Source organism: Acinonyx jubatus, chromosome D3, assembly GCF_027475565.1.
Source record: "Acinonyx jubatus isolate Ajub_Pintada_27869175 chromosome D3, VMU_Ajub_asm_v1.0, whole genome shotgun sequence".
NCBI lineage: Eukaryota > Metazoa > Chordata > Mammalia > Carnivora > Felidae > Acinonyx > Acinonyx jubatus.
The window spans coordinates 37,364,156-37,652,513 of record NC_069392.1 but is presented as its reverse complement, the minus strand read 5'-3'; the positions used below and the strand labels follow the sequence as shown (position 1 = coordinate 37,652,513).

Here is a 288,358-nt window from a genome sequence, read left to right as displayed (position 1 = left end):
CTTGTTATCCCCTAGAATGAATCCTCCTGTGTTCCCCCCCCCCCCGCCACTTTTCAACATTTTCTTCAATATTACTGGCCCTTTGCATTTCCAAGTAGAATTTAGAATTAGCTTGTAAAATTTTATATAGAGGAAAGCTGGTAGAATTTTTTATTGGGATCATTTTGAATCTATAGATCAATTTGGGGAGAACTGGTATCCTTAACTTTAATCTAACAGTCAGAATTACAAGTCTTAAATCCGTTAATCCAGGTTTTTATTTTTATTTTATTTTTAAAGATTTATTTTGAAGTAATATCTACATCCAATGTGGGGCTTGAACTCATGGCCCAGAGATCAAGAGTTGCACACTCTACAGACTGAGCCAGCCAGGATCCTTTATTAATCCAACTTTTTAATCCATTTAACATCTTACATCCTTCCATTTACTTAGGTTTTTAAATTTTACTAAGTTTTCTTTAGTTTTTGATGAAATGGTTTTGCGCATTTTTCACTTGACTTATTCCTAAAAGTTGGATCTACTTGATGCCATTTTGAACGAAATCACTTAAAATTGTATTTTGTAATTGTTTATTGCAGGTATGAAGGAATACACTTGGGTACCTGATGATTTTGCTAAATTTAGGTTGCGATTTGTTTATCTGTGTATTATTTTAAATTTTCAACGTGCATGATTGTGGTATCTGCAAGCAACACTTCTATCTTTTATTGTTATTGTTATAATTTTTCTTTATTTCATTTATTTGCTTGCTTATTTACTGCCTAACTGTGTTGGCTAGGACATGTTACAATGTTGAGTTTAAGTAGTAAGAGTAATAAGAGAAGTAGACAAAGTTCCCAATCTCACAGGAAAAGCTTTCTTTTACCTTGAAGTATGGTGTTGACCGTAGAGTTTTTTGGTAGCTTCATTAGATTTAGGAAGTTCCCATCCATTACTAGTTTGCAAAAAGTATTGACCTTAGATATTGAGTTTTATCAAATGCATTAATTGGCATTGTTCCTTATGACCATATATATATTTTTTTTTCTTTATAATAATAATGAAATAAATTGAAATCATTACTTCTCAAATGTTAAAACAACCCATATCCTTGGAATAAACCCAATTGTTTGTGATAAATTATCATTTTCATTTAACTTGAATTTGATTTACTAATTTTTAAGGATTTTACCTCTAAGTTTATAAGAGGTATTGACAATGCAACATTCTTTAATTTTATTTAAACTTCCCAATAACAACAATTTCATGCTTCTTCCCCACAAGATGCTCTGTGTACAAATGCAATACTTTCTATGAACTTAATTGTGTCCCCTCAAAATTCATATATTAAAACGCTAGTCCCTAGTGCAACTGTGTGTGGAGATAGGATCTTTAGGAGGTCATTAAGGTTAAATGAAGTCATAAGAGTGAGGCCTTAATCTGATGGGAGAAGAGAAAGAGATTCTCTCTTTGTCCCCACGCATGCACCAAGGAACGGCCATGTGAGGACATGTAAAAGGCAGCCATCTACAGCCCAGAAAAAGAACATTAACCATAAACTGAATTTTCTGACATCTTGCTAATAAACTTCTAGCCTTCAGAACTGTGAGAAAATTAATATATCCTATTTAAATCACTCAGTCTATGTGGTATTTTGTTATAGCAATGTGAACAGACTATGACATCACCTGTATCCCCAAAAGAGAGACATAAAATCCCACCAGCTGCATATGCATTTCTAAGTGTTGTTAATTGCTTTCCTAGCTCATTTACAACCCCACCTGAATATTCTATCACACAAAGACTAAATTGTAAAGTTAACAACCATGAAAATTCTTTATACCAAGTAATACAGAAAAGAAGGATGATGGAAAAAATACTTAAAATATGCAGACTCACACATAACAAGCAAGGAAAAAATATGCATAGTTGCTATAATCTTCATTTCTATTACTGGTTGCAAGGCTGCAGTCGGTAACTCGTAACTTCATTTTCCTACTTCCAACCTCATGGTTTCTGGGACCTCAGCCACCAAGTCAGGAATTTTTATTTTACAGAGTAATCTGATATTTCATAACTGAAGGGCCTTAGCTCTTAATGGTTTTGTCTTTGCTCGGTTGCAGTTTTGTGTTAACTTTTATTTACAGACAGGGAAATAGTAAGAGATGCTCCAGAAAAATCTCACTCCCCATATATTATTTTCTGACGCCATTTTATATTAGAAGTCAACTTTTCACATGCATGGTTATCAGAATCAATTTCCCCCAACTAGTTTCTGTTAGTTCAGAGACATGAGGACCCTGAAATGGACAAATAGCAGTTTCTACTTCTTATCCATTGTATTCTTGATTATGTCTTCCGGTGGAAGCATTCCTTGTTTGGGAAGTGAAACCTTTAAATCAGAGTCAAATACATAGAAATAGAAACAAAAATCCTGGGAGTGAGGATTTAATAACCTTTAATAATGACAGAAGCCACTCCCACATCTACCTCTTTATCTCCAGACCCATATATTATGGCAATTAGAGAAATGGCATTGAATATTGAGTGTTATTTCAAAGCATATTCCCTATGATAATGTTCCATCTCATAGAATGTTGTCTTTTCACTGCACCATAGTGAATCTTCAGGAAGCTATACAATGGCTCTGTCAGACTAGAAGCTTCTCGGTAATAGGGTACATTGTAAGACCATTGAATTCCATCATTCTCTTCTCATGCTGCAAATTGCTTTTCCTGACCAGAAGCCATGTTTTGTGGGATTCTTTGATGATGAATAAGGGGTTTCTTATTTCCATAAAAAATACTGTGGGCACTGAGGGCAGTCAGTGGAGACTGGAAGGGGTGACTACTATTTCATATGCAAGGACAGCAATGCAAGACTTCAAGGACCATGGCAAATCTACATAATGTGGCACCACTAAAGGACCATAATAAATTTCCAGTAGACAACCCAAAGATATAGGATCTGTGATTTACTCAATAGAGAATTCAAAATAGCTGTTTTAAAGAAGCCCGATGAGTTGTAAGAAAACACAGAAGAGCAATTCAATGAAATTCATAATATAGAAAATAAAAAGTTTAGCAAACAGAAATCATAAAAGAGCCAAACAAATTCTGGAGCTGAAGAATACAATGAATGAAAAGAAAAATGCAATAGTGAGCATCACTATCACAACAGAGCAAGCCGAAGAAAGAATCAGTGAAGTTGAAGACAGCATATTTGAAATTATTCAGTCAGAGGGGAAAAAAATGAAAAAGAATGAAGAAATCCTATGTAAACTACAGGATAGCATCAAGGGATGTAATCTGTGAATTACTGAAGTCCTCGAAGTAGAAGAGACAGAAAGGGGGCAGCAAGCTCATCTAAAGAAATAATGGCTGAAAACTTTCCAAATATAGAAAGAGATTTGGTTATCCCAGTTATAGAAGTTCACAGATCCCCAAATAATTCAACTCCAAAAGATCTTCTTGAAGAGAAATTATAATAGAACTGTCAGAAATCAAAGCAAAGAGAAAACCAATCTTAAACACAGTAAGAGAAAAGAATTTTGTCACTTACTGGGGCACCTGGGTGGCTCAGTTGATTAAGCATCCAACTCTTGATTTACGCTCAGGTCATGATCTCACAGTTGGTGAGTTTGAGCCCCACATTGGGATTCAAGCTGACAATGTGGATATTGTGGAATATATAATATAATATATAAATATTATATAATAATAATAATAATTATTATTATTTGGGAGAGTGCAAGTAGGGGAGGAACAGAGAAAGGGGAACAGAGGATCTGAAGTAGGCTCTGTGCTGACAAGCTGACAGCAGTGAGTCCAAGGTGGGGCTCAAACTCATGAACCATGAGATCATGACCTGAGCTGAAGTTGGATGCTCAACTGACTGAGCCACCCAGGTGCCCCAATAAACATTTTTTTTTAAAAAAGAATCTTGTCACTTACCAAAAAACTCCCCATAAGTCTATCACTGGATTTCTCAGCAGAAAATCTTAGAGGCTAAAGAAAGTGAGATAATATATTCAAAGTGCTGAATGAAAATAAAATCCTTGCCAACAAGAATACTTTATCGGGCAAATTTGCCTTTCACAAATAAAGGAGAGAAAAAGACATTCCTAGAGAAACAAAAGCTGAGGGAGTTCATTACCACTAGATTCACCCTACAAGAAATGCTGAAAGGAATTCTTGAAGCAGAAGTGAAAGGATACTAATTAGTAACATGAAAACATATAAAAATATACCACACACTGGCAAAGGTAAGTATAAAGTCAAGTTGAGAATACTTTAACACTGTAACATGATGGTATGTTAACCACTTAACTCTAGCAGGAAAGTTAAAAAACAAAAGTATTAAAAATAACTATAGCAACAATAATTTGTTAATGAATACACAATCTAAAAAGAGGTAAATTGTTATGCCAAAAATATAAAATATGGGTGGGGGTGGAGTAAAAGAACACGGTTTCTGTATGTAATCAAAGTTGAGTTATCAGCATAAAATAGCCTGTTTTAAGATGTTTTGTGTAAGCCTCCTGGTAATGACAAAGCGAACACCAACAGTAGATACATAAATGATAAAGAGGATGGAAGTAAAGTATACCACTATGGCATTCACAGAATTGTCAATTCCTTCATAAAGAAGATAGTGACAGGAGGAGGACAAATGGAACAAGAAAACTATAAAACATCCAGAACATAATCAATAAGAAAGCATTAGTAAGTCCTACCTATCAATAATTAATCCAAGGGCATCTGGGTGGCTCAGTCAGTTAAGTGACTGACTTTGGCTTAGGTCATGATCTCATGGTTCATGGGTTCAAGCCCCGTATCAGGCTCTGTGGTGACAGCTCAGAGCCTGGAGCTGCTTTGGATTCTGTGTCTTCCTCCCTCTCCACCACTCCCCTGCTCATGCCCTGTCTCTCTGTCTTTCAAAAATGAATAAATGTTAAAAAATAAATAAATAAAAGTAAAAGAATTACCCTAAATATAAGTATATTAAACTCTCCCATCAAAAGGCATAAGTGCCTGAATAGATTTAAAAAAACAAGACTCAACTATGTGATGCCTACAAGAGACTCATATCAGCTTTAAGGAATACACAAAGGCTAACAGTAAGGGTTTCAAAATGGATTCAAGACTCTGTGGCACCTGGGTGGCTCTGTTGGTTGAGCATCTGACTTTGGCTCAGGTCATGATCTCACGGTTTGTGAGTTCAAGTCCCAGGTCGCCTCTGTGCTGACAGCTTAGAGCCTGGAGCCTGTTTCGGATTCTGTGTGTGTGTCTCTCTCTCTGACCCTCCCCCACTCATACTCTGTATCTATCTCTCAAAAATAAATAAAAAATGTTCAAATGGATTCAAGACTTAAACATTATAAAACTCCTAGAAAAAAAGGATTTGACAAAATACAACATCCTTTCTTAATAAAAACCCCCAAGAAAGTCAGGATAAAAGGATCATACTTAAACATCATAAAAGCCACATGTGAAAACCCAGAGCTAATATCATCCTCAATGGGGCAAAACTGAGAGCCTTCCCCTGAAATCAGGAACACGACAGGGATGTCCACTCTCACCACTGTTGTTTAACATAATGTTGGAAGTCCTAGCAGCAGCAATCAGACAACAAAATGAAATAAAAGCTATCAAATCTGGCAAAGAAGAAGTCAAACTTTCACTTTTGCAGGTAACATGATATTCTACATGGAAAACCCAAAAGAATCCACCAAAAGACTCTTAGAACTGATACATGAATTCAGTAAAGTTGCAAGGGTACAAAATCAATGTACAGAAATCAGTTGCATCTTCATACACCAATAATGAAGCAACAGAAAGAGAAATAAAGAAATTTATCCCATTTACAATTGCACCAAGAACCATAAAATACCTAGGAATAAACCTAACCAAAGATGTAAAAGATATGTATGCTGAAAACTATAGAAAGCTTATGAAGGAAATTGAAGAAGACACAAAGAAATGGAAAAACATTCCATGCTCATGGATTGGAAGAAAAATATTGTTAAAATATCAATACTACCAAAGAAATCTACACATTCAATGCAACCCCAATCAAAATCGCACCAGCATTCTTCTTGAAGCTAGAACAAACAATCCTAAAATTTGTATGGAACCTCAAAAGACCCCGAATAGCCAAAGTAATATTGAAGAAGAAGACCAAAGTGGGAGGCATCACAATCCCAGACTTTAGCCTCTACTACAAAGCTGTAATTATCAAGACAGCATGGTATTGGCACAAAATAGACACATAGACCAATGGAATGAATGGAAACCCCAGAACTAGACCCACAAATGTATGGCCAACTAATCTTTGACAAAGCAGGAAAGAGCATCCACTGGAAAAAAGACAGTCTCTTTAGCAAATGGTGCTGGGAGAACTGGGCAGCAACATGCAGAAGAATGAAACTAGACCCCTTCTTACACCATACACAAAAATAAACTCAAAATGGATAAAAGAGCTAAATGTGAGACAGGAGCCCATCAAAACCCTAGAAGAGAAAGCAGGCAACAACCTCTTTGACCTCAGCCACAGCAATTTCTTATTCAATACATCTCCAAAGGAGATGCAAGGAAATTAAAAGCAAAAAGAGCTATTGGGGACCTCATCAAGATAAAAAGCTTCTGCACTGCAAAGGAAACAATCAACAAAACTAAAAGGTAACCGATGGAATGGGAAAAATATTTGCTCCATATCTGACCAAGGGTTAGTATGCAAAATCTATAAAGAACTTACCAAACTCCACACCCCAAAAACAAATAATCCAGTGAAGAAATGGGCAGAAGGCATCAATAGACACTTTTCCAAAGTAGACATCCAAATGGGCAACAGACACATGAAAAAATGTTCAACGTCACTCATCATCAGGGACATACAAATAAAAGCCACACTGAGATACCACCTCACACCAGTCAGACTGGCTACAATTAATAATAAGTCAGGAAACAACAGATGCTGGTGAGGATGTGGAGAAACAGGAGCCCACTGGCACTGTTGGTGGGAATGCAAACTGGCGCAGCCACTCTGGAAAACAGTGTGGAGGTTCCTCAAAAAATTAAAAACAGATCTACCCTGTGACCCAGCAGTAGCACTGCTAAGAATTTACCCAGGGATACAGGAGTACTGATGCAGAGGGGCACTTGCACCCCAATGTTTATAGCAGCACTCTCAACAATAGCCAAATTATGGAAAGAGCCTAAATGTCCATTCAACTGATGAACAGATAAATAAATTGTGGTTTATATATACAATGGAATACTAGTTGGCAATGAGAAAGAATGAAACCATGCCATTTGCAGCAACGTGGATGGAACTAGAAGGTATTATGCTGAGTGAAATAAGTCAGTCAGAGAAGGACAGATATCATATGTTTTCACTCACATGTGGATCTTGAGAAACTGAACAGAAGACCATGGGGGAAGGGATGGGGAAAAAAATAGATACAAACAGAGAGGGAGGGAGGCAAACCACAAGAGACTATGAAGTACAGAGAACAAACTGAGAGTGAATGGTGGGGTGGAGAGGGGAAATGGGTGATGGACACTGAGGAGGGCACTTGTTGGGATGAGCACTGGGTGTCATAGGTAAGCCAATTTGACAATAAATTATATTCATGAAAAATAAATGAAATAAAATAAATAAAAAATCTCCTAGAAGAAAACATAGGGAAAAAGCTCTTGTCAAGGGTATTGACAATGATTTTTTGGATGTGACACCAAAAACAAAGGCAATAAAAAGCAAAAGTTATTAAGTGAGGCTACCTCAAACTAAAACTTCTGCACAGGTTCTACCAAATGTAAAGCCAGCCTACAGAATGGAGAAAATATTTGCAAACCATTTATCTCATAAGGAGTTAAATATCCAACATATAGAGAGAACTTCTACATCTCCATAGCAAAAAAACCCAAACAATCTGATTTAGAAAAGGGCAGAGGAACCAAACAGACATTTTTTTCCAAAGAAGACATCCAAGTGACCAGAAGGTACATGAACAAATGCTCAACATCACTAATTTCCAGAGAAATACAAATTAAAGCCGCAATGAAATATTCCCTTACACCTGTTAGAATGGATATTATAAAAAAAGATAACAGCTAACAAATGGCGGTGAGGTTGTGGGGGGGGGGGGGAAGGAACCATCAGGAATTTCCTTGTGGGGATTTAAATTGATGCAGTCACTATGGAAAACAGTATGAAGTTTCTTCAAAAATTTCAAAATAGAACCATCAGAAGATCCAGCAATCCCATTTCTAGGTAACGAAGGAAATGAAAGGAAATGAGACGAAAAGACACCAAAGCGATACCTTCTCTCCCATGTTTATCGCAGGATTATTTACAAGAGCCAACACAAGGAAACAATCTAAGTGTCCATGGACAGATGGACGGATGAAGAAAATGGGCTAAGTGTATATGCAATGGGATGGCTCTCAGACATAGAAACGAGGAAATCCTGCTCTTTGTAACAGTGTGGATGGGCCTTGAAAGCATTAGGCTAAGTGATGTAAGCGAAACAGAAAAGGACAAATATCACGTGATTTCGCCTATCTGGGGAATCTAACAAAAGCAGAACTCAGAGAAGCAGAGGGTAGACTGGTGGTTACCGGTGGTTGGGGACTGGGAGAAATGGGGAGGTAGTGATCACACTGTGCCAACATCCAGTTACAAGATGAATCAGTTCTGGGGATGGAAGGTACAGCACGGTGACAACAGTTAATACTGTATTGCATCCTAGACAGTTGCACAGAGAGTAGATCTTAAATGTTCTCAGCACACACACAACACGGTAATTATGTGCAATGATGGAGGTGTTAATTAACCTTGGGGTAATCATTTCACAAAACATATGTGTGTCAAATCATCACCCCGCGTACTTCAGTTGTTTTGAATTTTTTAACGTTTATTTATTTTTGAGAGAGAGAGAGAGAGAGAGCATGAGTAGTGGAGGGGCAAAGAGAGAGGCAGACAGAATCCAAAGCAGGCTCCCGGCCGTAAGCTGTCGGCACAGACACTGATGCGGGGCTCGAACTCACGAACCGTGAGATCGTGACCTGAGCTGTAGTCGGAGGGAGATTTCAGTGGTGTGAAACGCTGCCGAGGGGCACTCGATAGAGAGTGAGCGAGATTGCTTTAGGACGAGGGAGGCATTTGATGACCTTGGCAAAAGCAGTTTGGCGGAACGCTGAGGGTGGAGACCCACAGGGGGACAGTGGGCTGAGATGTGAGAGGAGAGGAAGTAGTGGAGTAGCTGGGGTGAGAGGAGATGTGCGAACGTCAAGGTCAATCTCCTGAGTTAACTTTGGGGTTCTTCTTCTGCCCACTGCCTTCCAACCCCTGCGCCCCCTACGCACGTTCACACATTCCACTGAAAGTATGATGGGTGGCAACGGCCTCTTACATCCTGGCATTTGGTGTTATGCTGCGTAGATAGCTTTCCTCATGTATCCCCTCACTCGCACCCCTGCATTCCTAAGCCTCCCGGTGGCTCAAATGGGTCATTGTCCCTGGTCTCCCAGCCGGCCCCCTTAATGCCGGTCTGGTGTGTTTCCAATTTTTCTTTCACACACCCCATCACCGGCAGGTTTCAAAATGCGCATGTGAAAGAAAATAACAAAATAAAACGCACGTATGCTTATTTCCCCCTGCTTAAAACCCTTTGATGCCACTCCAGTGCATGCAAGATAAGTGCATGCAACTTGCCCAGCGCAATCTACTAGGCTGTCCAAGTTCTGGTTCCTGCCCCTCCCTCGCCTCTTGGCCAATCAAGTTTATGTGCCCGCCAACATATAGCTCCTCGGACCTTTTCACACTAGCCATGCTCTGTGGTGGCTTTTCTTTTTCCAGGCGTTTGGAATAGTTTCTAGTTCTCTTTCCGGAGCTACCTCAAGCAAGTCTTCCACGTCCTCCTCTTCGCGTCTACCCCATGATCACTCTTGTCCTTCATTCTTACTTATTTCTCTCTTTGTTCTGTTTTGTAATGTTTCCGGAGTATAATTTAGTGATTCATCACTTAAATATAACACCCAGGGCTCACCCCGACCGGTGTCCTCCTTACTTTTACCCTTCATCCAACACATCCTTTATTGTATTGTGTGCTTAGCTCTCCAGAAGACTGTGACTTCCTGGACACAAGCAATATGGCATTAATCTTTGTATTTCTAATATTTATGACAGCGTGTGGCATGGTGAGGGAATCTTAAGCTGCTGTGGCAATTTGGGGAGCATTACAGATATTTCTGACACCAGCGTTACTGCTTTACCAGTAAGTATCGAAGGCGGAAGGACACAGACCTCTGGGGTCGCATTAAGTCCACGGGCGGACCAGGCTCCAGGGAGCAAGGACCCTGTTCGAAGCCGGAGGAGGGACAGTAAGTATCCTCCGGACCGAGAAGACACTTTAAAACCGAAAAACAAAGCAAGCCCCTCCACACCGTCTACACAGTTTTATTCAGGGTAACTTACTGGCAAGAGGCATCTGGCAGGCTGGGTTGGCCGGCCGGCTGGCTGGCAGGTGATCCGAGCGCTGGGTGGCTGTTCTCCACCTGGTCTGGACTTTAATCCACGTCTGGAATAGAGCGAGGGGCACAGTGGTGAGGTCAGAGGGTAGCTACCTAAAGTGGTGTCATCTGTGTGCCAGTCACCTCTACTAGTTATCTAAAGTAGTGTTCTAAAGTAGTTATCTAAAGTAGTGCCTTTGGTCACCACTTTAGGGAATATCAGAACAAGCCTTTCCGCATCCAGCCAGGGCACTCATGGACCTCCAAAGGGCCTGGAACACAGAGCCCTGAGGGAGGTCGTGGTGCGGGCATGACCAAGATGGAGGGCCAAAGATGGAGTCTGTGTTGTCAGCTGACTCCAGACCCCTTCCACAGCAGTCCTTCTGTTCAAGTCCACCCAGGATTTCAAATACCCGTCTTCCCATTATAAAGACTCTGTAGTTCTATTCTCAACCAAAATTTCCCTGAGGAATATAGTCTTTACTGCAAAGCAGACTGGCCCACACTCCGTGGCTTTTCGGTCCCATCAGCTTCCTGAACATTCTGCCCCAGAGACACAGAAGGAGACCCATGGGGTCGGTGTGAAGGGGATGCCAGACTGCTACTGCCTGATTCATCTCCCTACTGTGGACTCGGTGGCTAAATGAGATAATTGCATCTGGGAAATATGAAAAGCTAGAAATAACAAAATCTCTGTAGCACCAATAAGGCCAGGCAAGCTAAAACTCAAAAACAAGAATTATTCCAAATTTACCTATATTTCATTCTTTCTTCGATCTGATTATTCTTCTTCTGCTTCTATCCGGTACATACTTGCTTTAGACAGATTTACAACTGGTACAAACTTAATTTCTTTCTTGGCCACAACATCAAATACATCACTGTTTTAACTGGTCTAAGTTGCCTTAAAAGTGCCCCCATTTCTTGCTAGTGTACTTTAATTCTCGAATTCTGATAGCAAAGAAGAAAATAAGTCCAGGCAAGCATCCTCCTTTTGATAAGTTAGGCATGGATGAATTCCCATCGACTCACTTGTCCCAATATGAGTCACTGAAGACCATTCTGAACAGGCTAGCATGTGGTAATTGTTCTTGTTATAAAGGGTTTTCCACCCCATTAATACAGTACTTAATTCTTAAATGTATTTTAAGGACTAATCTGACAGGGTCTAATTTGATCATTTCTCTAGATCAGTTATTTCAAAGACAATAACTTGCCTTATAAAATGGCTCAAATTACCTTCACCTTGATGTGGGTTTTTCAAAATTGCACTTTTTGAATAAGGCAGAACCATGTACATGGGTCCACGGGTTGCATACTTCATATCCCTGTGCCTCTCCTCCTTGAAGGCAGATGAGACCCTAGAAGAAGAGGGTAGGAGAACCCAAACAGCCACCAATGACGGGGAGGGGACAATCATCCAAGGCCAGACCCCTTCTCCTCTAATAGCCAGAATGGAGTATACTTCTCCATCCCACTGCGCCTAGCAACTGAGGTTGTCCTTCTGTGGTAGTTGAAGATTAGAAACATGGAGGTAGTCTCAAACTCTGATGATGTAAAGAAGGTGGCAACCTGCTGATTTTCCTGGCCAATTTCACCCCATGTGTAGTGCAGGGCTCAGAGTGAATTGCTATTTACCTGTCTATAAGTCTGCCTTGTCACTCCCTTCTCACCTGCATTCCAGTCTCATTCTGGCAGAGTCATGGTGCCAGGTCAAAGTTGTGATTTAATGAATTATTCAGTAGCTTCTAGATGACTTTTGTTAGTTATAATCCTTCCTGAGAGGCAGCAGTGCACCTTGACGTAAAAGACGTGACTTCCAAAATCCATGTACTTCTCAGGAGCTCCTACAAGCCCCCTTCCCACGGCGGAAAGGACACAGGAGGTCTTAAGAACTGTGACACTCAGCAGGGACCTGGGCCATCTGCAGATGTGGCCTATGGTCTCTTGGAGAAATACTGCTTTAGGACCTTGGAGCTTTATGCTTACTTTGGACAATTCTCATTCAAGCTCTCAGAACATAGTAGAGATTTGCAAAGCTACCTAAAGCAAGTTAAGCAAGTGTATTACCACTTCAGCAAAAAAAAGAATGGCCATGGTCTCAGGAAATCTAATCTGTTCAACAACAAATTGTCCCAGAAAAAATGACAACTCATGCTCAAAATGTCACAAGACGAGTTGGGCAATATTCCTGTATTGAATCATTTATTCAGTACTATTGACTGTCACCGAGATGTTATAGTTCAAAGGAAAATATCAGGTTATGCAAGATTTTATCTATAGCACATATGTCAAACTGAAAAGTAAACCATATTAAAGCAATAACAAAGGTGCTGGAGGGTCTTTCTGGACCCTTGAAAATGGCAAACTGCTTTTGATACTCAGGTTAGCATTCCTAGATGATATCTTCTAGCTTCATGCCAGACTGATGCACAGCCACTCCATTCAAGTATCGGCCGGAAGAACAATGTGTAGTTTCCAATGACAGATGTAAATGAAAAATGTCATGTCACATTAAAGTTTCTGGTTAAGTGAAAAACCACACTCACCTTGACCCCTGCCCTTCACCCAAAGGCGTAAGAATACGACTGATGAAAAACGCAACACAGGGAGTGAAAATGATTTAGTGGAGGCCAAATTCGTATAAGAAATACTGTTACATAGTCATTTGTATGTAGTCCAATGACGAGGTCGCAGAGGCTCGGAGGTACATTTTTATCTTTGTCTTCATTTCTTCCAATAGGATAAGAGTAAAACATAACATGAAGTATGGGGCGATAAAATGAAACAGTCTGTGAAACATGACATGATCCCATTAGAAACCGCTTCCATAGTAAGGGTGCTTTCAACTATGTGGTCTCTCTATGGCATAGTAGGGCAGACAGCTTAGAAGACAAGGGGGAGAGGGTGAACTAACCTATTGAATAAAATCCCTTAAAACATTTCAGGCAAATTGGTTGCATCTGTAAATACTGACAATGAGAAACAAGAAAAGTAAGAAAATAATTCCATTTACAATCCATCAAAAAAAAAAAAACCACTTAGGAATAGGGAGGCAGAAGTGTTATACCCGAAAAAACATGAAACATTGTTGACATAAGTTAAACAAAACACAAAGAAATGGATGGACGTCTGTACTCATGAATTGGAAACTTAATTATTGTTAAGGTGTTACTACTACCCAAAGTGATCTGTGGATCCAATGTCATCCCTATCAAAATCCCATTAATGTTCTTTGCAGAAAGAGAAAAATCTATCCTCACATTTGTATGAAATCTCAAAGGACTCTGAATAGGCCAAATAGTCTTGAAAAATAACAGGTGGAGGTCCCATCCTTCCTAATTTCAAGACTTATCACATAACTACAGTAATCAAAACAGTGTAGCACTGGCATAAAGACCGATGTAATGGAATAGATTGGAGAGTCCAGAAATAAACCCTCACATATTTGGTCAAATGATTTTCCACACAGGTATCAAGACCATTCAATGGGGAATAGACAGTCTTCTTTTTTTTTTTTTTAATTTTTTTTTCAACGTTTATTTATTTTTGGGACAGAGAGAGACAGAGCATGAACGGGGGAGGGTCAGAGAGAGGGAGACACAGAATCTGAAACAGGCTACAGGCTCTGAGCCGTCAGCCCAGAGCCCGACGCGGGGCTCAAACTCACGGACCACGAGATCATGACCTGGCTGATGTCGGACGCTTAACCGACTGTGCCACCCAGGCGCCCCAGAGATAGTCTTCTAAACAAATGTCGTTGGGAAAACGGTAGCCATATTTAATAGAACAAGGTGGTCTCTCATTTTATAACATATGCAAACATTAACTCAAAACAGATTAAAGACCTAAATGTAAGATCTGTAACTATAAAACTCTTAGAAAAAAAGACATAAGGAAAAGTCACATGACATTGGATTTAGCCATGAATTCTTGGATACATAATATCAAAAGCATGAATACCAAAAGAAAAAGTAGATAAGTGGGAATTCATCAAAACCAAAAACTTTTGTGCTTTAAAGGATACTATTAACACAGAGAAAAGGCAACCCACAGAATGGGAGAAAATATTTACAAGTCACATATCTTATAAGGAGTTAATACCCAGAATATATAAAGAATGGATATAACTCAACGACAGAAAACCAAACAACCAGATTTTTAAAAAATGGAGAAAGGACTTGAATAGACATTTTCCCAAACGCAGACAAGTGGCCAACAAGCACATGAAACGATGTTCCACTTCACTAATCTTTAGGGAAATGCAAGCCAAAACTACAATCAGATATTACTTTACACCCATTAGGATGACTATTATGGAAGACAACAACAACAAAAACAGAAAATAACAAGTGTGGTTGAGCATGTGGAAAAACTGGAACTCATGTGCATTACTGGTGGGAATGTAAAATGGTGTCTCTACTATGGCAAACAGTATAGTGGTTCCTCAAAGAATTAAAAACAAAATTATCATATGACCCCACACTTCCATTTTCGGTTATAGACCCAAACGAATTGAAAGCAGGCTCTCAAAGAGATATATGTATAATGAGGTTCACAATGACATTATTCACAATAGCCAAAAGGCAAAAGTAACCCAAGTGCACATCAACAGATGACCAGATAGGGGCGCCTGGGTGGCTCAGTCAGTTAAGTGTACGACTTCGGCTCAGGTCATGATCTCACGATCCGTGAGTTCGAGCCCCGCGTCAGGCTCTGTGCTGACAGCTCAGAGCCTGGAGCCTGTTTCAGATTCTGTGTCTCCCTCTCTCTGACCCTCCCCTGTTCATGCGCTGTCTCTGTCTCAAAAATAAATAAACGTTTTAAAAAAACAGATGACCAGATAAACAAAAATATGGTATGATGGAATATTATTCAGTCTTTAAAGGGAAGCAAATTAAAAAAAAATTTTTTTTTACATTTATTTAGTTTTGATAGAGAGAGACACAAGTCAGGGAGGGGCAGAGAGAGAAGGAGACACAGAATCCGAAGCAGGCTCCAGGCTCTGAGCTGTCAGCACAGAGCCCAATGTGGGACTCGAACTCACGAACCACGAGATCATGACCCCAGCCCAAGGTGGACGCTTAACCGACTGAGCCACCCAGGCTCCCCTTTTTAAAAAATTTTTTTAATGTTTATTTATTTTTGAGAGAGAGAGAGACAGAGTATGAGTGGGAGAGAGAGAGAGAGAGAGAGAGAGAGAGAGAGAGAGACAGAATCTGAAATAGTAGAAGTCAAAATTTATAAACAAGAAAGGATAATGGTGGTTGCCAGGGGTTTGGAGGGCAGCGGAGGGAATGCGAAATTATTGCTTAACGGGAAGTGTTTCTCTCTGGAATGATGTAAAAGTTCTGGAGATAAATACTAGTGACGGTTGTGCACAATGGGAATGTACTTAATGCCACTGAAATACACATTTAACAATGGTATATCTTCTATTATGTTTATTGCAGCACAAAAAAATTGCAGGTAATCTTATAAGTAGGGTTTAGGATACAGTCATTTAAAGAGCAGAGGTTGTTGTGTATCCTGTCTGATAAAGTAACACAAAAAGTTCTCTGTAAGTATGACACGTATCACATTGACATTAGATGCAGAGAGAGGTATTATATAATCTAAATATGTTCTGATTTCTACATTGCAACCTAGGGCAATAAAAACAGAAAGTTAAAAATTATTGATTCATTGTGGCGGCTGGGGGGCTCAGTTGGTTAAGCGTCGGGCTTTGGCACAGGTCATACATGGTTTCGTGGTTTGTGAGTTTGAGCCCCATATCGGGTTCGCTGCTCTCGGCATGCAGAGCCTGCCTTGGATCCTCTGTACCAGCCCCCCCCCCCCGCCTCTCTTTCTCTCCCTCTCTCTCTCTCTCACTCCTTCTCTCAAAAATAAATAAACATTTAAAAAAAATGTTGACTTTTTGATTCCCATACTTATATTGTGAAAGCATTAGAAACATGAAGGCAAAATACCCAGAATTAAACATATTTTTCCAGAATAATCAGTAGCTAGAAGAAAATGTATTAACAGGAAGAAGTACACTTGTTTCCAGAGAGAATTCTCAGAAACATTTCTAAGCTTCAGATTGTATTGAACTATTTCTGGGAATGTTGCCTTCAAAGATTTATCCGGAAAGGCCTCTGGGCCGGTGAGGAAATGTGTTCAGGGACAGAAAAGGCAGAAAGATAATTGATCAAGAAAACTTTTCTCAAAAAGTAACATAGGGGGCACCGGGGTGGCTCAGTAGGTTGAGCCACTCAGGTCATATCTCATGGTTCATGAATTCGAGCCCCGCGCATCAGGCTCTCTGCTCTCAACACACAGCCTGTTTCAGATTCCCTGTCTCCCCCTCTCTCTGCCCCTCTCCAGCTTGTGCTTGTTCGCTCTGTCTCTCTCTCTCAAAAATAAAAATAGACATTAAAACAATTTTGAAAAAGTAACACAGAATTCCTTCATAGCAATATTTACAATTTGTCATTACTATTGTTATGTTTTGTCTACCTCTTTACTGTCACACCAAAATACGAGCTCCATGAAGATACGGATCTTACCAAAATCACCATGCATCACTGTGTATACAACAAAATCTAGCATAGAGTAAGTATCTATATACACTTGCTGAATGAATGATTGACTTTTACATCCAACAGTATGTAACACAGTACCTTACGTGTGGTAGATAATAATAATCAGTAGTTGTTGATCGGATTACGTATGCAAAAAACCAGACGTTAGTTGAGATAGAAGTTTAGGATGGCACAATAAAACCCACCGGGACCTCAAGGAATAGGTATTGTTTTTTAGTTAGGACACCAGTGATTGTGAGATATGTAATTAGTTTAGGAAGTTTTAAGAAAGAAAACATTTTGCTGATTAAGTTGTGACCCACTATTAATTGTGATATATACATCTTGATTACGGAGATTTTAAGAATGTGAAAAATGTGCTTCTCACAATGTAAAAAATACAGTACATAACACAGGCTTTTCCCAAAGACCTGTTTTAATGTGTTGTTTTTCCATGGTAATCTTGAACTGAAAAGGACCTTAACAGGCATTAGTCTAAATTTTCATACGTACTAAGGCAAATACGTACTTACAGAATGATGGTGATGAAATCAAGGTCCATACAAACCCAGTTATGCTTAAGGAGCATTTGAGCTGAGGCAGAAGATCAGATTCCAAGCACACGTTCTTATTGTGAGAAGGAAACAGGAAGAAACAGCAGAAGGGAAGGATAAAGGGATACTGGCAGGAACATTGATCAAATTTATCTTCTAAAGATCACCTTGTATGCAGTAACAGGTGGGTCCCAAAGAGGACACAGAGCCCCAGCCAGGGGGGCTACTGCAGACTTCCCAGTTAGCCATGCTGGTAACTTGGACTAGGATGGGTGGACTGGGAAGGAGGACACAGATTCAGGAGATACTGTAGTGGCAACATGGATAGGATTTAGTGATGCATTAAACTGTCTCCAACCATCCTTTAAAATCGTTTGGCAAAGACTTATAGTGATACATGCCTCTGATTCTAAGTTTAAACAATAGCACACATGAGGAAACATTCCATTATGTCTTAAAACATATATTTGACTTAAAGTTTATTTGGGTTGGCAGAAATAGTAAGGTTCCCATATTTCTGAAGATATTATGCATTTAATTAATTCATTTTTAAATAATGGACTTCCTAGTGCCAGAGTTTCCAGTTTCAGATTGGCATAAAATGAGAAAGGTATGCTGTTTCTAGAAGGGCCTGGTTTCAGGGGCCATTGAGAAGTTAGGGGAAGACACTTGCCCTCCCAAATCTGTTGTTTGTGTGTGACATGACATGCTGTGGTGATCAGGGCTGAGCTGGAGAAACTTCTGAATGGATCCATAGGCAAATTCTCATTGTGCTGTAAATTCTCAATCCTTTTTTTATATTCTCCAAAGGGCTAACAGAAAAAAATAACATCAAGCTTCACACTAGAGGTTTTAATGAAAACTGGAAGGTCTTTGAACTATTATTATAAAAGGTAGAGAAGGCAAATGCCTTGAGGGTTTTACTTGCATCACAAGCTGGGTATGCCTTTGTTCCTTTCTCTTGCATCACACACCCTCCTATTGTATGTTGACCTAGATTATGAATGGATATAAAGGTCAAGGGTAAACCGAAGTAAAGTGAGTAAAAATTACTATTGTATGTGTGTGTGTTTTAAGAGCAAGATATTCGAGAAGAAAAAAAAATTACTAGCATAGTTCCTACTGCATATAAAACAATGCAGCAATTAAAAACAAGGGCAACTTTATATTTTATAATATTCATGTGTATGCATAGTACTTACATAGGAAGTAGGAAATGCTAGAGGCAATAACTTCAGTGACGTCTCATGCAGGGGGGTGAAGTTTCAAAGACACAACAAAGCAAGATCTGTAACTCTAAGGTTCTAGTGGTGGGACAGAGAGAAAGCTTGTAATTGAACCCTCCAACTCTTGCTAGAAGCTCATTCCACAGAAGGCTTTGCTAGAGATCCCTATCACAGAGATAGTCTACAATTGCATTTTCGACTTTCTTTTTCCCTGATTATACTCTATCTTTAAGATTTAGGAATGTGGCTTTTACCTCACTCCTCTTTCTTTCCCCTCACTTAGTTTTTATTCTTTGCTTACAAAGAAGACTAAATATATTTGACCATTAGATTCTACTTAGGCTGCTTTTAAAGGGGATTCACCTCTCTGCTCTCTAACGAGCTGGTATGGATTAAATCGTATCCTCAAAAAGGATATGCTGAAATCCTAACCGCCAGCACCTATGGATGGGACCTTATTTGGAAATAGGGCTGTTAAGGGATGTAATTAGTTAAGGTGAGGTAATACCACACCAGGGCAAGCTGGTGTCCTTGTAAGAAGAAAAGAGACACAGACACAGCCACACAAGGGAAGAACGCCATACGAGGCAGAGACTGAAGCATGCGGCTGCTAGCCAAGGAATGCCAAGGGTGGCCAGCAAACCACCAGAGGCTAGAAGAAATCAAAGATTCTCTGCTGCAAGAAAGATTCTCTGCTGCAAGATGGTTCTGCCAACACCTTAATGTCCGACGTCCAGACTCCAGAACTGTGAGATAGTACGTTTCTGCTGTTTTAAGCAACGCAGTTTGTGGTCCTTGTTAACACAGCCCTAGGAAATTAACAAACCACCCATCTAACCATTCATCCCTGCCTCCATCCATCCATTCATCGACCTATTCATTCAAACAACATTTATGTAGCACTTGCTGTGTACTAGGCACTGTATACTGCACAGGAGTTTCGAGGGAACAAAGATGAGAAGGAAACCATCTCTGGTTCTAAGAGCTTTTAATCCCAGGAGACAAGAAACTTGGGGGACGCAGAGAGGAGGGACTCTCTCTCCGTGGCACGTGCAGATGGCAGGGTGCTGGTCATGGGAGTCTTAGCAGGAAAGAAACTTGAAGAGGGAGTAGATGATTCTGGGCAAAAACAAAACAAAAACAAAACAAAAACCCCATTTCCAGATATAAGAATATAGAATGCAACGTTGAAAGGGAATTTGCAGGTTACTCTGTCTAACCTGTTAGCTCTACATAACGAAACCGAGACCCTTACAGGTTGTGATTGGTGTCGCATCACACAGCCAGGGGCCAGGCCAGGACCAGTATTACTGTGGGCCATGCACAGGGCAAGTGCTTTCCCTGCACTGACTCCCTTAATCCTCACCTCAGACCTCCTTTTACAAACAAGGAATCATAACGTGCAGAGATGTGAGTAAAGTGGATTGTCTATTAAATGGCCGACCTTGGATCAGAGCTGGCTTCAGACCCTCAGGTCCCTGTCCTGTGCGACAATTGCACAGGTTTTTAGAAATTCCAGATCTCGTTCTCTCTCCACCGTCCCACGTTGGCTTACAATAATTTATAAAATGTCACATTAAAGCCAGACAGTTCCCTGTAATGTAAATGAAAACTACTGGAAAGAGGTTCGGATTAAAAATATAATTGTGCCTTTAGGCCTCGCATACTTTTAGCTTCAATGGAATGTGCTGTGCATAAATCACATGAACGGTACATGCAGGAATATTCATGCATTCGTGGAAATATTGAAATTAAATTACCATTTCTATTGTGATTGCAATCGTCACAGATATGGATAAGATTTATTTCTCTTTCAAATTTTAGAGGGAGGGAAACCTAATGAAAATTATTGTTATACATTGATGTGCGGTGGTTGTGATACCAAGATGATTTATTCCCGTGAATATTTCCAAACAAATTTAGTTCAAATGCATATTGATGGTCTTGGAGTTTGTACATAAAAATACAATTTATATAGATTGAGAAGAACTTTGAATTATTCGACAAATATTGTCATCCTAGGATAAAGGGGTATAGTTTGAAGCTTGAAGAAACAAAGAACGAAAGCAAGTAATTCTACTTCGCATAGGAATAGTAAGCTTATGGTTGCATTGTCCCAGGTGGCGAAGGTTACGATGGTGTCACCGAATCCTTCGACTTTTCATGCTGTGGTCCACCAGTAACTTGTAAAGCAGGGACAGGGCTGAGATGCTTACCAGAGGCTTGGGAAAACAAATGGGAAGTTGCTGCAGGGAACCTCGATGCTTAAATATCTCACTTAATCTACCTCATCTATCTACAGGTGGCTTAGGAGTTGAGACCCTCTCCGGTCTCACAACTGAGTCTATCTTTACCTCTACGAGGTGTGGGCACTTCAAAGGTATCTACACCCTTGAGACCTGCCTTTCTAGACTCCGTTTCCAGAAGACTAACCTCTTTCATGTGTTCCACATCTAGGAAATGACTACACCTTCTAGGGTGAATTAGGACTTCCCCACAGGGCTAGGGGATATTCCTAGGCAGGGGCATTCTTTATATTCTACAGGGATACGGGTGCAAACCCCCCACATTTACATAAACGAGTCACGCAGCCAGGCATGCCTGCGGTGGGGAGTGCCTTTCCCTACGAGGAGGGTCAGATTTTCTCGCAACTTCCATTTGTTCAGCAGGATCGGGAACTGGAGGAAGTCGCCACGGCTCTCCCTTAGGCATCACTTAAGAGTTTCAGGTCATAGAATTTGTGCCTACATCTGTATTTCTTCACTGAACTCTCACGGAAACCGTAAATAGTAGGCATATCTTTTGGCTACAAGATACGTAACTGATTTTCATTCCTAGCTTAAAGAAATCAGCCTCTTCACTTACGGCTGTACCATGAAAGAAGCCAGCTCTCTTATCTGAGTTAAAACTGATTTTCCTGTTCTATCACCGATCTAGTGACTTTGTTTGTAGTATCTTTTCTCAACAGAGGTTTTATATATTCCGATATATTTTTTTGGTATTACCTTCTAGGTTTCCAGCCTTGAATAATAAGTTCGTCCTCACTGCTGGATTGTATGGGTACGACTTCATGGATTTTCTTGCAGTATTTTAATTATTTTATTAATTATTAGGTACGTCTTGTATGCCTCTGGCATGAATTTTTGTCTATGCCTAAGTTGGAGCCACTTTTATTTTCCAGCCAACGCCATTTGTTAATAATCGACTTCTCCCACTGAATTAAACTTTTCGCACATAGTGATTCTCACTTGCTGGTGCGATTTTTCCTCCTCGCTCTATCGCACTGACCCCCCTTCCCGTTCTCACACCAACGCCATCTTGTCCCGGTGGCAGTAGCTTTACTGTGTGTGTGAATACCTGGTCCGGTGCAGCCGGCAGGTGCCTCCTCAGGCCTCCCTCACGAAGAGCTTGCCATTCGGCTGTGAGGAGCGGACCGGAAGGCACTGCTAGGGCCCGGCCCTTTCTGCCCAGGGGAGGGACTCTACCAATGGCATCGTTTTTTGCTCAAGAGCTCTCCACTGGGTTGGCCGGGACTCTGTCACGTCTGCATGGCAGTGGTGGCTCCTCCTGGCTCTTGCCTTTCACGGGTGTCAGATCTGACCGGGCGCCTGAGTCTCCTCCTGTCCAGTCCTGCTTCCTACCCTTCAGAGGCCGTCCTCCCCCTCCTCAAATTAACCTCTTCAACTCTCAGCTCTGGCTCAGCGGCTGCTTTTCAAGGACTCGCGCTGACACCTAAGGCTGATTCTCCTTATCCGTAGCTGCAACCCCATCGCCTTCTCTTGGCTAGCATTCGTCTTTTATTCTTCCAGGTAAACATTATTAGTATATAGTATTACAGAATTATCTCCATAAAAATAATAGGTTTGGGGGGGGGGGCGCCTCAGTGGCTCAGTGGGCTAAGCAACCTACTCTTGGTTTCAGCCCAGGTCATGACCTCATGGTTGGGGGGTTCAAGCCCTGCATCGGGCTCAATGCTAGCAGTGCAGAGTCTGCTTGGGATTCTCTCCCCACCTCTCTCTCTCCTAAAAACAAATAAACATTAATTTTTTTAAAAGTATTAGAATAAGGATCAAAGCATTAACAAATTCAATTTGGAAGCCAGGACATACCACTCTGCTCTCTTCCACCATCCCCACCAGTTCTAACAAGAGGAAAGGAAGCAGGGTGCAGGCAAAGGGCAAGTTCAGATTGTATTTCCTTCACTTAATAGCCAAGTGACCTTGCAAAACTTACCTTTGTGTTTCCAAGCCTCCCTTCTGTAGTATCCAGAGTAACAACGATGTTGCCTTTCACACTTGTTCTTCATCAGATGAGCATGCATCCAGCTCACCCAGAGAGGTCTTCAGTTTTGGTTTTGAACCCAAAACCCAGGTGCCCAGAACCCAACTTGGGAGGGGGCCTTGGTGCTCAGGTGGTTGTGATATGTATTCTTTTCAGTCAGGAAGGCTGAAGTTCTGCTGCCGCAACGAGAGGATTCCGAATTTCGTACGTCTTAACACATAAAAGTGTATTTCTTCCTCACGTTACATGTCCCGTGTGGGTTGTAATGGAGAGAGGGTCTCTGCTTCACAGTTGTTCAGGCCTCAGGATCACATGGGCTCCATTGTCTGGAACACTCCCATTACCACAGAAGAGTCTTACTTTCCTGTATAATAGGGTAACTACTGTACATATAGGGCCATTTAAATTTAAATTCGTTAAAACAAAATAAAATTGAAGTCAGTCATAGAAGCCATACTTCAAAGATCTGAAGCCACATGCTGTTCGTGGCTCCTCTGTGGGACAACCCAGGTGTGAAAGATTTCCATCACTGCAGAGAGCTCTATCGGACAAGGCTGGTCCAGTATACAGTTGATCTCCTTTCCCTTGTGTGCCCAAATTCTAGCCTTATACCCCTCCCTTCAGCCTCTGCGTGCATAGAAATGCTCTGACAATGGTGCTGGCCATTGTTCAGACGCTTTCCATGAGGAAGGGCATTTGCAAGCTAGACATTCTTACGGCAAAGCACGTAAGAATGGTGCTGGAGGAAGATGTGGGTTATATTTCAGATCAGCAAAGCCAGTCATAAAGGGATGGACCGGGAAAGAATAGGTGTACGTGAAAAAGCATCCTAGGAAAGACTGGTGCGTCAAAAAGGGGATATCAATTGGTTGTAAAAGCAAACGTGTAAGGATCGTATTATGATTGAATAAGCTGAGAAGGCAGAGAGGACTGACTTCACATGCTTTTAGAAATAGTCTTGTGCAGAGTAACCTCCATCTCTACTGAAAATAGAATAAGTGATGGGATTAAATTTATGAATGAGGAATTTCATTTATGTATAGGGTAGGATGTTTTAGGAATGAAAAATCCCTAGTTGAAAATACTCATCTATAGTATTGTAAAATGGAAGCTGTATTCTATTTTTATAGAATGCAGACTGCAATACCCCATATTAGTACTCTGTGCTCTGTAATACTTGAAAATGTCGGACAGATGTAAAATTTCACTACATGGTTTCTCAATGCCTCTTCTAAAATTGTGATTCTATTGGGGTGTCCATTGCATCTCCAGTGGCCTATGAGTTTGTGATTTCTTAGGACAATGATTCTCAAAGAACTTTCAGTCAAACTGTTCTCCTAATAATACTGAGATGTTATTTACCCTTTTTACAGTGTGGACATTTGCACTGAAGGTGCAAAAACAATGGTGGCTGAAACTGTTGGCCGTTTAGAGCAAGTCCAGGTAGTGGGGGAAAACTCTCCCAGAAGTCATGTTATTCAACACAATGCACTTGTAGTGAAAGAAAGAAAGAAAGAAAGAAAGAAAGAAGAGAAGAAGGGAGGAAGGAAGAAGGGAGGAAAGGAAGAGAGAAAGATAGAAAGAGTAATGAAGAAAGATGCCTTTTATAGAGCAATAAAAATTATTAATTTTATTTGATCTCAACCCTTAATACGTCTTTTAGTAGTTTGATGGTGAGATTGGAAGTACATAAGAGCATTTTTGCTGCCTACCAATGTATGATATTTGCCCTGAGGAAAAGCACCTGTGTGGCCATTTGAGTTGCAAAGCAAAGTAACTGGCTTATGCTTTGGGATATGATTCATCAAGAGACAAACCACACTTATTCAGACTTGGGTTTTGGCAGACATTTTCTCAAAACCAAATGAAAAGAGCTGGCCACTTCAAGGAAAACTACTTCAACTGAAATTTTTTTTGCCAGTGATGAAATTTAGGCTTTCGAGTTAAAACTAGAGTCATAGAAAACTTGTCTTTGCCACCGTAAACTTTTCAGCTCTGTAGCTTAAAGATTTTGAGTATTATAATATTAGTGATTATACTGATGAAAGAGATTTTTTGGTATTGTATAATGAAATGTATCCACTTAAAAGATCTGCATAACCCAGTGAACCAATATTTTCCAAATGACCAAGGCATAATATTACAATCATAAATTAAGTCAGAAGTGGAAGATACAAGCCAATGTACTATGATATAAAAGAACATAAGAAGTATGATGATACGGCTTTAGATTCTACATATATCACTTGAGGAGTTTTGGTGTCATATTAAGAGTGTCCAGGGGTACCTGGGTGGCTCAGTCGGTTAAAATGTCGGACTCTCGATTTTGGCTCAGGTCATGATTTCACGGTTCATGAGGTTGAGCCCCATGTTGGGCTCTGCCCTGACAGCGTGGAGCCTACTTGGGACTCTCTCCCTCCCTCTCTCTTTACCCCTCTCTTGCTCATGTACATGCTCTCTTTCAAAATAAATAAATAAACATTAAAAAAAGAATGTCCAAAATTTTATAAGAATACCACAAAAATACATCTGTATGAGGCTTGATTTTCTTCGTATTCTTCAACCAAAGTAATATACTGCGACAGATTGAATGCAAAAGCAGATAAGAAAATTCACCTGTTTTCCCATTAATCTAGACATTAAGGACAGCTTTAAAAATGTAAAGCAATCCCCCTATTCTTACTGAATTTTTCTGGTTTTGGAAAATAGAGCTATTTTCAATAAAAAATATGCTATTTATGCTAACATATATTTATCATTTTTAAATGAAATATTTTTAACACTTCGTTTAAATATATGATAACATAAATACTGGTAGATATGATTGAAAAAACACCTCTTGTTGGGTTCTTAAATAGTTTGAAGAGTATGGAGAAGTCATAAAAGCAAAACATTTGAGAACCACTTGCTTAGGACTAACTCTGAATTTGACTGAACACCATGGACAATTCCAATAGCACTAGAAACACCCAAGGTCTAAGTCCAGTACATAGAATTACAGAATTCCGTGTATTCACTCTATACACCTTAAGTCATTGCAGGCCATGAATTTTTTTTCAGAGAGTTTTAGAGAAATATTTCAGAGCTGAACATAGGGAATATTTATTGTTCTTGATCTCTTCCTTAAAAGTACATTACATTTTTAAAATTTAAAATATCTCATTAAAATGATCTGAAATAAACTGCCAGAAGGACACGTATTATGTGATAGTGTTTTATTCCTCATAAATATGAATAAAACATAAGAACATCTTGTTTAAAAGGCTAAGTCATTTAGAAGAACAATTTTTACACACCAAAAAGGAATTATATGAGCAGAGGCATTCATTGCTCTTTAGCTGCTACAAAAGCGTTTCAAGGGTAAGTTTTCTTGTTGTATATTTTATTCTATCTATTCTATCACTTATAGTAGGTGCTTAGTTTAATAAACTTAAAAGTCCCTGTCACTTTGTAAGTATGTGACATGAAACAACACGCACAGCGATTTGACAGGACAGTTGCTAAATATAAAGTCAGCCACGATAATCAAAGCGTCTAAAAAGAACTACATCAGTAAGCTTTCTTCCAAACTCTGCAGGTTGCTAAGCGTATGCAGGTACTCCCAGATTACAAATGGTTTGTGAGCATTCTCTCTTTTTTTTATGTATTTATTTAAAAAAATTTTTTTTTTCAACGTTTATTTTTGGGACAGAGAGAGACAGAGCATGAACAGGGGAGGGTCAGAGAGAGGGAGACACAGAATCGGAAACAGGCTCCAGGCTCTGAGCTGTCAGCACAGAGCCCGACGCGGGGCTCGAACTCACGGACCGCGAGATCATGACCTGAGCCGAAGTCGGCCGCTTAACCGACTGAGCCACCCAGGCGCCCCTAGATTTTATATTTAAAAAATTCTTATTTTTAATTGATGTATCGTTAACATGCAACATTATAATCAGTTTCAGGTATACAGTTTAACGATTTGACAATTGCACACATTACAAAATGCTCACTCCAAATGTAGTTACCCCCTTTTGCCATATAAAGTTATTATAATATTCTTGACTGTATTTCCTATACTTCCCTTTCATTCCTCTGATGCATTTATTTCATTTGGAAGTTTGTGCCTCTTCATCTCCTTCACCTGTTTTTTAACCACATTTCACCTAAAGAATCAAATCTCACCTTGAATGTTTACTACATAATGTTCACAATCACTCCCTAAATCATAGTTTGTGGAACTAGAAACTAGAGTTGGTGGAACAGTCTGTAAGGATTTTCCATCTGTGGTCTGTGTGTATCCCTGTGCTAAGTCTTGCTGGCCATTAGAGTATGTATTGAATACATGATCCTAATCTGCATGAAACCTGGATCGAGCTGAGCAGCGGGTGAAAAACACAGAATCACAGAGTACAGACAACTTACAAAGTCACTTGGTTCTGGTGAGAATTCCGACAAGGAAGAAATCAGTTTGGACTACTGAAATTGTTGGGTAAACTTTACAGACAGGAGAGTCTGAGTTTCACAAACAATGTGGAAATTCATGGCAGTGTGGAAGTAGATAGGATATCATCTCCGGCCCCTGAAAACTTCAAGAGTCTGGTAGGAAAGAAAGATACAAAGCAATGCCTTCAATACGATGCTGTGCCTCTGACAGCAGGGGAATGCAAAGGAGCACTTTGTTTGGAGTGTTAGCCATGAACAGTTGGCCACGATGCCTGGATGAAGCTCTGAAGAATGAGTAAAAGTTAACCTGATAAAGAAAGTGGGCAGAGGCTCCATGCAGAGGGAGTAGCGAGAAGAAAGTCACAGAGCTGTGAGGTGGCAATCAGTCTGTGGAGAACATAAATTATTTACTCTGGAATAAAGGTAGGGGCCAGGTCTGAATCTTGTTGTGCGGATAGGTGGTCATGGGCAGCGGGTCAGTGAGGAACGGGGGTCGAACTGGACATGGATCTGGGGCAGGGCCAGAGAAGCAAGCCTTTGGAGGATGACAGGGGACTCTTGGTCTCCTAACCTCTCCTTCTCCTAGGCACACATCTCCAGGCAGACTAAAGGTCTTGATGGTACGCACAGAAAGGACCACATGGAGGAGGACCCAGGAGTGATTTCTGCACGTGGGATAAGTGTAAATGCAGAGAGCACTGCCTGAGTCTGTGTGTCCCCAGGATGAGGACATGGCTGAACCCATGTCAGAGCCTAATGCTCTCACCCGTACTTGAGAATTAACAGATCAAGCTAAGGCTGTGGCATAGGAAAATTATCTCATTTCAATAACGTCAAGGCTCAAGAATTATGGTTTGATTGTTTAAACTTGGGTTCAGGGCTTAGGGTTGTTTAACCTCGGATTCAATGTTCCTGGGATATACGTAAAATTAAAATCTGGAACGGAAACACTTAAGGTCCCTACGTACCTTCCTTTGGCTCCGTCTATGGATTCTGCAGAGCACAGCTTCCCAGTTGGTGAACTGTGGCACCGAGGAATAATACAAACGGGCCAAAAGGAGTGTTGTGAAATGCTGATTCTTCTCATCTGTCATCTGTGGCCTGCATTATTGCAAAGACCCCCTAACTGTCCTCTCTGTTGCGATCCTTGCCCCCCTCTGGTCTGTGACAATTAACGTTGTGTCATCTCGACTGGCCAAGGGATGCCCAGATAGCTTGTAAAATATTAGTTTCTGGCGTGTCTATACAGGTGCTTCTGGAAGAGATTAGCGTCTGATTTAGTGGACTGAGTGAGGAGGTCTGCCCTCACCAATGGGGTGGGCATCCCCTAGAGCAGGGGGGTCCCGAATAGAAAAAAAGGTGAAGGAAAGGTGACTTCCCTCTTTTCTTGAGCTGAAACATCCATCGTCTCCTGCCTTTGGACATCAGAGCTCCTGGTTCTCAGTCTTTTGACCTCAGACCTCAGTTATACCATCAACTCCCCTAGTTGTCAGGCCTTGGTACTTAGAGAATGACACCATAGCTTTTTTTGTTTTTCAGCTTGCAGATGGCAGACTGTGGGACTTCTAGGCCTCCATAACTGTGTGAGCCAATTCCCATAATAAATTTCCTCATATATATCTCCATATGTCTTATTGGTTCTGGTTCTCTGGAGAACCCTGACTATTACAGAGTCTATCCTCAACACAGAGGATAAAGTCATCTTTTCAATCATATATGTTTTATCCCTCCTGTGCTATCAAACCTGCCTTGGCTTCTCAATCTCACTTAGAGGAAGTCCTCACAGTGGCCAGTAGAGCTCCCTATCATCTGACCTCTGTTATTTGTCCCATTTCATATCACACGATTGCCTGCCATGGTTATTTTGCTCAGTGTACCACGGCCACCATCTTGTTTCTTAAACAAGCTGGTGACATTCTTTATCTCCACTTTGCATATGCTTCTGACTCCCGCCTGGAGCACTCTTCTCCCACAGAGCCACCTGACTCATTCCCTCATCTCCTCCAGGTCTTTGTTCAGATATCATATTTTTGGTGAGGTCTTCCCTGACCACGCTATGCAAAATTGGCCAGCACTACCATTGCTAAAGACAACCCTAATTTTTACTTTAGTTTGTTTATAGTTTGTCTCCCCTGACCAGAATGTGAACTCCATGATGGCAGGGATGTTTTGTTGTTGTTGTTGTTGTTGTTGTTGTTATTCATTGCTGAATCACTACTACCTAGAGAACTTGATGAAGAATAAAAGCTCGATAACAGTGCTTTTGTATGAATGAATACGCAAATAGATTTTGACATAATGGAGTAAAAACTTCAACTGGTTTTAAAATCCATTATCAGAAGAATTTAAAAATTACATTTGTCAGTAGGAGAGCTGTTGTGGTATTTAAATATAACAAGGCCTTATAAATTTAGAATGATTATACAATCAATGGCTTATATAGTTTTATTACCTTGTTATTTAAAAATAACACCAAGAGAGACCATCAGAATTTGAATAAGTCATCATTAAAATTTCTTGTGGAGGAATCATATGGAAACATTTCAGGCATTAAAACCAGATACTGAAAACATATGCTCATGTAAAGACCATGGGAAACTTATCATAAACATTGAAAATATATTAAAAATATTATTTAAAAATCACATTTATCTTAAGGTACTGTCTATATATTTACTCATAATTATATAAGGGAAAACCATTATTTTTCTCACACAGCCCAACATACATCCCCAAATCCTTCCACTTTACCCCATTTGCCATGCAAAATTATGACTTACTATGTATGTTATTAAGTAAATAAGGGTGGCAAGTTCTGGTCTAGAGGGCTCACCATGAACCAATATTCCAAAGTGTGAATGTGGGCTTGAGGGATGGGGACCCGATGTGTCTACACTCTAGGCTATGGGTGAGTTGTGAAGTCTCTACTGTTGATGCTGAAAAGGTGGGTAGGTTCTCAGCGTGAGTTGCCTTGAATGTCACAATGAAGTTTTTGGCCTTTATTTTATAGGGATGGAGCAAGGAGTGGCAAATTTGTTCATGAAATATTAGACCACATCTATGGCATTTCACAGGCCAAATGATACAGTCACATATTCACAGTGGTCATGATTTGCTAGAATACGAGTTTTTACTCATGGGTCTCACCCTTTCATATGCAAGCCCTAATCCACTCTCTGCCCTTTTCTATACTGCATCACCTCCCGCACAAAAATCAACTTGCTAGAGATAACTGTCTCCTTAATTTGTCAAGCAGGCCTTGATCACAGCCTGTTTTAATTTGGAGGGTCAGGTATACAGAAGGCCACAGCTACTTGCTCTTCTTGATAAGAGTGTGAGAAGATTCGGTTGGGGGAGGAAGCTGCTCATATAAATTCTGCTGTGACTGTCAACGTTCCTGATTATTTTGTTTCAGAAAAGAAGAGGTTCTTCTGAGTGGAGCCCATGCCTTCATGGTCAGGACATTAGTTGGTGTTCCAGTCACGGTGAAGGAAAGGAGGTGGAAAGAAAGAGTTATATAAATCTCAGCAGCACTGAAGACATTCTGTGATTCCCAACACTTGTGGGTGATTTGAGTTATCACCCCTGGGTGCAAAGAGTCTGCAGGCATCATACTGTCGAGGGCCTACTATAGAGGATGACCAGACCTGTTGTCCATCTAAAAGACTTGAAAAGTTTCCAGAAAAGAGTAGGAGCTGGTGATGTTTAGGCTGAGCACTCCTGATGACGGACAGCACGCCTCACAGGGGTGCTGGCGGTCATGTGATCAAGCTGATTAAAAGCTGACCGACAGTAACCCTGAAACATGGAGGGTGGTCTCAGAGCATATGTAAAATCTAAGTCAAAACCTCAATTTCGGGTAGATAGAGCATACAATGACCTGGAAAATGGATCTGAAGGTTCAGGTCCCGGGTCATACAGAAAGATCTGGAAGGAGGGTGATGGTTCTCTGGGTCCCACCAGGTGTAGAGCTGGTTGGATTCTCTCCACAGTGCCCCCATGCCCTTGATTCCGCTCAGGTGGGCCCTTATTTCTGTCTAGGAATCAGGATCAGATCTTATCCAACTTCTGCACTCATTTCAGTAGTTTACTAAACATATATGTATCAGGTATTGTACTAGCTGCTGGGAATACAAAACATAATGTAGTTTGTCTTTGCTTGAAAAGTCACCGGCTGCTGGGATTATAGATTGCTGACAGGGAACCATGGTGGATCCCACCAGGGGAGTTGTAGCAGTGGGGGGAGTCCTGGGAAGGAATTCACTTGGGCTTCACTTTGAAGAGAGGTAGGTATTCTGAGCAGGATCTTGGCCACCTTAACTTGGGTGAGCTTGCCAAGGTGTGGATTTGAAGCTTCCTATAAGCACAGCCATGGTCACTGTTCATATCCAGGCTGAGGGCCGCAGACTTAAGCTGAGCCCTGGCAACTGGAACCATGAGGTTTGCTGATCAATAGATTCTTTCCGTTTGTGCTCTTCAAGATGTCATCAGAGTTGAGCCACACTTGCTGAGTAGTATTCCAGAGATAATTATTTACATATAGCCCAATAGCTGAGGCTAATGAAAAAATTCACCTTAAAGTCACCATGAGGTACTCGGAAAGTCTGAGCTCTATGGAAGGCCAGACGTGGATGAGAAGTTGGGCAGCACCTGACATCTAGTCAGGAGGCAGCTAGCTCGGTGTCCAAAACCGCCTTGGGCCGTTGGCTTCTCCATCCTCAAGGACAACTCCTCTGAAATCAAACTAGGTAGCATTCCCCCAAATAAATCCAAGCCTGACAAAACCGTTGAAGGCAGAGCAAAATGATCCCCGAAATATAGCAATGTCTTGCAACATTGCAGTGAAATACACTGGAAAGTGAAATACGATTCTGGCAACATTTAAATACAGAACTCATGTGATATTTGCATGGGCTAAACCTGACTCAGACAGAAGACACCCTAAGGAGGCTCTAAAATCTAGTACTAGTATTTTCTCTTCTCTGAGTTAGGAAAAGGAATTACAACATTATTTGGATTACTCTTCATAGGCAAAGTTATATATCCTTAAAATGTACTAGTATGCAAAGTGTATGCATTCAGGATATCGTGTGGAAATGCACATGGACTCTCTCAGTGTAAAAAGGAATCACAATTGTACATACACAATAACCGCATGCAAAATGAAGACGTTGATAGGAGGACAACTAAATTTTTAAATTTTAGTAGACAAGGGGGGAAAAAACCCCACTGCATTTGGGTGAGCGGTCTTATCTGCCCTGATCTCATTCCCAGAACCAGCCGGATAATCCTGGTCTGCAGTCTGAAGTATGTGCCTGTTCCCACCTCCTTCCACCCCACCCAGCAGTGGGTGGGTTTTACATCTCTTAGCAACAGCGCAGGAAGAGTGTTTCCGCTTTAAATTAATATGCTACATCAATCCGGTGCTGCTCTTGGTATGAGTTAATGTCAAATAGAGTTTGCTGACGCGGCAGGGAAACCACTGACTCCACCGAAACAGCAGGACCTCTGAGCGATGTTTGCTGCATACACACCAAAGGCTGCACGGTGTTCATGGTGGGGACGGTTTCTTTGGCAATCCACCTAACAAAAGTAAGGAAAGTCTGGCCTCGTTAGTACCTCCTTTGTATTCGAGCATATTATTTCAGAAGGGAGGGAGATGTTTTACCCCTGTTATCTTGTCTTGATTCTTTAAATCTCTGTGCATGCTTGGGTTCCTTCGTATTTTATTTGCATGAACATGTTCTAAATTCAATCCAAAGCTGAAGGAACCTTGGACCTGGCTGGGACCTAGGACCGAGAAGCAGGATTTCAGAAAGTTTGAGTCCTCACTGGCGTGGGTATTGTCATAAACCATCACTTGCGGGAAACCAGCTTCACAAAGGAAGCCTACGAGAAGTACATCAAAGATTACGTGAAATCAGTCAAAGGCAGACTTGAAGAACAGAGGCCAGAAAGGGTGAAACCTTTTATGACAGGGGCTGCAGGACAAATCGAGCGCATCCTTGCTATTTTTAAAAACTACCAGTCCTTTATTGGTGAAAACATGAATCCGGGAGGCATGGCTGCCCTGCTGGCCTACTGCGAGGAGGGTGTGACCCCATATATGATCTTCTTTAAGGATGGTTTAGAAATGGAAAAATGTTGACGAATTTGGCTATTAACTTTGGACGTTATCACCCGTCGTCATAGCTGGCCGCTGCTCATTCACACAACACCAGGACTGAAGACGGATGGGACTGACGTCATCTTGAGCTCTTCATTTATTCTGACCTTGCTTTATCTGGAGCGGAGGCATCGTTTCTAAGAAAACGTGCCATGTAGGTTGTTTAAAAATAAAATGCATTTAAACTCAAAAAACCTCTTTACCGTCAAGGTAAAGAAGGACCTTTGAGATGCTGTGGTATCATTTAGAAGGGACAGATTACAGGGTGAGTGCAGAGCTGGGATAATTGAGCTGTAAAGCTCAATTGAGCTGAAAAGACAAGGCTGCCATTAGTACGGGGACAGCGGCGTGCAAATAGGCACATACGTGTGTTCTGATTTATTTGGAATATTCTTACCTGCGGCAAATTACCCCCAGACACGCCCAGAGACAACCTGAGCTCTGCTTCAGCCTTGTTTGGGACATAATCAGCCGATCAGGTGGCTTCTCATCACCCCGCCTCCCACCCGGAGCCCCGCAAGTCACGCTTATTTATAAAACGTTTGAAATCCAGAACACACCTGTTCCAGAAAAACAAAATCACACAAAAGTTCTGGAGCAAGTAGGTGAGCCCACAGAAGCCTGAAGGTAACTGCTGTGGGATCAAGTATTAACAGGGCCAGGCAGAGCAAACCATCGCACGGAAGGACGTTTCTGTGAAAAAAATCCCGTTGAGAGATGCCGGGAGTGGGCTGTGCCCATGGGAATGGCAGCAGAGAGTTCTGGAGCTACACGAACCAGCCAGTGGGAGTGAAAATCCCTTTGTGGGGCGAGACCAGCCGAGGAGGGGTTGGGAAGCAGTGCCTCTTACCTTCAAAGGGTTTGAATTTGGGCTCGGTGAGGAGTCGGATGTATCATAAATGAGCATCATCTACTTGGGAGAGGGGAAAGAAGGCGGCATAGAGTTGCTCTCCTTGGCCAAACACGGAATTCATCGGGTCTGAGTGTTGCAAGCAGAAAGAAGTCATCGCTTACAAGATGCTGGGCGCTACCTGAAGCGCTTAACGCTTAACTAGTTCTCATGGCGCACGTGAACTTGCCATTTCTGTCGATCCGAGCTGGTCAAATATCGCCATTTTGACGTGGTTTTAAACTATCGCTTCACACATTCTCCCACCTGACAGATTTGAAAGACTTGCTAAAAACTCGCCCAATGTCACAAAGCTAGTGAGTAGCTACAGATCAAGTGATCTTGCAGGGACAAATGGTACACTCGAAAGGGGATGCTGGAAGAAATGTAATGAGAGATTGATTACAAATGGGGTTAAGAGAAATCAAGAAGGAGGGGGAACCTCCTGGAAAAGCCACCCTAGAGAGGTAAAGGAAACGGACATGAATGGGTACGGACCTCAGGACAGAGTGGGCACTGGGAGACGGCTGGAGCTGGAAGAAGGGTCGAGTTGAACAAAATACCAAAGGGATGTGTGTGTGTGTGTGTGTGTGTGTGTGTGTGTGTGTGTGTAGGGGAGGGCTGTAAGTCACCATGACTCATGCATGGCCTTATAAATGGCGTTAGCATTTTTCTTTTTTCGTATCTAAAAGGTCTGGAGTCAGGTGTTTATTCTTTTTAATATGCAGTCCCTGTCAAAAAATTCCGTAGGCGCCATTCTGGGCACAGCAGGGGCATTTCATGGGCCACGGCCACGGAACGACAGCTAGAAATTAGTCATTAGTTCTTAAAAGACATCCATTTATTGTCAAGCCTTAATTAATAGGTATCCAACTGGCCAGGACACTCAACTAGACTTCTGTGTCCCCTTCATCTTCTGCTCCCTGCCAGCTCACATTTAGGAGGAAGGGGCAATGACAAGCCAACACGCTAATATCAGAGTTTTAAAAAGCCATCTGTGCCCAGAGGAGCAAGCCCTTGGTAAGCTTCTGGACTCTGCCAGCCATGCTCGACTCCTCTCTCAATCCTCTGTCTTCTTACCTGTCTGTTGCCAACCTTTGCTGCTGTTCCAACCTGTAGTCTTCATGTACTCCGACCTGTGACTGTCCCCTGATTCTGGCCTCTGTGATTCAGGGAAGTTCAGGCCCAGGTAACTCGTGGATGTGCCGGCTGGTCCTTCCTGTTCCCAATGGCCCTCAGATCCCAATGTGCCCCCGTCCTCCACCGACTCCCATCTGCTGATAGTGATATGTGGGAAACTTGGCCTTTCTCAGAAATAGCTGGAACGTGAGAAATTATTCCTCCAGAAGGAAGCCAGGCTGTGTAAGGAAGTCTTCAATCTTAGGGATAATTCCTTCTATTTTAAAAATGTCAGAGGGGTGCCCGAGTGGCTCAGTTGGTTGAACATTTGATTTCGGCTCAGGTCATGACCTCGGTTCGTGAGTTCCAGCCCCGTGTCGGCTATCTGCTATTAGCGTGGAGCCTGCTTCAGATCCTCTGTCCCCCTCTCCCCCTCCCCTCCCCTGCTCATGCTCTCTCTCTCGAAAATAAACATTAAAAACATAATGAAATGTCAGAACATCCCAATCATACCCAAAATATCCAAGTTGGTCAGATTTGCATAATCTATTTGACAATCTATCTGGGGCTCTCCAATCACTAAATGTCAGAGGTGATGTCATGCTTCATGCTTCCAGTGGATCGTCCGTATTTCTGGTCGCAGGAAACTCCTCTTCACCTTAAGTCTAAGTTTTTAAAAGTTCAAAGCACCTAATGTTTGCACGTGAAGTGAGTTTTATATCACGTTTTGATGCGAAAGTCCCGTAACAAACAGGCTTTTACAAGGAATTTATTCCAAAAAGCAACTTTCAGGCTCTGTCCTGAGGTCAGTACACATTCCTGTCCATTCCCCTCACCCCCTGTATCCACAACACTGTATAGTGAGAAGAAATATTATCATGAAGACTCTGATACATGGAGAAATCCTGGAAGGGTGTTCTGAATCATCAAATCAGAAATTCATAGCGTCATCGGCATTAGTATATTACCTGGTATTGTCAGTCTTTAAACATCGTCAAGTCACGTATGAACTAGAGTATGAACTGATCAGACCAGTTTTCCCCAACTATTTCCGAGAATTGACAGGTATCATACAAAAGAAATTCCACTGGATTCTTAGTTCTATCTTTTCCAACGGTTCAGGTTATCCTCCTGCTTGAAGCACCTGCTCTATTTTTAACCTTCCCTTACGTGTCACTTATATGATACAAACCAGGAACTGTAAAACTGGAAGAGCTGCTTGATAAGAACTCCAGCCCATTTCCCCACCACTTGCAGGATATCATAAGCCCCTTCTGAAATCAGACATGTGCTCTCCATCTTGTTTTTCCTTTACCATCTCTAGACAGGAGATTCCCCACCACCCACACCCCCTGCTCCAAGTCACCCCCATCCTTCCCTCATCCCGCCCCACCCCCCCTCCAGTCCTGTCTTGAGACTTCGGCTAGGCTCCTCGGGTAGCAGGATTTGCGATCAGAACCGGCAGGTGGCGCCCTTTGGTGACCCTCAGTCATGAACACCGGAGTGTTTCTCTTGGGACCTTCCCCCTCATACCTCTGCTTGTCTCCGTTAAATTGTCAGTTAGGTTAATGCTCCCACAGTTACCAGAGCAGGGGATGGCACTGGCAGATGGCAGCTGTTTGGAGTCATAAGGTGCCAGATCTATGAAGCATTCCTGGGGGGCAGGCTTCTGTTTTCTCAGAGTCCTGCTCCTCATCCCCCACCACCTTCTTTATCTGGTGTTTGCTGGACAGTATACATTTTCCAAGGATCGATTCCAGGGTCACTTTCTGTATCTCACCTAGTAGATTTTTCTCATCTGGGTTTCTAATTTCCCTCCACATTCTATTGCATCTCCCCTCACATTCTACTGCATGCTGTTGTTGTTGCTGCTTTTGTCTGCCTGCACGCCTCTTTATGAACAGCTTTGTGTGGCCACGATTGCTTCTTCTCCAGTGCTGTTTACTTCAAGGCTTTTTGAAGAGCCTGCGTGCAAGGCCAGTCTTGTGTGATTACAACAAACAAACGCTGACGCACTTGGAGGGCCTCACTGCAATAATTTTTATTATTGGTGCCTCCTCGGAAACTTGTGAGTTTCTGCCACTTTGGTTATTCTTCTTGGTGTTTGCAAGGCCATTCCAGCTGTGTCTTTACGACGCAGCTCCTGGGGCGCCTGGGTGGCTCAGTTGGTTAAGCCCTCTGACTTTGGCTTAGGTCATGGTTTGTGGGTTCGAGCCCTGTGTCGGGCTCTGTGCTGACGGCTCAGAGCTTGGAGCCTGCTTCGGATTCTGTGCCTCCTTCTCTCTGCCCCTCCCTTGATCATGTTCTGTCTCTCTCTCTCAAAAATAAACAAACATTTAAAAAATTAAAAAAAAAAAAAAAGACACAACTCTTGTCCCGGCGCCCTTATTTTCATCGTGACCAGTGGCATTGCCAGTTGCTGCTTTTGTCATTTTGCCATCCTTGGTCTCTCTCAATGTTCCCGGGAATCACTCCACTCTATCTCACAGCCTCCCAACGCGAGGCAGATAACAGTATTGCCCTGGGCACATTTAGCACTAGAAACATTCCATGTGTGACGTTCAGAATATGGTCTCAATAAATCCCCACAATAATTTGTCCAGGGAGAAGTTAATTTCCTTTTATCAAGGATGAATCACAGGTTAAGAGACTTGCCGCCCGGCAATCCTCAATCCTAAGTCATTGCTCTTTCTACCGGGCCAGTAGTTCTCAAAGTGCGGTTTCCACACTTTGACAGCAGCAGCACCTGAGAACTTGCCAGAAATGCTAATGCTCAGACCTTGTCCCAGACCTACTGAATCAGAAACACTGGCAGTGGGACCCAGGGTTTCATTTTTTTTTTTTTTAATGTTTGTTTATTTTTGAGAGACAGACTGTCCGAAGCAGGCTCCAGGCTCTGAGCTGTCTGCACAGAGCCCGACACGGGGCTCAAACTCATGAACTGTGAGATCATGACCCGAGTCGAAGTCAGATGCTTAACCAACTGAGCCACTCAGGTGTCCCATGGGCCCAGGGTTTCAATGTGTCCTCCATGTATTCTGATGCAAGCTTAGGTCTGAGAGTCACTTCACAAGACCAGTGATTCTCCACACTGGCTGTACATTAGATTCATCTGGGAAGTGTTAAACAACAACAACTTTAATGCCAGGGCCCCACCTCCAGGCCAATTAGCTCAGAATCTTTAGAGGCTTGGACTTCAGTATCATTAATAAAAAAAAAAAATCTCCAAGTGTAACGTGCCACTAGATGTAAGATCCTTGGCTCTGGATGATGCAGAGTCTATGTTGACTGCGAATTCCTTTGGTCCTCAAGAAGCATCCCCAGGTGGGGCACCTGGGTGGCTCAGTCAGTTTAGCATCCAACTTCAGCTCAGGTCATGATCTCGTGGTTTCTGGGTTCCAGTCCCACATCGGGCTCTGTGCTGACAGTTCGGAGCCTGGAGCCTGCTTTGGATTCTGTGTCTCCCTCTCTCTCTGCCCCTCCCCCACTCATGCTCGGTCTCTCTTTTCTTCAAAAATAAGTATTAAAAAGAAAGGGTTGCCTAAATATATACACATATATATGTATATGTGCGTGTATACGTAAATATATACATATATATGTGCGTGTGTACGTAAATATACACATATATATGTATATGTGCGTGTATACGTAAATATATACATATATATGTATATGTGCGTGTATACGTAAATATACACATATATGTATATGTGCGTGTATACGTAAATATACACATATATGTATATGTGCGTGTATACGTAAATATACACATATATATGTATATGTGCGTGTATACGTAAATATACACATATATATGTATATGTGCGTGTATACGTAAATATACACATATATATGTATATGTGCGTGTATACGTAAATATACACATATATATGTATATGTGCGTGTATACGTAAATATATACATATATATGTATATGTGCGTGTATACGTAAATATATACATATATATGTATATGTGTGTTATATATAAATATATACATATATACGTATATGTGTGTATATATACATATATATATGCCTAAAAATATATATAAAGAAGCATTCGTAGGAAAGGTATGACATGAACGTAGTCAAGCACACAAATGGTTTTTCGAGTTGTGCAATGCTATCAACCTGTTCACTCTGTGTATTCCGACAGTAAGTGTCCCAGCAAATACAGTAAATATAGCTAATCCACAAATAAGTACATGCCTGTACAGATACACACCTTACCCAATAAGCAGTGCAATGATCATAGGAAGCAGCCTGCTTAGGTTCTGGATTCGATGCACACTTCTATGCTTGATAAAAGGCGAGCTAGCTGCTCTATATTCACTGTATTGCTGACAATATTAGCTAGAGCCTCCCCCATAGAAAAGCACGAACCACCTACATAAGGGTCATCGTACACATGCTTTTTGTTTGTTGTTGTTTTGCCTCGGAACAAAGTGAAAACTGGCCCCAATACAGGAATGACCCTACTGTGGTCACCCACATCACAAGGAATCGTAACAAGAAAAGGGGATTTTGCAGCTTCTGACTTCTTTCCCCAAGCTGAGGGGTATTTTTTTTTTCTCCAACAGAGGCAATTAGCTATTTCTGCGATAAACTAGTTTGGGTTCTCGTGCACAGAATAAGTGATGCACGGTGTTGAGGGGAGAAAAGATGGGATAAAACTCCATTTTATATTCTACAAAGAATGTTCTCCTACATTCCTGCTTGGTCATGTACTTTCTCATGGGTCTAAAGGCTTTTCACCTTTACAGTCTTTACAGCTGGCTATCATTCCCTATTTAACTATGAGTAAACTCAGCTCAAAGTGTCTAAGTCACTGGCTGATGGTGACAAAATTAGTGACAGGGCACAGGATTGCTGAGCCCAGAGTCGTCTTTTTTTTTTTTTTTTTTTTTGAGACCATACTTACTTAAATATGGGGCTAGTGACAGGCGGCTCTATGCAGAGGGAAGCAAAAGTTAAGCAAACCCAAAGAAGCATGATCTTTCGATTACACTGTGGAAACACTGAAAATTGCTTTTATGGTTTACTAACTACTACCCTTCAAAAGCAAATATGCTGCCTAAACTGCTAACGTGCATTCAAGGCAAGGTTTATTCATTTGAAAAGATCCAGCATAGGGTGTTACTATAAATAACTTCATTGTCTATAACAGAAACTCATCTATCACCATTCTAATTAGTACGTGACTAAAGAAGTAAGTAGTTCACAAAGGCATCTGTAGCATTTGGTGACTGTAATAATGGCTTTCAAGTTCCAAGGACACGTCACTTTTCCAGTCTCCTTCTCATTTACATATCTCTCACTCTCTATTATTCTCAGGCTCTAAATAAAGTTATTGGTATTCTTTCATAAACTTAAAAAAATATATATGTAATAATGGTTACAGACACTCTCAATGACTAGAAAAATAGAACAGCACAGGGAAGAAAGAAAATCATTACATACTCTGCCCTCAGAGACAGGAAGTCACTGCCATCATTTTGATATAGGTCTATGCATTTTTTGTGAGTAAACATTTTTACCTGCTTAACACCGTAACATATAAACTGTTTTATCTGGTTTTACACTAATTAATATGTTAGGATTATTTCCTCTATAAAGTCAGTATTTTACAATTTTGGGTGGTTCCACAGTATTCTATCTCATGTCGTTTCCATTATTTACTTACAAATTTCCTATTTACTGTTAAAACTTTTTCATGTTTAGAAGCAACACTGAGCTAAATAAACATCCTCGTACATTAAATCCTGTACAACTCTTGTGTCTTATTTAGGAAAAATCCCCACAAGTGGATTTGCTGGGTCAAAATCTTTGTAAAAAATTTAAGAATATGTTTTATTGATCCTACTCCAGACAAATTACCAACTTACACTCCCACCAGAAATGGCTTTTGCTTTGCATCCTCACCAGGCATGGAATTAAAAGGATGCTTTGGCCAATCGATCGTTGGAAAATTATACTGTGTTAAAATGTGCATTTCTTTGTCATTGCTGGTCTTTAGAGATCATTTTGACTTCAGTATTATTCAAGGGGAATGAGTAAGCCTGAAAGTCAGCCAAAAAAACATTCTAGCTCCTTCCTGTTGCACAGGGCACTTACGAAAATCCACATAGGGGTGCCTGGGTGGCTCAGTTGGTTAAGTGTCTCACCCTTGATTTCGGCTCAGGTCACAATCTCAGGATCCTGTTGGAGCTCTATCTGGGCGTGGAGCCTGGGTAAGATTCTCTCCCCACTTCACTGTCTGCTCCTCCCCTGCTTGCTCACACGTTCTGTCTCAAAAAAAAAAAAAAAATCCAGGGGGCGCCTGGGTGGCTCAGTCGGTTAAGCGGCCGACTTCAGCTCGGGTCATGATCTCGCAGTCTGTGAGTTCGTGCCCCGCGTCGGGCTCTGTGCTGACAGCTCAGAGCCTCGAGCCTGTTTCAGATTCTGTGTCTCCCTCTCTCTGACCCTCCCCCGTTCATGCTCTGTCTCTCCCTGTCTGAAAAATAAATAAAACGTTAAAAACAAAAATCCATATATTAGCTTGGCTGATAAGCTCTTCTTTAAGCTTGTGCTACAAGAACCTGCTCAATCTCTGAAAAGATTACAGTTATCTCAAAGAAACATGACAAGCCACTGTGTGTGCATGTGTTCATAACCACACTCGGGAAGCATTAGCTCTTTTTCTTACCCTTCCTTAGAGTTAATCAGCTCTGATAAAAACTATTTGTCGAAATGAAATGTCGTTTTGAGAATACGGTTTTACGTGCACCAATGGCCTGCCACAAAATATAGTTTTGTTTTTTTTTTTAAAAAATGGAGTAATCCAATTTCACTCAAAGATTAAATGCTCATTAAAACATAAGGCCACCTCTACGGCAATCCAAGACAGAGGCTTCTGACACTGGTTAATCTACAGGAGTGAGACCGATAAAAAAGCTTTTAAGGGAAGGTACGTATAACCCTCATTGTAATTCAGCAGCAATTGCAGATCCATGTTCCAGAGCCCATGTTAGTGTCTTTAAATTAAGAGATGTGCTGGCAAGAAGTCAGCAAAACAGAGGAAATGGATTACAGTAATTGTAAAACAAACAAACAAACAAACAAAAGGCTGACTAGTTCTACAAGGTGTGTGATCTAACCCACTAGGCCCAATTCACTCCGTGAGTCCAGAGAAAGGATCCTATACGTTGTTCTAAGGTTGGCAATTCTGTAAGTGAAGTTTCTTCAGATCCCTGTGTGATCAGCCTGGGAACGCAGGTTACCAATGGCGACACCGTATTGCTTTTAGGTTTGCGATTTGTTTTTCCGCTCATTTGAGAGAACCACAGATGCTCGTTTTCTTACAAACGGAATCTGCGAGCAAACTGAGAAGCAAAGTGTTTCTTTTTTTGTGGGGGAAATTGCTAACTAGGTGGAATTCTTCAGTTTCAGGAAAGGCGATCTCTAGGGTCTTTTCCGCACCCAATGCGATGCTGCATTTTTCTGTATTGGAGGTAACGGTTTAAGAAATGTTCTGAGACTACCTGAGAGTTGAGCAATGAGCACAGGCCAATTTTAGTTGGGATCTACCTTTAAAACTGTTGAGTTAAGGAATGTGAGTCATTAATAATCTCTGAATCTAAATTAAATTTGTTGGTGCTGCTGACAGAACATCACGATTTGCTTCTGATCAACAGAATACGGCAAAAGTAACGAAAAACCACTCCCTTGATTATGTTATGTTATAGAAGATTGTCTGGCTAGCATACACTCGAGAGTCTCCTCTTTCATTGCTGGCTTTGAAAAAAGTAAGCTTCCGAGGGTCCTACAACCACAGGAAAATGAATTCTGCAAACAACTACAGAGAGCTTGCAAGTGGATCCTTCCCCAGTTGAGCTAGCAGATAAGACCCCGGCCCTGGCTGACACCTCGACTGCAGCCTTTTAGAGGAGCCAGTAAAACCATGCCCAGACCCCTGAACCACAGAAACCAAGAGATGATAAACACGCATTATTTTAGGCTGCTCATTGTGTGGTGATTTGTTATCAAGCAATATAAGTAGATACTGATTTTGGTACTGGCCGTGGGGCACTGCTGTCATAAATATCCCAGAATGTGGGAGTGTTTTTGGAACCCCCACATAATAGTGGGTGCAGGCTAGAAAAACTATGAGCATAATAAAGGAAAAGAAACCTTAATAATGTATAATCTTATGAAAATGGATAAGCACTTATTGCTGGGGACAGAGGAACACGAAAACACTAGGCGTGGTTTTAAACAGTGAACACGGACGGCACGGTGACTATTGTTAAAACTGTATTGAATATCTGAAAGTGGCCAAGACAGTAAATCTTTTTTTAAAAAAAAAATTTTTTTTTAACGTTTATTTATTTTTGAGACAGAGAGAGACACAGCATGAACGGGGGAGGAGTAGAGAGAGAGGGAGACACAGAGTCAGAAGCAAGCTCCAGGCTCTGAGCCATCAGCCCAGAGCCCGACGCGGGGCTCGAACTCGTGGACCGCGAGATCGTGACCTGAGCCGAAGTCGGACGCTTAACCAACTGAGCCACCCAGGCACCCCAAATCTTAAAAGGTCTCATCACAAGAAAAAACATTTTGTAACTATGTATGGTGATGCATGTTGACAAGACTTATTATGATCACTTCACAATATATACAAATGTCAAATGATTATGTTGTTCACCTGAAACTAACACAACGTTATGTCATTTGCACTTAAGTAAAAAACTAAGAGTCAAACAGCTAACACGGGTACAACTTGATGGATATAAGTTAAGCAGACTGAGTGCAGTCATCTTTGGGAGGCTATGGACCATTCTCCTATCAAAAAAGTATTAATTTTTCTCCAAAAATTTCAACTTCTTATAATTTTTAAAACAATTTAATTCCAGTATAATTAACGCACAGTGTTGCATTAGTTTCACGTGTATAGTGTAGTGATTCAACAAATCTATACATTACTCAGGGCTCATCATGATAAGTGTACTTTTACTCTCCTTCACCTCTTCCACCCACCCACCCCCACACTCCCTCTGTCCACTCTCTGCTGGTTTTCTATAGTTAAGAGTCTGTTTTGGGGTTTTGCCTTTTCCTTTGTTCATTTGTTTTGTTTCTTAAATTCCACATATGGGTGAAATCATATGGTGTTTTTCTCTGACTTACTTCACTTAGCATTATGCCCTCTAGCTCCAACCATGTTGCAAATGACAAGATTTCATTTTTGTGTGTGTGGCTGAGTAATATTCCATTATGCGTGTGTGTGCATGGATGTCATGTATGTATGTATATATACATACATGTATGAACACACACACATTTTTACCCATTTATCTATTGCTGGGTACTTGGGCTGCTTCCATAATGTGGCTATTTTAAATAATCCGGCAATAATCATAAGGGTGCATAGATACTTTCAAATTAGTGTTTCTGTATTCTTTGGGTAAATATCCAGCAGTGTGATTACTGGATCACAGGGCAATTCTATTTTTAATTTTTGGAGGAACCTCCATATTGTCTTCCACAATGGCTGCACCCATTTGCATTCCCACCAACAGTGCGTGAGGGTTCCTTTTTTTCCACACTGTCGCCGACAGCTGTTTCTTGTGCTTAGCCATTCTGACAGGTGTAAGGTGATATTTCATTGTAATTTTGATTTGCATTTCCCTGATGGAGTGATGCTGAACTTTTCATGTGTCTTTGGCCATCTGTATGTCTTTGGAGAAATGTCTGTTCATGTCTTCTGCCCATTTTTTAATTGGATTATCCGATTTTTTTTTTCTGTTGATTTGTGTAAGTTCTTTATATATTTTGGATACTAACCCTTTATCAGATACGTCATTTGCAAATATCTTCTCCTATTCAGTAGGCTGTCTTTTAGTTTTGTTGATGTGCAGAAGCATTTTAATGTAGTCCCAATGTTCATTTTTGCTTTTGTTTCCCTTGCCTTTGGAGGCGTGTCTAGAAAAATGTTGCTACAGCCCATGTCAGAGAAATTACTGCCTGTGTTCTCTTTTGGACTTTTGTGGTTTCAGGTCTCACATTTAGGTCTTCATTCCACTGTATTTTTGTGTATGGTCCTCAACACATTTTTTGATTAGCTTCAAACACTAAATGATGCTTCAGTTCCTACAATGAGTAGGTAGTATTGACAATAAGGACAAATGGTAACTTCTTCATAGATAAATGATAAGAATTTGACCCCCTCACGAAGACTAAGGTGCGTGGTCACATCTAACAATTTTCAGGGGCAGAAAATCTTTTTAATTGACGTTTTTAAAAAAATCAGCAAGTTAGGTAAAGTGTGACCTGATGGCGTATAGCCAGCGAGTGCATTCAGGCGTTAGATTGGCAGTTGGTGATAAAAGTCTTACTCTCAGGCCCTGGCATGAAGGAGTTTGATGTGGATGAACAGTGGGAACACGCTGCGTGGGCCCTTGTAGAACGCACCAGCTCATCTGTTCAGCTATGGCGCAGGCGTGAGGGAGGTCTCGCTCTCTCTGCTAGATTAACCGCACCCAGAAACACTGGGGTTTATAGGAGAACCTCTTATAAAAAAGCCTAAAACTTTGAAAATGAGATTGTGTGGTAACCAGTTGTACTCGTTAAGGCCTTCGTAGGCAACCGAACATTTATGTGTATGTTTCTTGTTTCCCATCTCTGACACCTGGAGGGGTCCACACATCGTCGTGTCACCCTGTACACCTTTTGTCCTGTAAAAAGACAAGCTATCATGCAGATGAAGTAGCCTTTGAGGTCATGCGAATGCTGCCTCTTGGCTAGATGTATACAGTACCGAAAGTATTACACACAGAGAATTAGAGCTTTAAATGCATTTACCATTTTTATTTTGCTATGCAGAAACATACATTCACCATGGGCTGTGTGATGCAGTTGACGGTGTAATGGAGAATATATCTTTTTGAAGGCTATTTATAACTAAACACTAAATACTTTAATTACAGTGGAAATTCTGTACAATTTAAGGCTTGGCTCTGAACTAGATTGTAAATATGGACCAGATTTGGAAATAAAACGCTTTTTTTCAAGTAAAAGAAAAAAAAAATCAACTTAAAAAAACACAAGGAAGAAGGAACGAAGAAAGAAAACGAAGCATCAGAAGCCCAACAGGTTTTTCTGGGGTGAGATTTCATAATATTGTAAACTAACAAAAATACAGATTTTCTTCCCCAAATAATGACAATTCACATATATTTAGGACTTGTCAGGGAACTCTTGGAAGCTTTCCGGATTGGACGCAGACCAAAGCGAACGAGGAAGAAATTTCACATTAATATGCTAAAATCAGTACTACCTGGTAACGGATTAAGTCAGATACACAAAGCAGGATTGTAAGCATTAAATATTTCCAGACGATCGGGAGTCGTTGCTGTTTACGGGCGGAGTAATAAAACCAGGTGAAACAAGTACAAGATCCAAGTTGTTTACTGAATAAACTCGGTTATTGGCACATCTAATCTGGGATAAACCTGACACATCGGACCTAGACAGCTTCTAGCATTTTAGGGTCATCTTCGTCTGTCTGTAAACAAAAGATCTGTCACCTAAGAAACTGCAGTTTTGTTTAGACTTGGATAAACTATGAAAGGCATGGATTGTTTATGTGTTACATGAGATCACGGTTTATATTGTTGGTTATGAACGTGCAGGTATAGCTGAAAACTTAGACACTTGGTGGAAATTAAAAATGCTACTCTTTTTGTAATTTTATCGTTGCTTCATGCAATATCAGTTTCGTGATGCTGATTCGGATTGCTTTATTATGGGAAGATCTTTCTGCCAGTGTCTTTGTTAATGGTCAAGGTCAGTTCTTCCGGATTGAAATTTTCCATGGGCAGATACAAGTCAGTTGGGTTAGAAGAGGGGACTCCATATAGGCTCTGGTTTTCCTAATGGTTTGCATGACTGGATTCATGTGCAGGCTAAGTTATTCCTGTAGGAAAGAGATTTGATCAGTTACTCCCTGGAAAACACCCGAGAGTCTTCCTCAGATGAAGGCCACAAAACACCTATCTTGCAGGCAGGTTATTAAATGCACTTTTTGCCAAGATACTGTAAAATACCAGCCTAAGTCACTGACACGCATTCTCTGAAATAACCACAATGTCACCCACGTGGCGGAAGCTCACTGAAGAAACCTTTTTCTGCTCTCTGTCTTCCAAGTCATAGGACTCGTTCGAACGTAATGAGTGACCTTTGCATTATCTTCTTTGAGAGGCCACTCATCAATCTCTATGCCCTAAAGCAGTGGTAGAGAACCTCCTTATTTCCTTTATACACGTGAAGTGTTCAAGAGACTTCTATCACGTAAGCAAGTGAGCAAGTAGCGCAACTGTTGCATTCGGCATTCAAAGCCCTCTGGGGATGGTCGGGGCCTGGGAGTCCTTGCACGGCGGGTTAGTGTGTATAACACGTCTGTGCGCAAGCACAAGATGCTATCTGCTCACGATGCGAGCCAAACAGCCATTGAAAAGGCATGCACACGGTCTCTGCAGAAAAGCAGGAAACAAGACTGCATTTTTGCCTCCTCCTGAGGCACGATGCTATACTAAGAAGCAAAAAAGGCATCCCAAAGAATACAGAAAATACAAGACATCCAACATGGAAGTGAATGCCTGGGTTTCAAGGTAAGAAACAAAGCAAAAACAAGAGCATAAATAGGAGCATAAGCAAACATAGCTGCGGAGAAAGCTTACAATAAGTGGGATAAGTTTTCTGCCCAAAGGAGAAAGGGGTACATTTTCCGAGTATTTGGAACACACAAATTATACGTCTCAGAACAAAATGGCCTTAGTGCTAATTAGGCCACATGGCAAGTGAAATCAAATTTGACCTTTCGAATTTGGATAATGAAGAGTCCAGGGCATGGATGAAAAGGAAACACCAGTGAGGGCATGCACGCAAAGACTGCTTCTTTCTTGATCCTCTAACTGGCAGAATAAGCAAAATGTCCACAGGATGGAGCCCCCAAATGTGAAACAAACCAGCGCCTGTAAACCAATTCTCCATCCCCTTGGTGAGCAGCCCTGCAAAATGCCAGTGAGAGAAGAAAGAGAGAGGAGGAGGCAGGGGAAGGAGAGCGGGAAGTGTCCCATGCTACATGCCAGCCAAGGCCAAGTCTAGAAAATCAGCGTCGCCTCTTACCTGGGGTCAATCCTCTCCGTCTTCCGGTGTGATCTCGGTCTCTTTATGGACCACTACTTTGGTCACTGACATGTCAGGGTGCTGCTCTTTGGCCTCTTTAATTGCCTGAGCCAGAGCCTATCCCCAGGAAATCACAGAAGGGCAAAGACAAAAAGGAGGTGGAACATGCATGATCAGTAGCAAGGTGGAGGCTTAGGAGCTAGATCTATATACGTCATTTACAAATGAGGTACAATGACTGCAAAAGGAATTGGAGGCTGCACACTGAAAAGTTAATTCCGAAAACGGTTTAGACCGCCTGATGGACTAAAAGAACAACGCTGGGAAGAGTAAGGCTGACCCCCCTCTGTTTCTCTGCCAGGGGATCTGCCATCTCGCGCACACTACCTGATCGTGGTCAATGTCCGCATCTCCCGTGATGACGATGCGCTTCTCAATCCTCGTCTCTGAAATGCCTCCTTTCACAGTCTGCAAGGCACAGGCAAGCGTCAGAAATTCACTCACTGGAGGAACAGTCGTTGTTCAATGGGGGAATTGGGAGAAAATGCTAACAAGGGTTTTCAATAACATCATTAAGAACGGAAACAATTCTTTGGCAATTACTTAAAATGGTTAATTTCAGAAGTGAGCCTGGAATGCAGTTCTGGGGGTGAGGCTGGCCGGTGCTTCTGGAACACCTACCACGTGCTAAGCACCGGAGTTCTGCGTTAAGCAAAAGGCATTGGGATGCATATTCCTAAACAGAAACTAGCACCTAAGGACAAATGCCCCAGAGACTGGGTGAAGAGAGCGCAACGCGGGCTCCTGATGTTCACAGAACCCTGGGCCTGTGCAGCTCAACCGGGAAGAAGTTCCGTGTGAATGTCTTCCTTTTACCTGTTCCCGCCCCACTTACTTTGGTGATGTGGGTGGTGGTTGTGGTACTGGTGGTTTCAGATGTGATCGTCTGTGCGCTCATCAGCACACCCGGCTCCAAATCGGCACCCGGATCGACCTGTGCGAGCAGAGGAACAGACACCACACTCAAACACTGACCTCTCCAGAGGTCTCCTGTGTTAGCTCAGGGCATTAGGATGACCGAGTTCTCTCTCACGACCACCGCGCTGTTCAGTCAGCACACAGGAGCTCTGGCTATGGGTACGACGCCACCCAAGGCAGCCAGAGGGAACCATCCTTAAAACACCGGGACTTCAGAAAGGTGAGTCGTGTCTGCCTGAGCTGCTATTTTCCCTGACCTGTGGCTAAGGCGATAGGCTCCTGAGCCTTGTTCTACATTTTGAGATGCAGGAAGACCTGCTTAAAGTCACCTGATGTTTTTTTTTTGCTTGGTAATAAAGTTATGCTTATCACCATGATCGCTCCTGATAGACACAGCTTGGCTACTGGGCCCTCTAAGTCCGGCACATTAAGTATCACGTACTTATACTTAAATGCAGCAAGCCAGTAAATGCGGCAAAACAAGGTGCCAGGGCTCCGGCCTCGACAGACGGTCTTACCTGTGAGGATTCGTATGTTATGGTTTTCGTTTCTGTGTGAACTACCGGCACTTCCTTGGTAGAAATTTCTAGCTTTACTCCTCCTGGTGAAACGCTGCCAAAGCTGATGGTTTCTGTCTTCACAGTCGATGACTGTACCAATGAGAAGTAGGCAGTGGCTATTACAGTTTGCACAAAGGCACGCTTTTGGGTTTTTTCCCCTCCGCCCCCCCCCCCCAGTGGATATGTATAAGCACAGGTTAGTATGAAATAAATGTTTATGTATTACATGGGGAGAGTAAGTTGAGGAATGAGGCAGACACCAAATAGATGTCAGTCTTTCAGGATTAGTTTTCTTTTTTTTTTTTTTTTTAAACATGGGATGTTCCAGGTAAAGGAAGGCATTTTGAAGGAAATGTTTAAAAAACTGTTTTTGTGTTCCCCCTCCTCTACTGCATAGATAGATCAAAAATAATCAATCAGCCTTCTGTTTAATAACGTCTTAGAAAAAAGGAATGGATGCTAAGACATTAAGAACCTCCAACAGCACAGAATTCAGGAATCTCGGAGAGATAAAGAACAAAGTTCTGGCATTTGGTACCTGGGCAAGCACAGTTTCTGGGTAAGTACACTGATCAAAAAAAGAAGATTGATCAAATGTTCTATGCTCTTGTTGGCCACGCAGTCCCCAGGTTTACTGCCAATTACAGTAATTACAGCAAAGGTAGAAACCATTTCCTGGAACTACACCTTATTAATAATCATTAAATGTGTATGCACGTGACCCCAAAGATGGAAACCAGCATGGAGACTCCTGAGATTGCCATGCAAGAGGGATATAAGAGGAGAAACAAACTGCATTTGGAAAAGGTCGAAAATTCAACTTAGCTCCATCTTGATGCTTAACTAAATTTCGGGGACTCCCACCACACATATCAGTTTTACGTTAGTGCTGAAAGGAACATCAACTATTAGTTACCTCGAAATGAGGTTTTTGTTCCCAAGTTTCAGAAACGTGGGTTGCTGCACTCTGCTCCTCCTCTGACTCATGGGAAGCAGTGGCCGTTCCTTCCTGTTCGAGGACAGCTTTGCCAGCCACCTCCCCCTTTTCCTCTTTAGCCCCCTCTGTCAGGGCAGAGCCCTCCTTCCCTTTCAAGCCAGAAGCATCAGCAGATGCTGCCTGTGCCGCAGCATCCACATCCTCTCCAGCTGCGTAAGAAGCATCCCCACTCGCATGCACATTCATGACATGTCTTTCCTCCACCAACACGGTTTCCTGCACAACCTTCTCGGCGCTAAGTGACTGGGGGTGCTGGCTTGTTTCCGGCTCTGTTTTGCTGGGCCCCGTCTTGGTTTCCGTTTTCTGCACGGGAAAAGATGGCAGGGTCAGTGTGACTTTCCATAAACCGAGGGTCAAAAAACCAAAATAAAAACAAACGCAGCCACTCGCCAGGACGCCTAAAGCCAGTGTCAAGTGCTTATGAGCAGAAATCCTTATACGAAACATAAATTAGCTTTCATTCCTCCTGCCAGAATCTTTGATGCGAGCCCCCTGCCCCCGACACATACACACACGCCCTCAAGCCTGTGCTATGTCCGGAAAGCCGCAAAAGAAACGGGACGCAGTATAAAATGCAATTAAAATAAAACAAAATGAAAGCACTGTAGCACACTCCCATGGATTCTGGCAGCTTTCTTACACCTAACAGAGAGCATAAAATGCTTAAAAAGTTAAATGCAAATTATGATTTCTCAACACGATTGCCTTTGGAATACCTGAAGCATGTTCTACTGGTGGGGCTAAAGGCCCATGACAGCTATGCCAGGCAGACACAAAGGAAAATAACCGACGACACCGCTGAGGCGTTTAAGGCAAAGCCCCTGGGATGCAAAACACACACACACACACACGCACACAGCCAAGAGGCATAAAGAAAGGCAAATGGGCAGAGTCAGGAACACCAAGGAGGAAGCAACTGGCCACCTGAACCCAGCTTTGAGAAGTAGAAGTAACCCCTCCTATGAATTCCGTTGGTTTTCTCGCAGAGTCTAATAAACTGAAGATTTCAGAGCCATCCATGAGCTTTTCGGCAGAAGACTGTTTAGTCTGGGTGAACAAAGAAACGGACAGTCAAGCACAGAGACAGGAACATAGGCGGGCACATTCACATTCACAGCCGGTTAGACAAAACTGTAAGGGAGGAAGGGGGGAGGAGGGAGGAGGGAATCTACCAGACAAAGTTGGGAAACAGAAAAGAATGGGAAATAAAATAGCAAATTGAGGTGACCATGAGCTCTTGTTTGGTAAAGCAGAGAGAGTTATTAGGACATGGGCGGTGCTGGTTTAAGCAGACCATTTTCCCTTCATTGCAAGCCACAGCAGTACTATCACATCTCGGGATCGGGGAGCTGGAAATAAAACGGCAAGTGTTTTAACGCCTACGTTGGACTGCAGTGTTGATCTAACCATGACAAAACTTAAAAAGCTTGGGTTGGCTGCTCTCAACAAAAAGCCAAACAGCGAGAACAGAAAAGTTTAGGGTGGAAGGGCACTGCCTCAAAAAAAAAATGTCATGCTGGAATCTGAAACGGTGGTCCAAGGGAAAGGCACTGGTTACCACAACTCGAGATGAGGAGGACTCGGTAACGTAATGAGCAGTGGCCACGGTGAAGGCCGGTTCCTGTGAGTATCTCCACTCGGACAGGCTCTTCCTCCTGGGACCAAAGAGCCCCACTTTCAAGACCTCGCCCTCCGGCGCTGGCTCCGTCCTGCCCGGGCGCGCGCCCTCCGGGCCGACGTGGGGCGCTGCATCCCGGCCCGGCCCCAGGGCTCTCTGGAGCTCGTCCTCTTCGGGGCTCGGCCGCCGGGAATCGGCTTCCTTGATGGGAGCCAGCGATTCGGACAGTTTCCGCTTGGGGGTATGCACCTCGGGTCCTCTCCTGGATTTCTCATCGGGGGCGACGTCCAGGACCTCGTAATCGGCCGCGACCGGGATGATCTTCACCGACTCCGACAACGCTCTGTCCGCTTTCTGAAGGGCTTCCAGACCGCAGGGCTGTACTGCCTTCTCCCCCTCCTTGGCCTTTCCAGTCATGGTTACGATCTTGCCGGATACGGTGTCGTAGGATTTTCCTAGAGTGTATATTTTCTGTTTGCTTTCTCCTTTCAATTGCATTTCCCGGGCCAAGTCCTCGAAGCTCTGCATTTCAATGGCACCAGATCTTAACAGATCGGCTGGGATGTCTCCGGTTCTACTGCTCACGGTCACCACCTTGTAAGTCACAATCTTTTTCGAATCACCATCAACTACCTCAGTGGGTACTTTGTCTACAATAACCCAATCCTCTGTGCCCTATATTTGAAATATAAAAGCTAAATTAGAAATGCTGATGGTCTCATTTCTAAAATAAGAATCCTTTAAGAAACCAGGGCAAAGCTACATTGTGATGTGACTGCACAGGGCTGGTGTTATTATCTAATAATTCTGGTTGCAAATCTCTTCTTATCTGAAATTTACAAACTCTAACCTTCAGCTTGGAATACAGTCTGCACGTAGAGTTGCAATTTCAGGTTTCTTTAAATAGGAACATAACTTGGTGGTAAATTTTTGCAAGAATATACCGGACCTTATGCGAAGCGTCTCATCATTTTAGATTTCAAAATTGAATGACGTTACTGAAGGTGTTGTACAAGTTATTTAGCTTGTGTGGACACAAAAAGACAGTTTTCCATGGTAACTAGAACACTGTGCGTTGTATCTGCTGTTTTCACAAAGAACTTGCCAGCATTCCACAAATTTCTGTGATTATCATTTTTCATGTTTGTAAATTATAGTTCCTTATATATATAGGAGATCAAATCTACCATAGCACTTCCTATCCGATAAATACTGAGTGTGCCGGTCGTCAAGGGACTATAGTTGGGGGCATTGTTGGAGCCTCTTATAAATTGGTCATGGTGGTCCAATCTTATTTACAACTGAAGCTCATGGTGTGAATAGTTTCTCTGCCACTCTCCTTAGTCTTAGTTCCAATACGACGGAAGAAATGAAAATTGAGAGAGAAGGCTACAAGGATGAGGCCGGGCAGTTGACTAGTCTTACAAATCACAGAGGGAAGCAAAATCACACCAGGGGCAGCTGAGCGCCTTGGTTTACTTTTTAAACTACAGTGTTTTCTACTTTCTGGTCTGCCTTACTCTGAAAACTTGAATCTGGAAATGTGTGTGCCTTAGGAAAAAAACAATTACAGATCAGTCTACATGTTGGTGCTGGATTAAATGAAATGAATTGAAAAATAACCTCTAGGGTCGATGGGACAGTTTTCTGGAAAATGATTTGACGAGAGGTAACCGCGGAGTCTCCTTCCTGCATTTTCTTTATCATACTCGGCTAGTGGGAAAACCAATAAAAGTTCAGAACTTTCAAAATCAGTCAAGGTCATCTAAATTAGTATCACTCTATGGGTAAAGCAGACAGTAAGAAGCCCCAATAATATCATTCGAAAGCAGAATTATAATGCTTCACTGGCCATACACAGATATAATCACCTAGGCACAAAAGCCATAAAGAAATGATGGCTGGTAACGAAAATGGTAAGAAAATTCCTTTGTCCCCTCCCCAGAATCTAAGCAAAAATGATACACCTACCTTAGTTTTAAGGTCAATTTAAAAAGGAAAATAAAAACTAAAAACACTTTAATGACACTGATATCTGAAGAGCAATTCCCTCCTGGGAAATCCCTTTATGTTTGTTTTTTACCTGAGACTCAAGGAATGGAGAGCTTTCTTGCTGCAAAAATACAACTTTCTCAGAAATTTCTCTTTCTTCTTCGGTCTGTTTGAATAAAGGGGGTTGGGTTGGAGAAGAGGAAGTAGACAGTTTCCAAAAAAGGCAAGTTAGGAAGAGAGTTCTTTGATTGTGTTGTACATATAATATTCATCTCTTTTTGAAGAAGCGAATCATTGTTTATGAATTTGAAAAACGGTCTGAAACCATCTCCAAGTTTAAGAATTATTTCCAAAAAGTAACAGATTCTTTTCTGAAACACTAGCGTAGGGCTCACACATTTTCTAGTTCTAGAAACGCAAAACACGCGCAAGCAATAGAAAGAGCTCCTTGACATCTGAACAGTGTCTAGGTCAGTCCTCTGCAAAACTGCACCAGTGAGGAGTGAGAGGAAGTATTAAGATTAAAAAAAAAAAATTAAGTGAGGAACAAAAATCCTCACTCTTACATCTGACAAATCCTGGACTGTCTTCCCCATTTAAGTGCTGCTTAATCCCAGGCAAAATAATGCACATGGGTCACCGCATCAGCGACTACTCTGAGCAAACCCTGTCAGACCTACATGGCTTTCTTGACTATTCCACGAATAAACAAAGTGAACTCAAAAGTTGACTGGAACTCCTATAAGATGGTGAATGACTTTAAATAGTCCACTTCAAAAGATCTCGGTAAAAAGCAAGTACTTTAGATCTTGCTTTCTTTAACCTATAACAACATTAAGAAACGTTGAAGTAGATATGCTATGTTAGCCACTAGCTTTTTCCTTTCATCTACTTTTTGTTCCTTTCTTTAGTATTAGATAGGAATAATTCAAGGGGCAATGTATTAGCCACTGAGCCTATCTCTATGCATACGTATACTACCCCATGCAGCAGTGAGAGAAAGGTATTTAGTAAGAGTAATATAAAAAATAGTAACAGAAAGCTCAAAGTTTTTAGGAGAACGGAACTTTTAAAGTAAATCCTATTGTTGTAAACATAATTTAGTGAGAGCTATTTAATATGTCCACGTCTGTACCAATCTGGCAGTACTGCATTTAAGTTTGCCTATAAGAGATTGTAAGGGAGCATCTGGAATATTCTCCTGGAGGACCTAGTGACAGATTTTGATAGCATCGTTCTCCTATGCCCCTTTTTCGATGAGGAACAAGTAAGAGATTTTTCAAAGGGAAAAAAAGTCCCTATCCTGTCCCATTTTGGGGAAAGGTATTGGAAAAGACAAAATGTACTATGTGGAATCATAAAATATGGATTTCTGGTTTGTTTCACTTTCAATTGTAGCCTCTTTTTCATAGAGAAATAAGAAACAGGAAGGAAAGGTCAAAATTATAGGTACTTTTCAGGATACCACTGCTAGGCCTCTAATTATAGTCACTGAGCTAAAGATTATTTTCCTAAGATGAAAGCCTGAAAAAACCCAATAATAGCAGGAAAACAGTGGTTTTCAGCATATCCTGTTATCTGACATCAACTAATTTCAAAAATGTCTTTGTCTTTAATTGACTATATCAACACTATCTGTGTTCGGGACTGTGTATGTCCACTGAGAGAAAAGGGTAACATAAAGGGGATAAACCTTAAAATAAAATCCTATATATACGGTCAACCCCAATTCAGTTAGTTCGGCTAAAGACAAGTGAAGAGATGCCCATAAAAAAAGAATCAAAATGTTTACTTTTAATATGGGTCAGAATAGAGTCACAGCTGTGCACCCCAAACATTTTGTTTCGCTACTTAAACATTCATCGCTACATCATAATTGGGAAATAAGGCGTTTACTGGTGTGCAAAACGTACAGAGGTGTTACTCACTTTGACGGGATTAGGGATTTCTGTAGAGCCATAACCTTCATTTCTCCCTGGGCCAGGGTTGTTCAAACCGGGCTTTCCGTTAGAATTATGTGGAGAGGTTTCAAATGATAAAGGGTGCAGCTCAGACTAAATCAGACTCTGATCCCTCCTCCCTTTGTTTTAAAGTAGGCTCCACGCCCCGAGCAGGGTTTGAACTCATGACCTCGAGATCAAGAGTAGGATGCTCCACCAACTGAGCCAACCAGGTGCCCCCAGACTGATTTAATAGATCCTGGGCATCAGTATTTTAAAATTTTCCTGTGGGCAATTTTAATATGCACTTAGAGTTACCCCCAAGGCCTGGGTCACTGAAGTCAGATTCAGAGAATGAAGAGAACTCTCCCCTATCTGTAAATAGATGGTCATGGTGTATGGTTGTTTTTTTGGCCCAAATCGAAGCCCATGCAAGACCTGAGTAGCAAGGGTAGACTGGAAAGCAAGAAAATGCACAAATAGAGCCGATTCTAGTTATTCCTGGTAATTATGTTCAATGAAATCACCATGAACAGCGAATTAGTGAACCACTGATTTTGTGGGAAATACATGGTTAAGACTTGTGTGAGCCTCTGGTCACGATACTGTCATCGACTCCTCCATATATAACCTCGTCTTATATGTGCTTTTGTTTCAAGACTCGTTATTTAATGCTTATTACTGATCCATTAACATTGAACTCACCGTCAACAGCACTATAGCATATTCCTGAATGAAACTTTCTAACACACGCATTTTCCAAAAAGGCACATCACAGCCTTCTTGTGCTTAGGAACACCTGCTAGCACTTCAGCACTAGGTTTGGGGGTCATATTACACAGCAAAATCACCCTCGAAAATGCAGCACTAAATAGGCCGTAAAAAGCACATTTGTTTACAGTATGAGAATGGAAACAAGAAGGCAGAACACTGCCTTGTTCAACCCACGCTGGGAAGGTGCACGGTGAGCGACTCAAAGTTTTCACTACTCTGTGGCTGTCTGCCGAGGGCTGTGAAAGCGCCATTAACACTGATTTTAGGGTTACGATGAATTTCAGCAAGTAGGCGAATGTGCAAATATGGAATCCGTGAATAAGGAGGATCGGCCGCGCTAAGCTGAAATACCTATAAAACTACCACCTACACTAAAAAATGTACTGATGCTGCATAGGTGCTAACGGGTATTGCATTTTGGTTGGGATTTGGAAACGTTTAGTATTCAAGTGACTGGGATCAGTCTACATGTTGGTGCTGGATTAAATGAAATGAAACTGTAGCAGGGACGAAGCCTAGGTGCATCATAAAAGGCTGTAAAGGGAGAGATCCAAGGACAGAAGACATACCTGGAACCCCTCACGTACCACACCTCTATCTTTCCTATGTGTGCTGGGCCCTGTATACGGGCTTGTCTACTTTCCAGCGTTAACGAGGAGCTGCTTTGGCGCATCCTTGCTACTTCTCTGCTGTTAACTCAATACTGGAAAGTTGAAGCCACTGGCAATAACATTCCCACTTTATAGCAAACATACATAATATTCTTAGAATATAATCACCACTACTAGCTCACTATAGATTACTCAAGTAATCTGAATGAAACTGATGTGTATTGCTACAGGAATACTCCGGCAACAGTTCATTTATTCTGCATAAAAGGGCCCTTTTCAACGTAATTCAAATGGATATATACCTTGTCACTTTTTAGCTGGGATTGGAATTGTCGTGAACATGGTGACTGTGGTCACTTTTGATAAACAGCTTTCAAGGGAAGCTTGGAAAATGATGAAAATGAGTGTAATGATATTCCTCTTCTCACTGCAAGGACCTGAGCGTTGCATACAGACTACCATTTAAAGAATTTTTCTCCCCTAAAGGCCTAAGTTTTCATCTTCTTCTGTCTCAGGTTTCTGGACAAGTCTCTTACAGTCAAGGAGTCTTGAGAAGAAAGAAGGTAATCGATACAATGCTAGAAAGGTAGTTTTACAAAACCACTTCTTTTGAAAGACCAGCACGATGACGTCTAACAGCTGACAGTGGCACCACTGTCATGTGTGGGTCCCACGGAGGAGGCCGAGACGTAGTGTCGGCTGGATCCTCCCAGTCTGGCTGTACATTGAAAGACAGCTTTCCAATATGGAAGGCTGTTATGTGAAAAGACATTGTGGGCTCTATGCTCTCTACTAAAAGTCAAATGCAAACTGACTATAAATCAGTTAAAATAACCAATCAGGCATATTTTTAAAAATCAGCTAAGAATCAAAATCCAGTTGAACACCGACTGCATCAGTAGAAGCCTGGTGTGGTATCCCCAGAGTAAAAGAGGTCCTGAGATTCTGTCAACTTCAGATGAGCGTTCAAACATTAGACAATCTCCGTAACACCTCGTCTTGCAACTGATGAGAAACATTCGTGAGGTTTCGGGGCATTTCTTAGTGCAGCAGAAAAAGCATTTTCAGAAAAAGCTCATTAAGACAGTATCTCAATTTCTCCCAGCTGTGAAATCTAGGTTTACAGTCAGAATAAACCCATTTGCATGCACCGTGGTTCCCCGGAGCCTCCCTGTTCACTCCAAACACCCTGTGGCGTGACTACTGACTCCTCAGCCACCACATCCTTTTACTTTTGCAGCCCTGACTATGTCAGTTCAGGGTATACACAGACAGGTGGTGAGACTGTCTACTCAGAAGCCTGCCAACTCGGGTCCCCAGGCGCACACCCTGCAGAGAGGCAAGGCTAGTGAGTGAACAGAAGACAATGGCGACGTAGCGCCTGAATACCGACCTCTTCGGGTACAAGCGGTTCGATCATGGGCGCGTCCTCCTGCCTGGCGGCTAGTCTCACTGGGGAGGTGGAGAGCCTCTTCTCCCATTCGTTTGTGATGGCAGTGTCTGTGGAGGTTTCTAAAAAGGTTCTTTTCAGCTCACTAATATTGGTTTGATGTTTCATCAGGTCATCTTGAGTTTTATCTAGCTCCTATATTCAGAACATAGAGAATCCAACAGTCAACGTTTTACATTTGCCTTCCTATCTGCGTGTGTGTGTGTGTGTGTGTGTGTGTGTGTGTTTTAAGTAATGTCAATCTCATTAGTAGTCAAAATAAAAGAATTCTGATCAGGGCTCATGACACTACCACAAGCACTTTGGTGAAAATGTGATATTTCTAAGGAAAAGAGAAGAAAAAAAAAATCCAGTTCACGCAAGCATAAAAATCAAAAGCGTTTTTGAAAGGCAAACCGTAGAGTGTAATTCACATGTAACCAGAAAAAATTAAAATGAATACACACAGAAAAAGGGATCTATATCTAGGAGAGAGGAAGGAATCAGAGTAGGCTGAGAAGGTATCCCCACTTATTCACAGGTGAGAGCACACAGTTCATGCATCATTGTATGAGCCCACGGGTATGCCACTAAAAGAAATGTCAACACGCACAAACATGCACTGGTATATACCAATACCAACCTCTAACATAAGATTACTATGTTTGACATACACATTTTCACCCTTTATTCGCTTAATCAGACTATTCTGAAAAAAGTGGAGAAGAAAGGGAAAAAGTAAGGGACACGGTAGTCACGGGAACCAATGCCGTCCTCCACATTGCACCGACAACACGGTAACCGGCTACGGAGCATGCTGGAAGACTGGAACACCGTAGACAGACAATGACTTATCACACACTGATTTTTGCTTTTGTTTTCTTTTTAATTTTCTACCTGTGCCTTGAGCTCTGCATCTTCCTCCTGGTCCGACTGCCAGCATCAAGAAAGAGTGGGAAATAAAGTCTTACCATGTAATTGACTCTAGGATTGCAGAACTATGGTCTATATCAACTTGCTAGAAGGGGGCACTAGTTTGTTCTTGTATACGGAGAGTTATTTCTTATATGCAAGCCACGACGTTCTCACATGTAATAGAAGACAGGAGCAAAAGATTCCTTGCCTAGTGGGTCTTTGACACTTTAACCCGGAGACTTTTAAGGGAGATCAGCACACACACATAAGTGGGAGGTTGACAGCTAGGGCCTGCCCTGTTACCCTTAATGAACACTAGGAAATGGTTCAGGAAGTGTGGGGAGCCACACTACAACTAAAATTCACAAGAATGGTTATGATCACCCAGTAATGAGAGCTCCCTGGGAATGTATGAATCTTTATAATCCCATGGGGTTAGCTATTATTTTCCCCAACTTGTAGGCCAGAGAACAGAAGCACAAAGACTTTAACACAGAGGTCCCCACACTTAAGAGCTTCTTGGAACCCTAAAAAAAAATAAAGAAATAAAATTTTTTTTTAAATTAAAAAAATAAAAAATGATACTAAATAAAACACAATAAGAAAGAATTTCTTGGAACCTTGAATTTCTTAAACCCATGTACTTAAAAAACACATTTGGGAAGAGAGAAGACTGATACGGTGTAAGTCAACAAGTTAAAAAAAAAAAATCACCTACCATCAACATTACCAGCATTTAAAATGTTCCTAAAAAATACAACCTTTGTCCAAAAGCCACTTCATTATCCTTATATTTCTCATCTCAAGGACCTGCTTAATCCTCAGACTGGTGTCTGAGTGCCGGTAACTAGGCCTCACCACAAGGGCAGGCAGTAGTAAGCCTGCGTCTCTCCCCAGGCTTGGGCGGGGGGGGGGGGCACCTGACCCAGGGCCTGGGCTCTGTGCTACGGGAGTTGTCCACAGTGTAATTACAGGTGAGAAGAGGGAGACCCCTGCCACAAATCAGTCCATCATGGTCTCCATCTCCTTAGCTCCTAATGGGGCAAGACTGCCTGCCTGGCAGTTTTGTTTCTAAGGAAATAAAACTGCCTGCTCTACTGTTGTCCTGGCTCCGGAGAGGAGGGAGGGGAAAGTGTTTAAAAAGCGCGAGAGTGCACAGGTAACCAACACGGTGCTGGTAACACACTAATTCTTGAGGGTATCCTGCATTCACAGATCTTTATCTTTACGCTTCACAGTCACCTATGGCGCAGGCAAGGGTTTGCATGCTTGAAATATTTATTACCTAACAACCTACAAAACTGCTATAAAAGAGTATTATCAAAATATTTTCCATTTAGGGCACACATTAAGATTACAGTGAAGTTTACTGAATGTATTAACACATAACTAATAATTCTTATAAAATCAAGATGTAATTTTGCTATATTCAGCACCGAAAATTATTAACTTGTAATAAATTTATACGTGATTGCTTAAAAGAATCTGGATAGTGGTTTTACAGTATTATTTAAAAAAAAATTTTTTTTTTAAGCAGGTTCTATGACTAAGCAGGGCTCGAACTCATGACCTCAAGATCAAGAGTCACATGCTTTACCAGCTAGGTGCCCCTACAATATGGCGATGATGATGATTTTTTTTTTCAATGCCAGTGCTGTTTTTTTAACTTAAAAAATTATGATTTCCAAACTTTGAATTGAACTCTGGCATTTCCCAAAGATGCAATTTAACAAAACTCCTTTTTAAAGTTTTTCTGAAGATATTTTCAATTAAGTACTATACAGATGCTATTCACATTTTAGTTCCTGAATATCTAAGTAGAAAAGACCGTTCTACCTGGATAATGGGAAAAAAAACTAAAAAAAAAACCAAAAAAAAACCAAACAAAAAAAACAAAACAGAGTGAACATATCACAAAGTAAAAAAAAAAAAAAAATCTACTAGCACTTTAGGAAAGGAATGTCTTGGCTTCCATTACCATAGATACTGTTTTTATGGAAATTTTCATTACTGGTAGAGAAAATTTAAAAAACACAAGTACACATATTAAATGTATCCTAAAGAATTTATAATGGATAAATGATAGCACAGTATCTTCCTATCACTGTTCGATGTGATCACTTTTTTTTTTAAATCAAATACAAACAGTAATTTGCCAATTTTTTCTTTGAGAATCCATTTCTTTTAAGGGACCTAGGTTGTATCCATCCAATCTACAAAACTGCGTATTTTAATAATTATTATTTGACCATCTGGGATTTAAGGGATTTCAAAAAATAGGTCTGTATCTAGTAAATAAGCTAATTAATTGTGAACTCTCCTCCTCCCTCATCATGGCTATCACACATAAACAGCCTCTCATTTGGGACAGGGGAATGTATATATATATATATATTTTTAAGTACTATTGGTTTGTCCAAGGGTTCTCAAAATGTGATTCTAAAATGGGCAGAGTCAACATCCCCGGGAACTTGTCTGAAATGCAAATTCTCGAGTCCCACCCTAGACCTTCTCCTTGACTGAGAAATGTGAAGATGGGGCCCTGCAGAGGACTATCCCAATGCAGGCCAGAGTCTGAGTACCACTGGTCTAGGCAGTAGAGTATATTTAACTCCTACTTTCCAAGTTAGAACTTAGCTCCACTCAAAAAGCTAATATGCTGAGTTCCCGAATGCAGAGACCCCTTCACAAGGCACTTTCGTTAGGCGACTATCAGACAGCTGCAGTGATGATACCAACCTCAGTGGCGGTGGTTTCCCCATCGGCCGCGGTGTCCGTGCGCTCACTGTCGGTCTATTGATCACAGAAGTGACCAGGGTCCGGGAGGAAGGCAGGAATAGAAAACAAACCCGTTTGGTCAAATAAGGTATGGCACGGGTGAAACAGTTCACTCTCTTTCTACGTGATCAGTATCCTACTACCTTCCCACAAGGATGCAGGTTCAAGCAAAAGCAAAAGAAAGGCCAGAGCTAGGTTTTCTCAGCAGAGCCACTCAGAGGAAGACCAGAGGCGCACAGCCTGCGGGAGCCGCAGGAACTGCATTAGCCGAGCTGACTTGTCTGGTTTCATGTCTCAGGAAAACCAAATTGTCATTCTTTCCCCCCCCCTTTCAACTAAACCCCCGAGAGAGATCTCTTAAAAATGTTTAATGCAAATAAAATTGACGTTTATATATATTTTTCTATTCTTGTAATGGGTCACATTTCAATGATAAATTACGATGTAAATTTAAATAAAAAGCTACTATAACAGTCACTGGACTTTCAGCCCCTCATTTATATCATGTTGATAATTTACACCCACTTATGACCATCAGGCTGTCTGCATTACCTATTAATTATAAAAAGCACATGCCAGTGACTCACAGGCATATGTTTTATATGTGAAAAATAGAACTCAATTTTCAAGTAGCAGGGTTCGCTTTTTTTTTATAGACTAAATGTGGTGTTTATTTTGCCCCACCCTCCAATATAAAGATGTGTATCGAGATATGTAAACATCTCTTTCCAAAACAACCATTCAAATGAAGCAAATTATAATAATTAAAAAAAAAACAGAGAAAGAGAGACATCTACTTGTAAACAAATAAAACAAAGCACAGCATTTGACAGAGCCTAAGTTTTCAAGGGAGAATGAGAATAGCAATTTCAGGATCGGTTTTGAAGCTGCTTCATAGAGGTTTATGATCGAAAACAAACGATTTTCTCTGGAGTATAGTAGAACCATCGCCATTGAAAATGGGACGCCTAAATGCCATAATACAATATTAGCTGACTTTCCCTCCACGAATGTCAACTGATCATTAATAAAATTCCCTGCAGCAAAGATGAACGATTAATATTTTGAAAACAAAAATCAAAACTGGGGGCTGTACACCTGTGAACCTGCCTCTTCAAGTAATCTTTCAATCCTGACAATAAGGACTGGCAAGAAAGACGACAGGGGCAGTGCGATGTTCACACCAACCTGACTCTGGCTAGGCTGGCTTCTTGGCACTATCCCAAGCTTTCGTTGTATATATTCCTAAAAGAAAATACGTTAAAAATTCATGTTTGGCATGTGCGCCCGAGGCGGCCAGCTACCATGACTTCAGTGGAACACAGTTTCCAGGAGTTTGGTAAAGAATGTGTGCAGACACGTTTTCATGACCTGGCTGCCTTGGCAACACCTGGTGCGGGGGGGGGGGGTGGTGGAGGGGGGACTATTGGTCTTCTCTTAAGGGTGATCACTGCTATGGCAGTAGCATGGCATCACCAACTGCCAGCCTAGGGAAAGGCCGATTTGACTTAGGGGGAGAGACACGGGTTATTGTACAAGTGCACAGAGTAGCTCAAAGAAACCTTAGGCTTTCAAGGACAAATAAGCATGACCTGTGCTTCCTGCGCTGCCCAGTTTTGTGAAACGCTTCCAAAGGGCTTGAAAGTATTTCTCCTCCTACATAATTTCCCTCGTGGCTTTAAAATTTACTAAAGCATCTTGGCTTCAGACTACAGTCATGGTCAAGAGCGGGGGCTCTGATGTCAGACTGACATAGGCTCAAATCCTTGCCATTTAAATTTGTGACACACTGGGCATGTTTCACATTTTAATCCCAATTTCCTTCCGGTAAAGTGGAGAAAGTAACAGCCCTAACTGTATCAGGTAATGGAGAGTAAGTGCCTTATAGAATGTCTGACATACACAGACGTAAAAGTGCCTATGCTAATTGTAATGATATTAATATAATGTTAGTTACATTATAATACTACATAATTATTACTACCATTTTTTCTAGCCATACCAAAAAAAAAAAAAATAGCTTAGGCCATATCTAAAGTCCCTTAAATTCCTACTGAGCACGTAATCAGTTATTCAACAAATACAGTGCATGATCAATAAATAGTCCATAAAAGAAGGCTGAATAAAGCAGCTTTTACAGCAACCGTTCTTTATATGACTGAACAAAACTATGAAATGTATAACATATTGCAAACTATCATATAATTCTGTTTACATAACTTAAAATGTTAAAAATCAGCTGATCTATTAATTTTTCCTAATTTGAATCTTTTTTATATTATGAAAAAAATTCCTCACAAATTAACACATAATTACAATCTACAGTATAGTGAGCTAAATTCAGCTCATGTTTCTTGACCGATGATTTAATATTCTGTTCCCTTTCTTCTGTGACCATTCTTGAAGGTACAAAAGAAAAAAATGATTGGTCAACAAGCGTTATAGTTGAAATGATTATGCCTTTCTCCACTGGGTTTCACTCTTGAGAAAGGCTGGAACTAATTAAGCCACACTGCAAGACGTGAAAACTTGAAGCAGGGATGATAAAATGTTTGAAAAGAATTATAGTCATTAGTGATTTTGCAAAATGAACGTGACCTAGCTGAAGCGTATGCTACATGAAATCATCGTTTAGTTGCCAAAGTGCTTGAGGCCTAGCGACTAAAACAGGCCATGTAAACAAATTTTTTTTTTTTTTCTTCTTAAATGGAATGACCTACATAGGAGCCCTCCGGCTCAGCCCGACCCGGAGGGCACAGCTCTTAACACTTAGGGTTAAGAGACGACATTGAACAGATGGCCACACGCGAAGTCTTGTGTCAGGAGGGCTGTAATGGTTGACCCAGGCCGGAGAGGAGGGCTACAAGGACCGCACCAGCCAGAGCTGGCTCGCAGTCTCAGAGATTTGCAAGAACAGGGACAGTTATCTGCTGGAAGGCTCCAGTCACGTGGTCAGTGGCTTGCACCGGGTAACTGCTGTGATTTGTTTTGCTGATGTAATGCAGACATGCCCAAATTTAACATTAATTTTCATGCACTGATTACAACAAGATGTACACCCTGGATTAGGCACAAGATCTGTGTGGTTTGCTACGGGAAAGTTCAGTTCTTGAGAATTCAGAAAAGCACAAAATGGCCATCTTTTTTGTTTTGTGTTAGCTTGACGACTAACTCCATTGCTAAAGGAAAAATATATGTCCAGGTTGGAATCCAGCTAATACTAACAGTCTTTGGAGATAATCTTGCATTCTAAATGTTGTCTGTTCTAGTCCTCCATTATTTGATAATATTGCCACTATGAGAAATAGCGATATTGAAAGCTAGGATTCATTCTCTTGAAATATTTTCCATGCATGAAAATTTAATTCTGTATTAAATAGATTTGGGGCCATACGACCTAAGAACCTTGAAAATGGTTGAAAAGGCCAAACTTTTATTTAAACATCTATGAGGCCATTTCCATTTTTTCCCTTCTGCTGCTAAGAAATGGTCATAATATCACTAAATATAGATACACACCTCGCAATTCTATATACTCACAGGTGTGCCTCAAATTATGATTTCTGGCTGAGCTGAAAACTGAACAGATTTTTTTTTTTTTTTTTAGTGTTGCTTTGACTTTGTGACTTTTTTTTTTTTTTTTTTTTTTAATGCTGGGCGTGCTGGGCTTGTCTCCTGCCACAAAAAGGCTTGCTTTGTGAGAACAGAAGAGCTGGAGGGGCCTGGGGAAGGGGTGGGCAGGGGGGTGGGTGGCAGCCAGGCCCTCTGTTGGCAACTTCTGTTCTTTTCCCCTGCGCTCTGTTTGAAGGGAACTGCTGGGCTGTTCATACAGCTGTGGAGTTGTGTGACAGGAGAGCAGTTAAGAGGCAAAGCTAACGGCTGCCATGTCAACTCACCCACTGGCTCGGGTAAGGGACAGGAGACAGACAGGCGGCATGTTTTCTCAGACAGAGGCTGCAGGCCCCGTCCTTTCTCCACTGAGCACACGCCGGGCTGAGAGCCACAGGGGCCTATCCAGCCTCCCTGACCTTCCCGGGCTGTCCGGTGTGTGTGGCTCTTTTGGCCTCTGCTGGCGTTGAAAGAATCACTGCCACCCAATCTATCCATTGGCACTGTTAGTGCTGATGAAGTTACAGCCCATTTTTACGGCATGCGGACATCTTAAAGGAATCTCTTCCTAAGTGTGAAAACCGCAGTTACTTCCGGCCCTCTTTGCGTTCCTACCGGCCACGGAGGTCATGTGGGCCTTTGAAGCTACCCAAGCATTTTCTGTGGCCCAACACACCCTTGGGGTCTGGCTCACCTCCGTGAGTCACAGTGATAGCCTGGCAATGACAACAGAAGGGCAGAGTGGGGACATTTCAGAATCCCCAGGGAGGAGAGGCACTGCCAGTTTGGGGAAGCCATCCACCCAGACGAGGATGGCACACCTCCGACGGGGTTCGCTGCCACCTCACCTTGAGTATCACGTACCTCCTGGTATCACCACTATGTGTGATTATCCCAGGACGCATTCTGGTAACGCTCCGTAAACCTGCGTTAAACTTATCTCTCGGTCTCCTGGGTTGTTTCCTTTATGACACGAGAACTGACCAGAACTTGAACCTAACCCTGATTTTTTAACATAGCTGACAGGTTATTTGAAACGGACGTGTGAGTCCTTCAGCATCCGGAGAAGTCAGCGGGTAGCGGAACAAATCCGGGCTGGGTGCAGCTGCTCCATCCACATGGCGTTGTGCCTAACCCTGGGGCCGGGTCGCACGCCCCGACACACAAAAACCTCTCACGTGTCGGCACAGACAATAAATGAGGCTCTGAAAGTAGGGCCGCTAGTGCGGTAGGCGCCTAACACTGTTTCGGCCCGAAGCCCCGACCACGACAGGGAAGTGTGCTCTGTGCCGAGGTACACACCTCTTCCTCTGAACTGTCACTCGGGTCATTGTCTAGTGAGGCACTCAAGGAGGCCGCCTTGGGCTCCAGGTAGCAGAGGCACATAGCCAGAGGGAAGGAGAGAGTGAGGGCATATGGCACTGAGAAGGAGGCGGAGAGCAGAAAGAAAAAGATGAAGAGGAAACAGGGCACAAGGGAGGGTGAGCGAATCGGGAGGTAATGCTGCAGGCTCTGGGGGAGGAGGTTGGTTTCCGACAGGTTGGGGAAAGAGAGGTACCCATCGTCATCTAGAAGAGAAGGGAACGACTCTGGGAGCTGCAAGGAGAAGGAAAACAGGGTGGTCCCTTTGCCGGTTTGCTGTTTGTAGCTAAAAGCCACATCTTGGTCCCCTAAGGACGGCCTCCCTTTGTGGTCAGAGTCCAGGGCGGGCTCTCCACGCACGGGCACGGCGCCTTGGGCCGGCTCGACACCCGGGGGTTGGCGGTCATTCTCCTTACACCTCCTACGGAGCTCTGGGGGGGGTGCAGGGGGACGATGGGCTGATGGGGGGGACGGAAGGCATGAGTCAGTGCCAAGCCCAGGTGACTGATGTGAAAGAGACAGAGAGAGACAGAAAGCAGCAAACAGAGGTGCAAAAGGACAAAAAGAAAACTGCAATTAGTTACTTTTCTTATGGGTATCAATATAAAATTGTAAAACAAGAATTTTAGCACTATGGTTGTTCATGTATTTAAAGTATTCAAGCCACATGCCAAAGATACCACGAATGGCTACTGTTCCCCCATCAGACTGTCGATTACAGGCTGCGTTGTTTTTTTTTGTTTTTTGTTTTTTTTTTTTAAGTCAGCACCGAAGATATTGGTGGGTAATCTCAAAGTCTACATGTTTCACACCATCCACAAAGTCTGTTTAGACCAACAATTCTAGAAAGCTTTAGGGTTTTGAAAGCAAACATAACTCTCAGATAACTTAAAATCAAGACTTTCAATAACGTCTCCTGATCTCCAGCTAATAGATCTGTTACTAAAAGTTTGGTTGAATTAAGAAATGAAAATGAATCCAAGATTTGATGATTTAAAGAAAAAAATCTTTAGCGTTACCTTTCCTCACTGAGTCAATTCCATCCCAAACAGGTGGGTTTCCAAATCAAGAAGTTTCTGGCCCCACTCCCATCTGATCAGTAGTGCCACTCAGGGAGCTCGACAATTAGCATTTTAAGGAGCTCATGCTCCATGCAGAATTGAGGTTCCTTTGAAAACTTCTATTTGGGCTCCTTTCTCCAGGATGTAAACAGAACTTAAAACTCAAAGGAGGGCTTCAATAAGGTAACTAGCAAAAACAATGTGTTTTCATGTGATGTGGCCCATCAGCCTTTCCCTTTGTATTATTTGTGGTCCATAAATAACAGAAAGGTACAATGTCCCAGCCTTCAGGTTGTTCGTAAGCGAGTGATCACTAGATGTAACTCCCCTGGTTTGAGTCCTTAACAGAATGAATGATAAAGGCAGGCATCCCCACAAAAGTGTCCCCGGGGAGTTCAAGCTTCTGCAGGGCAAAGAGAGGCCCTTTCCACTCTCTTTGGCCCCAGCAGCCTCTAGGACCACAGCCGGCTTCCTCTGCAGGTGGTAGAGGGCTGCTGAGCCGGGTGGGGGTGGGTGTGCGTGGAGGGAAGCCAGCAAGCTCCGTACAGGACCTGGCACAGCTCAGAAGCTGCTGGGCCCCAGGAGTTCAATTCAAGGTCACACAGAGCCTGAAGCTAGACTTCCACTGCTCTCTCTGACACTCTGTGTGAGTGTGCACGTGTGTGTGCATGTACACGTGTGTTTTGCCTAGAGACTTGAGAGCATGGAAATTAGTCGCCCTGGCTTGTAACTCCCAATCCTGACTTGGTAAATAAAAAGAGGGTAAGAACGTGCACAAATAAAATCGTATCACGGATCTATTAGAAGCGTCTCCTTTTAGGTATTAGACAAGTAGGTCTTTTCTCAAAACTCACATCTGACGTGAAGCGCTGTGTTTGAAATAAACATGACCCTGCACATATCTCATTCAAGCGAGAAAACAATGTATAAAGGATACAAGCTGACTTCTGCCTGCAGACCATTGTTCCCCTGCTGGCGGACAGCTGCCCAGGCACCTGGGGTGATCATTAGCCTGGGAAACATCCCTCCTCTCAAAGCAATCAAGGGGACCAGTCTTTTAAGAACTATTTTCAGTAATATACTTTCATTTTGGTTAAAAAAATGAGTTCCCTCTTTGTTACTTTTTGAGGAGGGGGAAGAATAAAACGAAGGTTTAATTTTCCAGGCCACTTATTTAAGTGGTTTTTCAAGGACAGCTTTGCACTGTGGAAAATGAAGACTGCCATCTGCCTACCTAAGCACAAGGTTGGGGCCACTGCCTTTCTGAAGGCATTTGGGTCAAAGTGCTGGCTTCTCAGAGATTCAGACTAGGAGAGTCACAATTTTTTGTCTTTTTGTTTCCCCTTAGCATAAATGGCAGGAGGGAGGATAGTTCAGTGCTATATTTTATATAAACAAATTGGTGGTCTTTTCAAATTCGATAAAGAGACACGGCCTGGGTCTATTTTGGGAGCAAATTAAAAGTCATTTCCTTTAATGTGCCACTTAATCACAGTTATACATCCACAAGAATTGTCGGCTGCTGTGGGTGATTTCGGGAAATCATGGAAATCATTTGCTTTTCAGGCATACTACCTTTTTCTCACGTCCTATTTACAAGCTGCCTTGACTTAATTGGAGAGTAAGAGTGTAGAAACAAAACTCAGAACAAAGCATGCCTGTTTTAACAGCAAGAGTGATCCAATATCCTTGCCGTCATCTCCTATCCTGTTTTTATCTTTGTGTTTGGTAAATAAATGACCTTACCTTGAAAAAAATGGATAGGGTTTCACGTGGAATATTCTGACACAACTACAATATGTTGTGGATCTACCCATCCCTGTGTAACTCTTGTCCAAAGAAGCATTTTTCTTTAGAGACCCAGGTGAGTCCCAGCGACAGAAATCTATATTTGAAGACCCCCAGTTCAAAAGAACACTTTTGAGTCACATCTGGGCAAGTTTTAGCACACCTGTGAGTTGCACAACATTTTTATTCTTGTGAGTTGCACAACATTTTTATTGTATTTCTTTTCACTCTGTACATTCCAGGAGCCACTCTGTTTTACCATCATCATTACCCACAAGCCTCCCAATATAGTTTCTTTTTCTTCTACTTTCAGAGAGCTGCTCTGCTACCTACAGGATCCTGAACCAGAAGCAGATTGTCTACAGGTTTCCTGACTTTTATTTTTCTGAAAAGTTGCTTTATAACGCCAGAGGACCAAAAATAAACATACCGAAAGAAATACTGGGTGAAATGAAGTTTAGAAATCTGATGAATAGAACACCTTGGAGAAATTGCTGCCAAATTCACCTTCCATCTTCCCTTGCAAAGTTCTGCCTTGATAGCTTTTTTCAAAACATGTCTGCTCGCTGCTCTGATGATTAGATTATGGTCACAAGGTAAGAGGGGAAATAGTGTGTAAATACAGAGGCTACGGTCACTCAGTAACTTGCGCTCAGAAGAATGGCAATGTGATTACTGTATATCTAGAAGACTATACAGTACTTGGGTAGGAGAATGGGGCCAGAAACAAAGAAAATAATTTTAGTGACAGTTCTGAAACGTGAGCCCAAACAGAAAAGTGTCATATGGCCCTAAGTGTATTTTTAAGATACACGGACAGGACGGCTGTTGAAAGTCTTACATAGCATATCAGTTCAAATAAAAATTTTCAAAACGTTAAGAAGGAAATCTTCCAGAAGACAAATGTCAACAGAGGAAACCATAATTTAGAAACTGACCCTATGAACGTGACTACTGCTGGAATTGGAACTACCCTAAGTCTGACTGATTAACACATTCCTGGTTTCTAGCCTCAGAATTATTAAGTAGCTCGTGAAAGTCTAAGCAAGCTCTCGGAGGGAGCTTGGGAGATGTACCTTTCCCTCGTGCCGTACTGCGGCCACCGGCGTGGCTTCCTCTGCCTTCTTCCGTCTCTCCTCTTCCTCGTCCCGTTCCTCCTCGGCCTTTTTCTCCGGAGTCACAGTGGTGATCAAGTTGGTCTGAGAGATGCCCTTTGTTGTGGCGTACTGGCCAGTACCAACCTCTGCAGCAGACACAGAATCCTTCATGTATATTTCATGGTTTTCATTCACTGACGCTAAAAGCAAATACAACCGAAGAAAAAAAGTCTGAAATAGTTAAGTCAGAAGGCTGAAGAGCACCACCGATTGCCCCGTTATGGAGAAAAGTACCCCTCCCCAGTCTGAAAACTCCAGTCAATGCTGCGGGCACCCGCACCTAAGCGCTCTCGGAGACACAGCTTTGTGTGTCTTCTATACCAGTGTTTTAAAATGACTTAAACGCTCATGTCGCGAGGCCACCAGAGTGAGTCTCAGGCTCTGCGGTGAGGACAAGCGCGAGCGTGGCGGCAGCGGAGGGGCGGGAAGCTGGGCTGCTGCGAGCCTGTTACCCCACAGAGTAACTGGCTGGCTCCAGCACAGGCGCCGGTGGTGAGTCCCACAGCTAAGAGCGGTATCTGCAGCGGACAACTGCTCTCATACACTTGACTCTGAACGCATCTTGGGAAGTGCCATTCAACAAGGAGCACCGAATTGGGTTCTTTAATTAGTCGTTAGCAATGGTTACAAGAGTCCATCACTCCTACTGTATCAAAAGTCCCATGGCTGATAATGAAAATTAACTATCTTCGTGGGATTATAAAATTTGGAGAGATTATAGAATCTGGACGGCAACTCTATTCAGCTGGAGTGCAGAAACGTTTTAATTTCTACTGCACATTAAAAAGATTACCGTGATATGCATACACTCCTTCATTTCGGATATTTTGGGAAGACAAGACAAATGTTGCTCATGAAATCCATGCAGATGTAAGACATGCAAACATAAAAGGTAGAAGACACAGCCTTTCAGCCCTGCTGAAATGTCTTAGTGAAAGATGCTTAATTCAGTGACATTTTTAAAGTCTGGTACTCATTAGTTTAGGTTGTAGGTGTATATAACTTATTTAAACTTACAAATGATTCTTTTCAATACACAGTAGCTGATCATGGGAAAAATGTAACCAGCTTCATAGTTTAGGAAGTTTAAAATGTAAACGTAAGAAAATATTCTGAAATCCTTTCATCAAAGCTAAACCATTTTGTTAAGGTATCTTCACTAAGATATTTTATATTTCCTCATACTGATAAGAGAAAGCTCATATGAGATGCAATTTCCCAATGGGTCAGTTAGGCTGTTGTACAGAGGATGCAAACTTGCAAAAAGCCACTTGTGTTCCAACATGCAGCCACGGCACCCTGCTCAACACCACAGGAAACATACGGGAATTGGCAGGACCCCAAAGAGTGAGAGACAACACATACTAACATCACTTTCAGGCAGGGAGGAAGAGACAGTATGCTATTAGTACATTTGTTTCACAATTGTCTTTTGCTTGCTTGTCAACAATCATTATCACACAAAAGGCCATGAGGAAAACCACGTACACAACAAATGTGTTCCCTTGGGTACACATCACTGAACAAAGTGGATGAGAGCCTGGGAAAAAAGGTGTGATTCTACGAAAGTTCCTTCGACACTGACTTATGGAATACACAGAGTTTACAGAGATTCTCTAAAGGAGAAAGGATAAATGGAACAAAGCAGTAAGAAAAGCTTCAGTGTTAACGTGAATATTTCAGCATCTGAGTTCAACCCGAAATGGCCCCAATAAACGCTTTATTCCCAAGGTTTAGCTCCACGTTAGAGATTTGAAAAACAGGCAACTATTAGAAAATACAGAATGGTTAATTAACGTCATAGGCCAGCTCACAAAAGCCTATAAGAATAATCATGAATGTAATTATTATCACACCTGAAAGAACGCTTTTGCACGTCTCATTCACTCTTTGTTTGCAAACAGCCTTACCCCCATTTTAGAGATGGTGACAAAAACTGAGACCTGGCCAAGTTTAAATCACTTGCCAGGTGCTACTCGGATGGACTTCAGTCTGGGTTTACCTACCAGGTGAGTGCTTTTCTGCTTCACCAGTAACATACATAATATAGCACAACTGACACAATTTTGACTTCCTCTACCAACTGTTTATAAAGTATTCCATTAGCAAAATACAATCCTCTAAATCGGAGGATTCAGGGAGTATGCCACCCAATCAGCCACATTGGGCTACAGGGAAAGGGAAGAGAGAGCCGGGACTGTGGTGAGCAGTGGCAAAAATATAAGGAGGAAGGGGAGCCCAGGCACTTGTAACTTCGTTATTTTTACTTGTTTTTACTCTATTTTGACTATTTTATGTTTTTGCTTATTATTAAAGTTGTACACACATGCTAGAAACTTACTCTTTTTATATACACAGATACGTTTTCTATAAAACCACTAATCTCCACGTGGAATTAGAAGCAGAGACTTGGCCATGCGTCACTTTCTTTTTTTAATTTTTTTTAATGTTTACTTATTTTTGAGAGAGAGAGAGAGAGAGAGAGAGAGAGAGAGAGGGAGAGAGAAAGTGGGGGAGGAGCAAAGAGAGAGGGAGACAGAATGTGAAGCAGGCTCCAGGCTCTGAGCTGTCAGCACAGAGCCCCATGCGGGGCTTAAACTCGTGAACCACGAGATCATGACCTGAGTTGAAGTCAGAGGCTTACCCAACAGAGCCACCCAGGCACCCCAGCCATGAATCACTTTCTAAGTATTATTCCAGCTGCCGTGTGTTGTTGAAGGAAGCACATTTGTGCGAAACTATGGACGGCAACACAAAACTGTCACACAAGACAAAAATTGCTAAAAACTCACTACTATGTCATTCCTTAGAAATGTTATTTACGTGATCCTCTCCCTGTTTAACTTCCGCATTTGACTTAACGGTGGAGAACATTTACATGGCAATGCTCCCCCAGTCCATCTGGTGCAGTAATTAATATTAACAGGAGGATTTAACTTGCAGCCTCTGGCTCTACCATTTAAATGTCATCCTTTCTATCAGCTATCACGCACTGACTGGAAACAGTCACAATTTATCCCTGAAAATTTTGCAGAAACAGAGATAAATTTAACTTATGGTCTTCCTTCTGAAACAAACTGACTGAAACAACCCGGTAATCATTTAAGATCTGCCAATAAGAGAACCAAGTTACTTACAGAGTACGTGACACTGTATTTAGAATGAGATAATCTTTCTCCAAATTTGGGGTGCTGGCTGATGAAAGCTACGCTCTTCATTCCCTAAGCATCATTCTTTTATGGAGTAATTTTATATACATCTACCAATAACAGACCTTACACTCACCGAGGCACCTTTTTTTTTTTTTTTTTTTTTTTTGTCCCCGAGGGTGGGGGTTACAACTTGTCACTGGGCCACGGACCGAGTGCTTTTTATTTCACTCTCTTCTCAAGAGGACCTATGTTCACTGAAAGCTTGGGATGGTTTCATACTATTTCTGGGTGGCCATTCGTGATTATTATTACTAAAGGTTAGGAAGTGATGCCTACCTCCATCCAAGCTGCGAGACATGGTGTAGCGTTTGCTGGATGAGCGTTCGAAGTAAGGGGCAGGACGATCTATCAACGCGCTGGCTCTTCTCGTTTGGGCTTGCGTCCTGCCACTGTAACGAAACTTGGAGCCCAAGGTAAGGAATTTCTTTGGAGGTGCTTCTGGTAACAACAGTCTAAAGATATTAAAGAAAAAATGCGAGAGAGACTGTTGAGTCCAACATTAAGAATGCTATCTCAACTTTTTCAGCCAAAGGTAAAGTGCTTTGTGCGTTTAACATATAACATGTTAAATGCATGTGGTTTAAAAATTTTTTAAGTATTTATTTTTGAGAGACAGGGAGAGACAGACAGACAGACGGACAGACAAAGCACGAATGGGGAGGGGCAGAGAGGAAGACACAGAATCCGAAGCAGGCTCCAGGCTCTGAGCTGTCAGCACAGAGCCTGATGTGGGGCTCGAACCCACTAGCCGTGAGATCATGACCTGAGCCGGAGTCGGGTGCTTAACTGATGGAGCCACCCAGGCGCCCCAAATGTGATTTTATAGGAAAAAAAATCAATTCCCACAGTACATGTCAACCAGGGAGTTGTAGAGAGGCTATAAATACAATGGGAGTTGGCCTGGACTCCGTGAACTTTAACATCTCATGCAACTGAAGAGTTTATGGTTCTATAAACCCAAAGAACAATTAAATAGGTGATCTTGGTGAAGAAGACGGTGATAAAATTTGCTATTTCATAGAAACAAATCTGATAGTCTGAGTAAACAAAGGAGCCCAGTGTATTAAGAAATGACTGAAATGTTAAGGAAGGGATTGAATCCTTGAAGTGGGCATCTTATAAAAATAATGAAAGGACACTAAAGGTAATAAAGAAAGGGGAAGCAGGGCAGATAAAGATTTCTTGTCAAGAAACCTGGTGACAGTGAACTTGAAGGAATAGAAAGGATATTCTTCCACATTCTTCCCCACAAACTTTTTCAGTAGAAGTGATTCCAATTGTTCTAATTCTTCCTGAGGAAGAAATGAAATCGTCTTGACCTACCTGAAAAATGTGTGATGTTCAACACATACTTTCCATAAACGTTTGGCAGCTCGATGGTTTGGCAGCTTAAACCCGATGGTGCTTTCAAATTGTTCAAACTAAATTAAAACAAACAAACAAACAAACACATATTGAGGAGTAAAGTCAGGTTTGCAATTATAAATAAAAGAAAATCATTTACAAATCATGCCCCCCACAAGTTTTTTCCTTTACTCACAAAATCAAGCGCTATTTGCAGAATTCATGCTATACATATTATTCATTAAAAAAACAATCTTGCATTTATTCTCCTTAAAATGCTGCAGACATAGATAACCGCATTATGCGTGTGTTTTATGTCCGAGTATGGATTTTATGAAAACGGAATGCAAAAAAAGACAGCATCGGGATTTCTTCCAGAGGCCAATTTGTCCTGATCTCATTTTTAAGCCTTATTTTCATGGTGTCTCTATGACACCATGACTTCAACTGGAATATACATACAGGAATAAACACAATGTTTGGAGTCTACAGCATTTTCAGGAAGACATTTTCTCCCAGGATCTGGTAGGAATATATGCATATGTCCTAGGTATTTGATGACTTGGTATCAGATATTGCTGATTTTGTTTATGCATTCTAATCTATGGATTATTTGATATTATATATACAAACATAGATAGGGAGAACACGATTTCCTATCTTTCAGCATGTATAGTTCAGATGATAATCTATCAGCCATTTGATTTCTCAAGGCAAAATATCCGACTTCCTAATGTATTTTAATATTATTATGGCAGATGCTCAATATTTATTTATTTTCTGCCGACAGTATGCATCAGGCCACCAGAGGGCAATCATTTTAAACAGTAAAAGCTTTCCAAAAGAGCATTAAACAACTGGACTGTTGACACAGTCAACAGAAAAAAAGTAATTTACATAGCAAAGAACCAAGAAGAGGGGCCTTATGTGTGGCATAGGAGATATAACTATGCTTGACTTCGATTTCTTATTTGAGAGGGACGAGCTGGGGTTGGGGGTGGGGAGGCTGGGAAATACATCACAAGCTATTCCAACTACAACTGCCTTTCCCAATTTTTCACTCACTCTGGACGTTCACACGGAGGGGTAAGTTGTAAAAACCGCTATTGGCCAACAGCTGCAGCCAATCAGCAAACCAGAGCATTCTGGATCGTGACTAAACCATCCTTCAGTTATTCATCCCGCATCTAATATGCACCATACTCGTGCTCGCGGCTGCCAAGAAGCCGGGCAGGTTTTCTTTCCTGCTATCCTCACGCTGTTTGAATGCTTCTCTCTCTCTCTGTGCTTTGTACCAATTTCTCAACCTCTTCAGAGCCTTTGTGCCACCACTCATTTTCTCCCTCACTCATTCTTCTCAGCCTATTTACATGATTGTAAAAAAGTGGCGGGGGGGGGCAACTTTCTTGGAGCCTGCTTCTGCCTGAAACACAACCCCATCTCGCTCCTTGACAAAGGTCAAGAAGGAGAAGCCTTGGCTACTGCACCCCTTACCTCACTGCCACCTGCAGGGTCCTCCCACCATCTTCTCGAACTCTTCAGTGTCACACCGGGCTTTGTCAAGTCGACGCACTTTTCTTAGTTCTTAGCCCACACGTCTTGTCAATAGCATCTGGCCCCGCTGGTTCATCATGTGCCCAGAATCTCGTCTCCTTGTCACTTGGGACTGTTTCCTGCCCCTTTTCTTTCTCTGGTTGCTTTTCTTCATCCCCCTACGGTCCTCTTCTGCCTACTCTTCCCTCTCAAAAAGTGATGTCACCCAGGGTTTCTGTCTGAGGGTCTCTTCTTTTCTAACTTCCTTTGTTCTCTGGGCAACTTATTTCCTGCCTGAGGCCTCCAATAGAATGGATGCAGTGGATGACTCCTTTAAACCTGTATTTCTTACTATGCAAGAATCACCCCCTGAAAATGTCTCAGAGGAATTTAATTTTTTTTTTCTGAAATTCTCTGTTTTCCCCTCTTATCTAATAATATCACGTCCATCAACTTCACGCATGCCAAGGGAAGGCCTCTGATCATCATGGACTCCTTCCCCTCTTTAGCACCCTCCTCCACCCTGTGTCCAAGACCTACTGGTTCTGTTTCTGAAACCTCCCTCACAGTTGCTCCTTCTGTTCTATTCCCACAGCCTCTGCCCTAGTTTAGGTCTTACCACATCTCATTGCTAACCTGCAGAGTTTCATTCCAAATTATTCATCTAGCGTATCACGTCCTCTTGAAAACCTCCCATGGCTCACTACTGTCTCCTGATGCATTTCTCCAGTGTTCCCATCTGGGCCCTCACCCCAGCCTGTTTGTTCCACGTTATGTAGAATTTTCTCCTATGTGCGATACATATCATGACGACAGAATTCTAAGTGCACGAGACTGATTCTTTGCCAAACAGAAAGTCCCTTAAGGATAGGGACCAACATCGTGCTCAACGATAAACAGGTGCTCGCTTAGTAAATGTTGGATGAACCAAACATATTATCGGTTATAAGTTTAATATGCAATTTTAGGGAATTATAAAAAACTAATTTCAGGTATTTACATGAAAAGCTTCCAGATTATTTCAGTCTTCACAGACAAGTTTGACTTTATATTTAAACAGGATTCCTTGTTTTATAGTATGATTTAAAAATATGTTTAAAGTGAGGTACAACGGACATATAACATTATGTTAGTTGTGGGTGTATAACATGATTCAATGTTTATGTGTATTATCACCACACATAGTTACAGATCTTTTTTCTTGTGATGAGAACTTTTAAGATCTGTTTTCTTAGCAACTTTCACATATACTGTACAGCATTATAACTGTAGTCACCATGCATCACATTACATCACATATAACCTGATTTTTAAATTACATTTTCCACCAATGGACAGGCTGACTTGGAAGACAGGAGATCATTCTGTATTGTACCAGAAAAAGTTCAGAGACACGGATGAGCTGCCAACTTAGAACTCTGCCTGCCTCCATTAGATTATGCATGCTCGTTAGAAACTGGATGTTTATTCATCATCTATTAAACAGATCATAGGTGGTAAATATCTCCCGTTATGTGTAAACCACTTTGGAGGATATAAGTAGTTCAGGATGGTTGTACCCGAGGAGCAATGATAAGTTAACGATTTTGATTTTTTCATCAGTCTACCTGATGGAAAGAAAAAGGCAGAAATGTACGAGGCTATGAGACGCTTATGTAATTTACCCTTGGTGTCTCTTGCTATAATCTTTCTTGTGCTTTGATCACATTATCGCTAAGCTATACATGTTAGGGTGCCAACAGATTTGGAGTACAAAGACAGGTCATGGACATGTAAAACAGAGACAAACAGGAAGAAATCTATTTTTTTATTCACAAAAGGTTTAGCACCTAAGAGTTTCTTTTATACCGCAGTTGGAAATATACAAAACATTGTTCACAAATCCCGATTTTACATTAAAAGCTTCAAAAATAAAACTTTTTCAATCTATGCACTGGGACAAAATTAGAATCAAACCACTGAAAAGAAGCAAATGTTTTATTTATTGCTGTTTATCAGACAAGTCTACGATAAATTCTCCTCGGCACTGAGACAGAAATCACCATGTCCTATGATGTTCAGAACTTGGGCGCAGGCAATTTAAATCTTTGTTTGCCATCAGGTGCCTTTTTGTTCAAGGTACACGCAAATGCGGGGCTACTTACCTCTCCTGGCCGTATCTTAATGTAAAAGTTGTTCCGTTTGTATGAAATTTTTAGAACCTTAGGCCAGGCAAATCTGTTTATTCTCAGTCGGTCACGATATATCAACAGACCACTCGCACAAACTCCTAGCATAATTTCTACTCCTTCAGAATCCTGGAAAAGAGCACCAAGAAACAATGGATCAGTATTTCACTTTTTTCCACTGACAGCTGAGTAGGGGATTTAAGCTTCCATGAAAGAAGCTATAGTTGACTACCTATAGCTCTAATTTAAATACGAAGAACACTGCAGCCATTTTTTTTTTTTAAACACTGCCACTAAGTAATAGGCTCCTAATGAAGATACTAATCATTATGGAGATATGTCAGAGTTAAACTGGCTCACGCTCAGGTATCTTACAATGTAAATACCGCACACAGAGAAGGTCGACCAGATGATGTGTTAATAGCAGGAAGAAATCATCGCTGCCCTTCTAAAATGGTTACAGCCGTTTAATGTGTATTAACTCCTTTCATTTTTACGGTGATATTTCGAGAGAGGTGCTATGACTGTTCCTAGTTTACAGAGGAGGACACTTTTCCGGCATGGAGAGGTGAAGGGTCCTTCCCAATTGAATATGAGCAGCCTGGCTGCAGAGATAGAACGTTCAGCTGATATGTATACTAACAGAGAGGCTCTGCCCCTTCTCAAGAGTGTTTTGGAGTTTGTTCCGTTAAAAGAGAGCCTTAGAAAAAAATCTTTTTTACATACCATTAGTGTCAGAGTGAAATTTAAATATAAAATCATTTTTTAAATTACGAGCGTACTTCCCCAACGTGCCTAGAACACACACACTGCCCAGTTGCAGTCACATTTGAAAACCGGTTCACATACATGAATATCAGCACATTTTCTATAGGTATATAGTTTTCTTTTTTTAAGTAGGAGCATGCTATATTTATAGCTTGTTGTTCTGCTACTTGGCACATTTACTTCACCTTTAGGTCACTTCCTAGGGATGTGGGATGAGAAGTCTCAGAGATCAGAGGTCATCAGGGAGGTCATATAAAGCTCAGGAGACCGAGTGTGTCCAGCCTATGCCCCCCACATGTTGTATTTGGGTGAAACGGGGTAAAATCAACCCATGTGATGGCCCTGAGTGGGGGAGACACAAAGGACAGAAGGCAGGACTGTGTGTGAGGCTCCATCCCCATCTCCTTGTCACACTGGATGTTGGAAGCAGGGGGCACATAGGAGGTGAAGCTGAGGTCTTCTGCCACATATTAATCAGCAGGACTGTCCCTGGAACTGAGTCACTCTGCAGCGGTGAAGAGGGGAGGGGGATATGGAAGAATCCAAACAGGAGAGTCTGACTCATCCCCACTGTGGGCATTTACTTCCTCAATCTTGCCAGTGCAAGGCAGAAAATGAACATTTCCAGAATCAAAAATAAATATTTCGGTCCATCTCTAGGAAATTTAAGTCTACAAATACCATCTAACTGGATTAAAATGAAATATTTTACCCTGGAAACAGATCGCTCCATTAAGGTACAAAATTACTCTACACAAGTGGAAATACTTGATGGCAGGATATTACAACATAATTAAATTCTGAGGAGAGCTCAAAGACCAGAAACTGTCCACCATTTATCAGGGGCTTTCATCTGAACGAGCAATTGGAAGAGCTAGAGCCTGATACTGACAAATAGCTGGCACTATTGATCCTTCAGAACCACCAATGTGCTCACAGGGCCGCTCAGAGGTGACTCCTCGCGCCCGGAGCAGAAATGCAGGCACGAGGGGAGTACTGTTTGATTAAAGGTCCTTCATTCGCTTTCTGGGTGATAAATACAGAGCTTAGTTGGGGAACTAGGCCTTTGACCTACGGAAGAAAGGACACTTAAAAGCTCTTTCGTTGTTATTATTATTTTTAAATCACCCATTAGTGTCTTTGAGTAACGAGAAGCCAGAATCCCTCCTGGGGAAGATGAGGAAGCCTCCTCTGACCCCTCCTCTCCACCACACAGGCCTCCCGCGTCCCTGTATCATTCTGTCGTGGCCAGCACACCCCAAGCAAGTGGCGCTCCAATCAGCTCCCTCCCATACCTTGCTCTCCTCAAGACTGGAAGCTGCTTGAGGGCAGGAGCTCTGTTTTACCTTTGCCCAATCAGCGGTCAGACAGCACCTCCCTAGCAGGCATTAAGCCATCACACGTTTGTTGAAAGAGAGGGCAAGGGAAGAAAGAAAACGTCAGGAATAGGTGGGGTTTTACACTGAACCAACATTTCCATGTCGTTATTCCGAAGTAACAACAGAGTAACATATTTGATTATCAAGTGTTCTGCCACAGCCCGTAGTCCTGACGTCAGCTTGGTAATTTTTTTGTACTGAAAGCTGTCACCGCGGTCTTTACTGGGGACGTGGGTGTTTCCCTACCAATAAACACATTAGATGCTCCCTTTAGCAGAGAGCACTGAAGGGAGATCTGGATGGTCTCAGTCTACCATAATTAAAATAAATGAGTGTACTATTCCCTTAATTTAAAATCACTGCTCAAACTCTGCATCCTTCACTTATCACTTGGTCCATGGGATACCCAGTAAGGAGTTTTAGCTGTATTTCAGAATCTTATATGGAATAAATGACTCCGACAGCACCTACTCAGACTGACATTAAATGACAAACAAGCAGAGGCAGTCTTCCTAAGAAAAAAAGACAAAGCATTTAGAATAGGTTTTCCAAAACAAGGGACCCGCATCTAATAATATGTTAGGTATTCTTTATAGAGCCATGGAGTCCAAAATCACAATTCAGAAATTCTAAATAGGCCCTAAAGCCCAGAGCTTTATACCATCCACAGAAGAGAAGCATCTCACTTATAACCGGAAATCAGTTCTAATTTAATTCAGTAAATTTCCTCCTTGAAATGATGGAGTGTGGCTGTGCCAGAAAATGGGAGTCCGCAGCTGAACATTCGTTATACTTAATATTCAGATGAAATCCTGTAATAGGCTGCATTGGTGCTTCCTTAACTCTTTCTTTTTAATTGGCGTGATTTCAAATCGTATTAGTGAATGAAAAAGCAGTGATCTATTTTAATTTAGTAGCTATAGCAATGTTAAGTGATTTTTATTTGTACTGATAGGAACACTGATAAATCTAGAGCTGTACTGCCCCAAATGTATGCCCTAATCTTTTACTTATTTATTTTTCCTGGGCAGTAAGTGATTCATCGTGAGTAATGTAACTCAAAAAACAAGCTTTCAATTTGCTCGAATTTTCAGGCTACCTTCATTTCCTTCTTGTTTCCTTATCTGTTAGCCACCTAGGGAAAAGCTCGAAGAGAAAAGCAATCTTAGCGTATGTCCCTATCTTTTTTAAAATCCTCATCCTGCCTTCTATAGCATAAAATACACAACATTTTCTTATCTGAGTGAGAAAGAAGTGAAAAAACAGAATAACAAACTGGCAAGGAAATAGAGCTATAGCTGCTGTTGTAATTACACACCAATGTCAAAGAGCTCGGCATTCCATGTACCGACACATCCCTCAGATAGGTATGCCCCAGCCGAGTCTATGAGATTTTGCTAGTGTTCAGGCCTTCAGGCCTTGGAAGTGCCTGTCCTGTATGATCTACAGCATGGTCTGCAGACATAAGCAATCAAACCTGCGTTTATTGGATGGCCACCATTTCCTTGTCCAAACTCAGTGGGGATCAGTCTGCTTACTGAGAGCCAACCAGGGAGGGGCCTTACTTCTAGCATCAACAGAGCCTGCAGATCATAGACGGGTCCCCTGGGTTGGTGCGAGCCAGCTGAAACTCTCTTCATTTCTTGGCCCCAACCTTGACGGTGTAAGATACTTGAATGCCTGGAAGCCCGTTAACTGCGTGTTCCTTGGGTCCCAAAACTGGTGACTATGCAGTCCGTTAGTACTAAAGGCACGTTCCCATACGGGAGTGATAGTCTCTTGACAGCCCAAGTCAGAAGAAACTGCCTCTGAACTTCAAACACTCATCTTTTTAAGGCTACTAAAAGTTCCAGCATCGATCCCCACAATCCTAACAAATTCCTATGTTTTGGATGAAAGTTTTCGTAAGGCTTCCTGTGCTTCTCCAGTACCTTTGTTCATAGCTGCTCAAATAATAGACTAATAGCCCCTACAGTCATTCTCTCACTGCTGAAAAATACAGAGATTATGGGAAAAGTGTGACCCAAAGTAAACAGCTTTATGCATCTTCGCCACCTCAACCCTCCTACAGCCTGGTCCCAACTTCTTCAAAAGACTCCGTAGCCAAGATAGAATTTTAACATTTCGCCGACCACCAATCAACTAGGCAAGCCTTAGCTTGGGAGGTTAATTTTAGTTGAGCTTCAAAATTATAACCTTATTTCAAAGCACTGATTGTCTGTCAGAGAACCCAAGTTCTACAGAGTTATTTCAATTTAACAGGTATTTGCTATGTGCCGGGTGATCACCCAGGACAGAGGCATAAAGAGCACTTGGCACATAAGAGATGTGACGATTGGGTCTTGGACAGTTGGCCAAGTTTGGACAGGTAGACAGGAAGGAGGACAGCCCAGAGAAAGATAGGCATATTCAGGGAAAAGGCAGAGACAGGATCTGGCAGAAGCAAAGGGCACGTGTTGGCACAAAGTGGGAGATAAAACTGTGACAGGGAAGGGGGCTGAGTTAGGAGCTTGTGATGTGAAGATACATTTATAACTGAACCAACAGGCAATCAGAGGCTTTGCCTACTGTGACCTTTCAGGAGCTGAGGCCAGGAGCAATGGGAGTTTGAGCCATGCAGAGCAAACCCTTCAGTCCAAGTATCAGAGAGCTGAATGTGCTTTATCATTGAGTAGGCCTTAAAAGCAAGCACGGATTGGAATCCCCCAGTTTTTGTTTATAATGCCTGTAGTAAAAATCATCGGCCTGTATTAATAATAACCTTGAATTTAATACAACTGAATAGGAAGGTTGGGGTTTGAAAAATGCGTACCTTGGCATGATGTAAATCGACCCCATACATGGACAGCTTTTTGGCATTTTCCAAGAAATGCATCTCTGCTTCTGCTGGCGTCATTCCTCTGATAAGAAAAAAAAATGTGTTACGATGCTGCTTTGCTCTCTGTAATACTTCCCACTTAGCCCCTGGCTATATACTAAGCAAGTCCCCAAAGAGGCACTAGCAGGTTTGTGGTCGGCAGGGGGTGGGGGAGAATAACAAGACAAAAGGCTCTCAAAGAGCATCGGAGCCACAATGTAACTACCAAGAATTGTACCAAGTACAGAACCTCACTCTGCTGCAGTCCCAACCTGCATGCCACTGAAATCAGTCCTGGGAAAAGCAGGTGGTACCAGTGAGGCTCACCCACCCAGGCACACGCTAAGTCGCATGTCTTCAGGGTTTCTGCACTGACCTGTGGCTCTTGTGCAGCTCGATCACTTTGTCTTCCAGTTCTTTCGTGTGGTTTGGGGCGAAGCGGAACTCACTAATGTAATCATTCCCGCATTCATCTGGGTCATAGTCTCCAAGTTCTGACTGGACAGTGTAGGAGCCCAACAGGGCCAGGGTGACAAAGGAGCAGGGCAGCCTTCCGGACACGATGTCATCTCGCAACTGTAGGCAGAGGTAGTACCTTCCAGGAACCAAAAGACAAGGCAAAAAGCCAGTATTAGGACATGTGAAAAGCAGGCCACTTGATACATATTGTACTGTAAGCGATTTCTTCCTGTTGAAAAATCTCACTAGAATTTTCCTTCATCTGTATTTTGATTGGGATGTCAGGGGAAAATGCTTGGCTACAAAATACAATATTTAAGGGCATCTAGAGGCAAGCCAATGTTCATAATAAAACAAGCTTTTATAACTAAAGCACAGAGTAAAAGAAACCTCATGACCTGTTCCTTTAACATCTTTTACAAGAACTAACATTTAAAATCAAATAAATGAGCCCTCAACACACTCACTGCAATCTCTGGTTGGGGGAATTATCATACAAAAATGGTGCTGTTAAATGCAGTTATTAGGTCTCTACTAGCCTTAAGGAAGTTTCATTTTAAAGTCTTGGTTAAAGGTCCTGCCCTACAACCGAGACAGATTTCAGCTAACTCAACAGCTACACCATCATAAACTCTGCTCTCGACCTCTTGCATTCCTCATGCAGTGGTCTCTTTATGAGAACAATTTCTCCTGTTTCAAGTTCTCTCTCTCTCTCTCTCTCTCTTTTTTTTTTTTTTTTATTTAGCGGACTTTCTAGAATCCAATTGATAGGAAGATTAACTCTGCAGACTTACTACTTTAAAATCTGAGAACCTCCTCATTAAAAGTAAACAGCTTTCTATTCACGGAATACAAAACATGTTCCACCTAATTTGGCCGAGAAATCATGCAAGTATCTCCATTAATAGCAGACTTATCTCCCCTGTTACTCTGCTTTTCAAGATCTATAGATCTAATACTAACTGCAGAAGACCCCAAGGTAAGTGTTAACATTGATGACGTTTAAAAATACTCTTCAAGGCCCAGCATAGAGGTATAATAAAATATACAAATACCTTTCATGTAAGAGATAAACTGTTAATCGGTTGAAGCTGAAGACTATGATTAAAGTCCTAAGGTCCCCTCTAAATGTGAAGGAAACTCCATGTGATACAGACTCACTCTGTAAACATTGCACAAATAGATGGGAACCATGCGTGCACTGCATTTCAAATCCAGGTGTATTTGGCTCTATGACCAATCAATTAGCCACAATTAAGTGGTTCCTCAATATTATTAAAAAGTTATCTTTAAATAAAAAAATCCTACATTGTCTTCGATTTCAGGCACATGTAAAAGAAATCCTCTGTAACTATTTTTTGCCCTTCTCCTAACATGCCTGCTGGAATTATTTTTACTCATAGCAAGGCACCAGAGCTTTTTTGAGTCCTTCCCCTTTTCTGAAAAGCCCTCCAAGGAGGATGTGAGGCTTACACAGAAAACCCAGCACACATGGCACAACGTCACCCTGACTGGCTGCAAACTGACTGCCAACCAGGGTGCGAGAGCCAGGGGTTCCAAGGCAGGATGCGGAAAAGCCCAGAACACACAGCAAACCCAGGCCAGCCTCATAAAGGAAACTCCTTTCACACGCAGAGCTCAGTCATCGCACAAGAATAGTTTTACATTCGATTCCTTTCTCTGGGTCTTCTTTCCCCAAAATGAATTAATCATTTTGTCTAGACAGGTCATGGAAAAGAAACTCTTAAATGTACACGTTTATGTGTATCATACGTGTGCATGTATGTATCATTTTTTAAATCGCTGCTTAGATGCTTATGCCTTTTATATAACCAATCTGATACACGGCAGCTATTTAAAAAATGATACACACGTGAACACTTTTTTGACTCGGAGTTTGAGAGCAGGACTGCTAGAAATTGCTGTATCATTTAATGCTGAATCCCATCCACTGTGATCGTGGCAGGTGGATGACAGTTTCTCAGGGCTGTGTGTTTTCCCGCCACGGTCAGGCAGCGGGAACTATCAGCTTAGCACCAAAGATTCACTGTGAACAGACAGGATTTGGCAAATCTTCTCATCAGATGTTTGTTCTCACTCTGTTGTCTTTGGTTTGCCATTTCTGTGGGGATGACTGTGAGGTTACCAGACGTAAGCACGCTTTTCTCCGGAGAATAAAGAGAAGCAGCTTTCCCGACATGCCTGCCTTTTTTCAGAGCCAACTTTCAAATACCTGGTGATGTCTTCAGAGAGCTGGGCGGGGTCTGGTGGGTAAAATTTCACATTAAATGAAAAGTGCCAAGCACCACCTGCAAAGAGGAGACATTAGAATGGAGCCTTAGAAAAGCCCTTTGTATTTCTTATTCTGATAGTTAGAACTGCCTCAACTCCAAGTACTAACACCCAGGCAACCTTTGCTCCCAAGTGGAAAACCGGAAAGTCTCCATCAAATGAAGTCCAGATAGGTCTGAAACTTCATCTAGTTTTTAGTCTTTTGCCCAAATCCTGTACCGGTGTTTCTAACTAGCTTGGAAATTGACTAGGCTTCCTCCCTTTCTCAGGGACGAGGGTAAGCCTTTGGAAGAGGGACAAAACAAGAATGGTACGGATAATCCTCAATCAGACAAGTCCGGAATTGACTGGTTCTATTGCTATGACATTCTGGATAGCTCACAGACCAAGAGTACAGGCACAATCCCATTTCCTTTGTCCTTCCTGCTTTGCCATTGCAGGTCAAATCCCATTACAATACACGTCAAGGAACCGTTCAAGATATTTTTTAACGGAAGGTTTACTGTAGTCAATATTTGTGTGAGCTGCTCTCTAGGCTGCTGAAGATTCTTTTCTCACTTGGGGAAATGTCTGGTTCAAGAGAGGCCTGAATGTATTAACTGTACTTTACTAAGTTCCACACCTCCTTATGAGGCCACGACTTGGGCTGATGCTCTTAACGTCTTGCCTTTCTTTATCCTATGGCATCGACTTTCGGCCTCTCCAGCAAGGAAAAGAATCAACCAGGTGTCAGCTTACAGTCACGTACTCTCTGTACTGTCCACACTTCTGCTTGAAACGTTATTAAGCTCTACTCAACTCTCCGTTTTATTAATACTGTCTCTAATTGTGTGTGGTTTATCATTATAAACAAGGAAAAACAGCCTTTTCTTTTCTCCATGTACTTTCTCTCTAACGGATCACTCCTTTAGTTCACATTCACTTCGTTTCTCTTCTGGCCTTTTAAGGCAGGACCTTATTAAAGTCTGGCTGTTCCTTCACCAGACATTTGCTCCCTCCGTGTAGTAACCACAGAAGTGCCACAGTGTAGACCTTGCTTATATTCTGAATGTGCTCCTGAAAAATTCCTCCCACTCTCTCTGGCTTCCATGCTGGAAGCCTTTCCTCTACACCACAAGCTGTAGCCACTCTTTTCACTCTGGGATTCTGTGACCTCACAGTCCAGCCCTTATGTTTCAGATATTCCCCAAAGATGCCCTAACACCCTCTTCTCCCCATTAATTGACTTCTGGAAACTTCCATTTTCTCCACAAGTCCTTTGCAAACATTCAGAAGAAAGGGGTAGCATTTTAAGTGCTAGCTGCTTTCTTTGGGTCACTCTCTTGCGAAGGAGGCAAACACTCTTAGCTGCAGAGGATACCTATATTCTATCTTAACGGCACAGGTACTTTTATTAGTTCTAGCATATTCTTGATGCTACCATTCATATTATACTTAAAATTCCACACGGCAGGATCACTCCCTGAGTTGTCTTTTAAAGAAGTGGCATAAGGCCAGGTATCGCTGGCTGCTTAATATCATTTTTAAATCACTCAGAAAATATTACTGAAACATGGGCAGTAAGAATTATAAGCTATCGGTGAATCCAATATATTTCTAGTGATTATTCTTCCAAGTCCTTTTGTTACTTGAAAAATGGTCGGATCTGGTTTTACTTTCCTATTGATTCCTATTCATTTTCTGCTATGATGGATTTCCTCACTGCTTGCCAATGGTGAGGTTCATAAATGAGAGCTGGCTTCCCCCCAAGCAACTGGAAGGAAAGTTAATGGATTAGTTACGAGAAATGGATTTATTTCTCTTTTATAATTTTTATCCATTTCAAAGTATGCCTCGAATCCAATGAATAGTTTAGCAATGTAATTAAACAATCTCATGATAAATTTAAGATAAACATTCTAGGTTGGAAACTAAGACATAATAAAAGTAGAAGAAAGATATTTCGATGCAAAAATCCTCACAGAGGGAAAATAAATTTCAAACTATAGTTGGCCTGAGATGCTGGCTAAAAATGGCAATTCCTAGGCTCTACCCAGAGATTTTTTTTTAAATGTGCCTTTATTATTTCTTTTTCAATATATGAAGTTTATTGTCAAATTGGTTTCCATACAACACCCAGAGCTCATCCCAACAGGTGCCCTCCTCACTACCCATCACCCACCCTCCCCTGCCTCCCACCCCCCATCAACCCTCAGTTTGTTCTCAGTTTTTAACAGTCTCTTATGCTTTGGCTCTCTCCCACTCTAACCTCTTTTTTTTTTTTTCTTCCCCTCCCCCATGGGTTTCTGTTAAGTTTCTCAGGATCCACCTAAGAGTGAAACCATATGGTATCTGTCTTTCTCTGTATGGCTTATCTCACTTAGCATCACACTCTCCAGTTCCATCCACGTTGCCACAAAGGGCCATATTTTGTTCTTTCTCATTGCCACGTAGTACTCTATTGTGTATATAAACCACAATTTCTTTATCCATTCATCAGTTGATGGACATTTAGGCTCTTTCCATAATTTGGCTATCGTTGAGAGTGCTGCTATAAACATTGGGGTACAAGTGCCCCTCTGCATCAGTACTCCTGTATCCCTTGTCTACCCAGAGATTTTTATTCAAGAGATTTGGTGTACGGGCCCAGGAACTTGTGTGTGTGTGTGTGTGTGTGTGTGTGTATGTGGTTTTTTTTCTTCTTCTTCTTCTTTTTTTAATGTTTAGTTATCTTGAGAGAGAGTGAGAGACAGCATGAGGAGAGGGGGAGAGAGAATCCCAAGCCGGCCCCACACTGTCAGCGCAGAGCCCGACATGGGGCTTAAACTCAGGAAACGGTGAGATCATGACCCGAACCTAAATGAAGAGTTGGGCGCTTAACCAACTGAGCCACCCAGGTGTTCCGGAACTTGTGGTTTTAATAAACCCCCTTGTGGTTTCAAGACAGGTGGGCTTGGGGACCATACTTTGAAGTGGGATGTTTAAGGAAACTACAATCTATCCCCCATCAAGAAAAAAAAAAAATCTAGTTAAATGAGGCATAAGATTTGAAATTAACAAGAGAGGCAGATTATGGCTCGAATATATATTCCCATAAAGAATCTTATAGAAACCAATCAACTGGGAAACTATGATTATGTAATGATGGGCTCACAAGCCTGAATCTGCTCAGATGATGGCCCTGGTTAGAAACAAGAAACCACGTGAATGTGTTAAAATGATATTCCTAAAATGTTAACACAGGATTTCATCACAAATTTATGATAGAAAACTATGAAACTAAAGAGTTCGTTCTTATAGAAAATTCTAACTTAGTATTGTATGGCTACCAAATCTTGAATTTTTAAGTATGCTGCATTCATGGCATAAAATTACTATAAATTACTATATACACTATATAGACCATATACTGTATAGCATGAAATGATTATAAACATATTTACATCACAAAATACAGTATTTTTAGAATTTTTAACATCTGGTCTGCATTAAAATGACTAGAATTATAATTTTTTGATAAGAACAAACTCTTCAGTTTCAGAATTTTCTATTTCTCATCAATGAGTAACTTAAAGTCTTTTTAAAAAATGTGTAAATGTGTATTTATTTTTCATAGAGAGAACACAAGGGAGGGGCGAAGAGAACACAGAGAGGAGACCCAGAATCTGGAGGAGGCTCTGGGCTCTGAGCTGTCAGCACAGAGCCTGACGCGGGACTTAAACCCACAGACCTTGAGATCATGACCTGAGCTGAAGTTGGTCCCCCAACCAACTGGGCCACCCAGGCACCCCTGTAACTTAAATTCTTAAGTAACTTAACGTATCAGGTTGATTGCCCTTCTCTGAGAAGACCTAATTCTACAGACATACTGTGGAGCTACAGCATGAAAAGAAAACTTCCTTCAATCATTTATATAAATAAATAAATAAATAAATAAATAAATAAATAAATAAATAAATGTATATGTATTCTAAAATATGCATGTATATGCATTTTAACTGAAGTATATTTGACACTCAATGTTACATTAGTTTCAGATGTATAACATGGTGCTTGGACAACTCTAGACATTATGCTATGCTGCGCTCACAAATGCAGCTACCATCTATCACCACACATCATTATTACAATCCACTGACTATATTCCTTACGTAGTATCTTTCATCCCTGTGACTTATTCATTCCACACCCGGAAGCCCCTATCTCCCACTCCCCTTCACCTATTTTTGCCCATGACCACCCCTCCCCCCACCTCCCCTCTGGCCACCATCAGTTCTCTGTATTTGTAGATCTGTTTCTGCTTTGTTTATTTTGTTTTTCAGATTCCACACAGAAGTGAAACCATATGATATTTGTCTTTTTCTGACTTATTTCACTTAGCATAATATACTCGAGGTCCATCCATGCTGTTGCAAATAGCAAATCTCATTCTTTTTTACGGCTGAGTAATATTTTTATTTTACACACACACACACACACACACACACACACACACACACACACACCCCACCTCTTCTTTATTCATTCATTAGTCCATGGACACTTGGGCTGCTTCCATATCTTGGCTATTATAAATAATGCTGCAATAGGGGCACCTGGGTGGCTCAGTCGGTTGAGCGTCCGACTTCAGCTGAGGTCATGACCTCGTGGTTCATGAGTTCAAGCCCTGCGTCAGGCTCTGTGATCATAGCTCAGAGCTTGAAGCCTGCTTCAGATTCTGTGTCTCCCTCTCCCTCTGCCCTTGTCCCCCTCACACTCTCTCTCTCTCTCAAAAATAATAAACATTAAAAAAAATTTAAAAGAAATAAATAAAAAATAAATAAATAATGCTGCGATAAAACGTAGGGGTGAGTATATCTTTTTAAATTAGTGTTTTGGTTTTCTGTGGCTAAATGCCCCGAAGTAAAATTGCTGCGTTATATGTTAGTCCTATTTTTAGTTTTTTGAGGAACCTCCGTACTGTTTTCCACAGTGGTGGCACTGATTTATATTCCCACCAACAGTGCACCCAGGTGTCTTTTCTCTGCATCCTTGCCAACACTTGTTGTTTGTCTTTCTGACGTTATCCTTTTTAAAATTTTATTGTTGTTTCTTTCTTATTTTCGAGAGCGAGTGAGCTGGCAAGCAAGCATGAGGGCGTGAGCAGGGGAGAGGACCAGGGGAGGAGAGAGACTCCTAAGCAGGCTCCGTGCTCAGCACAGAGCCCAACACAGAGCTCGATCTCACAACCATGAGATCATGACCAGAGCCGAAATCAAGAGTCAGATGCTCAACCAACTGAGCCACCCAGGCGCCCCGGTATTAGCCTTTCTGACAGGGGTAAGGTGATACATAAATTCTTGTGGATTTGATCTGTATTTCCTGGCTTTCATTTATATTTATGAAAAGGAGATGATGGTACAATAACTCCATTTGATTTAACAGTTCTTTGTGTTGATAGGATGTAAATTTTGTGGAAAGAGGGCACGTTGGTGCACGGGAAACAATAAGGAATACAGATAAAAATACCAGATTCAATTTAAAAAAATTCCAATATTCCTTGTTTCCTCCTCTATCTGCAGGATTATCACTTAGTTTTCTTTATGTTGCAGTCACAAGTATCGCCTAAACTGCATGATGAAAATATCCTTTAAATCTCAGTTCTGATTGCCCTGTTTCTTCTCTCAGAGGACAGAATAAATGGGAAGTTAAGGAAAAAGAAAAGAATTCCATTAGCAAGAGAGAAGAAAATAGGTGTTTATACAGCTTTTCTTCTACCAATATTGTGACTTATCCCTGACATTTAATATATTTTCAAAGGGCTTTTTGTGATTACAAATCACCCAAGAAAGAAATAGCATTTCATTAATTAGATGAATATAGAAGACTTTATGCACAACATATTAGGATACATATTCAACACATCTGCTTTTAGTAACTCCATGAAAAAACTCCATGAAAAACTTGATTACCAAGTTTCTTATTAGTAAATATATCAAATTTCTCCTAAAAATATGATAAACATGTTTAGCTGTATACATAATCATTAGTCTCTCTAATATCTACATTACAGTGACTTTTTTTGAGAGATCTACTATTAAGCCATTTCACTACTCATTACTTTTTATTAGAACATGGTGTGTTCTGATATCTCAGCACATTCAAAGGCACCGGAAATCCTTGATAAATTTCTACAAGTAAAATTCGGGGTCAAAGAACAAGTGCATTTTAAATTTTAATAAATACTGACCGAGTACCCTCTTTAAAGGGTTGTACCAATTCACACTCTACTAGCTGTGCACGTAGCTGCTAGTGCAGTGCGTTAGTAAACTTGTACAATCTTTGTTAACCTGCGTAAGTGAAAAAGAATGTCTAATTTGCATTTAACTATTAGTAAGATGTAGCAACTTGTCTCATACTTTCTAGCTACCTGTATTTCAGTTTCGTGGGCTGTTCCTGCAATGGGTTTGTCTGTTAGGAAATATGCATTTCTTAACTTGCCTTTAGGGACCAAGAACAGAGGTTGTTGGGGCACCTGGGTGGCTCAGTCGGTTAAACGTTCGACTTCGGCTCAGGTCATGATCTCAATCTGTGGGTTCGAGCCCCGCATCGGGCTCTGTGCTGACAGCTCAGAGCCTGGAGCCTGTTTTGGATTCTGTGCCTCCCTTAATCTCTGCCCCTCCTCCGTGCGTGCGTGCACACACACACTCTCTCTCTCTCTCTCAAAAATAAACATTAAAAAAAAAAAAGAAGAAGAATAGAGGCTGTTACCAGATAGTAAACTTCAGTCTGACTTGTTACTCTATTTCTCAACTAGTCAGTGACTATTACCTTTAACTTGACTTTTATACTTTTGTGGCACTTAGGCTTAATTAACATTAAGCTTGGAACTTTTAAATGGTTAATTGTCAACTGCAGCATCACCTGATTAAATCACATTTCACACTGTGCACAAGCAGGGAAATAGGTCAAATGTCATAGTCATTTTATTCCTGAGCTGTGATGATTAAAAATGGGTATTTACGCCAGACCAACCTGTCAAAGATAAAATTTGAGATCTTAATCTTTTAAAAAATCAGTGTTCTCACTAGCTATGTGGGTATGGGCCACCAAGTCAGACAACCATGCTCTCTGAACATCTCATTTCGCATCTCCATGTAAAATAATCCAAAAGAACTTACTTCGAATCTGTTTTTTTATTTCCTTAGCAGGGTCCAGCCAATTCTGAAAAGGAAATGACAGTTTGAATTTGAACCAGAGAAAAATAAAAATAACTTCACAATGCTCAGGTAGAGACAGATAGGCTTAGTAGCCTATCTGAGAGGGAACGGTTGCTGGCAGGCCCTTGGACTTACGACCTTCCCCCACCTCTGGTGCCCCTTCCCCAGGCCCTGCGAGGGCTCAGGCACCAGTGTGACGAGCCAATGTGTGTGTATGCACAATTCATGCATGACAAGATAATTTTCTTTTACAACACTACCTTCAAAGATTCGAGCCAGTGCAGAAACAGAGGAGAAATACAATAGTGGATTCTATGTTCAAAGAAGTTACTAGAATAAATTAGAGACACATGTAGGTTGACATACTGATGCCTTTGCCCACAGAGTGACTTCTGTGGTTACAGATTCTTAGCCACAGTGTTCTAACAAATGAACACTCACTTGAGATTTATTTATTTTCCTCATCAGAAAACTCAGATGTTTAGTAACGAAGTTAGACATTGTTCAGTGAATTGGGTAGGTATTAAGTATGATTCAATGCACAACGTCAAAACAAAGTAACATCTATGAGCAAAATTTCTGTGACTTAGTTTCAAGCACGAATATGACAGAAACAATTTCTTCTTCTTTATTTTTTCAGGTAGTTGTGGGAATCAGTGAGACAAAGCCCTGAATAGACTGTATTACTCAGGTGTAAGAGTCTATAGAAGTACTATGTTAAATACCTGCTGAATACATTAGACAGGGGTCTGGTCAGCAAACGACCCGTGTCATAGTTTGATTTTGTAAGGCTATGAAAGCATACAAAGATGAATTAAGTACGGGACATCAGTCAGGGAATACGTTTTCTATGTTAGTTAGTATCAATAGATTTGATTTTCATGGGCTCAAATCCACTGAAAAACATCATCCAAGAAAAGAACCATATAAGATGCTTTCCTGGAACCATAAATAACTCATGTGTGAAATACCGACTTACTGTTTCTGGAATACTCAAGATTAAAGGAAGTTATCAATAATATCTTTAATAAAGAAATGAGGTGATTAACAGCATTTTGGGACTCAAAGGTGTAAATGTGGGAGGATGAGGGAGATGGAGAAAATGATCTACCAGTTCAGTTCTCATTCCCTTTCTTGCAGCAATACTCAAGACATACGTTTTGTATTGCTTTTAATGACTCACCTTCTGGTTTTCGGCATCTCGATACGTAAGCCCAAAATAGTCCTTTTCTAGCAAGTTCAGATGTTCACATACTTTATCAAAGAGCACTTGGCCTCTGGAGCGTTTCTTTGGAAAATAAAACAAAAACAAGTCAACACACAAAGTTCTCTCAATTGCCACGGATAAGAATCAATTAAATTTGAAATATTGCTTGCTGTAACTGTTCAGTACGTGACACTCAAGTCTGACCACTTCACCATCTCCTAACTAGTGAAAAGGCTCAATAACGTGGGCCCACACCTACAAAACTCTGCCCTGACAACCAACTAATGAAACCAAAACTCACTGGTACCGCTGAGTGAGTTCAGGCAACCTGCTGATGATTTCGAAATAGAAGTAGCTGGGGAAATGATGTGGGGCTTAGAAGCCTCAACTATCTTGTGAAATAGAAAAATCTTGAGAGTGAAAGAGTACAAAGGAGCAACAAAAGCCGTGTTTCAGAATGCCCTAACTCAGTCCCCACACGACCACATTTGAAGAATCGAACCCATCCCTTATCTTAGGCAGACTTCCCCTTAAGACTTCCTATTCCAATGCTTACTTAGAAATTCTAGCTACCGATTGCTTTCTAAAGCCCATTAACTTCATTGGTTTATTTTTACAGTTTTTTTTTTTTTTGGCCACAAATTTCAGTTTTGTATTACAGTGTTCAATTTCCTCTGAATTTCTTTCTGAGAAATCCTTCCTATTAAACATTAAATGTTCATGAAGTTTAAACATTTTAGTTATCGTTTATACACATAAGGTATAAATGATGTACATAGATCATTTATACATATAAGATGTAAATGTATATATTTATACATACAAGGTATCATTATACATATAAGGTACATATACATATCATTTATACATACATACACATAACTAAACATTTTAGTTATCATTTATACATATATACATGTATATATGTTATACATCTATATAGTTATTTATACATATATAGATAAGTATATGTTATACATCTATATAGTTATCACTTATACATATACATATCATTTATACATATAATCACGTACATTACCATATACATGATAAATGTGTATCATTTATACATATATATTAGTTATCATTTACACACTTATACATATATATTTTAACCATAACACAGTCATTTGGAGAAGAGAAAAAGGTAGTCATCTGAGGGGAAAAAAAACCAAAACTATCTATTAGCTTAATTTACTGTGATACCCAGTATCATATTTTCATGGGATCTTTCAAAGGTCTCTCAACCTGGTCTTGGAGACAGAGATGGATTAACTGGCAACAATTAAAATACGTTTCGTTTGGACAGTGCCAACATTTCACCCCAATACATTAAGCACATTTACCTCTAAGATTTAATACAGTAACAATGAGAGATAGGAAAATTGATAAAACACTGTATATGCCAAAATAGTAAAAATTCAGAAACCTGTAAGTGCTGTTTATTACTAAGCAACTATAATTATGTTGGAAGTAAATTGCTCAGCCCCCTGAAGCAGGACTATTTAGGAAAAAGAAGATAAATCTATGATACAAAAGTAAAGCCTAAATTGTATCTAGCTAAATACTCAATGATGTATTTGAAAAAAAGTTTAATAATGCATGAAAATAGCAAAACTACATTGTTGCATGGATATGAATAAATGGTATGACAATGAAATGCTGTTCACTGGTTTGAATCTTTTCTTTAATAAACAGCATACCATCTCTGAACATCGAACAAATTATAAAGTTTTCATAAAAATTTGTTTCTTCCAATGCCTCTACTGGTATTATCTTCAGTTTACAGACAAGAACCCAAGTTCAGGAAAGGCAGATGAGAGAGGCAGCATTATGCAATGGCCGAGTGGTGGCTTTAGCAGGTCAACCTGAGTTTGACTCCTCATCAGGCCCTTTGCAGCTATGTGAGCCTCTCTGTTTTTCCCTCTGTCAAAAGTGTGTGGTACCACCCTCTTCTTTGGGATGGCTGACATTCAAATAACACAAGGAATTCAAACTTGGGCCAGTGATGGCACATATCAAGCATTCCATAACCATTAGCTCTTCCAGCCCAAGTGACTGACACGGGGCAGGGTACATAACGTGGAACTTACTGTGTATGCATTTTTGCTGACAGAGCACATAGACAACTCCTTGTGGTGCCAACAGGCAGTTCAGTATTAATGTGTCCTGCGCTTTCTTTAGATAGTTAACTGCCTGCTTACTACCCAGACCACAATGTTTACACACACGCGCTCTCCACCCACCACCCGATACACCAGTCTGGCCCAACTACTTTCTCAATAAGTAGAAATAAAACAAAGCAAAAACAAATAAAGAAAGTCTTCTCTACAGAGCCTCCTATATTCTCTGACCCAGCAGCCCTTCAATGGTGGAATCATTTCTGGATATGCCGCAGGCTGCCTTGGGCATTGTCTTAGCTAGTGGTCTTCTGGCTGCTGTGGTCTTCCTTTTGTCTAGCAGGTGGCGGGGATTAGCCGAAGGACAGACCACTGTACTAACTAGATCTTACTTTTCTGGCTCCTCACAATTTGATTTCTATTAACGATTCATAGCTCTCTCTTGAATCGACCGGATTTTTTTCTCACCAAATATTGTGAACCTATTTTGAACATTACAAACAGTTCTTGAGACAATTACATAGTGGCCCATTCTTTACGCTGGCGTTTGTCTGTCCCCCCTAGGAAGCAAGATTAGTTGTCTGGGGTCTACTGGAGATGGCTATCGTAAACCCTAAAATTCCTACCTCCTAAGTATCACCACAACCCACCAGCTAGCTAGGTGACGCTGGAAGAGCATTTTAAGTTACTTGGGTCCTCATTTCCTCATCCCTGAGTGAGGATACAAGAGTCTGTGAAGCAAGGGTGCCATGGGCTCGAGGCTATGACTGGGTCCCCTGTGTCGTGGCAAACATTACTAAGGGGTACGAGGCTCTTTCCCACGGAGCCCAGATGTGGCTTCAGCACCCTCCTGCATGTGGGAAGAGAAAGACTGCCAGTGGACGGAGTTGGATTATTTTCCAGCCCTCGATAGGATTACGCCCAACTCTCCCAAATTCTTGGCTCTTCTAATTCAGATTATTATTATTTTTGTACACTGTTCAACTTTGCAAGGCAGTTATTTCTCCTTAACGATACTTGTGTGTATCTTTAGGTAACAACACCTAAAATACAACTAAAGCTCAACAATCAGACTGAAACTTTTAAATAAGTTACATTAAATATTTAGTTACTGAAGACATGATATTCATTAAGTGATCAAATCTAATCTAGGTACTTTGCTGTCATTAGGTGTGTTTATAGATAGCCATAATGAGTCAGAATTGAGTAGGTTAAATCAATGTTGACAGAGGTTTTTCTAAATTAATGGATAATTTACCTAACCAGAGAAGATAATAGTTTTTAGTCTTGTTTGCTGTTTCCTATGAGCTAAGTCATGTCTCTGACTCAAGGGCATTCATAGCTCAGACCGTTCAGTATTAACCCCTGAACATCCAGAAAAGTCGATTTTGCTCTCCTAGAGTAACAAACCAATGTTGGATTGCCTTCTTTCTGTCCTCTTTTCACCACTAAAAAGTGAGGTTTCTGTTTCTGATAAAGTAAATGGGGATATTACACCCCAGGAGTCAAAGACTTTAAATATCTAAAGAATGGTAAATTCCCCAAGCAATATGAACAGTTTTCCTTCTTAACTATTTTTATTTAAATTTTTTCTAAATTGACTCATGAAAGTGTTGAACATTAGGAGAAATGCGTCAAAAGAGAAAAACTTTAAGAGAATGAAGACAAGCCAAAGACTGGGAGAACATATTTGCAAAGTCATATCTGATAAAGGACTGGTATCCAAAAGACACAAAGAACTCTTAAAATTCAACAATAAGAAAACAACTAAATTAAAAGCTGGGCAAAAGATCTGAACAGATGCTTCACCAAAGGTATCCAGATGTCAAGAAAAGCATGTGGAGAGATGTTCATCATCATATGCCATTAGAGAATTGCAGATTAAAACAAGATACCACTACACGCCCATGAGAATGGCTAAAATTTAAAACACAGACAACGCTAAATGTTTTCAAGGGTGTGGAGCAATGGCAATTCTTATTCCTTGCTGGTGGGAATGCAAAATGGCACAGCCACTTTGGAAGATGGTCTAGCAGTTTCTACAAAACTAAACAGACTCTTAATATATGATCCAGCTATCATACTCATGTATTCACATATATACAGAAACCTGCACATCGATTCTTATAGAAGCTTTATTTAAAACTGTCAAAACTTGGAAGCAACCAAGATGTCCTTCAGCGGGCGAGTGGATAAATTCTGTTACAAATCCTGTTACAATCCAGACATCGGAATATTATTCAGCACTAAAAAGAAACGAGCAATCAAGCCATGAAAAGACATGGAGGAACCGCGAATGCCTACTACTAAGTGAAAGACACCAATCTGAAATGGTTGTATGTATGATTCCAGCTATATGACATTTTGGAAAACGCAAAACTATGGAGACCATAAAAAGATCAGCAGTTGCCAGGGGTTAGGGAGGGAGGGGTGAACGGGTGGAACACAGAGGATCGTCAGGGGAGTAAAACAACACTGGATGATACTATGTTGGTGGCTACATGTCATTACACATTTGTCCAAACCCAGAGCTATACCACACAGAGTGAACCTTAATGTAAACTATGGACTTTAGTTATAATTGTGTATCAACGTTGGTTCATCAATTACAACAGATGTAGCACACTAATATAAAATGTTAAAACCAGGGAAAGAGGGGAGCAGGGAGAAGAGAGTTTGAGGGGGTTATATGAAAAGTCTCTGTACTTTCTGCTTCATTTTTCTGTAAACATAAAACTGCTCAAAAAAGTTCTATTCATTGAAAGGAGAAGAAGAGGGACAAAAATACTTAATGCCTTATTTTAAATGGTTAATAATTCATTAAACACTAAAAAAGGTTAACAAAGTTGAGCTCCAAATGATTTTATTTTTATCACGAGTAAATGAAAACTTAATTTTTTTACTTTTATTTTTAAATTTACATCCAAGTTAGTTAGCATAGAGTGCAACAATGATTTCAGGAGCTGATTCCTTAATGCCCCCTACCCATTTAGACCATCCCCCTCCGACAACCTCTCCAGTAACCCTGTTTGTTCTCTATATTTAAAAGTCTCTTATGTTTTGTCCCTCTCCCTGTTTTTATATTATTTTTGCTTCCCTTCCCTTATGTTCATCTGTTCTGTGTCTGTAGGTCCTTGTGTGAGTGAAGTCATATGATATTTGTCTTTCTCTAATTTCACTTAGCATAATACCCTCCAGTTCCATCCATGTAGTTGCAAATGGCAAGATTTCATTCTTTTGGAGTGCCGAGTAATATCCCGTTGTGTATGTGTGTGTATATGCATATATACACCACATCTTCTTTATCCATTCACCTGTGGATGGACATTTGGGCTCTCTCCACATTTTGGCTTTTGTCGATAGCATTGCTGTTGGGGTGCATGTGTCCCTTTGAAATGGTACGCCTGTATCCCCTGCATAAATATCTAGTAGTGCAACTGCTGGGTCGTAGCGTAGTTCTGTTTTTAAGTTTTTGATGAAACTCCATACTGGAAAACTTGAAATTTTTATTAAGACTAAACATTTTAGAGAAATCAAAAACTTTAATCACAACACATGCCAATGGTAAAATTAAATCATCCTAGGAAAAGCTGCCATGCGCCTTGTATTCTGTGCGCACACACAGGAACCCCGAGTCTAAATAAAATGCCTGCAAGAAAACCCACCGTGATCTGGTAACAAACACAGGCTGGGCGATGGAGAGAAGTGATTGCTCAGGAACTAGCCCGCACAACTAGGAAATCCAAACTACAAACAACAAAACGGCAGATTAGCTGAGGTTCAGAGGCTTTGCTTTCTTTGAGCGCTAAATTCGAGAGGACACAGCTGCCATCACTACTCAAACACAAGCACACAAAATAAGATTTTCGGCAGCATCAATGAAACTTCCCCCAAGTCAAAGGTCATTCAGTATCTTTAACAACAGTGCCTGTAAAACATTAGTTTTCAATTGTACCGCTCATCAACCAGCATCCTCTGGCAAGTCCGTGATAAAATTTATTATTTTTATTTGTCCATTAGAAGAGCCATTTAAGTATTTTTGAGACAGAAAGTGTGTGCGCACACGTGCATGGGGAGGGGGAGAGGGAGAAGCAGACAGAAGGGGGCACAGAGGATCCAAAGTGGGCTCTGTGCTGATAGAGAACCCTACGCAGGGCTGGAACTCATGAAGCGTGAGATCAGGACCTGAGCCAAAGTCGGCCGCTTAACCGACTGAGCCACCCAGGTGCCCCTAGAAGAGTATTTTTTAAAAATCACTTGCAAATGTTTTAGTGTGGGGAATTTCAAACACATACAAAAGTAGAGCGGACATATAATGAAGCCCTGTAAACTTGTCACCCAACCTCAACAAATGCCTTCTGAGGACCACGAGCTTGGGTCACCTTGCGTTCCACTCGCTTCATCCTTCCCCTGGTTATTCTGAAGCATGTCAGCAAATAATTTTATCTCTATGTCTTAGTATGTAACCCTATTCTTTTATTTATTTTTAAAGATTTACTTTGAGAGAGAGAGAGAGAGAGAGAGAGAGAGAGAGAGAGAGAGAGAGGGAGCAAGCAGGGGAGGGGTAGAGCGACACAGGGAGAGAAAGAATCCCAAGCAGGTTCCACACTGTCAGTCCAGAGCCTGACATAGGGCTTGAATTCACAAACCATGAGATCATGACCTGAACCGAAACCAAGAGTCAGATGCCCAGCTGAGCCACCCAGGCACCTCTATTCTTTTTAAAAAAGTAATCTCAATACCTTTGTCACATTTAAACAAAATTGGCAGCCATGGGTATCATCAAATATGTAGTCAGTACAGACCTTTCTTTCTCAGTTTACAATGGGTTATGCTCCACAAATTGATGGTAAGTTGAAAATACCCTAAGTTAAAAAATGCATTTAATGTACCTAACCTACCAAACATCATAGCTCAGCCTAGTCTCACTCAAACGTGCTCAGAACGCTTACAATGGTCTATCGTTGGGCAAAGTCATCTGACAAAAAGTCCATTCTGTAATCAAGCATCGAGTATCTCAGGTGGTTTAGGGAACAACAGAAGGGCTGCAAGGGCAGAGAATGAGTATAAAGTGTATGGGTTATTTACCCCCGTTGGTGGCCCAGCTGCCTGGGAGCGGCTACTATAGCCTGTTATCTACCACATATCACTAGCCTAGAAGAAGATCCACATTCAAAATTTGAAATACTGTTTCTACTGAACGAGCGTCACTTTCACACCATCATAAAGTCAAAAAACAGCCAGTTACATTAACCACCGTAAGTCAGAGACTGCCTGTGTTTTAATTTCCCCTATTGTTTCAAACATTTTTATTTCTTTTTCAGTTTGAGAAGTCTATACACTGCAATTGGCTGACGTATCTCTTTAGCCTCAATCTGCAAGTTCTCCATTTATCTTGGCTTCACCCTTGGAATTAATGTAAGAGACCAGGTCGTAGAGTTCCCTCAGTCTAGACCTTACTGTTTGCATCTCCATGGTATAACTTCACGTGTTCCTCGGTCTCCTGTATTTCCTGTAACTTGGCAGTTAAATCTAGAAGCTTGATCTGATTCTGGTTTCACTATTTTCCATCGAGTGATGCAATGCAATTTCATCAGGAGGCAAAAAGTGACACTTGCCTTTTTTGTGATATTAGCAGTCCCTGATGATCATTGCCCTAGATCCATTAATTTGAAGTTGCAAGATGAGCATATATGAATCCTAATGATTCCTCCTGCATTTATTAGTCGGGAGTATGTCTATGAGGAGCTACTTCTCTGTCAGTATTATTTGCTGCATAAACACAGTTTCATGATGAAAGGTAGGTTAGGATCAATGCTCACTCCTTTGCTCCTTCATCCAGTTTCAAGATAACGAGCTCCTTGCTGCATCATCCCAAACCATCAATTAAATGACCACTATGAACTCATGGATTGAATCGGGTTTGATGTGTTTCAATCGTATCAGGCACTATCCATACTGACGTTCTAAATGTCCCCCACTTACTCTGCCCACTGCATGTCAAGTCTCTCTCATTGTCATGACGCTTCTCTACTGTACTTCGTTAAAGCATTTCCTGTCCTCCCAGCCACTCTCTCTCTCCTCTGGATATTATGGCACTATATAGCACCAAGAAGGCACCTGCCATAGTCTGCCTTATATCACAGCTGCCTGTGTACGCAACTTATATCCCTACTGACCACAGAGATGAGCCTACCGGCAGCAGCATCCTACATTCATCTTTTATGGAGTTTCGTTTCGGTCAAACACTGTTAAGAGATCAAAAAGGTGATGCGATAAAACTTCATGTATAATTTTACTCATTAGCATATCATAACCAATGTTGTAAAAGCACTATTTTAAAGCCATGGTTTGCATGGATCCTGGGCATATTTTAAAAATGCCAATGCCCAGAAACCCATCTCATCGAACCAGAATTTCTGAAGCTGGCCCCAAGGTGTTTACACGTTTTTCAAGATTCCTAGGTGATTCACGTAGGCACGGTTGAAAGGGACACTTTAAATTATGTTTATGACTTAAAATCTTAAATATGAGTACTCTAAAGCCATTTAAAAAAAAATTTTTTTTTCAACGTTTATTTATTTTTGGGACAGAGAGAGACAGAGCATGAACGGGGGAGGGGCAGAGAGAGAGAGGGAGACACAGAATCGGAAACAGGCTCCAGGCTCTGAGCCATCAGCCCAGAGCCTAACGCGGGGCTCGAACTCACGGACTGCGAGATCGTGACCTGGCTGAAGTCAGACACTTAACCGACTGCACCACCCAGGCGCCCCTAAAGCCATTTTTTAAAGAAAATGTGTAACTTTTCAGAATGAGTTTAGACCTAGTTTCCTTTAAGACTCTTGTACCCATACTCATAGCTACATTATGATAAAATTTATGTACACACATAATTAAAATGTAATCCAACGGGCTTTTAAAATATTTAATGTTTATTCATTTTTTGAGAGGGACAGAGCATGAGCAGGGGAGGGGCAGAGAGAGAGGGAGACACAGAATCTGAACAGGATCCAGGCTCCGAGCTGTCAGCACAGAGCCCGATACGGGACTCAAGACCCAAAAACCATGAAATCATGACCTGAGCCAAAGTTAGATGCTTAACCGACTGAGCCACCCAGGGGCCTCCAATCCAACAAGTTTTCTTAAGAAATATAAGTTCTCAAGAAACGACAAACAAGCCCAGTACCGGAATAAAATGGTACAAATGAGAAATGATAAACCATGATAAAAAAAAAAAAAAACTTGCTAAATTTTAAGCCATGGATATGCAAAACAAATGTTTGTGAGTTTGAGATTTTTCTTTTCCAAGGGATGACGTTTTGCCTTTGCAGAGCTAAATATGGACTTGTCCTCTACAACCTGCTACATTACTAAAGAATAAGCCCGGGTAGGTTAATAAATGTCTTGGCTTCCCCTTTTGTAATAGCACAGAAGCATTAACGGCTTCCTTAGCAGGTTAAGGTGGTGACTGGGAGGAGCAAACACAGAGAAGGGCCCAGTGAGGGGCTGGTTGTACATGGCCTTCAGCTGACCTGGAAACAACTACCCCTGCATGGGGTCCCCCAAAGGTGCTCTGCCCTGATGCTCACATCTCCGGAAATCAGTTCTTAACCTGTGTTTAAGACCACGTGTGCCCAAGCAGGGAGCACAGACTGTCCTAAGTCTCGACACAAGACTTAACCGTAGATTGTGTTTTTTTTTCTTCAGGCTCACAGAGCTAGAACTTGGCCAGAGCGAAGCTCTCCTCCAAAGAAGAGGAGAAATTAGAGAAATCGGCAAAAGCCAAATATCATCTCCTAGCTCTGGAAGCTGGTTATGGTTCCTATCTACCTGAAGCTTCACAATCACGAGGAAAATGAGGCAGAGCAAGCTGCTTTGCCTGAGAACAGGAGCTAACCGTCAGTTCTTGCTCTTTCAGGAAGGGCACGGGGACCAAACCGGCACCGGGTATGTGTGTGTGTTAACTCTCGCTATTCACGTATGCATTTCTTTCAACTATCATACTGAAAAATGGGGGGGAAACCCTCTTGTGACACTGGCTTCGATTTAAAACCACTTGTGTTAATACAAGGGAAAATGTATGACATTTTAGGAAAAGTGACACTTTTGTACCTTATTTTAGCTATTTTGAAATCTGAGGGTGTGTCAATATAGGTAGTTTATTCTGTCACGTATCTTCCTTGAATAGACCACGGATTTTCTTCCGGAGATTAAATTCTTCTATGTACTGCTGTTTGTTGTGAACTTGTATTTCTGTTCCCCAAAGACAGCAAACTGTCTATTTAAAAAAAAAAATTTTTTTTTTAGTGGCAGCTGGGTGGCTCAGTCGGTTAAGTGTCCGACTTTGGCTCAGGTCATGATCTTGCGGTCCATGAGTTCGAGCCCCACATCGGGCTGTGTGCTGACAGCTCAGAGCCTGGAGCCTGTTTCGGATTCTGTGTCTCCCTCTCTCTCTGACCCTCCCCTGTTCATGCTCTGTCTCTGCCTCAAAAATAAATAAACGTTAAAAAAAATAATAAAGTCTAATTTTTAAAAATATTTGAGAGAGAGAGAGCGCGCGCGCGCAAGTGGGGGAGGGGCAGTGGGGGGGGCAAGGGACAGAGGACCCAAAGTGGGCTCTGTGCTCAACAGAGCCTGAGGTGGGACTTGAACTCACAAATCGTGAGATCGTGACCTGAGCCAAAGTCAGACGCTTAGCGAACTGAGCCATCCAGGCGCCCCATCTGTCCATCTTTTTAATGCTCCTGATACGGTGTTCCCTGATACAGCAGGCATTCAACATATGTGCCTAATAAATACTAATGGCATGAATCTGAATCATTTTCCCTCACATTACCTTCAAGCAAAATGCCATCATTTTTCTTCATGCTTCCTGCCCTGATAGCATTTTTCTGCACTGAATGCTTTTTCTATTTTCCTTATTTCCAAAGGTCAATCAGAATTCTATTTCTAAACGATTGCATCACAGCGTACCTGGAGTTTAGGAACATGTGAAACGCTTGGCAAACTAGGCCAGATCTTGAGCCCAAATCAGACACCCTGACTCTATGTCAGTCAGCTTTTCCCAGGTTTACCATTTTCTCTTTTGGACTCATGATAGAAAAACATTCTACTGTCTGCCCTAAGATTTAAGTGGATTTTTTTTTTTTTAAATCCACATCTGGAAAATACCAAGGGGCCTTGGTCAACCCAGGAACAAAAGCTTATGGTGTCTGATCAGAGACAACAGTCCACAAAACCCTTTTGAGAGATCTGAGGTCTAGAAAGGTCTAAGAAGCAAGAAATGGCTCCAGCTGCCTTATGTGGACCTACCTCCGTTTTGGGTTTCCTGGCTTACATGTAGTTCAACACCCAGTTCAGTAATTAGTACAGCATCATCCACATCGCCACTGCTAGAATCCATTCCTGCAGGGACGGGATTTAATGGGACCTTCCAGCCTTTGTGCTGATCCCGCATGTAATCCAGACAGTATATTTAGACAGGGCTGACAAGAGAGGCAGACATGAAATTTCCTCTGTCTACATGTCCCATATACTTGCAGCCCTTTCTTTAAATCCATGAGCCATCAGCTTTTCAGAAAGTCTTGGTGGTTACCTCTTTCAAATCAATCAATGTTTCTCAACGACTCTACCACAATCAGCCCATTAGTAATTATTCTGCCACACTTCTTGCTCAGTTAAGTTAGCAGTGATGATCTGGAGTGTTCTGTTAAAATATGAATATGAAACTCTTTTCTGGTCTTGGTAAGTTTTTTTTTTTTTAATTTTTAAATGTGTATTTTAAAACATTTGAAAGAGACAGAGACAGAGCGCGAGCAGGGGAGGGGCAGTGAGAGGGAGACAGAATCCGAAGCAGGCTCCAGGTTCTGAGCTGTCCGCACAGAGCCCGACACGGGGCTCGAACCTATGGAACACAAGACCATGACCTGAGCCAAAGTCAGATGCTTAACCAACTGAGCCACCCAGGCGACCCTGGTCTTGGTAAGTTTTTAAACAAAATAGTGATTCCAGTCCATGTCTCAGTTACCCAGAGATCATGATTCATCTAGCATTACTGAAACATCTTTAAAATGGGCATCATTACCTACTCAAGTTTGTTTTCTCAACATTCCATGCTCTATATGAGGAATAGAAGACGGCCCTGAGGATGGACCCTGGTTCTATAACTAGCTGGCTCTGTGAGGTTGGACTAGTTATTCAACCTTTCTGAGCTTCACTGCCTTCATTATCAAATGGAAATAATACCAATACTTGAGATAAAACAGGAAGGCACACTGCCTAGCTCATGGAAAGAAACAGGCAATCAATGCTGCTGACTCCGAGTAGGCCCTTTCAATAGGGAGCCCAATAAATTTGGGGTTTCTAATGCTGAAATTCGGTGCAGAGAACAGCATACTGTGGGAAGCCTATTCCTTCTGCAGTGAAATCATCCCATTTCTTTCTTTTTAAAAATTATTTATTTTTTTAATTTATATCCAAGGTAGTTAGCATATAGTCCAGCAATGGAATCATCCCATTTCTCTTGTGAAAAACAAATATCACCGTGTAGGTAAAGCTGGGAAATTGCTGAAAAATAGTATTATATCCATAAGCCGAGGGTACATTAAATTATCATTTACACACACACACACACACACACACACTGGTTAATATACATTGGGTGCACTGGCTTGTTTTGGTACATTCTAGGCCAAAACAGAAGATGGTTACAGAATCATCCATATGGCATATAGTCCTGGCAAAACAAGAATGAATTGTTCGAACGCAATAGAGTTGTCCTATGTTTTGACTCAGACTCAGTGCACAGTTACTTTTAGCACATTGGCGACAAGAGTCCCTTCCTGAACAGGAAGCCTCTCCACTTTTTTAAAAAGAGGCCTTTTTCACTCAGCCACAATCTGTTTCTGCCTTCATTTGTTGAAGCAATTTCAGTCTCTATTTGAAATCAGACTTTTGTGCTCAGAGACATGCACTGTGGTAGATAATAGCTTTCCAGTGAAGCATGCTTCTTCTTGGACAGCAAAAACATTGGGCTCGGTTTTTTTACAAAGAGTTTCACATCACACATATGAGATGTTGGCAGTGAACTATCAGACAACATTTCCTGTTGTTAATCTGCTAAGGATTCAGGTCACTAAGCCAAAGTGTGCAAAATGAATGCAGAAAAGGAGGCCTAGGGAAGCAGAATGTTTGCAAGAGAAACAAACTTGAATAATGTAAAATAACCACAGGGTCTAATTCTGAATGACGTGGAACTTTGAGAATTCTTTCCTGTCAGAGGAAGTACTTAATCTCTTTCTTAAGACAATTCTCAAACACACGCACGCACGCACGCACACACACACAAACTCAAATCGTGATGTATAGTTCATTTGGTCAAATAAAGAGCTGTGGGCAATGTAAATGTTGACAATGAAAACATGAGTTCTGTTAATATCAATTTCATGAGTATCAATTTGCAGCATGGTCACTTTTCAAGTCTATAAGGCATCGACGATCAAAAAGTGCAAGAATAATATTGTCATTGCTTTAAACAAATAGGTAACAAGTGAACCTGTGTTCTTTCCATCAACTATGTTAGCCTATTCATAGGGCAAGGCTGAGAGCAGGAAGAGGAAGGATATCAGGGCTATGGTATCAACAACTCACATAATTTTAAGATGTAATTGTATCATTTTACCATTTTAAATTTAAGTGATATTACAGTGTACGAAAGACCTAGAATGAAACACAAACCTCTGGAAAAAGTAGGATAGATGATCTCACTCTATGTGCTACTTCTATCAGCCTTCATGTGAGCATATTATAATTTAGATTAGTATTTAAAATCCAGTAGAGAGAGAGAGAAAAAGCCTTTTCGATAATTAAATATCTTGATTTGATATACACTTCAACTTTTTCTGATGTGTTTAATGCCTCATATGGGCCACTCTGGGGTACAGTTGGCTGTACGTGTCAAAGGTCAGTATTGTTTTCTGACACCACTGTATCGGGGGCATCCCGCCTTAATGCTGCCTGAGCTCACAATCCTGGAAAGCCAGCACTAATCCTCTTTGCTTGTCAGTCCCCACTCCTGTGAATGGGGGTGGGGAGGAGGCTGCTCATCCCAGCTAAGGAAAAGGGAGGCCTGGTCCTAATTCTAGAATCAGACCAGACAGGCCCCGTCTCTTCCTCAGGTCTGCAGCGTTAAGAAAAGTTAGAAGGGCAGAAGGTCGCCCTTACTCCAACAGCTCTAAGTACTCATTTAACCTGAAAAGAATGTTAGTCACTGCTCTTAACTGAATCTAAGATGATTATTTAAGTTTTGTGGTTAAAAAAAAAAGCGGTAAGTAGCATTAGCGAATGGTAGTAAATAACAATCACATAAAAACTGATCCAGCAAATTAAATCAAGAAAACTTGCTTTTCAAGCAGGCCCAGGCTTTTGCCTGAAGAAACAACCCTAACATTTTTTTTATGACAAGAAAATTAAAAATATTCTCTTCAAGCAAAGAGCAAAGTATCACACGCTCGTCCAGATTAGTCTGCTTTATCTTGCACTCAAGAGAAAGCAACTATCTTTTCTGGAGCTTACCTGCACTCACGGTTAAACTGGGAGGTCTGGGCCTGAGAGACTTACAGACGTTCCCAGGGGCTCAGGAGATGCCTTTTCCCCTTCTTTTACTGTTGGTTCTATAAACTAGCCCCATCCCCATCTCCCAAGGATGGCCAGGCAGCAAAATGCCTGTGATCCTGGATGCACTGTGGGATGTGAAGTCAAACTCCAGGGAGGTCCCCTCTGGGATGTTACCACATTTCTTTTAACTTCTGTTTTTACGTTAAAAACCTCAGGGAGAATAGGTCCATGTGGGAAGACCAGTGTTTCACTGTCAGATTCAGTAGCAAGAGACGCTCTGGAACACAGCTAGCCCAAGTGTGAAGGTTGGACCACTGCAGCCTGGGAGGCCCTGCCTGCCTCTCTGGCTTTTCTACCACAAAGCCCCTCCCCAGTTTCCACATTCTGTAGACAGCCTTCTCTCAGCCCCTTCTCCTCCCAGGCTTCCCCCTGCCAAAAAGAAAAAAAAAAATCTGCACAAGCCATCTTTGCATCCTGGAACGTTCTACCTGCCCATCTTTGAGATCTCTCCTACAGCACCAGGACTCGGCTCAAATCCCAGAGGACGTGCTTACACAGCCCCTGCACTGCACTGGTCAGGGTGGCACTTTTACACTGGTTTCTATATGATCTCTATGGTGTTACTAACAGCTGAGGCTCAGGAAAGCAGCTTTTACTCATGACTGGATTCCCACACCTAGCACAGGGCCTGGCATAGAGCAGAATTATGATTTTTTTTTTTTAGTAAAGAAAATCAAGCTAAATAAATGCATGCATCTGGGGTTGATGTCTTGTTTCAAAACTCTTCAAAAACTGCTCTGATCTTTGTGATTTGTTCATGACCAATTTACTTGTATTTTCCTACCACGTGGGTATGTATCATCTGCTCTAGCCCGATCTTAGAATGTTGCAAATTTTTTTTCCTCCCATGTTTTGCATGAAGGCAACACCGTATTCCCACAAATGAAAAACCTGCTAGTTTTTAAAATTCCTGTTCACCTCTTGCACTGTTGGTGGGAATGCAAACTGGTGCAGCCACTCTGGAAAATAGTGAGGAGGTTCCTCAAAAGATTAAAAATAAACCTACCCTATGACCCAGCAATAGCACTGCTAGGAATCTACCCAAGGGACACAGGAGTGCTGATGCATAGGGGCACTTGCACCCCAATGTTTATAGCAGTGCTTTCAACAATAGCCAAATTATGGAAAGAGCCAAAATATCCATCAACTGATGAATGGATAAAAAAATTGTGGTTTATACACACAATGGAATACTATGTGGCAATGAGAAAGAATGAAATCTGACCATTTGCAGCAACGTGTATGGAACTGGAAGATATTATGCTAAGTGAAATAAGTCAGGCAGAGAAAGAGAGATACCATATGTTTTCACTCATATGTGGATCCTGAGAAACTTAACAGAAGACCATGGAGGAGGGGAAGGAAAAATAAATAAGTAAGTAAGTAAGTTAGAGAGGGAGGGAGCCAAAACATAAGAGACTCTTAAAAACTGAGAACAAACTGAGGGTTGATGGGGGGTGGGAGGGAGGGGAGGGTGGGTGATGGGCATTGAGGAGGGCACCTGTTGGGATGAGCACTGGGTGTTGTATGGAAACCAATTTGACAATAAATTCTATTTAACAAAAAATAAAATGAAGTGAAGTGAAGTACAGTAAAGTACAGTAAAGTAAAGTAAAATAAAATAAAATAAAATAAAATAAAATAAAATAAAATAAAATAAAATAAAATAAAATAAAATAAAATTCTCGTTCCAATGTTGCAGGTTAACTTGTTAATAAATTTCTCAAGTTTTCCTCCAGGAGCTATGGTTCCACTCCATTACTACCATCTGATACACCCTTTACCCCTCACTCTGAAACAGAAAAATGTAAGGAGGATCATGGTTTCCAGGGACCTCTCTGGACTCCACTGTATGAGATCAGCCTGATCTTCCAGGATCAACAGACCTGCACTTTCACACCACACAGTGTAGGTAGGGTCTTGCGACGAGAGTGGATGGCAACCCATACACAGTACAGGGAAGTTCTCTGGATTCTCTGGCAAAGTAGGAAGAACGGTCTCTTCTCCCTCATCTAATTGAGGACAATACAAAATCAATGTCAACAGCAGATTGGGGAGTTCACCCTCAAATATGCAACCAGCCCGCCCCCTGAAAGCGGTCCTAAAACTGAACTCAGCATTTTTGTGGCAATCACAACATTTAATGGGCTTACAGTTTTAATAATCCTGTATAAAGGAGATGGTTTATATTTACACACCTGGGCAGAGAGTTTGGTTTGAGGTTATCCTGAAGAGTGTACAAGAAACTCCTGAAGCTTTCAGGTTTCTCTGAGCTGAAATCACTTAAGTCATGGTCTACAGAGTACAGAGTTGGGACCTGGAGCATCTTTTTGTCTCTACAATGGCCTAGATCCAAATATTAACCCCAGCTATTTGCTTGACCTCAAGTACGTCCTGGCCCAAGTCCTTCCAGAAGGAGGGTGATATTCTCTTTGGGAACATGTCTCTGTGAAGCTCTCACCTCTCCTGAGAGATGTCTATATCCCCTCTAGTTCTGCTATTAAAAAACACAGTTCTGCAATAAACAGACAACATAAAAGGCATTGCATCTCAGATAATTAACGAGGAACGTAATCTCCAACTGACAAATCATTACTTGCTGCTTACTGAAGGTTAGACTGAGAAGTAACAGCCATGGAGACTTTCCGGACGGCTATTCAGGGAAGAAGCAGCAGCTAGCAGAGAGCTGCATTGGAGTGTTTTCTCAAACAACTGGACTTGGAAAAAACGTGCTTCTATGGAAACTTTTGAAACTGATGTGTTTTTATAGTGCAGACACTGAGAGTCGAGGTTTCCTCCCCAGGGTCTGGTAAAGAGCTCAGGACGTGTGTTTTGGGACTGACCTCCTTCCTGGCTTCTTCCATTTTCTTTTGGTGCTGTTCTCTATCAATTTATTTTCTTCTCATGCCATCATGTGCACTTACATAAAAACACCTGAAGTCCTTGTTAGAACGTGGCAGGGGATGAAGAAAAGCCCCAAGTCAAATAATATGTATTTCTGAAGTGCATCGCATTTCCAAATGTGATTTTGGTGGGCTTCTTTCTCCTGATCAATTCTTGGCCAGTGTACTATTAAAGGTCTGCAGATCATGGCATTTTAGATAGCTTTTTTTTTTTTCCCCCAAAGGAATAACTGGGCACATTAGACTGAAGCATTTTGCTTGGGGTAACCATCTAAAACCATTCATGAGCTTGACATGCTCAGTCTAATGGCATTTCCCTGAAGAATGTGGTGGCTCTTTAGTGACTTTATTTGCTGTCACCATGGCATTCCATAAGAAATAACAAGTCTCTTTATTCTTTCCAGTTTTCCAAACACCATCATAAGAACCAGTTCCTTGTACTGGCTGTGTACATCTGGACACCATCACTCATTCCCATAAGCAGCAGCAGGGAAAACGCGGGGCATTCCGAAGCGGGAACGGGACTTAGAGATAGGATTTTCTTTCACTCCTGCTAGAAAATGACACCAAATGTACATACCAGTTCAACACAGCTGTCTGTCACACTGAAAAAAATACATTCCCACACAGCAAGGAGGTGTTATGTGTTGACAAGAAGGAAACCTCCACTGATCAAAGCAATTCATGAATTAATATCTAATCTGGCCATTTTAATTTGCCATTTGTAGAGATATCCTGGACCAAGACCGCAGGAAACAGTCACCAGGCAACACCAACAAAACAGAGCAGCCTTGGCAGGAGAAGCAAGACAAAGACCTAAATTTCACTTATCTAGAAATACGATATCCCTACTAGTCGTCACGTAAGGGAGACCATACCAACAAGCTATAGGAAGCTAGCTTTATGGATGGAAATGTTATGCGTTCCAACAGAGAGCTCCCACAGCTTGGAATCCATGACCTCTCCTAGGAAAAACAAATAAAAAGCCTAAAGTGCATTGGCTGGTCCACACAGCCCAGAGATAGGAGAGAAAAAGAATCCTTTGCTTCTTTGCTGTAGAGAGAGGGAAGCAAACCAAGAGTTCAGTACGAGATGCCTTCTTCCCCGGACCAGGGAGAAGGGGAGACAGGGGTGGGGCAGGGGGTAATACCTGAAAGAGAAGCAGGTCCTCACCATAGTCCAAACTGGAAAGCTCCGGGACGCTACGCATAAAGGGTTTATTTTTTCAACTTCGAGATAAACATTTTAAGAAAGCTTTCTAAACGAGACCACTCCTTCACAGCTTAAAGTATAATTATGGTGCCTTAAAAATCACAACTATACAGTATGCCGACGTGAAACTACTCCTAACAGTTGTTAAGTAGTTCAAAGAAATCAGGGATCAGTCATTCCTCGTAAGGAGCGTAATGTTACGGTTCTTACCGCTTTGTGTAATGGAAAGCCTAAAGCCCAAAGGATGGCAAAAAACCAAATTACAGAAATAAAAGGAGAACAGACAACAAACTGGAGGGGGGCACAAGACTTGTGCCCAACACTTCATTTTTTCTCAGGGGATGGTACCTTACACAATCTCCAGCTTCCTGTCTTCTACACCCAATAGTGTAACCAATGCTTTAATGGCATTTATAAAATGATATCTGGGATGCTTTTCTACATAGGCTCTCTCTTTGAACTATTTGAAGGATACTCAGCCAACCACAGTCACTCTTATAATGTCCCCATGGGGTCATGCACACCCAGCGCACAAGCTAATGGCAAAAAGGGACGGGGATTGGGTGTAGGGAAGAACAGGAGGCATGGGGAGGAGCTTTGACCAAGCTCGCTCCATTCCCAACTTTAAATGCTAGTGTTCCCCCAGGGCTCTGCTAGCCTCCTTCTTCTTATTCATTCATTGACTATCCTCGCAATCTCCTCCACTCCCAAGTGTGAATTAGTATAGAAGATAATGGCTCCCACGAAGCCTGCCAATCCGGCCTCTCTACCAAATGCTGAACGACACATCCATTTACAGTAGCAGATTGCTACTTTCATATTCCGGGCACTTTAAACTCGATCGTTCTGAATTAAATTCATTATCTTCCCCTATCAACTTTTCTCCTTGTAGTCTACATCTGTCTATGCAGCCACTCCACTTGATCCAGAAATTAGGAAGTCATTATAAGTTACTGTCTGTTATCACTTACCCATATCCCCACCCCACATCTAATTAATCAACTCTGCTCCTTTTCAGGACAGTTCCTGAAAACCCATTCTCTCCCCTCTATGCCACTGCTGCTGCCTCAGTTCTGGTCCTTAGCATGTCTTGCTGCATTCACTGCCAGAGCTGACTAACGTCCCTGTTTTGAGTCTCTTCCTCTTCGATGACTATTTAACAGAAGTATGTTTTAAAAACACAAATGGCCCAAGAGCTCCCCTAGGTAAAGCCCCAGAAACCCCATCACCTCTTGTGAGGGGCAGAATTCTAAGATGGCCCTAAGATTTCCTGCACAATCCCAATCCTTGGAGCTGTGAATAGGGTGGATCTCACTCCAGTGGTCAGGTTATGCTCTGATGGCACAGCTGACCTTAAGATCGGGACATAATCTGGGTGGGCCTGGCCTGACCTGACTGTGTGAGCCCTTAAAGGCAGAGTTTTTTCAGGCTGGTAACATCAGGGGAGGCAGAAAGATTTGAAGGTAACCAGACTCAAAGTGAGGGAGGTTCTGTGCTGCTGAGACTGAGGGGGGCCTCGTGGCAAGGCCCCGAGAGCAGACTGTAGCAAAGACTGGTCCCCAGCCAACAGCCAGGTCCCCAGGCTTACAACCAGGAGAACACGAATTCTGCCAAGAGCTCAAAGGAGCATGAAGGTGGCTCTTTCCCTCATTCGGCCTCCAGATGAAGATTCAATCAGTGAATAATCTGATTTCTGCTGTAGGAGACCCACGCAGAGGACCGGCTGAAAAATGTGACGACAAACATGTGGTTTCACGTTGCTAAGTTTATAGTAGTTTGTAACGGACTCAGAGATAGAAAGTCAAAGTATCTAAACGATACCCAACCTTGTTAGCACATCAAACCCATCCCCTCGGATGGGTCCTTGGCCTTCCTTTCCAGCCTCGTCTGCCTCAAGTACCCCTGATGTTTCAAATGTGTTCGATGCCCGCTCTTCATGTCTCCTTCCCTGCCCAAGCTCTAAGCAGAATGATGTAAATATCCCAAGCCTAAGCAGAATCACTCTGGAAATTCAAAAACAAAATAAAATAGAATACATGAATGCTGCTGGACGTTAGGGGGCCTTACACACCGCCTCAGGGAGAGTCAGCTGACATTTTCGAGTAATTCGTGTCTACCTGCCAAATAGTGACATGCGTACCATTTTTAACACGATGAACCGGGGCTGAGAACACCTCTACTCCAAAGCAGGTATTTACAACCAGCTGAAGATGTGCACTTTTGCTTTTCTGTCAATAGCCTGGTTTCAAAACCTAGGTCCGAAAAGAGAAAGAAAAGTCCAGGAAACACACCTCAAAGAGCCGCTCCCAATTTCTTTAGGCAAGAGAGAAGTTCTCACCGATAGTAGAGGACCTGCCCCAACACGAAAAGGAAGTGAGCTGGGTAGGTTCCCATTTCTCTCCTTTTTCCTGGCTATTTCTCTTGTGTCCCTAGCTATTTCATGAACACCTAGCATACCACACAGAATTCCTAATATGGTAAGAGGCAACGAAACCAAAACACACACACACAAAAACAACAAAACAACAACAAAAAACCAAAACCAAAAACAAAACAGAGCAACCCCGTCCCATAGCCTATACTTGCTACCGAAGGACAAATAAAGGATGATCTGAATTTGTAAGGACACTTAAAATAAAACTGAACATAAAGAAGCCTCTTCAAATACATCGCTCAAAGTCGCCAGATAAGAAATCAGAAAACACAGGGGCGCCTGGGTGGCTCAGTCGGTTAAGCGTCCGACTTCGGCTCAGGTCATGATCTCGCGGTCCGTGGGTTCGAGCCCCGCGTCGGGCTCTGTGCTGACAGCTCAGAGCCTGGAGCCTGTTTCATATTCTGTGTCTCCCTCTTTCTCTGACCCTTCCCTGTTCATGCTCTGTCTCTCTCTGTCTCAGAAATAAATAAATGTTAAAAAAAAAAAAAAAAGAAATCAGAAAACACAGTGAGTCGAGGCTCAGTAGAACTAGAAAGAATGTTCCACGCCAATTTCCAAAGGGACTAGACATGAAGGAAGAACAGAGTGATGTCGTCAGGCCCCTTCCATAATGGACTCTCCTGCATAATTTGAGAGAGTTCATTACTGAGGCCAAGGAACACTACCTCCTTGCGTGCCGTAAAATGTGAGTCAGTGCAGGATAAGAGACTGGCACCGAAAGCCAGAAATGGAGTGTGTATAATTATTTTAGAACACACTCAGCCTTGTTAAACACCTCCTGATTTCTGACACCATAGTAATAGCACCTTAGCTACATCTTCTGTCTCCTCTCGGCAGGTTCAAGCTGTGCAGTATGAGAAAAAGCAAATTTCCTGTTTTCCAGGTCATTTCTCAATCCTGACAAGCTTCTAGGTGAGTGGTTTTGTCGTTGTTGTTATTTAAGACTGAACTTTGTTTTAGGGCGATTTTAGGTACACAGCAAAGTCGAGGGAAATGTTTTCCCACGTCCTTCCTGCCCCCCCCACGCACAGCCACCCCCACTATCAACAGTACCCACAAGAATGGCATGGTTGTTACAATCAATGAACCTACACGGATTCGTTATTATCACCCAGTCCGTAGATTACATTGGGTTTCACTCTTGGTGTTGTACTTCCTATGGGTTTGGACAAATGTGTAGTGACAAGTATCCATCATTAGGTGCCCTGCAGAGTACTTTCACTGCCCTAAAAATCCTGTGTGCTCTCTGCCTGTTCATCTCTCTATGTGCCCCTCACCCCACCCCATCCTCTGGAAACCACTAGTCTTTTATTATCCCATAATTTTGTCTTTTCCAGAATCTCATATCATCAGAACCATACTGTATGTAGCCCTTCAGACCGGCTCCTTTCACTTAGAAACATGCATTTAAGGCTTCTCCAAGTCTCCATGTCTCTTCGTGGCTCTTTCCATAGCACTGAGTAAGATTCCATTGTCTGGATTACAACACAGTTTACTTACCCATTCACCTACTGAAGGATAAAAGCAAATCTCTAAGCAGTGTAAAGGCTATGATCCCATTTTTATATTAAAAAGTCTCCACTCTACAGAGTGTTTTTATTTAAATTCTTCTAGGCAAAGCCTAGAGGTATACACTTTATACTTTATGGGGTGGAAGTGTATCAAGTTAGGGAAGCTTTCAAATCTGCTAGCACTATAGGTCCAACAGGGTCCCTGGCACCTGTAAGCATTTAACATCCACCCCTGGCCATTCGCAGTCACCCCCTGAGCTCTGGTTTGCAAATGAGAAAACTGAGAACACTTAGGGGATGTGCAAACAAATGGCAAAGCCAAGATGTCACAGGCTGTCACTATTACAGGTTGCTTCCCAAAGTTTAATCCCCTTAGGCTCCAAATTCAATTCTTTACAGAATCAACTGTGAAAGCTTATCCTACTGTACAACAATCTTGAGGTCTGATTTGACTGTTTCATGGTACTTCCACAGATATCCATGTGTGCAATTTTTAGGACATCTACACATTATGAGTTTTTGGGTTTTTTTTAATTTTTAAGTGTGTTTATTCAGAGAGAGAGAGAGAGAGGGAGAGAGGGACAGAGGGAGAGACCATGCACAAGTGGGAAAGAGGCAGAGAGAGGAGAGAGAATCCCAAGCAGGCTCTGCACTGTCAGTCCAAAGCCCGATGTGGGACTTGAACTCTCGAACCGTGACATCGTGACCTGAGCCAAAGTCAGATGCTTAACCGAATGAGCCACCCAGGTGCCTCCATATTATGAGTTTCAGAAACACACTTCTATTTTTTATTTTTTAAAAAAAAAATTTTTTAATGTAATGTATATTTGAGAGAGAGAGAGCACGAGCAGGGGACGGGCAGAGACAGAGAGGGAGACACAGAATCTGAAGCAGGCTCCAGGCTCTGAGCTCTCAGCACAGAGCCCGATGTGGGGCTTGAAATCACGAGCCATCAGATCACGACCTGAGCCGAAGTCAGTTGCTCAACTGACTGAGCCAGCCAGGCGCCCCCATAAACGCACTTTTAAAAGCCTGCCTGCAAGTGATCCTTTTAACTGAAGTATTAAATGCTAGTTCTGCTACTCAGTGCATGCATTGAAAGTACAACTACAGTTCAACATTTCTACTAGGCTGTCTGTAAAGAACCTGAATATTTTGAGTAGCACAGCATCAACACTGAGAGGCCAAGTTTCTTAGCCAAAGTCCCTGGCTATTTAAAAAAATTAAAAAATAGGTCAAAGCTGAATCTAAGTTTTCAATTCACATAAGAATTTTAAAACGGCCCTCCTATTTATTATTGGTGTGACTTGCACTGGACTGAGCGTGTCTATCTGATCTGGAAAACTTGAGAGAAGGCGTAAATGTAAGAAAAAATATAAAACTCTGGCAAGAATGATGAACAATTTATTCTTCATGTACTGATAGCCCCAAATGAGGCTCACACTCAAAGCTGAATGCACTACTGGCCTTGAAAGAGGTGCCAAACTTGGCTGCTGTAATTTATTAATTGTGGCTGCCATAAATATTAGCCACAGGATATGTCACTAACAAAAATATGCAGTTGTTGCATATCACTATGAAACATTTTAGCAGAGCTTTCGCCCCTCTTTCATCATGCTTCCTGTCTCCTGCTGAATTATTTAATCGCCATACCCAAACAGCAAATGTGAATGAGCTGACATACTATGAGATTTCTCCCCTTTCCCTCTGCTACAAAAATTAACAAGATCATAGTCATAATAAATGACAAAAAGGCGTTTACTTACAAATACAACTTAATTTTCCTTTTGGGTTAAAAATACTCTTCAAAGTAACATGGAAGCATGTCGGCCTCCCTTCACATGCACATTGGACACAGAACCACAACGCCTGTGTGCCAGCCAAAACCTGAAACCAAGTACTGCCTGAGCAGGTGCTTCCTTTTTCGACTATATGTCATACTGACTGGATCAGTGAGCAGATGCCAGGAGTCAAGTGAAAACTACTTCTTTGTGAATATTTTATCCTGTCCCTACAGTAAGGCCTTCATTATCTGTACTCCAGTCTTCCCTGACCCCACTTCTATATTTTGCTGGACATCTGCATGGGTGCGCGGGCGCGCGCGCACACACACACACACACACACACATACACACACCCATCCATCCACACTGGAGGCGGGGACTGAACTAGAGTTCACGTTCTCCTCCTACTAGAAGAAACTGGGATTCTACTGGACTTCACTTCTGGATTGAAAAAGAGGCCACAGGTTCTGTTCTTAGATCTCTGACCTTGGAAACAAAATCAAAAGACACCTGCTGAAACAAGCTAATGAAAAAAAAAGTGATATCAAAATCAAGAGACTATCACCCCACGCAGAAACGGTCCCAGGTTATTACCCATCTAATGAAAAGATTTTCTAATCTTATGGCTGATACCAAGAGTCTCCCTCCTAAACTTTCCTTACGGCCGAGAGTATTTCTATGAAAAGAAAGGCATCAATTTAAGTGCTAACTAAGGGGAGATGAGCTATAATCTTGAAAATTATAACCTGTCTTTCATGGGGGCAATGCTGTAATTATAAAATGAACTGGCAATTGATCAGGAAAGTTGAAACAAAAAAAAATCACAGGATAATGAAAACTGCTGCTCTCTGGGGGATGGCTAGGGTCTTCAGTTTAAACTGGCCTTTCCACTTGGAGCTGGACCATGGCAGCTGTAGAACTTGCCTAAAATTATTCTGTATGAAGGCAGAGAGCTGAGCCAAGCCTGAACCCTGTTCCATGTACCAGTTTCAAGAGCTTCTGTATTAGTTTCCTCTTCTTATTCAAAATGAAACAATGTTGCTTCTTAAGTTCTACTCTTCACATAGTATCTTATCTCTTGATCCCTATGACCAGATTAGTATAACCAGAGGCAAAGACTTGACAACCACTTTTAGAAATTAGGTTTAAGAAGTTTTAAAAGAATGGCATTCTTTCCATTGGCTTAACCTGTCCCTCTTGGACAGGATCTGCTTACAACCTCAGAGCCCTTTTGTTCCCAGGGAGGCCTGATTAACCCACTCCAGGCTTAGAGTCAAGCTGCCGGTTTATTAAAAGGAGACATTTTTTAGAGCGTCTACGGCAGATGTGCTTCAAGGAGGTTTCAAAGCTCTCCAGCCACCAGCAGAGGGGAGGGAAGGAGAGAGAAAAGGAAGAGCCACTCTGGTGGTCTTACTTACCCCCAAATTACATAAACTACAAAATTTAGAAAAAGTGATCAATTTTGATGTCAAAGGCATACAGAATTACCAGTAAAGGAGATATTCAAGAATCTAATATATTATTAATTTGAAAAGTAGGTCTTCCTCCTTCTTCTCTTTTCATCGCACTATTTCACAAACCCAAGCTGGACATAAATACTCTGTTTCGGTTTGCTCCTTCTGCAAAGACTTGGAATGTTTCTGGAGCTATAGTAATGAGACCTCTGAAGCAGAGGGCAGGACATCTGGGTTCTAGTCCTTCCCTACTGGTTCCAGGCTGTGTTTCCTCACATTAACTGCTCTGGGTCTATTTCCTCATCAGTGAGAGGAGACAGAAGACAAAGTCATTTCCAATGTCCCTTCCAGACTTAAGACTGTGGGACTCTATGAGTAAGACAGTCCTCTGTCGAAGCCTCAAGTCTTACTCACTTAGTTTTCATTGCCTAGAATATAATAGGTCCTCAAGAAATACTTCATACTGGGGCGCCTGGGTGGCTCAGTCGGTTAAGCATCCGACTTCAGCTCAGGTCACGATCTCATGGTCCGTGAGTTCGAGCCCCGCGTCGGGCTCTGGGCAGATGGCCCAGAGCCTGGAGCCTGCTTCCGATTCTGTGTCTCCCTCTCTCTCTGCTCCTCCCCCGTTCATGCTCTGTCTCTCTCTGTCTCAAAAATAAATAAACGTTAAAAAAAAAAATAAAAAAAAATACTTCATAGGAAAGCCTCTGCAAAATTAGTAAAACTCCCTGGGGAAGATTGTGCACACAGTGTGACGTTACTTCTACAGATTGAAATCGTTGTAAACACAAAAAAAGAATTTGCATTAAGGCAAATGTTAATTAAAACTCAAATGATTAACTTTCTCGTTGGGCCTACTCTGTACAATCTGATCAATGTATTCTGGCAAATGCAAGGATTTTAACGAGGTGTCTGGTGGAGACAATGTCTTAAGCGATGTTTTGAAGCTGTGACATAGGTCCACTGCTAGGAAGGAGCCTGGTGCACTGGGGCCACAGAGCCAGCTCAGCCCATATGAATGGGAGGCTGTGGTCACCACACAAGCTACTGCCATGCTGGGAGACTCTTCCTGAGGAGGGAAACGGGGACTGTCTTGGTCTAACATAGGGAAGCAATTCCTTGGCTTTCAGGGCCAGGACTGAGTTATGGGGGGCCTAAACTGGCACCTAATAGGTGGAAGCAGAATGGGTGCCAGGTGGGATGGCTGTGGGTCTGTCACACCCAAGAATGGCACTTACACTCACAGGTATTCCTTCTTTTATGTGGTCTTTCCCTAAATCTCAAGTTAAGCCTAAAGGCCAGGGTGCTATGGGGAATTACTTCTGAAGCAGCAGCAGAGAGAGCACCCCCTCCCCTGAGCCCAAAGAAAGGGGTCTGTGGCCAACCCGCCATCTCAGAAGGGTCTGCGACAAGAAGGTCACACAAAGAGTAAAGGAATTTAAAAGATTTTGTCCAGAGCACACATGACAACTCTCAGAGATAAAAGTGGGGAAGATTCTGAAGGAGGTGACATCCTCTTCAGATACAAGTAAACCAGATACAAACAGCATGAAATATAACCTGAAGTTTGAATCACAGGACGGTGAGAGGTAGAAAACCGAGGATTAGTTTTCAACCTGAAAGACCACGCACGCCCTTCACTAAGCAATCGGGTAATGACCATCTCTGAAAATCAAGCACCCTATGGTAAGTAAGCAGCACGAAATAAACAAGACCGCTCTCCGGAGCAGGGGACCACGTGCCAGTGAAAAGTGCGACTCCCACCTGCCTGCCAGCAGAACAGGCAAGTTCACGTCAACAACTCAGCAACAGGAAGCGGTGGGACAACACCATGGGGACATGAAGGGCACGGGGGACGGTACGGGGAAAGAGCAAACCTAGTGTTGCCGCAGCACATGGTCAGACTCCTGACATCCGCAGAACAAATCGCCTGCCAGGCCTTAACTCCACGTGACCATCGGCAGCAAAGCAACAAGAATCCTCAGTGATTGTACCTTTGCTAGGGCTTTGACCACCCAACGTGCACAGACGCTCAGGTTCCAAAATTCATGCAGCTTCCAAACCACCACCACCTGGTCCGGGGACCGGTTCTACGTTTTCACATTTATACTCCTTATTTTTTTTTTTAATGCTTTTATTTATTTGTTTAGAGAGAAAGAGAGACAGAGCTCAAGCGGGGGAGGAACAGAGAGAGGGAGACACAGAATCCGAGGCAGGCTCCAGGCTCCGAGCCATCAGCACAGAGCCCGATGCGCAGTTTGGACCCACGAACTGTGAGATCATGACCTGAGCTGAAGTCAGACGCTTAACGGACCGAGCCACCCAGGCGCCCCTATACTCCTAATTTTAAACTTAATAAAGTGTTGAACAGATCACTGTCTACACTCATGACAAACTATGAGAGTTTATTATTATTTTTTTAATGAAAACCAGGAGAAAAGATTTAACAACTTGAGTAAAAAGTGTTCATTTTTCTTAGCCAAGCCTTAATGAGGACAAATCTGAACACCTTGGAAACACTCAGTACTGGCTCTGTCTGGTGAACGAGAGGGTGTGTGGTAACGAGCCTTGTAGGTAAGTGTTCCCATAGCTGCACCAAAGAGTCGTCACATGAGAAAACCAAGTTAATTAAAGTCCTTCCATCCCTGGGAGTCCCCAGGGGCATCGATCTTCAAGCAGGGGAGCTGCCGTGCTGTACAGGACACAGTGACAGCACATGACAGATGGCATGATGTGGTCAGGCAGTCAGCTGAGCAGAGACCCACTGAGAGGTTAAATCGGAATTTATGCAACTACACAGACTCAAACACCCTGTGACTTATGCAGCATCGAATGAACAGTACTCGCACTGGTTTGGCAAACATCCTTCTTTTCTACTTTTTACAGTTAATTACTTCTTACAATCCACGAAAAGCAACAGGTGCCCTAATTGACTCTTTTGGATTATGACAATTCTATGTGCCCTCCGGTCGAGGACCCCCAAAGGTACTGTCAGGTATTTTAGTCGCATAACCTACAGCAACTGGAAGATTCAGACACTGATTGTTTTTCCAACCAAATCCCAGTAAGTGAAAATACGAAACAGAAGAATGGCTTGGACAGTTAACTGAATCATGGGCAAGACAGAGCATTTGAAAGTTTTTCACACATTCCTTTCCTGACCAATAGTTAGAGGGTAACAGAAAGCACATTTAGGATATGGAGCCATAAATAGTCTTACCCTCTCTGGCTCCTTAGAAGCATCTCTGGATGGCAGCAAGAAATGCTTGTTGGAGCAAACTGCCCCATTTCTGTGTTTGCTTGTGATTCTGAACCATCCTGGCGTGACCCGAGTGATACTCAGGCATGGAGCCCATTCAACCAGTGGCCCTCTAGACAGAGGGGGGCAGGCTTTTACAGTTTCAGCGTCGCGCCTAAGTAGCCCTCTTTGATCTGCCCCAATCTGGATAGAAATCGCTCTCTCCAGTGTGGCTGATTCCCTGGCAGTTTCCCCTGGAGGTGCCAGCCCTGTGTGGATTTAACTGGGCCCGGAAGCACTAGGTGTCCCCTTACCGTCGGGCCAGCAGCGTTTACAGCTGAAGTGGACTAAGCTGCGGTTTCCCATGCATAGACAGCAGGGTCCTTGTAAGTCACACCTGCAAGGTAAACCCCGTGGAGCTTCTGCAGTGACGCACTAGACTCCTCCAGCCATCGGCTTTCTTGTGGAGAACCAAACTACACCATAAAATGGTGTCAACGTCTTACACATGCGGAAGCAAACTCGTATTATGAAATACGGACTCAAATTTCAGACCATGTCTGACTTTCCTAAAACCAAGTCAGACGCTATCAGAATGGCACCCAAACAAGAGAAAACATTTCTAACTGGATGGTCACTGGGAAATACATCGTGCGCCCGTCAGTCAGACTCAGATGAGTCCGCACGACACAGAAGCAATGGGGCGAAAGCGGGGTGAGTGCTATTTCCTTCACCGCATGTGATGGGGGTATTTTTATTTTCTCTTTTAAAATTTATGTCTGGGAAGTAAACAGACGTTGTGAGAGTAAACTGGCTACAGGAAGTTACTTGTGTTCTCTGATGGTCCAAGAAAAATGGGAAGGTAATGGCTATTAGTATTTATTCTGTCGGCGTACATGAAAATAGGGTTAGCATATAAACATTTCCCAACATAGATACCAAGTTGCTTAAAAGGCCTTTTATTATGATAAGATCTGTTCTTGTATTTTACTAGAAGTAATTTTTTTAAATATATTTTAGGTAATCAAGATTTAAGAGTTTGAAAAAATTATTAATAGTCAAATGGAAAAACACCAAATGCTGCAATGACCTAAGGCTACTCTTTTTTTTTTTTAACTTTTTTTTTAACGTTTATTTATTTTTGAGACAGAGAGAGACAGAGCATGAATGGGAGAGGGTCAGAGAGAGAGGGAGACATAGAATCCGAAGCAGGCTCCAGGCTCTGAGCAGTCAGCACAGAGCCCGACGCGGGGCTCGAACTCACGGACCGCGAGATTGTGACCTGAGCCGAAGTCGGACGCTTAACCGACTGAGCCACCCAGGCGCCCCGACCTAAGACTACTCTTGAGGAAAATAGGAGAAAGCCAGCACAACTGAAAAAGGTTTCCATCTAACCACAAGGAGGCAGGAGTTGAAGACCACTACAGCACTGGGAGGAGAGGGGAAATGCTACCTTGTGGTTTCGAAGGAAAAGAGAACAGGGCCAGGGTATTCTAAGATGGGAGTGTGTATGTGTGTACATGTGAGTGTACTCACGGGGGTCCTTTATATGTGAGTATATAGTCTCGTGATAAAGTCATGGCAGAGGTGAGCCTTGCTGAGTTTTATGGTAAAGTAATGAAGGCTTTAAATAAGCCATGGGGGAAAACACTTAGGCATCGAGATTTCAGTAAAATAAAATGCTTTTCTTGATGCTGTATTAAACGCAAAAAAAAAAAAAAGTTATGCCTGTTATTGTCTCCTGCGTCCTGTTCTTTTAAATTTTTTTTTAACATTTATTTATTTTTGAAAGAGACAGAGACAGAGCATGAGCAGGGGAGGGGCAGAGAGAGAGGGAGACACAAAATCCGAAGCAGGCTCCAGGCTCTGAGCTGTCCGCACAGAGCCCGACGTGGGGCTCGAACTCACAAGCCGTGAGATCATGACCTGAGCCGACGTCGACGCTTAACCAACTGAGCCACCCAGGCGCCCCAATTCTGTGTCCTGTTCTTAATTCACTGGAAACTCTATGTGTTAGGTACAGGGATTTAGAGAAGCAATTCTGCTTTTTTTTAAATTTTTTCTTTAACGTTTATTTATTTTTGAGACAGAGAGAGACAGAGCATGAACGGGGGGAGGGTCAGAGAGAAGGAGACACAGAATCTGAAACAGTCTCCAGGCTCTGAGCTGTCAGCACAGAGCCTGAACGGGGCTCGAACTCACGGACCGCGAGATCATGACCTGAGCCAAAGTTGGACGCTCAACCGACTGAGCCACCCAGGCGCCCCAACAATTCTGCTTTTTCAATTCAGATTTTTGTGTGTCTCTTCTCTCCAGGAGTCTGAGAGTAGTAAGAGGTACTGGGAGTTATCTGGTCTGAGACCACATCTGAGGAGCTGATGGTTTCCATAAATGCACCTACAGGTTCTGCTGGAATCCTACTGCAGAACATAGATCACAAGGTTGACAACAATAATTTAAAACATGCGTTTTCTGTTTACTTAAAAATTGGACTTCCTGTAACTTCTAATTTAGTTCTGCTCTCTATACTTTAAAAAATATCTGCGTGTTATGACAGACATTCAACGCCAACTTTTCCGAGTAACTGAAAGTCGCTATCCTGTCCCCTCCAAATCTAGAAGGAGACATGTGGAAATGTTTTGTTTCTTCAATGCATTCTATTTCTCTAATCATTCTTCATGAGAAGAGGTTTCCAGATCCCTCACCATCCTGTAACTCTCTGCTGAATAAGCTCAGTTCAGAGTTCACGGTTTCTCTCAAGAATACGCCACGCTGCAGAAAGTGTTCAACCTAAGTATCTACCTTAATCTTCTCAATAAGGGCTTTTTGAGGCAAGTATTTTCACCTCCTTTTTTTCCGGTCAACTGAAGCGCAGAAAGCTTGAGTTCCTTGAAATCACACAGGTTACAAGTAGACAAATCTATTTTCACACCCGGGTCTGGTGGCTCCAACAAGTGCTATCCTGCACGAGCTAATCGACAAGACACTGCGGACGGGATCTCTCCTGCCCAGGAAGAGGGGGCTGCCAGCCACATTTGGCAAACCACACGCTGCACTTAAACAGAAACAACCATGACCGCACGGATGTTTCTGACGGCTACACCACGCAACTGGTTAATGCCGAGTTTGTAATCGACTTAAACCCAAAGATAAGTTTCACCCAAACTGTTACGAAGTCTGAACACCCCCTTCCTCCAACACATTTCCATTTTGCATCTGATCCCTCAAAACAAAGTTTGACCTGTTACTTTGCTTTAGTGTCACACACTGTCTGCTTCATGAGAAGCCTGCATTCTGACACACAGGCCATTAGTCACTTTTAAAGGCCTGCGTCACTTGAAAAGAATAGTTCAGGGGCGCCTGGGTGGCTCAGTATGTTACGTGTCCGACTTCGGCTCAGGTCATGATCTCGCAGTCTGTGAGTTCGAGCTTCGCATTGGGCTCTGTGCTGACTGCTCAGAGCCTGGAGCCTGTTTCCGATTCTGTGTCTCCCTCTCTCTCTGACCCTCCCCCGTTCGCGCTCTCTGTCTCAAAAATAAATAAACATTAAAAAAAAATTAAACAAAAAGAAAAGGAAAGAATAGTTCAGCTTTGTGTGTGTGTGTGCTCATGAGTGTCTTGAACCAAGACATGGATAAAAACTCAGTTTAGAGGAGAGCAAGACTGAAGGACACTTCCTTAGGGCAAGGTTTTTCAGCACCATTTACCTATTATATCCCATGCACCTTGCCAGCCAAGTTTTATGGGCCGTCGTATCTAAAACCAAGAGGCATTTTGAATGTGCTTTTTTCAACTAGAATCCTGTTGCCACCTTGAGAACCACGTCACTGATTCACAGTCCGTTTTTCTCCTTCAGCCAGTCAGCTACAAATAAGTCCACTTCACTCTGCCATACGCCCAAATGTCTCTATTTTCTCAACAAGGCTGTCAGTCCATAGTGGCCACATTCTTTTCTACTACCAACGTCCATTGAAAAACTGAAAATATCCTGTTGGCAAAGGATTTTGTGCCCCAGAAAAAAAGAATTATTCTTAAGAACCTGTCAAATTGATAAAAAAGAATTATAAAAGAGAAATAACTGACCAACAAGACCACGCCACTCAAAATGCTCACGGGGGCATTAACAGTAACACTGAATTATATCCAAAGTTAATCACAAAATAAAAATTTTGAACTCAAAACCACAGGTTATCTGTAACACATTGGAAGCATGGGATATAAATTAAGTTTAGCAGAATGGTTAACACTTACATGTACCTCAGTCAGCCCTGCAGCATTTATCTGCCACCCCCACACAAAACTCAGTAAACTTCCTTCTAGACTCTTCTTTAGAAAGCTCTGCCTAAGATTCTCTCTCTTTCCCTCTTGCTCTGCCCCTCCCCCACTCACGCTATCTCAATATAAATAAACTTAAAAAAATAATAAATAAATAAGCAAATGACAGAAAATGTTAAATCTGAAATTGAATCACCTGCGGAAAGAACAAGCTGCTCCCTCCCAGCTGTGGGGGGAAGGCACTGTGGCCGGTGCACACACACTCCCGCTCCCGTGGCCTGAGTTCACACCCTCTGTGTGTCCTCTGTGCTACACAGAGAATGCAACAAATCATCCGTCTCCACCGCTATGGACAGGTAGTGTTGTTCCCATCTGTTAACTCGATCTTGCTAAATATCTCTGACAAAAGTCATCTCACTGCTCCTTCTCTGAGAGGAATTTTAGTTTTTCTTTACAAACAAAAGCCACTATACCTTTTTACACTCAAACTGCAATGCCCACCACGATGTACATTAAAAAAAGTTACTCTAAGAGGACATATTCAGTTCACACTATCCTACAGCGCTGTGTACAGAAATTTACAAGTTTCTACCGATGAACGGTTGAAATTATTCAAATACAAAAAATATTAAATAATTTAAAATAGAAAAAAATAAAATCATTCAAATTAAAAAGTATAACTATTCAAACAGAAAAAGTAAATTCATTTAAATGATAACTCACAAGATATTAATGAAAACTTGATTTAAGGCCTCCATTTTTTTTTCCTACCATGGGAAGTGTTAGAAAAATATTTTTTTTTTTAATTAAGATCACATTTTTCTCTTGATTGTAACATTTTGGAGACATTATAAGTATTTTTAGTAATGTGATCTGTTAGGGACTTTGGAAATAATTTTGTATTTAGAAACCAGGTCTGAATAATTTTCCAGAGTTCTGAACACAAGAAAGTGCCTTGGATGCTTTATACCAACATTCTCCAGGTCTCAATATCTGGGACAAAAAAAGTTTTAAAACGTGCACTCACCTCCACGTCACAGATATATTCTGATCCATCCAGAAGTATCACTTTGCACTGCATGCTTTTAGGCTTTTTGACAATCTTTAATGGAGATCGAGATAGTTTACTGCTAGATGATTTCTGAGAAAGTTTATCTTCTTCCAATTGCTGATATTCGAGCTGTTTTGCAGCCCCAGCAGCGAACTCCCGTTCCTTGTCAGTGACCTGTGAAGAGCAAACAATGAACAGTTTTCACTGCAAGACAGGAAATAAATATTGCATTGCTCAGGCAATAGCAGAACCCTTCAGACATTGGTTTTCCTATTTCCAAGAGCAGGAGAGATGTCTGGATGAGGATATTGTGAACGGACACGTATACGTACACAGATGCTTAAACTGCTAACAGTTTCACCTACGTAACTTTGCCATTTAAATGCACCAATAGGGCTTCATTTCAGTTTGACTCGAGGATTTAGTTTAGAAACACTGAGTTTGCAAATGGCATCAAGACTTCACTAAGTAAAGGACGATACAAATGGACTCCTGACTTTTTCAAAACGCATTAGATAGTACCGGTCTTTAAAATAAATCCTTTAAGGGTGCTTGGGTGACTCAACCCATTAAGCGTCCGGCCTCGTCTCACGGTTTGTGGGTTCGGGCCCTGTGCCGACAGCCTGGATGGAGTCTGCTTCGGATTCTGTGTCTCCCTCTCCGCCCCTCCCCCACTCACACTTTGTCTCTGTCTCTCAAAAATAAAATAAACATTAAAAAATTAAGTCATTTAGGGTTTATCTAACTGTACTCTATTGTCTTCATTCACTGGGTCCTTCTATATTCCATGACCCATGACACCTCATATGCATACAAGGTAAGGCCTAGAGAGCTTCAAGTATTAACCTTCTCAGTAATTTTACAATTGTTAAAATATTTGATTTAGCTCTAAATCAATTCAATGAAGCCAGCGGCACTGAAATCCATCACAAAGTAATCCCCTTAGTCTGTTCCCGCCGCCCCCCCCCCCCCCCACCCGCCCCGGCCACTGTAAGAGCAGATCAAATCTGTCCAAAAGCTTTAATCTGCTTTCAAAGCACAACAGTGTAGCCCAGGCTAGACTCAAAACTGCAGAGGACATCCTACGGAACAGTGAAATTCTCCCGTGAATCCGTGGAAATCTTTCTGTGCGACTCTTCTAGTTACGGCCTTCTTCTTGATGTGTGTGGGCGTGTATTTATATACATATGTTTTACTGAAGTATAGTTGACATACAACGCTACAATAGTTTTACGTGCACACAACAGTGATTAAACACTTCTATACGTTATGCTGTGCTCACAGGATAGCTGCCGTCTGTCACCATCCAATGCCCTCTTCTATCTATGAAAAAACTACCAACGGTGTTAGTGCTGATCCAACTCACGGGCCAGACTATCATTTCCACTAGTCTGCAAATACACACTGACAATGCAAAGAAAGACGTGTTCCAAAGTTCAGGTTAGGCCCCTTGAGTAAGCATGAAATTTCTTCTCTCATGAACATACTATTATACTAGAAGCTGAAAGCACATGGCCTTGGCAGGAAGGCAGTCTTGACAGCTTATCACTTCAACTTGTCTTTTTATTCAGTGGCTACCATTTTGCGACACTCTAATCACAAAGTTCTCTTTCAATGTATTTATTTTGGATTTTAGGTATGGATTTCTGCTTAAAAAAAATTTTTTTTTAGTTTATTTTTTGAGAGAGAGAGAGAGAGAGAGAGAGAGAGCGCGCGCGCAGGGAGTGGGGCAGAGAGAGAGGGGGAGTGAGAATCCCAAGCAGGCTCTACACTGTCAGTGCAGAGCCTGATGTGGGAGACTCGAACTCACGAACCATGAGTTCATGACCCAAGCTGAAATCAAGAGTCCGACACTTAACCGACTGAGCTACCCAGGCACCCCCGGATTTCTGCTTTTAAAGTGGCATCTTCCATCTGGTTTTCCATCCAGAATATTGTAAATACAGTCTTTTCCTCCACTACCTTGCACAGGAAGTCAGGGCAAAGTTGTGAGAAGTTCTTCAGGATAAAAAGACACCCATTTGCTGCGTGAAGAAACCAAGAAAAATGGAAACACCAACTTCAAAGGCCCAAAGAGTTGAGAAGGCTAGCGGTAGCTAAAACAAGTAAATATAAGAAAACCTGCAGGTCTGGCGACTTTGTCCAACTTTTTTTTTTTTTTTTGACTGTCTTTCCGTATCAAAGCATTAAAATAGTGCCATAGAAAAGTCAAACATTAATTTTGGCCTTAGGCCAGCTGAAGGAGTCTGGTAACCTTGGAATTTTATGCCACACATTTGCTAAGTGCCTGTATAACTTACGTGAGACTTTTGCACTTTTAATCTACATTTTCATCTCATCACAGGCAAAGCCACCAGAAACTACATTTTTATTTGAATTTTACTACCTGGAGTCAACTTTTTCGATGTATTAGGGAAGGTGAAATTTCATTTTTCCTCTAATAAAATAAAAGTATCTGTATGAGAAAAAGCTTTCTGGGCTATTCATCAGTCAACGCCAGACGCACCTGAAACCACCAGTGTGCAAAGGGAGGTGTTTCCAGGGGTCGTTTCCACGCACCCATCATTGAGTCTCTCACGCCCATTTTTTCAACAACGTTAACTTCAGACGAGCAGACCAAGGACCTCAAATGAAACGTCCACTGTAGTCACATATAATTCATTACGATTTAAAAATATCAGTAAAACCCTTTAGGCAAATCCTGTTTCACTTAATTCCCATGACAGCTCTGGGAGGTAGGTGTCTAGGTATCCTTACCCTCATTTACACTTGAGGACAGAAAGGGGTGCAGGGCACAACCTCAACAAACTTCCTCCAGGTCATAAAACTAATAGCCTGGAATTCAAATCCCGCCAAGCCCATGATTTAATCATCAATGATAACCGAAATGTGCTTCATTTCACCTCTAGTGTAACTGGGCTCCTAGTATGAATCACAGAAACAGAGGGGAGAAGAACCCAAGGAAACCATCTTTTCTCATCTCTTCACTTTGTGAACGAGGAAGCCGAGGGGCAGAGGCTAGACAAGTTCTCGGAGATGACTCAAATAGGGAAGAGGCAGGAGTTTACTAGTTCTCTGGACTCCACCGCCAGTTACCTTTCCCTTGAAGGGCTTAGTATCATCTCTCTTAGTTTGTTTCCAACATCTGACTTCCAGAAGATCAAGTACATGTATCACGTCCTGGCACAGAAACTCTTCCTCCTCTACAATTATTTCCCACTCTCACGTTTATTTCGTTTCAGAGTTAGGAGGAAAAGAATGGGAAAAAAAAATCCAGTCTTAATAATTTGACATTTCTGAAGTTTTAAAAACAAGCAAAACACCATCACATCTCCAAAAGAGAGAGAGAGAGAGAGAGAAACATTAAAGAAAAACCATGAGGGCAAACACAGCTCCTTAAGTTGGAAGGATATCCCTCAGCTCCCCATCATGAAACAGCTTAGATTAGACACAGCATCTATTTACAGAGCATGAAAATAAATGTTTTTTAAATTTCTTTTTAATGTTTATTTATTTTTGAGACAGATAGAGACAGAGTGTGAGCTGAGGAGGGGCAGAGAGGGAGGGAGACACAGAATCTGAAGCAGGCTTCAGGCTCTAAGCTGTTAGCACAGAGCCCAATGTGGGGCTTGAACCCACAAACTGTGAGATCATGACCTGAGCTGAAGTCAGACACTCAACCGGCTGAGCCACCCCGGTGCTCCAATAAATGTTATTTTTAATACTGTTTAAAGGCAGAACTTAAATAGCATGCGAAAAAACATAATCAGGATGCAAACACAGTTTAAGGTAGTAATAATGTGTTGCACCTTGCAAAGAATTTCGTGTCTCTTCCCTCAATATCTCGAATTTCTAGCTTGATACATATACTTCCAACCTAGAAAAGGCCAACTGTTTGCAGGAACTCCTGGGTTTGCTCACCACACGAGACAGTATTCTAACACATGCTGATTTCAGGTTTGAAGTTTTAAGCCAAAATAACTTAAAAATGGATTCATTCAAAGCCCAGTATAAATCATGCTTTATATTTTGTATGAAAGCTTTTACAAGAAATATTCACACCACATGTGGCAACTTAAGTATGTCTATTTTGGTAACAGAATTGAACATACGTGCACATAGGAGAGGGAAAGAGATCCACCTGAACACCCATTAAAAGTAGCTGGCAACATTAGGTTCAGAGTGACCCCTGGGAAGAATCAAATTAGCTCTAACCCATAGGCCTGAATAAAAGTCAGGAGCCAAATCAGAAGGTGTGGGGTCTGTCCTTCCTGGAAATCCAGATAAGACCAATAACTTGCAGTGCAGATTTCAGTGGGTTTAAGTGCTTTAATCAAATGAAGGAGTTACCAAGCAAGACTGTGGAATGTCATTCACTGCAAGTCTCAAAACAGCAAAAACTTTCCATCTGCCTGGGACTAGAAGGGGGAAACAGATGACCCCTCATAGTTGCCTCTAGTGCTAAGAGACCAAGGTCGGCCCCCAGACCCCAGAAAAGGTCAGTAAACATTCCTTAATTGGCTTTCTGGGTGATGCTAGCAGGTGCGGGGGAGTCGGTGGCCGCCTGCGTCCTGTGCCCCGGGGCTCACCTCCTTCCTCACGGGGGTGCTGTGTGCCGCGCCCTCGAACTGTTCCAGAGCCTGCTGCTGGTCCTCACCGCTGGGCTCAGGCCCCTGCTGCTGCGCCCCGGCTTGCCCCTGCGCCCCCGCTGCCTCCTGGGGCTCGGCCTCCTGCTCTGGCTTGGATTCTGAGTCTGAGCCGGATTCGGTCGTCATGGTTGATTGTTCTGCAAACAGAAAATGGCACGGTCCCATCACTTGGTGCGATTACCTTCCCTAGGCAAGAGAGCCAGGATGCTCCCCTGAGGGGCTGCGCGGAGCCACTTTTGCAAAAGGAGCGAAACAGGCCTGCAATCGGAACACAATCCTATTGCACGCACCTAGCAGACGACCTAAATTCACCGCAAAGATGGGTGCCTGTGAATGGTTCAGAATTAACACGTGACTAGAAGTCAAAATTTATTCGTAATGATCACAGGTTTTATTCCTATTAGATTTTTGCCACAGATGGCCGTACAATGTCATTAAGGTAACGTCACAATAATTACATAACTGAGATACATTTAATTTCGGAAAATGAATCTGCCGCATCAGCTGGGTCTATATTTTAATCTCTGGGAAGGATGGTCTAATAATGGAAGTGGATATCCTTTCTCATTCCCTCTCCCTTTCTGTCCCTACACAGGGCCCCTTGCTCTGCCTCCGGAACCCCTGAATCTATCCATTACTTCCATGAGCAAATGCCTTTTCTCCGATTTCTCAGAACCCTGTTATCCCCGTGTGAATGAACAATGACAACTACACCAGAGGCTTCCTCGGTGACGTGGAAGGTGTCCCATCCTGCACAAGCCCTGATTGGGGCTGGAGGGAGGCTGGGCAGTCTCACCTCTCCCTCCTTCATGAGTGAAAATTCACTGCTTCTTCCTGGCTTCCTCCTTCCCCTGGGCGTTGAAAAAGGAGTCTGTCTCAGCTCTTTAGGGGACTCAAACAACAGATCTTATCATATCGTAATCTGCTCTTACATCTAAAGACCCCTACTAAAATATAACCACCATCAGGGCGCTTGGGTGGCTCAGTAGGTTAAGCACCCAACTTCCACTCAGTTCATGATCTCACAGTTCGTGTATTTGAGCCCCGCGTTGGGCTCTCTGCTGTCAGCACAGAGCCGGCTTCAGATCTTCTGTCCTGCTCTCTCTTGGCCCCTCCCCTGCTTGTCCGTGTTCTCTCTCTCAAAATAAATAAAAACGTTAAGAAGTATATAATCACCATCTCGTAATGGCTTGCGAGTCAAGCATTTTGTGCCTTCGTTTCTACATCTACCAAATGAGGGAAGCGAACGTGACCGTATCCAGAGAACTTAATTTTCTGTGGTTACTTCTTCCCCCTAACTAAGGGGCACACCACTGTGTTGAAAGCAGTTTTCTGCTTTCAACAGCAAGAGAGGTGCTATGCCAGTGGCTACCATGTGGTTTTAGGTGATTTCTTGAGTATGTGGTTAATAGCTCAAAAACAAATATCCCAGCCTATCCTGGAATTTCCCTTCCTACATCTAATTTCATGGTAACAACACATATCAGGAACAAAGGGCTAGTATAATACTGTAAGCACATGACACACCCATTAGTGAAATACCGAATTACACAAAATACTACTCCACAGTAAAATCACCATGGAGTTCCGATCTTCACAATATGCGCTGGAATAGGTTTAATAATTAGAAGAAGAGGGAGCACACAAATGCCAGTCTACGTTATAAATGAAATTCAACATCCATGCTTTCTATTTAGGGTTCGTTCGTTCGTTCGTTTATTTATTTACTTGTTTTTAACAATCAGCAGATATTCTCCCTCTTGCACAAAAGACGTCAACCTGGCAGCGTGCAGTTGCCCAAAGCATATGTAAATATCAAGACCAAACACAGAACAAGATAGAGATCCAAATAAAACTATCGAATTTCCTTCCTGCCTCTAACATTACCTTTTAGATTTTTAAGCAAATCTGAGAGTAAACAGTATATTCTCTGTTGTGTGCTTTCACTAGAAAGCACCAGGTCTACAGAAAAGACGGTGGAGGAGGAAGAAAGGTGATGGTATTGTGTAATTCAGAGCCTACAATCAAAGTCTACCTTTTAGAAGGGGAAGATTAATTTTAACAGTCAGTTCAATTCACTGAACTCTTATTAAGTACCAAAGAGAAGTCAAGTACTGTCCATGGTTTAGAAATAAACATGTTTGTAACTCCCCTCCTCACCCCAAGGAGTGGCACAAATGACTTCTTCTCAGAATCCATGTTCTCCATCTTTTAGTAATTAAACTTTGTTTTAACCGGTATTCCTCCCCCTCCAGCTTCAGACCACAATTAATTGAGGTCATGTGATGAAGTGTGGACCAATGAGAAAAGAGAGTATATGTATTCAAAATGTTTAGGTCATTTTTCCTAAAGGCAAGGGCCCTTGCCCTAGGTTTCCTTTTCTCATTGGCTAGAAAAAAATGGTGGACATGATTGCCACACACTCAGTCATGGAGACCTCAAATTCAGAAGGATGCCAGAGCTGTCCCTTCCAACCTGGGCCCCTGGATGAACCCATGGAGCACAGCTCCGTTGCTCTGTATTGTGCCACGAGGCAGAAATCCATTTCTGTCTTCTTTGAACGTGAGTTTGCTAGCTCAGAGCCAATCTAATACGTATTCTTCAGACTAAAATTCTACTAAAATGCAGTCATACTCCAGTGGTTCCCATTTCAGTAAAACAAAGTAGCTTTCCCTCAATCTCACGTCCTCCATCGGCTACGACCGGATTTCTCTGCTTTCCACTCCTAGCTTCTCAAAAAAATATCGTTGACCCTTATCGTCGTCTATTTCCTCCCTTCCCCTCTCCCTACAGCCACAGCAGTCTGACTCCACTGGGGTGGACGATGCCATGGACAACCCACTCTTGTCGTCCTCATCACATTTGATCTCTTAGCAGCCCCAGCAAGGGTGGTAAGACTTTTCTTGTCAGCACGTTTCCTTCTCTTGGGATTCAGAACGCACCACACCTTCCTGCCTTTCTCCAGTCTCTCAGGCTACACCCTCTCATTCTCTTTTATGGGCAACTAACTTCTTATCCAACCTCTACATGTGGGAATGTCCTGGAAAACTCCGTCGGGCTCTCTCCTCGCTTTACGCTTGCTCCCCAGCTAATGATACGCTTTCCCGGGGCTTCAAATACTTCCTAGAAGCCAACTGCTCGTGCATTTGTAACTCTGGTCTGAACCTCTGAGGTTTCAAACCCAGCTGCCCACTTGACATTCCTAACAGCTCACAAGTATCTATCGATTTTCCTCTTCCAAATCTGTTCCTCCCCTCACTCTTCTTCCTCACCCCAATAAATGGCAATGCCATTCCTTCAAGCCACAATTCCAGAAGTCAGCCTTGACATTTCCTTTTCCTTACCTTCCCTATCTTTGGCAAAATATGTAATTTTGCACATATTCAAATAGCTACGTAAAAACATGTTTCCAAAATATATCTTGAATTGGCCCCCTGCCACCATGCAAGCTATCATTTCTTTCCTGAACTCCTTAATAACCTCTTCTTCCCTGTCGATTCCTACCCACCTCTAATTCTAATCTTCATAAAACATAAATGTACTCCTATCACTCCTGTTAATAGCTTCCCGATGTGCACAAAGAAAAATCCAAACTCGTAATTGCCATGGGTTTCAAGCACAAGCCTCGGCCTCAACACCCTATCCCTGCCCAGAGGCACTTGCCTACCCCTCTCCCCCACTATGATCCAGCCAAGTGACTGCCTTTTGATTTGCAAAGCCCAGCAAAGTTTTTTGCCTCCAGATTTTTTAGGTATGCTGTTCTCTGCAAGAATGTTCTTTCCTGTCCTTCAAGTGACCAACTTCCCCATTCCCCAAGTGTCAGCTGAGAGAGGCATTCCCTTTTTACACAGTTACTCTACGTGTGCTCATGGTTTCTTACCTATTATCTATCAAACTTAATGGTTATTCAAACCCTCCCCTGACCTCCTTCCAACATCCTCATGAGTGGCAAACAGGTGTATTTATACCCCAATATACCCAGTTCCAACATAGTACCTTAGGACAGAGTAGGTATTTCAATAATTTTTTGGAGAACAATAAAACCAACCCCATTATCATATCTGTCTACCTGTGTAAATGTGTAATAACTCTTCCTTACAGTCTTGAACCATTGTAAAATCTCTCAAGTGATGAAAAAGTAGGTATTTCAAGGTTTAATGGAAAACAGAACTCAGTTACAACTTTCAGAACTGAAATCTCCCTACAAGGTAATAGACACTATGGGTCTGATCACACGCTAATGCTTTTACCAGGAGACCAAAGGGTTTTTCAAAAACTCAAACAGAAAATGTTTAGGTGGCTTAGAAAATCTCTAGAAGAGTAACCAAAGAGTCACTAGATCATAAAATTTTTAAAAAGATGCAAACTACTAGAAAAAGTACATTTATAAAGATGCCTAATTTTCTTCCTAGACAGGGCGTTTTTGTGCATAAATCATATGTTGAGGGGTGCCTGGGTAGCTCCGTTGGTTGAGCGTCTGACTCTTGATTTTGGCTCAGGTCATGATCTGAGGGTCACGGGATCAATCCCAGAGTTGGGCTCCATGCTGAGCGTAAAGTCTGCTTAATATTCTCTCTCTCTCTCTCTCTCTCTCTCTCTGTCCCTCTCCCCAACTCGCGTGTTAAAAAAAAAAAAGATACCTTCAGTATCTTCTTCTATTTTCTATGAGTGTTATATTTAAGATTCTGTTATTATGTGTGTTTCAGCAAATAATAACTACAACTTACTTATAATCAAAAGTCAAAATGATTACAGAAGTAGAACCAGAATCGTATCTCAAAATACAAACATTTTAGTTCATTTCATGAACTATGCTCATTTCATAAATCTATGTATAATCTACAGATCTAATACATGAAAATAATTAGGAGCAAGTAGGTTTTCATGTGGGGAGACTGGGTGACTGACTTAATGTCTTTAGTCTCCTGCTTCCTCTTCCATAAAACAAAGGGTTCAGCCTAGAAATTAGTGATGACCAAGGACGCTGGGCTTGGGGAAGGGGCAGTGGAGGGAAGTGAAAGGCCCCAAACGTCAGATCTTCTTACAGTTTAAGCCAACAAGTCTGTCACCTCTATCACCATCTCTTCCTTCAGCTTCCTTGTCTTTATAAACGTAAGGAGTTTTTGCAAAAATGTATTGGTAGTATAGCCTCCATTGGGGTGGATGTATCAATGCACTCTCAACTTTAAAAAGTTGTCCACGGGGCACCTGGATGGCTCAGTCAGTTGAGCGTCTGACTTCGGCTCAGGTCATGATCTCGCAGTTCGTGAGCTCTGGCCCCACGTGGGGCTCTGTGCTGCCAGCTCGGAATCTGGAGCCTGCTTCGATTCTGTGTCTCCCTCTCTCCCTGCCCCTCCCCCGCTCATGCTCTCTCTCAATAAATAAATATTAAAAGGCATTTTAAGTTGTCTAATAGATGTTAAAATAGGAATCTTTCCAAATACATGGCCTTCGCTCCTTGCTATACATGAACTAAAAGAGAAAAATTAGTACAGAAACATCCCAATTTTGAGTTTCAGTTTTACTATTCTGGTCATGAAACCATTTTGCGACCTGCTTTTCTCTGTGATTTCATGACTTGTGCCCAAGGCAGAGAGCCAGCTATACAGAAGCTGAATAAAAATACAAAATGGATAGAACCCAGCAACCACTTATCAACTATTTTAATTATAAAATAACCTACCATTATTTTCTACCTACCTACCATGTAATACTTTACCTGCCATACATCACACAAATCACAGAAACTCAAACCTTGAATAAACTTCTAGGCACTTGTCAAATATTTCTTAAGTGTAAGATTTTCGCCAGCACTGTATGCATAATATAATGAATGAAAATCATTGCTGTTTCTTGACTAATTGTAATAAAATTTTCATTGCTGCTGAGAGATAGTAAAGTAATAAACCTTAAAAATGCAAGGCATTTTAGTTCTGGAATCTCGCTAGAATCAGTATGTAATTCCACATATCTGAAAGGGTGTAAGTTCGTACCGTATATATGAGTAAACAGTATCGGCACCCTACATCAATCAATTCGGCTTCAAAACTTCTTTTATTTTTTTTTATTTTTATTAAAAAAAAATTTTTTTTTAATGTTTATTTATTTTTGAGACAGAGAGAGACAGAGCATGAACGGGGGAGGGTCAGAGAAAGAGGGAGACACAGAATCTGAAGCAGGCTCCAGGCTCTGAGCTGTCAGCACAGAGCCTGACGTGGGGCTCGAACTCACGGACCGTGAGATCATGACCTGAGCCGAAGTCGGACGCTTAACCGACTGAGCCACGCAGGCACCCCTCAGCTTCAAAACTTTTAAGTCTTCTTCCCTACCCGCCTGCCCATATGAGCAAATGATAAACTGCTTTTTAAATTGCAAACAATTAAAAACATAAGCATCTAAATACAGTACTTTAAAATTTTTTTTAATGTTTATTTTTTGACAGAGAGAGAGAGAGAGAGAGAGAGAGAGAGAGAGACAGAGCATGAATGGGGGAGGGGCAGAGAGAGGGGGAGACACAGAATCGGAAACAGGCTCCAGGCTGTGAGCTGTCAGCACAGAGCCCGACGCGGGGCTCGAACTCACGGACCGTGAGATCATGACCTGAGCCAAAGTTGGGCGCTCAACTGACCGAGCCACCCAGGTGCCCCTAAATATAGTACTTTTAACTTTAACTCATTGTTTTTGTAACTTTACAGAGTGCACTTCTAGTCTTATACCAAAATGCCAAAGCATTTTCTTAAAGCAGATTTGTAGGGTATTTGCATTGCTTCGATGTTTCTTATATTCATTCCTTGCTTTCTTGGATGCCCCTTTCCACTTAAAATTGAACATTTCCCTTCCAACTCACTAAAGGCCACTATTTTCCAATGTCCCCTTCCCTTCTGATACATTCACTTGGGGGTAAACGTAGCTGCCAATTATTTCAGTTACTGGAAGTAAACACCAGCACTTGTAATTCCAAATTGAAAGAGATACAAAATTATTTGGTGGACGCACTCCACCCTTTCTTTAAACCAAATTTACCTGATCTGCTGTGTTTTACTTAAGCTAAGGAAAAAAAAAAAAAGGCTTGGATCGCTAGAAACTCTGCATCCTAAAAGTTGGGGAAGGACTTTCATTAAGTATTCCCGCGGGATGGCAAGAAGGGTCCTCTATCTTTTCATGAAAACATGAATTGTATTCGTTATGCCTCTCTCAGGGACAGATTTAGGAAATGACTACCAAAGAAAATGGTGAGGAGTTTCAAAGAAGACGGCGTGCAGGTATAAATGAAGTCATGGTTCCATTTCACCTATAAAAAATGGTCATGGCTTCCCTCTGCAGCTCTAATTTTCTATTTGTGAGGAGAAAAAAAAAGCCAGTTTGCCCTCATCTTTCCCACTTTTAGAAGGAGCATTTTAAAATCTCCATCTCCTGACTGCTTAATTAGCTTCTCTATTCTAATTTACCTCCCTCTCTTGCTGATATGAAAATTCAATCATGTTAAAAGACAGCAACCTAGCTAGGACTTAGGACAGGAAAATGTGCAGTGTCATTTACCTGCACAAAGCAGGATTCCTACTGAATAACCAAGCACTTTGTTAACAAAACAAAACAAAACAAAACAACAACAAAAACCCTTCAGACCATTTACTTGTTATCGGGGATACAAGACTAAAATGGACAAACTGTTTTTTTTTTTTAAAAAGCAAGGTTTTTGGGGCGCCTGGGTGGCTCAGTCGGTTGAGCGGCTGACTTCGGCTCAGGTCACGATCTCACGGTCCGTGAGTTCGAGCCCCGCGTCGGGCTCTGTGCTGACAGCTCGGAGCCTGGAGCCTGTTTCGGATTCTGTGTCTCCCTCTCTCTGACCCTCCCCCGTTCATGCTCTGTCTCAAAAATAAATAAACGTTAAAAAATAAATAAATAAATAAAATAAAAAGCAAGGTTTTTTTTCCTCTTACATTTCAAGCATCAGTTCATAGGAGAAGAGAACCTAGTAGAACTGTATAAAAGTTAACATTTGTGATGACGGAATAGTATTCACCATCAACTGTGAGCAGACTACAAGACAGTAATATCTCCAGGCCCTTCTCCTGGATTCTGCCTATTTGCGTTAGGAAAGGAGGAAAAAAAAAAAAAAAAGCCCTAGTACCATCCATCTTCAGAAACAAAAAACAAACCCAAGACAACAAGGAAAGCAAATCAGCCTGCTCTTGGGCTCACGCACACTCCACCCCACTACGGCCCCATCTTCCCCCTCCAGCATTGTCCCAGCTCCTCCTCATTCTTTAGAGCCATGCTTACGGAAGGAACTGGCTTCTCACGTTGCCACCAAAGCCTCCCTCCCACCCAGTCTTCAGAGAGTCCTCCGCTATTCTATCACACCTTACCAATGACCTCCCCGCAAGCCAACAGACCCCAGGTGAAGGGGGCATCCCTTCTCTTTGGATTCTCTGTGTTTTGGACACTCTCTTGATTTTCCTTCTGCCTGTTCTGGCTACTCTTTCTCATCTCCCTTTGCCTCTTCACGGCCTGTTTCTGATTTTCTCTTTCTCAACTTGATAGCTCTCTAGGAGTCCGCCATACTCTCCCAACCCTCTTCCTTGGAAAGTTCGTCTACTTCATTTCAAATGTAACGATAGCTCGCAAATAGAAGTTCATCAGTTCGGGACCTCTCTGAGCTACAGATCCATATATACCCTTGACTTCCCACCTCCCTTCCCTGGATATCTCAGAGGCAGCCCAACTGAGTACTTCTCCCTCCAAACCCCTGATGCCCCCACATTCCTACCCAACCCCCCCATCTCTTCCACAGCAGTCTTCCCCATCTCAGTAGTAGGTGGGCTTCCATCTGTCCAGCTGCTCAAGCCAGGGACTGGACCAGCACCCCTCTCCTTGCCCCCCACGCAATCCGCTTCACGGCAGGCTACTGCACCTCTTGAGTCGTGTGCAAAGAAGGAAAACAGCAGAGAGTTCTATGCAGAGGTCATCAGTCGAGGGCAGAGCAGCGTGAAAAGTCAAGTGCATTTACTTGTGTGAGAGTGTGCAGTCTGCTGCAGCTGGAACATAAGGGGTGTGTGGGGAGTGGCGAGGGGTGAGGAGACACGCGGGGAGGAAGTCAGGTCCTGCGAGGCTGTCTGATCCCGCTAAGGAGACTTGTGGCATCACACAGAGACCACTCTGGCAGCCACAAGGACAACTAACAGCAGAAGGGGCCAGCTGGACTTTTTCATTATTTCAGCTCAAAATCAGACCAAATTAACAAAGCAAGGAGGCCTTGATGGGGCAGCAGTGGACCAGTTACTCCTCAAAGCACCAAACAGTGGAATTCAAGGACTGGTCGTTACAAAAGATCTTCAACAACTTGACAACAGAGAACTGAGATGCTACGTGTTTCTGACTAGCAGCAGGGGCGATGGATATATCTATTTTTTCTTTAAACAAGCTTTTTGGCCATACGAACCTCAATTCTTGTAAGCCGATATGGAAATTCCTATGGCGCTGGCGGACTTTAAGATCAAAGAAGCAGAAAGCTGGATTTTTTTTTTTTTTTAATGAAGATGACACAATCATTCAAAAATTAACTTCACGATGACCAGTGTAAGCCTGCAGAGGATTACCCAGATCCATCAATACGGAGACCGATTTTTGACAGGACTGTACATCTACAATTCAGAGTTGGGAATTTAAAAAACATGACCACCCCCACCGCCACCCCGACCCCGCCGCCCCTAAGGCCACAGTCCCGTTTCAAGGAGTGTACATTCTGACGGTGACCCTATGAAGCAAACCAACCACGGCGCCCAGGATGCAATAAGAGGGCTTTCAACAAGTCTGAGGGGGCAGAGAGGGTTTACACAGGAAATAACCCTAGTTGGATGGAAAAATAATCACTAACCTCCTGTCCCAAGTGAAAGCGCTAGTTTTAAGCTTTGTAAAAATCACAGGCTACTTCAGGAAGATAAAAGGGAAATTAGCGATAAATCAAAGGGCAGGAGAGGCACCCTGCCAGGGCAGAAGGGCACAGACCATCTTCAAGTCCCTCACAGGCTCTGTGACCTTGATGGGATGTGTCTTCTCTTGTGTTCCAAAATTCTGAAATTCTAGGATTCCTGAGGGCCGGAGATACTGTTGTGGTAACAGCATGAAATCTAAGGAAATGTTGTCCTTCAAAATAAAAGAAGACAGATACGGTGCTTACCGACTGGCCCCAAAGGCCAGAACGCAAACAGGGCAAGGTAACCTCAGGCACTGGCGAGAAAGCCAACCTCCCACCTCCCCACCACCGCAAGGTCAGCTGAAGGCTTCGTTAACTGAGGCAATTAAGGTCTCATTTCACCGAAGCAACGCTTTACCCAGATAATCTGGAAAAGCTGAAGGAAACTTACTCAGAGTTTACGTAATACGTTGGAAAACCCGGTTCGTTTTTGGTAGGCTTTTAGCTTTTCAAAAGCTCAAAACGTTCAGCGCTAGGTGTGAGCAGAAAAATTAACCAATGCAGACAGACAGAGATGATGGTTATGATTATGTAAGTGACCACCTTATCAATATGGGTTCATATTTGCTAATCCGACTGGTGCCACACGCCGGGGTACAAAACCCCACGTATCTTTGACGTGTCAAGAATATTTGATTGTTCCCAGAAGTGCCCGAATACATTTCAACAAGCCAAGGAAGCAGCTGATGCTATTTATATGGCGGCTCGTGTTAGTGAAGAGCCTTGAACAGAGTTCAGTGACAGCACAAACAGGAGACACAGATTCCTGGAGGGACAAGCCCCTTGCAAATAAAATCAACAGAGACACAGGCAGAGGAGCCGGTTCAGGCTCCGTTCTAGGACGCTTGCATTATGACCACTCTGATAAACGAACGAAAGTTCCCAAACGGGGATTCCTGAACCCCAGAGACGGGGAAAGAGAACCTTCGGTCTGAGAGGTTGTTCTGAGATTGCAAAGGAAAAGTGTACATTCATGCAATGACAGAGCTGCTCACACGAACCAAGTTTCTTTACTTTGGTTGGAAATGTATCAGTTGAGGTTAGAAATACTGGCTGCATCGTTTCTTCATCCATTAATACACTCTCTCAACAAACATTTCCTGAATAGCTGTTCTGGGGCCTGAGGATACATCAGATAAAGACAAATGGGTCTCTCCTTTAGTGGAGCCTTTGTTCTAACTGACTGGAAAAAAGAAAAACTGTCAGAGTCAGATAGATGTTATTAGATAATCCAATCTAGGGTAGACGGGTGGGGCGCCTGAGTGGCTCAGTCCCTTAAGCATCTGACTCTTGACTCCAGACTTCTACTTAGGTCATGATCACTGGGTTCGTGGTTCGTGAGTTTGAGTCCCAAGTCAGGCTCTGCACTGACAGTTCAGAGTTTGCTTGAGATTCATGCTCTCTTCCCTCTCCCCAGCACTCTTTCTCTATCTCAAAATACATAAACTTTAAAAAAAAAAAAGAAAGAAAAAAGAAAAAAAAAGCAGATGGATGGCTGCTTACATTGGTAGTAAGGGAGGCTTCTCGAAGGAGAGGATATATATATTTTTTAACATTTATTTATTGAGAGAGCATGAGCTAGGGAGGGGCAGAGAGAGAGGGAGACACAGAATCCAAAGCAGGCTCCAGGCTCTGAGCTGGAGAGCCCAATGTAGGGCTCAGACCCACGACCCATGAGACCATGAGACCATGACCCGAGCCAAAGTTGGACATTTAACTGACGGAGCCATCCAGGTGCCCCAAGAAAAAGATATTTAAGTCAGTATTCCAATATCGAGAATAATCTGCCCTGTGAGGATACAGGGGCTGGGATAATACCTTCCAGAAAAGACTAGTGTCTGGGGCCCGCAAGGACCAAATGAGCTTGGGGTGGTCAAGAAATGAAAAGAAGGCAGAGGTAGCGGGGACCCAGCAGGTGCGGGGAAGAATGGTACCCAACGTAGTAGAAAACGTGACCCGGGGCCAGACGGTAAGGGTCTTGGTAAGCCACTTTATGTAGGTGGGTATTATTTTAAACACAATGGAACATTTCAAGATGAGGTCTTACTGATACTTTAAGAAGACCAGTCTGGCCTCCAAGTGAAGGAGCAAGGGTGACAGCAGGGAGAGCAGTTAGCAGCTGTGGCGACAGTCCAGACAAGGAGCAGGGCAGTAGAAGAGGAGACGGAGAGGAGGGGCACTTTGCCAGTGCCAGCTGAAACTCTGGGGCTGTGAGATGAGAGGGGGAACGGATTACGCTGGCAGGCAAACTCCCTTACAAGTGTTAGGTCTCCCAGAAACACAGGGGTCCCTCAAGATGAGAAGGTGGCAAAGAATGCATTCTCCGGTAGGGAGGGAGCCCCCAACCGTCACAGGTCAGGGGTGAGCCAGGACTCTTCTAGGCGGCACTCCATCACCTTCAGCAAGGGAATTCATCGGTGAGCCCTACACCATCAGCGATCATTTTTAAAAACATCTCGGGGCGCCTGGGTGGCTCAGTCGGTTAAGTGGCCGACTTTGGCTCAGGTCATGATCTCGCGGTCCGTGAGTTCGAGCCCCGCGTCGGGCTCTGTGCTGACGGCTCAGAGCCTGGAGCCTGTTTCAGATTCTGTGTCTCCCTCTTTCTGACCCTCCCCCGTTCATGCTCTGTCTCTCTCTGTCTCAAAAATAAATAAACGTTAAAAAATAAAAACATCTCATTCAGGTGAGAAACAATGCCTGCCTTTATTTACAATGCAAGTATTCTGGTGGGCTAGGGGACAGCTCCAGTTTCAAAAAAAAAAAAAAAAGCATTAACTTGAAAAGCTTTGGCCCTTTGGGTATAGAATGCTTTTGTAGACTTCATCTGAGAACCTAGCTAATGGCTAAATGGCATTTGTACCTATACGCTTGTTTCACACATAATCTGGCAGAGAATCTTAGTCCCCATGAAGCTTTAACGTGATTACCACCAAGATGCTGTCATTATCAGGAACTGTCAGTAGAGTTTCTAGTCTATGAGCTTTACACAAGAGCCCTGCCGGCGCTATTAAAGGGTTTTATTTAAATTCCTAAACTGTCCGTATATGAACTGTATCTTGCTCTGGGTCCGACACAGAAAAACAGAACAAAACAAAAAAAAAAACACCTTTCAAAACACAGGGCAGTGCTTTCCCCCACAACATGTTTATATGTTTGTCACTTGGACAAGCATTTGAATGTAGTATTCGATATACAGCAAAAACACTCTACAGAGCTTTCCCAGGGACAGGAAATTGCCACATATCTATCTATTTTCAGGAGTTAACATGAATATTTGAATTTAGTTCCCTGATAGCTATGTTTATAGCAGTTCATTAGCGTTCCCTATCTCTGAAATAGAGTTCAGACTGGATGAGGACTTCATTTCCCTTAGCCAAAGGCATTCCCATACTATTCTTGACCTTTTAAGCAAAAAATTAAATCATAACGGAAATTTCAGGCCACCAAAAAAATACAAAAGAAAGAGCAGTGTTTAGCCCTTATGGCAAAGTGAATCCTAGAAAGTGGGAGAGAATATGCTAATCATAGCAACTATTCTACTTTCTGTTAAAAATAAATCTTTCTTAGCAGAAACTGTCATTAAGTCCTCAACATGTATATCACAATTCAAACAGCATTTTTGCTTCTAAACACTCTACAAATATTATAAAGTGCTGCTTTATATGGCTTCCGAAAAGCAAAGTTCACTTTCTCAAATGAAAAGGACCTTCATGAGTTGAATTAACAGCTGAAATAATTTCTCATAACCCTTTTGTACTTTCATTTACTTTTTTTTTAATGTTTATTTATTTTTGACAGAGAGAGAGAGAGAGAGAGAGAGAGAAGGACAGAGCATGAGCAGGGAAGGGGCAGAGAGAGAGGGAGACACAGAATCGGAAGCAGGCTCCAGGCTCCGAGCTGACAGCACAGAGCCCGACGCGGGGCTCGAACTCACAGACCGTGAGATCATCATCTGAGCCGAAGTCGGCACTCAACCGACTGAGCCACCCAGGCGCCCCTCATTTACTTTTTTAATTAACAGGGTATGGTATTAGAGACAGTAAGAGAGGTTGGTCTCAGGTCACCTACAGGTGCATGGTGCTAAGCTCCTCCCTTCCGTTCTCCCCTACAAGCTCACCCCTGACCACCCGGAAGCGACGTTACACCCACAGGACAGGTGGGTACAGTGATGTTAGCGCAGACTTTGCCCAGAGTCATGTAACAATAAACACAGAGCCAAGCATTAAATCTAGTTTCTGCCTCCAAGAGCAAAGCTTTCTTCCACACAAGTGTATTGGGTACACCAATAAAATCTGCTCTTATAGAAGTGGACAACTTTTCAAAGTTATTGTTTTAATTTTTTTTTTTTTTTTTTTTGAGACAGAGACAGAGCATGAGCAGGGGAGGGGCAGAGAGAGAGGGAGACACAGAATCGGAAGCAGGCTCCAGGCTCCGAGCTGTCAGCACAGAGCCTGACGCGGGGCTCAAACTCACGGACCGTGAGATCATGACCCGAGCTGAAGCTGGGCGCTCAACCGACTGAGCCACCCAGGCACCCCTCAAAGTTATTGTTTTATATGATCATCTGTGATTCCATATTGCTAATATGCTACTTTACTCTTCTACTTAATGTAAGCCAAACAATAAAGTATAAAATTATACTCTTTTCCCTATTTTAAATTATGTATTTATATATACATTATATATAATATACAATATATATAACATATACATAATATAAAATGACAATACTAGTTTCTTCCTTCATGAAAAAGGTTTCTAATCTCGTATGACCCTTCAGGATTCTGTCCCAGGTTGCCATTTTATTCCTGGAAAACCAAAAAATAAATGATCATTGTCATCATTGTCACGCCTAGAGAAAACGTGAACGATACCCATTCTGCTTCTAGATTCCTATTTACTGATAAGTAAAGATTCCTATTTTCACTGATAAGTGGCTAATTTTAAGCTTCCAACAGACAAACCTAAGTTTTAATCAGTTTCCACTTTGTAAGTGTGTGGGTGGAAGGCCTCAAACTGACAAGAAGCCAGGAACACACGTTTCAAGTGTATAAGCGTCCAATGCCACTGTTTAAGATTTTCAAGAATTTCACAGCTAAAATGAAAAGAGGAGAGAAAAGGAGATAGAATTGGCCAACAGTGCAGAAGAAATGCACTATCTCCGGGAAGAACGTATTAGCAAAAAGTATCTTTGGCACCTTAATGCAGGAGCATATTTTTCTATTACCCAACATCTGACTCTGCATCTGTGAGAAATGAGGTGTGAACCATATAGACAGTGAATAAATTAAAACAGAGTCAGATTCCATACAGTCATCTACCAGCAAACAGCTCTCCAACTCTTTTCTGAAATGGGTCTCTCTCCCACGGAACCATTCATTTTAAAAATAAAGGAAAGGTTATGGCAAAAACCTCCAACCTTTGCACCTTAGTGAGGGGCAATATACCCTCTGACATCCGGGGCTAGCTGGCCGAGAATCCACACTTCAGGATTCTTTTTATGGGTGTCGAGGACAGCCAGAGCAACAAGAATGGCTGTCTCAAAATGACCGAAGAACAAATAACCTGTCCTCAAAGTCCCTGTCTGTCCGGAGGAATGCTGCATACAAACAGACGGTGAATATATCGTGAAGGAACAAACAGTTTGCGTTTCTCAGTTTCACGAATACAAGACAGAACAGCAGGTCTCACTTCTATCCCGGAGCCCAGTGAATTCAGGTGCACGAGCTGGCCTGTCCCATTTTCGGTCACTGCATGCATGTCTCAAGGCTTTTATCTCTGTGGTTCGCTCCTCACGGCAAGCTGCCTGCATGCACCCAAAACTAGTCACCAGAAGGATATGTGATGAAAACAAGAAAGAAAAAACCCCAGAAAGGTGGGCTGCCTGTAAGTGTTTGCATCTTTACAAATCCGAGTCTTCGGAGGAGTCCAGACGAGAGTCACACAGCAGGAGTAACATTTGATCGAACCGATAAAGAAATATGGGGGAGGGAGGGCATTTCCATTGCTAAGAAAAAGAAACCAATTACATGGGGAAATTCTAGCCATTCTATTATAGTTTCCATTTAATACTTATAAAGTCATACAGAGTCACCATTATTGCCAGCCTAGTGGTCATTAAATGTATAAATGCATAAACGAATGAATGGTTGAATACATCAGCCTCATTTAACATAAACGTGCCGAGTCACAAGTCTACGAATGAAGTCTTGCAAAATCACACCCGATTCACTCTCACCCCCAAAGCCCTTGGCTGTTTTGTGGTACCCTAGAATACCGCACCGAACGGAAATGAATAGAAGTTATTACCTCTCAGCTTCTCCTCAGAGACGACGCTCAATTTGATCAGTTTCCTTTTTTAACCCCGATATTTTCTAGGACCTGTCTGTACTCCAAAGCCAAATTAACAGAACTTGGTTTTCCCCAAAGTTAGACAGCAGGGTGCCTCTGCCATCCCACAATTAATTAACCAAGCATTCGCTGACTCTTATCGCAAGTCACACAGAGAGAGGAAACGGGAGCCCCTCCGGCAGTCCGGATCCTCCTATGCACTTTGGGGGTTTTGACAGAATGTTGAATGTTTTCATCCTTCAATTCAAACGCGAGGCCAAGGACTTAATTATTCTGTTTTTACTGTAATGCCTCAGCTTTTATCTCTCTGCTGGTAATGGATGAAGACTACAAAGAATGTTCTTAAAAGATCTCCCTGGCACACAAGTGAGCTGCCTGAGAACAGTGCCTCACCGAGTTCTCTGAAGGTGCTGATAAGACAGGACTCCTTATTCCAGGGCTGTTCACTCAGGGCCTGAAGCACTGAAAGGGTTCCTCATTGGCTGCTCAAATTCTTTGTAATTAAAGCTTTCGGGGCCCAGCTCAGCCACCATCTTGCCTCCTGCCTCCGAGGTGACTCAGTAGATAAAAATGTAGCCATGGTTGGAGCCGCCTTCGGATATTCTGATTACTGAGCTTGAATTTCCCACACAATATACTAAAAATGACTGAACGGCTACAGGTGTGATGTTCCATTTATACATTTATATTCCTTTCCTCTAATGGGCAACTAAGCCAATAAACAGCTCTTTTCAATTTTTAAATCCACAGATTTCCAGCTCAATGGGGATTAACTTAAAACCCTACAGACAAAAATAAATTTGAAGAAAAACTGAAAGGCTGAAACGCAGTTCATCTTAAGAAATGTTTTATAGGTTCTTCATGGTCTAGGTTTTTTTTTTTTTTTTAAGGTTTAATTACAGTAACACCTGCTTCACTTCCTATGTTGATAATTTTTTTTTTAATTACTAAACTTTTCACAAGGAAATTCATTTTAAACCCTTTAACCTGTCCATTTAAAATGGAAGCAAAATAAATCTGTCTAGGTGAAAACTTTATCTGTAAAGATTCCATGCTTCAAACTCTTTTGTTGAGAGGGGTCTTCAAATGGCCAGGGAAAGAGGGTCTGCTCCCTCAAACTCGTCAGTTGCAGAAGAGAAGGAAAAGTTGCAAAGCAAAATTGGGACCAATAAGAAGAGAGGATAAATGTAGGTCCTGACACGTTTACCAGGGGGACTCTATCTTTAATGGAAAGGGTCCTACACATTCAGGGCAAAGGAGTCTCCTGGACTCCCACTGGCGTTTCTAATCTAGGAGGGACAGAGGAGGACAGATTAAACTACTCCCTGAGAGCAGGGAGGCCATTCTTCCTCACAGAGGAGGTGGGTGACAACCAATCGTGGCTGTACAGTTGGAGAGGGAAGGACTCTGGAGAGGCTGTGGATTCAACATCCAGACTCCCCACGAGAAGACAAAATTTACGTGATAGACCAAAATAATAAGAGTGATCATTTATGGATGGTTGAATCCCTGTCTTTTTCAGATTTTCTATAAAAGTAGGACTTTCATAAGCAGAAGAAAACAAATCTACCAAATCTCTCTTCATAAAGACATATTTATCACTTCTTTATTTTTTAAGAAATTTTTTAAAGTTTATTTTTTTGAGAGAGAGAGAGAGACAGACAGAGCACAGGTGGGGAGGGGCAGAGAGAAAGAGAAACACAGACTCTGAAGCAGGTTCCAGGCTCTGAGCTGTCAGCACAGGGCCCGAAAAGGGGCTTGAACTCACAGATTGTGGGATCACGACCTGAGCTGAAGTCAGATGCTCAACCAACTGAGCCACCTGGGCGCACCTAGACCTATTTATCACTTCTTTAAAATACTCCTTCAGCTAGGTGAATTTCCCACGTTTTAACTTAATTTGTTTACAGGGGGAAAAAAAAAAGGATTCTAATAAAATGTTTTCATACTTCTGAAATACACCTATTATTCCTCTACATATAACTTGGTGCCACCATTCAGCAGATAGAGCAAACCAGTTGAAGCTTTAAGGTTACAGAGAATGACAGTCATAGGCCACTCGGATCGGATCCCCTGGGGCTCTGGAAAAATTGCATATTCTCCTGACCTAGCTGCAGGTGTGGGGAACCTCTGGCCTCAGATGCCTTGGGCTCCACGCCCACCAATTCAATCAGGTGGCAGGTCGCAGGCGTAGGTAATTTTTAAAAGCTACGCTGGGATTCTAGAATACAGGCTGGATGGAGAACAGCAGGACAGCATTTCTACACTTTTAATGAACACCCAGGGGATTCTTACACTAAAGTTTGCTAACCACTGCTCTATAAGGAAATGACAAGTCCCAAAGCTTTGTTTGGATCCACTGCATTTGGAGACAGAAATGACAAGTAGATAACAAATCACTGGCCCCAGTCAAGGCTATATCAATTTGTCCTTCTTCTGATTATTGCCACCAAATCGAGTCAGCAGTCTTGCTGCTTTGTGCCTTTCACAGATGTATAGATCATTTTTTTTTTTTTGGTTTATGCAAAAGGTGCATGCAGAGTGTATGTTTTTGCATTTTAAGAACTTCATTTTAATAATCTGTAACACTCATTATAAGCTATACTCCAAAATAGATATATTCTTGTGTCTCAGTCATGCTCAGTCTCTTTCCCAACAGAATATTTAGTAGTAACAGAGAGAGAGATAGCATACGCATGCGCAGGTAGGGGAGGGGTAGAGAGAGAGGGAGACACAGAATCTGAAGCAGGCTCCAGGCTCTGAGCGGTCAGCACAGAGCCCAACGCAGGGCTCCAACTCATGAACCATGAGACCGTGCCCTGAGCCAAAGTCAGACGCTTAACTACGTGACTGAGCCACCCAGGCACCCGTGTCATACCCTTTTCTGATAACATCTTGATTATGTTCTTTTCATCCCAGCAGCCCTGTTGAGCTTTCCCCTGAGTATCAGCGTGGGAGTGGAGCGGCCAGGGGGTCCAAGGACGTTTCAAGCACTTCTCACCAAATTCAGTCTGTGATCCCAACTAAGAACTAGGAACCTGGCATTTTCATAGCTTGAGAAACACTAGTTATGAAAAGAAAACAGTATAACAGAGTAACAAAATAAAGGCAAATTATAACCTACTTGCTATTGTTTTCTACCGATATTTGTCCCTAGCTAGATTCTTGACAAGTTTGGAATTGAGAAGCTATTTCTTTCTATGCAATAAAGTATTTTCAATAGCTCCCCATCCCTTTCTTCTCCCTGACTCAACACTGAGGGCAGCCACATCCTAAGCCTTCCTGACCCTCAAGCTTCACTTTTATCCTCACAACATGAGCTTTAGTAATCATGACCTACTAAATAGCATGTCGTTCTTCAAGAGCTCCAGGCTGAATGTGTTGCCCCCCCTAGAAGCTTCCAGCCCACCCACTTTCCCCGAGCACTGCTGAACCTTATGCTTCAAAACTTGGCCCTGACCCCACCTCCAATTTGGATGCTGAGTTCCCGCCTCCCTGGAAACAGTCTCGGCGGGGCGACCACTGCGCTTGTGCACGTTCCTACCATTATGTGGATCTCACCGTATTTGTAGCAACATTTGCTTCTTCTGAGAGTCTCTGCTACCAGACACATTTTTTTTTTTTAAGGCAAGGAATGGTTTTTACTCTCTGTACTAGAAGTCTATCTCAAACCTAAGGTGTCCAGGAGTAAACTCCTGAGTTTTCTCCCCCAAATCATGTCGTCCCCCTGTTCTTACCCCACGGGCCAGTCCACCATCTTTCAAGAAGTCTCAGGCCAAAGGAAATACAATCACAAAAAAACTAACAAAAATGCCCACATTCAGTCCTTTCAGTAGATCACGTGGCTCTACCTTCAAAATAGATCCAAGTGTGGCCACTGCACCCTTCCTGGCACACCTCACCTTCACCTCCACCACTGGCGCTCCATCCAGCCCACCATCTTGGCTTGCCAGTTACTCCATTATCCTCCTAACTAGTCTCCCTACCGCTGCCCTTGCACTCTCTGTAGTGTTTTCCACACACTAGCCAGGCTGATCCTTGTGGAATATAAAGCAAATCGTGTCACTTCTCCACCCCAAATCCTTCCATGACTCCCCATTTCATGCAGAGTCATTTTATCCCACCTAAAAAATGATCCACAAATGCTTACTCATCTTCTACTTCTCTCCCACTTACCTGCTCTGAGCGGGTATACCTCTCCATCACATCTCTGAAATAGCGGGACCCTCCCCTCTAGGACCCGCGATTCCAGCTGGAATGTCCTCCCCTGGCTCATTCCCCCACCTCAGTGAGGCATCCCTGGTAACCTCCTCCACTACCCACCTTCCTTCCCTGCTCTTCTCCTACAACACATCCCTAACCTATGAACTATTTCACTTATTTGTTTTTCTCTGCCTCCTCCTTGGAAGCTACAAGCCCCAGCAACCCCATCGTGTAGAAGAGTGGCTGGCACACAGTAGGTGCTCAGTGCATATTTGTCGAACGTATGGACTCAGCTTCGGGTGTGCAGGCCCTTGAACAGTGAATGTCAGGCACTTAACGGGCACTCATTAGATGATGCTTAGTGAATTAGGACACCCATCTGCTGAATTCCTGAAATGCTATTTGAAATTGTGCTGTTAGTTATTCCAGGCACAATGGCACTACAATCAACATGTTTGTTCAAATTCCTAGAATCATTTTTAACACAAAGACACTGTGGCCTAGTGAAAGGAGCTTGGGTGCTGATGTCAGACAAGCATGGGCTGGAATTCTAGCTCTACATCCTAGTAAATGAACAGTGCGACCTTGCAAATCTAAGCTTTTTTTTTTGGTCTTTAAACGAGTTAACATCTTACCCCAGAAGGCTGCTTTGAGGACTGGAGATGATGTATATAAAACATCTGGCACGTAGCAGACCCCTGATAAACTACAGCTCTTAATTATTACTATTATTATTGTTTCCCTTATTAATTTCCTGGAATGCTCTGGAGACATTGCCCGATGTGGACTATTCTTCAATAGGACAGGAGACAGGACGAAAGTCCAGAGGGCTCGGTCCACTAGGAGAGAAAGGCACATCCAGGTCCTTGACCAGGGAAAGCAGTCGCTGTGATCTCTAGTGCTGATACCTGGGAAATCAGCCCATTAGTGCCCGATCCTCCAGACACACTGCAGTCACAGACGTTTCCTTGACTGGGGTGGATTCCTTTAGGGCTTCTCCAGAATGAAGCAGACAGCATTAGGGTCTCCAGATCCTGGGCCTTAAGAATTTCTGAAATCCATTCTCCTCACAACCACGGCTACAGCTGGCCCTCAAATGCATGGGATCTGCAGGGCAGTTTGGCTGGTGGGCTGAATAAAGCCAAGCCTCCAGCACACCTTGGGAGTGGCCAGAATTAGAAGTACTTATACACTAATAACTTACCCCTGATTTCACATACAACACACCTGCTCCACATTTACCTAAAAGAGGAGCACTCCATTCCGCGTCAAGTCAAAAAGGCAGAAGTGTCTATTACTCAGAAAGGCACTTCAAAGAATGCCCCATCCATGCCCTGTCCTGACCCTGACATCCCTTACAGTGTCCCCCATATGAGGAGGCTCTGCTAAGGCCTGTCCAAGCTTGTCAAGTAATAGAGCAACCAAGGGACATGGAAAACATCAGTGGAAGCTCCAAGCGGCCTAAGATAACCTATCTAGCTAATATTTAGCATTGACAGTTTGGCCCAAGACTGGTCTCTTTCAAAGGGGATTAACAGTAAACGGCAAAAGGACATTTTTTTAAAAGACATTATAAGAGACATTAAGAAGAGCCATTAACCAACCTCTTTTGCCAGCTGGTAAAAGTCACCAATCTCCATCTAACAGGCCATGTTCAAACTTTCACTGCCACTTAGCAGCTTTGTGAATTGAAGTTACTCAAACTCTCTGAAAATAAATTTTTATCAAGGGTAAAGTGCAGATAAAATACCTCTTACAATAGCTGAGAATTAAGTAAAATCACGCACGTAGGGTAGCATTTAATAGAGTACAACACGCATCGGAGGCCTTCAAGAAATGGACCAGGATTAATTTTAAACCAGTGGAGCAAGTCCTCTCCTATCTCCAGGCTAGAATTTATTCTAATGTTAGTGAGGGGGAAAAATGAACGTTATGTGAAAATCCAATGATGACTTGGGCCAAGTTCCTAAAGCTTATGAAATATTATTGCCTCCTTTAGAGCTCTATAGGCCTTAAGGGCTGCCAGTGTGAATATAATCACATTTAATAAAGCAAATTAAAGGGAAGGTTGAACCCTCCTGCCACTCTGTCAGAAAACTCGCAGCAGCATCCATCAAGTCCATGGACTTGCTGCTTACCAGTAACGTGCTTCCGTGAACTCTGTTGAAAATCAGAGCTTGTGCGATAATGATCTTATTCCAGGGCTCTCTCAAGAGGGAGATAAGGAAAAAGAGTTCAGACAAAGGTTACATGGAACAATGACGCCCTTGGTTAGCCAGGAAGATGATGAAAATAAATTTTCTGGGCATCAAGGAGCCACAACTATAAAGTCATAATTACTACAGCTGAATCCTTATCTGATCCTATAAGTATTTCCTCTTCTTCATTTAGCTTCCAAAAGGCATGCTAAAACAAAGGAATGGAAAAAAAAAAAAGAACCCAACATACTCCACTTTCTAAACTATGTTCTCCCCTGGTGATGGGGGAAAAAAGACCACAACTAAAACCGCAGTATAATTTTTATATTAACATTATCCAACACAGAAGATCTACCTCCCGCTGGACTATCTTCCATTTCTTCTGAAACTTTTGCAAAGTATTCATTTCTGTTTCCATTTTTCTGTTTTCTCCGCATATCCGTTTATTCCCCATCACCACGTATATGCTTCTTATACATAACAGCATCTAATCCGAATCAGAGCTACTTGATCTGTTTATTACTTAATTGTGATGCCAACACCCAGGGCAGTTAAGCACAGATTACATGTGAACACAGAAAAGCATACTGCGTTTACTTGTGAGAACAAAGACGATATTTAGAGACTTCTCCTCAATGCCCTCAGCCTTGGAGTGCTGAGCAGTCCCTCCTGTAAGAGTCACAAAGACCAACCTAGACGAGGCCAGACTTCAGAGCCAGTCAGGCAAACGCACTTGAAGGTAATAAAAAGCAACAGTTTTCATAATCAGACGCTGTGTAATGCTGAGAAACTCTTCAGGAACACTTAAACTGGTTTTGCATTTGCCTGAGAGGATGCTTTAACTCTGAGAGGAGAAGATAAACCAGAGGGCAATTAGGACCATCCCCCAAAGAGGCTGGCCTCCGCAGCACTGGTGGGCTCAGCTCCTCTTCTGGTCTAACCAGCCCCCTGGTGACACCTCCTTGAGTTCAGGACTGAGTCTTAAAGGGCCACACCAAAGCACCCATTCCTGGGGACTCCATCAGTCAGGGACAGCTGCCTTGGACAACAGGGATCTGAGGGGAGAGACTTAACTGTGGTAGGAAGAAAGAAACGGTTGGAAATTTAAACCAGAGTGAAGACATTAATCTTTCTATTTCACGGTTTGCTACCTTAGAATCACACTAATCTAAAAGGTTAAATCAAAAGAGATCAAAAAGTTAAGTCTGTAGGCCTCTGACAGGATATGCTTAAGCCCAAGATACCAGCTCACATAAAAACACTGGAATCATCCTCAAATTGCTCTGCTTTGCCTTCTTTTCCAAAGTACTGTAAGTAAATCTCTCCTGTAGGATTTTTGTTGTTTTCTATTATTCTGTTTTGTTACATAAGATAATTGTTCGATCTTTCTCTTTATAATCACCCTTGATTCATAAACATTCACTTATTTAACCCATCATTCAATAAGATTTATATGCTATATGCTGAGTCCTAAGGATGTGAGGCTCTGATATTTCACTTTTGACTTGGCTTTTTTTTTTTAACCACTGAACGTGTTGTACAGTGTAATTATTAAAATACCTAAATACAAAGCTATCTGGGTGGTTCAGTTGATTGGGCATCCGATCTTGATTTTGGCTCAGGTCATGATCTCATGGTTCATGGGATCGAGCCCTGCATCCGGCTCTGTGCTAACAGCGTAGATCCTGCTCAAGAGTCTCTCTCTCTCCCTCTCTCTCTGCCCCTCCCCCTGCTTGTGCATGGGCATGCACACTCTCTCAAAATGAATAAAAACTTTAAAATAAATAAATGTGTACACGGGAATGAGTGACTTACAGCTAACACCAACCTAGCCCCAGGTCGGAAGGCACATGTACTCCTAGAACACAAGTATTCACCCCACTCTGCAGATGCGTTATTTTGACATAGAAAGGGAAAACTAGTATTGCAATATCAGTTTTAAAATAATACCTGAGGGCTTGTAGTCCTGAAAAAGAACTCCTCTGCACATCCAGAAAGCCATTAATGTGATAGGACTGTATCTGTACTCAATAATTTTGTTATGAAGCTAGGATTGAGGACCCAGAGAACTTCTATCATCCGTAGGATAGCTGGTCTACTAACCTGCCTTATGTCATGTAGTCCAACACACCGTACTTAGTCGTGGGGACAAGAAGGCCCAGAGGTGGCAATTCTTTTAAGGACCCAGGTGGAGCATCCCTTACTAAAGCCAAGACCAAATGCTCGGCATTTGGGGAGCTCCAACAGAGCATCTGTGCTCAGGAGCAGTGCTCACATTCTTGGACACAGGCCACGCTGCCCCGGTGATACCTAGGACCCAAATGGACAACAGGGTCTCCTTCAGCAGGGAGCAAGCAGTTCTTTTCAGCTTTTTCAGTGCCTAGCACATAGATCACATATTTTTTCAACAGATGTACACTGAATAAGATAGAACTAATAGATTCATTTAAAGTCTACCCCATCACCCTCAGATTTTATCTAAGAAATATTAAATTTATAACAGTATTTTTTTTTTTTTTACTTAAATGCTAGTTCCATTTGCCTGTTAATTTAGGAGAGAAATACATGAGGAATCAAAAGTTCATTGGAGGCATCAATTTCCCAAAAAAGAAAGAGTGTCTGAAGTAACCATACTTGTGTGTTGTCCCTTTAGTCAAGAAAAACCAGTCAGCATTCCAGAAGTTTTGGGATACCTGTTCCACAAGGAAAGTACAAAGAATGGAAATAATCTATGTTGATCAAAGACCTACATTCCCAATAAACCCAGAGAGGCCAACAATGGATTATTAACCATGTGCCTCCATCTTGCCTGCCGTGGACCTACTGTTGAGTTTGATACGCTTTAGAACTTCCATTATAAGGAAGGAAAAAAAGAATATGTGAAATTCAAGTGAATTACTTTGACTTCCTTCCAGTATCTCCTTAGAAAAATAGAGCTGAAAAAAAGATACAAAGAGACGTTAAAAGGATCTGAATCCCATTCTTTCAATAGCTATGGCTTTTTGTCTATATACACAACGTTCCCTTATTTGCAAAGGTGATCAAAGGCTCCTTCAAAGATGGGAAGAGAGGAGACTAGGCTTTGGCCCAGATTTACGTGTTTTGTTTTCTCCACAGTGATTCAAACAAGAGAAGTTTTGGTCAAATATGTAATCTCTATTTCATGATGCTAAATGGCAGGGTTTTTTTTGTTGTTGTTGTTTGTTTCTTTTCTACATTTATCATATAAAACATTTACAGTAATGTTTTAGAGTATGATTAGAGTAATTATCAAAGTGGTGATTCCCAGTGCTTGGTTTCCAAGGGTCCTCAACATCCTGACCTTCCAGACACACACACAACACCTCCTGGCTAGAAATGTAGGCCAGGGATGGGGCTGAAAAATCACAGGAGGGTCACGGTGCTAGAGATTAAAAATGTATAAACAATAATCTGTACTCACATCATTCCGAAAGTTTTAGGAACAAAGCAATATATGAAAATAGCTTTCAAGAAGACAAGGTCAGCTAGAGTTCGAACTTCCTTTCTGGCCAAATTCAGCAACATAAGAAAATAGGTACAGGTTGGAAGAAGAATGAGACAGCCATTAGTGTGGATTTTATTATGAACAGCCATGTTGGTTGTTCCTTCAACCAACACAGCACCGCGTGTTAATGCTAGGGATGGAAAGATGCACAAAAAGACATGAATATGCATTCCCACCCTCAAAGATCTCATAATCTAGAGAGAACACAGACAAGCAAATAGTTCTGAAACAGAGTTGAGAAATGCCACGGCATGGGGAAGCCCTGGATGCTAGGAGACATAGGGACCGGGCGCTCAGCCTCGACTTGGCAGACCAGGAATTCCTTTCAAGAGAAAGAAAGATCTGAGGCCCAAAGAAGATAGCAAGGTGGAGAGAGAGCGTCTGAGTTTGGGGAGGGGGCTGGGGATGGTAAGATAGAGCTGAGGATAATGAGGCAAGCAGGAATCTAATCACAAAAGGAACCCCATGTTCAGTGGGAACACTGGAGGACAATTCAGGGGGTTAGGACTTGGAGTGGTGAGGTCGGACTGGTAGTTTATACACATGGGGCTGGCTAGAAGGGAGACAATGAGTTAGAGAGCAGACCTGGGGCTGAAAGACAGCGAGAATGGGGACTGTAGCGCTCCCCATTATCTCCATCAGTTATAACTTAAACCATAAACCGCCTCCCCCCCATGCCAAAAACATAGTTAAAAAGGGCAAATGCAGGTGCCAGACAGATCCTCCAGGTTCCCGTTCCCAATAGCCTACCTGGCTAAGTCCCATCCATATAAGAATGCTGGAGCCACCAGCAAGGGGACAAGAGTGCATTCCACAGAGAGGGGATCCACTGAAGGCAGTGGGTCAGGGTAAAGGGCACTAAGCAGGGTGCCTGGGCATTGCAGGATGGTGTAGGAAGTTCTCCTGGTCAGGAAACATGCCTAGTGATTGAGGTAGTTAACAGCAGTCTCTCCCAAGTATTTCTGGGTTCTCCTTGTCCTAGGCACATAAAGCTCAAGCAAGAAGTGAATCTCTGCTATTTTAAGCCACAGAGATCTGGGGTGGTTATGGCAGCATCATCTCACCTATCCTAATAGGCTGAACTGGAGAAGGCCACATATCTAGTTTAATGAGAAGAGAGAGCCCAGTATGTTTGTGCTGCATTTGAAAGACCTACAAAAAGAAAAGGGGAGGATGACCAGATTACATTGAAGGTGGCAACCTAAAAACTGGACAGACTTTTCTCTCATTTAAATATTTATGGGGTATCTCTTCTGTGGCCATGTCAGGAAACTGCTCACACCATTCACTGGTCTCCCTCTACTAGAGACATGGTACAACAGAGACAGTAAGAGCATAAACCCTACGTAGGAATCAGAGCTTGAGTTCAACTGGCTCCACAGTTAATGAGCAGTGTAACTTTGTGTAAGTTACTTAACCTCCGAGGCCTCTTACCAGGTTGAAGATCAAATGAGAGAATTCATCTAACTTACAGTCTGACACATATAAATACTTATTAAGTACTCAAACATTAGCCATTATTTACCATATATTCAGATTCCTAAACCCAAAGTGTACAGGATATAGTGACTTACAGGAATAACGGCTTATCCAGTGTAGAAAATCATGTCAATGTATTTCCTAACAGAAAGCTGATGATTAAAATGATAACGCTAAAGTTGCATTTTCAACTTGAAATTCACTTCAGTAAGACTTTGGCTTGGTTAATACAGAGGCAAAAGCATAATTATAAGGTTACAAAAGTAGAAGAAAATGAGCATTTTCCTTAGTATATCTTCTGTATTAAATTACAACTCTCAACAGCAACATAGCTGACATCAACCCTTAAGCAATGATTATTTCAGTATGGAGCAATTCTTCCTTCCGGCCCCAACCTAACTGAAACAGAATGCCAGAACAGCTGTTAATATAGTATAATCCTCACCATTGATTATGGTGTGAGGTTCATTTTCCCTTTACAGGATAGAGCAACAACAAAAAAAGTTGACATACATTTTGTATCTGATGCCAATCACAAATAGCATACACGTTCCTGCACTCTTTAGAAGAGGAATTTGAAAATACAACCAAAGTAAGACGTTGTACTGTGTGAGTGGTGAAAATACAGGTAATATGATTACTCTTGAAATACATTTTCTTCCTCCATTTACACATAAGCATTACCGCCCACCTGTAAATAATTATTTTTCATTTTCAGTGTCATTTTCTTCTCTCTCAAAGACAAGTACACAAAGCTAGTTTATTTGCATGGAATACTATTAATGTATATGGTAATAAAATACATAATGTATTTTATCAAGAAATGTCAAAACATTAATGAAAGTTATAAAGAAACCATATATTTTCATTTTTTATATGAAATGTATTATCAAACTGGTCTCCATACAACACCCAGTGCTCATCCCAACAGGTGCCCTCCTCGATGCCCATCACCCACTTTCCCCTCCCCCCATCCCCCCATCAACCCTCAGTTTGAAAGCACAGATTTTCAAATGACCTTACAAAAAATGCTGTCTGAGAAGTATATTCAGAGGAATCATTAGCACTTTCTTGGTATTACTTTGGTGCTTGAGGGTTTGTTTTTTTTTTTTTTTTTTAAACAGACGGAATATTTCTCATGCCATATGTTTCTGACAGGGAGGTGGGATTTCCTTGGTCCTAGCATCCATTAGTGTAGACAGGGCCCAGCTGCATCCATACATAGTCTGCTATTCCAAATTACAGGTATATCACATTTAATTTCTCTGCTATCTTTAAGTCTACATGAACCGAATAGTCAGATTCTCAGACACACAATTCTGACCCACACAAGGAAGGTGTGCGTTCTCTTCCTCACAGGGCTTTTTAAGCCAACACGATTACGGTGATTGACCATCAATTTATTATTACTAACACTAAGTAGGGTGATTTTCGCAAGTATCTAAAGCCAACAGATGCTGGACAGGACACTGTATCTATTCTATATGCACTCTGGCTCCCGGGTGCCCAAGGCAAACAGCTGTCATTTACACGCAGTCCTTCTGCTAACACTTTCTGTAATTCCTAAGGGACTTCCCAGCCTATAATTAGACTTTCCAGCTGCCGCAGCATACACTGCTGGGTGGAACTGAGAATGTTTTGCTTTACAGCATTCCCTAAAAAGTCCTCTTCGAGATGGTACCACTGGAATACCACTGTTCGGCATTCAGCTTGGGGAGCAAATGTGAATTGTTTGCAACGAATAGGTCTGTTCTACAGGCAAGGTTTGGTTTAGAATGAACTCTTGAGCCAACTACATGAGTAGGAAGTTGAGACTAAGCATAAAAAAATGGGAAGTTCAAAATGATACTAGCAACTTCCTAATGCAAAGCTGCAGAGAACATCAGTACTGAACCAGTTACAGCAGCTCGCCCAGCTTTTTACGTAATTCTCCTTTCCAGGCACCATCAGCAGGATTAACCAAAAACGGTGTGGCAAGAAGGAACTAGGAGCGAGCATCAAAAATCTCACCATTTCAAAAATCCTTAAGGCCAACAGTGCCCGCAAAGAGAGTACAAGTCCGAGACAGGGGCAAGTGAAAAAGTAAAAGAGGAAGCAGCACGCTTCAAATTGGAGTCCGTCTGTGAGACAAAAAGGAGTCTGATTTTTAAGAAAATGAAACCATTTTCAAAACACAGAGCCCCGTCCTCCGCCCCTCTGATTCTGGTCTCGGTACTCACAAGAAACAAACGTACAGCAGCAGATTTTCTCTACAGAGAAGGACCTGCTGCGTTTGCAGGGAGCGGTCGTCCTCAACCTCAGGAAACCCATTTCTCGGACCAAAACAATGACATAACAGACATAATCAACCAACCCTCAAGGGCCCATAAGAAGTCAGATCCCCCCGGAGCTAATAACTGGAACAGGCTCCTTGGGATGGTAAGACGGTGTTTACTGACAAACGTTCCAGAAGCTACAGATGCCTTTGGTCTGCGGACCACACTCAGCGCCCCAGTCCGGGGTGGATGCTCACACAACCTACGCACGTGTTCCTCCCACGCAACGGACACCGGGCCGCCTCTGGGAACTAACACATTCTGCTACTTGAAAGCACAGGATAGCAACGAAGACCAAGGGCTCATCTGTTTTGTGGGTTTTGAAATGCCACGGTTAATACAAAATTAAGAGGATACTTTAGGGAAATATTTAAGGAATGGATGTGAAGACCAGCTCTCCCGCCCGAGGACTCCCTGCGCCCTCTGTTATATGAAGCAAGCATCTGGGAATTCTTGTTCCTCTTACTCATTCTATTGACGAGAGAGAGAATTTCTCCAGCCAGAAATCACATGGTCAACAGGGGACTAACATGTCCATGCTAGTTTCTGACACTGTCAGTTATTTCCCCGGTGAATTTCCCAATAAACTGGCTTATTTCTTCCAGAATCAAAATAGGGCTTTAAAACCATCTCTGATGGAAATACTGGGTCACTGTTCCTTTCACACACACCCCCCCCCCCCCCCCCGGGACTCCTTAAACCAAAAACGCTCAACACCGTGAACTTCCAGAGTTTCCACTTCACTGCATGTAGCTAGATTATTGTCCTGGGTATCAGCTGATTTGACGAACACAAACTCATTTTAAGACTGACCTAACCAAAACAATTAGTGAGACAGATTTGACTTCTTTTAACTCGGCAGTCAAGATGTATACTATTTGCTACATATTTCTATCAGCAGAGGTAACCAAGGGTTGATTATTGCACAAAAGCTGCTGATCAGAATGGCTAAAGTAGAGTAAGGGGAGGTCTCACTTGCCAATTAATTATTTCTAAAATGCTACTTGTAAAATGGTTGTCGAGAGCCAACAATCCTGTTTTTCACAGAAACAGTGTCATAAATTAGAGTTAGGCTTCAAGGAAGCCTTGAGCTGGAAGTCTTAAGCCAGATGCGTATGAACAATATTTTACTAGAATCTCTAAGATCCATATGGCTCCATAAATCAAGCAGGGATTAGTTGTGAGGGAAGAGGGCTGGGTATCAAAGACCAGCAGTATCATTTTGTCTATTTGGTTCACGGTTCCGCCGTCCAACATTTCAAGCAATCCCTGGCACAATTATGCGCTCAATGTTTGTGAGCGCGCGAATGGATGAAGAGCATGCACCAAGTACGATCTGAGAGTCTGACAGGGTGAGAGCCTGTCATGGTCCCACAGGAAGATCTACTCAAAGTGCCAAGGAAAGAAAAAAGAAGGGACACGTGGTAGTTGCTCTCAGCTTAAATGTTTTGAAGAATTAGAAATTAGTAACAGCTTATATGCACCCCCAAATTAACTGATTTTTCTTTCTTTAATATGAAATGTATTGTCAAATTAGTCTCCGTACAACACCCAGTGCTCATCCCAGCAGGTGCCCTCCTCAATGCCCATCACCCACTTTCCTGTGATTTTTAAAAAATTTTTTTTAACGTTTATTTATTTTTGAGACAGAGAGAGACAGACCATGAACGGGGGAGGGTCAGAGAGAGGGAGACACAGAATCTGAAACAGGCTCCAGGCTCTGAGCTGTCAGCACAGAGCCCGACGCGGGGCTCGAACTCACGGACCGCGAGATCATGACCTGAGCCGAAGTCGGCCGCTTACCCGACTGAGCCACCCAGGCGCCCCTCCTGTAATTTTTAAACTCAAAGTCTCCCTCTCACCTTACTGGAGCCCCACTGTGCCTCTATGGAGGACACAAGGTCAAGGTTTTTGAGTATCCCCCCCACACCAGATACTCAGTTGTCAAGCACAAAGATGTCTCCCAGCTCCCCTGTTTTAAACAAAAGGCAAACATCTTCTAGACACGGCTCCACACCCTGCTTTTTCTATCAGCAACACAGGGCACAGGCACCATCTCCCCCTTCAAACGCTTTCTCCTTTAGGACTCCCGACACCAGGCTCCTGGTTTTCCCCCTACCCAACTGCTCTTGGGTCTGTAGACACCGGAGTACGACAGGGCTCAATCCTTAGAGCTCTGCTCTTCTCTACCTACACTCAGTCTTCGAAGAGCTTAACCAGTCTCATGGCTCTAGACAGCTTCTCCTTCCCCTGGATCACTGTACTGAGCTAACTGTTCTCTCTGGCCTTCCTTTCTCCTCCCCACAGAATCTATTCTTTACACATCTTCTAGAGTTCATGTCTTTAAATTTTTTTTTTTAACGTTTATTGATTTTTGAGACAGAGACAGAGCATGAACAGGGGTGGGTCAGAGAGAGAGAGAGGGAGACACAGAATATGAAACAGGCTCCAGGCTCTGAGCTGTCAGCACAGAGCCTGATGCGGGGCTCGAACCCACGAGCTGTGAGATCATGACCCGAGCCGAAGTCGGACGCTTAACTGACTGAGCCACCCAGGCGCCCCTAGAGTTCATGTCTTAAGACAGAAGGTCGGGTCGAAGCTCAGGTCAGGGGACTGCTCTGCTCAGAAGCCCCCAAACATTTCTCATCGCACTAGGGGGAAGCCAAAGCTGTGCCGCGCGCGGCCCCATTTCTTCCCTGACCTCCCACCTTATTACGCTCCCTCTCTCCGTTCTGGCCATATTTGCGTCCTTGGAGCAACTAAAGCCGCCAGGCCCATCGCCACCTCACACCTTAGGCTGGAGTGCTCCTACCGCAGACAGACACCCATGGCCTCCCCTCCGCCCCCTCCAGGGCTCGGCTCCCACGCAGCGCCTCCCCTAAAGCTCTCCAGAATTTCAACCTGCCCTTCTGATTCCTCTTCCCGGCTTTGTTGGCTCCGTGACCCTTCTCAGACCTCGCACATTCTGTATTAATGTATCGTTTACGTACGGTTTCTCGCCGCTACAGTGCAACCGCCGGGACAGCGAGGACTTTTATTGGCTCGTTCGCTGCTCTACCTTCAGTTCTCAGAATGATGCCTGGCACTCAACGACGGGCACTCGGGAAATATTTGCTGAATGAACTAACGAATAAGCAGCGTAGCATGAATACGATTTCTTAACAGTTTCCGTACTAGATGGATGAGACTATCCCCTAATGTTTAACAGTGACCAGTGGCCACTGTAGGGATATAAACACTCAGGCAACTGGCTTCCCCCTGTCGGTTAGGGTTTCCCCGTGCTCCCAACTGAGGGATGATGGCACAACAAACGTCCTTCTACGTGGACGTGTATTTGAAGACAAAAAGGAGTATTCGAATGGGACGACTCCAACTTTTTCTTTTGGTATGAGGATCTCAGAAGTTTCAAAGAATAAGCGGCGGCTCACGAAAAAGCGTCTGAACCCGTCTGTTTGGCAAATTAGCAGGCAATCTGTTATGCTCCGCAAAGATGTCGGCTCGGCTGTGTGTCAAGTGACATCCCACAGTGAATTATTACAATAAAATTACAGGGTTGATAAGAGAGAAAAATTGCAGGGAAAACGACCCACGCGAAGCTTTGAGGAGAAGAAAACATGACCGAAACAACACAAATCCTCAACAGTTGTTCTGCGGTGAAAGCACACATCACGTTCCCAGCGAACACGGTCCACGCGGCGCGGGCCCGCTCGTCCGCCCCGTACAGGTGCAGACACGTGCGAGGACGTCCTCCCTGCCTGTCAAACTGGGAGGGGAGGGGGAGATCGATGACGACGAAACCCTCTTGTTTTTCTGCCCACCCAACCCCTCAATTACTTCTGATGTGTCCATCTCGTCTCCCATTTTTCTCCTTTTCCAAACTCCTCAGGCAAATAGTCACTTAGCCATCACCTGTAACCAAGAACTGCTAGGCCTCAACAAACAAAGTGCCAAATAGGTTTTATGCATTTCTTTTCCCAATATTTATTTATCTTCGAGACAAAGAGAGCACGTGCAAGCAGACGAGGGGCAGGAGAGAGGGAGACACAGAATCCGAAGCAGGCTCCAGGCTCCGAGCTATCGGCAGAGAGCCTGATGCGGGGCTCGAACTCACGAACTGTTGTGAGATCGTGACCTGAGCCAAAGTCAGATGCTTAACCCACTGAGTCACCCAGGCGCCCCCAAGTAGGTTTTAATAGCAAAGGTCTGTTCCTATGGAACTGTTGGATGCCTTTCCTAAAGGACAGTGCTGAAGCCACCAGCTCGGTGTCCCCCACCCCTGGAGTCACAAACTGGGCTCTGAAGACACCTTTGCAAGGTCTCCTCACTGAGTCACCGGAGGACCTCTGCCAGAGGTGAAGGTAGGATCTTCTTCATTTTCAGCTGGGAGGTCCATCCAGCACACAGGCTTTGTTTCTCTATAGAAAGCCTTTACGCCTTCCCTCCATCTTTGAGGTGGATTTAGCTGAGGAATAACTTTTCCTCCAGTAGCTGGTCACCCCACAAGCTGTACACTGGTCAATTTTCATGGAAATCACTAGAATGACGAATATCCTCCTCGTCCACAGCAATGCAAACGCTGGTGAGGACAACCAAAACCCAGAACATCCGCGTGGATCAAACTGGCGAGTGCTGCTCCACAAGGAGACTGCTCGGTCTTCCGAAGTGAGTCAAGGGTCTTTGCCACGACCTGTGGCCGCATCTCCGCCTTCACTGTTTGGGCTTCACGACATACCAACTAACGGCAAGACACGGTAACTGACAACATTTCAAGGGTGTCAAACCAGACCTGCCCCCAGAAGAAACAGGCTTCAAATCATGGAAAGAATAATCAAGGTCAAATCAACTAGGTTGACAGATTTATCTCTGAGTTGTGTCAGTTGGACATGTTTCTGAGTCACAGACTATTAATCTAGGAGAGACAATCAAGCTGCCTGCCTCTCTTATGAGAAAGGAAGGGAGAGAGGTCGGGATGGTTAAGCAACTCCCCAGGAGTTAAAAATCTCCTGGCTAGGAAAGGCCAAAGTATAATCATCTATCTTCTGTATGAATATTAGTTATGAAGGTCACTGCCAATCAAATAAAAAAATTAAAGATAAATTCACTTCAAATATTTTCCAGGAATTTAAACCCAACGTTTCCATGGTAAAAATCCTATTTGAAGAAAAAACATCTAAAAACTAATATGTGATATCTGATTAATAATAAAACAGAGGGGCGCCTGGGTGGCTCAGCCGGTTAAGCGTCTGGCTTCAGCTCGGGTCATGATCTCACGGTTTGTGAGTTCGAGCCCCGTAGCAGGCTCTGTGCTGACAGCTCGGAGCCTGGAGCCTGTTTCGGATTCTGTGTCTCCCTCTCTCTCTGTCCCTCCTCTCTTCCTCTTCCTCCCTCCCTCCTTCTCTCTCTCTCTCTCTCTCTCTCTCTCAAAAATAAACATTAAAAAATTTTTTTAAATAATAAAACAGTAACACTTTAAACTAGTTTCTCCCCATCTGTGTTACACAGAATAACACTCTTATTGACATTCATCACTTAGGGGAACACAATGAGAAAATGCGACACTAATTAGCTTTTGTATTATTTCTCTTCCAGGTAATGTCACCCATGCCTCCCTCCCTCACCTCCCGGGTTCAAAGAGTTTAAAGCTCAAACCTGCACTCAGAACTTAGAGACTGGGCATAATACCTACCTAACCTAGGATTTTGCAGGCTAAGAGGAGATAGCAGAAAATCTGACTAGAATATAAGCTCCATGTGGGCAGAAATTTTCTGGTTTCTGCTCACCACTAGGTAGTAAAGTGCATGACATATAATAGGTTCTCATGAAAAAATTTGGTGAATAAGTGGATGAGTATAAACAATTTAGCTGGCACTCAATATCACTGTGATTACCTTAGTCACAAGATGTTGAAATATTGACAACTAGTCTCAACATCAGCCATTAAAAGCCTTAAACATAATATACAATATAAACAAAAATTTAACTTGTAGCAAGAACACAATTAAACATTATCAAACAATGCATCTCAGGAGGTTGTTGACCGTAACTAAAAGGGTTATCTTTGTAGAACAGAAACACTTACTCCTTTCAATACCAAACAGAAGTTTATAGTTACAGTATAATAACACAATGTAATATCTGTGGACATAAATGGTGATCTGGATAAAAGGTATTTTTCATGCAAGTCATACTCGATAGACTCTCTTTTCGAGGCTGTAGATTTCATTGTTTTGTGCTCGACTTCAAAAACACGTAAGTGCTTTCATCAGCCTGCTCACCATAAAATGTCATTAGAGTTCAAAGCCTTTAGATCACATCTATTCCCCTGGTTTCTGACCCATGTCTACATTCAGTGATTTGAAACCATGAAAAACTAACATCGCTCCTAAAAGTCATCCCACGAGGAGCCAAATAGTAAACAATGAAACATAACAAAGCAAAGCCATAGACACAATAGACAAGTTTTCCATTTTACTTCAGTGCACCACAAATCACATTACACAGACTGTATTTCAAGACTGAAAGAACAAGGACCCAATCTCAAAAGCATCACAGGTCAAGCAAGCAGGGATATACAGAAGGAGTGATACCCACTAAAATTTCCACAAGGCCAGGTCTGTGTACGTTCTACACGGGCCACAATTACCACGAAGGCAACGGTTTCCATACATTCCGATTTCACAAACTGGTAAACGGACATCACAGAACATGAAACGGCGCTGGATGTGGCTACTGAGCCAAACATCACCCACAATGGTTTCTGGACAGAAGCTATTTAAAGTGGATCTCTCCAAGTTCCGTTTTGCCCCCATGCCTTCCTCTGATTCTAGACCACCACAGCCTCCTCCTGACGAATTCTCTTTTTCCTTCCTCAAACTATTTGAGTCGGGTTTTTTGTCAATCGAAACAATAAACCAACACTCCAAGTCAAACATACTGATACTCTCAAACTGCTATAGATAAATGTACACATAAATTTGTGCCTAAAAGTGTTAGGTACAATCTTTTTGCAAAGTAAAATGCAATTCTTCCCCATTTAATTTTCAAGATATATTCAATTTTTAAAGTTTAATACCTGTTGGTTATCAGTTTGTGTTCTTTGAGAAAGGCTGTCCAAGATCATGCCCTTACTAGGTTTTTTGTTTTAAAAGCTTTTGGATTAAAATAAAAAGGATCTTAAAAATATGTATATATTTTTATAATGCCCTACAAATACATATGTGTATGTGTATATACACAGATATCTCTAAATATATTTGCTTACTTAATTCTTACAACAAACCTATGGAGTGGGTATTATCACTATTCCCAAATGAAGAAACTGAAGCACAGAGAGGTTATTTAACTTTCCTCTGGTCATACAGACAGTAATTGGCTGGGCTCTTAACTACAATATTATACTGCTGACAGCTGCTTTCCTGCCATCCTTAATTAACAAATATAAACAAACTACTTCCATTGGTCATTTTCAGGAAACAGGGCAGATCAGGGATTCTATGTTGCTAAAATATAATCTCATGTCTCCTTTTGACTTGATGCCCTTTGGGCCATGCAAGGAGGCCACATTGTTCTATCTCCACCGCTCGGAAAATTAAGGCCCCTTCACTCTATCTGTGGACACGTCCTGGGAGGATCTGCTGAGCTGGCCCGATCACATGGCTGGAACGGAGGAGCGTGACAGATAAGGCCTGGGTACCCAGCCTACCGCTGTAGCCAGGGAGCAGGCAGCCTGGATTGGCAGTCCCAGATAATCACAACAAAGGAGTCAGGAGCAATTCTCTGGAGCAAAAGGGAGCAGGTGCTGGTCAGACCGAAAGATGCACACGACAAATGTTAACACGGTGAGATCACCTGTCTAGTTTATTTCAATTCTTCACTTTTAATCATGCATTGCAGGGAACTCAGTTTTAGCACTGATATGCCACACTTCACTGTATTCCATTCAAAATGAAATGAAATGATGAGAGCAGCCAAGTAACATAAGTTCCCTTTCTTTGATGCCCTTTCAACATTTGCTCCTTGCTGGGCCCAAGGAGAGCAGGGCTGGACAGCCCAGGGGCCTGGGTGGTCAGTGTAGGAGCCAGACAACCAAAGCCATGAGCAGTCTGTCCGAGAGCAACAGCATGGCCTAGGAAAGCTTTCACGTGGATCAGCGCTGTTCCATGAACTCACATTTTGAATCCAACTCTATGAAGTATTAGTAATATTAATAACCCATATAACAACACAATCAGGCCAGCTTTACTACAATTCCCGTTTTGGATATGCACATGTGCATAAATGTCACATAAACCCAAGGCTAGTATTACCATTCACCCTTTGCAGGTGAAGAAACCGTGGTAAAGAAACTCTCAAGAGGGCGCCTAGGTGGCTCAGTCAGTTGAGCATCCGACTTCTGCTCAGGTCATGATCTTACTGTTTGTGAATTCAAGCCCCGCATCGGGCTCTCTGCTGTCAGCCAGAGCCTACTTCGGATCCTGTTTCCCTTTCTCTCTTCTGTCGCTCCCCTGATCACGCGCTCACTCGCGCGCTCTCTCTCTCTCAAAAATTAAATAAATAAATAAATAGTTAAAGAAACTCAAGAACTTGCTCATGACTGCACTGTTAGAAAAAAGTGACTGAGCTGGGACTAAACATACACGTTGTATGATATATAGAGACAATGAACTGCCTGTCACAAATCTGATCCCAAACTCCCGCACTAATTATAACACATATAAATATATTATAGCCACAATACATATGTACGATTATTATATAGGTATTACATATACAATACAAAACATGAAGAGAATGATCTGCGCGCACACAGGCCTTCTAAATCTTGCATTATTAAGGAATACCTAAATTGAATACCACTCCATCAACTTCTCTATCAGGCAGATGCATTAAAATCGTTGCAGTCAGTGTCTCTAGTTACCTCTTCCAAAAAAGATACTTTCTATAGGAGAAATGGTCGATGCATATTTAAGGCTTATGAGGATCATAATGATGCTAGTATTCTACTAAAATGTTTTCAACTTCATCTTCCTTTCAGTATCAGATAGAAGAACACCAAGAAACAAGACTGTTTCACCAGACAATTCCATTTCACGAGAAAGCCAGAAAAACAATGATCTATGTCCTCACAGTCTCTTTAAAGAGAACTTCAAAACACCAGCTTTGCTGACCCGGGCCTGAGACGGAATCCTGACTAAAGCCCACGCTGAAGAATAATGGCTTCAAATGGAGTCGCGGTGGCCATCAGGCATCCTAGACTCTGTGAAGCCAACCGCAGATGGACCCTAAGGGGTGGAACACTTGGATGTCTTGGGCAAACCTAATCCTGTGGGCCATCGGCTGAAGAACTTCATGAGGAACAGTTATGGGGGGTGTGGGACTCCCACATCGTCAGTTGTCAGAATATCTAATTTGGCATCTTATCAGTCAGCCGTCCTTTATCAACCGGACATGCTCAACTCACACTAATCTCAGAGCCTCGTGAAGGAATAAGTCACTCTTGGCATCAAGAAAAAAGGAATATGCAGTTTGCCCTTGAACAACATGAGGGTTATCCACCCCCTACAGCTGGATATCTGTGTATAACTTTTGGTTCTAATAGCCTACTGCTGACTGAAGCCCTACCAATAACAAACAGTGATTTAACATGATTCTGTAATACATATTACGTACTGTATTCCTATAATAAAGCTAGAGAGAAGAAAATATTAAGCAAATCAGAACACACTGTACTATATTTATCCGAAAAAAATCCACATGAAGTAGACCTGCGTTCAAACCGGTGTTGTTCAAAGGTCAACTGTAATTGAAAACAAACTGAAGAACGAAGAGAGTCCATTCTACTTCACTGATGCCTAGTATCTGGACCTAGACAGAAATTCCGGATTGCCGCCCTCTTGTGCTCTACACACGATACTTAGATTTAGAGAAAAATTAAATTTCCTATAAAGAAACAGAAATCAGGCAGTAATGAGAACTTTCTTTTGGATAAGAAATTCTTTAAGTTGTGGCTAATTTTGCCAGCTGTGAAAATACAAATAGCTTTATACCTTTCTACCTCCTACTGTATTCCAAATGAAAAATTATCATTCAGTTTGCTTTCATTAGAATGCATGCCTAATCAAAACCTCACTTATCTACTTGATATTTCCCGGAAGAGCTCAGAATTAAAAACCAACTGCACCTTGATTTTCCCAGCACAAAGAGGGAACATGAGAGATGTACAAATGATTTTCTAAATTACAAGACAATGGAATATTCATTGGCAAGGAAAAAAAAAAGCTGTTTACCTTAGACTGTGCTAAAATTGGAAGGGGAAAAAGGGGGCAGGCCAGATGGTATGTCTGGGAAGGTACTGACAACGCGCAAGTGCTAATTCTTAAGGAGGGGGTAAATTACGACACTCTAACGAGCCATCAAGAATACCAAGTCCAAGTTAATCGAAAATGACTGGAACCCAACTGTCACTCTGGAAGCATGACACTGCTCAGTGACGTATGTCTTGATCTGGCACACATACCAATTCTTTTACATCCCAAGAATCATCCCGCAGGCCGTACGGGCATGTTTTCTCATCAGACGATCTCACTTTTTTAAGGTTATACTTACAATTTAAAGTTAAAATCACTTGTAACTAAATCAGAGCCACTAAATGTTAAAGATTGACTTAGACTTCTCCTTCATAAATTCATGAGATGGTCTCACATCATATTTTAAACAACTCCTTCATTTAAATATGTCCTGGGCACGTGTTATGTGCTCAGCACTGTTCTAAGAGCTGGGGTTTATGTCAGTGAACAAAACAGCTAGAAGGCCTGTCCTCACGAAGCTGATATTCTCTGGATGGGGCAGATGCACGAAAAACATAAATAAGTAAAATATGTTTAATATAAAGAAATGTCAGCAAGGAAGGGAACAGGTAGTGTTGGATGGAACGCGAGGTGGTGGGGGGCTTACGTGCCAGAAGCAAGCTGGGTAACTATGCTGCTGGAGAATGTTCCAGGCTGAGGGGACAGCAAGTACCACATCTCTGAGGTGGAAGCATGACCCTGTTCCAGGATGAGTAAGGAAGCCACGAACACTGGCTAACGCATCTGATCCCCACCAAGAAATACACCATAGAATACGACAGATGTCAACGTGCACGAACACAACGGAACGCTGACTGACAAAAGCAAGCTGCTAAAGGATATATACAGCACATCATTTGTTTCTTAAACATTAAAAACAATACCACAAGTAATTTGGTGATACTATAAATCATAAGTGGAAAGGACTAAAGAACGGTTATCATTAGGCTAAACACAAATCCAGAAAAATGGCCGCTCAGGGGAGGGAGGAAGGCACAACTGTGAAGGGGAGCTTGGCAAGATCCAGAACTTCTGTTCTACTTCTTAAGCTGAATGGTGGGTACACAGGGGGTCACCATATTATTCCTCAACCTTTCTGTGGATCCGAAATATTTTGCACTGTTTTCAGAAAAGAATCCTCAACCCTACCCCAGCATCCTCGGGTTCCTTCACCATCCGTGGGTCATCTTGACATTCACCTTTGAGTAAAAGACAGCACTTCTGTTCAGCTAGGATCAAGAATATTTTACCCCTCGTAGAATCATTTGTTACCACAAGGAGAAAAGGGGGCGAATGAAGGGAATGAAAAGGCCGTCATCACTTTTCTGGCACTTTTCTCAAATTAGAACCTTTCACGGTCTACAGAATAGGGCTGTATAAAAGAAAACACGGCAAATCTATGCTCAGTGCTTTAAAGTAAGCTGCCTGTCACAATTTTAAATACAGCCCCTTTTCTACATAGGTGGTATTTTTAGCAATGTCACCTTTGCTTCTCAATATACTTCTTTAAAAAGAATAAAACACTGTGGACAGAAATTCATAGGGTGCCTCATACCTCATAGCCCATGCTTCCAGTCTTTCTATGAGAACCCAGCTAACCCAGCCCTGCAACTGTGTGTGCTTCTCCTACTTCCTTACTTTTCTCTTTTCCTGAACCCACTGCAGTCCACCCCACCCTTGGACGCCCTGGGCCGGGGAGAGAAACGAGAGCAGGGAAATGGGCACCTCTCTGGGCTCCTGACTGAGAGCTGGCCAGCCTCGAGGCCACTAAATGCAAAATTGTTTTGGGAACGGGATCTCCTGGGTACTCAGGAGCCCAGGACACCGCTCCTTCCTGAAACGCATTTCCCCGATGTCCTCTCTGTAGGATACTGCACTCATCTTCCCCGGCTTTAATGACCTTCCTATTTTAATGACTCCGAGTCTTGACCCTGAAGCTGGACCTCTCCAGTGGGCAGACTCCTGTGTAAAGGCTCCTGGACATCTCTTCCTGGAGGTCCCACAGGACCCTTGGGCCCAACTCCTGACGACTGTGCCACAGTCACTAACCCCACCGTCACCCCAGGACTCCCCCTGGTGGATGTAAGCTCAGGAGCAGTAAGTGGGGCCACTCCCCTCTCCCCCACCTCCCCAACCTGACGCATCACCTAGCGTCCGAATTCCACCTCCTAAGTCCCACATCCTCAACACTTTCCCCGAGTGACTCACTTCCCTCCATCTCCAGGACCATGTCCTTACTTCAAACTACCCTGAATTCTTCCCTGGGCGGTGAGTACTTACTACGTGTAAAGGACTTACAGGGTTCCTGGAAGGGCAGGTTTATTGTGAAGTGTGATTATTCCTAGTTTATAGAAAACTGAAGTGAAATTTTTAAGGCTAAGTATTTCCCAAAGTTATGAATCTAGACGGCTGTGCAGTCAGGACTTATTAAGTTTATTGATTCATTTGTTCACTCAAATGACTCAAAAACAGTAATTTTAACTACAACTGATACATTGTCCCCTAAAAAGTAAATTCCCCAGGTTACTATGAGAGCCAAAGTAACTTTTCTGAAAATCACATTTGACCACATCCTCCAACAGGGCAACTGCCTCCGTACCACCCACCAGGTGATGGCTCATGGGGCCCTGAACGCTGACGTAGCGGCCTCCAAAGCTCATCTTATCTTCTCCCTACTATCCCTGGATCCCATCCTGCTTCTTAGCCAGAGGCAAGTTCCTTCAATTCCCTGAAGTGACTCAGCTCCCTCTTTCCTCTCGGCTTTTGTACAGGATTCCCAGTCACCTCAAACACCCCCTCCTAGCCTACCCTAGACCCTGACAGCCCTCCCTTGTTTCTGTCACACGCCCATGCTAGGTCACGGTGCTCAGGTCTTAGGTCGGACATCTTGTCCTCTCCTTCCAGGACTACACACCCAAGTCTGTGTAGGTGAGGTTCCTTTGTCTCATTTAGTGCCCCAATTCCCCTACTACGCACCAGTCATGGCGGATGGGAACTGCCAAGCAGGCAATTACTTATCTCTGTGCCCTGGGGGACAGGCAGCCCCAGGAGAGTCAGTACTGCTGTTCATTTCCCTCCTGCTCTATTGCTGACACCTGCACGGTGCCGGCCTTTAGGGAGTACTCAGCATACATTCCACTGTGAGCGAAGCAAGTGAAGGCACACAACAGTGGGAGCAGAGCAGGAAAGAAGTCAAACATGTTCCTTCCCCTAACGTTTGCCATCCTAACTCCCTACCAAGACTGTTGATTATTATCGTATGCATCCTCGCAGCTGGAAGAGTGCTTTGACATCAATTACACACCTCGTCATCATAATTCTATGGGAAGAAGGAAGAGGTTACTGTAAATTTAGAGCTCTTGCTCAGAGAGGTTCAGGGGCTTCTTTTAGCCAAGCTGCACATAAACACAAGCCTTTGGAATGTCTGCCGTGTATACCCGTGAGATGCTTCAGAACATGAATGAGTTGGGACACGGCCAAGGTTCTGGATCCCGTTAACCAGAGTTGCAGTCAGAACTCAGCAAAGGGGCAGCTGAAAGTGGGTTAGGCTCAGAGGCAGATGTAGGTTTTGTAAGCGCAAAAGCTTTTACGGATTTGGGGGATGTTCTTTAAGATTATAAAATGTCAAACTCAAACTTAAGTAACAAGCATCATTAGTTTCACAGTTGGTCGACACCTGAGTGGGACAGGAGAAGAAACTAACCGAGAAAGAAGAGAATGTGTATTCAAAGTCAAAATAACAGCACCGGAAAGGTAGGCACAGGAAAGGCGTGACAAGACTGAAAGCTATTAATTCAGCACTGACATGGCTGAATGAAACGACACAGGATGATTACAGATGCGGTTCCTGCCCCCGGGCCACTTACAACGGAGAATTGGTGTCGCACCCAAAGAGAAGGGATACCAACAGAAAGGACTTTGTATAATGTTAAAAGTCCCCACATGATAGTATCTCAAGTAGTCCTCTACACCCACAGTCTGTGATCTGGTCCTGCTTCAGAGCATTCATCATTCTCTGTAACCACACTTATTTGCTGATTGCCTGTCCCCCTGCTTAAAATCCAGGGCGAACAGGAAAGCATAGGTCTGCTCTGTCCTGTTCAGTGCTGTAATCCTAGCACCAGGCAAGGTACCAGGTTCATAAGGAGCCTTCCGTAAGTATCTGTGGAGTAAACAAACGAATAAAGGAGCAAAACTTTACAAAGGCTCAAAGTGCCATGTTTTGGCGCATATCACCAGTCTTTAGAGTCTAGATGTGTATTTTGGTATACATTAGAGGGAGTCTTAAAATTAACTATCACTGTTGCCAAATGAGCATCCTGCTTGGACAAATCATAATTTCAAAGAAGTCTGGCTCACCGCCAAGCAGCTGAAAAGAAACACGGGCAATAAGCTGGAGGAGGAAGCGGAGTCAAAAGACGGGGTTGGTTTGTTTTGCTTCTTTCTTTAGGCTGCCAGACACTGGAACCGGAGTCATCTGGAGAAGGAATAGTTGGGACAGAAGCTGGCCCGGGTGGAGAAGACCTGGATTCACCGTGGAGGACAGTTAAAATATTCACTGAGACACAGAGTGTGGAAAGCTGCCAAAGGCAGAGCGGAGGGGCTCGTTCAGGGGGCTGTGTTTGATCTGACCAGCAACACGGACTCTTTGGTACACTAGAAGTCCACAGAAGGTGGTTTACGATTCTAGCCAGAGGAAGTTGCGGGCAAGGAGATCACTAGGTTGAAAGCCAACTCTTAAATAAGAGCAGGTGGAAATAACAGGTATGATGGTGAGCGGGTAAAACTAGTAAATGTTTCAGAGGAACATTTCATTGGAAATTAAGTAGAAAAAGAGATTATGACATTTAATTTACTGATATCTGTATATTCCAGCCTTTACCCTTCCCATATATGATCTTATTGTTCAGGTACTCTTACAGGTGGTTCCAAGATGCAAGTTTGGTGACATCTGGAGACATAGCGATGAGAGGGAGAAAAGTCAATGTCTGAAGATGGTTAAACAACTCATCTCACTTGCTGCCTCTCTATACCAAGAGCCATGCTGTCAGGAAAGCTCCTTAAGACCCTTCAAGCTGCACTGTAACTATAGCTCCAAGGTCTGGAAACTCCCTCTGGAATTCATCTTTAGATCCTGAGAAACTGATGTAACTTAAGTATGAAACACAACTGGCTTTTGTTGCCTCTGTACATAGGGAAGTGAAAAGTATGTCCTTCTTGGACAGGAATATAGAAAAATAGTGCTAATTAACATGCATCATTATGTAATCGGGCCATTTACCATTTATATGATACCACTAAAAATTGTAACATTTGCACACACAAAGCTTTTAATTTTCACATATAGAAGAACTTCATAGCAGCTTAAAAATATCTATAAAACCCAAATAGCTAAGTATGATTTTGATCAATAGAATCATCTTTACTCATGGAAGCATATCTTCTCCACTGATTATACTCTATTTTAAGAGAAAGAAAATTAACCCAACCGAAGACATACTGAGCCACGTATTTTTACTTAGTTAATATTCCCGACATTTATGCTACAGAACTACCATCATCCTGTTTGAACAGGTAAGAAAACTAACCTTTAATCCTAACTTCCTTAGTCTTGTAAGTTAATTTCCTAGGGCCACAAGAGGGATTAAGTGGTAGACCAGCCACAGTGAAAACGAGGCAGGGCTCTCTATGCAGAGCATTCTCTCAAACATTAGTACTATTTAGTGCATTACCTTTCCAGATTACATATTCACTAGAAAAAAGGCCAATAAACTAGAAAGTTGTCGAGAAAGATTCTGTAAGACAGCAATCACAAAATGCAGTCCAGGGGTCACAGAATTAATATCCACTGAAGCACCCGTTGGGACATACAGATGCCTGGACACAGCTCCAGATCTACTGAGTGAGAACTATGGACGGATCCCTAGAAATTGCTTTTTAACAAATCCCCCACTAGTTCTGTTACACATGAAAATTTGAAAGCCACCGTGGCTAATTCCTTGCAAACCCCTACAGCTGTCATTTGGAGTTGCAAATTTGACAAAAGTCTATAGCCTCATTGAGGGTCATCTTTTAGGATTATGGAGTTTGAGGTGGAATGTTCCCCAAATTCCATACTCCTCTTGCAGATTTAGCTTTGGAGGCTCACAATTCCTAACAAGTCTCTAGGAACAAGCAAAGTAGGCAAACAACAAAGTAGCTTAAATGGCAAAATGTTTACTATGTGCCTACTCTCATTGCACATGGCTCTAGAGGTCTTGGGATATATAGGTCTCATTTCAACCTTCTGGTTGGCATGATCACCGCCATCTCACAGCTGGGAAACATTTCCAGAGAAATGAAGCAACCTGCCCGAAGTTACTTAACTGAAGGTGAGCAGATGTTTCGACCCATATCTACTCCAGCTCACTGTATTTTATTCTACAACATAGCTCCTCCCCATGAATTACTGCTACCTTGATTTCAGGATTTAAGGGGAAGAGCTTTCCAAATGCCTTGAGCAAACCAGTCAGTTCTATACTTTTTCCAACCCCATGCTTTGTCCACGGACAGTATTCCTTTTAAGCTCAAGTTCATAAAAGTCAGCACCTATTAGCACAAAATAATGGCATGAAGTAAACAAAAATCTAGAATTCTCCCTCCACGATGTAACTCCAGATACAAATCACCAAGCAACTTCCAGGCCATCCTCAAGCTCAGACTCCACAATGGCAACCTAGTAGAAGTCTAGGTGCACCCTTCCAGTTAGCGCCATCTTGAGACCATAAAGCTATTTGCCTCAGCCACATGAATGTAGGGAAAACCCGATGGATTTCAAGTAAACCTAAGATGGGTCAAAAACATGGGCTAGTCTATAAAACAACAGAGTGGCCCACATCCCTGGAGCACCTGCATGAAATCCGTGAACCGAGTCTGACATTTGTTAACCCTCACACTGCTGAAGACAAAGGGAGGGTTCAGACGTCAGAACAAGGCTGTCTCTGGAAGCCCGATGCCCCCACCACACCTCCTAGACTATCCCAGACTCTCAAGTGTCTAGACTCTGAACTCAGAGTCTAGTTCAGTTACAGGCTGTGGTGTCTGCTGCCTGTTGGAATGTGCCAGAATGCATGTGGGGAGACCGTGGGTCCCTGGGACCTAAAGGTTAAGCTGTGCTGGTGGGAGATCACTGTGAACAGACTACACATTACAGGTGAAAAGAAATCAAGAAATGTGGGGAAATGGGCCCTGCTTACATAGATGGGTTAGAAAAAAGCTTAGGGTGGAAAGCCACCGCCACAGGGCGAGAGGGTCCCCAGTTAGCTAGTGAGATACTGTAGTGGGATCACAAGTTAACTTGTTCTACCACCTGCAGGAATTAACTTTCCATCTGGTGCCAATGTGCCTTGATCGCAAACTCCATTTGCCCCCCAGACCCTTCGCTTCTTATACACAAGTGAACGATTACGGTCTGATTGTTTCCTTCACGTTCACCACGTGTGTAAGATCTTGAGCAGTCAATAAATACAGAAATGAAACCCGTTTGGGGCTCTTGTCTCCTCCCGGACATTTGCCTCCCTCGTATTCACTTCCGCATCCACTCTCTTGCTGGACAAGAGAGAACTCCAGACTCCTCGTCTGTGACAAAGAAACATATGGCTAAAGTCCGACTGTTTTAGTAGAACTAAATATGCACACACAACACTGAGATGTACACAATTGCCATTCGAGATTTTAATTTTGCTTAAGTGTCCTGTTTTTACTGCAGCCCTCTGATGTGTGTGCTACAAGACAAATGATGAAAAGTACAGGCAATAGCAGGAGGAGGAGGGGCTGGATGACAAGACTTCAAATAACCACTATCATTAAGGTAATGATCCTTCACCTTACTGCATAGGACCCAAAGAAAATTATCATCTCCCATTAAAAGTAACGACATAGATACAGATTTGTATACAGGAGAGAGCTTCCCAGGACATACTGTTACATAAAAAAGAAAATGGTTACATATTAATGTGTAAGCTAGAAATCTATTCTTGTAAAATATTATGTACCCATCTGAATCCATACATACACAAAATAAAGCTACTGCTATTTACTAAGCACTTATGTATCAGTGACTATGAGTCGTGCTTAGCATGTGTTCTATCAGTTAATACTCATATCCTGGAGATGTAAGCATTAAGACCATTTTAGAAATTAGGAAACAGACTCCAAGGGGAGACCTGACCCGGGTCACAGAACCATCAAACGGCAAGACTGGGAGCCCAACCCAAGTCTGTCCGATTCTGCTACAGCATATTATACATTCCAAGAGATAGCTTCAGAAGCGTGTTTGCCCAAAATATTAAAAACAGCTGTCTTTAGAGGACGAGATTTTTTTTCCTCTTTTTCAGGATTTTAGAATATATTCGAAGCCATTTTAAGCACTGTTTTTAAAATCTCAAATAACAAAGGTATTTTAATTGGAAGGATAAAGAAGCAGCATGAAAATCTTCCCATCTTCCATACATCTAATTTCTACTCTAAACAGCCCCAAAGTGGGCCACTGATCTCCGACTAAACGTGACCACAAAAAATATATGGAGTTGCCAAAATATCAATCACTGAGGAGAGAAATCCTTACAATGCATTTCGGAAAAATTCTGGATTGGGCCATTAACACAAGACCATTTATCTCCAGACTCCCATTCTTCCAATATATCCTTATATTCATCACCAGCCAAACACTCTTCTTCCCTACTCAACTTCCCTCATGGGCTCCCCACTATCCAGTAAAGCCCAAAATATTCTTTAGCCTCGTATCTAAAAACCTTCCACGATCAGGCCCCACTCTTCCTCCTTCAACTTGTCTCCTACTACTCCCTAGTGTAAAAGCCACACTCCAGCTAAATTTAGGCCTGTTGACTTCTGGAGTGTCCTAATCAGGAATGTCTTCTCAATGACAAATCTCAATCAAAGTCCGACCATCTTCCAAGGACCAAAACAGAAGATGAAGATCATTCGATAGAGGTTTCCTATAAAGGGATACACATAAGAAACATAATGCTAATACACAGAATGAGCCACATCAATAAGCACTGAGCACTATAAAGCATTTAAAAAATTTTGCATAGCGAAGTGACAAACCAGCTTCTGTAAAATTCAGGACCTCCTTCGTTGCAAGAGATCACATTATACAGCACTCCACCAATCGAGCTGTGACTCATACGCTGGAATTCTCATTTAAGTTATTGAAAGAACTCTTAGAATATGTAGGTATCCTTTGCATAAATAAGTACATAGAAACAGAATCATCTGGCCAAGGTATTCCTACAAATTCTTTACTGGGTCAGATTTCCAACTCCTTTGAATGGCAGGCCGGCTCAGTTACTGTGGTCTGTGCTTTTCCACAGCCATCTCCTACGTATCATTGGTGAGGCACTATTTCTTCCCAGGGCCATTACTCCTCCGAGATTTTCTTCCAATCAGCTGACCTCCCATCTCCAATTTCTGATGCAGGCTCCAATCACTGAAATAAGTTGCCACATGGCTGAGGATAACTGTTAAGTCACATCCCCATTTCAGACACGTCAAAACGCCAAAATAGAAGTTTGTCCCAGAAATGACGAAGTTTGGGGCTCGCAGAAATACACAGAAACTCCCCGTTTGACAATGTAAACGCTATGTACAAAAATGACCGCAGAGGAGAGATCTACAACAGAAAAATTGTTTTCTGTTTTAGTCCGACATCAGGATCAAGATCGTCACCCAGCCCTAATCCATTTTCAGCTTTTGCCACACTTCACTCAGAGAGATCCCCCTCCTTGTCTTCTGAGAATTCCCTCCACACTGATGTCCTGCATGACACCAATTAGAGCTGGCAGGAGAGGAAGCAGGCCGCCTGCAGATCTTCCGTTTAAAGAAGCCATTCTTTTTTTTCTCTTGGTACCTGCAGTATTCTCTTCTCTGATAGGGGAAAACCTCCAGATCCTACCTCATTCAAGCTATGGGCAGAATAGCAAGCTTGTTATGAAAAGGATCATGCCACGAAAAATAATGACTGCACACACGGGCCCGATAATTCTCATTTTTAAATAAAGCAGCAGTGCTTTTGAAGCCTTTTCAAATGTTTTTTGTAGGGAGGCAGAAGTCACAAGTGGCCTCATTTTTCATTCAAGTCCAAGAGTATTTACTCAATGCTATAAGTGTTTAGACCTGTACTTGGTTTGGGGAGGAAGCTCCAAGAAAAAGAAGATCCTACTCACATCAGGCACCCACTCACTCAAGTAAAACTGGAGAGAAAAAACAAACGCACGAAGCAGGTTAAATACTGCATTTTTTCCTAGGTCCAATTCAGACCTTTCTGCTTCTTTCCTTTTTTTGTTTTAAGTCTGTAAGGAAGGGCTACAAGAACAGCGTATCAAAATGTCAGCAATCTAAAAATTAAGTTGTCAGCTTTTTCTCCCTACTGCAAATTACAAAAGAATTAGAGGTTTGGTGCTAATAGAAGCTTACCATTCTAAAGTGTGCAATTTAACCAATCACCACGGGGTCTAAAAATGCAATACTGAAGACATTTCCACCAAGTGATCTGCAGTCCTGGTATCTAATTTCAACTTCTCTACTTGTGTTATTCTTCCCATTTCCAGCTTCCCTCCCCCCTCCCCCACCCCTTGCTTTGGAAATGTGCTCTGGAATAGCTACCCAGTTAAGAACTGCCCAGGGCCTCCACAGGCATAATACACTCACATGAAAAACACGACAGTCATCTTAACCAGGGAGGCAGAAAAAAAGACAATGAAGGTCTGCAGCCATTCTATAGGTCTTCACTTCTTCATGCTCACGCCACACTGCATTCAGCAATCAAAACACGAAATGTACTTTACAGCTTCAGAATTTCAGACTTCTGCTTGTAATTTATTCAATACTAATTTGGGTGAAATGTGCCTGTGATCATCTGTGCACCAGAAATCTAAGTTAGAATTAAAATGTTAAATTATAAAATAATTTGCCAAACAAAACTTTAAATGGAAATCAACTACCCCAAATCACTGCAGATATCTTGCAAGCTTGTGAAATCTCTAGCTTTTTCCATCGTTGCCAGTTGCCAATTGCAATCACATCACTTAAAAATAAATCAGAATACTGCCTACCCAGAAAATACACTATCTTTATAGACCACAGCTACTTTTAAAACACAACGCTAATTACCTAAACCAAAAATTTAGCAAGAATAAGAATGCTCTTTTAGCACAAAGAATAGCAAAAAAAAAAAATAGATATATTGGCTCTGTGCATAAACATAATTATATAGACTCATTATTCTTGCTCTCTAGATAATTTTTGAAATGACCCTTTTTAAAGATTACAGTATTTTCCCCCATAAAAGGAATACTCAATGGGTTCTACTATTTCACAAAAAAACCTCTTCTTCTTTGATCTATGGAACATACTTTCCTACACAGCCTTGAATTCACAATACCTTATGGCGCAGTTCAACTTGAGAAAGGAGTCTCATTCATTTGTCAGGCAAAGTTAAAGGCAGCAAGATGCTTCAGACCGTCTGGTTTTGCCTGCCCCACCCTTGTTTCCTTTGAGCCATAGTGATGTCACAACACCAGGCAGGGCAATGACTTCACTGCTCCAGTTCTCCCTTCTGAGCACACAATTCTTTGCAGCCAAGGCAAATGACAGCAGAACCCTCAGGAGTGTCTGATGAATTCCCAACAAATTAGCAGCTAGCCCGCCTTTTGAAAGATGTAGCAACTGTACCACCCAAGATCTCTCTAAAAGGAAGTCCTGCTAAAGAAGAATTTGATTCGTGGTTTTCAATAGTAAGTCTATCTTCCATAATAAAGCTGACATGGCGGGGGGGGGAACTGTAGTTGGAAACTTGGAAGACACTATGGGAATTAAAGAGGATCAGGGCAGTTGAGTAAATCAGAAGCCTCTCTCTTCATTAGAGTCAAATTCTCACAAAAGAGGAACATGTATATTTTTCAGCCTCTCTTTTCATGGAGAGGACATGAATTCTAACTTGTGAATTTTAAGACTTTTTTAAAGCAGAAGATGAATATGTAGATTACAACATGTAAGACAATACCCTGGACAAAAAGTTCCTGCCATATTTTAATCCCACATATAGTAAATCCAGAAAAGATTCACAAGATAATGACAATATCACATCTCTCGATATACAAAGCCTTGCCCCTCTTCCATCTGGGCAGCCCCTAGTGCATTTGACCAAACAATTTTAAAAAACCAACGTATGTATAAACTAGCTTCTGATCAAGTAAAAAAAAAAAAAATATACATATATATATTATATATATATAATATATATATATCCCTGGTCTTCTGTTTCAACACAACTCAAAGCTGGCCAAAGTTCAAGCACTGTAAGGAATTGACAAAAACTGCCTTTAACCTAAATCACATTCACGAAGAAATGGCTTGAACATTAAACGTAAAGTTTGCTGAGACACTGATTTTTGACCTGTATCTTCTCAATCCCTCACCTAAAAGGGGTATTACAAATTAAATAAAGTGGCTACTTTTTTTTGTTACTGATAAATCATTCACAAAACGTCCTTTTTTGCAAAAAATTATTTGCCTGAAGTGGATTAGCTAAACTTGATGCAGTAACTTGTGCATCTGATATATTTTGCTTTTCAAAACCATCAGAAAATTATAATGCAAATAAAAGTCTTTGGTATTCAGACATTTTTATCAGTGCTTTGTGAAATTAACCAATTACAGTTGGGTTTCTCAATCTAGCCTTTATTTCCTTTCACAACTCTGTTACGCCAACTAAAGTTTTTTTTAAAGTTTGAAACCAAAATTAAGATGCATTTCTTAAAAACTCTGAGTCAAGATATAAATCACCTCCTATTCCTCAGAGTTCACTCAAGCTTGATGTGCTCCCGTTTCTTAATGGGGCTTCTCTGCTTAATTTGCAGCAATTGGCCCTGGGTCCGGGGCTCCCAGGTATAAGCGTAATTTTATAATGTTTGATCCCTTGAGACTTTCGGTATCAGAGTAAAACTTAAAATGAATGTTTTTAGGACTAAGAGTGAAGACTCTGCCACCAGGGATGTTAATGTTAACGAAGGCAACCTCCAGTACACCTAGCCACCTCAGAGAGCCTAAAAGGAGCCCCCAAAAAGGTCAGGCAGGATATCTGCAAAAGCAATTCTGCAGGACTGCAAGACTAATGTAAAAACACTGAAACACCAACTTAAACACGTAATGGAAGCAGTGCATTAGCTGGACTGCCTGGCCCTCTCAGGATTTCCCAGCCCAGCCTCCACACGTAATTAATACCACATGTTTTCTTTATCATTCTGTTTGTTCTGCAACAATCTCTTTCCAACTTTAACCCTGGCTGCAACTGGAGGAGAAAACCCTAGAAAACTTTGGATTCGTAGGTATAAACCCCCCGAAAGAACAGACTGCTCGCACTGCAAAGGACCAGTTACAATTTACTAGGTAACCACACCCACCGCATTGCAGAAGCCATGAACTTGGCGGGGGATGGAGCCGAGAGGGAAAAGGGGGAGGGGAAGAAGTAGGGCGAGATAGAGAGGCGAAAGCCGAGAGAGCGAGCCCCCACGGCAGGAACCGGGAAACACCCGCCCGGAACTGGCTGAGACCACGACTCGCGCGGTCCGAAGCCCCGGCCTCCCCACCCCCACGCGCCGCAAAGCCGCCCTCGCAGACACCTCCCGAGGCCGCTCGCAGTCCCTCGAGCGCCAGGTGAGCAGTGCGGCTCCCCGCCCCTCGGCCTCCCCGCGCTCCGGCTCCAACGCAGGGGGGAAGGGGAGCTCAGGCCGGGGCTGGGGGCGCCGCAGGTGCCGGGCCAGAAGCAACCTCTCTAGGACGCTCCCTCCTCCTCCCCCAGGGGGCCGGTTGCAGCCCCCGCCGCCGTCCGGGGGACGCCGCCCCAGTTCCAGGAAGGCGACAAGTTACATAAAAGCGGCCGGCCCGCTCCCGAGCGGGGATGCTTTGTGCCGAGCGCACCTTACCGACCCCGCGCCGCGCCCGCGCCAGGCAACCCGGACGAGCCCGCAAGCCGCGGCGCGCTGAGCGCAGGGCCCCTCCCGCCGGCCGGCCGCCTGCCCCGGGCGGCGCCGCAGTGTCGCCCCCGGTCCCCCGCCCCTCCCCGCGCAGCCCGCCTCTCCCTCGCCCCCGGCCCGAGGGGTAACTTAAAACATGGCGCCCCAAACGGGGGATCTGGGCAAATTGGTACAGAAGGGACGCGGGGACCGAGCGCCCCTCCCGGCCAGGGCTCCGGGGGGAGGCCCCCAGGCCGGAGGCCGGTGCTCAGGCTCCGCGCGCCGGCCCAGCCGATGCTGCAGAGCGGCGGGCGGAGCGGGCACGTCCCCGGCGCGGCGCGCAGCGCACCGGCTCGGCCCGGCCCCGCGGGGGTCCCGGCCGGAGGGCAGGCGGGTTCTGGGGCCGGGCTCCCGCAGTTCGGGCGGCCGTGCGGCGCCGGAGCCACGCGTCAGCCGCGCACCCCGCGCGCCTCGCCCCCGGCCTCCGGCTCGTCCTCCGCGCCTCTCAAGCCGGAGACCCCCCTCGGATCCCCCCGCTCCGGCGGCCAGAAAAGTTACCTCGGCTGGGCAGGGAGCCCGCGCGCCGCGGCGTGGGGACGAGGCTCGGGCTCGCGTCCTCCCGGCTGTGCGCAGGAGGCTCGGGCGTGGGGAGGAAGCCGCAGACGCGGGCTGCTCGCCGCCGCTCCCCGCCCCCCTTTGCAGGCGGCTCGGAGGCTCCGCGGAGCTGCGGCGGGGGCACACGCCCAGAGCCGGCGCAGAGCAAGCCAGCGGCGTCCTGCCTTCGCCTCCCAGCTGCGGGGGCGGGGGCCACCGCGGCACTTTAGGACAGTTAGGTTGTAACTGGCCCCTCCATCCTGGCGCAGGGGTAGCAGACGCGGGGACAACGCCACGAGACAGTCGCCAATAGCGTTAGCCTTTGGGTCTCCACTTGAGATTACTGCCCCGGCTCTCTGTCCCCTCCTCACGCCTCCCAGACAGTCCCTGTGAGAGCGGGGGGGAGGGTGTCCCGACCAGCAGGTGAGTAATTTATAGGCTCAGGGACTGCAGTAATGTTCCTTTTTTTTTTTTTTTTAAAGATAAAATTCAAATTGGTGGCCTCTTGCTCAGGTGGGTGTTCAAGAAATATTAAGCTAATAGGGAACACTTGAATTAAAAGGGGGACGGGAGAGGTTTTCTGTCTTTTGGTAGCTCCCGCCTCCTGACTCCCACCTCCCACCATAGAAGTCCACAAGTTACAGGTGGTCTCCCAAGCTTCCAAGTCTTTCAGGGAAGTAAGTCATTATCGGCCAGGCTTTCAGCAGCAAGGGAGAGGAGAGGGCGGATGCTCTGATTTACAAGTGAAAGAAATTATTCTGAGTAGGGTCACAACACCTAAGCTCCAGCCAAGCAGCCAAGGCGTATTTACTAAAGTGTTTAAGGCCCTCTTTAAATATTCCTGGTCACCCTTTCTGGAACGCACCCTCTCACTTAAGGGGAGAGAGGCGGGTGATGGATTCACGAAACTATGGCATTTACTATTGGGTGCCAAAGATGTGGTGCAGAATCAAAGCCTGTGGCCGAGATTAACAGGCTTGGTCTGTCAGTGAAGCCTCTGGAGGTGGGGAGACTTGGCCTGGGTTTCTAGGACAGGGCAAAAGCTCTAGAAAAGGGGAGGGGGGCATTATTCAGGTGGCTCGGGAGAGAAGGTTGGAAAATCACGGTTGCTATGTTGCTATGGAGTCTCTGAACCTATATCCTGTGGGAGATGTGCAGCTTTGGGAAATTCGAAGCAAGAGAATGTGGCTTAAGTTCTGTCAAAGGAAAAAGAAGCTGGTGACCTGGAGAATGCATAGGCAAATACAAGACGCTGATAGTAAGCGATGTTGGCATTGCCTCAAGTGTCACGGGTAACAAGGACCTGAAGTGTCAAGTGACAGATAAAGGTGATAGTTCAAATCCTGGAAGATATATCTGGGGACTACCTGTATTAATTTTCTGTCTGGGCTACAGGAGAGCACATACCAGATTTGTACGTATATGGCTTTGTGGCATGTCAGATCTGTGAATGAAGAAAGGCTTTTCTTCTATGTTTGTGTGAAACGCTCTCCTTTAGAAGTGGACTTGAACAAATTGTATTGTTTACAACAAAAACCAAGTTGACATTATCATTTCAGACACAGATGGCTTCATATTTTCATTCACTTTATTGCCATATTTCTGCTGTTTTTTTTTTTTAAATCGAAAGCAAACTGTTTTCTCCTTGATTCACAAATCGTATTCTTTCTGGTGATGGAGAAAATCAGCAAAAACGAACAGATGTCTATTTTCTTGGGAGAAAATGTGAGAATACTAAATACTATTTTTCTAAAAGTTAGAAGTACCTAGCTAATTATCCTAATATCCCACGAATTCAAATTTTGGAGTAAAAACCATACTGCTTCATAGTTAAACAGTAAATCTGGGAAACAACTGCTATGCAAATCTTTGGCTCTCAGCTTGTCTTTTTTGTTTTTCCTAGCACAGATAGAAAAATACCAAACAAAAACTCATGTACAGCATTCAGCCCTACCGGTAACATGCGCCCATCTCTGTAATAAATGTTTACTTCTACCTTCCTAATATCATGCAGGAGCCCCTCATAGTCCTCTCTGTCTCCCCACAGTGCCTCACTGAGCACATTGCAAGCCAAGCCCTGAACATTTTTGCTAAATAAATGGATGTTGACCAATGGGCTCAATTGTCACTATATTTGAGGGCTGAGTTTCCTTATGTATGATATAAGAGACCGTCTCCAACATTCCTTATGCTTCAAAAATACTAGGGGTCTATAAAATAAAAAGACACGATCACTTGTCAATACCTGCTGAGCAAAAGCAATAACGAAAAACCTTTTTTAACTCTTATCGGGAAACTTAATTATGCGCTTTTCTACATGGAAAAGAGAAGGAAAGTAACAAAATTAAGTAGAAAGCAGGGTGATGATCCCATTACAGTTGGATTTGCTTTCTTTCATAAAGACTAACTTCTCCTTGCATCCGTCTTACTACCAAAAATGAAGCCACCTGTAACCCTAGAGAAGCCCTTACTCTTACCAGTATGAAACCCCTTCTGGTGCTTTGCCAGTAAGTTACAGAAATGCAGCTCTTAGGTTGAGGGAATACCTTTCACACAGTCCCAGAGTTAGTGCAGATTTGTCCTGCAAACCCAGTCCGTCAGATTCCCAGTTTACTCTATCCACCGAAATAATCCAAGAAACGTGGGCAAGGATTCCAGGACTCCAGCCCAAGTCTCAGGATGCCTGTTCTGGTCTCAAGCACCGTACTAAGGCTTACCCTGCCACATCCATCTAGTAGAATAAATTATTCTACTCCACACAGAATATATTACTGAAGGCCAACAAGCCATCTAGATATCTAGCCATGGTACAGAGAAAAGGGGTATAGCTAACTTCTGGTAAAAGACGTGTGTGAAACTTCACCCCAAACCATAGAAACAGGATGTCCCCAAACCTCGACCCAACCACGGGTGTCATCAGCATACTGACTCATTGGTATTCTGCTCTGCTATCTGTTGAGCAAAGAGAACTCCAACCCGATAGCCACGGCAAGGGCAGAATTTGCAGATTGTGTCACGGCCCTACGGTCAGCCTCATCAACAAGACCCCAGAAAGAAATGGTAAAGAATCTGTCCCGTGAATACATCAGAACTTTGCCCTCTAGCATGAGGCTTAGAAGAGTATCAAAGACCCACCAAACCCTACGAAACTCTAATAGACATGCAACACTCATTTGCCTTCTTTGACAACCTCAGACTACCATCACATAAAGCACTGTGATACTTTTTAAAACTTCCGTATTCTCCAGCACTTCAAGTTGACTGTTTTTCAACCTAGAATGCTTTAGTAAAATGTTAGCCACATTTGCAGTAACTAGTTAAGGCGTGTTGTATGCTCAGGATAATGTCAGGCGCCTGAATTGCATATCAAGTCCTTGAAATCAGGATACAAAGTCTTCAGCCACAGCCTTAGCAGGGACAACAAATAAGGGAAGTATGGGGATTAATGCCTCATTCAAAAGCAACAAGCTTATTCTAATGAAATAAAAATTTGTTTAGGAATTTCTGGGGTTTCAGAATAGTGTCAAGTTTATAGCTCGTTAAAGCTTCCAGATGCTGTCTTCATTCAGGGTTTGTATACATCATTTCTGGGGTCTGTATACATGCAGAGCACAGATGCAAAATGAAGTAAAAAAACCACCAATAATTATAAATGCAGCATAAAATGTACAAAAATATGTACACATGCGAAGAAGCAAGTTTAGACATGCCTACACATCACTTTAAAAAATCACTCCTATTCATCAGAATTTCATATTTGCCTCCTTTCTGTCTTTATGTTATACTCTTGTAAAAATATTAGTCATAAAGGTAGGGCCAATCCATATTGTGTAAATTCCACTGTATTAAAATATACAAAAACTTACTAAGTTTTTTTTTTTTTTACTTTTTCCATTTCAAGTAAATTTTAGAAATCTCAGCACTTTTAAATAGAATAATTTTAAAAAAATTTAAGGTTATTCTAATCCTTGGTTCTTTATAAGGTTTAAATGCTCAATTCTCTTCTCCCCTTAAGTAAAAATAAAAATCCATTAAGACTATATGTGGCCAGTTTATATATAATGGCAAAATATAAAGAATGGAAGTTGGTAACCTATAAAATTGCTAAATTCAACTCCCAAACTATCACCATCTGAGACTACTGTGATATATCAAACATGATCGATATTGGGTTATACTAAGACACTTAACATTTCAATCACTTTGCCCCAAAGGACGTAAAATAAATGCCAGCAAGCCTCTCAGTCTCCTATAAAGTTGTAAATAATCCTAACTAGCTATTATATTTTTTTCCTAACAGCAATCAACAAGAATTAGCTGAAGAAGAAAAAAAACCGGGTAATAAGACGCATTCATATGTCTGGTTTATTAACCTAACTTTGTCTCCAGGTTTATGTTACCCTCTTCAGGCAAACATGCCATCATTAACTTTATAAATTAAGAGGTACACAGCTAGAACTACACCAAGAAAAATGTCAGCTTTGCTTTTTAATTTGATTCCTGCTTTCCAGCACTTTTTTTTTTTTCCCCTTTCCAATTACCTCACTGTACTTACATACTTTAACTGCATGGGTACAACCTGAAAATGTGATTCCACTCTAGTCCACAGCATCTAGAATATTCTGGGAATCAAGGAAAATATCATCTAGAATATCTGTGTCCCTTGAAACAAATCTGGTGTTTAATAGGTCAAAGCCATTTTTTAAAAAGCTTCTGCTCTTGACTCTTTCCTGTTCAAGGTGAACTTGGAACATGCAAGGTGGGCTTATTTGCAGCTGATAGCAAATCTGAGAAGGATGCCAGAGTTTCTGAATCCAGGTTGTTTGGAAAGTGCTGAAATTTTATGCTTTTCATGTCAACAATAATCTTGGAGAGTCATAAAAGTATTCACACTAATTACATTACAATCACTCAGAGTGCTTGTTAATACCACCCATTCTTGGGTCCAGCCTTCGACTAAGCAAAGTGGAATCTTTGGAGGTGCCTGAGTGGCTTAATCAGTTAAGCATCCAACTTTGGCTCAGATCATGATCTTGGGGTGCGTGAGTTCGAGCCCTGCGTCGGGCTCTGTGCTGACAGCTCAGCCTGGAGCCTGCTTTGGATCTGTGTCTCCCGTCTCCTTCCTCTCTCTCTAGCCCCTCCCCACCTCGTGCTCTGTCTCTTTCTCTCTCTCAAAAATAAAAGTAAAAAAAAAAAAAAAAAAAAAAAAGAACCTCTGGAGTCCAGAGAGCAGGCACTTTTAACAAGGTCCCAGGACCCAGGAGACCAGCACACAACAATAATCCCGCAGGTGACAAAGTTAGTGTAGTATTAGGCCAGATGTTTCCTAGAAGTTGGAACAGAGACAAGCGGTGGGAGGTTAGCCTCATTCAGGCATAGAGGTGAGCAGAACTAAAGGGAGTCTACACTACGAGTCAGCACGCACTTTGCAAGAGTTATTGCTTGGATCCTGTCGTATGCATCAATTTGCAACAGCAGTTCATTAGCAGTAAGTATAGCAATAAATAACAATGAAAGATTGTTCTGTACCCAATTCCAGCAATAATTGGATTAGATGCCCATTTATTGAAGATTGCAGTAAAACTACAACTCTGACCTTAATTTCCAAGTGCACAAAACATCTTTACAAAGTTGCCAAGGGATGTCTCATTAAAACAGGAAATGGAGAACTAATTGCTGGCAGTTTTGGTTAAGTGTGAGACTTGACGATCTCAAACCCTGCAAAGGGAGACTTTCAATTATGAATACATTCTGGTATAACATACATATGCAAACAGACACCCCCTGCACTGATGAGTGGAAACTAATGAACAATAAATAAAGAAATTGACCAGAGGCTATATCTTTCTACCCTTAAGTACAACCTGAAGAATTTTGTTTCAGAAAAACAGTATCATTAATCCCATTAAATTAATGGTTTACTGTAAGGGTCTTACATTTTTCATATGGCTTCATAAGGTTCTTTTAATTTTATAGTCGATGAGACTTAGAAGCATGAAAAATTGTATTCTAGCACTACATCTACATATATTTAGGTAACAAGACAGCATTGGGGGCATCAGAAATATTTTCTTTCATGAAAAGAAATGTTAAAGAATGAGATTTCAGCTCAATAAAAGAGGGTTGCTATTGTAATGTGCATCAGGCTATCTTATGAGCAGTAGGATCTCCGCCTAGAATGTTCAAAGAGATACCATAATGTTAGTATTGACCCAGAATAGAGTCCTCCGTCAGGTGGGCACTTTGGCAATGTCATATTTAAAGTTATGTCCAACTCTGAGATCAAATTGTTTTCCAAGTGTTTGCCACTCAGAAACCAGGAATTGTCCACAATGCCTCACTGTTGAGGTAGAACCTCAAACGTTGACTTCATTAAAACACACAGATTGATATATATTTACATGTTATGGCATTTCCGACAAAACTTCTTTGCTATAGGTTGAGATTCATTTGCCATTGGCTTAGGGCTTTTTCTCTGCGAATCTGATGACAGTATCCACCATCCATTCCCCTCCCACATGTTTTCTCTGCTTAATAAATTTAATCTACTTGTCCTACCCTTACTCATCAGACCCTTCTTATCTCTGAGCCAGGTTTTGCAGAGTGACCTTAGGTGGCCGAGGATGATACTGAGTCAAGGTATAAAAATTCTACCTAGGAAACCATTATATTTCAAGCCTTTTCCTGAATTTTTTCCAGGTGTTTCAATGCCCATTCCCAAATTATTCCACTGTTTAACAAAATCAGGCATACACCTACCATATATGTCCATGAACACCATTAGGGCTCAATGAACAGAGTACTAGATGATACATTAAAATCATGATGTGGCCTTGGGCAAATTTCAGCTTTTCTTGTTATCAATATGCATTGAAATTATTCCTTCCATTTTCTATTTTATTAGAAGAATGTGATGGGGGAGTGGCGCCTGGGTGGCCCAGTCAAAGTGACCGACTCTTGATGTCAGCTCAGTTCGTAGTCTCAGGGGTTGGGAGATGGAGCCATGCGTTGGGCTCTGCACTGACAGTGCAGAGCCTGCTTGGGACTCTCTCCCCCTCTCTCTCTGCCCCTACCCCCTCTCAAAATAAATCAACGTTAAAAAAACGGAATCATGTGATAGTTCTCAACCATGCCTATACATTAGAAGAATCACTTACAGGAACACTTAAAAAACAGCAACTAAACTTCATGTATTCCTTTTTTTATCTTCTGAGAGAGAGAGAGAGAGAGAGAGAGAGAAAATCCCAAGTACTGTCCACACTCAGTGTGGAGTCTGACATGGGGCCTGAGCCCACGACCCTGGGATCATGACCTAAGCTGAAAATCAAGAGTTCCATGCTCAACTAACTGAGCCACATAGGCACCCAAAAAAGATAGCAACTGAAGTTCACTATCATGCCTGGGTGATAGATACATATGGGCTTATTATTACAATTCTCTTTACCTTGTGTACATTTGACATATTTTATAATAAAAAGCTTAAATTAAAAATACAATTTTAAAATACTGATGCCTGAGATCTACCCTAAACCAATTAGATCAGAACCTTTAGAAAGTAACACCCAGGTATCAGTATTTTTTTTAACCTTTTCCAAATGAATTTTATGTGTAGTCAGAGTGGAAGAAGAGGAGTAAAAATCACAAAATTGAATATTCATAATTCTTCAAAAGAAAGGTGCCATAAAAGGAAATGTTAATAGAATTAATATAAATTATTAATAATTAATTAATTAGCAGATATTGGCTACCTATTCATGTCCTTTGAAGAACTACCTGAAGTACTTGATAAAAACCATTGGATTACACATGCATGTACCCATTATCCTCTATAAAACGAGCTGGTTTTTTGAACACATTTGGTTTCCTGGTCATGCCTACCATCAGATTTGCTGGTACTCACACTTTTCAGGGGAAACCCATTACTATAGCTGGCTGCCCACTTCATTGTAATGTGTCAGTAAAGTGATGGCATATTTAACAACAGGCATAAAGAACTCCTAACACACTGAATATCATGACGAAGATTTCAACAGTTCTTCAAACACTCCAAAGAAAAAATTATCATTCATGGTTTTATTCCAAGTTCTTGTGTGAGACAGAGAAAATACACATGAGCACTCATGATTATCTTAAGTGATAAATTAATAGATGTTTCCAACATGTACTTTTTGCTGAAACACATAAAAAATATTTGAAAAAATTAGAGGGGTCTATAGGAAATCATGTCTAAATAAATATAATGCTAATGTTTTATGAATGGGAGCTAGCCATCTTCCCCAGGAGGGTTCAGGCAGGCCCTGGGATAGTACATCATGGCACCTAGCCCAGGGATCATTATTTGTACTAAGAGTCAAAATGTTTTGATCATTTTTTTTTTTTTTTTTTTTGTGCGAGAGCTGTTTTACAAGCTCTTGTTCTATGAGACTACCTTTCACCATCACAAGAACCTTGGGAGTTAGATTCTCTGATCCCCCCTATTATAGAGAATGGGGAAATGAAGCAGAAGCAGGTTCAACGTGTCCAGGGTTACACAATGGCCAGTAGGACCAGGATGGTCTTGGGTGATCTGGCTCCTTAGCTGGACCTGTAAGGTCTCTAACTAGAGAGCCAAATACACATATATACATATTTGGTTAGATTTCATGAAATTGCCAATACTCAACTGTGCTTTTTGACTTTCAAGAATGGGAAGTTTACAGTACAATAATGCACTTCAATGAGAAACATTGCATTCACTATGAATGCAGAGAAGCCCTGAGTTAAGGAATGACTTTCTACTACCAGGGACATTTTAGAGAACAGAAAAGTTCTCTGAAAGGTCTCTAAGAACGCTAATATAGAAAAAAATACTCAGGTTGTTTATAGTTTAAGAAGAAAGAACATAAGGCAAATGCTAATAAAATAATAACCATTACTATTAACTTTTCTTTAATACAGTATATGCCACACGATTTTAAGCACTTCATATGTGTATTTTCTCTTCATTCCTCACCGTTTTATGAGGCAGGAGCTCTTATGGTCCATATTTTAGGAAGGATAAAACTGAGGCCACTGAGCAGCTAACGAACTTGCCCTTAGTCACACATCTGGGACCAGTCAATTTTATCCTGCAAACTGTGCTCTTAACCATGATGCTAAATTGTTCTTACAGAATTCCATGTATGTTCAGTTGGGATTTCCTCTACAGGACGGGAAATAATAAATTTAAAAAGTGGTAGCATGAGTGGAATTCCTATATAGATTTGTATCGATTTTACTAAGCAAGAGCATTGTCCTACTCCTTACAGCTTGAGAAAAAGACCAAAGGGGAATTCTCCGATCCCTCGGTAAATCCTAGTGGCCCTACCTTCAAAATTTATCCAGAATCTAACCACTTTTCTTCACCCCCACCACTAGCGCTGTGACGCAAGCCACCATTGCCCCTCGCCTGGTTCTTGCAACAGCCTCGCCGCATTTCTCTCTTCTGCACCTGGGTCCTTTCTAGTCATTCTCCAAAGAGGTGTTGTGATCCCAGTAGAACAAACCGGATCGTGTCAGTCATACACATACCTACAAAGGCCCCAAAGGCCCCCGGACCTGCATCATCCCACCGCATGCTATCTCACACTACCGTCTGAGCACATCTCCCATCCACACTGCCTGTCTCACTCACCCTGACCTTGCAGCTCTTCAGATGAGCAGGCTTCTTCTCCGTCCTGCGCCAACATCCTCACCTCCTTCGTGCCTGCTCATGTATCACTTTCTCGAAAGGGCCTACCCCGATAACCTTATTAAATCTCGGCCTGGGCCACCCCAGCACTCCTACCCCTTATCCACTTGGTTCCCCTTATCACCGAACATACTCACCATTTCCTTATTTATTATATTTATTGCCTGTCTCCCGCCATTCAGCTTAAGTCCCACAAAGACGGGTTCTGGGCCCCTATTCACGGGTGTCCCAGCTACCTAGAACAGTGCCTGGTGTAGGGAAGGCATTCAACGTGCATTTGTTGGATGAAGGAATGAAGAAAGCAGCAGGGATTATAAAATGTGGGACTCTGGGGAGAAGAGTGATTGGAGGAATAGAAAATACAGAATTGAGGAGTCAGGTGCCCCAGATTGGTTTTAGACACTAGAAGGAAGAGCTTCAGCAGGAAGAAACTAAACACAAGAAAGAACTGGGCCTATGATAGAAGTGTGTGCATCGTTCTATGCAGCGTCCCTGCTCCACGCCCACTGGTGGAAGTGATTTCGGCAAAATCTCCCAACCACCCTAAAGCACTCTCCATCCTCACCCCTGAACCAACACAGATGACAGCAGTCAGGTGCACCTCCCACCACGTCCCCAGAGATGAAAAGATGGTAAAGCCACCCCTCCCCAAAATGGCGCTGGGTCATTACTTAACATCCGGGTGGATTTAACCAGCATTCATCTTCCCAGGACAAAAGAAAATCTGACAGGATCCAAGCAGGATCCTCCTTACTCATCTGCACAAACAATGAAATTGACCATCGTGGCGGAAAATGTCAGATCAACCGAAGCGGAAGTGTCCAGGCTTATCTTATTTTTCATATCAATGGTTGCCATGGTGATACTTATAAAGATTTAGCAAGGATCGATCGGGCAGTGAATACTTTTAAGAGGCTGCTGGAGGAAAAGAAGTTGCAACATACCCTCGGTCTTCACAAATCACTCTCATCCCACTTGTGCCCAATAAATGGCTCACTTCTTTTGATTGTACTTGGCATGCCCATGAAAGATGAGTTCTCAATTCTGTAAGTTCAAGCTTGAAGCCTGTACTGCTGTACTGTGTTTTTCCATTTGGTCTGCATTAAGGTTTTATTCAGTGATTCACGGTGCCTTTCCAAGGTCATCAGGCCATTCCTTCCTCTGCCAAGAATGTCTCCTCATTCCCAGGCTCTTCGTCTACCAGGGCACCCAAGTTCTAAGGCCTCCACCCCCCTGGAAGGAAGATCTGTGTGTGTGACCATTGCCAACTTTATGAAACAGCCATAATTTAAATAAATTTTAGGAGACAGAGTATCTCAACCACTCTCCCTGCCCCCCAGGGCTATACTGCAAGCTCTGGGGGGGGGGGGTGGGGGGGTGGGCAGCGAGTATCTCTTACTCATATTTGTATTTTCCAGAATGCACGGCATGACACATTAACCCTTTAAAAAAAAAAACCTGGAAAAACTCCTAGCACTAGGTAGTAGAGAGCTTAAGTGAATCTTCAGTCACGAAAGTTAGAAAGTTAGAAACCCTGGTCTCTTCCTGGCACCTGCTCTGTTTCAACCCCTTTATCAGATCTATTACCAACTCCTTTGCATTTTACCTTCATCTCCTGGATCTGTCCACATCGCCCCATCCTTGCCCTCCGTTCTATAATAATCTCTTGTCAGATTTCTAATCCAGCCTCCCCCCACCCACCCCAACATGCTCAAACTCTCAGAGCTGTAAGGCCGATGCGGTGGCCCCCTGCTTTGAACATTCCCATCCCACTGTTCCAGGGTGAGGACAAGACCCACGAATGCAGCTTCAATGCCTTGAGTCCTCTCCAGGCTCCTGAACCATACCCCTAACTCTGCTCTGAGCCGACTGGCCACTTTTCCATTCCCCTTTTCCATTCCCTACCTAGGTCACATATCCCCATTAGGGGCTCTGATAGCACCAGTCCCTCTGTTTTCCAGCATTGCCTCCACTGCAACAATGCATTGTGCTTGTGTATGTGTGTGCGTGTATGTGTGTGATTTCCGAAGGAACTTCATGAGATCGTCTCCCTTCATGAGATTGAGGACGGCATTGCTTCTGCTTACCAGTATGTCCCCAACTAGCACACCTCCTGGCACGTAGGAGACAGTCCGCGACCGTCTATGAGAAATCAACACCAGTGGACTGTCATTACTGGAAACACCCCAATCCATATACTTAGGTGGCTGCCTGTGCAGGTGGTTGCGAGGGGCCCTCTACTTCTGCGTGACACAAAGGAAAATGAGAAGCATAGACCCCAAATCAACAAGGCTTTTCAGATCTTGGACACTTCAATAAGGTTCATAGGGGGCACTCAAATATTTATCTGTATCATTTGCAAACAGGGACTGAGGAGAAACAAAAACCTTATCATGGAGAAACACACCTAGCAGCATGGCCGAAGTAGGAACATTTGACACCTGAAATGTTGCCGGTCTAGGAGGGAGGGTGACCCAACTCTCCCTCAGAGGGGAGCGTCGGCCTCTGGACTTCACTACTGAATCCCCTTGGCTCTCTGGATGTCAGCGATTAATCCTGTTAACCTGAAGGGCAGGAAAATGAGACATTTATACATCAGACCTCAGGGATGGGCTGAGGGAAAGCCGGGCAGACCCTGAGTCTCTGCGTCCGCCCGTGGCCCCACGTGGGGGACGGAGCACGGGGCCTGGAGTCAGCCTGCGGGCTCTCCCGCGCGCCAGCGCCCTAACCTCGGCTTGGAGCGTGTTGCTTCATCTCCGTGTATCTCCTTTCTCATTTCTAAACTGAATGACTAAACCTGCTTCAAGGACTATTGAGAGGATTAAATGAACTAATTGATTTAAAAAGCACTTAGTAAACGGAAGTGTCATACAATGGTATTGCAGTTATGAGGGCAGCTCACAATAATACCTGTTGGCCACCCTCCTCAGCCCCCCCCGAGGCCCAGAGGGCCCTGGGATCCCCTCCTCCCTTCGTGGCACCTCAGGGGACTTCAGGATGCAGAAGCAGAGCAGTGGGGCCCTTGGAGAACCAGCCCACTTGACAAAGTGAAGGAGGATGGCCCTCAACCCTCAGGGTGGTGGGGAGAAGCGGGTGTTGAACCTGTAACTTCACAGATGAACTGGGAAAGAAGCAGCGAGAGCCCTTAATAGCTAATCTGCTGGGGCTGCTGACTTTGCCCGATGGAAATGGGGTAAGTGCAGGAAACCCCATCTGCTCGCAGGGAACAGACTCATGGGTCCAAATAAAGAACTTACACAGTAACATGTGTGCGGGTCCTACTCTCTTGTTTTCTCTTTCCAGTCTTGCAGCCATGGTGAGAAGCATTTTTAAGGCACTTATTTGAGAAGTTCTTTTAAGAGCATGTGCCTCATTATGGGGCAATCGCTTCAAAAACTGCGAGTACTCATGTTGGTGAAATGGATTATTGTTGTTTTGTTTTTGTTTGTTTGTTTGTTTTGAGGGAGACAAAATGATTTCGCACCAAGCTAATGAATGAGGAGGTCAGCTAGAGTCAGGGTCATCGGACGTCGGACCCAAACCAAACGAAACCAAAACCCTGAGTTTTAACCGTAAGCACACTCAACAGAATTCTTGGAATAGTTTAACATGCCAACTTGGAAGGAGGTTCAAAGAGTAGTTCCAAAAAGATCTTGAACAACACAGTCATCTTCACCTGCAAAAATAACTATCATTTATTAGGTGCTTACTATCTGCCAGGCACTCTTAAGCCCTTTTACACACATTCTATCACTCCAGATTCAAAAAACAAAAACAAAAACAAAAAACCCTTAAGTCTATTATACCCATCTTACAGGTGAGAGGTTAGGTAACTGCTCATGGTCATAACCAGGTAAACAGTAGAACTGTACTGACCTGCATGGAGGTATTTACTTGAATATCTCTCCTTTCCAAGAAGTCATCAATCCTTTGAATGAATGTACTCTGATATATTTGTTTTTTTTTTTAATTTATCATGTAATGCTCATGCTTCCTTTAATTGATACAAAAACACCACAAACAAGTATGCAAGATTAATGGAGCCTAGGGCCTAAACCACTAGGAAGAGGGCTTTGCAAATGTACAGAAATCCCCAATGCCTAGGGGAACCATTATGAGACCCTTTCCAAGAGGAAGCAGAAATGAGCCTAATAAAAACCTCGAAATGAGCAACGAATAATGGCATTCGTATCCAGATACCGTTATGCTTATATGGAAACTTTAAGCTGGTAGTAAATAGAATAATTATGTATTATATTTAATTATATAGAAACTGTACAGCCGAGGTGTTTAAGAGCTGAGTTTAAACCTGGCTCTGGAATCTGCTGGCTCTGTCTGGAGTAAGTTATTCTTCAGGGCTTCCGTATCGTAGTTGCAAAGTGGGGATGACCACATCACCCTTTTCGTGCGGTTGCATGAGAATCAAACATGTTAAGCTCTTCCGGTCGTGCCCAGCACATAATAAATGTTAGCTATTATTACTCATATTTATGTAAAAATACATTAATTTTCTAAGCATCATCATCTGGGAGAGGGTACAGCAGGACAGACATTCATATTCTATAAGTGTACTTAGTCTTTCACAATAGTGCTTTAATTCAATTACCCTACATCAGGTATGAGTTTTTTGAGCTTTAGGAGGATTTTCCTTGCCAACATTACACAGTGTCTGAAATTCATTAAATGATAGTTGCTAAAGTGGAACGTTTCCAGGACCATTTCTGTAGAATCCTTCAAAAAAACAATAATTTGGCATATACTCCTTAGGAAGATGAATAAACACTTTCTTTTCCCTGTAGAGAACTTTGTGATCTTCAAAATATTTGCCTACTACAGTTTCATTTTTATGAAGTGGAGGCAGCCACAGTCGGCCTAAAGCTGCAGATCAATAGAGTGGATGATAGATAGTGTTTTCTACCATGGAATGTTCTCATATCATTAGATCTGGACGTATTAACCCCCCCTATTTACAAAGTAATGCAGAGGGAAATTTTCCCTGGTTTCCTCATTTAGAATGCCGATTTTATACAAAATGAGAGAGACGGAGTGATGGGTATTCTGGATTATGTACCCTAACTATAGGAAGCCTCTACTTTTGCCATCAGAGCCCTGCTTTTCCCCCACCTTACAATGAGAACGAGAGAGCATGTTACATTGGGGCTTTCTGTGAACTCCTAGCTTACTCAACAGTCACCGGAGGTAGGACCCTAACGGCAAAGCTTCATAGCAGCAATACAAAAAATGGCAATTTGGTATAATTAACATACTACAGTTCATCCAGACGTTAAATGTATCGTGGACGAAAGAGGCTTTTGTCCAATTACCTGGGAAGACAACCACGAAGATAGTCTTTCTGTGGGAAAATGTCTGCTGAGTTCCAAATAAGCAATCTACAAATGAACTCATGGATGTAAATGTTCATGAATTCACAGTTACTGGGTTTCATTTGAAACCCTCTTGCAGTTCATGCGAATCATGCAACATTTACTTGGTTACCTCGCTAGGAAAGTCTGGGAAGACTAAACAGAATCCCTAACAGTTAATTACTATCTCAGATTCTTTATATGCGATCTAAATAAAATGTTTTTCGCCTACATAATTGACATATTTTTCTATTAAGACCAGAGAAAATTCATTATATGGCATCTCTATCATGACAATGGTTATCATATTTAAAATTTGGCAGGGTGTGGGGGTGGCTCAGTTGGTTAAGCACCCAACTCTTGATTGCAGCTCCAGGCTTGGTCTCAGGGTTGTGTGTTCGAGCCCTGTGTTAGGCTCCATGCTGGGCGTGAAGCCTACTTACCAAAACTAAAAAATAAAACGAAAAATAAAATAAAATTTTGCCTTCATGTGTTCTACAGCATGAATATGTTATTTAGCCTAACTTTTTATTGATTTTTCTTTTCATCTTATTGTGATCTTTGGCTCAAACACTATGATACCATCCCAGTGTAAAAACAGATGTAACTCCATTGAGCTTCCCCCAAATGCTCCTTTCCCTATAAATCCTCCCAGAATCGGTGTGCTGGACTAGGTTTTTCTGGAATTCTGATTTAAAGAGATGCTGAAAGTAATCTAAGGTGTTTGTATAAATGGGTGATATAAAAATGGAAATAGCACAAGAGCTGATTAAAGCTAAATTTAAAATTAGATGGGTTCCCTTGATTAATGGCATAGCAACGATGATGAGTGACAGGTGGAGAACGTCCCAATCCACACCAATCTAGATTTCTGGAGCTCTGAGAGTGAAGAATCCTCATCCCTACCTTAAAATTAATTTCTCAGAAAAAGCTCCCCCAGAGAAACATTTAGAAAGACTAAACAATTTCGGCAGCACAATCTACCTGCTAAGAGCAACTTTGTAATTTTAACTGTTTCAAATTTAATTCACTTTGTAGGAAGAGACAGCCAGTTACTGAGCTAAGGCAAAGCCTCAGGTAAAGTACAAATTCATCTAAATAGGGGAATTAAGCACACAGATCCTAAAAGTTCTAGAGAACACTGCAGGATGCCCCGCTGCACCATTCCAAAAATCTACATTTGTTCGGGTACATTGATCAGGAAAAGGAACATTTGCACATTTATTGAAAGGAAATTAAATGGCAGGCGTTGTTATGTGACTTGAATGTTACATTCCATACTTTACATAGTAATTTTCAAGACTTTACATTGGGGGGAAAAGGAAAACAAAGAGCTTACTATCTTCTGTGGTTTTCTTATGGCCATACAAGGCAAATCCTTCATGAGAAGTGCCAAACGTCTAAAAGGCCAGTGACACACCGAATGGAATGTCCAATGAGAAATACTATTTTTCAAATACAGTTGTAATTAATTTTTAAATTTTGCTCCATTTGGTAAGCCCGGTGCATCCTGTGGTGCCATAACGTAAAGAAGTGCTAAAGAGGGCAGAAGGGCATATAGAAAGAACACAGGAGCCAATCTGAAAGAGCTCCTAATGGCCAGGGATGGAACGATTTGAGCAAAAAATTCAATAAGGACAATATTGGATTCTAACCCAAAGAATAAAGTAAATATCCATGAGACCATATTCTATAAATACATGACTGAATAAATAAATACAAGGAGGAAAAGGAACAACTGTTCCTTCCAGAAGGATTCCAACTAATGATGGTAGGATGAATGAAGGAAACGGAAAAATCAGTATTAGGAAACCGCAGGAATAATTGCTTCAGCCAAGATTCACTGGAGAATGTTCGAGTTAGTTGGTGAAAGTTTAAGTTGCATAGTTTCAAAATATCTCCCCCCAAATATTTCTTAATTACCACCACAACAAAAAAATGTCAACCCTCTAGCAGAGAAGCCCAGCAGAACCACCTTAACCAAGGTAGTTAATATCATCACTACCAAGTCATTAGCTGTCGTGATGGACACAGAGAGGGCACATCGCCTATGTGGATTCCTCCCCAACACACATCACCTCAATCCAGTCATAGAGAAACATGAGGCAAATCCAAATGGAGGAACATTCTACATAATACCTAGATGCCTTACTCTTTCAGAGGGTCGGCACCATGAAAAACAAGATTAGAAGACACTGAGGAGATTCCAGGAAGCCAACTAACAGGCAAGCGATTCCGGAATAGATCTTGGAACAGAAAAACAACATTAGTGGGAAAATTGCTGAATATAAACCAAGTCTGTAGTTTATAGTAGTGTGCCAATGTCAACTTCTTGGTTTTGATCATTGTCCTATGTCTCTGTAAGTTGTTAAAACGAGGGGTAGCTGGGTGAGGGCTATACTCTATTACTGTTACAACTCCTCTGTTAAGTTGAAAGTTATTTCAAAATAAAAAGTTAAAACTGAAATAAATGATTGAAAAACTGCTTCACTGCTTCCTCTGCATCTAAACTGAGTTGTATCTTGAGGGATGAACAGGAATTAAACCATGAAAATGAGGCCACCTTGATCTTCCTAACTAGCAATGGTGATCTTTAATAGGTGTTCTTAAGGTCACTGAGTTCCTAACCCTCCTTGTGTATCTAGAAATCTTACATTCCTTTCGAGGAGGAGAATAGAGAGCCCCTGCAGGAATTAGAACAGGAATTTGACTTCTTGCAAAACCCTCAAGCACTGAAAGCTGTAAACAGGCACCACAAAATCTACACAGAATCTGGAGATGTTGTAGGTCACTACATACCCTCACTGATCAACGACGCCCTGACCTATTAAAGGCCTCTTGTCTAGTCAGAAACCACGGAGTTGGCTTTTGGACAAGAGTCCTCCTTCCCCCCAGGTGACCAGCCTCCTGAAGAAAGCTTATATTCCTTTCCAGTCAACACTCGTCTCTTGAGTATCGACCTTTCAAGTGATGGACAGCCAAACTTGGGGTTCGGTAACTAAAATGGGAATCATAACTACCTTAGATAAGATAAGAATTAATCATATGACCTGGTGCCACTTCTCATGCAACCAACTATGAGCTGTGTGACCTTGGGCAAGTTACTCAATTTCTCTAAAGCTCAGTTTCTTCATCAATAAGTAAGGGACAAGGCTGGATACGTATCTCATGGAGCTAGAAATAATGACTAAATGAAATCACCATATAAGGAGAGTAGCATCCCCAGCACATTGTATAAATCCAATCGGTGTTAGCCATACTGCTGGAGATGATGGCAACAACATCGGATGAACACCCATGACCGGCCACTGGCACACATCTTCTCCCTCCATAAAGCCCCTGAGGATCTCCCATCCACACCCCTCAGCCACAGAAGTCGCCAAAGCTCTGGTCTGGATACCACCAACTTGGATTCTCTCAGAGACCCCCTGAAACCCTCCTGGCCCTGTTCCTACCCAGTTTTGTTCAGATGTTTGTTAACACTCACGGTGTGACTTAGGACTACGTTAGAAGAGCAGAAATAGATAAAAGAGAGCTGATCTCTTGCTTCGGAGGGAAAAAATAGACAGTTACTTGTCTGACGGGAGAACAGATGTGAACAAATCATTTCACTGAATGCAGGGAGCGTTCTGCTGGAGGTGGGCCAAGGTACTATTGCAAGAGCACCTTACACAGCCTGAGTGGAGGTTTTCTGGATGAACAGGAGTTTAGACAGCAAGGAAGGAGGAGAGGAGGGTGGGGAAAGGGCATTCCAGGCCCAAGAAACAGCTAAATCATAAAAGGCACAGGATCCTTGAAATAGCCAAGGGAATGGGAAGCACTGTGAAAAGAGAAGATGGGAAAAAATTGAACAGAGGTAGGTAAGGTCTCATTGATTGGTGACTATGTATATCAAGGTAACTCCTTGAATTTTAACCTGTGGGCGATGGTTTGTAGTGAGGGGGGCAACACAGTTAGATTTGTATTTTAGGGCTATTGTTCTGACAGCATTCAGGAGAAAGGATTAGAAAGACACAGGATGGATTAGAAAGACACCAGGTAGAAGACTTCTGCTATCCTTTAAACAAGAAATAATGACTGATACTAACAAATCAATTATGATTATTATTACCAGGACATTAAGTTGTCAGTAGGGCACTAATAGTAGGGGTGGGAAAAAGTGAGATGGATTTAGAAAGAGGCAGAGAAAAACCCAGCAGGACTTGATGTCCCGTTTCTTGACCCAGTTTGCACGCAACGTCCAAATTTTGACTGAATTAATTCACTATGAAAGGGTCTGCAATGGATCTAGTTTTGAGTGTAATCATACCTAAAGCGGAAAGAGGGGAGGAATGTGGAACAGATGGTGGGTCTCTGGGCGAAGCACTGGAGGAGGTGGGGTCGTGAGCACAAGTGGCGCAGGAAGGACCTCCCACTCTCGGAAACGAGAAGGAAGGACCGGAAGATGAGCTTAGTTACAAATAAGCTTGGGAGCGACGGGTCGGGATGTGCAGCTAGCTCACCTTTATCACCTCTGTGCTTCACCCAAGTCCCCAAGGAAATAAACATTCTCCCGTCTTTCCTTAGCTGCTCCACGCCTACTGAATTTCCTGCCACCAGTGGCGCCCCATCCCCTGTAGCCACCCACAGCCTCTATCAGGGCTTGTGTCGTAAGGGAAGAGGGGCGACAACACACAATGTGGGGTGGGACACAGACATAGGGCTTTTCTTTTTTTCCCCAATAATGGTAACATCTACAGGGCAGCTAAATCGATAATCCGAACTTTTCCCTCAAACCAACTATCACATAGCAAAACATTCATTATCTGCCACAAAGGTGTTCAGACTGGAATATGGCTACCTCTGGGAGCACACAACTTTTTTTTTTTTTTTTTTTAAGGAATATGCTGGCACTTGTCTAGTTTTAAGGGACTCGGTTTCCAGATTCTCAATTTCTAGATCCTAAAACTGATCTGCCTGAGAAAGCTACAGTCAACTAAGGTTCTCCTTTTTTCCCTCCCATTTGGCAGACCCTTCCTCCCACTAGGCAATGCAAAAGGCAAACCAATCCCCAGGCCCAATCTCCACAATGCATTGTCCCAGGACAGCAAACATTTGCAAGGCACGAAGACGGATATGAATTTCTTCCGGGACTGGAATCACTTTGGTAACTGATTCCCACATATTTCCCAGCTCAAGTAAACTCTATTCTTTTTCCTTTCAACCAAACTGAAGGACAAAATGAAGTAGCTAATAGATTAGCTCCAAGAATTAGGGGATATTTGCTGTAATATGGTTCTTCTTCCCTGTGCATCCACCTTTTTTTCATATTTTTTTTCAATGTTTATTTATTTTTGAGAGACAGAGCATGAGTAGGGAAGGGGCAGAGAGAGAGAGAGAGAGAGGGAGACACAGAATCCGAAGCAGGCTCCAGGCTCTGAGCTTTCAGCACAGAGCCTGACGTAGGGCTCAACCCACAGACTGCGAGATCATGACCTGAGCCGAAGTTGGACACTTAACCGACTGAGCCACCCAGTTGCCCCTTTTTGCATCAATACTTTTGTTTGTACTTATCTAAGAAGAAAGAAAGAAGAAAGAAAGAAAGAAAGAAAGAAAGAAAGAAAGAAAGAAAGAAAAGAGAGAAACAAACAAACAAACAAACATGGGTTAGAGAGAGGCAAGGAGGAAGACAGGAAAGAAGGGAGGGGGAAGGAAAGAAGAGGACGCTGAGCCATGGCTCACTTTAGCGACCCATAATATTTACCCACAAATGCATGAACTAATGGAAAAAAATGCTCTCTCTGTTTTACTAAGAGATTAATTTCCAATAACAGATTACTTTTTATGTGTAATATTTATCATAGTTTGTAATATATGTGTGTTGTTCGCACTAAAGTGTCTACTGTTAATAATTATAATCATCACTTAATCCAGAAAATAGTTCTAAGACTTAGAACATTATGGCCACATAAAATGAAAAATGAAGCTCAAATTTCAATTTGTACACCCATTTTATTGCAGGGAATTTTGATAGGTAATCAATAAGATACTTTCAAGCATAAAAATATTACATTAGGATAGTACTCTGTGCAGGAAGTAGAATGGAAATAAAAGTTTAAGGAGGAAAAGAAATGATGCAAAATGTCTGCAAAAGAAAAGTCTGTTCCTGTGCTTGTGAAATAGATGATGATGGATAGCCAGTTGCTGTGATATTTAAAAGGTATCTATGAAGAAGTGATGTATTTATTGGATTATAAAAAGCCCAATATGTGCATGAGATCTGAAATTTTATCTGAAGCCATTTAAGTTTAAGAAAACGATTTTAGATGCGAGCTTCAAAATGTGCAAGAGATACATAGTTTTTCACTTTTTTAATTGGTACGAAGCAAAAAGTGTGAAGGCCACCGGTCGTCAGTGGAGCACCATCCCAATCCACATCCAAGAGCTTCCCTTCTGTCTCCACTATGGCTTCTATCAATTCCTCCGAATCGTTAAAAAGAAAAAAAAATCAGGTATGAGAAAAGAAAGGCTTTGTTGAGGCATCAAAGAATGTTTCTGAAACACTAAATGTGAAATATGGATGCAGATTTCCCAGAGGTATCGCCACAACTGGAGCTGCCCCCACACCCAAGCCTTGATTAAAGGCAAAACATCCTTGGGTGATACTGACAACAGGAGGGGCTGACTTAGTTGCAGTTAATTTCCCCCAAGGCATCTTCTGGCCACGCGTGTATTCAAACCGCTCCCTGGCTCCACAATGGAGGAAGCATGGTAAACATTCTACTCTCGGTGTCCACACTTTCAGACCCCTGAATTTCCAAATTACGAAGTTGTTACTGAAAATGTTGTGCACTGCCCGCTTCTTATCAGGTACTTCCAAGAGCCCTGGCGTAGCCCCAACATGCTTTGAACTTAAGGAATTCTATAAGAAACTCAAACTGAAAAATCGGGAAAGGAAATGAAGACGTGCAGTTATCAAAACGGGAGGAACTGTGTAAAGATTAAATTCAGAGCGGGCTATGGAATCTCCTAAGGGAACATTTCCATAAATGCAGTTTTACAAAATGTATCTTGATTATAATCTGTAGATTTGATTGGGCAACATTGCCTTTCAACAAGGCTGCACGGCATTTTGGAACAATTCTCAGTAATCTGGAATGGGAATAACTCAAAATTAGTCCTCCAGCTATAGCAGTCCACTAGAAGAAGCAAGAATGAAACAGAACAGTAACAGCGGGCTCCATTTTGGTAAGCCGAACATTTTTAGTTAGATGGTTGCATCTTAAAGAGGTGGTGGGCTGCCTCCAGATATTTTTAGCAGGTATTGGCGCTTACTCTGGGAAGTTAACCCAACGCTTAATACCAATCACTCACCTTTTAATTCGGAATTACTGTCACTGCTGTGTGCATGACCAAAACAACAATTAAGAATCAGCAGGCTCCTAAACAATTAGATTAAAATGTCGCTGAGGTGTAATATATAAATTAGTCCTCAGATTGGGGATATTCCCATTGTGAATGAGCAGCCCAGCTGAGAGATGACGGGGATAGCAGGCTCCTGGAGTCTTCAGGGGCAAATGTGTTTTCTACATAGTTCACAACACCCTGGTGACTAACCTAGAGACATGTATTTCCTTTACAGAAAGGTGAGAACATTTCTTCTCTTTTCTGTGTATTTCCCAAGAGCAGATAGTTTTCTATAGCTAAATTTCAGTGCCTCTGAATGGGGGATGTTTATCTGGTGTCCCTAGTTGGAATTCATAATATGTTTCCCCATGGCAACATCTCATAAATCAGATGTCTAATTACATTGCTGCATTTCTATAGTAAAGTCGGATGTACAGAAATCTCAGGTTTTTGTTACTCTAAATGAGCTTTGTTTAAGAGCTAAAGACGTACCCCTTCAAAACTTGTAGTCTGTGGTGCTTTCTTCCAAACGTTAGCTATTTATGATTCAAACTTTCTAAAACGCACAGATTCCTCTTTAAAAGGAGCATTATTTTGTTGGTTGTGGGATGGTTATTATAATTCTTATAAGAAGGTATAACACAGTGCAAGATGTCTGCTGGTAGATGCAGCTTCCCACCTTCTTGTACAAGGCAGTCGAAAGCTATGCTTTGAGTTGTCTAAGATTTTCTGTATCTTCCTCTGCATTCAGGTTGTCGGCAATCGGTTCTTTTTTTTTTTTTAATGTTTATTTATAGTGGAGAGAGAGAGACAGAGAGTGAACGGGGAGGGGCAGAGAGCAATGGAGACAGAATCTGAAGCAGGCTCCGGGCTCCGAGCTGTCAGCACAGAGCCCGACGCGGGACTCGAACCCACGAACCACGAGATCATGACCTGAGCCGAAGTCGAACGCCCAACTGAATGAGCCACCCAGGTGGCCCAGCAATCGCTTCTTAATTTTGTCTCTGTTCTGCCTTATACCATCCTTTTTCACTCTTCAAATCAAAGAGAAAGATCTGTTAAAATTACATTGGAAGTAAGAATACATGACATTCTTGTACATGGCTACAGATTCATCGAAATGTTCCTCTAAGAATATGCTCTAATACAAGGGCTTTGTAACATCTATTTTAGCTGTTCAGTGGCATTTTCTCATTTCCTGGAATTTGGCATTTTGGAGAAAGAGAATCAAAAAATGATTCATTCTGGATAGGAAAGGTGCCGCCTTTCAATACGTCAAGAGCATTGGGAGTTAGATAGGCTTCCAGTGGCTGCTTTGGGTACTCAACCACCATGTATGATATGTTCAACATGAAAACAATGTATTTAAAATTCTAAATAAGTGGCTTACCGGCTTCTAGAATACAACTCATTCTTCTGTCGGGAACTTTCTTTACTCACACAGGTTTTATTGCTGTGCGTTGCCTGGCAACAGTGATGTGGCAAAAGATGTCAGAGGTTAAAGAGCAGACTAAAGTCATTATGGAAAGCAAGCCTTATCAGCCTTTTCCATCTAGCTCTGTAACCCTTGAAATTCAATAGATTTCATTGTATTGAGTAGTCTGTATTTCGTTTCTTATCAAATGCCAAGTCTTTTAGAGACTTTTCTTTCTGAATATAAGCCCAGTCCCAGGCAGAATTTTAATATGCACACTGCTCTGTAATGGGCTTCTGTACTACCCTAGCACACTTCAAAGGTTAAAGTGAAAAACTTCTGGCTTTCTGAAGTCGTGTACTGTGCGCAAAGTGGTTGCGGACACGTTTGGAAGCATTCCAAGAGGTATCAGAAATATACACTGGCTTGGGGTGCCTGGGTGGCTCAGTCGGTTAAGCGGCCGACTTTGGCGCAGGTAGTGATCTTGCAGTTCATGAGTTCAAGCCTCGTGTCAGGCTCTGTACTGACAGCTCAGGGCCTGGAGCCTGCTTCAGATTCTATGTCTCCTTCTCTCTCTGCCCCTTCCCTGCTAATGCTCTGTCTCTCTCTGTCTCTCTCTCACTCAAAAAATAAATAAACGTTAAAAAAATTAAAAAAGAGAGAAATATAAATAGGCTCTACATTTACTCAGTTTGAACCACTAGTTAACGTTAAATAATATGCCATTTTCAACCCCATTAGCCTGCCTAGTAAAAAATACTCTTTGGGAGCGCCTCGATGGCTCTCAGTATCCGATCGGCTCAGGACGTGATCCCAGGGTCATGAGATTGAGCCCCACATCAGGCTCTGCACTGAGTGTGGAGCCTGCTTAAGATTCTCTCTCTTTCTCCCCCTGCTCCTCTCCCCTGCTTGTTCTCTCTCTCTCTCAAAAAAATTGTTCTTTAGAGAATGGAATGCAAAATGTTCTATAGGTTCGTTTGTCTATTCTGAAATGAGAAAGAATGTGATCAAAATTGAAGCATCATCTCTGGGGTGTATTTTTTTTCAGTCCGTTGTGGGCCTAGCATTTGGTAGCTCTCGGATAGTTGATTACATTTCAGCATGATGCATTTTAAGATTTCTTTTCCAGTGGGCCTAACATAGGCTTTAATGACATTTCCTTTCTAGGCAATGTGGTTGTTCCATGACTCCTAGCCTGAATTTTTAATTTTTTCCAAATTACTGCTATAAAGGTGAGACAACCTGAATCAGAATCACAATCCATGTTGGTCTGAAGTGGATCCAGAATTATTTCTGGAGGAAGATTTCTATCCCTGCTTGTGGCATCATTGCCATAGCCATGGGAGCCTCCCCATCTCTGTTAAAAGGGTGTTGGCGAAGTCCTTGTCCTTTCCGTCACCCTGTGAGAGTACCTGCGGAAGAAGGTCCGCTTAGGTTTTAGCATTAGAAAAACTTGGGTTGTATCTTACAGATGTTTCAGATCTGTAACTGACCATGTTTCCCTCTTCACTTTCATCGCTCAGGACCTGAGAGTCGAATCTGCAACCCACCTGTCTCCACTGCACCAGGCACGGAGGCAGGCATCTGTCACACACATCTTGCCCTGCCTTTATTTTTCTCTCTTATATTGTCTTTTAACCCTGACTTCTCCAACCGTTTATTCTATTAAAAAAAAAATAGTTATTTGGTTATTTTGAGAGAAAGAGGGGCAGGGGAGGGGCAGCGAGAGAGGGAGAGAGAGAAAGAATCCTAAGCAGACTCCATGATATCCGTGCAGAGCCCAACACAGGGCTCTAATTCACGAACCGTGAGATCATGACCTGGGCAGAAATCAAGAGTTGGACGCTTACCCGACTGAGCCACCCAGGCGCCCCTCATTTATCCTATTTTAATGACGGGGATGCCTACCTCAAGTGTCCTTTAGAGCAATGCAGTGTACGACTTTTAAAAACTAACCACAAATAAGGTAGTCAATGGAAGAGAGAGAAGACAATCCTCTTACTATGTCTTTGGTCTCCCATTTAGTGACTCCAAGCAGAATGAAGGGTTTCTCCCATGCCATCCCCCGGCTTGTTGTGGCCGTGAGTCCTGACATCCAGAGAGAAGGCGTGAGTTCAGGGGAACAGGAGCAGGTGGGAGCTGGGAGGGCACAGAAGAGGGAGGGAGAGAAACCTCCCTCTTTGGCAGCAAGGAACCGAAAAGAAGTTTCTGTGGCTACAGGGTCCCTTCCAAGGAAAGTCAAGAAAATGCCAGTCAGGAACTTGGTGCATTAAATCCAAAGGTGATATTTAAAGTCCTGACGCATCCAATTTGTATAACATAAGAATGTCATCTCCACAATACATATTTATGAAGTGGTTATGTTCCTATTGCTGTACAACCATCACATCCTGATTTGTCCCACATGCATATGCAATTTTAAAAATTACCCCAAACCTGTTACGAGCTTGTCCACCCTCACAAATAAGAGACAAGCTTCATTTAAAACACACACACATAAGAGGTATGTAGAGGAGTTGTCGTGGCTAAAGAAAACTGTGCCAGTTCTGATCAAGAGCAAAAAAACAGGATTTGAATATTTAATTGAAGAACTAGAGGAAGGAAATATAACGATGGGAGTCTCGGAAGGCACTGTGGGGTACGGCGTGGATAATCCTACGGGGCTGAAACTTACCCAGATTGTATGGTGCATCAGCGAGAAAGAGATTTTATGTTAGAATGTTCAGAAGCCTGCACACACACAGTTTCACCAGTTTGGTGCAAACTAGCAGGTTCCACAGTATTTCACATTACCCTTCAGTGTGTCAGTTCCTATGTTCTTGTGCTAAATCTACACCCATCAGGACCTTTCTCCAAGAGGAAAAAAAAAACACAACCCTCTAGGGAATTCTTATTATAATTCTTATTATTCACATAGTCCTCATAAACAAATAAGGAGAAATTAGCTACTTGTGTGGTTTTTTGCTTTGTTTTGTTTTATATCAAGGTCAGGTTAGACAGCTCAGGGAAAGAATTACTTAATTTCAATGAGTAGTAAGTGGAAGCTAATTCAGGTCCTTAGAAAAAAATGCCTAACATACATACTTTTAATAACATTAATAGTATTTTCATGTTGGGGCGCCTGGGTGGCTCAGTCAGTTAAGTGGCTGACTTCAGCTCAGGTCATGATCTCTCGGTCTGTGAGTTCGAGCCCCGCGTCGGGCTCTGTGCTGACAGCTCAGAGCCTGGAGCCTGTTTCAGATTCTGTGTCACCCTCCCTCTGACCCTCCCCTGTTCATGCTCTGTCTCTCTCTGTCTCAAATAAATAAATAAACGTTAAAAAAATTTTTTTTTAAAAAATAGTATTTTCATGTTAAAATTACGTCTGTTAACAGTGTGTTCCTCACAGGTAATACAAGGTCAACATTCCCTCTTATTACCAATTCTTTTTTTTTTTTAATGTTTATTTATCTTTGAGAGAGAGACAGACAAAGAGACAGAGCACAAGCAGGGTAGGGGCAGAGACAGAGGGAGACACAGAATCGGAAGCAGGCTCCAGGCTCTGAGCTGTCAGCACAAAGCCTGATGCAGGGCTTGAACCCACAAACCATGAGATCATGACCTGAGCCAAAGTCGGATGTTTAACCAACTGAGCCACCCAGGAGTCCCAAATTCTTTAATGATGGGATGTGTCTGTAAACATGACATGGGAACGTACCATGGGCATCAACTTCATATTAGAATCAGGTTTTTTTTTAAGTAATCTACCAATATCTTGAATGTATTTCATTTGTGGTAAAAAAAAAAAATTCTAATTTGATTCCTCTGTCATCTCAAAGTTAATATATCCAGAATGTAGACTGTTTCCCTCTTCCATCCAGCCACTCCTAAATAATCCTTTTCTGCAAGGGGAAATGCATATGTGTGCACGCATGTGCACACACACACACACACACACACACACAACCTTTCCATGTATTTCATCTCCCAGACTTGAAAATATCTTCTTATTCCTTCATTACTTACCTCCAATCTGTTTATTCTTCCTGTCAACTCTCTCTGATGGGATCTGATAAAATCTTTGAAATAATTGTTTTCAATGTTACTGTAGCTGTTCAGTAAACCACCCTAGACCCTGTGCAACAGAGTTACCATAGCCAGCCTGAGATGCTGTCCTTAGAAAGGCCTCCTTGCAAGGTTGACCCTCGTCTGGAGTCTGGAAACTTACTCCCCAACTAATCAGGGTGGCTCACTGTGCCCAAACTGCTAGTACAAAACAATGCGGTTTATGCCAAACACATGCTTTTCTCTGGAAGTCTGGAATTTTGATAGGTACGAGGCAGAGGCTATCTATGTGACCAGCCCCCAGGAAAAATCCTGGGCACTGAGTCTATAATAAGCTTCCTGGGTGGACAGTATTTTCTATGTGTTGTCACAGTTTGTTGCCGGAGGAAGGAAGCACATCCTAGGTGACCGTCCTGGGAAAGGACTCTTGGAAGCTTGCAGTTCCCTCCGTAGCCATATGAGTTGTGTCGCGGGTCCTACATTGGCCTTTGTCCCCTGTGCCTTTTCGCTTTGCTGATTTGGCCTTGTATCATTTCAGTGCAAGAAACTTTCGCCGTGAGTACCATTGTAGGTTGAATCCTGCGCGTCCTCTTAGCAAACCACCGCACCTAGGACTCACGACACAACTCGTATGGCCTGCTACATCACGTCTAGCCTCTTCTGAGCCCTTCAGAACCTGCCGTGACGTTACTTCTCCCGAAGCTTCCGCTGGATTCCAAGGTGGACCCTGTACTTCAGGTAGACCATCGTCGGCGCAGGAGAGATGGAAGTGTGTAAGGCAAGTTCTCAGGTGTGAGGGCACCTGGTTTCCGTTCTAAGTTCCCTCGATTTGTCCTGCTATTTCCTATTTAATTGGGAGTAATTCACAACCTCTCTAGGTCTTAATATCCTTACACATACAATATGAATAAAACTACAGATACATATAATATCCAGGTGCAAGATTTTGGCTCTCTGTATAAATGATTTCTTATTGATTTGCAGCTAAAGGTACATTCGATCAGAGTGTATTGTAAAACAAAACTGCACTGCGAAGGCAGGCCTATTTTCTCTGTACCTTCCACTATGAAAAGCCATTTTTGTGCAGTTCTGAAAAAATTTCTGGATGCACTGGCAAAAATGTGAGAAACAATTCAGAATTAGACCTTTAAAGAAAAATATACTACAAAAATAGGAATGATACTCAAAATATCAGGCCGTAATCTCCTGGGTAATGGTATTGTTTTTGAGCGTTACTATCAGAAAAGAAATGAATTAAGAGAAATTAGCAAGCCAGTAGCTGGCAGGAAAGGGGCGGATTTCTGTTCAGCCAGGGCCCCCGTGTCCCTCAGGCTGAGGCAGTTGACAGATAAGAAACAGCTCTTTCTGAAACATTAAGGACTCCCTTTGTGAAAACCATCAAGATCAGAAGGCTTCAACAAGAGCCCACTGAAAAATCTCTCCGCATTAACTGGTATGTTTGCATATACCCCTTGCTCATTACTCACTTCTAATACCAATTATTGAAATTCATTTCCCAGTGATCAACAAACGGCTTACAGAAGCCACGGAGGGGGCCATACAAAAGAACCTCAAGTCCCGGGGTGCCTGGGAGGCTCAGTCGGTTAAGTGTCTGACTTCAGCTCAGGTCATGGTCTCCTAGTTCATGAGTTCAAGCCACGCATCAGGCTCTATGCTGACAGCTCAGAGCCTGGAGCCTGCTTCAGATTCTGTGTCTCCCTCTCTCTCTGCCCTTCCCCCACTCATGCTCTGTCTCTCTCAAAAATAAAAACACGAAAAAAAAAACAAACTTGAAAAAGAACTCAAGCCTGAAATAGGTTCCCAGGTTAGTCAAATGAGTGGCTCCATTCTTCCGAGGTATCCTCCCTGCTCCCTGTTCATATTCTGTTGAAGTTGTTTTGATAATTACTTACAAAAGAAATTTAAATCCTTTATTTTATTTTATTTTTTAACATTTATTTATTTTTGAGACAGAGAGAGAGCATGAACAGGGGAGGGTCAGAGAGAGAGGGAGACACAGAATCCGAAACAGGCTCCAGGCTCTGAGCTGTCAGCACAGAGCCCGACACGGGGCTCAAACCCACGGACCGCGAGATCGTGACCTGAGCCAGAGTCGGACGCTCAACCAACTGAGCCACCCAGGCGCCCCAAGAAATTTAAATTCTATTTCATTATGCTTCTGTGTAATTTTTGGCACAAAGGAAAAGATGTGATCATTTGTGAACTGCAAAGGCTAAGCATAAGTACAGGGCATTCTTGTCTTTGGAGAGCATTCAAACTTTTCCCTTAACCACTTCCTAAATTGAAGTTGCCATCAAGCTAAATGGTGTTCCCAAACTCTTAAGTGTGAGGCCTTAAAAAGCAAAGCGTTTCAGATGAATCGGTCAGACTGGCGTGTACCAAGGACACAGGGAAAGGTGAGATGACATTGTAGCTAATGTCCACCTGTTCTCAATTCCAGATTTTCCTACTAAACACTGAAAAGCAGACCATTCAAGCCGGAAAAGAAAAAAAAAACAAAAAAACCAGAGAACCATTAGCATAGCATTGAATGAGCAAACATTTTAAGAAGCCTCCTGCACAAAGAATAATTTCCACGTCTCCCTGGTTGAATTTACACGTGGTATTGCTTAAATATTTATCAAATTCAGAGCTATAACCACTAAAAGCGGTCACTTCTCCTAAGTCTACTTCATGTTAGGAATACAAAAACTTTACCTCCAAATCCTAGGAGGGACTTTGAACACAGATAGAGACAGATGAAAGATGGCATTGCAGCAAATTCCGAAGTTACCGGGGCGCTGACATTCGGGCTTCTGTGCCTCCAGGAATATTCTCCGTGAGGCACGCCAAGATCCAGGGCGGGGGTAAAAGCAATTGTTTTACTATCACAGCCAGGCACTCTCCTTGAATTCAACACTCAGAAAGACGAGCCGGGAACAGGAAGCAGTAACTGCATAGCATTTTACGCTGCCCTTCAGATTCCTCTCCCGGTATTTTCCCCGGTTCCCAGCGTGGCTTCTCCGCATGACTGTGCAGCAGTCTCGAAAGTGCTATGGAAGCAGCTCCCAGCAGCAGGCAGGCAGAAAGCGGCATAGGGCTCCTTGACCACTGGCTCCCAAGCATCGTCATAGGATCTTTTGCTTGGTGAGAGTTATCAGTTCAGTGATGCACGTGGATATTTTTAAAATCCTTCATTTTCCCAATTGCCCTACTAATACACACTTCACACACCTACAGACAGAGCTGTTGAGAGGAACGTGATGATTATCCTGACGTGTTCCCCTTCCTTTTGCCAAGGGCCCCACTGAACCACTTCCCTTCCACTTTCTGAGTTCATCTAACTTGCTTTATTCCCTCGAGTACAGCATGAGCAGGACCACGCTGGCCACACCAATAAGCAAAGATTCTCCACTGAGCAAACCGGGCAAAGTCTGACAAAGCCAAATGGAAGCTTCAGAGCAAGGGAGACCGAGAAGGGAATGAGAACTAACATTTTTGGGATCATCTATCACGTCATGTGCCATATTTACAGAACCACATTAACACACTGACCCCATGAACGTTGTATTATCATCCCCACTTTTACAGATGCAGGAATGTCCCCAAAACGATCAAGTAACTTGCCTGACATCTCCTAAAAACCCATAAGAAAATCACAAGCAACCTCACGGAAAACTGATCGAAAGACATGAAGACGCATTCCATGGCCGGACAACGCATGTGCCAATCGGCGTGAGAACTGGTGTTCGGCATCATTAGTGGTCAGAGCAATGCAAATTAAAACCCCACGGACATGACCATTTCATGCCCATTCAACTAGGAAAAATGAAAAATCAAACCACTCTAAGCGTTGAAAGACGGTGAATCCACATTCCGGTGAGAGTTAAAGAGTTAAAAATTGGAGAACAATTGGGAACCATCTCCTAATATTGAACACTCGTACGCCCTATGATCCAGTAGTTCTGCTGCTACCCCAAGAGAGATTCTTGCACATGTACATGAAGAGTTACACTCAATAATGCCAAAACAGCTCTTTCTGCAACAGTAAAATCCTAAAAAATACCCACATGCCCATCGACAAGAGAGGATATGCATAAAGTATATTTTACACATTAGAATGTTAGATAGAACAGAACAAATGTAGTGCAGCGTATCATAGCAGAGATGAATCTTCTCAATAAAAAGTCTCAAAGGAGTACATGCAACATTAGGTCCTTTTCGGAAAAATAATTATCATCGAAAGTTTCCTTTTCAGAATGCTAATGAGTGGAATAAGATAGCATATAAAGGAAGATAAAGGAACAACAAACATGAGACTCAGGATGAGGTCGATGTAGGTGGAGACAGGATGAAATGAGGGAAGACCCAAGTGATTACCAAAATCCTAGATTTTGTTTGGGAGGTGGTCACGTGGGGACTTAATGCATTATTTAAAGTGTCTGACTAATAACCAAATAAATAAAGAAGGAACACTGATGAGAATGTCTCATTAGCTAAGGATTATTCGTAGTCCGGCTTTGTATATCTGATTTCCCGAAAGCACCCGAAGAACCAAGAAAAACAACAACAAATAAACAAACACTAGGCCCAGATCATACAGTGAATCTATGAAAGGCTCAAATTCAGGTCTGTCAGACTCCAGAGCCTGTGCTGCCACCAGGAAGGGGCCACTCTTTAATTTTTTTTTAATGTTTATTTTTGAGAGAGAGACAGACAGACAGAGGGTGAGCAGGGGAGGGGCAGAGAGAGAGCCACCCAGGCGCCCCAAGGGGCCACTCTTTCTTTCTCAACTAGAGGCACAAAAAAAGAGTGAGCTCCTCCCATTCGCCCACGGTGATGGAATGACCTTGTCTACGGATCATAACAAGAACCGATCAGGATAGAAACAGACAGGATAGAAAGGCAGGAAAGATATTACCAGTCTTCCAGATACTTCTGGGCAATATACAGACTCTCCTCGGCTGGAATCCTGGACCTACTCGGTACTGCCGGGGTCACCGGAGGGAAATGCTTCATTTGCCCAGCCTCAGTTTCCTCGGGATATGAGGATTGGGGATGACGGCAAAGGTGATGATTATAGCGACTAATCCTTTCTGTTGCTTATAAGCCACAGTTTGGCCAACATTGTTTATTATGACCCTCACTACGGTCTACGAGGCATGAATTATTATTCCCAATATAAAGATGAAGTGATTGAAAGAAAAAGAGGTTAAGAAACTCCCTCATATATATATACAGCCATTATATCTCAACTAAAAAAAAAAATAAATAAGAAATGTCCCCAAGGTCATGCAACTATGATGCAAGAGTAATGAACCCAGCTCTGACGGTTCAGTCGCCTCAGCTCCTAACAGCTAAGGTATACACACATATGTATCTGTATAGACACCACATATATATAAACACAAACACTCGTACATGAATAAGTATGCTTAATACACATACATACTCATATGGATAGACCCACATGTACATAGATACGTGTATACACACATGTAACATACACGTATAGACACATTCCTTACATGTAAGTATAGACACACAGTCATGCACACATACATGCTCTATACAGACATACGTACTCCAACACACAGGTACAGACGCATATATGTATGTGCACACATAATATATACACACTCATGCACACGTATGTGTAGACACACACTCATGCACACATATGTGTGCACACACACAATGTTGCCTAGCCTTCCTTGCACTGCTCACGAGATGAACTGATGTTAAAGACTCCCTGTTCCTTCTCCCTCCAGCACATATCACACACAGTCATCCACGTGAGAAGCGACTTGACTCAACATAGATGTATTTCCCTTGGGGCACCTGGTCTCCTGACTTTCATCCAGGGGCTCCTAGGGGTAGCCGTCGTTCACATATTCAGCATATGCTTCCCAGCATGGTCTCTCCCTCCATGTTAGTGGGCACAGGAGTCTCGGGTCGGACCTCACTCTGCTCCTCCGGAGGGAAAGGCCCATATCTATGACTGACCTCAGCAAAAACCAAGTGGGAGCGAACTAATCAATATTTGTAATCCGTGCCTCAAAATTGGGGAAAATCCATCAAGCCTTCCTGGTGTGATACAACCCGATGGAACATAAATCTAGTTTTACTTAGATTGACATCTCAGAGGATGGAGTCTGGAAAGTTACCAGTGCTTAACAAATGATAGCAACTGTCATCATAAAAAAATAACACTCGCTATTATTACTTACAAAGAATCCAGTTTCCCTTGTTTGGTTTCTGATATCTGAATTCTGGGGTTGTCTAGTGTCTAGATATGAAGTTCTCCAGTGGTTTTAAGTTCAGTTACAAGCACAAATTGCATTTTAAGAGGCTTGGGACCCTGGAGAATTATGAAACGGTAAATGGGTCCCAACTTTCAGTGTTTTCTGTTGATGTAAGTAAGTGAAATGGGTATAGGAGTTGAAAGTGGGATATAGAAATAAAAAAAGAAACCCACCCTCTACAAACTCTGAACCTCTCATATATGTGAGACCCGGGGATACTTGTTACCAGGGGAAAAGCGAACAAGGCTCCCTCTCCCCCACTTACACCCACGTTCCCTGACTGAGTTCCTCCACCTTCCATCAAACTCCACTCAGGTCTTCCAAGCACAAAAATTTAACTTTTGAAAAGACGAAGACACCGCGGCTTCACCTGTACCTTTCACGCAAAAGGGAGAAAAGGAAAAGAAAAGGAGAATAAAGATTGAGAATGCTGGGTTTTATATCAAACTAGAAAAATTTGCTTTCTGGTGTCTCCGTGGAAACCCCCCCCCCAACCCCCCCCCCCCCCCAGGGATTTCAAATCCAAGGGCCACCGGGTTGGCTCTCAAATTGAATCCCAAGGCAGTGGGGCTCCAGAGTCATTACATTTTGCTCAGACATCAGAGAGGGAAGGCAGTGGGAGGCTGTAATAGGAAACCAGGCTAGAAAAAGTGTTAAACACAGAAGAGACAGAGAAGCCAACGGAGCCAGAACTTTACAGATCTTCATCCCACAAAGAGTAGAAGGCAGGTAGAGGGAAACAGGTGGGGAGGACGGAAGTCTTGGCAGCTGGCTCCAGGCAGCTGTGAGAGCTATGATTTAAGCACCTATTTCCACAGAGAACTGAAACACATCTGGAACCCACCACTTAATTTCTCCCAACGCTAAACAGATGCTTACTTTTTAGATGCTAAACAGTATTTGCTTGAATATACTCTAAAACTAACATTTTCTAAACACAACAAGTGCAACTTGGTATTTTTTTTCACAATGGCCAACACGGTTCTAACAGAGTATTAGTGCTGGAAAGGACCAAAGACACAAGCTCTTCCAGCCCTCATTTTGGGAAAGAGGAAACTGAGTGCCAGACAGGTAAGCAACTTATCGATTGGACACAAATAGTCTGCAACTGAGCGGGAAGTAGGACGTAGATGGAGATTTTCACTTTAAATATTTTAACCTCATAAAAACTTAAATGTCCCGTGGCATTGCAGGAGCTGTTAAGAAAGTGTAAGTGCAAACTCAAAGCATTTCCCAGGGATCTCTGAGGGACATGAGCTTGAGCAGCACTGACGCTGGGATTTCAGCAGGGCCAGTGAAGACTTCGCTGGGGAAGTTGCTGGCATCTCCCAGGAATGGGGAGCCCCTGCAGACACCCTGGCTGGGAGAGAGAGCAGCAGAGAGAGGAAGGTGCAGACACCATAAGGTAACGAAGAACACCATGACAATGAGACGCACCTGACATACTCCAGACATAAGCTGGTGAATAGAGAAGGGAGAACCTGAAAGGCTTCTCAATTCCTGAGATTCAGCCAGAGAGAAGGCTCAGGGGAGTAATACTTTCTGACTGTGTTTTAGTTTATTGTTTCACTCCAGGCAGGATGGCTGACACCAACAGATGACAGAAGCATCGTGGCAAACACATAGCAACAGTTCTGACCACGCCCCTGACGCTGAGCAAGGCGGCCGGCACACATTAGCTCTGCCCGGCTTCCACCAGCCTCACCAGACAGGCTTTCGACTGCCCACTGAATCAGTGAAGCCTGGAGAAGTTTTGAGACTCTTGGCAGACTTACAGTTTTATCCTGAGTCTACTAACTCGGGAGCCACCTAGAGGGGAGGGGCACTGCTCTGTCCTGACCCATTTTCCCGAATCCCTATCTAAATGGGTCATCCAGAATAGCACAATTCAGAATCAACACGCATTTTCCTTCCTCCTTGTTTTCAGAATATCATCTGGATACAGCCGACCATAGGAGAAAAAGTTTACTTTAAGAAAATTATGTCCTAAGTAACTCCTTATTTCCTTCATTTCTAACTGTGCTTTTCTCTGAACGTTTCAACATTTCTGAAATCAGGATGTGAAACTGATTCATATATTCGGTGTGATCGTGTTTTCTCCCCTGAAAAGCTGTTATTCAATGGGTGGGGTAGGGGTGCCCGGGTGGTCCAGTCGGTTAAGCCACTGTCTCTTGATTTCATCTCAGGTCATGATCACAGGGTTGTGAGATCAAGCCCCGCGCAGGGCTCTGCTCTCTCCCTGTCTCTCGAAATAAACAAACAAACATTTAAATTGGTGGGGTGATCATACAGCAACTGAGAATTCAAAGAGCTGTGTTCTTTGTTGTTAGCGATAATGCCTTTGAAAATTTCAGATGAACCATTTTAAAGTATGGGGTCCTAGACCATACATAATTCTTAAATGCTTACCTAACATGTTTCTGACCTTTCCTACATAGGCTTTCTCTCTATAAGGCAACCGGAAATGACAGTACGACGGAAAGTGGTGAAGCTCTGGGGCCTTTATTACCTAGATTCAGTCACTAAGGATCAGCTAGGGCCTATGTGTGGCAAACCCAAAGTTCCTCTAGTGCCTCTGCCACAGGACAATGTCACTGCATTTGATACAGGCGTGATCGGAAGGCATTGAATATGTGGTGTAAGTCATACTTTGTTGTCAGTGGTATTGAATTTAAGACTAGCCGATAAGCTAATTTTCACCAGGGAGACATCAAAGTCTAACTTAAATATTTGGTTCACTTCATAGTTTTACGAAATTACTTCAGCTCTCTTGATCTTCTTTTCCCCATCTGTTAAGTGGAATTAATAGCTACTGTAAAGATTGTTGCCTGCTAATAAAACATTATTCCAAACCTCTTGGTGAAATAAAATGAAGAACAAAAAGTAGAAAGATTGTGGCACGTAATAGATGTTCAATAAATGTTAGCTGCCTTCCCCGAGTAATCTTTTATGCTTCTTCCTAACATAAAGAGGAAAATGTCACCACCCAAATCAACAAATATCTGAAAATATCCTGCAAGCATCAATGGTGAGACACCCCCGAAATACCAAACTCTTTCAATTTGCTTCAAAATCTGTCAAGCGAAAATCTGTAGCAAATCCACACAAAAGGTATACAGCTTCAAAGACAAGGCTGACTTGAATGAAAAAAAAAATGAATGTAACACTAAGTCCAGCACGAGACGATGACTCAGAAAATTGGACTCCAGGCCCGTGTGACTTACTGTACCAGTCAATGGTTTCCTTGTGTGGGGAAGGGTGAGATTTCCCCAAATTAATAGAATGATCCTTTCATGCCTTCAGGAATTATGTGTAACTTTTCAAGAAAGAAGACTCACGAACGGAAATTTGAACGAGGAAAATAAATACATATGCTAGATGCAGTGGTTACATTTTAGCTTTTATTCTTTTCCCGTGCTGGTAATTTCTCCTGATTGGAGTCTGCAACTGTCATTTACAGAGAGTAGACTCTGTGGTGAAAGTATCTCTACTGCTTGTCCCTGCTACTCAAACCACACAGAAAGATCTCGAACCAAGATCCTTGAAACAAGGGATTGCAAACATAGATTTATTTAAATTATAAATGACTCTGCTGTACACTCTCTTCTGACTGTGTTCATCCATAGATTTCCTCGAAGGGAACCTCAAAATTCTACTATGCTAGCTCTTCTCTGTTAAGGACCCAGATCCATTTTCCATTTGGTTTTTGCTCTGCTCGGTACTAGGGAGCTGGTCAGGAGGGTCTACCCCTATGAACCGCATCATTCAGGCCGCCTGACCCTCTTACTTGGGTTGGCTTTTGCCATTGGGAGGGAAGCAGCAGAGGAAAGAGAGATGGGGGTATTTTCCCCAGGCTTCCTCTCTATTTCAGTGGCTGCCAGTGGCTGAGTCTGTCCCCAGTACAGTTCTCGTTAGATGGTCTCCCTCTTACAATTTCAGCTCCCAGTGGGCTCTGTTCACACTTTCCTCTCCTTACCATTTCAGCCGAGGGGTGGTAATGGCTTCCCACTATTCTGGTCCTGGTGACTCAACGTCCCTTGTTGGTTTCTGTAAAATTCCTTGCTGAACAGTCTCTAAAGCTCACAGCTGGCTGTGCCTCCTGCTTCCCTGTGATGCTCCTCGTTGATATGCCCACAAATCAAGCTAACGGACACCAAAATTTGTTCCTTCCACTCAATAATTCAGTTAGAGCAACATTCTGTATTTTAGCATATGCCCTTTTTTAAAAAAAGATTCATTTATTTGGCCAAGCCACACTAGACAGAGAAGCTAAAAGAATGAGGGATCATATGGTATAGGCAAGTAGTCTAAATATTTTAAAAATATCAGTGAATTTTATTGCATTATGTTTTTCTGCGTGTGGTGCCATGGCACTCTTTAAGATAAACAGGGTTCTGTGTATGGTAATTTAACTTATTTCCAAAGATAATTATTTGGCAGCTTGGCTATTTAGTGTGTTCAATGTGCTCCATGAAGCCTGATGACAGGACACATTTATAGGCAGGTGTTGGAAAAACAGAGCCGATATTCGAACTTTTGGTGTCACAGGTCGTTTTGGCCATCATTTCTTCATCTGTTCAGAACCCTCACAATTATTTTGTCCTTTACCTGCACGAGGAGCAGAAGTAAGACCTTAACTCATCAAAATATCCTCAAGTAAATATGAATGAATTACACATTTTGGCTTAGAACACTTAAAAGTTCATTAAAATAGGTTTCGATATGTATCTTGGAAATGAAATTTAACCCACATAAGTCACTATCCCTGTCAGAAATTAATTAGCAAGGAGAATAATTTCATGCAACTTTGAGGAAACAGCGATAATCAGGAAGAAGCAGGGAAGGGTAGAAATTAATTACGTGACGGTGGGCCTTATAATCGGAAAAAGACTATCCTGGAGAAGGGGCACTGGTGAAGCAGACCCAGACAGCCACAGTCTTCCTTTTTTCCCTTTCTGCGTCTGTTTCCTCACACGACATCCACAGAAATCTCCATATGATGTAAAAGCAGCCAACAAAGATGAAAATAAAAATAGCTACAATTCTCACAGTAATTCCTCCCATATTATGAATGCAAGCCTGTTAGAAATACCTGCCTCTACGAAATACCATAAGGTAATTCCCATCCTCAACCTGACAAGAGTAAAATGCAGTTCGCACAAAGGAGCACTAACATAACACACGTTGAAACAATATTCAGCTTTACAGAGCATGAATGGAACACATGTTTAAATAAATATAAAGTACCATCTCATACCTACAGAACTAAGAAACACAAATGAAAATAATAAATCTAACGTTGGCAGGAGTTACAAGGATTCGTACAGATTCCTGCAAACGAGTGCAATGAACTTGGAGAACAACCACAGTCAACAAGGGTCAAACACTGACCACGGCCTGGGACCTAATAACTCCAACTTTAGAATCAGTACCCTCAGATGCACCTCAAAAGGACAAAAAGTTGTATGTGCGAATTGTATGTATGTTTTTAACAAGACTTCAATAGTGTGGGAATGGCCTTTTCCCAGTTATAAGTAAGTTAAGAATGATATGTTGCTATGATCAAATAATGATACACTTGAAATACACAAACTACACATATACTCTGTAACTATACACATTATCTGTAAAGCAATCTTGAGTCAAAACAGTTGAAGTAAGATAGTAGAACCACTCACTTATTCTAGAAGTTATTTGTTAAATGCCTACTAGTTTCTCACATCCCTGAGATTTAAGTACTCGTCTCACGTTCATGTGTCATGAACATTTCCAAGTTAAGCACATTGGCCAAGGTCACACAGGTTTCAGGGGTGAGCAAATGTCAGGAGGCTGTTACTGATACTCAGCTTCCTACAGCAAAGTATTATCTCTGCACTAGAATTAAAGCAATAGGTTCCTATTTCCATAGGCCTTGTGATGGGTTGGAAAAGAATGGATAGCTAAATAAAATCTTGAAACTTGCAAAGTGGAATTCATCAACAAATCTGATGACTTTATTTTTTGAAGAATGAAGGGTAGGAAAGTCATTACAAGATGTGCTTCTAGGCACCCAAGTATTTATGGGTTCTTTGTTCAATAAAAAGTTTCTTACTCTGTAGACGAGAAAGTGTATTTAATTTGAGAGATGGGTATTTAAATTTTTTTTTAAACGTTTATTTATTTTTGAGACAGAGAGAGACAGAGCATGAATGGGGGAGGGTCAGAGAGAGGGAGACACAGAATCCGAAACAGGCTCCAGGCTCTGAGCTGTCAGCACAGAGCCCGATGCGGGGCTCGAACTCACGGACCGCGAGATCATGACCTGAGCCGAAGTCGGCCGCCCAACCAACTGAGCCACCCAGGCGCCCTGAGAGATGGGTATTTAAATACTTGTCCTATATTGCACTTAGAGGGATGTAGGCACACTATGTTCCCATAAATAATTAAATGAGTAGACAGGTGATACTAGGGATTTACTATAGGTAAAGACATAAAAAGAATATATCCCTATATCCATTGAGGAGAATTCAAAGCTGACTTTATGATGTCAACTCATTACACAGTGTACTCTTATAAATGCTAATGATTCTGGGAAACCATTAAAATCTTCAGCAAACCACATCAGACTTCTTCCCTGTCAAACCCTCCCAGCCTACCCCACCCATAAAAAAACTTACTATAAACATACTTGAGTCTCTTGTAAAAGGTTAGTAAGGATAGTGTTTGGTTTATAATAATATTGTTATTTTATCTCTTGTTCAAGGTGATCATGACTTGACGGTATAAAATATAGCTATATAGCAAGTAATGTAATATATCTTTTTGGATCATGTGGCCGTAAAAGATACAAAGACACGGAGCTCCATTAGGCACATTTAATTATGTTTAGATGATTCCTTAGCTCTGCATAGTCTCATCCAAAGTCGTTATAAAAAGGAAATGTATTTGAACAACGAGAACAAAAACCTTCCTATAGTTTGTATATTCCCCAGTTTCTCTGTGTTTTAATTTCCGACTTCCCAAGTCCTAAATTTTGCCGATGTTTTCTTCCAATGCTTTGGGGAAAAAAAAGTTTCCCAAAATAGGTATATCTCTCCTCAATTCTATACACACTTTGTTTGGTTTGGGGGCTTTTGAGGGGCTGCTGCTGTTCTAAATGAGGATTCCTGCCAGGACAGTCACTCTCTGATGCTTCAAGGACATTAATCAGATTCACAGCTGGTGGCACCGTGAGCAAGATGAAAACACAGAGATCCTTTGATTATTTCAACTTATTTTTTGCTAGAATTTTTTTTCTTCCGTCGCTGTTCACTGAAGTAAAATGCGTTTTGTCTTCCTCAGGGTAGGCATCAATTTGAATTAAAAAGAGCACCTTGCAACAGCCATTTATTTTCCACGGCGGGGGGGGGGGGGGGGGGGGGGGGGAAGGGGTGGGGACATGGCAGAAAGAAGGCACCAAAGAACAGAGAAGGAAGAGGGCTAACACCAACTGCTCTGTTCCTTTGAAGTTGCCTCTCCCACTGTCCCTCCCTTTCCCTTTCCCATTCTTCCTGGGCTTACAAAGCTTGGCCAGGAGGAGACCAGGGCGGGCATCCCTGAGGGAGTGACCAGCAGAGCAATTCCCCAAGACCAATGCATTTCTGATTCTGCAGAGTGATGCAGAGCTCAGGGAGTACCAAGGGCCCGCTCCTCCCCTCCCCCATAAAATCCACAGCTGGGCCACCCCATGTCTATTAGAATGGCTAAATCCAAAGTACCCACCATTCCAAGGCTGACAAGGATGTGGAGCTCCTGACAGCCTCATGCATTGCTGGTGGGGATGCAAAATGGCAGAGCCACTCTGGGAAGTCGGACAGTTCCTTATGAAGTTCTTACCAAATGACCCAGCAATCTCATACTCCTGGGTGTTTGCCCTCAGGGATGAAAAATTTAGGTTCACACACACACACAAAGTTGTACACAAACTTTTATAGCAGCTCTATTCATAATCACCAAAAGCTAGAAACAATTTAAATGTCCTTTAAGGGGAAAATGGATAAACACAGTGTGGTTTGTCCGTACAATGAAATTGTATGAGTTGTATCCATACAACGAAATAATATTCACTCAGCAATAAACGGGAACAAATAATGAATGCAGGCAACAACTTGCATGGATTTCAAAGGCATTAGGCTGAGTGAAAGAAGCCACTCCCGCATGGTTACGTATGATGTCATGTAAATGACTCCATTTATATGACATTCTAGAAAACACAAAAAATACAGTGATGGCGAAAAGATCAGAGGTTGTCAGGGTGATGTGTGGGGGAAGAAAGTGATTTCCAAAGGGCAGCACAAGGGAGTTTTTTTATGGTGGTGGAGCGTTCCATCTCCTGATTGTGGTGTTGGTTACATGAGTCTAAACATACAAAACTGATACAAACCAAAATTCAAATTGGTTGTATGACAATTTAAAATAAATAAATAAATAAATAAATAAATAAATAAATAAATAAATAAATAAAAAGAGCTTTAAAGACACACACACACACACACACACACACACACACACACAGAATCCCAAGCCTGGAATCAGTAAACAAAAAATCAAACATGAAAACACTGTCCATCCATCATTTTCTCTCTCCTTTACCGTTTCATAAATATTCATGGAATCTATACACTCTGATGCCTTACTTTTCAGACTTAGGAAGGGAAAATACCATTTTCCGGGAGGGAGGAAAGGCAGGAAAATATTAGGAAAATAAAATTTCCAATGGCATGGCAATGACTGCCAAAATTTTGGGTGCGTCGTTCTTTCGTAGAACATGTGTGGGAATGTCACCTTTATTCTGACCCCTGAGTATAGGGTAAAAAAAAAAAAAAAAGAAACGTCAGGAGGGAAAGAAGAGTGAAATCAAGCAAAAGCTCTCCAAGTATTTCAATATATGGTTTGCAGGAAAGGGAGAACATCACAAAATAGATGTGTGATGTAATCCTTTACAGCCACACCGTTCCCAGAAAAATGAAATAATTGCCAAGTCACCACTGGGCCACCTGCTGTCGGGAGGGCGCTCCAGATTTCTTTCCTATGGAAGAATACCGAGCTAAGCACGCTCTAGACTTAAACACAAATGCTTTAGACAACGGTGAACTTTCTTAGTGTCTCTCATCTTCGGAAAAATAGGAAATGAGGAGCTCATCAACTATTACCTCAAAAGTCATGCCGCAGCAAAACTAATTAGAAAAATGATCCCGATCCTCAGCATAGAAGTTAGATTAACCACTAACTGGCCTTTGTGGAAATGGTCCTTAGCCGGTTGGGGGTCCTGGCTGGATGCCTCCAGAAGTCCTTCCCTCAATCTTGCACTATATACTCCGGGATGTCCGGGGGTGGGTGTCACAAAGGCTACTTTGCACCCTGTAAGTGGCAAACAGGTAACCAGGTTCCTCAGAACAGAGGCGGGGGGGGCGCCGGAGGGATGGGGAGGCAAGAGCTCAGAGTGGCCAGCGATGCTACCTGTCCCCGGGAGACCCTCGTTCCACACAGGCTTCATCAACCACAGCTGTAAATCGCCACAGGGAACTCGGGGGGCCTGAAAAGTCACGTCTCTGGGAAGATACAGTGTATGTATATTTTTCTAGCTGTACCCGTTGGCATCTTCTCCTCAATCACATCGCTGCCAAATGTCACGACCACGCAGGTGTCATGAAGGCCAGGGCGCCTCGATGCTAACTGCACTCGAGACTCACCTGGGAGCATTCAAACACCAACACCTGGGCCCATTCTCCAGAGGTACGGACTTCGTGGAGGGGGTCGGGGAGCAATACCGTTCGACGTTTCAGCATTGTATAGATATGGCTCCAATGCATCATTGACCCCCACTACATCCTCAACATCTGGTGCCCACTTTTCCCAGTCGGTGCTAATTCTTCACCAGGGGAGACCTTTTGCTTACTTGCAATGCACCCAGAGTGAGGGTGTTGGACCGTCCGCGTGCATTCTGTCTGATCCAGTATCACTATCAAGCAGAGAGGAAAAGGCTTTGTCTCGGGGCCTTACATTGTCACAAAACGTACAAAACGATATAATTTGTGTCTTTCGTAAAAGTTCAGTTCACAGATGACTTTAACACGGGCTATTTAACTTTTAACGATGACATCCTAAATGCTGACCGCGGACTCTGTATCTTTCACCTTCAGACTAGGCAGTAGCTTCATTTTCCTTTACCCAACTTGCCAGGAGGTAGCCTCAAAAGCCAGCCTGTGAATTGCTGATTCCCCTCCTGGTGAACAGAGGCAGCCTCTATCAGTAGTGACATCCTAAATACCAAAAAAAAAAAAAGATTCTACTGAATCAGAAAATGCCTTTAGACCGCCTTCTTTCTTCTGAAATTAAACAACCAAGACCAAATGTTGGGCTACATGAGGTGAAGACAGAACTATTGTAATTATAATTGGAAAGCTCTAGCAAATAAGTAGAAAATTATCTCTTCTATAAGAATTAATTAAAATCTTGTTAAAACACTAACAGGCAATGTCTTACGATCACCTATTAAGTGTATGGAATTAATCAATTCACGCTAGGCACATTGAGAGCAAGCAGCCTCATTACTAGCTCTCCAAAATGACCCATTTTTGGCTTCTTTACAGTTGAAGAAAAGGAATAGCTTGAACACTAGGAAACACCTTGTGGGCATAAGATTATAACCTTCTCTGTAAGAACGACCTAATTGTTTAAGATCCAATACCCTTAGTTGGAAGAAATTTTTTGTTTCCAAGAGAATCCTTGGAGTTAGAGCATACACCTGAGAACTCTGTATGTGTGGGAAGAAAGGGACCCACTTCACCTCCTTCAAAATTCTTTTTTTTAAGATTTATTTTATTTTAAGAGGGAGAGTACAAGTGGGGGAGAGGAGGAGGAGGAGGAGGAGGCGGAGGAGGAGAGAGAGAATCTTAAGCAGGTTCCACACTGAGCGTGGAGCCTGATGCTGGGCTCGATCCCATGACCCCAGGATCAAGACGTGAGCCAAATCAAGAGTCAGATGCTCAACCCACTGAGCCACCTGGGCGTCCCTTCTTTTAAAGACTTCTATGTGGCTCTGGAAGGGAGACACAGCTTCCTCATGGGGAGCTCCTCCATCACTTGGGCCTCTGGAACAGTTCTTCATCTCTGGCCTTTCCTCACAACCATCCTCTTAGCTTCAAATGCTCCTCTAGCTCATCCCCAAAGACCAACTCAGGTGCCATCTCTTTTGAGAATTTTCCCCAAAATATTTTCTGGCAGAAGCAATCCTCTGGCTCATTTGGTACTTGTTCGGTCCACTTTCGCAGATAACTGTGTGAACGCTCGTAGGAAGTAGGAGCCTAAAACAGCACTTGCCCCAACACTGAGTGTCTGAACAAATGGAAACTGGAGAAAATGTTTAGGATGCTTTAGACCCCCTGAAAATGTGCTCACTTTAACAATTTACCAACAAATTTCTTACTTCTTCTTAACCAAGCCCATAAGGACCATTACAGAATCTATGAACCTCTTGAAATTATATATAAAGTATGTCCCCCTGACCCGCTACCACACAGAGCCTTGAGAATCTTTACAGCTCTTTTTAAGTCTTCAAGGTAACTGTAATCCAAAACTCAATTTGAAAAACATCACTGCCCTGAATATGTTTTTGTATAAACAATAAGGTATGAGAGCTTCCCGCAATGATTGAACAATGAAATGAGCCACCTAAGTCAGCCTCCATCCTCTGGGTATTGAAAAAAGAACGATTTGGGGCACCTGGGTGGCGCAGTCGGTTAGGCGTCCGACTTCAGCCAGGTCACGATCTCGCGGTCCATGAGTTCGAGCCCCGCGTCAGGCTCTGGGCTGATGGCTCGGAGCCTGGAGCCTGTTTCCGATTCTGTGTCTCCCTCTCTCTCTGCCCCTCCCCCGTTCATGCTCTGTCTCTCTCTGTCCCAAAAATAAAAATAAAAACGTTGAAAAAAAAATAAAAAAAAAAAAACAAAAAAAACGATTCTCTATTCTGATTGCTTCAGACAACAACGCGCCTGAAGGGGAGACTGAGCCACAGGACTCTTAGAATATGGTAGCATTTGAACGAGAGGGTGATCAGAGATCACCTCGTCCAGTGGCTCTCAGACTGCGGAATGCACAGAATCATGAGGAGGACAGCATGTCAGGACCCCGACTGCCGGGTCCCGCTCCTACAGCTTAGGCTTCAGTAGGTCCGGGATGGGGCCTAGGAACATATTCCGAAGCAATTCTAGGTGATGTTGATGGTGCTGATCCATGGACCACACTGTGAGAATCACCGATCTAATATTATTTCCTCATGTGATAAGTGAGTAGACTGAGACCTTCAGCAGCTGGGTGTGGCCTACCCAAAGCAACATAGCTAAGTCAGAGCCCTGGGTTCTAACCACACTCTATGATCAGTAGGGTCCTCAAAAGGGAGTCACATTTGAGTCTCTGAACCTTGTAGGTGACCACAACAGACTCAAAAATGTATCTCAGTTAGAGACATTCAAACTACTTAGCAATATGTTTTACCCGAAACCACTGAGGATATGAAGAGAAAGGAATCTCTCATTCTGTTCATCCCAAGACAAGAGTTGAGAAAGAGGACCTTTTTCCCTTCATCTAAATGATGAATCTCTTATGGCCGTTTTATTGTTGTGCCTAAAATGTTCTTTTGAAGCAAAAACATTATGTCATCCTTCCGACAATGCAATAACAAGATTCCTGTCAGGGGGTCATGTCCGTGGTGTCCTAATAATGTCATATTCTTTCATAAATATTTTGGTAAGTTTTTAAAAGTTCTCTTTACAGAGTGTATTTTCCAGCATTTTGAAATCTCTCTCCCAGCTAGCTCCACAACTAAGCAAGACCCTAGGTAAAAGCACACTCTACAAGATTTGGTTTCAACCAAAACTTTTCATACTCTTGCCTTGCCCCATCTCAGACTGTTCCGGTCTCTAGCTTCAGGCTCATATTTGTTTCTGACCTTCCCTCCAATGGCATCAGACCCTCCCCAAGTCCCATCGGGTTTTCACATGTTGGTCTTCCCTGCTTCTCAGATCTCCGACCTATATTCTGGACTTGTCTCAGAACCCCCTTTCTGACTCGGAGCACAAAAATCCATCCCCCTGTAATATGACTTGGTTCAGGACCCTCCCTTAGAAATGGCCGCCATTTTCCTACTTCATCCTGACGACAGCCCTTTCACGTCACATGTCAGAGTGACCAAATGGTTTCCAAAGTGTTATGGGAAAAGTGAGCGCAACGCATGTCATAGATGACATGGGCTTCATCCAACATCACATTGCATTAAACGACTTAAAAGCATTTATAAAGACATCCCAGAATTTGTGCGTGTGTGTTTTTTTACTCTTTTCAGTATCACGGACATCAGTTTCTACCGTTTCTTTAATGAAACATTGCCGTTATTAATTATGCATGAAACGACACATTTCATATTAAATAGAAATACATAATACCGAACCCCATAGAAACCCCATTACATTTCTTCCAACAATCACCATGATAATTGGCTCTCTAGTGTGGTGTAGTCAAAATAGAGGAAGGCCGTGCAGCTGCTACCTATCAGCCTCATTTGAAGATCGGACAGACTAAAGCCATATACCTAGGAAGGAGATGAGTCCTTCCCTGTCACTTGTACATGGTTTTGCTCATAGACACCCCCAAACTGGATATGGGGCTTCATTTTCTGACTTGGCCTGAACACCACCGCAGACCAGCGGAACAGCAGCACTTTACCACCGATATCACATCGGCATCGTAAACACTTCTTTGAGGGCCTTCTGTGCGCCAGATCCTGTACGTGCATGCTTTCTAATTTTCTCAACAATTCTCCCCAGGGCTTCACACGTGGGATATGAAAGAGCTGAGACCCGAAACTAGGATCCGAAACTAGGTCTCAGACGACTTCGTCCAGCAATTCTCACAGTGAGGTCCAGGAACCCCTTGAGATTTCTCAACCCCTTTTCATGGGTCAGCAAGGTCAAAGAATTATCTGGAAAGGCTACTGAAATGCTCCCTCTGTTTCCAACAATATTTTGGTGTAGAGCTGGGCTTTCTGACTATATTCCAACCAAAACAACATATGGCCACAAACTGAAAGCAGACGCAGGTGAGAATGTCTTCAATTCCATCAGACATTAAGGAGGTTTGAAAAAAAATGTAGAACAATGGTATGCTTCTCACTAAATTTTTTTTCTTTTGGAAAACATGGGTTTTTTTTTTTTTTCATAAAAAAATACGTCCCTTAGGTTAATATATAATGTGTTGACTAGTGTTGTTATTAAAAATTTTTTTTAATGTTTATTCATTTTTGAGAGAGAGAGACATAGCATGAACAGGGGAGGGGCAGACTGAGAGGGAGGCACAGGATGCGAAACAGGCTCCAGGCTCTGAGCTGTCAGCACAGAGCCAGACGCGGGGCTCGAACCCACAAACCGCGAGATCATGACCTGACCCCAAGTCAGACGCCCAACTGACTGAGCCACCCAGGCACCACTACTAATGTTATTTTTAAATGGATTAACACATATGTTTACATGTTACTGGTTTTGATTTCTAAAATAGTAACTACCAACAGTACAGCTCATCTAAACAAAAGCTTTTCGCAGAGCCTCAACGATTTTTAAGAGCACAAAGGGGTATCGATTTCAAAAAGTTTGAGAACACTGTTCTCAGGTAATACAACTTTCATTCATCGTATCACCTCCATTCCAGAAGAAAAGTTCTCATTGCTAGGGATGGGTAGGTGGAAAAGAAACACCCCTGCTTTTAGAAATCAGAACTCTTATTGCACCCATTATTAATACCATACATCTGGCACTTGGTTAAATGTACAAGCGAATATGTAATCCTCGGAAACACACTCGTACTCAGTCTCTTCGGTTAAACTGAACGCTTCTTGAGGACATGAATAGTATTAACTCCCTTGGAGTCCAGCACAGATGGAGTCTTGAACACAAATAATGATTAATCGGCGGCGCCTGGGTGGCTCAGTTAAACGTCGGCCTCTTGCTTTCGGCTCAGGTCACGATGTCATGGATCGTGAGTTCGAACCCATATCCAGCTCTGCGTGGGCAGTGTGGAGCCTACTTGGGATTCTCTGTCTCTCTCTCTCTTTCTCTCTCTCACCCTCCCCCTTTTGCACTCTTTCTCTCGAAAATAAATAAACTTAAAAAGATAGTGATTAATTGGAAACATAGAGTTGGTATCACGAAGGACTTTGTAAGTCTTGTGTCCGTGAGTAATATGGTGCAGAGGAAAAAGCACATACAATGGAGAGACAGATTTAGTTCAAATCCAGACACACTTTTGAGAAGCTATTGGATTCCTCTGAGCCTCAGTTTCCTTTTTTTTTATGTTTATTTATTTTTGAGAGAGAGAGAGAGGCAGAGCACGAGCAGGGGAGGGGCAAAGGAGACACAGAACAAGAAGCAGGCTCCAGGCTCCGAGCTGTCAGCACAGAGCCTGACGCGGGGCTTGAACTCACAAACCACGAGATCATGACCTGAGCCGAAGAAGTCGGATGCTCCACCGACTAGGCCACCCAGGCGCCCCTGAGCCTCAGTTTCCTTATCTCAGTCCTTAATTCACAGGGTGTTAGGAGGAGTAAATGTATCATATGCATACAACATCTGTCATCCAGTAGGCATACAAGAAATACTACTCCAGTTAGAAAATGATGGGTCAGTTCCAGGGCAAAGACTGCGTATCCAAAAGTCCAAACGCTTGAGAGGACATTTTTCTCACGCGAATTTCTCAACTCTCTCCATTTCTTGGCTATTGATGTCATCATTAAGTTTGGTCATTTTCCTGTATGTGTCCCTTCAGTCTAGGGTTTACTTCTTTAGGGATACATATACTTTCTGTTCTTGGAACTCACTGGCAATAGATATAAAAACTGGAAATACCCCTCTATGAGAAAAAAAAAAGACACTGAATACCACACTATGGTGCTATTTTCAATGTTATAAAAAGATTACATTATCAACAGTAGTACAACTCCACTTAGTGGTTGCTGAGTGGAAAATCTGAGTCTTCACGTTGGAAGCAATATAAACATTAAAAAAAAAATGTAAGTAGATGATGTTCTGAAAAGTATTAAATAAAAATGTCAACCTAAAATTCAAGCTCCTGTTCCGCAAACAAAAAGACAAGAAAACAACCAAAAAATGCGATTTTGGGCAGTAACTCTTGAGTTTACTGACCATGAAGACATCCCAAACTTTCATTTAAGATTCTTGTTTTGTTACATCACAAGACAGTTGAATCTGAATCCATTTACCGTAGGCCAAGCAAATGTTTATAATTTAAAACTGCATTTACACACATATAGAATGTAATTTTGCCTTTTAAAAATAAGTATAAAAGTAAGAATTTGCAGAAAATGAGGCAATGAGAAAGAATGTTTCTATCTCGCTAAGTTACAGGAAGCATCTGAACCCCAAAAGCATTTTATGAAATATATCACTCTTTTGTTTTGCATACTTATCATAAACGGCTATATTCTTTTTAAAAGGAGGAAGTTTTGCCCTTTCTTTATGTCTATACTGGTTTTTCATTTGTTTTTTTTGTTTTTTTTATCCTTGAACTTACACTAGGTGGAGCCCCTTGTCCAAGATTTGGAGTGATTTTTTTAAAAAGGAAAGAAAAAAATTAACAGCTGAAGCCAAACCAAAAAAGCATTTTAATTCTTTCATTTTTAAAATGTTTCCTCAAAATTTGGGGTGCCTGGTCGACTCAGTCGGAAGAACATGTGACTCTGGGTCATGAGTTTGAGCCCCACGTTGGGTATAGAGATTACTTACATAAAACTTAAAAAATTAAAAAAAAATTAAACGTATCCTCAGAACTTAACAGCACCACCAGAAAAGAATTTTTCTTTCTAATAATTAAGACCTTGACACTGATAGGACCGCTAACATTTGCTACAGAGAGGCACTAGTTAATTGCACAGCAGCTGCCACAGAGTCAACAGCCATAAGGTTCTGAATTCAATGAAACCATTAAATTTCATTTGGAAGGGAGGTATCTATCCAGGGTATGGGGGCATCAAATCTTTTCTGGATGCTCGTAAAGATATTTTTAACAAGGTTAATGTTCTCCTGTGTCTAGAGCCGGCATGGTACTCAGATGCTTCACGACATTCCAATTAGAGATACATTGTCATTAAAAGCAAACGAGAGACTTGAAAACGCCAGACCCGAAGCAAAAGGCTGAACATCCAAAATACTTCCAGCGTTCCATGATGCAGAAATCCAGAAAGCCCTAATCAGATATCTCAGGGTGTCTGAGGAGGGAGGGGCTTCTGAACTGAACCAACCAATGTTTAATTATGGGTTCCTAGGACTTGCAGTTAAAAATAGTCTCTAACAGGACTCTGGGGCCTCACAGTGGACTCTCGCTGGAGGAGATAAGCCTTGTGAGATAACCGGCCAAACTTAGTGATCGCCCATTGCTGCAGGATAAAAGCATCACTATCTCCCTACAGCTATCTCCGTCCACCGTTGCTAGGTTGGCTCCCTCTGTGCTGTCTCAGGGCTGGCCTTCCAACCCAACGTGCTTGAAATGCAAAGTTGAGATCAGCAGCAAGGAGAACCCTTGCCCAATTCCCAAACCCCTGTGCTGACATAGCCAACGGGGAGCTGTCAGTTTCCTGGACAATAAATTTTGTGGACTCTTTTTTTTTCTCTTCAGATTTATACAAAATCTTGGAGCAGGCAAGACATAGTTCTGCTGACAGCTGAATTATGTGGCAGAGTAACCTTTGAACAAGTACAAATCATTGACCGCACATAAATTCTTCTCCAGAAAGTCCAAGAAACTGGTTGAATCAGGGTCAGATAGACACGGAGGCAGTTAACGTTATGGCAAGAATCCAGTCCTAACGTAGTGGGATTTATACCTGTTTAACCAGAACACTTACGAAAAACAAGTATTCTTTGATGTTTGCCTCATATTTCCCATTGGCAAGCTGATTTTTCCCCCTTTGGGAGCTTTTTACTAAATTCAAATTATTGTTCTGCTACCGGAAATGATTTATAGAAACAAAACTAGTAGGAATAGAGAACAGCACTTAGGAGTGGATCATCTTCTTTGATGACAGGGGTGCTTTTTTTTTAATAAAGAAAAGAAAGTGAGCTTTGGGTTCCCAAGCCATTTGGCTAAAATAAAGATGAGATGAATCGGACAAACTATGTTTATTTCATTTTTATTTTTTAATGTTTATTTATTTTTGAAGGAAAGAGACACAGAACGTGAGTGGAGGAGAGTCAGAGAGGGGGGGAGATGGGCTCCAGGCTCTGAGCTGTCAGCGCAGAGCCCCACGCGGGGCTCGAACTCACAAACCGTGAGATCGTCACCTGAGCTGACGTTGGACGCTTAACAGACTGAGCCACCCAGGCGCCCCTGGAACAAACTATATTTGAAAGAGAGCTTTATTCAATACCTTTAAAAATGACAGAGGTCTCCACGGAAAATTAGTCACTAAATATATTTTCACTCCAAGTTCTCATGTTGATGGCAAAGCAGTTTGTCCTTCTGCTACAATATAATGGAGTTTTCCAATTCGTTTTTCAAATGGGGAGGAAGGTGGGTGGGAGGTAGTGTGGTGGGGGCTGGCACCTATCCCAGAGACTAGAAAACGCACACCTACATGTTTTCCCCCCAACACTGCACTGTCTCTCCATCCTTCCTGCCAGCCTTGTAGCCAGCATCAATAATATGGTAATGGAGACTTCCAGAGTAAAGCTTGTATTCAAATTGTTCTCTAAAAGATAAAGGGGAGCCAGATACCTCATATCTACTCCCGGCATGATGCAAGAGAGGTGATGTCAAAACTAGCGGGAAGGTTCAGTACGGACCTGACAGATTTACAGTCCTTCTGCCCTCCCCTCTTTAGCTCCAGAATAATATCGTCAGACGAGTTAGAAGAACAGAATGGGTAAGTGATGTTTTAAAATTTTTAAAAATAGGACTTCAGGACTGACAGGGAAAATGGATGATTAAGAAAGCTACAGACTAAAATAGATGTAGGAATAACTTTGTCTAGCTAATAATCTCATTCTCTATATGCCAAGGAGGGAAGAAATTGATGAATCAATTGTTTTTCATTTTGCTGACACTCAGTATTGGTCCTGAGAACAATTTCTTCCTGAGCAAAGTAATGTTTAACCACTTCCTTATCATCGACACTGCCTCATAAGCATTATTTAGAACTTTGCTATTGGAATTCCGTACGCTTCTTTCTCCTTTTTTCCCTTTTTTAGTAAACCTATGGGAGAGAGACGCATAATGTCTTATTCATCAGCACCTTCATCATCCTGGCAATTAAAGATAAGGTAGAGAAAACAAAGGAACTGCATATGCACAGAAGCCACGGAAAGGAAGGAGGCCTCCTTAAGGGAAAAGAGAGTGAACAAAGGCCCTTTCTTCCAGATACAGTGGAAATGAGCTGAGACACATCTCCGACCTGCACAGGGCTCCCAGTCACCCAGGGGACAAGGGCCACAGTGGACTTGGGGAAGTGATTACAAGATAATGTCAGAAGGCAGACCTGTGAGACTGCAGGCCCAATCTTGGAATTGAAATACAGCTCCATGTTTGGGGACCTTGTTCCCCTCCAGGAACCAAACCTGAGAGGCATGAGGGTCTTTTTATTTGGAGTCTGGGAGTGAAATGGAGAAGGAACAGCCATGAGTCATTTCGGTGGCCACCGTAGGTTCTGGTAAGAGTGTTCCTCCTTCCACTACATAGAGGTCAGCAGTCGGGGAGCGATAAAAGTTGAATGAGATATTATTTCGGGCAGAAAAGTAAAAGCTAACGTTTCCTGGAAGAATCAGACTCAAGTCTCCGGAGGTTTCAAGGTTTAGCTCATATGACATCGCGTTCCAAAGTTTCCTTCTACTCTGTATTCTGATCAATTTGTCTCAATGTCCTCATCCACCGATGGTCTGAAATCTCCTTGATATCTGACTTCTTTTATTCTGGTCCCACACCAACTACTACAGTGCTGTGTGCCTTTGGGGCAGTCAATAAATGTTTACGGAAAGAGTAGCAGATGTTTAAATACTTGGAATCGTCACAAACAATGCATTTGCTGCTTTTACAGTTGGAAGGCTTAAAGCGTAAGGGGTCTTTGAAAATCGTGTCTCCTTATTCATAAAGAAATCCATTGTTTTGAATTACTCATCTTTTTATCATTGTTATTTTTTTTTACAAACCAACCTTCTGAATGTTTACCCATGGGGTGAAATAATAGACTCACTAAAGTCTTAATCTTGACCTACATCTACGGTGACAAACTTTTTAGAGAGTGAACCCAGGTCATAGCCAGATCAATAAAGTGATAACAACCAAAAAATACTCTCAAATAATATAATATGTAATAAATAAATATGCATGTGCATTAATTTTATATGAGATATGTAGAGTAGGTGTTATTGGAACTTATGTATTATCCTGAGTTATTTACCTCTCTGGGTCATAAATCCTAGCTTTAAAACAGAAATAGAACTAGGTGGTGGGGAAATTAACAGTAATATCTAGTATTTAAAAATAATACTACAATTTAAAAATAATTTGTATAGGGGCGCCTGGGTGGCTCAGTCAGTTGAGTGTCCGACTTCAGCTCAGGTCATGATCTCACAGTCCGTAAGTTCGAGCTCCGCGTCGGGCTCTGTGCTGGCAGCTCAGAGCCTGGAGCCTGCTTCGGATTCTGTGTCTCCCGCCCTCTCTGCCCCTCCCCTGCTTATGCTCTGTCTCTCTCTGTCTCAAAAATAAATAAAAACATTAAAATTTTTAAAAAATAATTTGTATTAAAATAATTTTAAAATAATTTAAAAATAACATGTATTAAAAATATAAAGTGGGGTTTCATAGATTTTTATTTTGAAATAGCTCCGGATGTTTCGTAAATTGCCAAGATGGTACAGGATTCCACAAGTAGACCAGATCCGTTTCCAACCTTCATACCATCTCTTATTATTACAGTATTATTATAATTAATGAACCAATGATGATACATTGTTATTAACTACCATCCAGAAAGAAATCCATGTGATTAAAACCATTTCTATCAATAGAGCTGATAGAAGTTGTCCACTGTTTCATTTCCTTCTCTCTCCCGATTCCTCTAATTCATAGGTATTCTGTTCTTCAGTTAATATCACAAAAATAGGTACGGTGTCCTATTATTAGGACCTAATATTAGGACTTTTTTTTTTTCCCCAATATGGTGGACCTTATGGTATAACGTATGGTCCAGATCCCCTGACAGGAAGGAAGAATTTATAATCCTCCAGCCGCTGGAAGTGCTGCCAGAGGGCAGCCCTCAGCTGCCAGTCCTCTTTGTGGGCCGTCTCGACTGAAGACAATTGTCTTGCTCCAGTCACACCTCCTGTCAAGAGCAGCCAATACCCCAAATGTCCAGTCTATGCACGAGTAAAAATGCCAGGGCACTCTTGCTCTAGGTAGAAACAACTCGAAGGTCACCCTAACTCCAGAGCTCCCATGGGGGGTGGGTAATGCCTTTGTGGGGAACATAAGTAAACTCCACTTCTCCCTCTGCCCTGTCCTGCTTTCTTGCTTGGTGTTGATCCCAGGAGTACTTCCTAAATAACGCACTGGCCAACCAATGGTCATTTCATAGCCTACTTCTCAGGAGACACAACCTGTGACAGCCTACCAAATTTTAGGTGTTAGGCATAAAGAAATATTAAGAGAATGCAGTCCAGTTCTTTCTCATTGTAGAAAACATGGGGGGAGATATGCCGGTAAGTCCCTCACTCCCGCCCAACGCGCAAAGGTGTGACAGAGGCACATGCAGGCTGCTATACGAGGCCAAAGGGTTCTTACACCCCAGAGAAGCGGGGAGGAAGTTATCAAGATAGACTTCCTGTAAGAGCTGTGTGTAAAAGAGAAGCAAGATGTGCTAGAGAAAGATGAGGCAAGAAGTTGGAGTCAGAAAGAAGATACGAGAAAACTCACAGACATATGAGGGTTCTGGGATACTAAAGGCATAGCAGTGGGAGACCAGGGGGGGCTCACGAGTGAAATGGCAAAATGCAGCCATAATCAGATCAGGGAAAAACTTGCCAGTAATCCTAAAGAACTTTTGTTGTGACTTCCCCTTTACAGACCGAAACACAAGACGGAAGACATTTCCATACAACCTGTACTTCTAGATTTTTCCAACTCTTGCCCTCTACTAAAGCAAAGAGACACTTTGGGTGACTAAGCACAGTGCCAATAACACGGGTGTCAACACATAAGTGATGACATTATCTGTTATACACAAAATCAATCATTTTATAAGAAAAACGTTCAACGCATAAAATGTTTCAAAATATCTTGCTTTATTTTGCAAAAAGACTTTTTTTTCAGATCTCCATTATATGGCTGATATTAAAAAGGCAAATAAATATGGACTATTGGAGAATAAATGTTATTTATTATTACTGAAACAAATGAACCTTTTATTTATATGACATCTCATTGCAAGTTTTACATTTATCATCATTTTGCTGCTTATTTGGTAATCATAAACCATTGTTTCTTGGGGTGAGAATGTTCACAACATCATTACATCCAATGCAATTGTTGGAGCTTTGGTCATCTGCCTTTGCCTTCCTTCTTACCTACAAATCATCTATGAGCAAAATTATATAGACAAAGTCCATAACTACAAAATCACAACTCACAAGTGCTACTGAAACTCTTGATAAACAGAATGATTACCTGGACACTGGGTACAATTGAGTGATGGGACCGATAAGCAAGGCTGATGATTTTACACAACCCCTAGTACCTGGCCAGCCATGGCATCCTCTCTCTCTCTCTCTCTCTCTCTCTCTCTCTCTCTCTCTCTCTCCCTCTCTCCCACACAAAAATAATACAGAATAAGAGCAAGTGTAAACAATCTTTCCATAGAGGTAAACTTGAATCCAGTCTATTTTCCTTTTAAAAAAATATACACCTTTTAGGGGCATCTGGGAGGCTCAGTCAGTTGAGTGTCAGACTCTTGAGTTTGGTTCAGGTCATTATCTTGTGGTTGGGGGGATTGAGGCCTGTGTTGGGGCTCCACACAGACCACACAGAACCTGCTTAGGATTCTCCCCCCGACCCCCACCCCATCCCTACCCTGCTTGTGCAGTTGCATGCACTCTCTCTCTCTTTCTCTCTCAAAATAAATAAATAAGCATTAAAACAATGCTTTAGAACATATATGCCTTTTAAACATTAATACTTGATTTATGAGTAACACCTTACCTGTGTCACCCACACAAGTGACCAACAGCCAGCAGGCCCTGTGATCCTATGGAGAAGCACCACAAGAAGCAATATGGAACCACTGGGGTGGTTAAAGCAAAGGTGAAACACGATTAGATTTATAGTTTGGATAGGTCTCTCTGAAGCCAAATGGAAGATAGAATAAAGGTGAAAAGAAGGGCTGAGCAAGCTGTTGTAAAACTCAAGCAAGATAGCGGATGCACACCTTTAGCACACCTTCAGCAACAGAAGTATGAGCATTCCGGCCAAACACTTCCATAGTTTGGCTCCATTAACTCCCACACTGTCAATGGAGTACCTTGAAAGATTCAAGCAAGGTGAGCTAGCTGACCAAGATACCTTTTTGCTTTTCACGTCTCTCTGATTTTGAGAAGGCCTTATTACCCCGCCTAATAAAGCAGAAAATCAGCTATTAAAGATGTACTCATAGTTAGATTAAGGAGTTCGATCACCCTCAAAAGCAAGAATTGGAAATCCAAATGGAATTTGTAGGTACGAGGTTTATGTGCGTCTGGAAAAAAGTTAGCCTCTGATTTTCCACCAAAACTACTTAGTTCTATTAAAATACGATCATACTGTCAGATGGAAAAACATCAACTTCTCTAGAAACAGAAATCACTTACACAGGGCAAATCACCCTAAGATGTCTTTTACTATAATCGCTCTTGCCCCAAGGCCCTGCCACCACAGGATTGTCACTTTTGACTCATGAACGAGCTTTATAGAACTGCCAGATGAAAGACACATTTAGTTGTACATGACATATTATTGCCTGAGATGCACCAAAATTCCATCTTTGGGGGCACAGAAGAATCAAACAGTATATTAAACTGGTTAAAAGATAACATGTCTAGGGAAAACACTTCATGAATCAATGACCCTGGTGGCACTGGGCAGGTTAAGTAGTACCTCAGCTTGTGCAACCCATAGAATTAGGTGATAGAGTGTTCCCGTATCATAAAGTTGCTATGAAATGAAACGGGACTCACGTAAAATCCATAACCCAGCGCCTGGGGGAGAGGAAGTGAGGATGTGCCGCTGAATGTGAAGGTGGTAATGACAGGTGATCGCGCACATCACGGTCAGGGTGCAAATCTACCACCTGTTTCTTCGTGTGTGTGTTTTGTTTTTGTTTTTGTTTTGTTTTGTTTTAGAAAATGGTCCCTAATTGGCCAAACCAATAATTCTTTAGGCTGCAGAGTTAGCCTATCTCCCTCCCAGTAAGTACACCAAAAACAGATTAAAAACCCCAAACGACCCCCAATTCAAAAGAGTCCCTCGGAGAAAGACAGATGCCATATGTGTTCACTCTTATGTGGATCCTGAGAAACTTAACAGAAACCCATGGGGGAGGGGAAGGAAAAAACAAAGAGGTTAGAGTGGGAGAGAGCCAAAGCATAAGAGACTCTTAAAAACTGAGAACAAACCGAGGGTTGATGGGGGTGGGAGGGAGGGGTGGGTGGGTGATGGGTATTGAGGAGGGCACCTGTTGGGATGAGCACTGGGTGTTGTATGGAAACCAATTTGACAATAAGTTTCATATATTGAAGAAAACAAAAACAAAAACAAAAGAGTCCCTCGGTAGAAGGAGGCCTTAGGAAGAGGAGAGGGAGATGCTGGTGGGGAGAACACGCAAGGACGGTTACAGAGGCAGTTGAAAAATAATAGGAAAACAGCCTTGCTTACACTTTGCTACTTTTAGGATCAGAGATTTCTGAAGATTTTCTGAGCCTCTCACAAATAAAGCATTATCTTCAGAAGGCATTCAAGGTCTCAGACAAAAGAATTCACAAGATTTAGCTCATGATCAATTTAGAATAAGTAAGTTCTGGCTACTGATCATTACTGGAAGAGAAAATGAGATTTTAAGGATGATTGTCTAGCTGGTTATTGTTTCTGAGAAGGAGGGAGATGAAAAGACCTGGAGAGATACAAAGAGGAAAACAAGCAATGTGAATGCCAGAAGGAAACTTTAATACGGAGCAAAGAGTCATAACATAACCCAACAGGCAAAACAGCTGATTAGGTGCTAATTGTGTCAAATTAACTACTCACAGCTCACAGATTAAACTCAAATGACACATATTCCTAAGGCTATTTATGGACAACCAAATCATCTAAGAGAAAGATTCACAAATTGCTTACACCAGAATAGAAAATCTTACAAACCTTGATGCCAAATTTCATGCTCACACTCAATATAATTTTAGAAATTTCAGAAATAACCGATTGCAACAACAAACGTGTTCGCTCCCAGCAAGTGAAATCCTGTTACTTCAACTGGCTAAGACAGTGACATGGCAGTTTGAAATTTGCTTAGTGGGAGACTCAGGATTAAAGTGGAATTGATAAGCAAGACAATGATTTTCCTACGGAGGTATACCTCAACTGATTTCTTTTCTTCCCCAGGAATCAGCCATGCCGAGCACTTTAAGAAAGGTATAGGAGCTATGAGACCAGCCACTTCTCTAATTTCTTGCTAATCAAAGACTTTTCTCGGAATCCTGCTTCCCACATGCTTCAAAACTAGAAAAAAAATGTACTTAAAAGTTTATTTTTTGTATTTAAAATCTGACTGCTTTCTAGTCTCCATTCCATAGCAAGAAATCCACCAACAGACTTACACCCTCTCCCCCAGTCGTGGTCCTGCGCGCAGAATGGCCGAGTGCCTGTTATGTATCCGTATCACCCAGCTTCGGAACAACGAAATTAGAGTTTGATATTTAACAGTTTTGCGACTTTGACTTTGTCCATCTACTTAAGGACCGACTGAAGTGGGAAGTTTTCACGTCAAGATTCATGACTCATTTAACGTAAATACACCGACAATGAAAATGTCCACTGTGTTGTTTTCCAATGCATTTATATCGGAAACGATGCCAGCACCACAAAAATAAATACATTTGTATCTGCCATAATTGGTACCAATGAATATTTGAGGTGTGTGATTAACAGAGACGACTGAACAAGAGCCTTAGAAAAGTCCATTTCAAACTATATGAGATATTTTTGAATTGCTTTGTTATAAAAAACTATTATTCAAGATTGTATTAACCTCCCCAAACAGAATACCAACAGCAAAATTTTAAATACCAACTTTTGTCACTGAATATGATTCATCCTTGTTTCATTTGAATTTGGGTACTCCTAATAAGACACATCAAGATTTCTCCATCTTTACTGCAGGCAGATTAAGTCTAACTGAAGGCACATGGGGCGCACGTACATGGGCACTGAGATGCTGAAGGTATTTTCCCATCAAACAATCTCATTTGGCAGTTTTATTCTTCCACACACAAAGGGAAAAACCAACAACTTAAACATTAATTTCAGGGACTCACCCACATAATCGACGTCCCATTGCGCAGAGAGGACATTTTTCCAGACGATGGGCAGATCCATGTTCCACGTTCCGAGAGGCAGCGAGACAGGAAGGGTGGGCAGAAAATAGAAGAAAAATTAGGAATAATTCAAAAGCTGGCGGCAACTTACCCCCATACTAAGCATGATAATTAGAGTTCTCTCCTTCCCTGAAAACTGCCCACTGCCAAGATACTGCGGATTAAGGGGAAAGTTGCTGTAGAAAAACAAGGTAGATAATTCATGAGAGAGCCAAAGGGATCTCTCATTAACATTTTCATTTAGCAGTTGCAAATAAGAGAAAACACATGCAAGCCACTTTTGAATATGTAATAGATGTTTCCAGAAGGAGACTATGAAAAGAGCTGTATGAACATATAGGGACATAAAAATAATGAAAGCAAGCCTGAACTAGGATGGGGAGGGGAGGATGGCTGCAAGGCAAAGACTCAGCAGACTCAAAATCACCATCAGAAAACCCAGTAAAATTATTTACACATCCCAATAAGCCCTTGACTAAAATCATTCTAATTCTATATTCTCAAGGAATATCAATTATAACCCGTTTCAGATGTGCTACAGGTCAGAGTCAGAGAATAGAATTTGAATTTTTCAAAGAAAGGACCAAGGAAATAAGTTATTTATTTCCTTTTATAAAGGCGCAGAAAAAATTTGTACGTGGCATAAAAACTTCTAGTACACATTGTTTTTCAACCCTACAAGCCATGATGGTTGCTTTATTAGGGAAGAAATTTTACGGTATTAAATCACATAAAACGTATTTTCAAGTAGATGGAGCCCCCCGATGCTGAGTCTTCATTGAAAACAGCTCATGTGTCACAGGCTTTCCACATGAGCAGTCACTTTGGAAAACCAGGCTGGGCCAAGGTCATGCTAGAGGAATTCTGTGATCCTGGGGTACGCTGGGGCCTTACACTACTAATCCATTCCATCACCAGCTACTGTTAACTCAAAAGAATTGAAAGCAAGGACTCAGAGCGTTATTTGTACACCCACATTCACAGAAATACCGTACGCAATAGCCAAAGAGTGGAAGCAACCCAGATGTGCACTGGCGCACGAACGGATACACAAGACGCGATATACCTCATGTGATGGAATACTGTTCACCTTTAAAGAAGGAAATTCCAACAAGTGTCACAACCTGGAGGAATCTTGAGGACATCATGCTAAATAAAACAGGCCAGACAGAAGAAGACAAATATTGCATGATTCCATGATTCCACTTACACGAGGTACTTAGAGGAGTGAAGTTCGTAGAGACAGAAAGAAAGTGCTAGGCACGGTGGGGGGGGGGGGGTGATGGAGAAGTTGCAAGTTGTTGTTCAATGAGAAGACGAAGAGTGTTTTGCAGGTTGATTGTATGCCAATGTGAATGTGTGTAATACTACTGAATTGCACACTTAAAAATGGTTAAGATGGCAGGAGCACCTGGGTAGTTTGGTCGGTTAAGCGGCCAACATCAGCTCAGGTCATGATCTCGCGGTCCGTGATGTTCAAGCCTCACCACATAGGGCTCTGTGCTGAGAGCTCAGGGCCTAGAGCCTGCTTCGGATTCTGGGTCTCCCTCTTTCTCTGCCCCCCCCAACAGCCTGCTCATACTATCTCCCAAAAATAAACATTAAAAAAATTTTTTAATGGTTAAGAGGGTAAATTTTAGGTGATATGTAATTTACTACAATTCAAAACAAAAAAGCCAGTGTTAGAACAGTACTTTGGAACTACTTGGCCGCTCTGCCTAGATCCAGTCTCCAAAGGAAAGAAGGAAGACAAGCGTGTAAGTCAACACTCAGTGTAGAGTGTTAAAAAGACTGTAATCTGTAATAGAACAAAAGCAGCCTAGCATGAATTCAAGAAATTTGGTCTTCCTCTCAGCAGATGATAGGATGACAGTTGTCACGTAAAGGGCTGTGGTCTTCTCGGAGTTATAGCAGAAATCATGACAGATAGGCCTGCGAAGAACAGAGATGAGCCAGCCCGTCAGCACATAGCCCCCTCCCTTCCTATGCAAGTCTAAGACACTTTGAAAAGAGTCCATGCAAGGTCTTCCTAGCATTCTTAATATATTTTAAAAGTTTAGTAATTGGCTCATGGGTAGTGTTTGTTTAATCTCCTCTCACTGGTCCTGGTAATGAATGGTGAATTTTCTTCTCGTTGTAGACATGCGCACTTTAATAGTACCGACCAAAGGGTCTAACAGATCCTCTTGCATACATTAACCATTTTTGTTTGCTAAAGAATCAGAAAAGAGAATATAATGGTGCATCCCCGAGTCACTACAACAGAAGTAAGCTTAAATATCTGCTTTGCATCACTTTCTGCCCATGATTTCTGTCACCGGCCCTCCGTGAACATGGGTTGACCTTGCAATGAGGGAAGACAACTTGCATAGGGAAGTCCTTAGGGAGTCGAAGTACGGTACAGTCTTTGAAGGAACTGGATGATTTTGAGAAAGCCACTAAACACCTTTCTCCTTGAGTGGAAATCACAGTTGTGATGATTTTCTCATAGTTATGGTACAGATCAAACAAAATGATGATTGAAAAGACCTTTGGGAAATACAAATCTGTGGAAATTTGGCAGTGGTGGGAGTGGGGGGTGGGGAGGCTTTGGGATGTCCCTACTTGTGGTCTGCCTCTTGGCAGGAAAGCTCAGTTCTTTCCCAGCAGGTGAGGAATGTCCATATAAGACAGCATAGGCTTCAGTCTCAACTTAACTTTTCAACCTTATTTTCCATTATCTGGCAGTCACCCTATTGACTTATTTCCAACCAAACGAAGGCCCATGAGTCTAGAGTCATGGTTCTTATAGTCCAGGATCCCTGGGAGGTCCCTAAGACTTTTCTAGGAGGCTGATGAGATCAAAACCTTTTTCCTACTCATACCAAGATATTATTGGTCTTTTCACTCTCAATCTCTCAGGAGTGAACAGTGGAAGTTTCCAGAAGCTACATGATGTATATCACACCCTCAGTTTCTCATACCGGAACAAACGTAAGAATCCATTCTCTTCTCTTAAGCCAGACATTAAAGAGATTGCCGTGGCACTCTTAACCCTAAATTATTTTTGTTTTGGAAAATATAGTTAACTGTCATGAAAATATTTATGTTAACATGGAATGGACTTTTATTGTTATTTTTAAGTGAATTAAAAGTATTTAAAAATGTCTTCGTTGTCATTTCTTACACACTTTATTATTTTTAAAGTCCATTCATTCATTCATTCATGTTCAGTAATCTCTGCACCTCACATGGGGCTCAAACTCGCAACCCTAACATCAAGAGTGGCATTCTCTTCCGACTGAGCCAGCCAGGTGCCCCTCAGTTTTCATTTCTAATGCAATACATGCCTATAGATACAACACGTATAAATAGAAGTTCACTGCATTTGTCAATTACTTTAAAGGATGTACAGAGGTCCTGAGATGGAAATAGTTGAGAACCACTGTGTCTAGAACAGACAGCAGGAGGGCGAATAATATAAGGCGGGCTGAAGAAGGATACAGGAGCAGATCAAGAAGCAGGAACATACTCCAGTGGCCACGTGACGGATTCTGGTCTTCACGTCAGAGCAAAGTCAGGCTATTCCATACATGTAGGAGGTGGCAATTAATGTCCCTTTCTCTGTATGTGATAGTTGTACAGAATTACTCATGGTTCAATTTACTTTTCCACCCTGTAACGATTTGCTATAAAACATGAATTCATAAAGCTCCATCAGGAAGCTACATCACCCTAGGGGCGCTTGGGTGGCTCGGTAGGTTGGGCGTCCGACTTCGGCTCAGGTCATGATCTCACTGCCTGTGAGTTCGGGCCCCACGTCGGGCTCTGTGCTGACAGCTCAGAGCCTGGAGCCCGCTTCCAATTGTGTGGCTCCCTCTCTCTCTGATCCTTTCTGACTCGTGCTCTGTCCCTCTCTCTCTCTTTCTCTCAAAAGTAAATAAACGTTAAAAAAAATTTTTTTTAAAGAAAGTTCCATCACCCTATAATCAATCTCCAGGTTGCTTTCTAACATCTTTTCTTTCTTTAAGTTTATTTATTTATTTTGAGAGACAGAGAGAGAGAGAGAGAGAGAGAGTACAAGCAGGGGAGGGGCAGAGAGAGAGGCTCCCAAGCCAACTCCACACTATTGGTGTGGAGCCCAACGGAGGGCTTGAACCCATGGACAGTGAGATCATGACCTGAGCCGAAATCAAGAGTCAGATGCTTAACCCACTGAGCCACCCAGGCGGCCTGGGGCTGCTTTCTAAAAGAATAACTTCCCCTACACGGTCCGGTGCAGTGTCTTCACCATGCTCACCACTTAAAATCAACTGTATGGTTAATCTGGAAGCGGGAAATGTTTATAGATGAGCTTACTTTTATCTCCCAATAATCAGTAGGTAGCCCACATTCCAGTGGAGCCAGACTCTGGGGCAGAACTCCCATTCTGGCCATGTGCCCTGGGGTGGAAGGAAATGGCCCTTCCTAACATGGGGAGGCCCTCTTGTTCGACTTGCAACCGTCTCTGCTCAGCCTCCTGGGCTCTTTTACCCCTCTCCCCTCCGAAGCGGTTGTGAACTGTATCCATGTCAAGTCCCTTCTGCATTCCCTCCACTCTTAGGAAATAACCTCACTTCTCTCTTCACTGAGAAGCTACAGGCAGGAAGCTATGGAGTTATTAGCCATGCGCCATGACTATAAAATTTATGAGTTGTAACTTGAGTGTCGGCAGGATAAAAATAATTATCTTAACATGCAGTTTCCAGGAATAAATAGCAACTAAAAGCATGATTATGATTTTCAATAACAAGAAAATAACTGTATATTAGTGAAGTCAGTGAGAAAAGACAGATCTAAGCCATGTCAAGGCAAGGGAATGTGTGAAGAGGGACTATGGAACGTAGCCAGGAGACAAGGCTTGTTACAGCAAAAAATTTTATCAAAGTACATTCTCCAGGGACGTCTGTTAGAACAGCATGACTAAGGAGACAGCCTGTACCTTAAAGGGAGCAACTGATAAGGCGTTGGAACCTCCATCGAGACTAGGGCAACAGAAGGGTGCCTGAGTGGCTCAGTGGGTTGAGCGTCTGACTTTGGCTCAGGTCATGATCTCACGGTTTGTGAGTTCGAACCTGGCATGAAGCTCTGGGCACTGACAGTGCAGGCATGCTTGGGATTTTCTCTCTCTCTCTCTCTCTCTCTCTCTGCCCCTCCCCCACCCATGCTTTCTCTCTCTCAAAAGAAATAAATACATTTTTTTTTTTTTTGGAGAGTGGGGCAGTAAAGCACCAAGACGGGGGGCGGGGCAAATCTTTAAAATTGCTAGCCATCTAAGCACAACATGCATGGGATTAAACTTTGCAGGGTATCTAGTTGCAAAAAAGTATTTAAAGGTGCCTCTTTTTTTGTTTTCATTTTTATTTTCTTTTTTTGGAGGGGTTGTAAAGAAGGAGGGAACCTATGATTTCACAGACCCAGTCTGTCTTTTTTGAATCGACTTTGGTTTGGGTGAGTCACTCGGCCCGCGTAAGCCTTGATTTTGCTCTCTCTTAACATCACACACTGCAGAGGTGTGGCAAAGGCCAGGAACAAAGACACCACCAGCTCTTAGAGCAGAATGCTCGGCACATAGTAGGCGCTCAGCAAAGGGCAGCTCTTTTTCTCTGGCTCTTTCCCTTTTTTTCTTACTTTCTCAGCTGGCATCCCAGATAGCTATGATGCATATGTATACACATAGATTCTTTTAACAGACAAAAAATAGAAAGAGAGCAAATGTGTATATATTGTGAAGACGGATGCTGGTAATGAATATATTAAAAATACAATCCTGTATCCGTGGATATCTGACACTGGGTGTGGTAACTGAATAGGTGTAGATCCTATAACTTCTTTAACATTAACGTTTGTCTAGAATCTTTCTGAGATTTCATCTACCCTCCTCTTCTGAAGGCTTCCTTTACTCCATTTTTGCCAAAGACAACCCCTTTTCTGTGCTACGGAATCCCTTCCTCCATGGGGCAAAATCCATTTCTGCCTGGGATGTCCTGGTTCTGTGACCTCCAGTTCTCCTCCAGCGTCTCACCCGTTCCTTTGAGGGGGTCCCTCTGGTTTTCTTTACCTGGGTTTCTCGCCTTTCCCACACTACCCTTCCCTGTCCTCTGATCTATGTGTGGCTTCTTTTTTCCTTCCAGGCATGGGTAAGCTCATAGGTCTTTGAGGAGGGTTATAGGCACCGTGGTCACTTGGTTGCCTTGCATAGAAATACTATGACAGATCCCTTTCCTCACCCCATCCTCTCCTCGCGTCAGTTTTTCTACCTACAGCTCCCATGCAGCCCGCCGATGCGGCTCTGCCTCAAGTCCTCTGGGTATGTGTCTCCTCCTCCCTCTCTCTCATCACTTTCCACCGCTCAACATTTGCCTGACCCCCAAAGCCTTACTTTCCCTTCAAGTCCAAGGTGAACATCACCTCTCCTGGGAAACCTTCCTGCTCTCCCTGTCAGAATTAACCGCTCCTCTTTGGTGTTTCCCCATAACTGGGGCGGCCACTTAAAAATGCACATAAAATGTTTTATTGTGCAATAATTTCATACCTAGTGCAAGCTATGAGGCATAATAATAAAATGCACATCTGTGAGCCTAGCACCTATCTTAATAAGAAGAATATTATCAATATCATTGCATCTACAATTCAATCCTCCTGCCCGCCCCCCCCCCCCACATAGGTTTTCCTAAAGGATGCTGTTCAGTTTTCCATGGAAAACTTGAGCCTTAGAAAAATGGTATTATATCATTCAACCTTCTGCAACTTTTCTTTTCATCAACTGTGTTAAAGATTCTTCCACATGGTTGGTTGACAACTGTAGTTCATTCGCTTTTGTGGCCGTATAATATCTCACTTTGTGACTATGCCATAATTTACTTATCTAGTCTCCTGTGCATAGGCATTTGTGTCGTTTCCAATTTCTTGTTAATATGGATATTTTGAAACATTTTATACTGTGTACGTGTGACAATTTTTCTATGGTTTCTTGAGATAGTCAATATCTTATTCATTCAATATTAAATTAATAAGATGATATGCAGAAATACTACGTTGGCAGTGTATATATCTTTATAACATAATGCATAATTGTTTTCCCGTATTGTTGCGTCAGATTACCCACTCCCCCCAATGTATAAGATTTGATATTTTCATAAAATTGTCTTTTGAAACTCATCACTGTCACACTTTATACCATGCTTGGTGGTATATAAATACTCATCTCCCTATGAGATGATAAATATCATATTTTATTCTTGTTTATCCCCATGGCCTGCATCAGTTTTAAAAAATACTTCTAAAAATGATAAATGAATACCAAACTGGAATAAATACAACAACCTGTATTTGATTTGAGTTACCAGACTTTTGCTTTTTTTTTTTTTTAAGTATATTTACTTATTTTGAGAGAGAGAGAGAAAGCATGAGTCGGGGGGCTGGGGGACAGAGAGAGAGGAAGAGAGAGAATCCTCACATCTTTGCCAGCAGAGCCCGACGTGGGGCTCACACTCATGAACCATGAGATCACGACCTGAGCTGAAATCAATATCGTACACTTAACCCACTGAGCCACCGGGAGCCCCGACTTTCTGCTTTTTAATGCAAACACCATGGAAAGGTTATGGTATTATCAATCTTTTTCACAAAACGATTAATTCCATCAGATTGCTTTCCTGTTAGCTCAGCAGAACTAAGAAAATGATAGTTTCGTTTGAGAAAGAGAGAAGGTACTACATTTGAAGCAAGAAATACATTTTGGAAAGAAGAGCCTAAAGAGTGTGACTCAGGATGTGGACACTAGAGCCCAGAGAGATGAGCACTAGGAGATAAATAAAGGGTTCGGGAAGGGAATCACAAAACACTTCATACTCAGCCAAAGATTGTCACCTGAGGTTCTCCATGTGGCTTCCTGACCCAAACTCTCACAACTGATGCTAATATTTCCAAAAAAAATTTTTTTTAACGTTTTTATTTTTCAAGAGACAGAGAGGGGCAGGGCACGAGCAGGGGAGGGGCAGAGAGAGAGGGAGACACAGAATCGGAAGCAGGCTCCAGGCTCTGAGCTGTCAGCACAGAGCCCAGCGCAGGGCTTGAACTTCAAAATTTTTTTATAATATAGATTGAATGTGGTCGTCTGGGCTAGCCTGGAAACCTAACCATAACTTTTAACATTTTCTCTCAGGGTAAAGAACTCAAAAATTCTGAACAACTACTGACAAATACACTTTTGGAAAAATGACTCATCTGTAAAATGGGGAATGCCTATATTCAGAAAGTAGGTCTCTGCCTTTTATCACTCTAATCTCTTCACCCCGAGGGCCAAAGAAGCCAGAGGCTAAAGAAAAGAAGCATTTCTGTGCTCTTAAAAACAAAACGCACAACATCCATTAAACTACACTTTGATCACTGCTTGTCTTCCGCTTTGAAAAATCACTCAGAAAAGGAGTACCCAAACCTCCCCAAGTAGGAGATAGGCAGGCATTCCTTATGCGGGAAATGTAAGAAATTGAAAAGAAGCCACTGGCTCAAAAAAGAGGAAGACTATGTCAGCAGCATTACTCAACCTGTGTCTAAAGGGCACAAGATACTCCTGAAACCCCCACATGAAGGCAATTGACAATAAAAGGCTTCAAAACATCCAGAGGTCATTGACCTTGTCCTGCTCACATCTTTGATGCTGGCTTTCACATCATGTGCAAACTGATACTTTAGTAGGTCAATGCCTAAAAACAAATTCCTGAATTCAGTAGGTCTATTTGTGAACAGAGATGAGTCAATAAAAAGTGGGTAAGAACTATACCATAAATCTCAAGCCAGCAACCCCACACAGGCGCAATTCCGCCTGTCTCTACAACAACAAAACCATCCAACCATCAAAAAAGAAATGCATTTGGAACAGAACTCAGTGTTTTCAGCCCTGGTAGAATGCACATGCTCACCGCACTCTATTTGGCGTCAAGGGGATAGCCAAGGCTTGCTGAAGTTACAGGGAAAGGTTTAATAGAGGTCTTTAAAATATTACTCTGATTAACTCTGACACCTCAACTGTTTCCGAAAATCCATGAACCGCTGCGCTTTAATTTTCATCCTAGTTCACAATGCTGAGGCACTGTAGCGATTTGCATTTATTGAACACCTCCTATGTCACAAAATCTGGCTCTTGGCTATTAAGAGAGTTTGGATTTTGGGGGGGTCGGTGGTGGGAAGTGCTAGGATGATGTTCAGGGGTTGACTCGGGTTAATTTTCTGTGAACACAGCACAATTTGATACGCGGCATTCACTCTCCTCCACGTCCAGCACCGTGAGGTGTAACGTGAGGAAATGATGCTTTTTCCCTCTGACATGTGTTTTCCAATTCTCAACTCTTTTTCCGCAATCTTGCTGAAATTATACTTCCGGTCGGAGGAATAACTTGATGGGTCAGGCACTTTCTCTCAAATCAACTCATTTCCAAGTAGGAAGTTAACTGCATTCCCATGGAAAGTCACTGGGGGTTCAGCCCAGCTGTTCCAGAGAGTATCATATGAGCAGCTCACAGTAAAGGCCACTCGCTACTTTCCAGCCCTGCCTGGTGGACTTTCATCTTCCACTAGACTAACAGCTAGTCAGATGTAACCGACACTGCCTTTCCACGGCGTCAGGAGAAAGCATTTTGAAAGATGGGCTACACGTTAGCTTGTGTTTATCCTATCAGTAGATTTCAATGGAAACTACACGGAGAAAGCATCTTGCTAGGCTTTGGAAAGATTGTACTCAGAGTAATTTATTTATTCATTCGTTCGCTCACTCCTTTAGTTAAAAACCACCTGCCCAGCCCCTCCTATGCCTGGAGTTGATCCCCCGCCCCTGGAGCGGCTCCCCCGGGGAGCTCTATCTTTTCTGCACATGCTCCGTCTGCTGACAGCCAGTTATCTGAAAAATGTGGCCAGCAAATGGCAGAGGCTAACTAATGTTCAGAGGAGAAAACCGGAAGGAGGGAGTGATACTGTTCTCATTCCTTGGCCATCGATGCTTCCCGCAGCCCACTCTTGACTCCCCAAATTACAGCCTCCCTCCAGCCCACCTCACACTCCTTGGCCTCGTGTTCCCAGCCCTGGGATTCTCCGGCATAGCGGGACAAAAACCTACCCAGAATATCTTTAAAATCACCCAAGTTTGTGAGGAGAGTTAGAAGAAGAGGGAACTAAAATGAGATTCCGGGTAACATGGTCAAGCAGGGGAAATGCTGAGCTGGTTCAGAAAAACAGTAGATTAACTGTCATCAGGCTAACATTACCAATTATCCAGAGACTTAAAGTGAGATTACTTGGGCTGATAATAATAATACCATTCTTGTTAAAGAATTCTTTAGGACTTTTATATAGCAAAGTGCTATTTCCATTTCCTCGTGTCAAACTGTCTCAGTAACACTGACCTGTAAAAACTGTCACGGTACTTATGCTGTGTTATCAGGTTTAAAAAACAAAAGGTTTTTAATCTATCATGATGCTTTAGGATCGTAGATTTGAAAGCTGAAGCAGCTGTAACTCCATCATAAAGATGAGTAAACTGTCATCCAGGGAAATTAAGTGACGATGAACCCACAATCTGGAAAATTATACCAATGCTTATTTTTCCTGAAACACATTTAGTTATCTCCTAACCGTATCGTAGGGAGAGCAAAGCTACACTTAAGACAAAATAGGACATGAAGTACGCTGAAATGCAAGAGTATATTCGTGTGCGAAAAGTACAGGACATAAAACAAAACATCATGATACTGTTTTACTCAGGGAAAAGGTCTGACAACCGGGTCACATGTACAGCATTACTCATTGGTGCATTACCTAATTAATTTTCATCTTTCATATGCTTTTCAAATGGCTAAGAATAGCACAAATTACTCATCCCTTGTAAATACAATGCAGATGATGTTGCAACATGATAATATTCCCCGGAATGCATAAATTTTGTGGCAGAAAAGTATCCAAGTCATCCCGCCTTTAAAAAAATAAGATCTTCTGTGTTTCCAATATCTAACCGTAAGAGAAAAAGCAAAGAGCCTCCTGAGAAAGGACCCAGGTCAAGGGAGAAAATAACCAAGGGGTAAATCTCGGCCCGAGGCCAGTGTGGATGTGATGGGAAATGCAAAACCTTCCCAGCTGCCCCTCTAACTTCCTGTCCTCTTGTGCCATTAGACTTCCCCACTCACAGTCGTGGTAATCTTTCTATATCTAACCCCCTCATATCACGCTTTGGCATAAAATCCTGCCTTGCTTCCCCAGTGCCTATCAAATAAATTCCACAATTTGATAAGCTTGCAAGTTGGGTATACTTGCTCAGATTTACCATGTACCAAGCATTGTATATGAAAACACAGAAGTTGTAACAGACTTGGGAGTGCGATACAGAGTATGTCTTGCTCCGTCCTCCATTCTAGAACCCAGATGCTTGCGCCTGAGTCCCAGGGGTAAGAGCCGCGTCTGTGCAATCACAGAGTCCACTGAATGGCATTGCTATGTGGTGGTGTCGTCAAGGCAAGGGGTGACTACTGGACCTCATGGGGCCACAGGGGTAACGGCGCCCTGAGCAGTGACCCACGACCTGCACCCGGTCCAGACTTGAGGCAGGCCGAGGAACGCATCACAGGCTGGCAGTCCTGGTGGCTCCGTGTTGGGTTCGGGCCACAGCGAGTTTAGGAGCATCCGTGGTGCCTTGGGGATCTTTGAGGTGAAATGTCAGCACGGTGGCCAGAATAAGAACAAATAAAAATGGTGGGGGGCACCCAGCACAGAGAAGGCTTGGTTTTGCAAGCAGGGGATCCTCCGGGCTTCCTAAAGGCCAGTCGGGAGAAAGGCGACTATGGTTAGAATTACCACTGTTGCAAGGTGGTGACAAAGTCCAAGAAGTACAGTTGTGCCACAGTTTATTAAGCTGTTTGGCCTTGGAAACATGGGTTACTCTTACATCCACTATCAATTAGAGAGCTCTTTCAAAACAAACAAACAAACAAAAAAAAAAACAGATCAGCTCTGTCCATTTGAAAAAAAAAAGGAGGTACAGCAGTTTTACCTAATTATCTTGGTAATTAAACCATCAGTGTAGATCCCTTCAAGATCAAGGAGCCTAAATAAATCTGCCACATATTATTTTAGTGTAGGCAGAGATAAATGTCCCTGATGCTCATTATTTTTCCAACACACACGATGCAGATATAGAGGAGGTAGACTAAAAATAATAATTTCTATTTGATTTTGAAATGCAGAAACATTTTGCAGTAGGATTATCAGGTTTATCTTCCTAACTGCGTTTTGCTTTGGTTACTATTTAAAAAAAACAACTTGAAAAGTGGCAAAGAGATTACATCTAAATATACTCAGGATTAAAGGTTATTTTTTAATGTGTATACATTTTTTGAGAGACAGAGAGAGGCAGAGCGTGAGTGGGAGGGGCAGAGAGAGAGGGAGACACAGAATCCGAAGCAGGCTCCAGGCTCTGAGTGGTCAGCCCAGAGCCCGACATGGGGCTCGAACCCACGAACTGTGAGATCATGACCTGAGCTGAAGTTGGAGGCTTAACTGACTGAGTCACCCAGGCGCCCCTAAAGGTTGTTTTTTTTTTTTAAATGACTAAAAAATAAACAAACATCGTCAGGACCAAAAGCTTGAAACACAAATATTGAGAGTAAAAGTTGATTGGTTAAATATAAATTGTCACTTTTGAATTAACTGTTACAAAATGTGCATCATATGACACAAACGAACGGGTGTATTTGTTGGAGCACTTACCATGTGCCAGACATTTTTATAACTATTATTTCCATTTCTTATAACAATTCTGCTAGGGGAGCATTACTGAACCAGTTCCGCAGAAGAAGAAACAAAGACTCAGAAAACTTAGGTGATTTGTCCGTCCCCAGACACTCTGCTAGAACCCACTTGTACTGGAGCAGTTGGATAATTACGGCAGCTTGACTGTCTCATTCCTGCACCCAAATCTTTATCTCAAGGTCTGTTTCCAAGAGAATCCAGACTAAAACGACACAGACACTGAGGTGTGTGTGTGTGTGTCTGGGGGACAGAAGCTTAGCTCACAGAAGTGTAAAGGTAGGTGAAGGAAGGGAGAACATTCTTCAAAATCGACCATATTTAAACAATTCTTAAGGATCTATGCTAAAAGTCATCGTTAAGACCATGATAAAAGGGAATTTGTGAAATTGGCATGGAAGCAAAACAGTGAGATATAGAGGAAGAGGCAAAAGGTGGCATCCTTGCTCCCACCCCAGCATCCACCCACATATGAACATCTTCCTCTTTACTCAAAAAGATACTTCACTTCGACTCCTTACACATTGGGATGGGTTCTGAATATAATATCAGGCTATTTGCTCATTGTGTATCAGATCACCATGTTTATTCTATTTTTTAGGGTTTGTAGCTACGTCGTTTTAATTTTTTTAATGTCTGTTTATTTATTTGGCGGGGGGAGGTTGGGGCAGAGAGAGAGAGAAACCTCAGCAAGCTCTGAACTGTCAGGGCAGAGCCAGTTGCGGGGCTCGATCTCACAAACCATGAGATCCTTACCTGAGTGGAAACCAAGAGTCAAAAGCTTAACCAACTAAACCACCCAGCCACCCCTACATCTCTTTAAACATTCTCACATTGTGTTGGTATTTTCTTATTTATAATGCAAATGAAAAAGGGCACCCAGCATTCAAAGAGACAAGGATTTCAGGTGGAATGCAAATGTATCTTAATCTGTTTAAACACTTTTTAAAATCTCTATTTATTTTTGAGAGAGAGAGAGAGAGAGAGGGAGAGAGAGAGAGCGATCAGGGGAGGAACAGAGAGAGAGGGAGACACACAATCCCAAGCAGGCTCCAGGCTCTGAGCTGTCAGCACAGAGCCCGACTCAGGGCTCGAACACACTAACTGTGAGATCATGACCTGAGCCAAAGTTGGACGCTTAACCGACTGAGCCACCCAGCACCCTGTATCTTAATCTGTTTTAAATCAGACCACTAGCTTATCCAAATGGTCTTTGGCCACAGGGACTCCTGGTTTGATGATTCAGCTCTGCAGAGCTTTGTGGCTATTGGGGAAAAAAATAAGTTCTCTAGGTAAAGGTGAATATGAGTCTCTGGTTAAATATTTGCTTGCATTTGAACTTGTTCTTGTGAATTTTCCACGATCTGCTTTTATATGGAAGAGGTGACAGAGATGGGGAGATTTGCCGATTTTTAAAAAACTATCAGGCTAGTAATTAAAATATTATATCTCACTTTATCACATTATTAAGTTCTTTTTCATCCCCTGTGGAATGTAGAGATACTAATCCTCCAATATTTCCACTTACCAGTGAGAAAGCTGCAGCAGAGAAAGGCTGAACAAGCTGTCAGAGGAAGTGAGTTTGGAAGAGTGTCCTGATAGAAATCACATGTATGGGCCAAATGTTTTCATATAGTGGCTGACCAACGTATTTTCCAGTTTGAAACATATGTCTGTAAGCTTTATGAACACGATGTGTCAAAATCTACATAACACAGATCATCCACTTTCTCATATTCCAGAAGAGATCTGAGTATATAATTCTAACATTACAACAAAGTGTGTAATTCCCAACTATTCAAAACCTCAGCACCTGATCATGACCTGTTTTGTTCTACTGACTCATTTCATGAGCAATGGGCACTTTCTAACTATTTGATGAGGATGGGTTTATACTCTCAAGTGTGAAGGTGGTATATTTAAGACTGTTTGGAAGCATTTCCATTCCCGGAATATGGAAGCTGGCAAGCCTTTTACGATAATTTGTTTCTCCACCTGTCCTCAAACATGTCGTATACACCAGAGGCAGGGCTGTCTTTTCGTTCTTCTGGATCAGAAACATTGGAGCGACTACCCATGCTAATTAACGCACCATGATGCTATCTTGTGAATCAGGGAGCCGTGCTAGGAATCAGACAAAAGGCTCTGTAAAAGAGATTCTAGAGCAGATGAAGTCATAAGCCCCAAACCAAGAACTCTCTCACATATTTCCAGATGCTCCAGCAGTTCATAGGCATCTTGCCAAGCAAGTATGCCTCATTTTTCTTTCAGCCCGGTTACTACCGGCTTGGCTCTCCACATTCAAGTCTGCTTTTTCGCCTCTCTACTATGAAGAATATTAAAAATTATATGGATCCTTCCAGCTACCAAAGCTTAACCTATTTGTGTAATTAAACACAAATGAGGTAAAGGGTGGTTTGTGAAGGTTCCAGGTGACTGTCTCTTTTCCACTTTGCCTATAAAGACCTGATCAAGCATTGGCTGCTTCCTCCTCATACTGCCTTGCCTTGGGTTTAGAACATCTTTCTCCTGTGTCGCCCCTTCTCAGGCTCCGTATGATGGTTCACACAATGAAAAGTCCTTGAGCCCCCGCTCTGGGCACCCCTTGGTGGTGAATTCAGAGATGAATAAGCTCTCAATCAACAGGAGCACACTGGAGAATAAATACAAGGGATGTGCCATGTGAGAAGAAAAAGCAAAGAGCTACAGAAGAAAAGATAAGGGAGAGGGACCTTCCAAGCGCGACCAAGAAAAACTTCCTGAGGACGGTAGTGTTTGGGCTGAGCCTTGAAAAACCGGTAGGATTTCAAGATTTAGGGTGAGGAGACGAATTTCCATTTAGGTTGAAGGAATTGGGTGATAAAACACACACACACACACACACACACACACACACACACACACAGCTAAAAAGATGCATCAGAAACGGTGACAGGTGCGGGGTTTCCTGTTGGGACCAGTGGGATATAATGTTGGAGAGCTAGGAGACAGAACTCAGTGTTCTGAATACAGATCTAAGGATTTTAGGAAAACAGGAGGGACTTGAGGTTTGGAGCTGGGGAGTGATGTAGTTAAAATGCTACTGTGAAAGGATTGAAGTGCAAGCAGAAGTTAGGGGAGGAGGGAGGAGACCGGGCTAAGCTTATTAGCACAAAAATCCAAGCAGGAAGTGACAAGGGCCTGGGGCAGAACAGGTGGCAAATCTGAAGGGCTAGAAGTCCAGAAGCCACCACAACATGGCCACTGACATTTCTGAGGTGTGTGTCTGTGGGGGAGCCATGTGAGAAGAGGAAACCATAAACTAGTTTCCCCCTGGTGATTCACCGTTGCCCCAGGGATAAAGAAGGAAAGCATAAAACTGACGAATGAGTTTTAGACATATTCAGATTGAAGTGACCATGGAACAGCTGGGCAAAGATATCCACGTGGCAGGTGGAAATGCAAGAAATGCATAGGTTTCTAATGGAGGCTGAAGACTTAAAATCTGCAAATACCCCGCCCAGCCAACCTCCACTCCTGCTTCTAGAAAACCAGAAGCTGGTTGCCAGGGCAGCTAACCTATAATGCAAGACGGGTGCCATGGGTTTTACCTGTTCCGGACCCCTCCCCAGGTTGCATTCCTAACTCCATTTTACTGGTGGGGACGCTGCAGCTCAGAGACTTTACATCATGTGCCAGAGTCAGCAGTAAGGGAGCCGAGTTCTGATTCACATCTTTGTTTGCATGTTCCACGTCCACACTAAGAAATGATTGCCTCTTCCTTTTATTTCAGGGCTCCCAATGTAAGGACTAGCACGCACTCCTTTGCCCACTAATAATCTATTTTCCTGCTCTCTCCTGATCAGCCCCAATTATATCCAGAGCCACTTCCCATCCCATCACTGTTCTTAACCTAGTTAGCTGCTCAAACTTGCTCATTATAGAGGATTCCAAGATGTTTTGGAATCCTGTGCCTTGAGCTCTGTCCACATTCCCACCAGGGTATGACCCCCTGGATAAACTTTGGGCTATGTAACCCACAGCTCCTCAATGTTTGCTGCCCATTCTTTCTTTCTTTTTCTTAAGATCTTATTTTTTCTTTGAAGATTTTATTAAAGTAATCTCTGTACCTATCTTATTTTTTCTTTGAAGATTTTATTAAAGTAATCTCTGTACCTAACGTGGGACTTGAACTCACGACCCTGAGATCAAGAGTTGGACACTCCACCAGCTGAGCCAGCCAGGGACCCCCTCCCAGAACACATGAACTTCAGAACACATGCTAGACATCCCTCAGAGCTGCTTTTTTTTAATGGGACATGTCATTACGGCATCAGCTGCTCCCAATCGAAAGTTTCACATGCTACTCAACCAAATATAAATAATTTTCTTCTCCCCAGCAACTTGGTAGCTACCTTTGATTTCTTTTTTGCCCTGGCGAAATGACAAATCCTAAACTTTCTAATAGCTCTCTGTATTTCTCCATCTGTACTGCAGAGGTCATGCTAAAGTGGCTTTCAAATCTCTAGCCCCCAGCTCTACACTGAAAGTTGTATTTTCTAATCAGTTGTGTGTCTCGTGATTCTTGGTTAACTTGCTCTGAATCAGAAAATTCTATGTTCCCTGTGTTAGGTCTCACACTTTCCTTCCCTGTACCTCAGATAACTCTGAAGTCATAAAGGGATTCTCACAGGGTGGCAGGTGAAAATTATTATTCTCCTTCTAGAGGAGGAAGTGGCTGCTCGGAGTGGACTGTGACTCATTCGGCTCCCTGGGTCTTTTTAATGAACCGTTCACAGTCAACTGCCCCGGCCTCGAGAAGAGAAGAAACAGACATGGAGACTTCTTGAATAAAATGGTGGGCACAGAGGAGAGAGGACGTGGAGTGTTACAGGTCAAAAGAGAGAGCAGGAAAGAATCAATAACTAGGCAGGCTGACCTTCAGGGAACTTCTTTTTAGTCTGTTTACGTATGGCCCTAGGGGTGAACTTCTTCAAATCCAAACCACAAGACCCCTCCTGAGTGAAGTTTCCTTTGCTGTTGCTGTGCTAAGCTGGGGCTCACTTTGCTAAGACCTATTACCTTTCTCACCTGCCTATACAATAGCAACAAAATTATGACTCCTTTTTAGCTCACCAACTAGAATATGTAGGCAGACGCCGTGTCATGCTTACTTTTGTCATCCTAGCCTTTGAATAATGAATATATCTACAATAGAATACTTGTGAAAGTAGTGAGATCCCCGTTTCTAGAAGTATTCAACCAGACAATTATGGAGGGACTTCAGCCATGCCGCTGTCATTCTGTCATTTATAAAATCCCTAATATCTTAAGGGCATTCGTGTGTGTGTGTGTGTGTGTGTGTGTGTGACAGAGAGAGAGAGAGAGAGAGAGAGAGAGAGACAGACAGAGAGAGAGAGAGAGAGTGCACGAGTGAGGAAGGGGAAGAGAGAGAGAATTCCAAGCAGGCTCCACCCTGTTAGCACAGAGCCCAATTCGGGGCTGGAACCCATGAATCATGAGATCTTGACCTGAGCCAAAATCAAGATGCTTAACTGACTAGGCCATCCAGGCACCCAGGGCATTCTTATTTAAAGTGGTTGCACCAACCCCAAATTTAACAATATATGTAAAAATAAGTTTAAAGTTTACAAATATATACAACTAAACAATACACACTAGTCCTCAAAGTGACTATTACAATTAGTTTAATATTCTGATTGTAATAATGATGGATCATAGAAATTATTAAATGTCTTCAGGCTAAAGTTTTTAATCACAAGCGCGGGTGTATAAATGTTAATTGAACACCGCACCTACTATATATCTCAGACCCTAGGGATAAGAGGATAAGGAACACGGAGCCCTGCCTTCAATCATTTACATTCTAGTGAAGGGTTATCTCCATTATTGGGATTGAGAGGTCACAGTCTAGTTATATAATTTTATTTTGTGCCTCTGCTCCTCAGCACAGAGAATGTTTTCTTTGGGTTATTACCCTTTAAAAGAAGCCTGTTTAAAAGTCCTCTTCGGAAACTAACGTTAGGAGAGAGGATCTTTAACCCCTGAGGAGACTCAAGTCTCTACTGTGAATGATCCAGCTGGGAAATGCCTATGGCAGAAAAAGGAAGGGGAAGAAGGAGGCCTGCAAGGTCATTTCAAAACCAATCTGAACTCGAACCCCTCCTGGCTATAAATTAAGGGTAGAGATGTGTACACCTTCACCCTCACCCCACATCCACTCCCACCTCCAAAGGCAACACAATTGCAAGGTGGGAAGAGCAAACCTTGCTGGGCCCCTTAGTAACTGTCATTCGGAGAAATGCAATATAGGGGCCTCCACGTAGACCCTGCTGAACCAGATTAGAGTCTGTTTCTAATCAAATGGAATTTAGGTTTAAACCGGAATTAGATTTGGGACTTAACAGTCATTTCTACTTTCATTCATTTCGTGGATTCCAGCTCTCTCTATCGGCCTAGTCTTAATCCAATGCACTTCGGAAGGAATTACACAGGAGTTGTCGCCGAGCCTGGGGGTGGGGGTGAAGGGGGCGCTAATGCTGGGGCCCCTCCGGAGACCTCTCGACTGGGTCGGCCTTGCCTTGCCCCGGGATTTTGGCGCTCACCGCCGCCCTACAGAGACTGCACTAAGCCACGGATCCCGGCGTTTCCCCTTTCCGCGTTTTTTGGACGCCGCCTCCCGTTCCCGACAGGATTTCGCCACCTGCACCCAGGCTTTCCCGGCTCAGAGACAGAAAGAAAAGCGAAAGCCGTGGCCCGCGGGCCAAAGGGGAGGCCCAACACGCCGCGCGGCTGCTGCTCCTGAATCCGCAGTGGCCGCGAGGGCTGTTAAGCACACAGTGAAGACCCCCAGTCCTCAACTTTCAGCGCAACTCCGGTGCCGCCGACACTGCCGCAGCCCCGACGAGCCCTCGCCGGCCTGCCCAGACCCGCCCACCCCCGCCCCCTTCTCCCCGGCAACGCGACCCAGTGGCGCCCTCCGGCAGCGGGTCCCCGGCCACCCCACCTCCGGAGCAGCACGCCTCCAGCCTGCCCGCGCGGGCCTAGCTCCCTGGCCTCGGAGCAAGATGCGCCCAGGGTCGTTCGGCTGCTCAGCGGCCCCAACTTCGGCTTCCCAAGTGACACGACGCCCTCCCTCGAGCGCGCGCCTGCCTCTGCCAGCCTCCACCAGCCTCCACGCGAGGTCCTTACAGCCCCGCCGCGGGAAAATGAAATGCCCTGCGCGGGGCGCTCCCCTGGGTTTTGAGAAACCGCTTCATCGGCCTGGGAGGACGCCTCGATCCTCTACCCGCAATCTCTGGCCAGATGATTTCCACCCTGGGACGCGCCCAGGTGGAGGGGCCTGGGAACTGGAGCGGGAGGAAAGGAGGCAGCAGCGCTGAGTTGCTGGGATGCAGTTGCGCGCCACTTGCGGTGAGGGGCTGAAGGGCCCTGCGGCTCGGCTCCTCTGAGCAGGGGGAGCGGGCTCCTGTGCCTCTGCCTCGCGGAGGATCGCACACGCTCACCCTGGCGCGCGCACGCACACACACACACACACACACACACACACACACACTGCCACCAGCACCCTCACCCCGCGAGCCGGGACGCGGAGGTCGGAGCCCCTGGCCACTTTAAGGCAGGGGCTGAAACGCCCAGATGGAGGCAGAGGCTCTCGCCTCTCCTCCAAGCTTGCACCATCCTAGGAGCTCCCCTCCACCTTCACCACCAGCACCCCCCAATTTCCCAGAGCAAGAAAGGTCTTGCTTCTGAGATTCTGCTCCCTGAGCTAGCGCTTCAAGCTGCAGGGGAGTGGGGGGGGGGGAGGGCGGGATGGCTAGCGGGAGCACTGGAAAGCGAGTCCGCGCTCACCTCCGCCCTCCGCGCGGAGAACTGGCCAGCCCCACTCGTCTCTGGAGCACAACTAGGCGGCCAAGGCCGGAGAGCCGGACCCCGGGGCGTTCCAATTCCAGCGAGGGCAGGGAGGGTAGTGACAGCAGCAGCCACTTCGCGCGTTGGCACAGGCACGGAATCTCCGAATAGGCTGAACCGCCGGCGCGGAGGGGTGGAGGCGAAAGGGGCGGAGGAGGAGTTGCCGGGGCCGAGAGGGATGACGTCCTCCAGCGCCTCTGGCTCTCGGGGATTGAAGATTCCTGCGCTCGCCCGGCCCAACGCGCTCTCTCCAGGGCTTCGCAAAGGCGCCGCGCCCGGCTCCGCTGCGGCTCCCGAACGGCGCGCACGGGGGCGATCCCCGCCAGCTTGAACCAGGGTGCAAGCCCTCTGGCCATCTCAGAGCATCTCTCTGCCTGTCCACACGCCTTGGGGTGCCCGCCCAAGAGTCCCTGCCGATTCTGGGCGGGCCCGGGCAGACAGCCCCCGGCCGGACCAGCCTCGCCCCTTCCTCGCTTTCTCCCTCATCGACCTCGAGCCAAGGGCAGGCGCCCGCGCCCCGTCCCCTGCCCACTGGGCGAGCCGATGTCCCGGCCAGCGCCCGGCTGCGAACAGGGATGGGGCACCGGAAAGAAGAGGCGCTCACCTGAGTCACCCGAAGCCTTCCTCTCCAGCCTCTCCTGGAGCCTGTTCGCAGCCCCCAGGCACAACCTTCCTCGAAGAAAAAAAGTAGCGCAAGGGCAAAAGAGAGGTAGGGCTGCTTACAGGTCCCTGCGCAGAGGCTTCTTCCTCCGGATTCTCCCGGGTCCAGTGTCGGGCTCGGCGGCGGGAAAGGGCTGTCGGAGGCTGGAAGGGGCCGCCAGACCCGGGCTGCTCCTGCAGCGGTGGCGGCGGCACCTCCAACTTGCCACCTGCAGCGCGCGTCGGGCGCCTGTGACAGCCCGCGCCGCTCAGCCCGCGCCGGCCGGCCCTCCCCGTGCGTTGGTTGGCTGTGCCCCGCGCCTGGGCGGTCCCGGCGCTCGGCCCCGCCCCGCTCCCCGCCTCCGTGCGGCCGGTTCGCTGAGAGCGGGTCTCCTTCCAGGCCTCCCTGGGCTTTAGAAGCAGCGAGGTCTGGAAGCTTAGGCTTAGGCTTTGCAAGCAGGGGAAGAATCCGCCACGCACATGAACACGCACACACCCAATTTTCTGTAGGTTGGGGACTGGAGGAAAGAGAGAGGATATGAGAAATGCCCTCCGTGTGCGTTAGGGGGACCTGGATACTTGTGGGGGTTTTTTGTTTGTTTGTTTTTTGTTTTTGCTGGTATGCAATCTCTGAAAAGAGTTAACGTCACAGCGCAATCTGTGTGCTGCGATGTGAGCTAGAAAGCGGTTTGGGCGTTGTGTTTGCTTAAAGTTCACTCGAAGTAGCCAAAATGTGAACTTAAGTCCTGGGATCCTGTCTTTTCTCACCCTATTTGCGCGACTGCCCTGGAGGAACCTCGGGTTCCAGCATCCAGAAAGCCACCTATCCCTCCTGTTGCCTATGGAGGCAGCAGTCCTGAAGAGCCAGCGTGCCTGTGTGCCAGCTTGCTTGATCCTGGGGCCTCCAGTCCAGGCCGCGAAAACTCACGCCGGAGCACATGGGAAGCCTGTGTTTTGCACAACTCTTGGGCCTTTTAAGTAAACGAAAGGAACGTTACTGTTCTTTCTTCTTCCTCTCATCCAAGTGCGCTCCATTCTGCCTCTTCAGTAGGACCTGAAATCATGCTTTCTGGGAAGCTGACTTGGTAAAGTCTTACAGAGGAGAAAAACTATAAAAATATGAAAAGTACTTCTCTGGAAAGCCATGCCATCAACCAGAAACGTCGCACTCCTGGAGTATCTATGTGAAAGAGGTACATTGCCAAGTACCTATTAGTTGAACAACATTTCAAAATTAACTTCCCAAATAGCACATTTTATAGCCCATTGGGGAAACATCTATGTTTTGTGAGTGCAGGGGGTGGCACTGTTACCTGCGATAAAGCATGCACGTGCACACTCTTGTCTAACGGCGCCTTGTAGAATCCTCAGAAGGGTGAGGCAGGAGGAAAAGGAAGACAGACGTGGCTCTTCACAGGGCGTGTTTGGGACGGTTGGAACCAGTCAAGAAGGCATAATCTGTCAACTGTTGCTAAGCAACTTGGAAAGCTGCTTTATAGCCCCTGTCCAGATCCTAACACCTTGGGTCCACTTTGGGGACTAGTAGCAAACTTCCCCCCCCCCCCCCACCATAACCAGGTAGCACGGTTCAGAGGCAAAACATTCACAGAGGTATTTCAATACTCCAGATAAAGTACTTGCTTAATGAATTGCACTTTGACCTGGACTGGGTGAAACAATGAGTAGACTGAAGGTGTGGCTTGTTCAGATTTGAGTGTAAGTTGCCTCAGTAACAGGGGGATTACCTGATAAAAATTGGGGGTAGGGGTGGAGATGGGGGTAGTAATCGTCCTTAACCCAGATACGTATCTGATGTGTTGACAGTCAGGTGAGGCATGAACAACTGGCAAAGGTACATTTTCCTAATAGAAGGAGCTGGGACTCAAGTGAGAAAACATCATGTAGGAAGAGGAGTGAGAAAGACTTGAAAGAGAAAGTTACCGGGGGCACCTGGGTGGCTCAGTCGGTTGAGCATCTGACTCTTGATTTTGGCTCAGGTCACGACTTCAGGGTCGCGGTATTGAGCCCCAAGCTAAGCAAGTGTGGAGCCTGCTTAAGATTCTCTCTCTCTCTCTCTCTCTCTCTCTCTCTCTCTCTTTCTCTCTCTCTCTCTCCCTCTGCCCCTCCCCTGTTCATGTGCGCTCTCTCTCTCTCTCAAAAAATAAATTACCTGGGAAAAAAAAGAGAACATTGCAGAGTCTTTTGACAGTGACAGAAATCCAGGGACTCTGGTCCATTGGACGTACCAGTGACTCAAGATCCTGAAGGAGGAGACAAAAGAGAATTGGTGGGACGTAGAGGCTGAGAATCCCAGAGTGGCTTATGGTTTCAGCAGACAGAGGGCTGAATCTTGGTTCCAACACTTCCGTGTGTGACATGCTTGATTTGCATGTGAGCTTTATTTTCCTCATCTGTGAACAGGGCAGAAGGGCGCCTTCCCGATAGAGCTGTTGTAAGGGTGAACTGAGGGAATGCACCTGTACCGCTTGGCACTGTGACGTTTTGCATGTAGTAAGCATTCACTAAGTAGTAGCTCCTATGGTAAGCAGTGCTCAAGGAGCTACATGATCCCCTAATACTTTTGATATTTGTTTCTGATGGAACATTTCTATCAAGCACTCCTGCTGCCTGGGCATTCCCTGCGATAAGAACCTCACTAACCCCGAACCCATTTCGTCTTCCTTACTTGAAGACGAGGTGAGTGGCACTACGTTTTTTTCCTCTGGTTGGTTCTGTTTTTATCCATGGTTGTCATACAAATGTCTGCCACCTATTTCACAAGGAAGCCCTCCAAATTGCTTAAGACAAATAACAGTTCCCCCATGTGACTCCTTTTGCCGGGGCTAACCATGCTCTGCCCCTTCAGGCTCTCCACACAATGCTGTGGTTTCACAATGTTTCGCCATCTAACCTTCCAAATTGCCTCTGACCTCTTTAACCAGAGAATGTAGCTCTCCAGCCCAGTCCTTCCAACAAACAAAACACACCCTTTTTTCCAAGTGCTGCTGGTGGTGCAGCCCGCACTTCTAGATACATGTTTTGAATGAGCAATTAACTCTGGATACTACTGAGTTTCCTGTTAAGTAAAACCCATAAATCTTTAGAGGTTACTGTTGGTTCAGAACTTTGGGGGCTCAGAGTGTCATCATTCACTTTTTCCTTTCTGTAGGATAGGATTAGGCTCCGTGACCAATGAAATCACTTTTTAACGATTTATTTTGAAATAACCCCGAACTTACAAAAACATGGAAAAATAGCACAGAGAACTCCTATGTCCTTCTCTCCTGGCTTTCCCAATTATTATCATATTGCATTCGATCTCTCTTGCACTTTCTCTAGACAGACAGACAGATAGCGACTCATGATCTGTATTCTCCCTCTGAACCATTTAGGAACAAGTATAGACATGATTCCCATCATCCTTAAATACTCCAGTGTATATATCTCTCCCAAGCCAGGATTCTCTCCCACATAAGCACCACGTGTACAACCAATCCATGGAACCCACTCAAATTTCACCAACTTTCCCCACAACGTTTCTTTTCCATTTCTGGTTCAGAATCCAATCCAAGATCACACATTACATTTCGCTGACATGTCTCTTTGTTCTCCTTTAATCTGCTACAGTTTTTTAGTCTTTCCAAGGCTTTCTTGCTCTTCCTTGACAGCTTTAAAAAACCAGATGAATTTCCTCCTCTAGATTTCATAGATTTCAGTCTGGATCCATCTGATGTTTCTTCATATCCAAACCAGGTCGTGCATTCTTGTTGGGAATATCAAAGAAAGGACTCTGTGTTCACCATACATTTCCATTAAAAGGCACAAGATTTTGAACCATCCCACCATTGTGATGTTCACCTTGGTCACCTGGATTGTTAGGTACTGAAATTCTCCTGTATAATGTCACCATTTCCCCATTGGTAATCAATCCCCTTGGTATTTGGAAGAATATACTCTGAGGTTACACCAATATTCTGTTCCTCATTGAATCTGTACTCAACGAATCTTATGAGAGACATTGATGACGCTCACCTGCATCAACCACCACGATGATGATTTTCAAAAGACAATCTTCCGTGTGCATCATTCCATCTGCATTTATGAATTGGCATTCTTCTGTAAAAAATCTTTCCCTTCCCTGAATGTATTGATTTATGTCAGTGTAGCCTCGTTCATTCCTATTTTATTCAGTGAGCTTTATTCTGCTACTTTCATTATTTATTTTGATGCTCAAATGGTCCCAGATTTGGCCGGAGGGTGTCTCTTCAAGCTGCCTCTTAGGTCCCTCTGTCCCCATTATTCTTGGGCATCTTCTTACGTTCTGGCATATCAAAATGTTCCAGCTCATTTTGTACTTTCCCTGCCCCAGCCCTGCAATCAGTCAGCTCTCCAAGAAGCTCTGGTTCCTTTTAATGGAGGATGACATTTAGAAACAAGATCTGGGCACCCAACATGCTCACCACTACCAGCCTGTCATAACCTCTAAGCTCTCTCAGTGGATAGAACAAGAAGATAAATAATACATGTGCACACACAAGCACAAACACACACACATGTATGTCTATTTCTATGTGTATATCTGTGTATCTCTTTCTCTATGTATCCACCTATAAATGCATATCCATGTAAACATTTCTCTCTCTCTGTATCTGTGTCTATACCTGTATCTACATCTATATCGTGTGTTCATGCCAATGCCTCCAATTCTAATCCTACGTATCAGGATTCTTTATAGCCTCTGACTTTTCTATATTTATAAATCTCTTCTCTGATAGAAGGAAACCTGACTCCCATTGCCCTCAGTGTATTGACTGATTTGCTCCAGCTCCCTTATGTAACAATCTTCTGACCGCATCAGTCGCCTCCGGCCCCCTGCCCTAGCTGCTGCCCCATTGCACTTGCTGCCTCCTGGGCTCCTGGCTCCCCCACCCTCCCCAGCCTCTTCTTTTTCCAGTCTCCTGGGTCCCTGCTGCTGCTGTCAACTCCTGACCATACCTCACCAGTACAATTTCTGTCCTTGCAGGTGTTCAGGTCAAAACCTCGAAGTCAGCCTTAATAATACCCTTTCTCTCACATCCCCTATCTAATCTGTCATAAATTCTATTTGTTCTACCTTTAGCTAGGTCCAAAATCCAACTCTTTTACACCACCTCTGCCATTGTGACCCTGGTTCAGGTCAACGTTATCTCTTGTCTTGATTATTGTAATACCTTCCTAATGTGTCCCCTGTGTTGGTCCTTGCTCTCCTAAAGACTACCATCAGCCAGCCCAGCAGCCTAAATAAGAACTTTAAAAAATATAAGTCATATTTTCTTCCTTGCTCATCTGCTTCTACCTTGTAGAAATACAAAGCCCAAATCCTAATAGAGCTGCCCCTTTGGCCACAGTGTCTCCCATCTCCTGCTGCTCTCCACCTTCCGCACCCAACTCTAGGCACACTGGCTTCCATGCTGCTCCTAGAACACTCCAGGCATCTTCCTCCCTGTACCGGAGACACTCTTTGAGTATCCCTGTAACTCCCACCACCTCTAGGTCTTTGCTCAAATGTGTCTACCTCCATGAAGGCTTCTTTGGGTACCATATTTAAAATTGCTCTTCCTTCTTCCCACCCACATCCCCTCTCTCACTGCTTGATTTTTCTCTATAGCATGTGTTACAACCCTACATAGTAGATGTTGTGTTTATTTATATACAGTCTGCCCATTCCAGCTGCCTTGACTATAAGCTCCAGGGAAAAGGGGGATTTTAGCCTCTTTTGTTTACTATGTCCCCAGTACCTATATCAGAAGGTGGTATGTGATAAACCCTCAATAAATATTTGTTAAATGAATGGATGAAATTACAAAAGCACATAAATACATTTACGGCTAACTATAGATACACCCACATGCTAAGGGTTGCCAATGCCACTGAAAAGATTGAAGTCACGTAGTTTAACTTAAAAGGTCTCATAGACACTAAAGGCAGAGTGTAGTAAGAGGTTATCAAAAACATAAAGACAGAAAAAAAAAGACCGTGTTTGATGAATATAAGGTAAAGTAGGCAATCTGGAGAAAAGTGTTGTTAGGTTTGAACTGAATGTTTGTTGACCAAATGACTAGATGACCTATCACCAGGCCTTACAATTCAAAGTTCTACAAATATTTCCAAACCTATTCTTTAAAATCGTGTGGTCTATCAAAAGAATTTTAGACACTTCCCTTTTGTGAAACAGAAGCCTCTTGGAGCAAAAAGGACTAATTAAAAGAATTCACAATAGTTCAGGGGCGCCTGGGTGGCTCAGTCGGTTAAGCATCCAACTTAGGCCCAGGTCACATTCTCACAGTTCGTGGTTTCGAGCCCCACGTCGGTCTGTGTGCTGACAGCTCAGAGCCTGGAGCCTGCTTCGGATTCTGTGTCTCCTTCTGTCTCTGCTCCTTCCCCACTTGTGCTCTGTCTCTCAAAAAATGCATCAATGTAAAAAAAAAAACAAAACAAAACTTAAAAAAAAAGAATTCGCAATAGTTCAAATTTAGCACCTTCTTTTTTTAGGTGGCAATTCAGCTCACAAGGGAAATAAATCCCCTTCTTGTATTATTGAAGCCCTGTGTCCAGCTTAGTCCTTTGTAAGCCAAAAGTCCTTAGAAAACATTTATGTAAAATGAAATGGAAACTCATACACATCGGACAAACTTTCAGCATTGATTGGTCATCAAATTTTTAATGTACCTTATTCTGCATGTTTTAGAAGGCTCAGTGCACATTCAAGAACTGTTTAGAAAGCAAGTTTCACTGGGGCCAATCCTACAATTATTTAATGACTGAGCTTGGAGACAACACATAAGACATAGTGATTTAGATTTGGAATTGCAGAAATAATTATTTTTGTTTTCCATAAATCTCCCCAAATTTCTAGGTAGATGTTTCTATAAAACTCAGTGAGTTGAATGAAATATGTAGCTCTAATAGACGTTTTAGGCATTCGAACTTTTAACAGTTTTCGGCGCATCCTTAATGGAATAATGAGATAGTTGGACGGAAGCGTTATTTCTCTTGAATTTATCTCATTAGTGTGAAGCCCTCAAAATGAATTTTTGGATTCTGCAAAAATAGCTATCTGGTTTATGCATTAAGCTTCTTTTGAAAGGAAGACCTTTCCATGTTTTCTCGAAGGAGCCATCATTGCTAACACAATGGCTGGCAAAACCCATCGCTGGCATCCCGTGCCTACTGATGCACGACCTGGAGACCTATCTTTGCAGCATAAATCTTTTCTTCCTGATGCTGCTGTTCTGCTCCTCAAACTTTGAAATGTTAAGCAAAAAGTCAAACAAAGTTATGATTTCTTGAAACGCGTTCCAAGTTCCTCTCCCAGTGCTGTTTCTTTACTAGCAGTGTGATCTCAGGATTAACCTCTCTGAATCTCAATTTCCTTATATTTCCTCATCAACTACATAGGGTTAAAGGAAATAATTTGGTGGAAGGGCTTTAAAAACTATAAAGGGCCATATGAATGACTTGCCACCATCCATCTCCTTATTGAGCTACTTATGTAGCATAATGACAGAAGTTTAAAAGTGCTGTTGATGTGAATCCTGTCTTTTTCTTTTTTCTTCTAGTAGATACTCCTATACTTCTAAACAGCTTTCCCCTAAGTGAAGTCATGTGCCAATACTTAAAACTATCGCCTCTCAGTGACTCCTCAGTGCTCCAGAATTTGTTAGGGTTGGCATGGCATGAACTAGCCCCAGAATGATTTTTCTTTCTTTTTTTTTTTTCTTTTTTAAGTATCTCTTAATTGTAATAAAATTTTAACCAAGTTGCCAAGAGCAGAAAGTTCCAGAGTAAGCTCTGCCCTTTGCAGCAAAATATCAAACAACAGTGACTGATCAATAAACCTTCCACATAACCGCAGATCATAAACTCATTGTAAAGATTTAGGGCTTGAGGTTTCTTTGTTCCTTTGCTTGATGCATGCCCACCCGTGAAAAGAACACTCTGGATGCAGAAACTGTTTAGGTTATTTTCTGATCTGAGGCAAAGCATGCAAAGTCAGCAATAAGTAGAAGTTAATTATCTGAAAAGTGAATTCTTTGCCAAATTTTACAAGGCAAGAAGTTTTCAAAATGCAACATAAGACTGATTGAAAGTTGGCTGTTAACATCTGTATCACCTTAAGCCAATGCTGATAACTAGACCGAGTATTAATCTGATTTCTACTTTTTTTCTTTAAAATCAGAGCCACTTTCTTTGCAGGTATGGTAGCTGATTAGTGATATTTATTTTCATTAATTGCGATCCAGTGAATCTTTATTTTGGCTATAGGAGATCACTAAATATCTTCCAGTCAGCAGAACACAAGGACTAGAATCCCAGTTTCTAAAGAAAGCAACCTCTTCAATTAACTTGAGAGTGTACTGGCTCCATTTTTGTTAAGGTGATGGGTAATGATCATATCACCTGTTGTATTTGAGGGTTAAGTGCAAGGCCACTGCTATCCCAAAGGCTGCCTTTCCTAAAAACAGGGAAAAGGCACCCCTCTGGCAGAACACATCCCTGCAGGCACACAGCTATCTTGTGCCAGGGCAAGAAGTTGGCTGAATCCCAGAACTCCCTGGCCACCTTGTGCTGCTCAGGGCCTTAAAGGTTAGTAACTGTATGTTCATGCGCCACCGAAGTCTAAAAGAAGTGAATTATGCTTGTCAGGTCTTAGTTTTGATTGCTTGCAGGAACTCCATCCTGCAATGGCCCCCGAGTTTGTCTGGGGAACTTTCAAGAACAGTGGCTTGAACGTTCTCTCCCTGAAGTTATGTGAAGGGAAGAGAAAGAAGAGGAAAAGCTAGTCAAAACAGAATGGGCTAGAAAAGGGCTTTGTGGTTGGATAGACATTGTATAGATAGAAAACGGATATTCTCTGGATTGAATTATTACCTGTTCCATGCATCTCTAGAATACTCTCATGAAATCGGTTGGGATCAGTTCAGGTTAGGGCAAATGGCTGGCCAGCGTTGAGAGTGACAGAATTCTATAACCTTGACTGTGTGGCTCCGGGATCTTACTAGTCTGTCTCTGTTCTAGCCCTCACTTTGATGATCTAGTAAGCTGTTTAGGTGGTAGGTTGTCCCTTGGGGCAGGGGCTCACACAGACCCAAGATGTCATGAGAAGGGATTTAGTAGAGGCATCGCTCAGGCATCTCTGAAATATGAAGGGTTTCTTCGGAACTGTAAAGACCTACGTTGGGAGTAGCTCTCTAAGTAGATACTATACAAGTGACACCTGAAAGGGAAGAATTTCCTCCAGACAATTGCTCCATCATCAGTTTTTAAGCAAACTTGATCGTATTTTCCTGTCTCACATGCCATCGATCCATAAAAAGAACAATGCTTATTTAAAAATTTTTTTAACGTTTATTCATTTTAGACAGAGCGTGAGTAGTTGAGGGGCAGGGAGGTAGGGAGCCACAGAATCTGAAGCAGGCTCCAGGCGCTGAGCGGTCAGCACAGAGCCCGACGCGGGGCTCAGAGTCACGAGCTGTGAGATCGTGACCTGAGCCCAAGTCAGACGCCCAACAAACTGAGCCACCCAGGTGCCCTGTTTTAAAGCATAATCCAGGATTTAAAATGTATAAGAAAAGGATATTGAGTCTAGCATCTCAACTTGTAAACCCATGTTTGTGCGCACATCAGGATTCAGCCTATGGGGTCGTGAGTCACCTAGACACCTGTCAGGTGTTGGCCCCATCTACCTCCAGATACGCCCGAGTGGGACCACCTCTGTAGCTTCCAAATTTCCACCTGCCCTTGCCTGAGCTGTCAGAGCCTCTTAACCTCTGTGCTGTCCTGCTTTGTTTTGATCCTTGCTGCCTTCCAGCACATTCCTCTCATACCAGCCAGAGGGATCTCTCCTTTGCTTAATACTTCTCAATGACCTTCCATTCACCTCAGATAAAAGTTTTAAAAGCCTCACGGAACCCTGTCTGGGATCGCTGCCCACCTAGCAAGTGCACCCCACCCCCACCTCGCTCTGCCCCAGCGGTGGCCTCCCTTTGGGTTTCAAGGTTGCCATGAGTTCTCCCACCTCCAGACCTTCCTCACACGCTGTTTTATTTCCCAGACCCCTCTCTTCCCAGCTCTTCATCTTGCTCAGGCTTATTCATCCTGCAAGATCCAACTGAAGGTGTACTTTCTCTGAGAAGACTTGCTTCTCTCTGTACCTCTCTGTTTAAACTAGATTCCACTGCACCTCCCCAGCACTTATCATTCAGTATTGATTGATTGATGTGCTTTCCTGATGGGACTGTAAGTTCCCTGAAGACAGGGGCTGGGAGGGCTTTCTTGTCTCTACGACCTAGAAAGAAGCTGTTCTGTGTGGTTCTATTGTCCAGATCTGGAGTCAGACTGCCTGGGGTGATTCTCGCTCTGTCCTTCTGACCTGGGGTAAGTGATCTAACACCCTTGTCTGTCAACTTCCTTATCAGCAAAAAGCGGCCACTGAAGTATCTACTCCATTGGATTTCCTAGTCTGTAAATGAGAATTCTGGTGTGTTCTTTCCACAGTGGGAAATTGTGAGGCTTTACTTAGTTCATATATGTAAAGTGCTAGAAAAATTCTGGGCAAATGATAAACAGTGATGGTTATTTTCGAAGGCACTCAATTAATAGTTTTGATAGAATTAATTCATTCATACTGCTTCGGTCACAGATTTCCTCACTTTGGGTAATTCTTCCTTGATTTAAACGATAGAAAATAATACAGAGAAAATGAAAGTATCTCGGTTAGCATAATTAAGAATGACAACTTTCCCTTCCTGCAGAAAGATACTACAAACAATGTTGAAAGTACCAAATGTGCAACATACGCCTATTCATAAGTTGAAATGGATATTTTTTGATACTTTCTTTGCCTTTCCTTCACAGTCCAGGCCTGTAATAATGACTCACACAGGATCCCAAACTTGGCATTTCTTTTTTCTCCCTCAAGCTTTATCAAAACATAACTGACATATAGCATTGTGTAAATTTAGGGTGTATAATGTGATGATGTGATATGCGTACATATTGTGAAATATTTACCATAATAAGACTAGTTAACATAGCCTTCACCTCACGAAATTACCATTTGTTGTTGTCATGGTGAGAACATTAAAGCTCTACTCCCATAGCGACTTTCAAGCGCACAAGTCACCATACTGTGCCTCAGATCCCCGGAACTTATTCATCTCATAACAGAAAGTTCGTAACCTTTGATCATCATCTCCCCATCTCCCCCACCCCTCGGCTCCTGGCAACCATCATTCTAGTCTCTGTTTCTATTAACTGAGTCTTTTAGATTCCACACAGAAGTGAGATCATACAGTATTTGTCTTTCTGTCTGATTTATTTCACTTAGCATAATGCCCTCCCAGTCCATCCATGTTGTCACAAATAACAGGATTTCCTTCTTTTTTTAATTAGTCGAATAATATTTCACTGTATCTAAAGATATAATACAATGGGATATACATATTTACATTATAATATATTATAGACATAATATTATATATTTACTTATTTACCCATTCATCTGTCAATGGACACTTAGGTTGTTTCTGTTTGGGCCATTGTGAATAATGCTACAATGAAAAGGGGGGGGAGCGGGTGTCTCTTCAAGATAATTTTACTTTCTTTGAATATATATCTAGAAGTAAGATCGCTGGATAATATGGTAGTTTTGTTTTTAATTTTTTGGGAGGCCTCTGTACCGTTTTCCATAGTGGCTGTACCAATTTGTATTCTCACCAACAGCGCATGAGGGTTCCCTTTTCTCCACATCCTCGCCCACATGGGTTATCTCTTGTCTTTTTGATAATAGCCATTCCAACAGGTGTGAGGTGATATTGTGGTTTTGATTCGTATTTCCCTGATGACGAGCAACGTTTAGCACCTCTTCCGTGTACTTGTTGGCCACTTGCATGTGGAGAAATGTCATTTCAAGTCCTCTGCCCATATTTTAATCGGATTTTTTTGTTCTTTTGAGTTATACGAGTCCTGTATACATTTTGGATATTAACCCCTTATCAGATGTATGCTCTGCAAATATTTTCTCCCATTGCATAGGTTGTTTTTGTTGTTGTTGTTGAGTTTTTTTCTGTGCAGAAGCTTTTTAGTTTGATGTGGTCCTACTTATTAATTTTTGCCTGTTGTCTCTGCTTTTAGTGTCATAATAAAAAAAAAATCATTGCCAAGACAGATGTCAGAAGAGTTTTCCCTTTATTTTATTCTAGGAGTTTTCTGGTTGCAGGTCTTACATTCATGTCCTTAATCTATTTTGAGTGAATTTTTGTGAGTGGTCTAAGATAGGGGTATAGTTTCTCTCTTTTGCATGTGGATATCCAGTTTTCTCTGTGCCATTTATTGATGAGACTATCCTTTTCCCATGGGGAAAAGGTTTATTTGTGGGTTTATTTCTGGGTTCTCAGTTTTGTTCCATTGGCCTATGTTTCTGTTTTACAATAGTACCATACTGTTTTGATTATTATAGATTTGTAATAAGGTTTGAAATCAGTAAACCAAATTTGGCATTTCTTTTGATGGAACAATAGAAGAAGGGCCTAGAAAATCTCTGTTAATAAAGACAAGAGATACATTGTTCTTTTTTTTTTTTTTTTTTTTACTAATTTTTATTATAAACACAATGTATTCCTTAGGGATATTGCCGTAGAGAAAACGTAAGAGTTGCCAACATTTTGACTGATGTCAGGAAGACTTGCCTTAAGTAATATTAGTTACCTACATTTGGGCCTCTCTCTTTTTTTTTTTCTTTCTTTAAATGAATACATGCATTACATGAATTGAAAGCACACTAACAAATAATGTTTGTTGCTACTCAAACCTTACCTCTCTGTGGCTGTAATGCCTCTTTGTAAGCTCACTGCATCTTTATGGGTATTTTCTGTATTAGTCCGTCATTCATTACAGCAGATTTATCATTCTGGGCTTCACAAAGTTTAGAAAAATAATTGTGACCCTGATGCTAATATAGCCTCTTATGTTGGAAAGGCTTCTAATAATATACTGAGCCATGATTTGGATATATAATTATTACCTTAGAATTGGGCAAAATAATAGAGAATTTTGTACATGCCAGTATACCATAGCCCAGATAAATTCTTTTTTTATTATTTTATAAAAAGCCTACATAAGTATGTGTAGACTTTGCACTGAGCATTGAAGAAAAATATCCTCTGGTTTATAATGCAAATAGTTTCCAAATTCTCTCAGGGCATGAGTTAGTTGCCTGCTTTACGGAGTTTTAAAAAAGGCTTTTGTACATAAAATTACACCTTAATTTAGTGAATCAAACCCATACCTATTTTGGTTAGAAGAACATAATTAATGTCCTCAATTGTTGGCTGGTTTATCCTTGGCAGACTAAATTTAGATGTGTAGAACCATTGTATATTAAAGGCCATTTTGTTTGCTATTTGATAAGTTCCATTTCTCATTTAAAATAAGCCTGTATTTCTCCCCATCCCCAGACTATCCTAACTAACTCACTGCTTTAAATTTCTGACAAGCTTATGCTTGTACATAAATATATTTTAAATATAAAAATAGAACCCTGTTGCAAATACTGCTTGATAACCTGATTATTTTCCCTTAATAGATATCATGAAAATCTTGCTTCTCAGTAAGTACAATTTTTACTTATTTTTTAAAACTATTGCCCTGTTTCTTAGGTCATATTTCTCAAGGGCTCAAGTGTTAGATTACTGACTCTGCAAATCAATATCTAGGTATGAATCCAAACAGTTCAAACAGCTGCACAAATGTGGCAGTCAAACACAGATCCTAAGTATTAGTCTTACAAAGGGTTAGGTTTTGCAAATAGTTCCCCAGTCACCAGGTACAGTCCAGGGTGCAAAAGTCTGTTGTTCATAATTTGATCAGTTTTATAACACCTACACATATAGTGATTAAAATAATCTTCGTGTTCAAAGTACAGATGTATATCCATTTTACTGCCCAAGTATAGATTCCCATTTGCTGAGATCAGGCTTTATCAAATGTAGTTTGGCACATTCTATCTGGAAATTGTCCTGACTTAGACAGCTCAGAGCAAGGTTGGAGTGTTTTTTCTTTGCTGCAGCTTAAACACCTCCCCCCTTTTTATTGTGATATTATATACAGCCATACCTTGTTTCATTGGGCTTCACTTTATTGTGCTTCACAGATAGTGTGTGTGTGTGTGTGTGTGTGTGTGTGTGTGTGTTACAAACTGAAGGTCTGTGGCAACTCTGCTTTGAGCAAGTTTATAAGTGCCTTTTTCCCAACAGCATTTGCTCACCTTATGTCTCTGGGTCATAGTTTGGTAATTCTCGCAATATTTGAAACTTTTTCATTATTACATCTGTTAAAGTCATCTGCGATCAGTGATCCGGGATGGTAATGTAACTATTGTAATTCTGCTAAGTCAAAAGCTAGACGTGATGAAGCTTAGTGAGGAAAGCCTGTCACAAGCCAAGATGGGCTGAAAGCTAGACCTCGTGCACCAAACAGTTAGCCAAGTTGTGAATGCAGAGGGAAAGTTCTTGAAGGAAGGAAGTTGAAAGTGCTACTCCGGTGAACACATGAATGTTAAGAGAGCAAAACAGCCTCATTGCTGGATGGAGAGAAGTGAGTGGTTTGGACAGAAGACCAAACCAGCAGCAACATACCCTTAAAGCAAAACCTAATACAGAGCAAGGCTCTAATTCTCTTCAGTTCTGCGAAGGCCTGTAAGGCTTAAGAAAAGACGCCGTCTCCATGCCATCCAAGTGCAAGGTGAAGTAGCAGGTGTTGATGGAGATGCTGCAGCAGGTCAGCGAGATCTCCCCAGGGTGATTCATGAAGATGGTGATGCTAAACAACAAATTTGCAGTGTAGGTGAAACATCTTTCTATTAGCAGAAGATGCCATCGAGAACTCTCAGCTAGAGT

At 42.6% G+C, this 288,358-nt stretch overlaps 1 protein-coding gene across 34 annotated transcripts; it reads right to left on the bottom strand.

Moving 5' to 3' along the window:
- Positions 1-46,529: 46,529 nt before the first annotated feature.
- EPB41L3 (erythrocyte membrane protein band 4.1 like 3) lies at positions 46,530-273,639 on the bottom strand. 34 transcript variants are annotated; one of them, XM_053205951.1, is made up of 26 exons: positions 269,028-270,850; positions 252,003-268,981; positions 136,089-136,285; positions 131,476-131,673; positions 96,819-96,923; positions 95,597-95,639; positions 88,399-88,474; positions 86,083-86,301; positions 85,662-85,749; positions 80,679-80,831; positions 76,981-77,078; positions 75,934-76,109; positions 72,365-72,585; positions 68,380-68,943; positions 63,430-63,483; positions 60,673-60,708; positions 60,419-60,484; positions 59,740-59,931; positions 52,970-53,704; positions 52,336-52,458; positions 51,637-51,714; positions 50,373-50,504; positions 49,772-49,870; positions 49,264-49,344; positions 48,877-48,993; positions 46,530-47,665 (listed from the first exon to the last, which is right to left on the bottom strand). In XM_053205951.1, the coding sequence occupies exons 2-25, from the start codon at positions 252,061-252,063 to the stop codon at positions 48,883-48,885; spliced, it is 3,906 nt and encodes a 1,301-aa protein (XP_053061926.1). In that variant the 5' UTR covers positions 252,064-268,981; positions 269,028-270,850; the 3' UTR covers positions 46,530-47,665; positions 48,877-48,882. The 34 variants fall into 34 exon arrangements, with proteins under 34 accessions (XP_053061926.1, XP_053061918.1, XP_053061917.1 ...); XM_053205943.1 differs by having other exon boundaries at positions 51,331-51,714; positions 72,365-72,531; XM_053205942.1 differs by having other exon boundaries at positions 51,331-51,714; positions 269,028-270,849.
- Positions 273,640-288,358: the final 14,719 nt, after the last annotated feature.

What these genes read in the sequence shown, in the direction of transcription:
- EPB41L3 (XM_053205942.1), bottom strand. Translation starts at nt 252,063, where the DNA reads ATGGATCTGCCCATCGTCTGGAAAAATGTCCTCTCTGCGCAATGGGAC. An exon ending in GTGACAGTTCAGAGGAAGAG is followed by an intron (nt 63,484 to 68,379) that starts GTGTGTACCTCG and finishes TGTGATCAATAG; the next exon opens with ACCGACAGTGAGCGCACGGA. An exon ending in CGGACATTGACCACGATCAG is followed by an intron (nt 48,994 to 49,263) that starts GTAGTGTGCGCG and finishes TCCTGGGGATAG; the next exon opens with GCTCTGGCTCAGGCAATTAA.